At 69.7% G+C, this 241,928-nt stretch overlaps 16 protein-coding genes, 1 long non-coding RNA gene and 1 pseudogene across 19 annotated transcripts in view; 8 read left to right on the top strand and 10 right to left on the bottom strand.

Moving 5' to 3' along the window:
• Nucleotides 1–4,233: 4,233 nt before the first annotated feature.
• Nucleotides 4,234–15,858, bottom strand: DDX39B (DExD-box helicase 39B). Its single transcript, XM_039517059.1, has 10 exons — nucleotides 15,702–15,858; nucleotides 11,639–11,892; nucleotides 9,792–9,932; nucleotides 9,358–9,541; nucleotides 8,747–8,865; nucleotides 7,081–7,212; nucleotides 6,881–6,990; nucleotides 5,678–5,822; nucleotides 4,987–5,134; nucleotides 4,234–4,858 (listed from the first exon to the last, which is right to left on the bottom strand). Exons 2-10 carry the CDS (start codon nucleotides 11,864–11,866, stop codon nucleotides 4,842–4,844), a joined length of 1,224 nt encoding a protein of 407 aa, XP_039372993.1. The 5' UTR covers nucleotides 11,867–11,892; nucleotides 15,702–15,858; the 3' UTR covers nucleotides 4,234–4,841.
• Nucleotides 15,859–22,949: 7,091 nt separating this feature from the next.
• ATP6V1G2 (ATPase H+ transporting V1 subunit G2) lies at nucleotides 22,950–24,587 on the bottom strand. Its single transcript, XM_039517240.1, has 3 exons — nucleotides 24,476–24,587; nucleotides 23,603–23,703; nucleotides 22,950–23,124 (listed from the first exon to the last, which is right to left on the bottom strand). The coding sequence occupies exons 1-3, from the start codon at nucleotides 24,555–24,557 to the stop codon at nucleotides 22,951–22,953; spliced, it is 357 nt and encodes a 118-aa protein (XP_039373174.1). The 5' UTR covers nucleotides 24,558–24,587; the 3' UTR covers nucleotide 22,950.
• A 1,371-nt stretch (nucleotides 24,588–25,958) lies between these two features.
• On the bottom strand, nucleotides 25,959–33,094 carry NEU1 (neuraminidase 1). The gene is made up of 6 exons (XM_039517197.1): nucleotides 32,912–33,094; nucleotides 31,292–31,484; nucleotides 30,276–30,538; nucleotides 27,194–27,376; nucleotides 26,627–26,846; nucleotides 25,959–26,304 (listed from the first exon to the last, which is right to left on the bottom strand). The coding sequence occupies exons 1-6, from the start codon at nucleotides 32,996–32,998 to the stop codon at nucleotides 26,090–26,092; spliced, it is 1,161 nt and encodes a 386-aa protein (XP_039373131.1). The 5' UTR covers nucleotides 32,999–33,094; the 3' UTR covers nucleotides 25,959–26,089.
• A 999-nt stretch (nucleotides 33,095–34,093) lies between these two features.
• Nucleotides 34,094–39,767, bottom strand: STK19 (serine/threonine kinase 19). Its single transcript, XM_039517058.1, has 9 exons — nucleotides 39,752–39,767; nucleotides 38,910–39,127; nucleotides 38,341–38,437; nucleotides 37,162–37,307; nucleotides 35,876–35,971; nucleotides 35,648–35,787; nucleotides 35,252–35,349; nucleotides 35,006–35,153; nucleotides 34,094–34,659 (listed from the first exon to the last, which is right to left on the bottom strand). The coding sequence occupies exons 1-9, from the start codon at nucleotides 39,765–39,767 to the stop codon at nucleotides 34,614–34,616; spliced, it is 1,005 nt and encodes a 334-aa protein (XP_039372992.1). The 3' UTR covers nucleotides 34,094–34,613.
• DXO (decapping exoribonuclease) lies at nucleotides 39,040–42,959 on the top strand. The gene is given in 9 exon segments (XM_039517196.1): nucleotides 39,040–39,222; nucleotides 39,760–39,830; nucleotides 39,832–40,008; nucleotides 40,010–40,141; nucleotides 40,727–40,956; nucleotides 41,056–41,275; nucleotides 41,560–41,695; nucleotides 42,077–42,171; nucleotides 42,787–42,959. Coding segments are annotated over 8 exon segments (1,182 nt in total). The 5' UTR covers nucleotides 39,040–39,222; nucleotides 39,760–39,765; the 3' UTR covers nucleotides 42,914–42,959.
• A 1,102-nt stretch (nucleotides 42,960–44,061) lies between these two features.
• SKIV2L (Ski2 like RNA helicase) lies at nucleotides 44,062–68,914 on the bottom strand. Its single transcript, XM_039517243.1, is given in 32 exon segments — nucleotides 44,062–44,633; nucleotides 44,925–45,065; nucleotides 45,327–45,545; nucleotides 45,836–45,946; nucleotides 46,300–46,399; nucleotides 46,401–46,502; nucleotides 46,691–46,817; nucleotides 47,358–47,505; nucleotides 47,903–48,007; nucleotides 48,609–48,746; nucleotides 48,863–49,000; nucleotides 49,705–49,805; nucleotides 50,397–50,508; nucleotides 50,729–50,839; nucleotides 51,449–51,661; nucleotides 51,868–51,968; nucleotides 53,660–53,764; nucleotides 53,767–53,804; nucleotides 54,928–55,034; nucleotides 61,400–61,484; nucleotides 62,518–62,664; nucleotides 62,808–62,953; nucleotides 64,444–64,578; nucleotides 64,823–65,007; nucleotides 65,327–65,380; nucleotides 65,780–65,854; nucleotides 65,988–66,027; nucleotides 66,121–66,195; nucleotides 67,440–67,557; nucleotides 67,694–67,803; nucleotides 67,876–67,997; nucleotides 68,763–68,914. Coding segments are annotated over 32 exon segments (3,777 nt in total). The 5' UTR covers nucleotides 68,830–68,914; the 3' UTR covers nucleotides 44,062–44,432.
• A 75-nt stretch (nucleotides 68,915–68,989) lies between these two features.
• On the top strand, nucleotides 68,990–75,476 carry NELFE (negative elongation factor complex member E). The gene is made up of 11 exons (XM_039517220.1): nucleotides 68,990–69,131; nucleotides 70,392–70,558; nucleotides 70,717–70,789; nucleotides 71,483–71,628; nucleotides 71,706–71,780; nucleotides 72,338–72,372; nucleotides 72,674–72,870; nucleotides 74,075–74,219; nucleotides 74,437–74,491; nucleotides 74,926–75,028; nucleotides 75,357–75,476. Exons 2-11 carry the CDS (start codon nucleotides 70,484–70,486, stop codon nucleotides 75,428–75,430), a joined length of 978 nt encoding a protein of 325 aa, XP_039373154.1. The 5' UTR covers nucleotides 68,990–69,131; nucleotides 70,392–70,483; the 3' UTR covers nucleotides 75,431–75,476.
• A 991-nt stretch (nucleotides 75,477–76,467) lies between these two features.
• On the bottom strand, nucleotides 76,468–129,614 carry LOC120392338. The gene is made up of 38 exons (XM_039517057.1): nucleotides 129,327–129,614; nucleotides 128,658–128,891; nucleotides 128,272–128,457; nucleotides 127,691–127,864; nucleotides 127,341–127,463; nucleotides 126,954–127,090; nucleotides 125,553–125,694; nucleotides 124,388–124,534; nucleotides 124,130–124,219; nucleotides 122,538–122,678; nucleotides 122,120–122,211; nucleotides 121,454–121,811; nucleotides 120,180–120,327; nucleotides 119,571–119,647; nucleotides 116,725–116,816; nucleotides 114,268–114,409; nucleotides 113,348–113,397; nucleotides 111,248–111,429; nucleotides 110,908–110,992; nucleotides 107,930–108,071; nucleotides 103,463–103,678; nucleotides 102,334–102,519; nucleotides 101,679–101,852; nucleotides 101,238–101,330; nucleotides 100,579–100,715; nucleotides 99,935–99,949; nucleotides 99,815–99,839; nucleotides 99,386–99,538; nucleotides 92,754–92,855; nucleotides 91,352–91,489; nucleotides 90,722–90,819; nucleotides 87,394–87,511; nucleotides 86,714–86,867; nucleotides 86,556–86,635; nucleotides 86,038–86,138; nucleotides 85,701–85,833; nucleotides 78,033–78,082; nucleotides 76,468–76,684 (listed from the first exon to the last, which is right to left on the bottom strand). Exons 1-38 carry the CDS (start codon nucleotides 129,370–129,372, stop codon nucleotides 76,523–76,525), a joined length of 4,923 nt encoding a protein of 1,640 aa, XP_039372991.1. The 5' UTR covers nucleotides 129,373–129,614; the 3' UTR covers nucleotides 76,468–76,522.
• A 3,553-nt stretch (nucleotides 129,615–133,167) lies between these two features.
• On the top strand, nucleotides 133,168–134,820 carry ZBTB12 (zinc finger and BTB domain containing 12). The gene is given in 2 exon segments (XM_039517186.1): nucleotides 133,168–134,115; nucleotides 134,117–134,820. Coding segments are annotated over 2 exon segments (1,296 nt in total). The 5' UTR covers nucleotides 133,168–133,386; the 3' UTR covers nucleotides 134,684–134,820.
• Nucleotides 134,821–137,758: 2,938 nt separating this feature from the next.
• Nucleotides 137,759–153,020, top strand: EHMT2 (euchromatic histone lysine methyltransferase 2). Its single transcript, XM_039517181.1, has 27 exons — nucleotides 137,759–137,803; nucleotides 138,412–138,696; nucleotides 139,571–139,827; nucleotides 140,124–140,196; nucleotides 140,492–140,589; nucleotides 140,675–140,851; nucleotides 141,930–142,037; nucleotides 142,160–142,271; nucleotides 142,704–142,805; nucleotides 142,872–143,010; nucleotides 144,124–144,269; nucleotides 144,864–145,086; nucleotides 145,219–145,404; nucleotides 146,437–146,519; nucleotides 146,625–146,731; nucleotides 146,824–146,946; nucleotides 147,041–147,142; nucleotides 147,975–148,079; nucleotides 148,363–148,517; nucleotides 149,447–149,614; nucleotides 149,703–149,847; nucleotides 150,181–150,258; nucleotides 150,876–150,991; nucleotides 151,464–151,550; nucleotides 151,662–151,740; nucleotides 152,020–152,195; nucleotides 152,784–153,020. The coding sequence occupies exons 2-27, from the start codon at nucleotides 138,423–138,425 to the stop codon at nucleotides 152,962–152,964; spliced, it is 3,600 nt and encodes a 1,199-aa protein (XP_039373115.1). The 5' UTR covers nucleotides 137,759–137,803; nucleotides 138,412–138,422; the 3' UTR covers nucleotides 152,965–153,020.
• A 6,757-nt stretch (nucleotides 153,021–159,777) lies between these two features.
• On the top strand, nucleotides 159,778–174,120 carry SLC44A4 (solute carrier family 44 member 4). Its single transcript, XM_039517185.1, has 17 exons — nucleotides 159,778–159,874; nucleotides 160,090–160,221; nucleotides 161,232–161,292; nucleotides 162,025–162,130; nucleotides 162,952–163,035; nucleotides 163,482–163,594; nucleotides 164,184–164,306; nucleotides 165,030–165,129; nucleotides 165,607–165,699; nucleotides 166,371–166,473; nucleotides 167,476–167,735; nucleotides 169,687–169,781; nucleotides 170,735–170,838; nucleotides 171,319–171,392; nucleotides 172,094–172,259; nucleotides 172,556–172,640; nucleotides 172,719–174,120. Exons 1-17 carry the CDS (start codon nucleotides 159,845–159,847, stop codon nucleotides 172,823–172,825), a joined length of 1,836 nt encoding a protein of 611 aa, XP_039373119.1. The 5' UTR covers nucleotides 159,778–159,844; the 3' UTR covers nucleotides 172,826–174,120.
• A 210-nt stretch (nucleotides 174,121–174,330) lies between these two features.
• Nucleotides 174,331–174,951, bottom strand: LOC120392470. Its single transcript, XR_005591698.1, has 3 exons — nucleotides 174,839–174,951; nucleotides 174,559–174,658; nucleotides 174,331–174,417 (listed from the first exon to the last, which is right to left on the bottom strand). It is a non-coding gene; the product is annotated as an uncharacterized LOC120392470 (long non-coding RNA).
• Nucleotides 174,952–175,783: 832 nt separating this feature from the next.
• LOC120392337 lies at nucleotides 175,784–182,680 on the bottom strand. Its single transcript, XM_039517056.1, has 9 exons — nucleotides 182,632–182,680; nucleotides 178,951–180,728; nucleotides 178,343–178,471; nucleotides 178,146–178,244; nucleotides 177,834–178,010; nucleotides 177,135–177,263; nucleotides 176,486–176,665; nucleotides 175,838–176,014; nucleotides 175,784–175,789 (listed from the first exon to the last, which is right to left on the bottom strand). The coding sequence occupies exons 2-9, from the start codon at nucleotides 179,830–179,832 to the stop codon at nucleotides 175,784–175,786; spliced, it is 1,779 nt and encodes a 592-aa protein (XP_039372990.1). The 5' UTR covers nucleotides 179,833–180,728; nucleotides 182,632–182,680.
• A 2,897-nt stretch (nucleotides 182,681–185,577) lies between these two features.
• Nucleotides 185,578–195,271, bottom strand: PPT2 (palmitoyl-protein thioesterase 2). Its single transcript, XM_039517223.1, has 9 exons — nucleotides 195,139–195,271; nucleotides 191,125–191,318; nucleotides 189,210–189,363; nucleotides 188,453–188,548; nucleotides 188,217–188,324; nucleotides 188,046–188,129; nucleotides 187,138–187,222; nucleotides 186,301–186,355; nucleotides 185,578–185,809 (listed from the first exon to the last, which is right to left on the bottom strand). Exons 2-9 carry the CDS (start codon nucleotides 191,287–191,289, stop codon nucleotides 185,666–185,668), a joined length of 891 nt encoding a protein of 296 aa, XP_039373157.1. The 5' UTR covers nucleotides 191,290–191,318; nucleotides 195,139–195,271; the 3' UTR covers nucleotides 185,578–185,665.
• A 2,478-nt stretch (nucleotides 195,272–197,749) lies between these two features.
• On the top strand, nucleotides 197,750–210,087 carry LOC120392336 (annotated as a pseudogene).
• Nucleotides 210,088–217,714: 7,627 nt separating this feature from the next.
• On the top strand, nucleotides 217,715–223,085 carry PRRT1 (proline rich transmembrane protein 1). Its single transcript, XM_039517055.1, has 5 exons — nucleotides 217,715–217,736; nucleotides 219,861–220,001; nucleotides 220,095–220,282; nucleotides 221,421–221,623; nucleotides 222,601–223,085. Exons 1-5 carry the CDS (start codon nucleotides 217,715–217,717, stop codon nucleotides 222,743–222,745), a joined length of 699 nt encoding a protein of 232 aa, XP_039372989.1. The 3' UTR covers nucleotides 222,746–223,085.
• A 5,954-nt stretch (nucleotides 223,086–229,039) lies between these two features.
• On the bottom strand, nucleotides 229,040–230,619 carry FKBPL (FKBP prolyl isomerase like). The gene is given in 3 exon segments (XM_039517221.1): nucleotides 229,040–229,074; nucleotides 229,077–230,035; nucleotides 230,528–230,619. Coding segments are annotated over 2 exon segments (900 nt in total). The 5' UTR covers nucleotides 229,942–230,035; nucleotides 230,528–230,619.
• A 4,303-nt stretch (nucleotides 230,620–234,922) lies between these two features.
• ATF6B (activating transcription factor 6 beta) overlaps nucleotides 234,923–241,928 on the top strand; it is an 8,523-nt gene continuing 1,517 nt past the window's right edge. For 2 of the 3 annotated variants that reach the window (XM_039517183.1, XM_039517182.1), the window contains exons 1-14: nucleotides 234,923–235,047; nucleotides 235,704–235,780; nucleotides 235,969–236,050; nucleotides 236,258–236,349; nucleotides 236,447–236,588; nucleotides 236,918–237,094; nucleotides 237,214–237,401; nucleotides 237,862–238,047; nucleotides 239,117–239,208; nucleotides 239,956–240,120; nucleotides 240,194–240,301; nucleotides 240,946–241,033; nucleotides 241,269–241,345; nucleotides 241,461–241,572. In XM_039517183.1, coding sequence (XP_039373117.1) covers nucleotides 234,963–235,047; nucleotides 235,704–235,780; nucleotides 235,969–236,050; nucleotides 236,258–236,349; nucleotides 236,447–236,588; nucleotides 236,918–237,094; nucleotides 237,214–237,401; nucleotides 237,862–238,047; nucleotides 239,117–239,208; nucleotides 239,956–240,120; nucleotides 240,194–240,301; nucleotides 240,946–241,033; nucleotides 241,269–241,345; nucleotides 241,461–241,572 — 1,671 coding nt within the window. In that variant the 5' untranslated portion in view covers nucleotides 234,923–234,962. The remainder of the gene's footprint in view (nucleotides 235,048–235,703; nucleotides 235,781–235,968; nucleotides 236,051–236,257; nucleotides 236,350–236,446; nucleotides 236,589–236,917; nucleotides 237,095–237,213; nucleotides 237,402–237,861; nucleotides 238,048–239,116; nucleotides 239,209–239,955; nucleotides 240,121–240,193; nucleotides 240,302–240,945; nucleotides 241,034–241,268; nucleotides 241,346–241,460; nucleotides 241,573–241,928) is intronic. The other variant, XM_039517184.1, reaches the window with a different exon arrangement.

Below are 241,928 nucleotides of genomic sequence, written 5' to 3'. Positions count from 1 at the left end.
GGGGGGGGTTGTTGGTGCCGGGGACCGGGGTGACCTCGCCCGGCAGCCGGGACCCCAGACAGCGGCTGGGAGGCGGGGGACCCAGCGACGGGTGACTGGGCCCCCCCCCATGCAGCTCGGGTCCAGCCGGGGGGGGGCAGCGGCCTGGACCGAGGACAAAGGGCGGAGGAGGGGCGGGGGGGGGAGGGGACCAGGAGCAGCCAGAGCCCCCCCGGCCGGGCTGAGACCCCCTCCCCCCCCGGGCTGGGTGCAGACGCTGCCGAGCCCTCCAGTGCGATGCGGGCGGAGAGGCGCTGCAAGCTGGGGATCGGGGGCTCTCTGGGGGCTCTGGGGGGCCAGAGGGGGGGCTCCCTCCAGGCTGCTGGAGGCTCAGAGGGGTGGTCACGGGAGGCAGCCCCGAGACCTGACCCCCGAGACCCAGCAGCCGCCCCGGGAAGGGCCGTCACCGATGGGGGCGACTCCCGGGGGCTGTATGGAGCCGAGACAGCCCGGGGGGGGGGGCGGGGGAGCCCACGACACAGCCAGGGTGTGGGTGTCCCGGGCAGTGCCGGAGGCGCTGGGGTAACGACCAGGCAGTGGGGTAACAGGGTTGGGATTTCCTCCGACCAGGAGCCAGGGGCACCCCCCATATTAGAGCGTAGCCCAGCCCTGGGCTCCCCCCAGAGCCGGTGCCCCGACTCCCGACCCACAGCTCCCCTCCCCCCCATCCCTGTCTTGGCCCCCAAACTCTCCTGCAGCCCTGGCAGTGCCCCCCCCCACCCCGACAGTTCTTTGTTCCATAGAAATCAGACATACGAAAATCCCCCGACGGGCCCATCTCACCCACCCCCTGCGAGCCCAAGGCAGGATCCTTCCCTGCGGCCCGCGCCCCGGGGCTCTGGCCCACCACGTTCCCAGCTGCGGGGCTCCCAGCCCCACAAACCCGGCCCGGGCGGGGAGTCCTCCGGCCCAGCCCCGGCACTTCTCCGAACCCCCCGCCCTCCGCGGCCAGGAGGTGTTTCCCACCAGGAGTTACAGGTGGCTGGGCAGGAAATCAAAGGCTGGTCCCGTCGTGAAGCCCCTCGGCTGGGAGTCAGTTCCCAGCCCCCCCGAGCCAGGATCTCGCCCCATTTCCCATTGTGGGCCGCGTGGGGAGGAATCCCAGGCACGGCGACAGGCTGGGGCCCGAGCGGCCAGGCAGCCGTTCTGCAGAAAGGGACCCGGGGTCACAGGGGCCGAGAAGCTGGACAGGAGGCAGCAGGGGCCCTGGCTGCCAAGGAGGCTAGCGGCATCGTGGGCTGGATGAGAGGGGCATTGCCAGCAGATCGAGGGACGGGATCATTCCCCTCTAGTCGACATTGGGGAGGCCTCAGCTGGAGCCTGGGTCCAGTTTTGGGCCCCGCCCTACAAGAAGGATGTGGAAACACTGGAGCGAGCCCCGGGGAGGGGAAGGAAAATGCTCCGGGGGCTGGTGCACATGACGTACGGGGAGAGGCTGAGGGAACTGGGCTTGTTCAGTCTGCAGGAGAGAAGGGGGGGGGGGGGTTGATAGCTGCTTTCAGCTCCCTAAAGGGGGGGCCCCAGGCTGGATCCAGTGCGCTCAGGCCCTGCAGAGAGGCGAGGGCTCCCCCAGTCCCGGCTCCCATGTGCCTCAGGGGGCTGCAGGCTACGGCCACTGATCCAACTTTGGGGTCGTTTGGGTTCCTGAGCTGCCATCACTTCCCCCCTGCCCCATGGTGCCTGCAGGGCAGAGCCTCTTCTCCCCTCACTCCCCCTCCCTGCATAGCTATGGGGCTGGATCCAGTCTATTCCCCCCACACACACACACACACTGCTCCTGGGGAGAGCGGCCCGGCTGCCCCCACACCTCCCTGCTGGAGGAAGAGGCCCCGAGGTACAAACCCTGGGCGCAGAGGCCTGCGCCGAAGGCACGGCCAGGGCGGTGAGCCAGGGGCAGGCCCTGCCCGCAGCCGCTGGAAGGAGCCGCTGGGGCTGCAGCCAGGGACGTAGCGAACAGCTGCTGGGCCCCAGGGATCAGACCAGCCGCCTACTCGGACACGCCACACGGGGACAGGGAACCGGCGACCCAGCCCCCGGCAGGCCCAAGGGGAACGCCCTGGACGGGGCTGGTTTGTTCGAAACAACACGTACAAGGTGAGGCGGCGCCGGGCCGGGCCGAGGGGCGGCAGCGCCACAATACGCCAGGAGCGCTGGGCCTTGTAAGAACGCAGCCCCGGGGCGCTGTCTGGGGCCGGCCTAGGGCGCAGTGGAGCCAGCCCATTGCCGAGGGCCCAGCCGCACTGGCTCACCGCACCCCTGCGGCACCTTGGCCTCCACGCTGGGAGCTGGAGCCTGTTTCTCTTTGACAATGAAGCCGGTCGGTGCCTTCGTAGCTCAGGGGGGTCTGGGTCGCTGGGGGTCTCCGGGCCAGCGACCTGCAGAGCCGGGGAACACGCCCGCAGCCGCAGAGCTCCACCCCGGGGGTGTCGACACCTGGGGCCACTGCTACTGGCTGCCAGACGCGGGCAGAGGCCCCAGCAGTTCCTGGGGGTCCGCGCCCCGGGGGGCTCTGGCGGCTCAGGCAGGGACGGTGGTTTTCCCACCAGCGGCAGGAGCGCCAGGCACATCGGTACAAACTACGAGCGGAGGGGGAAGGCGCCGGGGAGGAACGGGTCAGCGCCGGGGCCGGGTACCGAGTGGAGGCGCCGGGCAGGAACGGGTCAGGGCCGGGTTCCCGGCCGGGGGCCGAGCGGAGGGGGAAGGCGCCGGGGAGGAACGGGTCAGCGCCGGGGCCGGGTACCGAGCGGAGGCACCGGGCAGGAACGGGTCAGCGCCGGGGCCGGGTTCCCGGCCAGGGGCCGAGTGGAGGGCGTAGACACCGGGCAGGAACGGGGCAGCGCCAGGGCTGGGTTCCCGGCCAGGGGCCGAGTGGAGGGCGTAGACACTGGGCAGGAACGGGTCAGCGCCGGGACCGGGTACCGAGCAGAGGCGCCGGGCAGGAACGGGGCAGCGCCGGGGCTGGGTTCGCCGGGGCCGAGCGAGGGGAAGGCGCCGGGAAGGAACGGGGCAGCGCCGGGGCCGGGTTCCCGGCCGGGGGCCGAGCGGAGGGGGAAGGCGTCGGGCAGGAACGGGGCAGCGCCGGGGCCGGGTTCCCGGCCGGGGGCCGAGCAGAGGGGGAAGGAACGGGTCAGCGCCGGGGCCGGGTACCGAGCGGAGGCGCCGGGCAGGAACGGGGCAGCGCCGGGGCCCGGCCGGGGGTTCGTGGCCGACAGTGGAAGCAGGAGGTTTTCCAGTGGGGTGACACTCGGGGGGACACCTGACCCAGCAGGCTCCTGACCGGGGCCCAGGCGGCCAGGAGGGTCGAGAGCCGCTGGGCCAGTTAACTCCTGCGGTGCCGCTGGGGTTCGGGGCAGGAGGCTGCTCCCCTGGGGGGCTCGGGGCAGGTTCCTCACTGGGGGGGCAAAGAGGATGAGGGAAAACTCCAACGGATCAGGGAGGGAGTAGCCCAGCCCCCCCTGCCCCACACAATGGCTTCTCCTCAAACCCCAGACCCCCTGTAACCTCCTTTCACACGCCTGGGGGTGGCCCCTGGCTCTGGGAGGGGGGGGTCCAGTGGTTAGAGCGGGGGCTGGGAGCCAGGTGGGACAAAGCAGGCGATTCTGTGTTTTGCTGAGTACTGTGTGTGCCTCAGTTTCCTGTGTAACAATGTGGGTGTGTGTGGGGGGGGTTGTTGCTGAAGGGGACCAGGTCTGACCTCGCCTGGCAGCCTGGAGATCGGGGGCCCCCAGCTCGGGAACAGCTGACAATGGGCTGAGGGGAGAGGGGGGGGGCTAGGGCAAGGGCCCCACGGCAGAGCCAGGCGGCGGGAGGCTCAGAGGGGCGGCGGGGCCCTGCCCTGGAGAGCGAGCGGCCCCCCCCCAGAAGGGTCATCGCACTGAAGGGCTCCTCCCGGGGGGCCGCGTCTGGGCCAGGCCCCCCCCCACAAACCAGCAGCAGGCTCTGGGTTCTGACAAGTCTTTTAATCCATCCTCAGGGCGACGTTTCCAAAGCTGCCCGCGAGCGGCCCCCCCCGCGCTGCCCCCCAGTGCCCGCTCGCCCGGCCCGGCCTGGCAGGGCCCCGCGCGGCCTGGACGCTCCCTGCAGACAACGAAAAATGGGGAAACGCACAAACCCGCCCGACGCTGGTAAAACCGGCTCCAACCGTGGTATAAAAAAAAAAAGGACGCGGGGGGGCGGGGCTTTTTTTTTTTTTTACAGGATTTTCTCATTTCCTATAAAAACACAAACTTGCCGCGAGTGGCAGGGATCGGGGGAGCCAAGGGCTCGCTAGTGTTGAAATTCTTGCAGGACGGGGGGCGGGGTCGGCGCTGGCGCCAGGCGAGGGAGCCCAGCCCAGGGGTCGCTGGTGGCAGCGCTGGGATCTCCCTCGGTTAGGGCCCACGGGGGGGGGAAATCAGGGCTCCTTGGTGGTGGATCCCAGGACTGTTGGTGGTAGCCGTGGGATCCTTCCATCGGCGCCAACAAAGGCCAGGGCTCATTGGTGGCAGTCGTGGGATGCTTCCCACAGCTGGGGGGGTGAGGTGGGATCCTTCCCCCACAGCAGGGCAGGACGGGGGTGAACCCTGCTACGCCCCCCACCGCTCCAGTCCGCTCTTCCAATGGTTCTCCCGCCCCCGTCCTGCCCCCCCCCCCGAAGTCTGGCAGGGCTGCGGTCCCCAGGGCGGGGGCAGGGCCTGGGCCGCCATCTCCATCCTCCTCGTCGGCTCTCGGGGTCGCGTGGAAATGAAACGGGGTGTGTGGGGGGGGTTAAAACCACCAAAAGGACGACGACGACGCGGGACGAGGAGTGTCGAGGACGCCCCTTATCGGGTCTGCTCGACTGCGGGAGGGAGAGGAGAGGGAGGTTAATGGCTGCGCCCCCAGGGAGCCTCCCACGCCCTGTCCTGCTCCCCCCTCGGTCTTCGCACCCTCCCTGGGCTCCCCCCCCGGTCCCCCGCCCGCACTCACTGTAGGAGGAGATGTCGATCTCGTCGGGCAGCTCGCTGATGTTCACCTCGAAGCGATCCTGCACGTCGTTCAGGATCTTGGCGTCGTTCTCGTCCGACACGAAGGTGATGGCCAGGCCCTTGGTGCCGAACCGCCCGGCGCGCGCCACCTGTGGGGATGGGGGGGGGGGTCAGAGCTCTGCGCTGCCGGGGGCCCATCGCGCCACCCAGCCCCCATGCCCCTCCCAGAGCCGGGAGAGAACCCAGGAGTCCTGGCTCCCAGCCCCCCACTCTAACCACTACACCCCACTCCCCTCCCAGAGCCGGGAGAGAACCCAGGAGTCCTGGCTCCCAGCCCCCGCTGCTCTAACCCACCAGCCCCCACTCCCCTCCCAGAGCCAGGGAGAACCCAGGAGTCCTGGCTCCCAGCCCCCATGCCCCTCCCAGAGCCGGGAGAGAACCCAGGAGTCCTGGCTCCCAGCCCCCCCAGAGCTGGGGAGAGAACCCAGGTGTCCTGGCTCCCAGCCCCCCCAGAGCTGGGGAGAGAACCCAGGAGTCCTGGCTCCCAGCCCCCCCTGCTCTAACCACCAGCCCCCACTCCCCTCCCAGAGCCTGGAGAGAACCCAGGAGTCCTGGCTCCCAGCCCCCCGTCCCCCCAGAGCCGGGGGAGAACCCAGCCCCGCCGCAGGATGGGACCCAGGCGTCCGGCTCACCCGGTGCAGGTAGGTGTCGGAGTCCTCGGGCATGTCGTAGTTGAAGGCGATGTTGACCCGCTCGATGTCCATCCCCCGCCCGAAGAGGTTGGTGGCCACCAGGATCCGGCGCTGGAAATCCTTGAACTGCTGGTAGCGGGACAGCCTGGGGGGGGGCAGGGGGGTGTCTGGGGTCACTGCCTGCCCCCAAAGAGCCCCCCCGGCGGCCCTGCCCCCTACTGGCAAAGCACTCCCACATTCCTGCTTTCCATGTCACCGTGACCTTGCACGTGAAGCAGCCGCAGCCGGTATCGGGGGCCGGGAACGTGCTGTCCGGCTGGCACGGGCAGCGCCGACGCCAGCTCCCCGGGACACGCCAAGGGAGGAGGTACCCAGCGCCCGGCTGGGGGTCAGAGTCACAACCCACAACCTGCTTCGGCTGCAGGCACGGAGCGGAGTCGCACCTTTCCCTGTGCCCGTGTGTGCACCAATCTGCTCAGGTCTGCACAGTCGGGCGACCCAATGACTAACCGTGCACCCCTCGCATGGAGCATGCCGGGGGGGGTCGGCTGGTGAGCGGCTCTGGGCGTATTCACGCACCCCCCTGGGTGGGGGGCTCCACTCGCGTTGTGCCGAGGGGGGGGGGGGGTGCCGGTCACTAGCCAGGCCCCGGCTGGGGGGTTTGGGGGATCCCGGCCCCCCCTCACCTCTCCTCCTGGGGCATGCCCCGGTGGATGGCGATGGCCGGGGGGGTGCCGGTCACTAGCCAGGCCCCAGCTGGGGGGTTTGGGGGATCCCGGCCCCCCCTCACCTCTCCTCCTGGGGCATGCCCCGGTGGATGGCGATGGCTGGGGGGGGCGTGCCGGTCACTAGCCAGGCTCCGGCTGGGGGGTTTGGGGGATCCCGGCCCCCCCTCACCTCTCCTCCTGGGGCATGCCCCGGTGGATGGCGATGGCCGGGGGGGTGCCGGTCACTAGCCAGGCCCCGGCTGGGGGGTTTGGGGGATCCCGGCCCCCCCTCACCTCTCCTCCTGGGGCATGCCCCGGTGGATGGCCATGGCCAGGGTGCTGGTCACTAGCCAGGCCCCGGCTGGGGGGTTTGGGGGATCCCGGCCCACCCTCACCTCTCCTCCTGGGGCATGCCCCGGTGGATGGCCATGGCCAGGGTGCTGGTCACTAGCCAGGCCCCGGCTGGGGGGTTTGGGGGATCCCGGCCCCCCCTCACCTCTCCTCCTGGGGCATGCCCCGGTGGATGGCGATGGCCGGGAAGTTCTGCTCCACCAGCAGCTGGGCCAGGGCGATGCAGCGCTGCACCGACTTGACGAAGATCACCACCTGCGGGGGGAGGGAGGGAGGCGGTGAGAGGGACAGCAGCGCCCGGACGCCTGGGTCCCCCGGCCGGACGCCTGGGTCCGCGGGCGCTACCTGGTTGAACTCCAGCACGTCGAGCAGGTCGAAGAGCTTGCGGTTCTTCTCGTTGTCCTTCAGCTTGACGTAGTATTGCTGCAGGCCGTGCAGCGTCAGCTTCGTCTCGTCGTCCACGAAGATCTCCATGGGCTGGGGGGGCAGAGCAGGGTGAACCCCCCGCCCGCGCTGGGGGAGAGACCCCCACCCCAGCATGCCCCCCGGGGAACACCCAGCCATCCGCCCCGCCCCCACACCCGACCCCCCGGGGCCGTGAGCCGTGGGGCCCGTCGGGTCCTGCCCGGACGCCTGGGTCCCAGCCCAACCCCCCAGGGCTGTGAGCGCCCGTCGGGTCCTGCCCGGACGCCTGGGTCCCAGCCCAACCCCCCGGGGCCGTGAGCCTCGGGGCCCTTCGGGTCCTGCCCGGACGCCTGGGTCCCAGCCCAACCCCCCGGGGCTGTGAGCTGTGGGGCCCGTCGGGTCCTGCCCGGACGCCTGGGTCCCAGCCCAACCTCCCAGGGCTGTGAGCCGTGGGGCCCGTCGGGTCCTGCCCGGACGCCTGGGTCCCAGCCCAACCCCCCAGGGCTGTGAGCTGTGGGGCCCGTCGGGTCCTGCCCGGACGCCTGGGTCCCAGCCCGACCCCCCGGGGCTGTGAGCCTCGGGGCCCTTCGGGTCCTGCCCGGACGCCTGGGTCCCATCCTCTCATTGCCCAGGGCTGAGCGCTCTCGGAAGCCCCATTCACCCTAGGTTGCTGCGCCCAGGTCGGGGTGCACCACCCCCACAGGCAGTGCGTGGGGGGTCCATGGGGAAAGCACCCCGTTACTCTCCACAACCCCCCCAGCCAGTGCCACAGGCCTGATCGCCCCCTGCGGGGGATCGTGGGGAGCAGCCCCCCAAGACATAATCCCCCCCCAGCCAGCCCACAGGGAGGGCGAGGTCAGACGCCAACCTGCCAGGGCCCAGAGCATGCTGGGAAATGGAAGGCCAGGAAGGGGCTCGATTCCCCAGCATGCACTGGGCTTCCAGCCATGAGGCAAGCGTTCGAGGCTTCTCCCCTTGACACAGCTCCCAGCATGCACCGGGAAATTTTCCCAGCATGCACCTGTCTTCCAGGGCAAAATGCCCTCCCCTTGGCGTAGCTCCCAGCATGCCCCGGGTGAAGCCCCCCCCGGGCCGTCTAGGGGAGGGGGGGGTTCCGATTAACCCCTTGCCTCCCGCACCCCACTGGCCCCCCATCTCGCTCTTGATGGAGACGGGAAAAGATTTGCCGTGAGCCCCAACCCCCCCGAGTCCGGTTCCGAAAAAGGATAAGCCGGATCCTGGCGCCGCCGAGTCTCCGCGAGCCGCCGCCGGGGCCGTCTCCGCTCTCCACGCTGCTCTTCGCCACAGGGGGGCGCCGCCGGTCTCCAGAGCGCCGGGGGGGACTGGGCTGGGCCGGGGGGGGGGGTCTCTGGCTTTGTGCGTGGTAGGCGGAGCACTCACTTGCCTGGGTGTATGGGGCCAGCCGATCCGGAGGCCGCGGTGCCGGGCAGGAAGGGGGGGCGGGGAGGGGCGCCTGCGTTCGCGCTGGGTGCCGAGGCTAGCGCAACCCGAGTGATCTTCCGGAAGCTCTGGGGGCCTGTGCTAGGGGCCGGGCCGGGCGCCGCGGGGCGCCGGGGGGGCTAAGAAGGTAGAAGGGGGTAATTACGTCTTGCATGAATTTGCGGCAGACGGGGCGGATTTCCTTGCTCAGGGTGGCGCTAAACATCATGACCTGCTTTTCGTGCGGGGTCATGCGGAAGATCTCCTGGACGTCCCGGCGCATATCTGGGGGGAGCAGGGGGCGGGGTCAGCAACGGGGTGCTGGGACACCCCCCCACCCCTGGGAAACCTGCCCCTCAGCCCCCAGCCGGGCAGGGTCAGCAACGGGGAGCTGGGACACCCCCACCCTCCAAAACGGCCCCTCAGCCCCGGGATGGGTGGGGTCAGCAACGGGGTGCTGGGACACCCCCCACCCCCCAAAACTGCCCCTCAGCCCCCGGATGGGCGGGGGACACCCCCCACCCCCCAAAACTGCCCCTCAGCCCCAGGATGGGCGGGGTCAGCAACGGGGTGCTGGGACACCCCCCACCCCCCAAAACTGCCCCTCACCCCCCAGATGGGCAGGGGACACCCCCCACCCCCCAAAACCTGCCCCTCAGCCCCCAGGATAACCTGCCCCTTCTACTCTATAGGGCCCCCATGTCCCTGTCGTGCCCCCCCCACTCCCTGAGCCCCAGGGGCACGTCCCTGCCCCCCCGGCAGCCCCCCCCCGCTCACCGAGCTGCTCCAGCATCTTGTCGCACTCGTCCAGGATGAAGTGCTTGATGTGTTTGAGGTTGAGGCTCTTGTTGCGCGCCAGGGCCAGGATCCGGCCCGGCGTCCCCACCACGCTGGGGGGGCAGGTCTTCTCCCGCACCACCTCGTCCGTCTCGAGGGACAGGCCCCCGAAGAACACCGCCACCTGGGGGGGGGGCAGGGTGAGACCCCGCTGGCTGCCTCCCCCACGCGCCCCGGCCTGGCTCCCAGCCCCGAACCCCCCGCTGGCTGCCCCCCGCACCTCCCGAAAAACACCGCCACCTGGCTCAGGGGTGAGACCCGGCTGGCTGCCTCCCCCCCCGCGCCCCGGCCTGGCTCCCAGCCCTGAGCCCCCTGCTGGCTGCCCCGCAAGTCCCCCAGCCTGGCTCCCTGCCCCCCAGCGCCCCACCCCTCACCTTGACGCTGGGCATGTACTTGGAGAAGCGCTCGTACTCCTTGCTGATCTGGAACGCTAGCTCCCGCGTGTGGCACATCACCAGCACCGACACCTGGGGGACAGGGGCGTTAGTGCAGGGCCCCCCGGCCAGCCCAGGCAACTTCCAACCGGCCCTTCCACCCCCACCCCCCCGCAATGGTCTCTCCCAACTCCCCCCTCCCCCATCAGTCACCAATTGGTCTCTCCCCAGTTGCCCCACCCCAGCCAGTCACCAACTGTCCCGCCCCAAAATGGGCTCTCCCAACCCGCCCAGGCCCTTCCAGGGGGTCCCGCCCCCCAACCTCCCAAATGGGCTCTCCCAACCCGCCCAGGCCCTTCCAGGGCGTCCCACCCCCCAACCTCCCAAATGGGCTCTCCCACCCCCCAGCCCCTTCCCAGGGGGTCCCACCCCCCCAACCTCCCAAATGGGCTCTCCCACCCCCCCAGCCCCTTCCCAGGGGTCCCCCCTCAACCTCCCAAATGGGCTCTCCCCTGCCAGCCCTTCCCAGGGTCCCACCCCAAATGGGCTCCCTGCCAGCCCCGCTCCGACCCGCCCCTGCCAGCCCCGCTCCGACCCCAGCTCCCTCCCAGCCCCCAGCTCCCAAATGGGCCCCGATCCCTGCCAGCCCTCTGACCGCTGGGCCCCGCCTCCTGCCAGCCCCGCTCCGACCACGGGCCCCGCCCTGCCAGGGGTCCCACCCTCCAACCTCCCAAATGGGCTCTCCCGATCCCCTGCCAGGGTCCCCGCTCCAACCTCCCAAATGGGCTCCGATCCCCTGCCAGCCCCGCTCCGACCGCAAATGGGCCCGCCCCTGCCAGCCTCGCTCCTCCCAAATGGGCTCTCCCCTGCCAGCCCCGCTCCGACCGCAATGGGCCTCCCCAGCCTCCCAGCCCTCGCTCCGACCGCAAATGGGCCCCGCCTCCTGCCAGCCCCGCCCACCGCGGGCCCGCTCCCCTGCCAGCCCCGCTCCGACCGCCGGCCGCGCCTCTGCCAGCCCCCGCTCTGACCGCCGGGCCCCGCTCCCCTGCCAGCCCCTGCTCTGACCCGCTGGGCCCCGCCCTGCCAGCCCCCGCTCCGACCCGCTGGGCCCCGCTCCCTGCCAGCCCCGCTCCGACCACCGGGCCCCGCCCTGCCAGCCCCCCTGCTCCGACCACCGGGCCCCGCTCCCCTGCCAGCCCCCCCGCTCCGACCGCCGGGCCCCGCCTGCCAGCCCCCGCTCCGACCGCGGGCCCCGCTCCCCTGCCAGCCCCTGCTCTGACCCGCTGGGCCCGCTCCCTGCCAGCCCCCGCTCCGACCGCCGGGCCCCGCCTCTGCCAGCCCCTGCTCTGACCCGCTGGGCCCGCTCCCCTGCCAGCCCCCCGCTCCGACCGCCGGGCCCGCTCCCCTGCCAGCCCCCCGCTCCGACCGCCGGGCCCCGCCTCCCGGCTTTGACCTCCAGCCCCACTCCCGGCCCTCCGCTCCTCCTCCCAGCCCCCGCTTTGACCACGGGGCCCCGCTCCCTCCCAGCCCCCGCTCTGACCACCGGGCCCCACTCCTCCTGGAGCTGGGAGAGAACCCAGGAGTCTTGGCTCCATTCCCCCCAGCCAGCCGCCCCTCCCAGCCCTGGCCACCAGGCCCCACTCTCCTCCCAGCCCCCCCACTCTGACCACTAGCCCCCACTCCCCTCCCGGAGCTGGGCGTGAACCCAGGAGTCCTGGCTCCCAGCCTCCCGCGCTGACCACCGGGCCCCGCTCCCGCCCCGCCCCCGTGCTCTGACCCACCAGCCCCCCCTCCCCCCAGAGCCGGGAGAGACCCCAGGCATCCTGGCCCCCCGCCCCGGGTGGGACCCAGGCGTCCGGCTGACCTTCCGAGGGGTGCTCGAAGCCGCAGTCGACGATGGCCCGGAGGAGTTCGGGTTTCAGCAGAAAGTCCCGGAAGCCGGAGCTGTGGATGGAGACGTAGGAGCCCTTGACGTCCTTCTTGGGGGGCACGTCCACCCCGTCGCCGGCCGCCTGGTTCTCCACCTCGTCATCCTCGTAATCCAGCAGCTCGTTATCCACGTCGTTCTCCGCCATGGCGGCGCCGGAGGGGCCTGCTGAGACTGGGGGGGCAGCGGGGTCAGGCGGCTCCGAGCCAGCCGCCCCCCGCCCCGAGCCAGCCGCCCCTCACCCCCCGCTCTGAGCCAGCCGCCCCATTCCCTGCTCCGAGCCATCCGCCCCATTCCCGCTCCGAGCCAGCCGCCCCCCATTCCCTGCTCTGAGCCAGCCGCCCCCCGCACCGAGCCAGCCGCCCCATTCCTGCTCAGAGCCAGCCCCTGCCCAGCCCCCCAGTCCCCGCTCCGAGCCAGCCGCCCCTCGCCCCCCGCACCGAGCCAGCCGCCCCTCGCCCCCCGCTCCGAGCCAGCCGCCCCCCATTCCCTGCTCTGAGCCAGCCGCCCGAGCCAGCCGCCCCATTCCCTGCTCTGAGCCAGCCGCCTGAGCCAGCCGCCCATTCCTGCTCTGAGCCAGCCGCCTCACCCCTGCACCGAGCCAGCCGCCCCATTCCCGCTCTGAGCCAGCCGCCTCATTCCCTGCTCTGAGCCAGCCGCTCGCCCCTCGTACCGAGCCAGCCGCCCCATTCCCGCTCCGAGCCAGCCCCTGCCCAGCCCCCATTCCCGCTCCGAGCCAGCCACTCCCCATTCCCGCTCCGAGCCAGCCGCCTCGCCCCCCGTACCGAGCCAGCCGCCCCCCATTCCCCGCTCTGAGCCAGCCGCCCCGCCCCATTCCCGCTCCGAGCCAGCCGCCCCATTCCCTGCTCTGAGCCAGCCGCCCCCCGTACCGAGCCAGCCGCCCCCCATTCCCCGCTCTGAGCCAGCCGCCTCGCCCCGCTCCGAGCCAGCGCCCCCATTCCCGCTCCGAGCCAGCGCCTCGCCCCAGCCAGCCGCCCCATTCCCGCTCCGAGCCAGCCGCCCCATTCCTGCTCCGAGCCAGCCGCCTCGCCCCGAGCCAGCCGCCCCATTCCCGCTCTCCGAGCCAGCCGCCTCGCCCCTGTACCAAGCCAGCCGCCCCATTCCCGCTCCGAGCCAGCCGCCCCATTCCCTGCTCTGAGCCAGCCGCCCCTCGCCCCCTGTACCGAGCCAGCCGCCCCATTCCCGCTCTGAGCAAGCCGCCCCATTCCCTGCTCTGAGCCAGCCGCCCCTCGCCCCCTGTACCGAGCCAGTCGCTCCCCATTCCCCGCTCCGTGCCCGCCGCCCCATTCCCTGCTCTGAGCCAGCCGCCCCTCGCCCCGTACCGAGCCAGCCGCCCCATTCCCGCTCGAGCCAGCCCCTGCCCAGCCCCATTCCCGCTCCGAGCCAGCCGCCCCCATTCCTGCTCTGAGCCAGCCGCCCCATTCCCGCTCCGAGCCAGCCGCCCCATTCTCTGCTCTGAGCCAGCCGCCTCGCCCCTGTACCGAGCCAGCCGCCCCGCCCATTCCCTGCTTTGAGCCAGCCGCCCCATTCCCGCTCCGAGCCAGCCGCCCCTCGCCCTCCGTACCGAGCCAGCCACCCCCATTCCCGCTCCGAGCCAGCCGCCCCTCGCCCCATACCGAGCCAGCCACCCCATTCCCGCTCCGAGCCAGCCGCCCCGCCCCATTCCCCACTCCGAGCCAGCCGCCTCCCATTCCCTGCTCCGAGCCAGCCGCCTCGCCCCCATTCCTGCTCCGAGCCAGCCGCCCTTGCCCCCGTCCTGAGCCAGCCGCCCCATTCCCGCTCGGAGCCAGCCGCCCCTCGCCCCCCATTCCCTGCTCCGAGCCAGCCGCCCCATTCCTGCTCCGAGCCAGCCGCCCCATTCCCCGTACCGAGGCAGCCGCCCCCCGCCCCCCATTCCCCGCTTCGAGCCAGCCGCCCCTCGCACCCCATACCGAGCCAGCTGACCCCCGCTCCGAGCCAGCCCCTGCCCAGTCCCCCATTCCCTGCTCCGAGCCAGCCGCCCCTCGCACCCCATTCCCTGCTCCGAGCCAGCCCCTGCCCAGCCCCCATTCCCTGCTCGAGCCAGCCGCCTCGCACCCCATTCCCTGCTCCGAGCCAGCCCCTGCCCAGCCCCCATTCCCTGCTCCGAGCCAGCTGCCCCCACACCCCATTCCCCGCCAGCCGCCCCGTACCTCATACTCCACCCCCAGAGCCAGCCAGTCCCTGCCCTGAGACCGGCACCCCCAGTACCCCATTCCCTGCCACCCATACCCCATTCCCAGCTCCGAGCCAGCCGCCCCCGCCCCACTCTCCCCGCAGAGCCAGCCAGTCCCAGAATCCAGTTAGGGGAATCCTTTATCCAGCTCCTAACTTCTCCATGTCCCCCTCAATAGCCCCCCCAGTATGGGGTCCAAGTTGGGTCACTCGCAAATCCCCACTGGCGCTGAGACCCCAAATCCCCTTCGTCCAGCAGCCTTGGCCCTGCAGATGTGGGGAGCACACAAGATACCCCCCAACTCCTAACCCCAGAGGAGCCGTGCAATGGGGGGGCACTCAACTCCCAGCCACCCCATGACTGTAACTCGGGGGGCGTCACTGCCCCCCCATCCACTTGAGCCCACTGTGCCCTGGGGAGCCGCACGTGTACCCCATGTGCGCACCCTGCCCCGGTATGAGCAGGCTACAGAGAAGTGTTTTGGGGTGTCCTCCTCCCGCCCCTCTCCCAGCACCTGGGGGGCTGTTTTCACACACCCCGTTCCCCCCAATGTACAGCTCTGTAGAATCCAGCCCCCACTATAATGAGGTGCAGTCGCCCCCCCAGATCCCACCCACTCGTGGGTGCCAGCATTCACCTCCCATGGGCACGGGGCAGGCGGGAGCCGACCCCCCCAGCAGATAATGGGGTGCAGCCAGGCCCCAGAAGCCCCACGTTGAGGGGAGGTCCCTGGGGTGCAGCCATCGCCCCCAAACCCCAGCGCTGTCCAGCAAACTGGACCCCACTCGCCCCCTAGCTACAGCCTGCGATGCTGGGCCCCCCCCACAGTGAAAGCCAGGACTCCTGGGTTCTTTCCCCAGCTGAGGGGGGATTAGAACTTGGGGGTGCGGTCCCGTCCCCCCGACACACAGCAGGTGTGTCAGACACTGGGGTGTCTGTGTCCCCAAATCCCTCCCCATGCGCAGTACAAAGCAAACAACGGCCGGGGCAGGGGCACCCCCCAACTCCACCCCCCCCATGCCAAGGACCGGGGGGAGCTGCCTCAGCTGCCCGGGGGCCAGGAAATACAGAGGGGCCCCCGGCCTCCCTTGGCAGCCGTGAGGAAACGGGGCTGCCCGCACCCCCCCCCGCGATACCCGCTTCCCAGGCTGCCAGGGGGCAGCCCCCCATTCTCCACACGCAGCTTGCAATGGGGGGGGGGGGCTGCTTCCACGCCCCCCCCATGCACCTGCCCAGCCTTCAGGCACCGCCCCAATTCACTGCACCCCAACCCCTTTCCCCTGCACTGCCCCCACGCCCCCTCCCTTATACACCCTCCCCCCCTCCCCGCGGCCTGCCACAGGCTCCCCCTGGAGCCCGGGGGGGGGGGCGTCTTAAGCGCCATATTTTTTATTTGTTTATTTCGCGGGCCCCCCAATACCCCGCGGGGGGGCGGCGGGGGCGTCCCCGCTCCCCACCCGGCCGGGCCCCCGGCGGCGCAGGGGCAGGACGGGGCCGATGTTCGCGGATGACGGAGCGGGGCGGGGGGAGACGGGAGCAGGGCCGGCGCCATCTTGGATTCCTGGCCATACAGGCGCACAATGGGGAATCCGGCCATCCCCCCCCGGGGCCCCTTCCAGGCCGCTTATCGGGGTCGCGCGCGGGAAATGGCCCCCGAGACCGGGCCCATCGGAGGGAGAATCGCCCGGAGAAGGGGTATCGGCCCCGCCGGGGGGCGGATGGCCCAAGATGGCGGCGATGCGCGACCGATTCCCGCCGAGGCTCTTACCTCCTGCGGGGGGAGGGGCGCCCAAGTCTCCTCCGAGCGGCGGCCGCGGCCAGAAGTGAGCGGCGCCTTCACTTCCGGGATGCGGGGGGCGGAGCGCGCTGCGGCCAGGACCCCGCGCCAGCGCCGGATGGGGCTGCCCTACGCGGCGCCTGATTGGAAAAAAACGCACGCACACCCCCACACAAATGGGGCCATTTGCAGCATTTTTTAATCCCGACTAGGACGGACCCGAGCGCACCGGATTCACGGCTGCTTCGCGGGTTCATGTTTTTGATCAGGCGACTGAGGGGGGCACCTCTCCCCGCAGCAGGACGGGGCGGGGGATTGTTTTCCCCACGGGGTCCTTCAGGCATTGGTGGCCATGAGGGGAGGGGCTGGGAGTAGTTTGGTTCAGGCTTCACTTTGCCTCTGAGGCCTTGTCCTGGGCTGACGTCACTGGGTGCCAGGGGCAGCCCTCCATGATGCCACGCTCCCCTCTGGCCACCCCCGTGTGATGCCACATCCCCTCTGGCCACCCCGTGTGATGCCACATCCCCTCTGGTTACACCCCTGTGATGCCACATCCCCTCTGGCCACCCCCGTGTGATGCCACATCCCCTCTGGTTACACCCCTGTGATGCCACGCTCCCCTCGGGTTACACCCCCATGATGCCACGCTCCCCTCTGGCCACCCCGTGTGATGCCACATCCCTTCTGACCACACTCCTGTGATGGCACGTCCCCTCTGGTTACACCCTGTGATGCCACATCCCCTCTGGCCACCCCCGTGTGATGCCACGGCCCCTCTGGTTACACCCCTGTGATGCCACACTCCCCTCTGGCCACCCCGTGTGATGCCACGTCCCAGCCCCTCTGGCCACCCCGTGTGATGCCACATCCCTTCTGACCACACCCCTGTGATGCCACGCTCCCCTCTGGTTACACCCCTGTGATGCCACGCTCCCCTCTGGCCACCCCCGTGTGATGCCACGTCCCCTCTGGTTACACCCCTGTGATGCCACGCTCCCCTCTGGTTACACCCCTGTGATGCCACATCCCCTCTGGTTACACCCCTGTGATGCCACATCCCCTCTGGCCATCCCGTGTGATGCCACACTCCCCTCTGGCCACCCCGTGTGATGCCACATCCCCTCTGGCCATGCCCTGTGATGCCAGGTTCCCTGTAGTTAGGGGGACCATAGTCCCCTTTTCCAGCTCTCACTCAGCCATCCCGACTTTTTCGCCCAAACTGGGCATGGGTCCCCGACTTGCACGAGCAGCACTGCCTTCAGAGCTGTCCCCCCCAGGCAGCCACAAGGCAGAGTGGAGACGTCAGGCTGGCATAGTATTACCACCCCGGCGTCTGCGCTGCCTCAGAGTCCGAGCCTTCCTTACCGCCCGGCTCGACACAGAAGGCTGCGAGGAACTGGAGCGGGAGGCCGTCGAAGCGTTGCCTTCATTTTCCTATCAGCTCCGCACAAGGCCAGCAAGGAGACGGTAGGAGCCCCCGTCAGTGACGGGCACCTGGCTACATGGCTTGTGAGCGTCGGCCCGCGGGTCGGTGGCTGTGATCTGATTCGCGATCGCTGATGTTGCTGGTTAGCCGAGCTGCAGGCTGAAAGCAGCGTGTTCGGGTCTCGTCCCAGCTCCAGCGTTTGCCTAGCCTGGGAGGGGGGGTTAATTGCACATTCTGTGGGAGCCGAAAGTCCCCTGAGCCCGCTGGACTGGCCGAGCATCGTGTTCTGATGCTCGGCTGAGCCAGTGTTCACCGCGCTGCCCTGACGTCTGCGCTGCAGCGGGCGCTGTCTTCAGAGCTAGGCCCCCCAGCAAGCAGCTACCCTCCAGCATCACCTGGGGTTGCAGCCCTGTGTTGCTTTGGTTCTGTTGTGTCCCTAGAAGAAGCAGTAGTTCGCCTGTGGTCATTTCTGGCTGGAAAAATGTCACCGAAACACCTGTGTCATTTTAACAAAGACCTCCACAAGCCGGGAAAGTTTTTTAAAAAGGCCCTTCGGCACTGGCTGACGGCCAAGGGGTATGCGAGACGTGCGGAGCACGTTTCTCCATTGCTCACGGCGGCCGAAATCCACCTCCAGAGCAGGAAACACAGAGACGCTGATAAACGTGTTCATCTCCAAGCGTTTCAGGATTTTTTCTGAGGCAAGAAACAGAAGTGGAACAAATGTTTGGCAGCGAGGGGGTTCGCTTACCCCTCAGTCCGGCACGGACAGTTTCTGTTCCGCTGACTGTACATCGCAAATAATTACGAAACGGCCAGCCTGAGGATTCATCTGCTCGCGCAAAATCCAAGGCAGCGTTTGCAGCGGCCTCGCCCCTTTCTCCACTGCAGAAGTGCGGCGCGAGTCGGCCAGGTGTTCCTTCGTTACGCTGGGTGTGGATGCGTCAAATAAACAGGGCCAAAAAACGTTCCCTGTTCTGGTCCCGCATTTTCACCTGCTGAGAATTTGAGAATTTCTGCAGGTGACACCAATACTAACTTTGGGGTGCCAGGCATTGTGGGAAAAACAATTGGTGGCGAAAGCTCCAGGCTAACTTAGGAAGAGATCTTCAGTATCGGGTGTGGTGCATGACTGCCTCAAACTGCAGCCGACTGTCGTCCTTTGGACACGGGCTGCAAGCGGATTTTCTTTCTCAAGATAAACGCCCGACGCTGCTACAAAACCTCTTTGATGATCCTGCCACTCAGCTGTGGCTTCTCTTTGCCAGCCAACACACTGCCACGTTCCGAAACGTAACGGAGAAACGGCTGGTCGGCGACAGACGTTGCGCTGCAAACACGTTCCCTGCCTGTTAACTTCTCGGCGAGGCTCGGGGAAAGCTTTGGCCCGAGGGAAGTGGAGCGACTACTGCGCGCTCTTGGTGAACGCGGGCAAAGGAGTTCGGTGACGTAGTCGGCAAGCTTTGCACCACCTGCCAGGCCTACTTGGAGTGAGGCAGCCTCGCCGGACGCCTCGCCGGAATCCCCACCGTGAATACGTTGGATGAGAATCGTCTCTTTGGTTCACATTCCACTGTCTCCGGCTGCCTTTCCGACTGGAACCAGCAGAGAACGCCCGGCCCGCGACGCAGATCGAGCCAAGGCTGTGGAATTTGTGCTGGGTCTGCCTGGGACCACGGCGCCCGTCGAACGTGTCTTTCCAATGAGGAGTGAGGTGCGGTCTCCTGAGAAATCCCATCGGAAGGTCTCCACCGTGCGGGCTGTCTCCTGCGTCGAGTCAGCTTTGCTCCGGACTGTCCGGCGTTCTAGGACAATGGCTGAAAGACAAGGAAACCCGCCGAAAAATAGATCGTCCGAGAAATGCAACTGGTGCCAAGCCCCTTCCCGCCCTGAGGAACGGCAGGAGGAGGAACAAGGCCCGGAGCGGCTGGCTTTGAAGTATAATATATGAAACCGGGAAAGAGGTGACCGTATCTATACAGTGTATGAACCCGCCGTAGCTGCTTCTCCCCTGAGCACTGACCCTGCCTTGCCTGGCTCCCACTTCCAGCTAGGGAACCGTGGTCTCTCTGGTCACCCTTCGCTGTGCCTCTGGGCCCTTCTCCTGGGTTCAAGGCACCAGGTGGCCACGTGCCTGTGATGCCACGTCTCCCTCTGGCCACAACCCAGCACCACATCCCTCGGTGGCTCCTTCCTGGAGCCGGGGAGAGAACCCAGGAGTCCTGGCTCCCAGCCCTCCCCTGCTCTAACCACTAGACCCCACTCCCCTCCCAGAGCCGGGGAGAGAACCCAGGAGTCCTGGCCCCCAGCCCTCCCCTGCTCTAACCCACCAGCCCCCACTCCCCTCCCAGAGCCGGGAGAGAACCCAGGAGTCCTGGCTCCCAGCCCCCCCTGCTCTAACCCACCAGACCCCACTCCCCTCCCAGAGCCGGGGAGAGAACCCAGGAGTCCTGGCTCCCAGCCCTCCCCTGCTCTAACCACTAGACCCCACTCCCCTCCCAGAGCTGGGAGAGAACCCAGGAGTCCTGGCCCCCAGCCCTCTCCTGCTCTAACCCACCAGCCCCCACTCCCCTCCCGGAGCTGGGGAGAGAACCCAGGAGTCCTGGCTCCCAGCCCCCCTGCTCTAACCACCAGCCCCCTCTCCCCTCCCAGAGCTGGGGAGAGAACCCAGGAGTCCTGGCCCCGTTTCAGTCCCCAGACTAGTGCATTAACCGTGTGATCTGTCAGCCCAGCCCTGCGCCGCCTCGGGCCGCCACGTCCCACTTCCCCTCCGCTTAGTCTTAGCAACGGGCTCCAGGCCTGGGCTTTGGGGCCTGCCATCGCTGCAGGCCGGATTCCTGCATCCCAAGGCCAGACGGGACCCCTGGGCCCAGCGAGTCCGAGCTCCCGGCTAACGCAGGCCAGAGCCCCAGCTGAGCCCCCGCGGATCCCTCCGAACAGGGCCGGCTTTAGGCCAATTCCACCAATTCCCCTGAATTGGGCCCCGCACCTAAGAGGGCCCCGCGCCCAGTGGCAGAGCCGCGGGGTGGGGGAGGAGGGAGGGAAGTGGCTGAGAATCCCTTCCCTGGCTAGAGGCTCCTTTTTAATTTTTTACTCACCCGGCGGCGCTCCAGGTCTTCGGCGGCACTTCGGCAGCGGGTCCTTCGCTCGCTCCGGGTCTTCGGCAGCACTTCGGCAGCAGGTCCTTTGGTGCTGCTGAAGACCCCGGAGTGAGTGAAGAACCTGCCGCCAAAGACTAGGAGCGCCACCCGGTGAGTACAAGCCCCACGTGTTTTTTTTAAGTCATCCCTGCCGGGGCCCCGTCAAAACTGTTCGAATCGGGCCCCGCACTTCCTAAAGCCGGCCCTGCCTCCGAAAGCCGGTCTGGCCAGAGCCCCCGCGGATCCCTCCCAAAGCCGGCCCGGCAGGACACGACGCTGGCCAGAGCCCCGGGTGAGCCACCATGGATCCCTCCGAAAGCCGGCCCGGCGGGACGTGACGTGACGCTGGCCAGGGCGAGAGCCTCCCCAGGCCCAGGGAAATCGTCCCGGCACAAGCTGATGCCTTGTTCCCAGGCTGGCTCTGCCCAGCTCCGGCTCCCGGCCAGGCTGGGGTTCAATCCCCTGCCGGCCTGAGCCCCACGGGGGGGTGTTTGGTTCCCTTGGTCAGGGACACGCCCCCCCCCTCGCCGGCCGTGCTCAGCTCCTGGACCGAGCTCCTGGGGGGGCTCGCGCGGAGGCCGGTTTTCTACCCTTCCATCGTCCCGGGGGCTCCTCCCCGAGTGCCCCACGTCCCCCTCGAATCACAGGCACCGGGACGGAGCCAGGCTCCAGCCGGGGGAAAATCCCCCCCCGGCCGCATCCCAGGACGGCGTTCGCCCCTCGCCCAGCGCCGCCCCGGCTGACTGACGGGGTCGGCGGCCCTGCGGCCCCAGCCTGGCCCTACGCCCACCACACGCTGCTCCTGGACAGAGACGCTCCCCTGGCGCTGGAGCCACACCCCGACTGTTGGCTCCGGCGCAGCCACCCTGTGCCCCACCGGCCCCTCGGGATCCGGGCCCTGCCCCTTCGCTGGTTCCGCTCGCCGGCGTCGTGTCCTCGGCCCGTTTTATCCATTGCGGTTTTGTGTTTTCTCCCAAGTCGTTGAGAAAAACATGAATTCGCGGAGGGCCAAGAACGGATCCTTGCGGGACCCGCTGGACCCCCCCGGCTGCGGGGGGGGGGAGCGTCCCCGTTTGCAGGGACATTTTGAGCTGGTATCTATTAGCTGCTCCTTGTAGTGTCCCCCCAGATTCCTGGGGTTCTCTCAGAGACGGTGGTGGAGAAAGGCCCCGGTTGAGTCGAGGAGCTGGGAGCAGAGGCCTGGCCCGGAGCCCCCCAAAGCCTGCCCAGTGCAAGGGGGCGTCGTACAGACAGTCGTGCAAACACGATCGGTCCTGGTGAAATCCCGGGGCTGGGGTTTGAGCCGGGGGCTGCAGAATCAGGGGTTTCAATTCCCACAGCGGTGGGACGGGGCTTTGCTCGCACTGCCCCAGCCGGCAGCTGGTGGGCACGGAGCACAACCCGGGTGCCAGGTCGGGCCCCGGCACGGGGCAAAGCGGCTGCAAACACCCTGCCTGGGAAGGACACAACCCGGGGCTGCACCCCTGGACCCGGTGCTCCCCCTATAACCAGCCCCTGCGCCCCACCCCAGAGCCAGCCGCAGCTCAGCGCCGGGCGAGGGCTCCCCCTATAACCAGCCCCCGCGCCCCACCCCAGAGCCAGCCGTATAACCAGCCCCCGCGCCCCACCCCAGAGCCAGCCGCAGCTCAGCGCCGGGTGAGGGGTTCCCATATAACCAGCCCCCCACGCCCCACCCCAGAGCCAGCCGCAGCTCAGCGCCGGGCGAGGGCTCCCCCTATAACCAGCCCCCGCGCCCCACCCCAGAGCCAGCCGCAGCTCAGCGCCGGGCGAGGGCTCCCCCTATAACCAGCCCCCGCGCCCCACCCCAGAGCCAGTTGCTCTAATGCTATAGACCCCATGTCCCTCCCGGAGCTGGGATAGAACCCAGGTGTCCTGCCCCGCCCTCACCCCCCGCTGTGAAATAACGAGGCTCTCGCCACTGCTCACTGTTTATTCACCACGTTTCACAGACACAGTCAGTGCACAAGCCGTGCGGGGTTGGGGTACAGGGCACAGCTGGTGGGAGGGGGCGGTTTGGAGGTTCAGGGGGCAATCGGCCCACTAGGGATCAGGGCAGACCCACAAGAGCTCACGGGGGGCACGGGGCTGGGAACAGGAGGTGGAGATGGGGGGCAGGGGGCAGCCCCTAGGTGGCCAGACGATAGTTGGGGAGCAGCTGGGGGCAGGGGGTGGAGCTTGGGATGGGAGGCGGAGCCAGGAGCCAGGGGCGGAGCCGGGACAGCCCTTGGCGGCCAGGCGGTAGTTGGCGTGCAGCTGGGGGCAGGGGGGGGAGCTGGGAGGCAGAGGGTCGAGCCGGGGAGCAGGGGGTGGGGCTGAGGCAGCCCTAGGCGCCCGGGCGGTAGTTGGGGGGCAGGGGGGGGAGCCTGGGCGGGCGGCGGAGCCAGGGGCTGGGGGCGGGGCCGGGGCCGCCCGAGGCGCGCGGGCCGGAGTTGGGGGGCAGCTGGGGGTGCGGGGCGGAGCTGGGAGCCAGGGGGTGGAGCCGGCAGGCCGGGGGCGGGGCCGGGGGGCGGGGCCGGGGAGCAGGGGGCGGGGCCAGGGCCACCCAGGCGCCGGGCGGTAGTTGGGGGCAGCTGGGGTGCGGGCGGAGCTGGGAGCCAGGGGTGGAGCCGGCAGGCAGGGGCGGGCCGGGGAGCAGGGGCGGGCCAGGGACACCCTAGGCGCCCGGGCGGTAGTTGGGGGGCAGCTGGGGGTGTGGGGCGCACACCAGGCCCAGCAGCTGGCGCAGGACCCGCTCCTTGCCCTGGGCCTGGCCCCCCTGCATGGCCTGGACCTGCCGGCGCGTCTGCGACTCCACCTCCGCGCACACGTGGCCCCGGGAGCCCAGCGCCTGCGGGAGACGGGAGTGAGACGGGGGGGCAATATCCCCTGCCCCCCTCCAGCCCCCCAACCTCCCCCACTGCCCCCGGGAGCCCAGGGCCTGCGGGAGATGGGGGTGAGATGGGGGGGCCCAATATCCCCTGCCCCCCTCCAGCCCCCCAATATCCCCTGTCCCCCCTCCAGCCCCCCAACCTCCCCCACTGCCCCCGGGAGCCCAGCGCCTGCGGGAGAGGGGGGTGAGCCGGGGGGCCACTAGCCCCGGCCCCCCGCCAGCCCCCCAACCGCCCCCACTGCCCCTGGGAGCCCAGTGCCTGTGGGAGACGGGAGTGAGTCCGGGGCAGGGCCCCCAATATCCCCTGCCCTCCAACCACCCCACTGCCTCCCCCAACCTCCCGTCCCATGGCTCCGATCCCCCCAACCCCAGCCCTGATCCTGCCCCCCAACAGCCAACCCCTCCACCCACCCCACTTCTCCACACACCCCCTCACCGCCTGGTGCTTCTGCTGGAAATCCCGCTCCCGCTCCCGCCGGTACCCCTCGATCTCCGCCTGCGCCTCCTCCTTCGCCTGCCTCAGCCGCCGGGCCTTCCCTGGGGGGACAGAGAACCCAGGAGTCCGGGCCGCCGCCCCCCGCCCCCCCCGGAGCCGGGAGAGAACCCAGGAGTCTGGGCTCTCCACCCCCACGTCCTCCCTGAGCCGGGAGAGAACCCAGGAGTCCGGGCTCTCCACCCCCACCCCACCAAGTACTGAGGGACCCTTCCCCGATGGCCCCAAGCCCCTGGAGGATTCTGGGGGGGAAACCTGTCCATGGGGTCTCTCCCCCCCCCGTGTCTGCGCCCCCCCAGCTGTGACCCCTGTGCCAGGACCTCCCCCTCCCAAACCCTGCCCCAGACCCCAACCCCTCATCGCCCCCCAATCCCTCCTCCCCATCACCCCATCCCGTCCCCTCCCCTGCACCCACCGCCCCATCCCTCCCCCCGCAGCCTCCATCCCTCCCCCTACAGCCCAATCCCCCCCACCCCTCCCCTCCCCCCACAGCCCAATCCCCTCCCCTCCCCCTCCAGACTCCATCACCCCATCCCATCCCCTCCCCCTGCACCCACTGCCCCATCCTCCCCGCAGCCTCCATCCCTCCCCTACAGCCCAATCCTCCCCTCCCCACACAGCCTCCATCCCTCCCCACAGCCCAATCCCCTCCTCCCCTCCAGACTCCATCACCCCATCCTGTCCTCCCCTGCACCCCACAGCCCCATCCTCCCCTACAGCCTCCATCCCTCCCCTACAGCCCAATCGCCCCCACCCTCCCCTCCCCAGAGCCTCCATCCCTCCCCGCAGCCCCATCCCCTCCCCGGCCCCTCTCACGTTTTCGGGCTTCCGCCACCTTCTCGGCCGCCCGCTTCTCCGCCTGCAGCAGCTGCTGGATTCCCTGCGACTGGCTCGCCATGGCCGGCCCTGCGCTGGGGCGGGGTCCTAGCGCCCCGCGCCCCCAGCCTCCCCGCGTGTGTGCCCCTCACTCCTGACCTGCAGCCCCAGGTACCCCCAGCCCTGCCAGCCCCCGCGTGCCCCTCACTCCAGACCTGCAGCCCCCAGCCTCTGCCGGCCCACCCAGCCCTGCCAGCCCCCGCGTGCCCTGCACTCCTGACCTGCAGCCCCCAGGTACCCCCAGCCTCTGCTGGCTCCCCAAGCCCTGCCAGTGCCCCCCAGGTACCCCCCAGCCCTGCCAGCCCCCAGGTACCCCAGCCTCTGCCGGCCCCCAGCCCTGCCAGCGCCCTGCACGTGCCCCGCCCTCCTGACCTGCAGCCCCCAGGTACCCCCAGCCTCTGGCAGCGCCCCGTGCACATAGCCGTCACTCCCGACCCGCAGCCCCTGCCAGCCCAGCCCTGCCGGTGCCCCTCACTCCCGACCCGCAGCCCCTGCCAGCCCTGCCGGTGCCCCTCACTCCCGACCCGCAGCCCCTGCCAGCCCAGCTCTGCCGGTGCCCCTCACTCCCGACCCGCAGCCCCTGCCAGCCCAGCCCTGCCGGTGCCCCTCACTCCCGACCCGCAGCCCCTGCCAGTCCAGCCCTGCCCCCCCAGCGCGGCCGGTGCCCCGCACGCCCGACCCGCAGCCCCAGCCAGCCCAGCCCGGCCCCCAGCTCTGCCGGTGCCCCTCACTCCTGACCCGCAGCCCCTGCCAGTCCGGCCCTGCCCCCCCCCCCAGCCCTGCCGGTGCCCCTCACTCCCGACCCGCAGCCCCTGCCAGTCCGGCCCTGCCGGTGCCCCTCACTCCCGACCCGCAGCCCCTGCCAGCCCAGCCCTGCCCCCAGCCCTGCCGGTGCCCCTCACTCCCGACCCACAGCCGCTGCCAGTCCGGCCCTTCCGGTGCCCCTCACTCCCGACCCGCAGCCCCTGCCAGCTCAGCCCTGCCCCCCCCAGCTCTGCCGGTGCCCCTCACTCCCGACCCGCAGCCCCTGCTAGCCCAGCCCTGCCCCCCCCCAGCCCTGCCGGTGCCCCTCACTCCCGACCCGCAGCCCCTGCCAGCCAGCCCTGCCCCAGCTCTGCCGGTGCCCCTCACTCCCGACCCGCAGCCCCTGCCAGCCCAGCCCTGCCCCCGCACCTCAGCCGGTGCCCCTCACTCCCGACCCGCAGCCCCTGCCAGCCCAGCCCTGCCAGTGCCCCTCACTCCCGACCCGCAGCCCCTGCCAGCCCAGCCCTGCCGGTGCCCCTCACTCCCGACCCGCAGCCCCTGCCAGCCCAGCCCTGCCGGTGCCCCTCACTCCCGACCCGCAGCCCCTGCCAGCCCAGCCCTGCCGGTGCCCCTCACTCCCGACCCGCAGCCCACTTGTAAATGATTTCAGGCCGGCGGCGAAGTTTCGTTTCCTTTATTGCTCCGTTAGTGCAGTTCCTGCCCCTTTGGTTCCTGGGTTAGGGGCCGATTCCCCCCCCCCAGCGCCCCAGGGCCAGGCTGGCAGTGGGGCAGGGCCCCGGGCTCTGGGGGTCAGAGGCTCCCGGAGAGGCTGATCTTGACCAATGAGACGCTCTCGATGGACTGGCTCCGCCCCTTCTCGTAGATGAGGTAGAGGGTGGGGGGCTCCCCGGGGGCCTCCAGGACGTCCAGGGAGGAGTAGCCGCTGGGCCCCGGCCAGACCTGCAGGGGGCGCTGCCACCCGGCGGGGTCCTTGGCCCAGCTCCAGCGCAGGGTCAGGTTCAGGCCTGGGGGGGGAGAAAAGGGGGTGAGACGCACGGAGCCCCCCCGGGACAGGCCCCTCCCCTCCCCCGCCCTGCGCCCTCACACGCCCCATCTGCCCCCTGCAGCCCCCCCGGGACAGGCCCCTCCCCTCCCCCGCCCTGCGCCCCCCCACGCCCCATCTGCCCCCTGCAGCCCCCCCGGGACAGGCCCCTCCCCTCCCCCGCCCTGCGCCCCCCCCACGCCCCATCTGCCCCCTGCAGCCCCCCTGGGACAGGCCCCTCCCCTCCCTCGCCCTGCGCCCCATCTGCCCCCTGCAGCCCCCCCAGCGCCGCCCCCCCCACGCACGGTGGGTGTCGTTGGCCGGGTTGCTGAAGAAGACCAGGCCCCCGGTGACCACGGCTCCGGCCGCCACGGCGGGGTCCACCAGGGTGAGGTCAAAGGTCACGGCCTCGGGGGGGAGGGTCTCGCCGGCGTCCCGGCTCCGGGCCAGGATGCGGCAGGCGCAGTGGTAGAAGTTCTGGTTCCGGGCGTTGATCACCAGCGACCCGTCCAGCAGCTCGTAGGGCTGGGGAGGGGGAGGGGGGGGGTTAACCCGGACGCCTGGGTCCCTTCCGCCCTGCCACCCCCTCGCCATGGATGCCTGGGTCCCATCCCCTCCCTGTCTGAGGAGGGGGCCTGTCCCGGACACCTGGGTCCCATCCCCTCCCCATCTGGGCACTGGGGGGGGGTCCTGTCCCGGATGCCTGGGTCCCATCCCCTCCCTGTCTGAGGAGAGGGCCTGTCCCGGATGCCTGGGTCCCATCCCCTCCCTGTCTGAGGAGGGGGCCTATCCTGGATGCCTGGGTCCCATCCCCTCAGTGTCTGGGCACTGGGGGGGCCCTTTCCCGGACACCTGGGTCCCATCCTGCTCACCTGGCACTCGTCGGGGTTGAAGTCGTGAGCTAACTTGGGACCCCCGTAGGGGATCCCCCGCAGGGCCCCCCCCAGGCGCCATTTCTCGCCATGGTCGTCGCTGAGCAGGCAGTAAATCCCGTCCAGGTCCAGCGTCCGGTGGCCACAGACAATCAGCCGCCCCCTGCGGGGCTCGTAGCGTTTCTGAGGCCGGGCCAGGAGAGAGGGGGTTGAGTCACCAGCCCCCCAGCCGAGATGCGGCCACTCTGGGGTGGGGCACGGGGGGCTGGTTATCCAGGGACCCCTGGCCCTGCCCTGAGGTGCGGCTGGCTCTGGGGTGGGGCGCGGGGGGCTGGTTATCCAGGGACCCCTCCCCTGCGCTGACGTGCGGCTGGCTCTGGGGTGGGGCACGGGGGGCTGGTTATCCAGGGACCCCTCCCCTGCGCTGACATGCGGCTGGCTCTGGGGTGGGGCGCGGGGGGCTGGTTATCCAGGGACCCCTCCCCTGCGCTGACGTGCGGCTGGCTCTGGGGTGGGGCACGGGGGGGCTGGTTATCCAGGGACCCCTCCCCTGCGCTGACGTGCGGCTGGCTCTGGGGTTGGGCAGGTTACCCGGGGATCCCTTGTGATGCTCTGTACCTCGGGGGAACACTCTGCACCCCCACGTTCATCTTTATAAAATGATTGTGTGGGACCCAGTGCAAAGGTTGTCAGGCCGGGTGTCTCCGAAGGGCGCGTGGTGCCCTGAGCTCGGCTGTTCCGGTGACGTTACCGTCGTTGCCGAGCTAAGAGCAGGGGCCCGGGGCACCCTAGGGACTAACAGCTTCATTTGGGCAGAAGCTTCCGTGGGTAAAACCCACTTCCCCAGCGGCCTGGGGTGACAGTCCCGGCTGCAGGCATTGCACTGCCAGTGCGGAGCAGGGAGGGGGGGCCAGTGCCGGCAGGGCCCATTCGACGGGGGGGGGGATGTGCCCCCCTCCCAGCGACAGGTGAGGAGGCGTCGGTTCCCGCAGAGGCCTGGGATGCGCCAGCCGCTCCCAGGCCCCGGCCGAGCCCGGCTCAAGGGCGTCATGTCTGTGGGTGACTGGCCGCGCCGCGGCTGCTCTCGCACGGCTGGTGGTGAAGGGGGTTGGGTTAGGTTCCCGTCTCGCTCTGTCAGGCCAGTTCCTCACCTCCCCAGGCACCCAGCACCCAGCACGTCTCTCTCAGGCCTTCTTAAAACTACGCTGCCCGCCCGGGGAAGTGAGGAACCGGCCTGAGCGAGCGAGTCGGGTACCCAGAACTCAGGGCAGGCCCGGCAAGGAAATAACAGACCAGCCCTGGCTGCCACGTGCAGCCCCAGCGCATCGACGATCTACAGCCCGTGCTGGGATCCGATCCCTCCCTCTCCCAGCCCTTGGGGACAGGCCAGTCCCCCTCCCAGACAGCCCCCCCGCCCGCCCCCAGCCTGAAACACTCACCAGCAACCACACACCACAGCACAGACACACCAACCCTGCAGCAAACCCCGGTGCCTGCGCTGTCCCCACAGCCACTCCAGCGACACCATCCGAGGACCCAGCCACGCACCAGGGGCCGTTCACCGGCACCTCTCCCGATGGGATCTGTGCCCCTCTGCCATGTGCACCGGCCGAACCGGCCAGTCCCCGCGGAACAGAACGACGGACACAGACCGGGCCGCAGAACGGCACCGTGCGAACGCCGGCGGCTGGACACGTCCATCTCCCTGGCCACGCGGAACACGTGGAAAAGTTGCCGTCCTGCGACAACCCCCTTCAGCACCAGCCGTGCGAGAGCAGCCGCGGCGCGGCCAGTCACCCGCAGACGTGACGCCCTTGAGCCGGGCTCGGCCGGGGCCTGGGAGCGGCTGGCGCATCCCAGGCCTCTGCGGGAACCGACGCCTCCTCACCTGTCGCTGGGAGGGGGGCACATCCCCCCCGTCGAATGGGCCCTGCCGGCACCGCCCCCCCCCGCTCCGCACTGGCAGTGCAACGCCTGCCGCCGGGACTGTCACCCCAGGCCGCTGGGGAAGTGGGTTTTACCCACGGAAGCTTCTGCCCAAATGAAGCTGTTAGTCCCTCGGGTGCCCCGTGGCTACAGCCCCTGTGGCTACAGCCTAACCCGGCCCCCGATACTCGCTACAGGGACGTTATGGGCTGGAATTTCAGGTGTATCGTTATGAGGCTCCTCGTGGCTTAAAACAGGCCCAGGCAAAACTCCCCAGGAGCAGAGGGGCAGTTCACACCTCATCAGGGCACGGATGGGACGGACCCAGCCCAGCCTCACAGGAACAAGGGACACTGGCCGAGGCTGCAGCAAAGGGTCTGCTGGACTCCGGAGTGAGAGTCACCCCCCTCCCCTGGGCAGTCTGGGGCTGCGGTGGGGTGACGCTGACCTGACCCCGGGGGCGGGGTGGGGGCAGAGCCAGGAGGGAGGAAAGAACACGATCAAAGGGGGAGACATTTGCCAGGCTCTGCCCCCTCCATCTGCAGCCGCCCCCAGCAAGCGCCTGAGGCGATGGAAGGGGGGAGCCGGGCTGAAGGGCGAGAAGCAGCCGCGGTCGTGAGGGCCCCGGAAGGGTTCGGCTCCGCTCGGCCTGGGCTCTGCTTTCATTTCATTTCACCCAACCTGCCTTGTGCTGTGACTTAGGATCACTGAAATCTCCCCTTGTCGTTACACGTGTGTCTGTTCTACCTGCAGCCGCGCGGGTGGGCAGCGGGTCAGGCCCCCTTGGGAGAACCAGCCCGGTGCTTACCCATCTCTCCGGTAATCTGACAGACTCTACCTGGGCACTGCCAGACGGAGCTTCCTAGGTGGTGGCTGGGGCCGGAGACGCTGGCTAGTGTCATTCGGTTGCACAAGCCAAGGAGCAGCGTCCGTGCCAGCGGCTGCGTGACCAGCCCGGGAGGGGGGTTCTCACAGCGGGGCAGGGGCAGGCTGGCTGCCAGAGTCGAGGACTGGAGTGACCGAGCAGATCACCAGCCCGGAGAACACCAGGGGAACGTCACGCCCTCCCCAGCGGGGAGATGCGGCTGGCTCTGGGTGGGGACACAGCCGAGTGGAACATCATGACAGAAATCGCGGCAGCTCCCCGGGTGCCCACCTGGATGCCGAGCCCGGGCCCCGGGGCAAACCTGTCCAGGCCGATCTCCTGGGAGAGGTTGCGGGGGCGGCTCCAGGATAGGCCGTCGTCCCGGCTGCGAATGAGCATCGTGCTGGAGGCGCAGGGCTGCGGCTGGTGGATGCAGAGCGCGTAGAACAGGAACACGGAGCCGTTCGCCCGGTCCACGACCACGGCCCCCAGGTTCAGTCCGTCCACCCGCGTCCCGTCGTCCACGATGAACGAGCTGGGGGACCACGTCGCGCCTGGGCGAGAGAGACGGCTCTGCCGGTGCCCCTCACTGCCGACCCGCAGCCCCCCCGTTCTGCCGGTGCCCCTCACTGCCGACCCGCAGCCCCCCCACTCTGCCAGTGCCCCTCACTGCCGACCCGCAGCCCCCCCCACTCTGCCAGTGCCCCTCACTGCCGACCCGCAGCCCCACGCTCTGCTGGTGCCCCTCACTGCCGACCCGCAGCCCCCAGTCTGCCGGGTGCCCTCACTGCCGACCCGCAGCCCCCCCGGTCGGCCGGTACCCCTCACTGCCGACCCGCAGCCCCCCCCGTCTGCCGGTGCCCCTCACTGCCGACCCGCAGCCCCTCCGTTCTGCCGGTGCCCCTCACTGCCGACCCCCAGCCCCCCCCCTCTGCCGGTGCCCCTCACTGCCGACCCGCAGCCCCCCCAGTCTGCCGGTGCCCCTCACTCCTGACCCGCAGCCCCCCCAGTCTGCCGGCGCCCCTCCCTCCCGACCCACAGTCCCCTGGGCTCCTCCCTGCTCCGCCGGTGCCCCTCACTCCCAACCCCGCCCCACTCTGCCGGTGCCCCTCACTCCCGACCCGCAGCCCCCCCACTCTGCCGGGGCCCCTCACTCCCGACCCGCAGCCCCCCCACTCTGCCAGCGCCCCTCACTCCCGACCCGCCGCCCCGTTCTGCCGGTGCCCCTCCCTCCCGACCCGCAGCCCCCCCACTCTGCCAGCGCCCCTCCCTCCCGACCCGCAGCTCCGCGCTCTCTCCGCACACACCTCCGTCGGTGGAGCGCCGCAGGGCGATGAATTTGGCCCCCGAGTCCGACGAGGAGGATTTCCGGGCTTCAGCGAAGGCCAGGAGGGAGCCGCGGGGCGTCGCCGCGATGAGGGGGATCCTGTACGTATCCACCTCCCCGATCTCCCGCCCGCTCACCCACAGCAGCTGCTCCAGGGTGATCAGGGGAGTGACCTGCCCAGAGACACCAGGGGCCAAAGGGTTAAGGGCTCTGCCCGGGCAGTCAGGGCTCCCCATGGCCCCAGGGCGGCGCTAGGGGCTGGGCTGCAGGGGGGGCAGCAGGGGGCTCTGCCCGGGCAGTCAGGGCTCCCCATGGCCCCAGGGCGGCGCTAGGGGCTGGGCTGCAGGGGGGGCAGCAGGGGGCTCTGCCCGGGCAGTCAGGGCTCCCCATGGCCCCAGTGACGTACTGGGAGGCTGGGCTGTGGGGGCAGCAGGGGGTTCTCCCGGGCAGAAGCGAGACCCCCCCCCGTTACAGGGAATGGGGAGACTCAGTTTCCTGCCCCCAAACACGGGGTGGGAGTGGGGGGCTGGCCCTGGGCAGGGCTCGGGGGGGCTGGGACGAGGATCCTTGCCGCACGGTGGAGTCTAAGAATTGATTTGGGCACCAGCGTTTGTGGGCAAATCGTCTCGAAGGTGCCCCGGGCTCCGGGCTGTTTTCACTGATACAGATGAACCGCCCCCCCCCCCCGGCGGGGTGACCAGATGTCCCGATTTCTGGGGCTTTTTCTTATATCGGCTCCTATTCCCCCCCCCCCCCCGATGCTTCGCACTTGCTGCCTGGCCACCCGAGACCTGGGTGGGGGGAGCTGTGGGCTGGACCCGGCTGGGGGGTCAGGCGGGCGGCACCTGGTGGCAGTACCGGGGGGGGGGGAAGAACCTACGTGGTGGGGCAGACGGGCTGGACCTGGGTGGAGGGGACCAAGGCCCTGGGGGGAGGTACCGAGGTCCCAGGGGGGCCCTACCCAAGTGGGGAGACAGATCCCGGAGGGGAGCAGAGGGGCCATACAGGGGCTGGGGGTCAAGACCTGGGTAGGAGGATGCAGGGGGCCCGCAGGGGCCGATCTCAGGAGGGCCACCGGGGTCGTACCGGCCGGTTGGGGGCCGGACCCGGGTGGGGAGATCGGGGGGGCGATCCCAGGGGGGCTGAGGGGCAGGACCCGTGTGGGGAGAATGGGGGCAGAGGGGCTGGGCCCAGACCCGGGTGAGGAGAACGGAGGGACCGGGGGCCGATCCCAGGGGCAGAGTGGGGTTGGGGTCGGGACCCGGGAGGGGGATCGGGGGCAGAGGGGCCGATCCCGGGAGGGCAGAGGGGCCGGGGGCCCGGACTCTGTTGGTGGCGGGGAGGGCGATTCCAGGGGCTGGGGTCGGGACCCGGGAGGGGGATCGGGGGCCGCCGGGGGCCGATCCCAGGGGGGCAGAGCGGGGCTGGGGGCCCGGACCCGGGTGGGGGGATCTGGGGTTCGGGACTCAGGGGGGGGCCGCAGGGGCCGATCCCAGGGGCAGAGGGGCTGGGGCCCGGACTCTGTTGGTGGCGTGGGAGGGCGAGTCCCGGGGCAGGGGCTGGGGTCGGGACCCGGGGATCTGGGGGCCGCAGCACGTACCTGCTCCGGGGGTCCCGCCCAGGCCGCGGCCCCGCCGAGCCCCAGCAGCAGCAGCCCCGCCAGGGGCAGGGCCCGCGGGCGCCCCATGGACCCTGGGTCGCGGCCCCTTTAACCCGCCGCCGGCCCGGCTGCGCCGCTCGTTACAATGTAGCGCCCGCGGTCACATGACTCAAAGCGGAACCGCGTGATTGGCGGAGGGAACCGCCCTCGATACAGACGCACGTGCCTCGGTGTGTCACATGACTGAGCTCTTGGCCCCACCCATCTCCCCTCCCTTAAAGGGACAGCGACCCCGACAAGTGCCCAGCTCTGGGAGGGGAGTGGGGGCTGGTGGTTAGAGCAGGGGGGGCTGGGAGCCCGGACGCCTGGGTTCTCTCCCCAGCTCTGGGAGGGGAGTGGGGGTTGGTGGGTTAGAGCAGGGGGGCTGGGAGCCAGGACTCCTGGGTTCTCTCCTGGCTCTGGGAGGGGAGTGGGGGCTGGTGGTTAGAGCAGGGGGGGCTGGGAGCCCGGACGCCTGGGTTCTCTCCCGGCTCTGGGAGGAGTGGGGTTGGTGGGTTAGAGCAGGGGGGCTGGGAGCCAGGACTCCTGGGTTCTCTCCTGGCTCTGGGAGGGGAGTGGGGGCTGGTGGTTAGAGCAGGGGGGGCTGGGAGCCAGGACACCTGGGTTCTCTCCCCTGCTCTGGGAGGGGTGTGGAGGCTGGTGGGTCAGAGCGGGGGGGCTGGGAGCCAGGACTCCTGGGTTCTCTCCCCGGCTCTGGGGGGGGAGTGGGGGCTGGTGGTTAGAGCAGGGGGGCTGGGAGCCCGGACTCCTGGGTTCTCTCCCAGCTGTGGGCAGGACAGGGGCAGATGTTCTCCTACTAATTGGAGCAGACAGTGGATTTCACCAGCCCCAGCCCAGCTGACTCAGGGCTCTGGAGCTAAAACAACAGGTAGAAAAACAACCGGGAGACGCCCATGGGGTGACAGGGAACGTGGGCAGTGGGGTGTAGTAGTTAGACCAGATAGTCCGGACTCCTGGGTTCCCTCCCAGTGGGGGCTGGTGGTTAGAGCAGGGGGGCTGGGAGCCAGGACTCCCGGGTTCTCTCCCTGGCTCTGGGAGGGGAGTGGGGGCTGGTGGTTAGAGCAGGGGGGCTGGGAGCCAGGACTCCTGGGTTCTCTCCCTGGCTCTGGGAGGGGAGTGGGGGCTGGTGGTTAGAGCAGGGGGGCTGGGAGCCAGGACTCCTGGGTTCTCTCCCTGGCTCTAGGAGGGGAGTGGGTTGATTCCATTCAGGGGTCTCTGCTGCTGCAATTCTCTACCCCAAGACTAGGGGGCACCATACCCCCCACCTGGCCCTGGCTCCCCCCCTTCTCAAACCATTGATTTCTGCCCCCAGCCCAGGACGGGCAGGGCTGCGCCGGGGGGAAGCAGGGACCCCAGGAGGCCGGGGAGCAGAGAAACCCCCATTTATTGCCCTCCACGGCCCTGCCGCTGAGCCGCAGCTCAAATCTCACCGTCTCCCCCACAGGTCCCACGGGGCCGGGCCCCGATCCTTCACCCTCCCATGTGCAAACATTGATCCACAAAATAAATTAACCCCCCGTCACTCCGCAGGGGCTGAGGGAAACCCCAGTCCCCACGGCAGGGAGCCACGGCGAGCCCCCTCCGCCCCCCAGCCTCAGTCAGTGCTTGGCACAGATCCCGGGTAGCTCCTCGGGTCGCGGGGTCAGGAGTCGGCCAATCGCAGCAGGGTCCCGGAAGTGCAGGGGATGCTGGGAAAACCAGAGAGAGGCTGTTAGCTTAGCTCCCTCCATAGGACAATGGGGATGGGGCAGGACTCCTGGGTTCCCTCCCAGCTCTGGGGGGTGTGTGTTGTGGGTTAGAGCTGGGGGTGGAGGGTTGGTTCTCTCCCTGGTTCGGGGGGCTAGTGGGTTAGAGCAGGGAGTTCTGGGAGTCAGGACTCCTGGGTTCCCTCCCGGCTTGGGGGATGGGGGGGAAGGGGAAAGTTCTCTCCCTGGTTCTGGAAGGGGAGTGGGGGCTGGTGGGTTAGAGCCAGGGGGAGCTGGAAGGCAGGACTCCTGGGTTCTCTCCCTGGTTCGGGGGGGGGGGGGTACGTACCAGTCGACCAGCTGGGCCCCGATGAGGTCATGGATGTGGTAGGGGAGCCCCAGTTTCACGGCGCTGGGAGCCCGGCGGCTCTGAAGATCCGACAGCAAAATCTCCTTGTACTTGGCCTTCTGGATCATGCCCAGCACGGCCTTGCGCCCTGGGCGGGGAGAGAGCGGACTCAGTCGGCCTTCTCCCTCTAGGGGGCGCCGGCGCTGAGCCGGCCCCAGGGCGGGGGCTGGCGGGTCCCACACAAACCTTTGATGAAGCATTTAACGAAGCGCCCGGCTCCAGGCACGGCCAGCCACCAGCTGCCAGCATCACGGACGGTCAGGACCCCGGCACTTACCAGCTGCCTGGGCCGGGGGACAGGAGAAGAGACCCCGTCACCTCAGTGTCCTTCGCTCCAGAGACGCCTCGCCCGGCCCCTCTGGGTTACCCAGGGACCCCTCGCTTGGCTTGGGGCTCTGCTTCTCTGGGCTGGGATGTGGGAACCCCTCCCCCGGCACAGAGATGCGGCCCCTCTGGGGTGGGGAACAGCCGCACAGAACACCAAGCAGGCGCAGGGCTGAGGAGGGGAAGGGGAACGTGGCTGCCACGGGGCCCAGGAAGCCTGCGTGGCCCCTGCCCGCCCCCGCGCTCCCAGCCACCCACGTGATGTCCGGGTCCCGGAAGCCGAAGTCCCTCAGCATGCGGCCGTTGTCGTAGCTGAGTTCAGGACAGGAGGCGAACGCCGTCTCCAGGAACCTGCGCACCATCCCGGCGTGCTCCTTCCCCGCCACGGCCTGCAGCACCTGGGCGGAGACGGGGGCCTGTCACCACCAGCCAGCGCCCCCGGGACCACGGAGACCCCCCTCCCACTGCTGGGGGTCAGACACCCACCTTGGCTGTGTAGTCCTGGGTGAACGCCACCCCAAAGACGTCTGAGTCGAATCCAAGCTGGAAGAGCCGGATCAGCCCCTCGTCCTTCAGCCGGCTCTGCGGGGGAGAAGGTTAAGGGGGGGTGACGTTGCTTTACACAGATCTGCCGATGAGCGTAAATACGACATCACTGGGATCTGGTTTATGCTGGATGTGCCACGGAGCAGATCTGTGCAAAGGTTACGTTCCTCTGCGCGTGTTCACCCCATTTGTGTGCACGGATCAGTCTTGTGTCTGACACTAGGAATATGGACTAGAACTCGGAGGCCTACTGCAATTATGCAAAGTGGGGGCCATGAATGGTGGTTTGGAATCCTGACGGCTCCCACTAACGAGGACAGTTAACTGTGGGTGGCTGTTTACTCGCAGGCCTTCCTGTGAGCCAGGCTGGGAGGAATGGAGGCTTGGGGGTCTCCCAGGACATGGGGCCATGTCACCTGGTCCTGGAATCCAGCTTGAACCTGGGGCGTTGCCACGTGGGGGGGGGGGTCCGCAGACAAAGGGTTCCCGCCTTGGGCTGACGCTATAATGGGGGGCGCAGGGCAAAGGGGGCTGCGGTTACCCCCTGAGCTGTCCCAGGGGAAGGGAGGGGCCCAGACTAGGGAGGTGTCTAGTCTGTGAAAGAAGCTGATTGGAGCATTTCAGTGGGTGAGATTTACCTGCATGTAGTTTCCTACTGTGTTAGGCTCAGACTTGTGTGTTTTATATTATTTCACTTGGTAACTGGAGCCGCTGAAATCCTCCTCTTTAGACTTCATAAAATCACTTTGTACTTATTAATTCACTCAGAGTAGGTATTAATTCCAGGGGGAGACCACAGCTGTGCATCTCTCTCTGGCAGCGTTACAGAGTGTGGACAGTTTATGGGTTACCCTGTATGCGCTTTGCACAGGGGAAAAGGGATTGATTTGGGGTGTGGACCCCGCTGGGAGCTGGGGGCCGGGTGCTGCAGACAGGGGACTTGCTGAGCTGGTTTTGGCTAAAGCCTGCGGGTTTGGGGGGGTCCAGGCCGGGGTCTGGGTTGCAGCAGGCTGGCGTGTGGGACTCAGCGGGGCAGGGTGCTGGAGTCCCCGGCTGGCAGGGAAAACAGGCTCAGAGGTGGTCCCAGAATATCAGGAGACTCTCCCAAGGGGGTCTCTGTGACCAAACCTGCCACGGGGGGCAGCCTGGGGAAGGAGATCCCAGGCAGGAGGGCCCCTGAATCTGATGGGGGGGGCCGGAAACCGGGGGATGGGGGGAGCTCTTACCAGCTGCCTGTCCACGGCTGTGCGGTCCCTCACCAGGCTGTAGAGCTGGTGCTTCAGGACGAGGGGGGGCAGCGCATCCTCAAACAGCTGGCGAGGGAAGAGGGCGGCGAGATACCGGAGAGCCGACTCCACCGCCCCGGGGCCCTCTGCCGACCAACAGCACAGGGTCAGCCAGGAGAGAACCCAGGAGTCCTGGGGCCCAGCCCCCACCCTGCTCTAACCCACCAGCCCCCACTCCCCTCCCAGAGCCAGGGAGAGAACCCAGGAGTCCTGGGGCCCAGCCCCCACCCTGCTCTAACCCACCAGCCCCCACTCCCCTCCCCGAGCCGGGCAGAGAACCCAGGAGTCCTGGCTCCCAGCCCCCCCCTGCTCTGCCCCACCAGCCCCCACTCCCCTCCCAGAGCCGGGAGAGAACCCAGGAGTCCTGGCTCCCAGCCCCCCTGCTCTAACCACCAGCCCCACTCCTCCCAGAGCCGGGAGAGAACCCAGGAGTCCTGGCTCCCAGCCCCCCTGCTCTAACCCACCAGCCCCCACTCCTCCCAGAGCCAGGAGAGAACCCAGGAGTCCTGGCTCCCCGCCCCCCCCGCTCATACCCACCAGCCCCTCTGCCCTCCCAGTGCCTGGAGAGAACCCAGGAGTCCTGGCTCCCAGTCCCCCCTGCTCTAACCCACCAGCCCCACTCCTCCCAGAGCCGGGAGAGAACCCAGGAGTCCTGGCTCCCAGCCCCCCCTGCGCTAACCACCAGCCCCCACTCCCCTCCCAGAGCCAGGAAAGAACCCAGGAGTCCGGGGTCCCAGCCCCCTGCTCTAACCCACCAGCCCCCACTCCTCCCAGAGCCAGGAGATAACCCAGGAGTACTGGCTCCCAGCCCCCTGCTCTAACCCACCAGCCCCCACTCCTCCCAGAGCCGGGCGAGAACCCAGGAGTCCTGGCTCCCAGCCCCCCCTGCTCTAACCCACCAGCCCCCACTGCCCTCCCAGAGCCAGGAGAGAACCCAGGAGTCCTGGCTCCCAGCCCCCCCTGCTCTGACCCCCCAGCCCCCACTCCCCTCCCAGAGCCGGGAGAGAACCCAGGAGTCCTGGCTCCCAGCCCCCCTGCTCTAACCCACCAGCCCCCACTCCCCTCCCAGAGCCAGGAGAGAACCCAGGAGTCCGGGCTCCCAGCCCCCACCCCGGTTACCCGGTCTGTCCGGCTCTCCCGCATCCCCAGGGTCAGGTCCCGGCTGCAGGCGCCGCTTCTTGGCCTTCAGGGTGTTGGAGATCAGCTGGCGGCGGCGCTCCATGGGGCGGGGGGGGGGGGGGGATGGTCAGCACAGAGGGAGCCCCCGGCCGGGTCCATCCCCGTCATGGGCATCGCCCTCCCCCCTGAGCCGGTCCTCTGCCTCCCAGCCAGATCCCCCTCCCCCTCCCCCCCAGCCAGATCCCCTTCCTCCCCAGCCAGATCCTCCTCCCTCCCCAGCCAGATCCCCCTTCCTCCCCCCAGCCAGATCCCCTCCCCTCCCCCAGCCAGATCCCCTTCCTCCTCCCCAGCCAGATCCCCTTCTCTCCTCCCCTCCCCAGCCAGATCCCCTCCCCTTCCTCCCCAGCCAGATCCCCCTTCCCTCCCCCAGCCAGATCCCCTCCCCAGCCAGATCCCCTTCCTCCCCCAGCCAGATCCTCTCCTCCCCCAGCCAGATCCCCTTCCTCCCCTTCCCCAGCCAGATCCCCTCCTCCTTCTCCTCCCCCTCAGCCGGGTCCCCCTCCCCTTACCAGCCGCCCCCGTCCCTGGGTGATGACGTCAACACCCCTCTCCCCTCGGACGCGGCGCGAGGCTCCGGCGTCGAAGCGCCTCTTCCGGGCGCGTTCCAATGACGTCACGGCGCGAGCCCGCCGGACCCGGAGGTGTCTGATGACGTCACAGTTTGCGCGGCGCGGAACGAGCCGGCGCTGAGTCCCGAGGCGAACAGCGGGGGCGGGGCCGCGCGTCGCTCCCCGATGACGGAGGCGGAAGCCCGGGGGTGGCCGGGGTCAAAGGTCACCGGACAGGGACGGGAGTGAAAGTGATCGGGCGTCGGGGTGAAAGGACAGAGGGCGGGAGGGAGGGGGTCCCGGGGGCTGCCAGGGCTGGGGCCGGAGGGGGTCCTGGGGGCTGCCAGGCTGGGGCAGGGAGGGGGTCCTGGGGGCTGCCAGGCTGGGGCAGGGAGGGGGTCCTGGGCTGCCAGGGCTGGGGGAGAGGGGGTCCTGGGGGGCTGCCAGGGCTGGGGGCGGAGGGGGTCTCGGGGGCTGCCAGGCTGGGGCGGGAGGGGGTCCTGGGGAGGGGCTGCCAGGGCTGGGGGCGGGGAGGGGGTCCTGGGGCTGCCAGGGCTGCGGGCAGGGAGGCGGGTCCCGGGGGCTGCCAGGGCTGCGGGCAGGGAGGGGGTCCTGGGGCTGCCAGGCTGGGGCAGGAGGGGTCCCGGGGGCTGCCAGGGCTGCGGGCGGGGAGGGGGGGTCCCGGGGGGGGGCTGCCAGGGCTGGGGGCGGGGCTCACAGGGGAAATGCCTGGGGCTGGTGGGGAGGGGTCTCCTCCAGAGCGGGGGTATCTCAGCCGAGCTCCCCTTCTCACCTCCTCTCGCTGTTCCAGGCCGCCATGGAGCCCAGCACCCGCCCGGCCAAGCGCAGCAGCGGAGCCGCCGAGGCCCCACGGAGCCGGGGTCCCTGCGCGCCGCTGGGCCCCCCCGACCTTGCACGTGGAGCCGGCTCTCTACGACGGGCCCTTCCCCTTCTACCGGCGGCCGGCCGAGGAGGGTCGCTTCTCCCTTGACGCCCAGCGGCTCTACCACCCCGACGCCCGCCAGCTGCGCTTCGCCCGCCCCGCCGAGCGCCCGAGCCCCCTTCGACCTGCGCCACGGCTACCGCGACTGCTACGTGCGGCGGGACGAGGGCCGGCGCGAGGGGCTGGAGCACCTCCTGCAGTGGGTGGCCGGGAACCGGGACCGGCTGCGGGCCCAGGGCGACGCCGCGGGGTGAGCGAGGGGCAGGCCGAGAGCCCCTGGCCAGCAGGGGGCGCTGGGGGGGCTCCCCGCTGAACTCGGGGGTGAGTCCTCCAGGGGGAACGGCAGGTGGCCACCGCTGATCTGGGGGGCTGTGGAGTGACTGGGGTCCTCCAGGCTGGCAGGGGGTGCTGTGGGACACCTGTCCTGACCTGGGGCACCTTGGGTTACGGGTAGGACCAGCAGGGGCGGCTCTGGCTTAATGGGGTCCTGCCAGGCAGGAGGGGTCGCTGGGAAGCCAGTGCATGAGCGGAGGGAGATGGGGACCGGGGGGCAGGTAGGGGACCTGAGACCCCGCCCCCTTTCCTGCACATAGTGGTGTGGGCTGCCCCACGGTTCTGGCTCAGCTGGGGGAGGGGTAGACACGGCATACAGGCTTTGGGGGTTCAGGAGCTCGGGGTGGGGGGGTTCAGGTCTGAATACCTGAGTCTGCCGAGAGCCTGACACCATAGGGCTCATATGGCCCCGTTCAGCTCAGCAGAGAACTGTTAACTCTGAAACCTACCGATGTGGCGTGTGGCGATGCCACCCCGTTATCCCCCCCTCCCACACCCGCAGGCGCCCCGTGAACGCAGATTTCGTGACCTGGCGGGGGCACCTTACCAAGGTGCTGACGACGCCCTACGAGAGCCAGGAGGGCTGGCTGCTGGCCGTCAGCCTCTTCCGGGGCAGCCTGTACGTCAGCGAGGTGGAGACGCCGGCGGCCCGGCAGCAGCGGGAGCAGCGCTCCGACATGCTGCAGGAGCTGGCCTACATGGGCTACAAGTTCGAGCGCTACATGTGTGCGGGTAAATAGAACCCAGGCGTCCTGGCTCCCAGTAGCTCCCCCTCCCCTCCCCGAGCTGAGGAGCGAACCCAGGCGTCCTGTGCTGTGCCTGTCCCCCCAGACACGCCGGACGGCAGCCCGGACCCCACGGGGGTGGTGAACACCAACGAGGCGTTCTGCACGGTGGTGCGCACGCGGCTGGGCTCGCACTCGCTGCTCTTCGCCGGGGAGGTGGACTGCACCGACCCCCGCGGGGCCTGGCCCCAGCCCCCCGCCTGCTACGTGGAGCTCAAGACGTGCAAGGAGCTGCACAGCCCCACTCAGCGCAGGAGCTTCTACAGGTCAGAGCCCCCCGTGGGCCAGCCCCCCAGCTACGCCCCCAGGAACCCTCCAGCCTAGGGCCAGCCTGGGTGGACGTTCTCTGCGGGGCCGGGGGGGTCTCTGCCCTGGCTGGACGTTCCCTGTGGGGCCAGGCGGGCTGGGGGGTCCCCCCCTGGGTGCACGTTCTCTGTGGGGCCAGGCGGGCTGGGGGGGGGTCTCCATCCTGTATTTCCTGCATGGGGGGGTGGAAGGGAGGCTGGGGGGTGCTAGGGACCCAGGCTGATCCTCCCCCCCCACCCCCCAGACACAAGATGATCAAGTGGTGGGCGCAGTCCTTCCTGCCGGGCGTCTCCCGCATCGTGGCCGGGTTCCGCGCCCCCGACGGCTCCGTGGCCGCCCTGGAGACCTTCGAGACCATGAAGATCTTCCAGCTGATCCGGGTGAGTGTGGGGAGCTGCCCCCTGCCAGCCCTGCCCCCCACATCCTCTCCAGGCCCCCACTTCCCCTCCAGCTGGTGTAGGTCCCCGTCCGTCACTGGGGCCCTCAGCCCCTGCCATCCCTCTGACCTCCCTGTCCCCCACTTCTCTGCTCCAATCCCCATACGGCAGCCCAGCCCTGCCCCTCCCTCCCGCCCTACACCCTCACTCCGGCCCCCCTCCTTGTCCCCCACTTCTCTGCTCCAATCCCCATACGGCAGCCCAGCCCTGGCTGTTGCTCCTGCCCTAGACCCTCGCTCCGGCCCCTTGTTCCCTCCCTGCCCCACTCCCCCCTCGCGCCCCCCCCCAGCAGTGATTTCAAGCTGATCCCCGCCCCCCACGCAGGGCGACCGGGGCTGCTGGAAGCCGGCCGTGTGCATGAACTTCTGCGAGGCCTTCCTGGCCTTCCTCAAGAGCGTGGTGACGGAGGATGATCCACAGTGAGTAGAAGAGAACGCGGGACTCCCAGCGCCCCTGTGCGCTCCCCCCCCCCCCCCCAGACCTGGGGTTCGCAACGGGGGGGGGGGGGGCTGCCCCCGGGATTCAGGGGGTCAGCGAAGCAGGACTGGCGTTAGACTCGCTAGACACAGAAAAACAGGGAGTGGGGCACAGGGGGGACGTGGAGTTTTTATAGTGGGGGGGGGGGTATGCAAAGAAAAAGGTTGAGAACCCCTGGCCTAGCCCCCACTCCCCTCCCAGAGCTGGGGAGAGAACCCAGGAGTCCTGGCTCCCAGCCCCCCCTACTCTGACCCACCAGCCCCCACTTCCCTCCCAGAGCCAGGAGAGAACCCAGGAGTCCTGGCTCCCAGCCCCCCCTGCTCTAACCACCAGCCCCCACTCCCCTCGCAGAGCTGGGGAGAGAACCCAGGAGTCCTGGCTCCCAGCCCCCCCTGCTCTAACCTCCAGCCCCCACTCCCCTCCCAGGGCCGGGGAGAGAACCCAGGAGTCCTGGCTCCCAGCCCCCCCTGCTCTAACCACCAGCCCCCACTCCCCTCCCAGGGCCGGGGAGAGAACCCAGGCCCCCCCGCTATCACCCCCCCACCTTCTCTCCCCAGACTCGTGCACCTGTTTGCCTGGGAGCCCGGCAGCCCTGTGTCCTACACCCGGCACCGGGGCGGGGAGCACGTCGTCCTGCCGGCCTGGTATGTGGAGACCATGAGCGGAGGGAAGAGGCCAGACTGAGCCGCCGGCAGCCACGGGGGCACCAATAAACCGTGGGAGAGGGTCAGGGCCGCGTGACTGCCGTGTCCCTTTGTCCGGGGGGGGGCGGGTAAAGGTCATGACCCCTCTCTGGGGAAAGGGTGAAAGGTCAGGATGTGACCTTTTGAGGGACAGGGGTAAAGGGCCGGATTGGCTGCCCACGAGCAGCAGGAAAAGGTCGTGACCCCCATTGGCACAAGGAGCGTGACCTTTGCCCTATGGGGCACCCAGGGAGGTCATGACTTGGAGCTGGGGGTAAGGGGCGGAGCCTGCCCCCCTCTAGGGCACAAGCTGGCAGGAGGCCAGGGGCCCCCACTTGTGGGCACCTGCAGGGCAGCCTGACCTTTAACCCTGGTGACCTTTAACCCAGTTCAAGGCTGAAGCTGCTCCTTGGGGTCAGAGGTTACTGGGGGGGCTACAGGCTCCACCCTCCTCTGGGAGAGCCCCACCCCTTGGGAAGGGAGCAGGAGGGGCCCAGCAGCGAGAACCGTCCTGCCCGGCTGTGCACGTCCCAGGGCCATGGGGGGCAGCAGGGCACCTGAGAGGGGTCCCCCCAGCTGTAATGGAACAGTCCACTTCAAAGCTCCTCCCCCCTCTGTGGTCACATGAGCATTCTGCTCCCCTCTTGCAATGGGACATTCCATCGCCAGGGGAACCCTGCTCTGCACTTGTGGAGGATTCATGGACCCAACCACTTACTGACAGAAGCAGAGGTGGATCCACAGTTGGACTGGCCCATCTGTGGTGGGCAGAGGGGGGGGAAGGCGGAGCATGGACTAGTCCACCTGTGCTTGGGGGGGGGAGAGGGGTTTGTCTCCGAATACCCGTTTTCCTTCATTAGCACAGAGTCCATGAGCCCAGCTGTCCCCCGCCCCCCCCCGCCCCGAACCGTGGGCACAGGACTCCTGGGTTCCTCCTGGTTCTGGTGGGGGGGGGGGGGGTCAGACGCTTCCAGTACAGGCCCCCCCCCCGAATGCCCCACAGGAGCAGCTGGGATGTGAGGCTGGGGCATAGGGGACATTGACCGCACCAGGGAAGCTGCCCCACATTCCCCCCCCATAGCTCCCCCCAGGCCCAGCCCTGCGGGGTGGGGGGGGTGACCCGTTCCCCAATCAAGCCCCCACACGGCAGCGGCTGGAGACAGATTTATTAACAGCTTGGACACAGAGGCCCCTGCTGGGGGCACCGGATCCCTGTCCCCCCCCCCCTCCTCATTGTCAGCCACTAGGGGAGCTGGGGGGAGGGGTCAGGGCTGCTGCCGCCCACTGACCCCTGAGCTGCAGGGCAAAGGTTAGACTCCAACCTCCTGCCATCCCTGTCAGCTGGGGTGAAAGGGCAGATGCCATGGCTAGAGGTGAAAGGTCACAGGGCAGAGGCTGACCCCCCCAATCACACAATGGGGGGGGACATCAGCATGATCCAGTCACAGTCCACGCGCTCTCGCCTTGCCCTGGGGGGCCGCTAACCTCGCAGAGGTGAAAGGGCGCAGGGCCCGGCGGGGTCACTGCGTGTAGAGGCTGGCGGCGAAGACGATGTCTCTCTTGATGAGGTTGGAGGCCTGCTCCATCTTGGCGTGCAGCGTGGGCTCCCCGATGACGCGGGCCGCGTTGCGCACGTCCCGGCAGGTCTCCTCCAGCCGCTGGATGCAGCGCACGATGATCCCCTCCTGCACCTCCGTCAGCCGGGCGATCTCGGCGAAGGGCTGGGGAGAGCGGGCGGGGGTCATGGGGACTGGCTGGCGGGGGGGGTGGGACGCGGGGCCTGGGATTCCCCTCCCGTCCTGGGACGGGGGCCTGGCTGGCTGGGGGGTGGGACACGGGGCCTGGGGTTCCCCTCCCATCCCGGGACGGGGGCCTGGCTGGCTGGGGGGTGGGATGGGGGCCTGGGCTTCCCCTCCCGTCCCGGGACGGGGGCCTGGCTGGGGGGGTGGGACACGGGGCCTGGGGTTCCCCTCCTGTCCGGGGGCCCGGCTGGCTGGGGGCCGGGCACTCACCATGCCGCGGGCCCACTCGTACACCACCTCCACCAGGCCGAAGTTGTACTGCGCCACGAAATCCTCCACCGACTCCCGCAGGCCGCACTCCCGCTGCAGCAGGGCGATGCGCTCGGCCACCGCCCTGATCCGCTCCATGCCCTGCCGCGGAGAGCCGGCGGTGAGGGGGGGTGCCTGCCCCGGCAGAGAACCCAGGCGTCCGGGCTCCCAGCCCCCGCCACGCCTCTCTCAGAGCTGGGAGAGAACCCAGGAGGCCAGGCTCCTAGCGCCCCTCAGAGCTGGGAGAGAACCCAGGAGTCCGGGCTCCCGGCCCCCCCCCGCAGAGGTGGGAGAGAACCCAGGAGTCCGGGCTCCCGGCCCCACCTTCCTCCCCCCTCCCCCGAGCCCCAGGCTAGACCCCACCTTGCGCAGGACGCTGGGCCCCGGGGGCTCGGCCGGCCCCTTGCTCTGGCAGACCAGGCAGCTGAGCAGGGCCACGCTCTCCTCCGGCCGCAGCTCCGTCAGCAGGTTGTCGAACACCAGCTCCGTCAGCAGCAGCTCGTGGTTACTGATCTCGCAGGCCACGCGCCCGGCCAGCTGCACCGCGCCGCCCGCGTCCACGTAGCGCAGCGCCCGCAGCACCTGGGGGGGGGATGTGGGTCAGGGCTCACCTCCACGCGTTGCTGTACCCTGGGGGCCGTGGGGCAGGGCTCACCTGCACGCGTTGCTGGTACCCTGGGGGCCATGGGGCAGGGTTGTGGGGCAGCGCCGTGGGGCGGGACTCACCTCCACGCGTTGCTGGTACCCTGGGGGCCGTGGGGTGGGGTTGTGGGGCAGGGCTCACCTGCACGCGTTGCTGTACCCTGGGGGCCGTGGGGCGGGGCTCACCTGCACGCGTTGCTGTACCCTGGGGGCCGTGGGGCAGGGCTCACCTCCACGCGTTGCTGGTACTCCGGCAGCAGCAGCAGGGACTGGTCCGACAGCAGGAAGCGCAGGTGCTCCAGCTCCGCCCGCAGCCGCAGCCGCTCGGCCTGGCGCACGTACTGGGGGGAGGGGGGGACAAGGGGGTGAGACTGGCCCCGGTCACCCCCCCGAACTCCCATCCCCCCCGCTCGGCCAGCTGTGTGGGTGTGGGTGTGTGGGGGTCACAGGCCCCGACCCCTCCCGCTCAGCGAGCCACAGGTATTATGTGTGTGTGGGTGGGGGGGTGTCATCCCGCCCACCCCACCCCCAGCGAGCTGCAGGGCCTGGGGGTCGGGCGGTTGCTGGAGCCCCCTCACCTGCTGGGAAGCAGGGGCTGTGTCTGTGTGTGTGGGGGGTCGGTCACTGGAGCCCCGACTCACCTGCTGGGGAAGGGGGCTGGGGTGTCGGGCAGTTGCTGGAGCCCCCGACTCACCTGCTGGGGGAAGCGGGCGCTGTGCACGCACTGGAAGCCGGGCAGCGCCTCCTCCAGGCGCCGGAGCCGCATGACGCCTTCCACCACCGCCAGCTCTTCAGCTGCAGGGCCCCACCGGGTCCAGGCGGGCAGCCCCGGCACCCTCCGCCAGCCGCAGCAGCTCCTGGGCCACCTGCACCGCCGAGGGGCCGGGGGGGTCGCTCCTGCAACGGCACACGTCAGCCCCGGCCCCCAGCCCCGCCATGGCCCCACTCACCAGCACCCTCCACCACAGGGGAATAGGGTCCCTCCCAGCCCCTCACCTGGCGACCCCTGGAGCCCCATTTCCACCCCACTCTTGTCCCATGGGGAGACGGGCTCCCACCCCCACGGCTCCCCGGGACCCCCTGACCTGAACCGCGGCATCTGTCTCTTCTTGACGTCCTCCAGGATGCGCTCGGCGTTCACCCGCAGCGTCTTCCCCGTCAGCGCCGCCAGGTCGCAGGGGCCCAGCTGCTCCACCGCGTGGCTGCAGGGCCCTGGGGGAGAGACGCTAGCCAGAGAACCCAGGCGTCCGGGCTCCCAGCCCCCACTCCCCTGCCAGAGCCGGGAGAGAACCCAGGCGTCCGGGCTCCCAGCCCCCACTCCCCTCCCAGAGCCGGGAGAGAACCCAGGCGTCCGGGCTCCCAGCCCACCCGCTCTAACCCTCCAGCCACCACTCACCTCCCAGAGCTGGGAGAGAACCCCGGCGTCCGGGCTCCCAGCTCCCACTCCCCTCCCAGAGCCGGGAGAGAACCCAGGCGTCCGGGCTCCCAGCCCCCCCTGCTCTAACCCACCAGCCCCCACTCCCCTCCCAGAGCCGGGGAGAGAACCCAGGAGTCCTGGCTCCCAGCCCCCCCCTGCTCTAACCACCAGCCCCCACTCCCCGCCCAGAGCTGGGAGAGAACCCAGGCGTCCGGGCTCTCAGCCCCTGCTCCCCTGCCAGAGCTGGGAGAGAACGCAGGCGTCCGGGCTCCCAGCTCCCACTCCCCTCCCAGAGCCGGGAGAGAACCCAGGCGTCCGGGCTCCCAGCCCCCTACCTTCCGGCAGGAAGAGCTTGTTGAGCAGCAGGTCATCGGGGAAGGGAACCTCCGGGGTGGGGCTGCCCCCTCCCGTGCTCCCCCCCTCAGGGCTCTTCTCACACAGCACCAGGGTGGTGAACGTCCGGTTGGCCGCGTCCGAGGAGACCTGTCGAGGGGAGATGGGGGGGGCGGTTACCTGGGGCCCCCCGGCCCAGCACGGAGAGGTGGTGCCTCTGCAGTGGGGCGTGAGGGGGCTGGTTACCCGGAGACCCCCTGGCCTGGTGCGGAGAGGCGGCCCCTCTGGGCTGAGGGGGCTGGTTACCCAGGCACCGAGATGCGGCCCCTCTGGGGTGGGGCGTGAGGGGGCTGGTTACCCGGGGAGACAGGACCTGGCCCTTCTGGGGTGGGGCGTGAGGAGGCTGGTTACCCGGGCACTGAAATGCGGCCCCTCTGGGGTGGGCGCGCCCAGTCCGGGAACAGCTGAATATAACGCCGTGAAGGGGTTGGGGCGGGAAGAGGAAGCATCCCCCCCCTGCAGCCCAGCGCCCCCTAGTGCCCCTCACCTGTAAGATCACCCCCAGGGCGTTCCGGTGAGCCGGGTTATTGACGATCACCACTCGACCCGGGGCCAGAGCCTTCAGCCCGCTGGCTGACTCCGCCAGCCGCCTCTGCAGCCGGGAGGAGACGGTTACTCTCATTCCCTGCCCCCCAGCCGGGCCGCTCCCCACCCCCAGAGCCTTCAGCCCGCTGGCCGACTCCGCCAGCCGCCTCTGCAGCCGGGGAGGGGACGGTTACCCCCATTCCCTGCCCCCCCGCCGGGCCGCTCCCCACCCCCAGAGCCTTCAGCCCGCTGGCCAACTCCGCCAGCCGCCTCTGCAGCCGGGAGGAGACGGTTACCCCCATTCCCTGCCCCCCAGCCAGGCCGTCCCCCGCCCCCAGAGCCTTCAGCCCGCTGGCCGACTCCGCCAGCCGCCTCTGCAGCCGGGGAGGGACGGTTACCCCATTCCCGGCCCCCCAGCCGGGCCGCCCCCCACCCCCAGAGCCTTCAGCCCGCTGGCCGACTCCGCCAGCCGCCTCTGCAGCCGGGGAGGGGACACTTACCCCACCCCCTATTCCCCAACCCCCAGCCCTCCCCAGCCGGCCCATCTCCCAACCCCATTCCCCACCCCCTCCATTCCCTGCCCCCACACCTAGCCTGTCTCCGCCCCAGGGCCAGATGGGAACCAGTGCCCCCTAGCAGGGACAGGCCCCCCGAGCCAGCCCCCCTACCTGGATGAGGCGGCGCGTCTCCTGCAGCTCCTGCACGGCCCGGCAGTACTCGGGCAGGTCGCTCAGCTGCCCGCTCGTGTCCACCTCCTCCATGGCCGCCAGCCGGCGGCTCAGCTGGGCGATGGCGTGTTCGTGGGCCTGCGGGGGGCGGCGCGGAGCCTCAGTGGCCGCTCAGCCCCCCTCCCACGCTCCTCCGCGCCCACGCTCCCGGCTCCTCGCTCACCCGGCCTCGCGCTCACCTGGCCCCCGCTCACCTGGCTGTCCTTGCGGCTGTGGAACTCGGAGAAGCTGCGTTTCATCATGTCCTCCACGCGCAGCGCCTCCACCCGCAGCAGGTTCAGGATCATGGTGTAGGTCAGGCGGAACTGGGACTGCAGCTGGGTCGGCTTCCCCTGGGGGCAGCGGGCTGGGTCAGGGGGTCCCCTGGGGGACAGTGGCTGGCAGGTGAGGGGGTCGGCTAGGGGTGCCTGGGGGCAGTGGCTGGCGGGTGAGGGGGTCGGCTAGGGGTGCCTGGGGGCAGTGGCTGGCGGGTGAGGGGATCCCCTGGGGGCAGCGGCTGGCGGGTGAGGGGGGACAAGGCCGCAGGGTGGGAGGGGGCGCGTATCCCTGGGAGCGGCAGCTGGCCAGAGGGAAGGGAGATCCTGTCCCCAGGGCAGGTAGCCGGCTGGGGGGTCCCTGGGGGGTCCCTGGGAGCGGCGGCTGGCCAGGGGGAAGGTGGATCCTGGCCAGGGCAGTTAGCCGGCTGGGGGGTCCCTGGGGGGTCCCTGAGGGGGTCCCTGGGAGCGGCGGCTGGCCAAGGGGAAGTGGGGATCCTGCCCAGGGCAGGTAGCCGGCTGGGGGGTCCCTGGGGGGCAGTGGGGTCTGGGTCCCTGGGGCGGTGAGGGGGGTCCCAGAGCGGCTGGCCAGGGGAAGGGGTCCTGTCCCAGGGCCAGGTAGTGGGCTGGGGGTCCCAGGGGCCCTCCCGGGGGGTATCCACGGGCAGAGAACCTCGGGAGCCCCAGGACACAATCCAGGCCCTTCCCCCGCCCTTGGGGGGCCATGCCGGGCTCAGCCCCCACCCAGGGGGCTCCGGGGCAGATGGGGGGGGGTCGCTCACCAGCATCATGCGGTGCAGGTCGGCCATCTCGGGCACGCGGGTCTTGCACAGAACGATGACCATCCCCGTGGTGTCCAGCCCCCGGCGCCCGGCCACGGAGCCTGAGCCCCTGCTGACCCACGGAGCCTGGCGCCTGAGGCCCCACCCCTGGTACCCCTGCCCCACACCACAGCCCCCTAGTGCTCTCTGCTGCCTCCACCCCCAGCCCCACAGCACAGCCCCATGCACTATCCTGAGACCATGGGGAGCCCTGACTGTCCGGGGGGAGCCCCCTGCTACCCCCCCCCTGCAGCCCAGCCCCTAGTGCCGCCCTGGGGCCATGGGGAGCCCTGACTGCCCAGGCAGAGCCCCCTGCTGCCCCCCCGCAGCCCAGCCCCTAGCGCCACCCTGGGGCCATGGGGAGCCCTGACTGCCCGGGGAGAGCCCCCTGCTGCCCCCCCCCCCACAGCCCAGCCCCTAGCACCACCCTGGGGCCATGGGGAGCCCTGACTGCCCGGGCAGAGCCCCCTGCTGCCCCCCCTGCAGCCCAGCCCCTAGCGCCACCCTGGGGAGCCCTGACTGCCCGGGCAGAGCCCCCTGCTGCCCCCCCTGCAGCCCAGCCCCTAGCGCCACCCTGGGGAGCCCTGAGTGCCTGGACAGAGCCCCCTGCTGCCCCAGCTCTGCTCCCCACAGCAGAGGCCCCCAGCACCCACCTGGCAGCAGGTCGCGGAAGCCGGAGCCGTCGTGTTTGCGGACGGAGTCGAAGACCACGGTGCGGGCCGGCATGTTCACCCCCATGGCGAAGGTCTCGGTGGCAAAGAGGATCTGGGGTGGGGTGGGGGGAGGACACAAAACGTGTGGTAATACCCCCTCCAGCTCCTCCCACTCACCCAGCCCCCCCCCACCCGTCGGCTCCTCCCACCCGCCGAGCCCCACCCCCACCCGACTCCTCCCACCCAGCTTCCAAACCCCCCCCCTCTGGCTCCTCCCACCCGCCCAGCCCCGCCCCCACACCCGTCGGCTCCTCCCACCCGCCCTCTCTCACCTTGACCAGCCCTTTGCTGAAGAGCATCTCCACGACCTCCTTGAGGATGGGCAGGATCCCGCTGTGGTGCACCCCGATGCCCCTCTTCAGCAGCTCCACCATGTGCAACACCTGAAACCGCCCCCCCGCCGGGGGGACACATTAAACCTGGGCGCGCGCTGGAGACCCTGCTTCCTGCCTCGCCCCAGGACACTTCCTGTCCAGCGCCCTTCGACCCGGAAGCACCAGGGGGAGCCCTGAACTCACGCCAACCCCTCGGGGACCCAGGATATCCACTTCCTGTATCACCCAATGCAACTTCCTGTGCCATGCCCTTTGACCTCTGCAGGGTAGCACCTCCAGCCATATTAAGGCCCCCACTTCCTGTCCCATCCATGGGCAGCCGAGCCAATGCCAGCCCCACTTCCTGTCCCATCCATGGGCAGCCGAGCCAATGCCAGCTCCACTTCCTGTCCCAAACCCCACTTCCTGTCCCATGCACGAGGAGCCGGGCCAGTGCCAGCCCCACTTCCTGTCCTAAACACTACTTCCTATCCCATCCATGGGGAGACAAGCCTGTGCCAATGCCCAAGATGGCCACCCACACCCTTTGACCTCTGCAGGGTAGCACCTCCAGCCATATTAAGGCCCCCACTTCCTGTCCCATCCATGCAGCGCCAGACCAATGCCAGCCCCACTTCCTGTCCCAAACCCCACTTCCTGTCCCGTTCCGGCCCTGACCTGGGGCAGCTGGCGGTCGGAGCCCTTCAGGCGGGACACGCACTTCTGGAAGAAGAGGTGGATCTGGCTCTTCTCGGCGCTCGTGGTCAGGTCGAGGGTGGTGAGCGCGGACGCGTTGTCGTCGCAGCGGGCGCGGGAGAAGGTGAAGGCCACCACGGGCAGCTGGTCCCGCTTCCGCAGCGCGTCCATCAGCGAGAGCCACACGCCCTTCTCCTGCGGGGGGGGGTCACACCGGGGCCCTGAGATCCCCCGTGTCTCTGCCCTGCCCCCAATCCCCCTGAACGGCCCCCCAACAGCAGCACCCCCCACGCCTGCCCCAGTCCCCCCCCATACCCACCTCCCACCACACCCGCTGTCGCCCCGGAGCCTGTCACATCACAGTGACCCCCACCCACCCAGCCGTGGCCCCCGGCGCTGACCTGGCCCGGCCCGGTGCCCGTGTGCGTGGGCTGCTTGGCCCCAAAGGTCTGGGCGTGTTTGCTGGAGCGCTCCTTCTTCGCCTCCACCGCCGCGTAGTACCTGGGGGACAGCGGGGGAGGGGAGATGCCTGGCCCGGTGCGCAGGGGGACACAGGGAGGCCCGGGGGTGGGTGGGAGAGGGGAGACCCCCAGCCCGGCGCTGGGGGGCAGGGGCAGCGGATGGGGGAGACCCCCGGCCTGGAACTGGAGGTGCGGGGAGCCCCAGGGGGGCAGGGGCAGTGGATGAGGGAGACCCCCAGCCCGGCGCTGGGGGAGCAGGGACAGCGGATGGGGGAGACCCCCGGCCCGGCACTGGGGGAGTGGGGAGCCCCGGGGGGGCAGTGGGGGAGAAGCCGCCCGGCCCAGCACTGGGGGAGGAGAGCCGCCCGGCCCAGCGCGAGGGGCCCCGGGGGCAGCGGGGAGGAGGAGAGCCGCCCGGCCCAGCGCGCGGGGGGCCCCAGGGAGGGGGAGAGCCGCCCGGCCCAGCGCGAGGGGGGCCCCGGGGGGCAGCGGGGGAGGAGGGGGCCCGGGAAGGAGGCCCCGGGGGCAGCGGGGAGGAGCCCGCCCGTCCCAGCGCGAGGGGCCCCGGGAGGAGGGCCCCGGGGAGGAGACGCCCATCCCAGCGCGAGGGGCCCCGGGGCAGCGGGGAGGAGGGGCCCCGGGGAAGGAGGGGAGGAGAGGGGCCCGGCCCAGCGCGAGGGGCCCGGCCCAGCGCGAGGGGCCCGCCCCGGCGCGAGGGGCCCGTCCCGGCGCGAGGGGCCCCGGAGGGCAGCGGGAGGAGGGCCCGGGGAGGAGGGGAGGAGCCGCCCGGCCCAGGACAGGGGCCCCGGGGGCAGCGGGGAGGAGGGGCCCCGGGAGGAGGAGGGGGCCCTGGGGGAGGAGGGCCCCGGGAGGAGGGGGCCCCGGGGCAGCGGGGAGGAGGGGGCCCTGGGAGGAGGGCCCCGGGGCAGCGGGAGGAGGGGGCCCCGGGGGAGGAGGGGGCCCGGGAGGAGGGGAGGAGACGCCCGTCCCAGCGCGAGGGGCCCCGGGAGGAGGGGCCCGGGAGGAGGGGAGGAGACGCCCGTCCCAGCGCGAGGGGGCCCCGGGAGGAGGGCCCCGGGGAGGAGGGGAGAGACGCCCGTCCCAGCGCGAGGGGCCCCCGGGGCAGCGGGGAGGAGGGGCCCCGGGGGAGGAGGGGGCCCGGGGAGGAGGGCCCCGGGAGGAGGGGGCCCCGGGGCAGCGGGGAGGAGGGGCCCTGGGAGGAGGCCCCGGGGCAGCGGGGAGGAGGGGGCCCCGGGGAGGAGGGGGCCCTGGGGGAGGAGGGGAGGAGACGCCCGTCCCAGCGCGAGGGGGCCCCGGGAGGAGGGGCCCCGGGGGAGGAGGAGGAGCCGCGTCCCAGCGCGGGGGCCCCGGAGGGCAGCGGGAGGAGGGGCCCCGGGGCAGCGGGGAGGAGGGGCCCGGGCAGCGGGGAGGAGCCGCCCGGCCCAGCGCGGGGCCCCGGGGGCAGCGGGAGGAGGGCCCCGGGGAGGAGGGGGCCCCGGGAGGAGGGGGCCCCGGGGCAGCGGGAGGAGGGGGCCCCGGGGGCAGCGGGGAGGAGGGGGCCCGGGAGGAGGGGGCCCCGGGAGGAGGGGAGGGGGCCCGGGAGGAGGGGGCCCCGGGGAGGAGGGGGCCCGGGGGAGGAGGGGAGGAGGGGGCCCCGGGAGGGGGCCCGGGAGGAGGAGGAGGGGGCCCCGGGGGAGGAGGGGGCCCTGGGAGGAGGGGCCCCGGGGCTCACCCTTGGTGAGGAAGGCCCCGCGGGCGTCGAGCAGCAGGAAGAGCTCGTGCTGGGTTTTGTGGCTGGTGCCCGTGTAGAGATGGTGCTCGAGGGGCACCGGCGCCGCAGGGTGCTGATCACGTAGATCCGCTTCCGCTTGATCCGCCTGGGGAGGGTCAGCGCCCGCAGCCCCGGCTGCCCCGGCCTCCCGCCCCACAGTACACCCCTCCTTCCCCCAGCCCCGGCCTCCCAGCCCCCACCATACACCCCCTCCTTCCCCGCAGCCCCGAGCCTCCCAGCCCCCACCATACACCCCTCCTTCCCCGAGCCTCCCAGCCCCTCACCATACACCCCCTCCTTCCCCCAGCCTCCCAGCCCCCACCATACACCCCCTCCTTCCCCCAGCCTCCCAGCCCCCACCATACACCCCCTCCTTCCCGCAGCCCCGAGCCTCCCAGCCCCCACCATACACCCCTCCTTCCCCAGCCTCCCAGCCCCCACCATACACCCCCTCCTTCCCCGCAGCCCCAGAGCCTCCCAGCCCCACCATACACCCCTCCTTCCCCAGCCCCCGGCCTCCCAGCCCCCACCATACCCCCTCCTTCCCAGCCCCAGAGCCTCCCAGCCCCACCACCCCCTCCTTCCCGAGCCTCCCAGCCCCACACCACCCCCTCCTTCCCCCAGCCCCGGCCTCCCAACCCCACAGTACACCCCTCCTTCCCGCAGCCCCAGAGCCTCCCAGCCCCCACCATACACCTCCCTCCTTCCCCGCAGCCCCCGGCCTCCCAGCCCCCACCATACACCTCCTCCTTCCCCGCAGCCCCCGAGCCTCCCAGCCCCACCATACACCCCCTCCTTCCCCAGCCCCGGCCTCCCAGCCCCACCATACACCCCCTCCTTCCCCAGCCCCGGCCTCCCAGCCCCACCATACACCCCCTCCTTCCCCGCAGCCCCGAGCCTCCCACCATACACCCCCTCCTTCCCAGCCCCAGAGCCTCCCAGCCCCCACCATACACCCCTCCTTCCCCTGCCCCAGAGCCTCCCAGCCCCCACCATACACCCCCTCCTTCCCCTGCCCCAGAGCCTCCCAGCCCCCACCATACACCCCCTCCTTCCCCTGCCCCAGAGCCTCCCAGCCCCCACCATACACCCCCTCCTTCCCCGAGCCTCCCAGCCCCCACCATACACCCCTCCTTCCCCAGCCCCAGAGCCTCCCAGCCCCCACCCCTGCCTACCCAACCCCACCCTCCTGTCCCCACCGCTCTCGCCCCCCCAGGACCCCCCCTCACCCGATCCAGTCGGCGAACTCCAGCGTGTTGGGGACGGTGGCACTCAGCAGGATGATGTTCACGTGCTCCGGCAGCATGATCAGCACCTCCTCCCACACCACGCCGCGCTGGGGGCACGGGGTCAGTGTACGGCCCGTCCCCCCTCCTCCCACACCACGCCGCGCTGGGGGCACGGGGTCAGTGCAGCCCGTCCCCCCTCCTCCCACACCACGCCGCGCTGGGGGGGCACGGGGGGGTCAGCGTACGGCCCGTCCCCCCGCCACCCACACCAAGCCCCGCTCGGGGGGCACGGGGTCAGCGACGCCCGTCCCCCTCCTCCCACACCACGCCGCGCGGGGGCACGGGGCAGCGACGGCCGTCCCCTCCCCCACACCACGCCGCGCTGGGGGGGGCACGGGGGGGGTCAGCGTACGGCCCGTCCCCCCTCCCCCCACACCACGCCGCGCTGGGGGCACGGGGTCAGCGCACGCCCGTCCCCCTCCTCCCACACCACGCCGCGCTGGGGGGGCACGGGGGGGGGTCAGCGTACGGCCCGTCCCCCCTCCTCCCACACCACGCCGCGCTGGGGGGGCACGGGGGGGGTCAGCGTACGGCCCGTCCCCCCTCCTCCCACACCACGCCGCGGGGGCACGGGGGGGGGCAGCGTACGGCCCGTCCCCCCTCCCCCCACACCACGCCGCGCTGGGGGCACGGGGGTCAGCGTCGCCCGTCCCCTCCTCCCACACCATGCCGCGCTGGGGGCACGGGGGTCAGCGCACGCCCGTCCCCCTCCTCCCACACCACGCCGCGCTGGGGGGGCACGGGGGGGTCAGCGTACGGCCCGTCCCCCCTCCTCCCACACCACGCCGCGCTGGGGGGGCACGGGGGGGGTCAGCGTACGGCCCGTCCCCCCTCCTCCCACACCACGCCGGGGGGGGCACGGGGTGTGTGAGTGTATGGCCCGTCCCCCTCCTCCCACACCACACCGCGCTGGGGGCACGGGGTCAGCGTACGGCCCGTCCCCCCTCCTCCCACACCATGCCACGCTGGGGGCACGGGGTCAGCGTGGCCCGTCCCCTCCTCCCACACCACGCCGCGCTGGGGGCACGGGGTCAGCGCACGCCCGTCCCCTCCTCCCACACCACGCCGCGCTGGGGGCACGGGGTGTCAGCGCACGGCCCATCCCCTCCTCCCACACCACGCCGCGCTGGGGGCACGGGGTCAGCGTGCACGGCCCGTCCCCTCCTCCCACACCACGCCGCGCTGGGGGCACGGGGTCAGCGTGCCCGTCCCCCTCCTCCCACACCACGCCGCGCTGGGGGTACGGGGTCAGCGTACGGCCCGTCCCCCCTCCCCCCACACCACGCCGCGCTGGGGGGGGCACGGGGGGGGTCAGCGTACGGCCCGTCCCCCCTCCCCCCACACCACGCCGCGCTGGGGGGGGCACGGGGGGGGTCAGCGTACAGCCTGCCCCCTCCCACACCACACTGGGGGGTCTGCTCGAGCCAGAAGCCCCCCCAGAGACCCCTCCCTGATCCCCACCCAAGCCCCCTGCCTGATGCCCCATGCTGCTGGCAGAAGTGTGGGGTCTCTGTGCGTGGATGACACCGGGGGGGGGGGGGGGTAGACGCGATAGGAGCTGGGGACACTTTGGGCACAGGGGGAGCCTGGCCAGGGAGGACGGGCTCCACCCAAACCCGGCTGGAGCCAGGCGGCTGGCCCCTGACACAAACGGCCGTGGAGCAGTTTGTAACCCCCGGGCTGGGGGACTGCGCGGTGCGGAGCAGCACGAGGCTCCTTCCGGGGGGAGTCTGGGTCCCAGTGAGGGGGAGAACACGGGTAGGGGCTGATGGGAAACCGGCCCGGGACATGGTGGAACGGCAGCCGGCTAAACCGGGACCCGGGTTTAAAGTGCTGCTGTGCCAACGCTAGGAGTCGAAATACCGTAGCTGTGAACCAGCGTCTGGCGCTACGGGAGGCTATGGGCACCCCAGACACGTGGTGGAATGAGGATAATCAGTGGGGCACAGTAACACCAGGGTACAAAATCTGTGGGGAGCACAGACCAGGTCGGGCTGCCGGGGGAGCTGGGCTGGATGTGAACCGAAGTGTAGAATCAAATGAAGTAAAAATCTTAAACGAGCCAAACTGCCTCCAGGATCTCTCTGGGCAGCTGTCGGGTTACATCATCCCTATGCTGCCTTGGTGGAAAGTTACAGCAGCAGGACAACAAGAATAGAGGAGTTAGATAAAGTTGTTATGAGAAAGTAGGGAACTGCCAGAGCGAGGCAAATGCCAGGTGGCCTAACTGGGATCAGATAAGTTGCATGGGAAATGGGAAATCAGTAAGCAAAGGGCCATGCATGTGAAAAGTGTGTGTATCAGACAAAGAACCAATCAGCAGCAATGTAATGTTAGTGTGTCTGACGTTTGCTAATATGGAGAAGCCTATATAATATGATGCATTGTAAATAATAAATGATTCAGCTTGCAATCATATTGGTTGTTGTGCTTTATCCGGCCCGCCTGCAACGCAACAGGCAGCGACCGAAACGCTCGGGTAATGGGACCGCGGCGGCGGGGAGACGTTCCCGCCGGGCCGGGGGATAGCAACCGAAACGCTCGGGCGCCGGGACCGCGGCAGCAGGGAGACGTTCCCGCTGGGCCGGGGGATAGCGACCGAAACGCTCGGGTAATGGGACCGCGGCGGCGGGGAGACGTTCCCGCCGGGCCAGGGGATAGCGACCGAATGGCTCGGGCTCCGTGTCCGTGGCGGCGGTGAGGCGGTGCCGCCTGGCCGGGAGATAGCGACCGAAACGCTCGGGTAATGGGACCGCGGCGGCGGGGAGACGTTCCCGCCGGGCCAGGGGATAGCGACCGAAGGCTCGGGCGCCGGGACCGTGGCGGCGGGAGACGTTCCGCTGGGCCGGGCGATAGCGACCAAACGCTGGGTAATGGGACCGCGGCGGCGGGGCGACGTTCCCGCCGGGCCAGGGGATAGCGACCGAAAGGCTCGGGCGCCGGGACTGCGGCAGCGGGGAGACGTTCCCGCTGGGCCGGGCCGGGAGATAGCGACCGAAACGCTCGGGCGCGGGACGCGCGGCGGGAGACGTTCCGCTGGGCGGGCGGGATAGCGATCAAACGCTCGGGCGCCGGGACCGTGGCGGCGCGAGAGGCGTTCCGCTGGGCGGGGATAGCGACCGAAACGCTCGGGTAATGGGACCGCGGCGGCGGGGAGACGTTCCCGCCGGGCCAGGGGATAGCGACCGAAAGGCTCGGGCGCCGGGACCGTGGCGGCGGGGAGACGTTCCCGCTGGGCCGGGCGATAGCGACCGAAACGCTCGGGTAATGGGACCGCGGCGGCGGGGAGACGTTCCCGCCGGGCCAGGGGATAGCGACCGAAAGGCTCGGCGCGGGACTGCGGCAGCGGGAGACGTTCCCGCTCGGCCGGGCCGGGGGATAGCGACCGAAACGCTCGGGCGCCGGGACCGCGGCGGCGGGGAGACGTTCCCGCTGGGCCGGGCGATAGCGACAAACGCTGGCGCCGGGACCGCGCGGCGGGAGACGTTCCGCCCGCCGGGCCGGGCATAGCGACCAAACGCTGGTACTGGGACCGCGGGCGGCGGGAGACGTTCCGCCCGCGGGCGAGATAGCGACAAACGCCGGGCGCGGGACCGTGGCGGCGGGGAGACGTTCCCGCCGGGCCGGGGGATAGCGACCGAAACGCTCGGGCGCCGGGACCGCGGCGGCGGGGAGACGTTCCTGCCCGCCGGGCCAGGGGATAGCGACCGAACGCTGGCGCGGGACCGCGGCGGGAGACGCGTTCCCACTGGGCCGGGCCGAGATAGCGATCAACGCTGGGCGCCGGGACCGTGGCGGCGGGAGACGTTCCCGCTGGGCGGGCGATAGCGACAACGCTGGTAATGGGACGCGGCGGCGGGAGACGTTCCCGCTGGGCGGGCGATAGCGATCAAACGCTCGGGTAATGGGACGCGGCGGCGGGAGACGTTCCGCCGGGCCAGGGATAGCGACCGAAGGCTCGGGCGCCGGGACCGTGGCGGCGGGAGACGTTCCCGCTGGGCGGGCGATAGCGCAAACGCTGGTAATGGGACGCGGCGGGAGACGCGTTCGCCGGGCCAGGGATAGCGACCGAAACGCTCGGGTAATGGGACCGCGGCGGCGGGGAGACGTTCCCGCTGGGCCGGGCGATAGCGACCGAAACGCTCGGGTAATGGGACCGCGGCGGCGGGGAGACGTTCCCGCCGGGCCAGGGGATAGCGACCGAAAGGCTCGGGCGCCGACTGCGGCAGCGGGAGACGTTCCGCTGGGCCGGGCCGAGATAGCGACCGAACGCTGGCGCCGGGACCGCGGGCGGGGAGACGTTCCGCTGGGCCGGGCGGGATAGCGACCAACGCTGGCGCGGGACCGCGCGGCGGGAGACGTTCCGCCCGCCGGGCCGGGCATAGCGATCAAACGCTGGTACTGGGACCGCGCGGCGGGAGACGTTCGCCCGCCGGCCGGGAGATAGCGACCAAACGCTGGGCGCTGGGACCGTGGCGGCGGGAGACGTTCCCGCCCGGGCGGGATAGCGACCAAACGCTGGCGCCGGGACCGCGGCGCGGGAGACGTTCCTGCCCGCCCGGGCCAGGGGATAGCGACCGAAACGCTGGCGCCGGGACCGGCGGCGGGAGACGCGTTCCACTGGGCCGGGCCGAGATAGCGACCAAACGCTGGGCGCCGGGACCGCGCGGCGGGAGACGGTCCCGCCTGCCGGGCCAGGGGCTAGCGACCGAAACGCTCGGGCGCCGGGACCGCGGCGGCGGGGAGACGTTCCTGCCCGCCGGGCCGGGAGATAGCAACCGAAACGCTCGGGCGCTGGGACCGCGGCGGCGGGGAGACGTTCCCACTGGGCCGGGCCGGGAGATAGCGACCGAAACGCTCGGGCGCCGGGACCGCGGCGGCAGGGAGACGTTCCCGCCGGGCCGGGGGATAGCGACCGAAACGCTCGGGCGCCGGGACCGCGGCGGCGGGGAGACGTTCCCGCCCGCCGGGCCGGGAGATAGCGACCGAAACGCTCGGGCGCCGGGACCGTGGCGGCGGGGAGACGTTCCCGCTGGGCCGGCCGCGAGATAGCGACCGAAATGCTCGGGCGCGGGACCGCGGCAGCGGGAGACGTTCCGCTGGGCGGGCCGGAGAATAGCGACCGAAACGCTGGCGCCGGGACCGCGCGGCGGGAGACGTTCCCGCTGGGCCGGGCGATAGCGACCGAAATGCTCGGGCGCCGGGACCGCGGCAGCGGGGAGACGTTCCCGCTGGGCCGGGCGATAGCGACCGAAACGCTCGGGCGCCGGGACCGCGGCGGCGGGGCGTCGGTCCTGCCCGCTGGGCCGGGGGATAGCGACTGAAACGCTCGGGCGCCGGGACCGCGGCGGCGGGGAGACGTTCCCGCCGGGCCGGGGGATAGAGACCGAAACGCTCGGGCACCGGGACCGCGGCGGCAGGGAGACGTTCCCGCCCGCCGGGCCGGGGGATAGCGACCGAAACGCTCGGGCGCTGGGACCGCGGCGGCAGGGAGACGTTCCCGCCCGCCGGGCCGGGGGATAGTGACCAACGCTGGCACCGGACGCGCGGCGGGAGACGCGTTCCGCCTGCTGGGCCGGGGGATAGCGACCGAAACGCTCGGGCCCTGGGACCGCGGCGGCAGGGAGACGTTCCCGCCCGCCGGGCCGGGGGATAGTGACCGAAACGCTCGGGCACCGGGACCGCGGCGGCGGGGAGACGTTCCCGCCTGCTGGGCCGGGGGATAGCGACCGAAACGCTCGGGGAGATGAGAGAGGCTAAAATAACCCCTCAGTAACGGGGGGATTCCGCTGGCCCCGCACCGGCTGGGGCCGTGGCACCCCCGCAGGGGCTGCACAGAGAAGGTTTCTTGACACCTCCCAAGTCTGTTCCTTGGCAGCCGGTCCCGGAGCGCCCCAGGCACAGGCAGTTTGTGATTTCGCCCCAAGTGGAGCACAGGGCCTGGCCCGAGGTGGATGTGGCCGGAGCACGTGGTGGGAGCGACCGTAACGTCCCTACGTTTACCAGCCCCGCGGCGGGGGCACCGCCCGGCAGCCCAACGTTGGGAGTCACAGAGGGGACCCGAGGGGTTGGCCGGACAGGTGTGAACGGTTCAGCGCCCGGCCGCAAATCCCGGCCTGGGAACGCGAGACGTGACGGGGGGGGGGGGGGGGGGTTCGTTCCTCTCGCTGTGTTCCAGGGGAGCTTCCTGTCCTACACCAGTACAGAGCAGCTCCCTGAGCCCCGCCCGGCCCCGGCCACCGGAACGGAGACTCAGCGGAAACGCAGCCCGCAGGGGAGACCCAGCGGAGCCCGCGGGGCCCCGAACCGGGGAAGCTGCATCGGGGAGGGAAATCGGAGGGAGCAGAAGCGCCGGCGAAGGACGGGGAGAACCAGAACGAGGGGGGAGCCCCCCCGGCCCCCCGGGACTCACCTCTGCGTCGTTGATGTAATGAACCTCGTCGAAGATCACCCACTCCAGGTCCCGCAGCACGTCCGAGCCGTTATACAGCATCGACCTGAGCCAGACAGCAGCCGGCTAGCCCCACGGCCCTGCCCCCTGCCAGCCCCTGCCCCGCTCCCGCCCCACGGCCCCCTGCCAGCCCCACGGCCCTGCCCCCTGCCAGCCCCACGGCCCTGCCCCCGCTCCCGCCCCACGGCCCCCTGCCAGCCCCACGGCCCTGCCCCCGCTCCCGCCCCACGGCCCCTGCCAGCCCCACGGCCCTGCCCGCTCCCGCCCCACGGCCCCTGCCAGCCCCACGGCCCTGCCCCTGCCAGCCCCGCGGCCCTGCCCCGCTCCCGCCCCTGCCCCTGCCAGCCCCGCTGCCCTGCCCCGCTCCGCCCCACGGCCCCTGCCAGCCCCACGGCCCTGCCCCTGCCAGCCCCGCGGCCCTGCCCCGCTCCCGCCCCACGGCCCTGCCCCCTGCCAGCCCCACGGCCCTGCCCCGCAGCCCGGCCCCGCTCCCGCCCCACAGCCCCCTGGCCAGCCCCTGCCCCTCACTCCCGCCCCACGGCTCCCTGCCAGCCCCTGCCCCGCTCCCACCCCACGGCCGGCCCCCGACCAGCCCCTGCCCGGCTCCCGCCCCACGGCCTGCCCCCTACCAGCCCTGCCCCGCTCCCGCCCCACGGCCTGCCCCGCCCCACGGCCCTGCCCCGCTCCCGCCCCACGGCCCTGCCCCGCTCCCGCCCCACGGCCCCATGGCCACCCCAAGGCCCTGCCCCGCCCCACGGCCTGCCCTCACTCCCGCCCCACAGCCTCCTGCCAGCCCCACGGCCCTGCCCCGCTCCCGCCCCACGGCCCCTGGCCAGCCCCACGGCCCTCCCCGCCCCGCCCCACAGCCCCTGCCACCGCTCCCACGCCCCTGCCCCTCACCCACGGCCCCCTGCCCTCACTCCACGGCCCCTGCCCCCTGCCAGCCCTACACTGCCCTGCCCCGCACTCCCGCCCCACAGCCCCCTGCCAGCCCCACGGCCGCTGCCCCTCACTCCCACCCCACGGCCCCCTGCCAGCCCCACGACCCTGTCCCTACCACCCCCCCCGCAGCCCCTCACCGCAGGATCTCGGTGGTCATGATGAGGCAGGAGGCGTCGGGGTGCAGCTGGACGTCCCCCGTCAGCAGCCCCACGTCCCCAAACGTGTTCTTGAAATCCCGGAACTTCTGGTTGGACAGAGCCTTGATGGGGGAGGTGTAGATGGTCCTGGGGGGAGACGGGGCCGGGAGGGGTAAAGACGGGGCGGCCGGCAGGCTCGGGGGGCGGGAAATGGGGCACGGGCCTGTCCCCAGGGCAGCGCTGGCCGGATCCGGCTCGTGAAGGGGGGGGGGGGGCGGGGGGGCTCTCACCTGGTCATGTGCGTCTGGGCCAGGGCGATGGCGTATTCGGCCACCCCCGTCTTCCCCGCCGAGGTGTGCGCGGCCACGAAGACCGAGTCGTGCTGCTCCAGGTGCAGGATGGCCTGTTTCTGGAACGCGTCCGGCTCGAACGGCCACTGCGAGCGCCGGGAAACCGAGTCAGGCGGAGAGCGGCCCCGCTGCCCCCCCCAGGACAGACCCGGCACCCCTGCTGAGCCCCCCCAGGACAGACCCAGCGCCCCTGCTGAGCCCCCCCAGGACAGACCCGGCGCCCCCCCGCTGGGCCCCCGCAGGACAGACCCAGCACCCCCGGGCCGGGACAGCGCCCCCTGCTGCCCCCCCCCCCACCGGACAGACCCAGCGCCCCCGCTGAGCCCCCCCCAGGACAGACCCGGCGCCCCCCCACTGGCCCCCCGCAGGACAGACCCAGCGCACACGGGCCGGGACAGCGCCCCTGCTGCCCCCGCCGCAGGACAGACCCAGCGCCCCTGCTGAGCCCCGCAGGACAGACCCGCGCCCCGCAGGACAGACCCAGCGCACACGGGCCGGGACAGTGCCCCTGCTGGCCCCCAGGACAGACCCAGCACCCACGGGCCGGGACAGCGCCCCTGCTGGGGCCCCCAGGACAGACCCGGCGCCCCGCTGGCCCCCAGGACAGACCCGGCGCCACGGACCGGGACACCGCCCCTGCTGGCCCCGCAGGACAGACCCAGCACCCACAGGCCGGGACAGCGCCCCGCTGAGCCCCAGGACAGACCCGGCGCCCCGCTGGCCCCCGCAGGACAGACCCAGTGTCCCCGCTGAGCCCCCAGGACAGACCCGGCTCCCCACTGGCCCCCGCAGGACAGAGCCAGCGCACACGGGCCGGGACAGTGCCCTGCTGGCCCCCGCTGGTCCCCCCAGGACAGACCCAGCGCCCCCGCGGAGCCCCGCCCAGGACAGAACCGGCGCCCCTGCTGAGCCCCAGGACAGACCCGGCGCCCCACTGGCCCCCGCAGGACAGAGCCAGCGCACACGGGCCGGGACAGTGCCCCTGCTGGCCCCCGCTGGTCCCCAGGACAGACCCAGCGCCCCGCTGAGCCCCGCCCAGGACAGAACCGCGCCCCTGCTGAGCCCCCCCCAGGACAGACCCGGCGCCCCCCCGCTGGGCCCCCGCAGGACAGACCCAGCACCCTCGGGCCGGGACAGCGCCCCATGATGGGCCCCCCCCCAGCAGGACAGACCCAGCGCCCCCGCTGAGCCCCCAGGACAGACCCGGCGCCCCACAGACCCCACAGGACAGACCCAGCGCACACGGGCCGGGACAGCGCCCCTGCTGCCCCCAAGACAGACCCGGCGCCCCACTGGCCCCCGCAGGACAGACCCAGCACCCACGGGCCGGGACAGCGCCCCCGCTGGGCCCCACAGGACAGACCCAGCACCCACAGGCCCGGACAGCGCCCCACTGGGCCCGCCCCTCAGGACAGACCCAGCACCCACGGGCCAGGACAGCGCCCCCCCCGCCCCAGGGTCGGCTCCCCGCAGCCCCCCCCCAACTCAGCACTGACAGCCAGGACAGCGCCCCCCCCCCAGGCACCGGGGAGACGCTCCCCCCACAGCGCCACCCGGTGGGGGGCGGGGGTCTCACCCGGAAGGCCGGGTCCGGGATGCGTTTGTAGAAGTCGTCCACAGGCGAGGAAATGTCGACGGGAATCGCCCATTGCTCCTTGGGGGGCAGGGGGGGCCCGGCCTGGGCAGGCGGCGGGGGCTCAGGGGTCACCTCCTGGTGGGGCAGAGGGGCTGGTTAGAGGGCTCAGCAGCCAGGGCAATCCCTGCCCCCTCCCTCCCAGCCCCCCAGGCCAACCCCCACCTCCCCCTTCTCACCACCCCTAGTGCCCCCAGAGCATCCCCTCCCCGTTAGCCCCCAAGAACCCGCTCATTGAGACCCCCAAACCAACCCCGAATCCCTCCCCCACCCCAAAGCCTCCCTCCCCAGATCCCTGGGTCCGACCCCCCCACACACACACCTTCAGCACCAGCTCCTCCAGGCTGTCTGCTCTCTGCACAGCGGGGGTGGGGGCCGGGGGTGTCTCAGCCTTCGCCCCCCCCTCCTCCTCCTCCTCGTCACTGGAGCCGCCCAGCTCGAAGGGGTCCAGCGCCCCCAGCAGGCTGGCCAGGGGCAGCAGCCCCGGGGAAGCCTGGAGCGCCGCAGCTGGGGGGGCAAGTACGGGGTGAAGAGCTGGGGGGGGGCTTCCAGGGGACCAGCCCACCGTGGGGGGACACACGGGGGGCTTGGGCTGGGCTCCCAGCTCAGGGTGGGGGAGCTCAGAGGGGACCCCCCAAAATGAGCACCCGCCCCGCTACAGCCCAGCGGCCAAGGGCTCGGCCCCCCCCCCCCATCTTCACCCCAAGCCCCTGGCATCTGCCCGGCTGCCGCGCTCCCCTCGGCCAGGAGCCGGGAGCCAGCCCGGGCGGGGGGCAGCCCAGCCGCTCCCCCCCCCCCAGCCGCTCCCCAGTCGGAGGGGCGGTACCTTGCGGCTTGAACTCCACCCCCTTCTTCCAGCCCGGCGGCACCGTCAGCAAGTCTGGGCAGCGGGGAAGGAAAAGGGGCAAAATGTCACCAGGGAAAGCTGGGGCAGGGGGCAGGGAATGGGGCCGGGACACGGGACCGGCGGGCTGGGGCGGGGGGGGGGAGAACACGGGACCAGCTGGCTCGGGGCGGCACGCGGAACCAGCTGGCAGGAGGGGGACACGGGACAGGCTGGCTCGGGGGCACGCGGGACCGGCTGGCAGGAGGGGGACACGGGACCGGCTGGCTCGGGGTGGCACGCGGGGACCGGCTGGCTCGGGGACACGGGACTGGCTGGCTCGGGGGCGGCACGCGGGACCGGCTGGCTCGGGACAGGGGACCGGCTGGCTCGGGGACGCGGGACCGGCTGGCTCAGGGCAGGGGGGGGCTCAGGACGCCGGGGTCCCGCGGGTACCTCTCTCGAAGTCGATCTCCTCCTCCAGGTGGCCTGTGGCGGTGATCTGCTCCATGCTGGGTTCGTCCATCCCACCTGGGGGCAGAGAGCGGCTCAGGCCCGGGGCCCGGGCGGGGGCACGGCGGGGGACGTACCTGGCCCGCAGGGGTCGTTGGTGCTGGTGCCAGGCAGGGCATGGCCCGGGGCCCCGGGCGGGGACGGGGACGACCTGGCCAGAAGGGGTAGTTGGTGCTGCTGCCCCACAGGGCCTGGCCCGGGGGCCCCGGGACAGGGGGGGGCACGGCGGGGCGGGGGGACGTACCTGGCCAGAAGGGGGAGTTGGTGCTGCTGCCCCGCAGGGCCTGGCCCGGGGGCCCCGGGGCCCGCTGGAAGGAGAGCGAGTTCTTGGCCGACAGCCCCATATTGTCCAACGGCGCCTGGGGCGAGAGCAGGGGTCAGAGCGGGCCCTGCCCACAGGGGGGAGGGGACCCAGGCGTCCAGGACCAAGCTCAGCCCGAGGGTCCTTCACAGATCCCACCCCACTGAGAACAAGGGGAGGGGACCCCGATGTCCAGACGGGCACACCCAGGGGACCCCATGGCCCCCAATCCCGGGCAGCACCGGGACGGGACCCCGGCGTCCGGGACCGCACCTCTCGGGCGCTGCCTGGCTCCCAGCCCTCGGGGAGGGAACGGACGGGACCCCGGCGTCCGGGAACATAAGAAAGGCCGTACCGGGTCAGACCAAAGGTCCATCTAGCCCAGTATCTGTCTACCGACAGTGGCCAATGCCAGGTGCCCCAGAGGGAGTGAACCTAACAGGCAATGATCAAGTGATCTCTCTCCTGCCATCCATCTCCACCCTCTGACAAACAGAGGCCAGGGACACCATTCTTACCCATCCTGGCTAATAGCCATTTATGGACTTAGCCACCATGAATTTATCCAGTCCCCTTTTAAACACTGTTATAGTCCAGCCTTCACAACCTCCTCAGGTAAGGAGTTCCACAAGTTGACTGTGCGCTGCGTGAAGAAGAACTTCCTTTGATTTCTTTTAAACCTGCTGCCTATTAATTTCATTTGGTGACCCCTAGTTCTTGTATTATGGGAATAAGTAAATAACTTTTCCTTATCCACTTTCTCAACATCACTCATGATTTTATAGACCTCTATCATGTCCCCCCTTAGTCTCCTCTTTTCCAAGCTGAAGAGTCCCAGCCTCTTTAATCTTTCCTCATATGGGACCCTCTCTAAACCCCTAATCATTTTAGTTGCTCTTTTCTGAACCTTTTCTAGTGCTAGAATATCTTTTTTGAGGTGAGGAGACCACATCTGTACACAGTATTCGAGATGTGGGCGCACCATGGATTTATATAAGGGCAATAATATATTCTCAGTCTTATTCTCTATCCCCTTTTTAATGATTCCTAACATCCTGTTTGCTTTTTTGACCGCCTCTGCACACTGCGTGGACATCTTCAGAGAACTATCCACGATAACTCCAAGATCTTTTTCCTGACTCGTTGTAGCTAAATTAGCCCCCATCATGTTGTATGTATAGTTGGGGTTATTTTTTCCAATGTGCATTACTTTACATTTATCCACATTAAATTTCATTTGCCATTTTGTTGCCCAATCACTTAATTTTGACGGGACCCCGGCGTCCGGGCCGGCGCGCTCACCTCTCTGAAGGCCAGGATCCGCCCCGTGGTGGGGTCCCGCTCCGTCTGCAGCGTGGAGTGCACGGGGGTGGGGGCCGCCTCCAGCAGCGACCAGACGTCCTTCTCCCGCGGCCAGACCCTGGGGGGGGGGGGGGCAGGGGGGGGTGTCAGCACCAGTCCCCGCCCTCCAGCCCCTCCAACACGCCCCCCCCCACATCGGAGGGATGGGTCCCGGCTGGGGCAGGTGCCCGGTGCCCCCCCGCCGGGCCGCTCACCTGGGGGCCCTGTCGACGCGGTGCAGGGGCAGCCATTCGGGGCTGGCCAGGAGGCACCGCTCCAGCTCGGAGGCCAGGTCCATGGCGCAGGGGGGCAGCCCGTGGGGCAGCTGGAAGCAGAGAGAAGGGAGATTTCACAGCGGCCGGGCCGGGGGGCAGCGGGGCCGGGCTGGGGGGCTCACCGTGGAGAGGGGGAACGTGTCCCCGTCCGGCCCCTCCGGGCGGGTGATGAGCTCGAAGCGTCCGGCGCAGCCCACTTCCAGCACGGAGAGGGGCAGCTCCATGGGCCCCCGGGGGGGCAGTTCTGGGGGGGACACACGGGGGGGTCAGACTCCACAATCGGCCTCTGGGTGCCCACCCCCGGATACCCCGCCCCCCAAACCATCCCCCCTCCCCGCCCCCCAGCACCGCCACCAGCCCAGCTCCCCCCACATCCGCACCCCCACCCTGCTCCCCAACAACCCCCTAGCTCCCCGCCCCTGCTCCCACATCCTCCCCATGCTGCTCCCCAACAACCCCCAGCTCCCCGCCCCTGCTCCCCACATCCTCCCCACCCTGCTCCCCAACAACCCCTAGCTCCCCCGCCCCTGCACCCCCACATCCCCTCCCCAACCTGCTCCCCAACAACCCCAGCTCCCCGCCCCTGCTCCCACATCCCCTCCCCACCCTGCTCCCCCACAACCCCCAGCTCCCCGCCCCTGCACCCCACATCCTCCCCACCCTGCTCCCAACAACCCCCAGCTCCCCGCCCCTGCTCCCCCACATCCCCTCCCCACCCTGCTCCCCACAACCCCAGCTCCCCCGCCCCTGCTCCCCACAGCCCCTCCCCACCCTGCTCCCCAACAACCCCCAGCTCCCCCGCCCCTGCACCCCCCACACCCCGCCCTGGATACCTGCCCCCAAACCATCCCCTCTCCACCCCAGCACCGCCACCAGCCCAGCTCCCCCGCCCCTGCACCCCAACAACCCCAGCTCCCCCGCCCCTGCTCCCCACAGCCCTCCCCACCCTGCTCCCCACACACCCCGCCCCGGATACCTGCCCCCCAAACCATCCCCCCCCCCGCCTCACTCATTCTCTCCATCTCCGCCGCGGGCCGCCCCCTGCCCCGGAAGTGCTCCCTCCTCCGCCAGCTCATCTCCCTGCGGGGCGGAAGCCGGGCGGCCGGCGGGCAACACTGCGGGGCGGAAGTGACTCGGCCAAGCCGGAAAGAGGCGGGACGGGGCTGGGACGCGTCTCTCTTTCGCCACCCGGGGGCGGGGCGGGGCGTCTCATTTGCATACGGGCCCCGCCCCCTCCTGGAACGCTTCGGCCTCGCGCCGCCGCACTGGACCAATGAGCGCGCGCCTCTCCGCCAATAGGACGCGGAGCGCTGGGCGCCTGCGCGGTGCAGGGGGAGGCGGGGCAGCGCGGAGCAGCCACCGACGGGCAGCGGCGAGGGTCAGTGCGGGGCCCCAACCTCCAGCCGTAGGAGCCCCGGGGCATCACGGGAGTGTTGGGGGGGGGGCGGCCAGGGCGCTGGGGGGTTTGGCACCTGCCCCGGTGCATCATGGGAGCCGCTGGCGGGGGCATCTGGGTGCGGTGGGGTTAGCGTCTGCCCCGGTGCATCATGGGAGCACTTGGCGGAATGCTGGGGCGCCGAGGGATTGGCGGTGGCCCCGGTGCATCATGGGAGCGGTTGGCAGGGGTGATGGGGCACTGGGAGATTGGCGGTGGCCCCGGTGCATCATGGGAGCGGTTGGCAGGGGTGATGGGGCACTGGGAGATTGGCGGTGGCCCCGGTGCATCGTGGGAGCGGTTGGCAGGGGTGATGGGGCACTAGGAGATTGGCGGTGGCCCCGGTGCATCATGGGAGCGGTTGGCAGGGGTGATGGGGCACTGGGAGATTGGCGGTGGCCCCAGTGCATCATGGGAGCGGTTGGCAGGGGTGATGGGGCACTGGGAGATTGGCGGTGGCCCCGGTGCATCATGGGAGCGGTTGGCAGGGGTGATGGGGCACTGGGAGATTGGCGGTGGCCCCGGTGCATCATGGGAGCGGTTGGCAGGGGTGATGGGGCACTGGGAGATTGGCGGTGGCCCCGGTGCATCATGGGAGCGGTTGGCAGGGGTGATGGGGCACTGGGAGATTGGCAGTGGCCCCAGTGCATCATGGGAGCGGTTGGCGGGGGTGATGGGGCACTGGGAGATTGGCGGTGGCCCCAGTGCATCATGGGAGCGGTTGGCAGGGGTGATGGGGCACTGGGAGATTGGCGGTGGCCCCAGTGCATCATGGGAGCGGTTGGCAGGGCTGTCCTGGTGCATGCTGGGGAAGGCAGGCGGGGTTGGCCGCTGTTGCTGACTGGCAGAGTTGCAGGGCAGTGTGGGATTGGCTGGCGCACCCCAGGGGCATTATGGGATGGTGGTATCTGGGCTGGGGGCCAGGTATAATGAAGGTCGGCAGTGTCCATGACGAGTGTCAGTTGATCTAGGCCTCAGGGCATTGTGGGTAGAGCAGGTGCATTGTGGGATTGGCAGGGTCCCTTTCACCCCTGGGGCCCTGGGGCATTCTGGGCTCTCGCCAGCCAGGCTGCCTTGTGGGAGAAGGTGGGGGCTGCCCCAGTGCATTGTGGGTGCTGGAGAAAGGCTAACCTGGGGGATTGTGGGTAGGTTCCAGGGGCGGGGGGAGGAGCTGGAGTCACGGCTCTGTCTTCCCTCGGGCAGGACCCGCAGCGCCAGCGACCGGACCCGAGGCAGCGCCGGGGGCTCGCCCCGGAACAGCCCCCCCCAGGAGTCTCCCAGTTCTGCCCCCCGCCATGCTCGTCCTGCCCCCCGCCCTCACCGAGGAGGAGGAGGCCCTGCAGAAGAAGTTTGCGAAGCTGAAGAAGAAGGTCAGAGCCCGTAACCCCCCCCTCCCCCGGCAGGCGGGATACCAGGCTGGATGGGCCTGGGGGGAGGGGAGGGAGGTGCATGGCGGGGGAGGGGAATGCGGGGCGGAGGGAGGGGGACTTGCCCCACAACTGACTCTCTTCCGTTTTGACCCCCCCAGAAAAAGGCTCTTCTGGCTCTAAAGAAGCAACAGAGTTCGACCAGCCAGGCCAGCCAGGGAGGCATTAAACGCTGTGAGCCCGGACGCCTGGGTTCTCCCCGGCTCTAGGAGGGGGTGGGGGCTGGGTTCAGAGTGGGGTCGCGGGGCGGCAGGTGGGAGCCAGGGCTCCTGGGTTCTCTCCCTGGCTCTGGGAGGGGAGTGGGGGTGGAGGTTAGAGCAGGGGCTGGGAGCCAGGACGCCTGGGTTCTCTCCTGGCTCGGGAGGAGTGGGGCTGGTGGGTTAGCGCAGGGGGGGCTGGGAGCCAGGACGCCTGGGTTCTCTCCCCAGCTCTGGGAGGGGAGCGGGGGCTGGGGGTTACAGCGGGGGTGGGGATCCCGGATGCCTGGGTTCTGTCCCCGGCTCTGGGAGGGGAGTGGGGGCTGACGGTTACAGCGGGGGTGGGGAGCCCGGAGGCCTGGGTTCTGTCCCCGGCTCCGGGAGGGGAGTGGGGGCTGACGGTTACAGCGGGGGTGGGGATCCCGGATGCCTGGGTTCTGTCCCCGGCTCTGGGAGGGGAGTGGGGGCTGGGGGTTACAGCGAGGGTGGGGATCCCGGATGCCTGGGTTCTGTCCCGGCTCTGGGAGGAGTGGGGCTGGGGTTACAGCGGGGGTGGGGATCCCGGATGCCTGGGTTCTGTCCCCGGCTCTGGGAGGGGAGTGGGGGCTGACGGTTACAGCGGGGGTGGGGAGCCCGGACGCCTGGGTTCGATCCCTGCCCCTCCCCCCAGCCATCTCGGACCAGCCGGTGGTGGACACGGCCACGGCCACGGAGCAGGCCAAGATGCTGGTGAAGACGGGAGCCATCAGCGCCATCAGGGCGGAGAACAAGAACTGCGGGTTCAAGCGCTCGCGGACGCTGGAGGGGAAGCTGAAGGTGAGCGGGGGAGGGGCGGGGGGCACCGTGGGGGTCAGACCCCCCCAGACCCCTCTTCACTCTGTGTCTCCCCCTAGGACCCTGAGAAGGGACCAGCCCCCACCTTCCAGCCCTTCCAGCGCAGCCTATCGGCCGACGACGAATGCCAGGAGGTACCCGGATGCCTGGGTTCTCTGGGAGGGCAGGGTGGGGCTAGTGGTTAGAGTGGGGGGGGGCTGGGAGCCAGGACTCCTGGGTTCTCTCCCTGACTCTGGGAGAGGAGTGGGGGCGGGTGGGTTAGAGCGGGGGGTGGGGGGCTGGGAGCCAGGACTCCTGGGTTCTCTCCCCGGCTCTGGGAGGGGCGTGGGGGCGGGTAGGGTAGAGCGGGGGCTGGGGGGCTGGGCGCCAGGACTCCTGGGTTCTCTCCCGGCTCTGGGAGGCGTGGGGCGGGTGGGTTAGAGCGGGGTGGGGGCTGGGAGCCAGGACTCCTGGGTTCTCTCCCTGACTCTGGGAGAGGAGTGGGGGCGGGTGGGTTAGAGCGGGGGGTGGGGGGCTGGGAGCCAGGACGCCTGGGTTCTCTCCCCGGCTCTGGGAGGGGCGTTGTGAACAGTTGGGGCAGGGGGTGAAGGGGAGGATTTGGGATGCTGAGCTGTGGCCCGGACGCCGGGGTTCCGAGCCCGTGGGGTGAGCTGCGCTCAGAGGGGATGACGATCTCTTCTGTTTGCTCCAGTCCCGGCGCCCCCAGCGGAAATCCCTCTACGAGAGGTGAGTGAACGTGAGACCCTCCCGTGACAGGCCCGGCCCCCGAGCGCCCCTCCCGTAACCCCCGTGAACCCCGAGTGCCCCTCCTGTAACCTCCCGAGCCCCCAAACGCCCTCCCGTACCCCCTGAACCCGAAACTCCCACCCGTAACCCCCGAGCTCCCCGCCCGTAATCCCCCAGACCCCACACCCCTCTCGTGTAACCGCCCCGGGCCCCCGCGCGCCCCCCCCGCCGTATTGGCCCGGCCGGGGCAGCTCCCCAGTGACTCTGCCGTAACCCGGCCTGCGATCCCGCCCTGCCGCAGCTTCGTGAGCTCCAGCGAGCGCCTGCGGGACCCCGAGAAGGAGCCGGAGGACGAGCGGGAGCCCGAGAAGGAGCCGGAGCGCGGCGAGGGGCTGCGCACCTTCGAGTGGGACTACGACCGCGACCGCAGCCGGGAGCGGAGCCGGGAGCGGGACCGCGAGAGGGACCGGGACCGCGAGCGGGACAGCAGCTTCCGCCGTACGGCACCGGGGGCTGGGCGCCAGGGGAGGGCTACTGGTTTGATCAGGGGGCTGGGCGCCAGGGGAGGGGGGGCTACTGGTTACAGCAGGGGCTGGGCGCCAGGAAGGGGGCTACTGGTTACAGCAGGGGCTGGCCAGGAGGGGGCTACTGGTTACCGCCGGGGGCTGGGCGCCTGGGGAGGGGGGCTACTGGTTACAGCAGGGGGCTGGGCGCCAGGGGAGGGGGGCTACTGGTTACAGCAGGGGGCTGGGTGCCAGGAGGGGGCTACTGGTTACAGCAGGGGCTGGGCGCCAGGGGAAGGGGGCTACTGGTTACAGCAGGGGCTGGGCGCCAGGAAGGGGGCTACTGGTTACAGCAGGGGCTGGGCGCCAGGAAGGGGGCTACTGGTTAGATCAGGGGCTGGGCGCCAGGAGGGGGCTACTGGTTACAGCAGGGGCTGGGCGCCAGGGGAGGGGGGGCTACTGGTTACAGCAGGGGGCTGGGCGCCAGGACTCCTGGTTACCTCTCCAGCTCTGGGAGGGGAGTGGGGTGTAGTGGTTAGAGCAGGGGGGGCTGGGAGGCAGGACTCCTGGGTTCTCTCCTGGCTCGGGGAGGGGAGTGGGGTGTAGTGGTTAGAGCAGGGGGGCTGGGAATCAGGACTCCTGGGTTCTCTCCCGGCTCTGGGAGGGGAGTGGGGGCTGGTGGTTAGAGCTGGGGGGAGGTTGGGAGCCCGGACTCCTGGGTTCTCTCCCGGCTCTGGGAGGGGAGGGGGGGGTGGAGCTGGGGGGGGGGGGCTGGGAGCCAGGACTCCGGGGTTCTCTCCCGGCTCTGGGAGGGGAGTGGGGGGGCTGGGAGCCCGGACTCCTGGGTTCTCTCCCGGCTCTGGGAGGGGAGTGGGGGGGCTGGGAGCCCGGACTCCTGGGTTCTCTCCCGGCTCTGGGAGGGGAGTGGGGTGTAGTGGTTAGAGCCGGGGGGCTGGGAGCCCGGACTCCTGGGTTCTCTCCCGGCTCTGGGAGGGGAGTGGGGGGGCTGGGAGCCCGGACTCCTGGGTTCTCTCCCGGCTCTGGGAGGGGAGTGGGGGCTGGTGGTTAGAGCTGGGGGGAGGTTGGGAGCCAGGACTCCTGGGTTCTCTCCCGGCTCTGCGAGGGGAGTGGGGTGTAGTGGTTAGAGCCGGGGGGCTGGGAGCCCGGACTCCTGGGTTCTCTGACCCCGGCTCCCGCAGGGTCGGACTCGTTCCCGGATCGCCGCGCCCCGCGCAAGGGGAACACAGTTTACGTGTACGGCACCGACATGACCCAGAGCCTCCTGCGCGGAGCCTTCTCCCCCTTCGGCACCATCATCGACCTCTCCATGGACAACCCCCGCAAGTGAGGGCGGGGCTACTGCCGAGGGGCGGGGCCTGTGTTGGAGGTGGGCGTGGCTAGGGCAGGTGGGTGGGACTGGGAGGAATTAGGGGAGGGGCTAGGACATGGCTAAATCACAGGGACTAAAGGAGGGATGGGCGGGGCTGGAAAGAAGGGGAGGAGTTAAAGGGGCGGGGCTGAGGAAGGGGGTGGAGCCAGTGACTCACGTCTCCCCCCACAGCTGCGCCTTTGTCACCTATGAGAAGATGGAGTCAGCGGATCAGGCCATCGCTGAGGTACGGCCCCCGGCCTGGAAACGCGGCTGGCTCTGGGGTGGGGCGGGGGCTGGTTCCCGGGGACCCCTCGCCCGGCACTGGGGGGCGGCTGGCTCTGGGGCGGGGCAGGGGCTGGTTCTCGGGACCCTCGCCCGGCACTGGGGCGGCTGGCTCTGGGGTGGGGCGGGGGCTGGTTCCCGGGGACCCCTCGCCCGGCACTGGGGGGCGGCTGGCTCTGGGGCGGGGCAGGGGCTGGTTACCCGGGGACCCCTCGCCCGGCGCTGGGGGGCGGCTGGCTCTGGGGCGGGGCAGGGGCTGGTTCCCGGGGACCCCTCGCCTGGCACTGGGGGGCGGCTGGCTCTGGGGTGGGGCGGGGCAGGGGCTGGTTACCCACTGTGGGTTGGGCCGGGACGCAGAGGGGCTGGGGTCAGAGCCGTGCCCCCTTCTCCCCACAGCTCAACGGGGCCGTGGTCGAGGACGTGCAGCTGAAAGTCAGTATCGCCCGCAAGCAGCCCATGCTGGACGCCGCCACCGGGAAATCCGTCTGGGGATCGCTGGGTAAGGGGCGGGCCGCCCGGACGCCTGGGTCCTCTCCCTGCTCGCGGGGGGAGGGGGGGCTCCTGGGTTCTATCCCCGGCTCCGGGAGGGGAGTGGGGGCTGGTGGTTAGAGCAGGAGGGGCTGAGAGCCAGGACTCCTGGGTTCTCTCCCCGGCGCGGGGAGGGGAGTGGGGGCTGGTGGTTAGAGCAGGGGGGGCTGAGAGCCAGGACTCCTGGGTTCTCTCCTGGCTCTGGGAGGGGAGTGGGGGCTGGTGGTTGGGAGCTGGGTTCTATCCCGGGGGGGGGGGCCGCCTGAGCCGGCACTAACCCCCCCTCCCTCCCCCCCCAGCCGTGAAGAACAGCGCGAAGGGCTCCCACCGGGACCGGCGCTCGCAGGTCGTCTACAACGAGGACCTGTTCTGAGATGGGGGGGGCTCGTTAGCACCTTAATAAACCCACTGAAACTGCCCCCACCTGAGTCTGCTTCCTGCTGCCCCCCACCCTGCCCCCTAGCGCCGCCCTGAGGCCATGGGGAGCCCTGACTGCCCGGGCAGAGCCCCCCGCTACCCCCCCCCCGCAGCCCAACCCCTAGCGCCGGCCTGGGGCCATGGGGAGCCCTGACTGCCCGGGCAGAGCCCCCCGCTGCCCCCTCCCCCTGCAGCCCAGCCCCGAGCGCCGCCCTGGGGCCATGGGGAGCCCTGAGTGCCCGGGCAGAGCCCCCGCTACCCCCACACCCCACCCCCGAGCGCTGCCCTGGGGCCCTGGGGAGCCCGGACTGCCCGGGCAGAGCCCCCGCTACCCCACAGCCCAGCCCCTAGAGCTGCCCTGGGGCCATGGGGAGCCCTGACTGCCCGGGCAGAGCCCCGCTACCCCCCCCCCACAGCCCAGCCCCTAGCGCTGCCCTGGGGCCATGGGGAGCCCTGACTGCCCGGGCCGAGCCCCTGCTGCCCCTGCAGCCCAGCCCCAGCGCCGCCTGGGGCCATGGGGAGCCCTGACTGCCCGGCAGAGCCCCTGCTGCCCCCTGCAGCCCAGCCCCAGCGCCGCCTGGGAGTCCTGAGTGCCCGGGCAGAGCCCCTGCTGCCCCCTGCAGCCCAGCCCCTAGCGCTGCCCTGGGGCCATGGGGAGCCCTGACTGCCCGGCAGAGCCCCCTGCTGCCCCCCCCTGCAGCCCAGCCCCCAGCGCCGCCCTGGGGCCATGGGGAGCCCTGACTGCCCGGGCAGAGCCCCCTGCTGCCCCCCCCTGCAGCCCAGCCCCTAGCGCCGCCCTGGGGCCATGGGGAGCCCTGACTGCCCGGGCAGAGCCCCCTGCTGCCCCCCGCTGCCCAGCCCCTAGCGCTGCCCTGGGGCCATGGGGAGCCCTGACTGCCCGGCAGAGCCCCCCGCTGCCCCCCCCAGTCACGAGTCGAGTTCTCTCTTTCCAGGGGCTCCCAGCCCCGGGGCAGCAGGGCTGGGCAGGGAGCGTTTATTTCCAGGGCGGGGGTGCCGTGCGGGGGGGCTGGGGCAGGTTGGCCCCCCCTCAGATGAAGCCCAGCTCCTCGTCGGCCAGCTTCTCCCGCAGCCAGGGCAGCACCGTGAAGAGGTTGAGGTGGAAGTCGCGGGCGTGGGCCGGGTTCGGGGCCGGCTCGTTGCGCTTGCGGGGCTTGCAGAGGTCGAACACGCCCCAGCTGATCACGCCCACCTGGGGGGGCAACGGGGGGGGTCAGGGGCGGCCAGAACATGGGACAGCTCCCCCCACTGCCAGGAGGGGGGCCTGGCCCCTCTGGGGGGCGCTGGCTCCCCCCGGCCCCAGGGCAGGGACTGGCTGGCTCAGGGGGGTGGGGAATGGGGCAGGGGCCTGTCCTCTGGGGCGCTGCCCCCTGGCCCAGGGCTGGGCCGGGCTGGCTCAGGGGGGCGGGAAATGGGGCAGGGAATGGGGGCACTGGGTCCCCAGCCCCAGGGCAGTGCTGGGGGCAGGACATGGGGCAGGGGCCTGTCCTCTGGGGCGCCGACTCCCGGCCCCAGGGCAGGGACTGGCTGGCTCAGGGGTGGGGAATGGGGCAGGGGCCTGTCCTCCCATCGGCCCCAGGGCAGGGCCTGGCTGGCTCAGGGGCGGGAACTGGGCAGGGGCCTGTCCTCTGGGGCGCTGGCTCCCGGCCGCAGGGCAGGGACTGGCTGGCTCAGGGGGGCAGGGAATGGGGCAGGGGCCTGTCCCCTCTAGGGGGCGCCGGCTCCCATCGGCCCCAGGGCAGGGCCTGGCTGGCTCAGGGGGGCGGGGAACTGGGCGGGGGCCTGGCCCCTGTGGGGGGCGCCAGCTCCCACCCGGCCCCAGGGCAGGGCCTGGCTGGCTCAGGGGGCGGGGGGGGAAATGGGCAGGGGCCTGTCCCCTCTGGGGGGTGCCGGCTCCCCCTGGCCGCAGGGCGGGGACTGGGTGGCTCAGGGGGGCGGGGAATGGGGCAGGGGCCTGTCCTCTCTGGGGGGCGCCGGCTCCCCTGGCCCAGGGCAGGGCCTGGCTGGCTCAGGGGCGGGAAATGGGGCAGGGAAAGGGCCCACTGGGTCCCCCCAGCCCCACGGCCGAGCTGGGGGGGCATCAGAGGGGGCACGGGCCTGTCCCCACTGGGGTGCGCCGACTCCCCCCGGCCCCAGGGCCGGGACTGGCTGGCTCAGGGGGGTGGGGAATGGGGCAGGGGCCTGTCCCCTCTGGGCGCTGCTCCCGGCCCCAGGGCGGGGCCTGGCTGGCTCAGGGGGGCGGGGAATGGGGCAGGGGCCTGTCCTCTGGGGCGCTGGCTCCCGGCCCCAGGGCGGGACTGGCTGGCTCAGGGGTGGGGAATGGGGCAGGGGCCTGTCCTCTGGGGCTCCCCCCGGCCCCAGGGCAGGGCCTGGCTGGCTCAGGGGGGCGGGGAATGGGGCAGGGGCCTGTCCCCTCTAGGGGGCGCTGGCTCCCCCCGGCCCCAGGGCAGGGACTGGCTGGCTCAGGGGGGCAGGGAATGGGGGCGCCGGCTCCCCCCGGCCCCAGGGCAGTGCTGGGGGGGCGGGGGGGCAGCACTCACCTGGATGTAGCGTTTGCCCTTGGCGATGATGAGGGGGCCCCCGGAGTCGCCTGGGGAGGAAGAAGATGGTTGGAAGGAGCTGGGGGGCGACAGTTCCAGGGGGGAGCAGGGAGGTTGTGGGGGAAGCTGGGGATCCTTGCTGCTGGCTGGGGTGACAGTTGAGCCTGGCGGGATCCTGCCTGGGGGCTGTGAGGATCTGCGGGGCTGGGGAGATTCAGGGGCTCTGGGGGGGCTGTGAGGATCTGGGGCGGCTGGGGAGATTCCGGGCTTTGGGGGATCCTGGCTGGGGAGATTCGGGGTCCAGGGGCTGTAGGAACCCAGGGTCTGTGAGGATTTGAGGCCCCAGGGATCCCGGTCCGGTGGCTGGGGGCGATTCAGGGGCCCCTGGGGAGGTCCCGGCCGGGTGGGGGCTGTGAGGATCTGGGGTCGGCTGGGGAGATCTGGGGCCCTGGGGCGATCCCAGCCGGGTGGGGGCTGTGAGGATCTGGGGGGCGGCTGGGGGAGATTCAGAGGCCCTGGGGAGATCCCAGCCGGGTGGGGCTGTGAGGATCTGGGGCGGCTGGGGAGATTAAGGGGCTCTGGGGATCCTGGCTGGGGGCTGTGCGGATCTGGGGCGGCTGGGGAGATTCAGGGGCCTGGGGGATCCTGGCTGGGGGCTGTGCGGATCTGGGGCGGCTGGGGGAGATTCAGAGGCCCTGGGAGATCCCAGCCGGGTGGAGGCTGTGAGGAGCTGGGGGGCGGCTGGGGGAGATTCAGGGGCTCTGGGGGGATCCTGGCTGGGGGGGCTGTGAGGATCTGGGGGGCGGCGGGGGAAGATTTGGGGGCTGTGAAGAAGCAGGGACTGTCTGTGTGTGTGGTAGGCAGAGCCAGGTATGCAGCTGTAACATGAGCCTGGCCTGGGGGAGGGGAGGTCTCACCTCTGGCTGGAGGTAGACAAAAGGGAACGGGGGAGTGGAGGCATTCCTCGGTTTTGGGAGCTGGGAGGTGGGTTTCAGGGGATCCTAGGCTGGGATCCAAGTACCCTGAACCCCCAGAAAGGCCAGATTGAGGGGTCCTGGCTCTGCACACAAGCTGGGCTGTATCCTGTGTTCCGGTTGTTCAATAAACCTTCTGTTTTACTGGCTGGCTGAGAGTTACTGTGGGTACCAGGAAGAGGGGTGCAGGGCCGGACTCCCCCACACTCCGTGACAACTGGTGGCAGCGGTGGGATTGGCAGCACCCCGTGGACGGCGCTTCCTGCAGTAAGTGACTGGGGAACAGGAAAACGAAGGGGCGATTCACCCCTGGGAGAGTGTGGCCAGAGAGAAGGACTTTGCAGTAACAGGGTCCCCCCGGGGGATCACAGCGAGCGGTCCCAGGGGCGGAGGAGTCTGCAGCTCGACCCTGGCAGAGAGGTGGTGACCTCAAGGACTGGCACACTAGGGGTCCCCCTGGAACCCGTGGGGAGCGGCGAGCACCCCGGCCTGCGAGCGGCCAGCAGGAAGATGTATTCCCAGAAGCGCAAGTGTGAGCTGGTGGAGCTGTGCAAGCAGGGGGGGCTGCGCCATGGGAAGCTCACCAAGGCCCAGCTGATTGCCTGGCTGGAGGAGAGAGATCGCAGGGATGAACCGGTCCCTGTCTCTGAGGGAAGCAGCCGGGCAGATGCAGCGCAGGCCCCAGTGTCTGTCCCAGCTGGGAGTGGCCAGTCGGCGGATGAGGGCTCCTCGAGACCCCCCACCCCTAGGCCTAGGGGGAGGAGGAGCCCAGCTACGGAGGGCACCGTGACCCCCCCGGCCAGCAGGGGATCGTCCCGGCGACGCTCGGCCTCCGTGGAACTCAGGCGGCTGGAGTTGGAGAGAGAGATCAAACGGATGGAGATGGAGATGGAGGAGCGTAAGGAGCTGAGGGCATATGAGGAAAGACAAAGCCAGCGTGAATACGAGGCGAGAGAGAAGCAACAGCAGCGTGAATACGAGGCGAGAGAGAAGGAGGAGCAGCGCAGACATGAGCTGGCCATGGCCCAACTGAACAACAGGGAGGCCCCGGCTGCGGTGAGTGACGGGGGGCCCAAGCCTACAAAGAGCTTCGATACGAACTTCCTGGCCCCGCGTAAGGAGGGGGAGGACATAGACACCTTCCTGACGGCCTTTGAGAACGCCTGTGAGCTGCACCAGGTTGACCCCGCAGACAGGATCCGGTGCCTCACCCCCTTACTGGACTCCACCGCCGTGGAGGTGTACAGCCGAATGAGAGGGGAGGAGGCGCGGGACTACAACCTGTTCAAAGAGGCCCTGCTCCGCGAGTTTGGGCTGACCCCGGAGATGTACCGGAAGAGGTTCCGGGGTCAACGTAAGACCCGGGAGGTCACATACCTGCAACTGGTCAACCGGGCGCAGGGGTACGCCCGCAAGTGGACGGCTGGGGCCCAAACCAGAGAGGACCTGCTTGACCTAGTCGTACTGGAGCACCTGTATGCGCAGTGCCCGTCTGACCTGAAGCAGTGGCTGATGGACCAGAAGCCGGAGAACCCGCAGCACGCAGGCCGGCTGGCCGACCAATACCTGGACAGTCGGGCAGGGGATGGCAGGGAGGAGTCTCGAGGGAGCAGGCCTGCCTCAACGCAGAGAGAGAGTCACCATGGGACCTCCCAGCGGGGCCCTATGGAGAACCCCCACAAAAGGGGAACATCCAGCGTCAGGTCCACCCGACCCCCGCGAGGGGACCCACGAGACATGGGCTGCTTCCACTGTGGCCAGCAAGGCCACATACGGGCCCAGTGCCCCAAGCTCAGAGACAGACCGAGCAGACCCAACCCGCAGAGGGTTGACTGGGTACAGACCCAATTGGATGAGGGGCAACCTGCCCAAGAGAGGGGGGCTGGCAGCGTCCCACCTGGGGAGGAGGGAGGAGGCCCCCGGTCAGCGCCTCTGGGGGGCTGGATGCTCCGGTCCCAAGGGGCTGCTACAGGGTGGCCACCGGGCTGCCCCTCCGGAGCAAGTGCCTTGTTCCCCTGGAGGTGGATGGGAAGAAGGTCACTGGGTACTGGGACACCGGCGCAGAGGTGACGCTGGCCCGGCCCGAGGTGGTGGGCCGCAATCGGATGGTGCCTGATACCTACCTGTCCCTGATGGGCGTGAGCGGGACCCCATTCAAGGTGCCTGTGGCGAGGGTGCACCTGAAGTGGGGGGTCAAGGAGGGCCCCAAGGATGTGGGAGTGCACCCCCATTTGCCCACAGAGGTGCTGATGGGGGGGGACCTCGAGACCTGGCCCGGCAATACCCGGGGTACCCTGATTGTGACCCGTAGTCAGAGTCGGCGCAGGGCTCTGCACCCTGACAACGGGGAAAGTACTCTGCCCGAGTGCCTGGCGGGGAGGGAACGCCCAGAGACACGACCCAGAGAGGCTGCGGCCTCAGACCCAGCCGGTGAGAGAGAGCAGATCCCCATCCCTGCCCCAGCTGCTGAGTTCCAGGCCGAGGTGCAGAAGGATCCCTCCTTGCAGAAGCCCAGGGACCGGGCCGACCTCAATGCAGCGCAGACCATGAGGAGAGGTTGCAAGGAGAGGTTCCTGTGGGAGAAGGGGTTCCTGTACCGGGAATGGGCTCCCCCCGGGGAAGTGGAGTCATGGGGGATTAGGAGGCAGCTGGTGGTTCCCCAGAAGTTTCGCCACAAGCTGCTGTACCTGGCCCATGACATCCCCCTCGCAGGGCACCAGGGAATCCGGCGCACCAGGCAGAGGCTGCTACAGAACTTTTACTGGCCTGGGGTCTTTACCCATGTCCGGCAGTACTGCCAATCCTGTGACCCCTGCCAGCGGGTGGGGAAGGCCCGGGACAAGGGGAAAGCAGCTCTGAGGCCTTTGCCCATCATAGAAGAGCCTTTCCAGAAGGTGGCCATAGACATGGTGGGGCCTCTCAGCAAGGCGACCCGGTCAGGGAAAAAATACATCCTGGTGGTGGTAGATTTTGCCACTCGCTACCCCGAGGCGGTGGCCTTGTCCTCTACCGAAGCAGACACCGTGGCGGATGCGCTGCTGACCATTTTCAGCCGGGTGGGATTCCCCCAGGAAGTCTTAACGGACCAGGGGTCCAACTTCATGTCGACCCTGCTCCAGTCCCTGTGGAAGAAATGTGGGGTCCGACCCAGCTGGGCCTCAGCGTACCACCCCCAGACCAACGGGCTGGTGGAGAGGTTCAACGGGACGCTAAAGATGATGCTAAAAACATTCATGCACCAGCACCCACAGGACTGGGACAAGTACTTACCTCACCTGCTGTTTGCGTACAGGGAGGTACCCCAGGAGACTACTGGGTTCTCGCCTTTCGAACTGTTATATGGAAGGCGGGTAAGGGGGCCCCTGGACCTGCTGAGAGATGAATGGGAGGGGAAGGCCGCTCCCGATGGCGAGTCAGTGGTGGAGTATGTCCTGACCTTCCGGGAAAGACTTACCGAGCTCATGGGCCTGGCCAGGGAGAATCTGGCCCGAGCCCAGAGGAAGCAGAAGGTCTGGTACGACCGCGCGGGCCCGCGCCTTCGCCACCGGGGATCAAGTGATGGTTCTCATCCCCGTGAGGAAAAACAAACTCCAGGCTGCCTGGGAAGGGCCCTTCAAGGTTGTCAAGCAACTAAATGAGGTAAACTATGTGGTGGAGCTGTCGAACCGGGCTCACCACCGCCGGGTGTACCATGTGAATATGATGAAGCCATATTATGACCGAGGGAATATGGTGTTGGCCGTGTGTGGCCACTGGGAGGAGCCGGGGGATGACCCCTTAGTGGACCTATTCCCAGGGACAAAGGCTGGTTCCCCCCTGGAGGCGATTCCCCTCTCAGATCAGCTGACCCCGGCTCAGCATGCTGAGATCAGAGCAGTGCTGCATCTGCACCGACAGTTGTTTTCCAACCAGCCTGGGCGCACTAATTTGACTGTCCACCGGGTGGAGACTGGGTCACACCCCCCGATACGCTGCTCCCCTTTTCGGGTTACCGGGAAGACTGCCCAGGACCTGGAAAGGGAGGTCAGGGACATGCTGGCTTTAGGGGTGATCCAGCCGTCCGCCAGCCCCTGGGCCTCCCCAGTGGTGCTGGTCCCCAAGAAGGACGGGTCGATCCAGTTCTGTGTGGACTATCGAAAGCTCAATGCCATCACCGTATCTGATGCCTACCCCATGCCAAGGCCTGACGAGCTCCTAGACAAGCTGGGAGGGGCTCGGTACCTCACCACCATGGATCTTACAAAGGGCTACTGGCAAGTGCCGCTGGACGCAGATGCCAGGCTGAAATCGGCCTTCATCACCCCCCTGGGGCTCTATGAGTTTCTGACCCTGCCCTTCGGCCTCAAGGGAGCGCCGGCCACCTTCCAGCGCCTGGTGGATCAGCTACTGAGGGGGATGGAGAGTTTTGCTGTGGCGTATATTGATGACATCTGCGTCTTCAGCCAGACCTGGGAGGACCACGTGTCCCAGGTTAGACAAGTGCTGGACCGACTCCGGGAAGCGGGGTTAACCGTCAAGGCTGAGAAGTGCAAGGTGGGGATGGCTGAGGTATCTTACCTGGGCCATCGGGTGGGGAGCGGCTGCCTAAAGCCAGAACCAGCCAAGGTGGAGGCGATCAGAGACTGGCCCGCTCCCCAGACCAAAAAGCAGGTCCAGGCCTTTATCGGGATGGCGGGGTACTATCGGAGGTTCGTGCCCCACTTTAGCACCATAGCCGCCCCCATCACTGAGCTGTGCAAGAAGGGGAAGCCAGACAAGGTGGTCTGGACCGAGCAGTGCCAGCAGGCTCTCCAGGCGCTGAAGGAGGCTCTGCTCAAAGGCCCAGTTCTGGCAAACCCAGATTTTGACAAGCCCTTTCTGGTGTTCACCGACACCTCAGACACGGGCCTGGGGGCGGTGTTGATGCAGGAGGATGAAAAGGGGGAGAGACACCCCATCGTGTACCTGAGCAAGAAGTTGCTACCCCGGGAGCAGAACTACGCGGCCATCGAGAAGGAATGCCTGGCCATGGGGTGGGCCCTGAAGAAACTGGAGCCCTATCTCTTTGGGCGCCACTTCACCGTGTGCACCAACCACTCTCCCCTGACCTGGCTGCACCAGATGAAAGGGGCCAACGCCAAGCTCCTGAGGTGGAGCCTGCTCCTGCAGGACTATGACATGGACGTGGTCCACGTGAAGGGAAGTGCCAACCTGATAGCGGACGCGCTGTCCCGGAGAGGGGGCCCTGAACTTCCCCGGGTCACTGGGCAGTGACCCCGCTCAGTTCAGTCTCGGAGGGGGGAGAGGTGTGACGGAGCAGGGACTGTCTGTGTGCTTGGTAGGCAGAGACAGGTATGCAGCTGTAACATGAGCCTGGCCTGGGGGAGGGGAGGTCTCACCTCTGGCTGGAGGGAGACAAAAGGGAACGGGGGAGTGGAGGCATTCCTCGGTTTTGGGAGCTGGGAGGTGGGTTTCAGGGGATCCTAGGCTGGGATCCAAGTACCCTGAACCCCCAGAAAGGCCAGGTTGAGGGGTCCTGGCTCTGCACACAAGCTGGGCTGTATCCTGCGTTCCTGTTGTTCAATAAACCTTCTGTTTTACTGGCTGGCTGAGAGTCACTGTGGGTACCAGGAAGAGGGGTGCCGGGCCGGACTCCCCCACACTCCGTGACAGGGGCTCTGGGGGGATCCTGGCTGGGGGGGCTGTGAGGATCTGGGGCGGCGGGGAAGATTTGGGGGCTCTGGGGGGATCCTGGCTGGGGGGGCTGTGAGGATCTGGGGGGTGGCTGGGGTAGATTAAGGGGCCCTGGGGGGATCCTGGCTGGGGGGGCTGTGCGGATCTGGGGTGCGGCTGGGGAGATTCAGGGGCTCTGGGGCTGTGCGGATCTGGGGCGGCTGGGAGATCTGGGGCCCTGGGGAGATCCCAGCCGGGTGGAGGCTGTGAGGCTCTGGGGGGCGGCTGGGGAGATCGGGGCCCGGGGGAGATCCCAGCCGGGTTGTGGGTGTGAGGATCTGGGGGGCGGCGGGGGGAGTGTCGGGGCCCCTGGGGCGAGCCCAGCCGGGTGGTGGCTGTGAGGATCTGGGGGGCGGCGGGGGGACATTCAGGGGCCCTGGGGAGATCCCAGCCGGGTGGAGGCTGTGAGGATCTGGGGCGGCTGGGAAGATTTGGGGCTCTGGGGATCCTGGCTGGGGGCTGTGCGGATCTGGGGTGCGGCTGGGGGAGATTCGGGGGCCCTGGGGAGATCCCAGCCGGGTGGAGGCTCAGAGGATCTGGGGTGCGGCTGGGGAGATTCGGGGGCCCTGGGGAGATCCCAGCTGGGTGGAGGCTGTGAGGATCTGGGGGCGGCTGGGGAGATCTGGGGCCCTGGGGAGATCCCAGCCGGGTGGAGGCTGTGCGGATCTGGGGTGCGGCTGGGGGAGATTCGGGGGCCCTGGGGAGATCCCAGCCGGGTGGAGGCTCAGAGGATCTGGGGGGCGGCTGGGGGAGATTCGGGGGCCCTGGGGAGATCCCAGCCGGGTGGAGGCTCAGAGGATCTGGGGTGCGGCTGGGAGATCTGGGGCCCTGGGAGATCCCAGCCGGGTGGAGGCTCAGAGGATCTGGGGCGGCTGGGAGATCTGGGGCCCCTGGGGGGATCCTGGCTGGGGGGGCTCTGCGGATCTGGGGTGCGGCTGGGGGAGATTCGGGGGCCTGGGGGAACCCGGGGGGCAGCGCTCACCCTTGCAGGTGTTGGGGTCCACGACGGGATCGATCCCCCCCGTGCAGAGGAATCGGGGCGTCACCACCTGCTTCACGTCCGTCACGTTGGCGTAAATCGGGGCCTTCTTGGCGTCGGCCTCGCAGGCCGATTTCTGGGGGGCAGAGGGAGGCTCAGCCCAGGGGGGCTCCTGCTGCCCCCAGACCCCCCCCCCCCGGGGTCGCCCCTCAGGCATGGCCCGGCCCAGGGAACCCCACTGAGCCCACCCCTCCCCCGGCCTGCCTGGCTGTGGGGGGCGGGGAATGTCCCCTCCAGGGGGCGCCGGCTCCCGCCCACCCCGGACGCCGGGGTCCCTCACCTTGACCCCGTTCTTAATGTTCACGAGTTTCCGCTCCAGCTTCTTCTTCTCCTCGTGCACGAAGAGCGCCGGGACCTCGCCCACCGTCAGCAGCAGCCGCTCTGCGGAGCCAGAGAGTCGGGAGCGGGGGCACCCGCGGAGCTGGGGGGGGCAGGGGGCACCCGCAGAGCTGGGGGGGGGCTGGGGCCGTGGGTCAGGAGCGGGGGCACCCGTTGAGTTGGGGGTCGGGAGCGGGGGCACCGGCGGAGCTGGGGTGGGGCGTGGGTCTGGGGGCACCGATGGGTCTGGGGGCAGGGGCACCGGCGGAACGGGGGCAGGGGCTGCGGGTCAGGAGCGGGGCACCGGCGGAGCTGGGGTGGGGCGCGGGTCTGGGGGCACCGGCGGCAGGGGGCAGGGGCCGCGGTCGGGGGCACCGTGGAACGGGTCGGGGGCACCGTGGAACGGGGAGGCAGGGGCTGCGGTCGGGGGCTGCGGTCGGGGGCAGGGGGCCGCGGGTCGGGGGGGGCACCGGCTCTTACTGTGGTCGTCGCAGGTGGTCTCCGGGTGGGCCTTGCGCAGGGCGCGGGTGGTGCCCTCGGTGCAGGGCAGGCAGATGGGCCTGTGGGGGGCAGCAGAGGGTCAGCGGGGGGCGGCTGGGGGGCCGGCGGGGAGGGGGCGGGCCGGGACCCCCACTCACCGGGCGTTGAAGGAGAACTCGACCTTGGCGGTGAGTTTCAGCAGCGCCACGTCGTAGTCGTAGAACTCGGGGATCCCGGCCCCCCGCAGCTTCCCCACGTTGTACTGGGGGTGACTCCAGAGCTTCTCCACCCGGTTTGCCGAGCTCGACGCCCCTGCGGGGAACCCAGGCGTCCGGCTCCAGCCCTGTTTGCACCCCCCTCCCCTCCCAGAGCCGGGAGAGAACCCAGGCGTCCGGCTCCAGCCCTGCTTGCACCCCCCCTCCCCTCCCCTCCCCTCCCCTCCCAGAGCCGGGAGAGAACCCAGGCGTCCGGCTCCAGCCCTGTTTGCACCCCCCTCCCCTCCCAGAGCCGGGAGAGAACCCAGGCATCCGGCTCCAGCCCTGCTTGCACCCCCTCCCCTCCCCTCCCAGAGCCGGGAGAGAACCCAGGCGTCCGGCTCCAGCCCTGCTTGCATCCCCCCTCCCCTCCCCGAGCCGGGAGAGAACCCAGGCGTCCGGCTCCAGCCCTACTTGCATCCCCCCCCTCCCATCCCAGAGCCGGCAGAACCCCGGAGGCCTGGCTCCCACCACCACCACCAACCACAAGCCCCCACTCCCCTCCCAAAGCCAGGCAGAGAACCCAGGAGTCCAGCCCCCCCTCCCGTCCCGGGCGCGGCAGAGAACCCCGGCGTCCGGCTCACCCACGTCCACGGTGATCCAGTGGGCCTGGTCGTCGATGTCGAAGCAGTGGGCGGCCGTGAGCACGAAGTAGTTGGAGATCAGGGCCCCCTTGCAGGACTCCAGCCCCTTCCCGGGGCGCTGCGGAGAGGGGGGGTGAGGCCGGGGTCCCTGAGGGGGGGCACTGGGGGGGGGAGAGCGGCCGGGGCAGGAGGGGCCGAGGCCGGGGTCCCTGCGGGGGGGCACTGGGGGTGTGTGGGGAGAGCCCCCTGGGGTAGGAGGGGCTGAGGCCGGGGTCCCTGAGGGGGGGGCACTGGGGGGGCGTGTGGGGAGAGCGGCCGGGGCAGGAGGGGCCGAGGCCGGGGTCCCTGCGGGCACTAGGGGCGTGTGGGAGAGCGCCCTGGGGAGGAGGGGCTGAGGCCAGGGTCCCTGAGGGGGCACTGGCGGGGAAAGCGGCCGGGCAGGAGGGGCCGAGGCCGAGGTCCTGTGGGGGCAGGGTGTGGGGAGAACCCCTGGGGCAGGAGGGGCTGAGGCCGGGGTCCCTGCAGGGGGCACTAGGGGCGTGTGGGAGCGCCCTGGGGAGGAGGGGCTGAGGCCAGGGTCCCTGAGGGGGCACTGGCGGGGAAAGCGGCCGGGGCAGGAGGGGCCGAGGCCGGGTCCCTGTGGGGGCAGGGTGTGGGAGAACCCCTGGGGAGGAGGGGCTGAGGCCGGGGTCCCTGCGGGGCACTGGGGAATGGGGAGGCCGGGGCAGGAGGGGCCGAGGCCGGGATCCCTGCAGGGGCACTGGGGGTGGGGTGAGCGGCCGGGCAGGGGAGAGCGGCCAGGGTCCCTGCGGGGGCACTGGGGGAATGGGGAGGCCGGGGCAGGAGGGGCCGAGGCCGGGTCCCTGTGGGGGCACTGGGGGTGGGGTGAGCGGCCAGGGTCCCTGCGGGGGCACTGGGAATGGGGAGGCCGGGCAGGAGGGGCCGAGGCCGGGGTCCCTGCGGGGGCACTGGGGTGGTGGGGTGAGCGGCTGGGGCAGGGGAGAGCGGCCAGGGTCCCTGCGGGGGCACTGGGGGCCGAGGCCGGGGTCCCTGCGGGGGCACTGGGGTGGTGGGGTGAGCGGCTGGGGCAGGGGTGAGCGGCCGGGGTCCCTGCAGGGGGCACTGGGGGGTGGGGCCGGGGTCCCTGCGGGGGGGGGGCACTGGGGTGGTGGGGTGAGCGGCTGGGGCAGGGGGAGAGCGGCCAGGGTCCCTGCGGGGGGGCACTGGGGGGGTGGGGTGAGCGGCCGGGGTCCCTGCCGGGGGGCACTGGGGGCTGAGGCCGGGTCCCTGGGGCAGCGCGTGTCTCCAGCAGATGGTAGCAGGTGCCGCGTGGCTCCACGACCCCAGCCTGAGCAGGGGCTCCCCTGGCCCCCAAACCCTCAGTTCCCCTCCCCACCCCGTCGTCTCCAGCCCCTTCTTCCCCAGAGCCCCGTGTCCCCTGCCCCCCCTCCAGCCCCGTGTGCCCCTCCTCCCGCCTCCCCTGCGCCTGCACCCCCTCCCCTCCAGCCCCGTGTGCTCCTCCCCGCTCCCCTGTGCCCTGCACCCCTCCCCTCCAGCCCGTGTGCCCCTCCTCCCCGCTCCCCTGCGCCCCTCCCCCTCCAGCCCCCGTGTGCCCCTCCCGCTCCCCTGCGCCCCTCCCCTCCAGCCCCCGTGTGCCTCCTCCCGCTCCCTGCGCCTGCACCCTCCCCTCCAGCCCCCGTGTGCCCCTCCTCCCCGCTCCCCTGTGCCCTGCACCCCTCCCCTCCAGCCCCGTGTGCCCCTCCCCTCCCCGCTCCCCTCGCCCCTCCCCCTCCAGCCCCGTGTGCCCCTCCCTCCCCGCTCCCCGTGTGCTCCTCCCCTCCCGCTCCCCTGCGCCCCCTCCCCCTCCAGCCCCCGTGTGCCCCTCCTCCCCGCTCCCTGCGCCCTGCACCCCTCCCCCTCCAGCCCCGTGTGCTCCTCCCTCCCGCTCCCCTGCGCCTGCCCCCTCCCCTCCAGCCCCCGTGTGCTCCTCCTCCCCGCTCCCCTGCGCCTCCCCTCCAGCCCCGTGTGCCCCTCCCTCCCCGCTCCCTGCGCCCTGCCCCCTCCCCTCCAGCCCCGTGTGCCCCTCCTCCCGCTCCCCTGTGCCCTGCACCCCTCCCCCTCCAGCCCCCGTGTGCCCCTCCCTCCCGCTCCCTGCGCCCCTCCCCCTCCAGCCCCGTGTGCCCCTCCGCTCCCCTGTGCCCTGCACCCCTCCCCTCCAGCCCCCGTGTGCCCCTCCTCCCGCTCCCCTGCGCCCTCCCCCTCCAGCCCCCGTGCCCCTCCCCGCTCCCTGCGCCCCTCCTCCAGCCCCGTGTGCCCCTCCTCCCGCTCCCCTCGCCTGCACCCTCCCCTCCAGCCCCGTGTGCCCTCCTCCCGCCTCCCTGTGCCCTGCACCCCTCCCCTCCAGCCCCGTGTGCCCCTCCTCCCGCTCCCCTGCGCCCCTCCCCTCCAGCCCCCGTGTGCCCCTCCTCCCCGCTCCCCTGCGCCTGCACCCCCTCCCCTCCAGCCCCGTGTGCTCCTCCCTCCCGCTCCCCTGCGCCCCCTCCCCTCCAGCCCCGTGTGCCCCTCCTCCCGCTCCCCTGCGCCCTGCACCCTCCCCTCCAGCCCCGTGTGCTCCTCCTCCCCGCTCCCTGCGCCTGCACCCCTCCCCTCCAGCCCGTGTGCTCCTCCCCTCCCCGCTCCCCCGCGCCCCCCTCCCCCCTCCCGCCCCCCGTGTGCCCCTCCCCTCCCCGCTCCCCTGTGCCCTGCACCCTCCCCTCCAGCCCCCGTGTGCCCCTCCTCCCGCTCCCCTGTGCCCTGCACCCTCCCCTCCAGCCCCGTGTGCCCTCCCCTCCCCGCTCCCCTGCGCCCCCCCCTCCAGCCCCGTGTGCCCCTCCTCCCCGCTCCTGCGCCCTGCACCCCCTCCCCTCCAGCCCCGTGTGCCCCTCCCTCCCGCTCCTGTGCCCTGCACCCTCCCCCTCCAGCCCCGTGTGCCCCTCCCTCCCCGCTCCCCTGCGCCCCTCCCCCTCCAGCCCCTGTGTGCCCCTCCTCCCCGCTCCCCTGCGCCCCTCCCCTCAGCCCCGTGTGCCCCTCCCCTCCCCGCTCCCCTGCGCCCTCCTCCTCCAGCCCCCATGTGCCTCCCTCCCTCCTCCCTGCGCCCCTCCCCTCCAGCCCCGTGTGCCTCCTCCTCCCGCTCCCTGCGCCTCCCCTCCAGCCCCGTGTGCCCCTCCTCCCGCTCCCCTGCGCCTGCACCCCTCCCCTCCAGCCCCGTGTGCTCCTCCCCTCCCCGCTCCCCTGCGCCTCCTCCCTCCAGCCCCGTGTGCCCCCTGCACCTGCCCCCAGCCCCACTCACGGCGATTTTGATGCTGACGTGCCAGGGGTTTCTCTGGTGGTCGTTGGCCTCCTCGTGCGCCCAGCCCAGGCCGCACATGCTCAGCGTCTCGCTCTCGTCTGGGGGGAGACACAGGGTCAGGACGCCTGGGTTCTCCCCACCTCGGGGAGGGGGGGCTGGGAGCCAGGACTCCTGGGTTCTCTCCCAGTGCAGGGAGGGGACTGGGGCTGGTGGTTAGAGCAGGGGTGGGGAGCCGGACGCTGGGTTTCGTGGGGCGGTGGGGTTGGGGAGCCGACGCCGGGGTTCCCGGGCGGGAGAGCCGGACGCCGGGTTCCCGGGCGGGGAGAGCTGGCGCCGGGTTCCCGGGCGGGGCGGGGGAGGCCGACGCCGAGGTTCGCGGGCGGGGAGAGCCGGGCGAGGTTCGCGGGGGTGGGGAGCAGCGCCAGGGTGGGCGGGGAGGCGCCGGGTTCCCGGGCGGGGAGAGCTGGCGCCGGGTTCCCGGGCGGGAGGGCGACGCCGGTTCCGGGGCGGGAGAGCCGACGCCGGTTCCCGGGCGGGGAGAGCTGGCGCCGGGTTCCCGGGCGGGGTGGGGAGCCGACGCCGGGGTTCGCGGGGCGGGGCGGGGGGGGCCGGACGCCGGGGTCCCGGTACCGATCATGTCGTGGAAGGCTTTCTGCAGGTCCCTGATGTCCTGCATGTGGAAGACGTGTTTCTCGCCGCTCTTCTTGGAGGCCAACTCGGCGATGTTCTCGTGGTTCACCATGGCCCCGATGCCGAACACGTAGATATCTGGGGCGGGGTGAGCCGGGCTGGGGCCCGTCTGACCCCCGCCGACCCCCGGCCAAGCCCCACGGCCCCATGGACCCCGCCGACCCCATGGACCCCGCCGACCCCAGCCAAGCCCCACGGCCCCCATGGACCCCCGACCCCACGGCCCCCATAGACCCCATGGACCCCCGCCGACCCCACGGCCCCCATGGACCCCCGCCTCCCGACCCACAGCCCCCATGGACCCCACCGACCCCAGCCAACCCCACCTCCCAACCCCCACAGCCCTCTCCCACAGCCCCATGAACCCCCGCCGACCCCACGGCCAAGCCCCCACCTCCCAACCCCCACAGCCACCCATGGACCCCACGCCAACCCCACCTCCCTGGACCCCCGCCGACCCCACGGCCAACCCCACTCCTCCCGACCCCACGGCCCTCTCCCACAGGCCCCCATGGACCCCCGCCAACCCCACCTCCCGACCCCACGGCCAACCCCATGGACCCCGCCGACCCACGGCCAACCCCACCTCCCAACCCCACAGCCCTCTCCCCACAGCCCCCATGGACCCCGCCGACCACGGCCAACCCCACCTCCCGACCCCACGGCCCTCTCCCCACAGGCCCCCATGGACCCCCGCCAACCCCACCTCCCCGACCCCACGGCCAACCCCCATGGACCCCCGCGCCGACCCCACGGCCAACCTCCCACCTCCCAACCCCACGGCCCACCATGGACCCCTGCCAACCGCACAGACAGGGCGGCTCTAGAAAATATGCGGCCCCAGGCCGCCCGGTGTGCGCCGCCCTTCCCGGTCCCGGCGGGTCCCCTCTTCCCGCGGCTCGGTTGAGCTCCCGCGGCAGGTCCACCGAGCCCGGACGAGCGGACCTGCCGCAGGCATGACTGCGGGAGCTCCACCGCAGCCGCGGAACACCGGACCTCCCGCGGCACGGCTGCAGACGGTTCGCGGGTCCGGCGGTTCGGTTGACCTGCCGCAGTCATGCCTGCGGAGGTCCAGCCGAGCCGCGGGACGAGCCCTCCGCAGTCATGCCTGCGGCAGGTCCGTCGTCCGCGGCTCGGTGGGCCTCCGCAGGCATGACTGCGGCACGTCCGCCGGCCCAGCCTGCCGCCCCCTAGATTTGGCCGCCCTAGGCACCAGCTTGGTTTGCTGGTGCCTAGAGCCGCCCCTGCCCACAGACCCCCCACCCCAGAGACCCCCCTCATTGGCCCCCCCACCGACTACATGCAACCCCCCACAATCTGCCCCTCCCCCGGCCCTGCTCACCCAGGTAATCCTCGCGGGGGTTGCGGATGTCCCGGCCGATGCTCAGCAGCTCCCGGATCTGCTTCACCACTGGCACTGGGGAGCCCCCCATGTTGGTGTTCCCTGGGGAGGGGAGAGTGAGGGGGCTGGGGGTGCAGACGGGGAGGGGACTCAGAGGATGGAGTGAAGGAGTTTGGGGAGGTGGGAGGGTTGGGACTTCAGGGTTCAGGGTACAGGGGCTCTGGGGGGTTCAGGGGGTCTCATGAGGACCAGCATGTGGTGGGTGGAGTTGGGGTATGGGGGGTACAGGGGTTTGAGGTGCAGGGGGTTCAGGGTTGGGGCACAGAGGGGTTTGGGGTGCAGGGGTTCAGGGTTTGGGGCACAGAGGGTTTTGGGTGCAGGGGTTCAGGGTTGGGGCACAGAGGGGTTTGGGTGCAGGGGTTCAGGGTTGGGGCACAGAGGGGTTTGGGGTGCAGGGGGTTCAGGGTTTGGGGCACAGAGGGGTTTGGGGTGCAGGGGGTTCAGGAATTGGGGTACAGGGGTTTGGGTGCAGGGGGTTCAGGGATTGGGGCACAGAGGGTTTGGGGTGCAGGGGTTCAGGATTGGGGCACAGAGGGGTTTGGGTGCAGGGGTTCAGGGTTGGGGCACAGAGGGGTTTGGGTGCAGGGGTTCAGGGGTTGGGGCACAGAGGGGTTTGGGGTGCAGGGGTTCAGGGTTGGGGCACAGAGGGGTTTGGGTGCAGGGGTTCAGGGGTTGGGGCACAGAGGGGTTTGGGGTGCAGGGGTTCAGGAGTTGGGGCACAGAGGGGTTTGGGTGCAGGGGTTTGGGATTGGGGCACAGGGGTTTGGGTGCAGGGGTTTGGGATTGGGGCACAGAGGGGTTTGGGGTGCAGGGGTTCAGGGATTGGGGCACAGGGTTTGGGTGCAGGGGTTTGGGATTGGGGCACAGAGGGGTTTGGGGTGCAGGGGTTCAGGGGTTGGGGCACAGAGGGGTTTGGGGTGCAGGGGTTCAGGGTTGGGGCACAGAGGTTTGGGTGCAGGGGTTTGGGATTGGGGCACAGAGGGGTTTGGGGTGCAGGGGTTCAGGGTTGGGGCACAGAGGGGTTTGGGGTGCAGGGGTTCCGGGTCGGGGCACAGAGGGGTTTGGGTGCAGGGGTTCAGGGATTGGGGTACAGAGGGGTTTGGGGTGCAGGGGTTCATGGGTTGGGGCACAGAGGGGTTTGGGGTGCAGGGGTTCCGGGGTCGGGGCACAGAGGGGTTTGGGTGCAGGGGTTCAGGATTGGGGTACAGAGGGTTTGGGGTGCAGGGGTTCATGGGTTGGGGCACAGAGGGTTTGGGGTGCAGGGGTTCCGGGTCAGGGCACAGAGGGGTTTGGGGTGCAGGGGGTTCAGGACGTGGGGTACAGAGGGGTTTGGGGTGCAGGGGTTCAGGGGTTGTGGTACGGAGGGTTTGGGGTGCAGGGGTTGAGGGATTGGGGCACAGAGGGGTTTGGGGTGCAGGGGTTCAGGAATTGGGGCACAGAGGGGTTTGGGGTGCAGGGGTTCAGGAATTGGGGTACAGAGGGGTTTGGGTGCAGGGGTTCAGGGGTTGGGGCACAGAGGGGTTTGGGGTGCAGGGGGTTCAGGGGTTGGGGCACAGAGGGGTTTGGGGTGCAGGGGGTTCAGGGTTTGGGGCACAGAGCGGTTTGGGGTGCAGGGGTTTGGGGTACAGGGGGTTGGGGTGCAGCGGTTTGGGGTACAGAGGGGTTTGGGGTGCTATTGTTGACTCCTGTTTAGCTTGTGGTCCCCTATGAGCCCGAGCTCCCTTCCTGCCGGGCTCCTGCCTGGCCCGTCTCTCCCCGTCCTGTGTGCGGGACGCTGATCGGTCCTTCCTAAGGGGAGCACTTTGCATTTGTCTTTGTTAAACCTCATCCCGTTCCCTCCGAGCGTTTCTCCAGTGGGGCCGGATCGTTTGGGATTATGACCCCGTCCTCCAAAGCCGCTGCAACCCCCCAGTTTGGTGTCGTCTGCAAACTTCATAAGCGTCTTTCTAGGCCAGTATCTAGTCGCTGATGCAGATATTGACCAGAGCCGGTCCCAAAGCAGAGCCCTGCTGACCCCCCCGTTCTGCCTTTCCAGCAGGGTTGGGGACCGTTAATAATGACTCTGTGAGTGCGCTTCTCCAGCCAGTTACGCACCCGCCTTAGAGCAGCCCCAGCCACGTGGTATTTGCCTAGTTTATCGATAAGAATCTCACGCGAGACCCTATCAGACGCCTTCCTAAAGTCCAGGTATCCCACAGCCACCGCGTCTCCCCAGCCACACGGCTCCTTAGCCGAGCAGAGACAGTGATCGGCTCCGTGTGACACGATTTGTTCTTCACCAAGCCCTGCCGGCGATTCCCTGGCACCTCACCCCCGTCCAGGGGTCTGCAGACGGTGCCCGTCACTCCTGGCTCCATGAGCTTCCCGGGCCCGGACGCTGAACTCACTGCTCTGTGCTTCCCGGGTTGCTTTTATTTCCCTTTGCAGAGCTGGGCACGAGATTGGCCCTTTTCCAGCCGTCTGGACTCTGCGGCTCCCAGGATTTCCAGAGATAACAGCTGGAGGCTCAGGCACCTCCTCTGTTAGCTCCGGCAATAGTCCGGGAGGCGTTTCATCAGGCCCAGGCAGCTCACTTTTCTAAGTGATTTTTAACTTGGTCTTTTTTTATTTTATCTTCCAAACCTGCCCCCTCCCATTAGCACTCGCTCTGTCAGACATTCCCTCAGCCCTCTCGGTGCAGAGCCAGCCAAAGGCGTCATGGGGCATCTCGGCCATTTCCCAGTCTCCTGTCACTGTTTCTCCCTCCTCACTGAGCAGTGGCCCTGCCCTGTCCTGGGGCTTCCTCCTGCTTCTAATGTGTTGATAAAAAGTCGTCTTGTTTCCCCTGATTCCTGTAGCTGGTCTGAGCTCATTTTGTGCCTTGGCCTTTCGAATCTTGCCCCTGGAATCCTCTGCTGTTTGCCTATATTCAGCCTTTGTAATCTGACCTAGTTTCCATTTTTTATATGGCTCCTTTTTATTTTTCAGATCATGCAAGATCTCGTGGTTAAGCCAGGCTGGTCTCTTGGCACATTTTCTCTCTCTCCCACCCAGCGGAATCGCTTGCTTGGGGGCCCTGAATAGTGTCCCTTTGAGAACCTGCCAACTCTCCTCCGTCGTTTTCCCCTCAGTCTTGATTCCCCTGGGACCTCACCTAGCAGCTCTCTGAGCTTCCCAGAATCCGCCTGCCTGACATCCAGTGGCTCTGTGTTGCTGTGCTCCCGCCTGCCCTTCCGTAGAAATGTGAACTCTGATTTCACGGTCACTTGCACCCAAGCTGCCTTCCACTGCCAGATTCTCCCCGAGTTCCTCCCTGGTTGTTAAAATCGAGTCTAGAGCCGCCTCCCCCCAGTCGCTTTTCCCACCTTCTGAAATACGACGTTGTCTGCAACGCGGCCCAGGACCATACTGGCCAGTCTGGGCCCCGCGGGGCGATTTTCCCAACGTGCAGCTGGAGTCCCCCGTCACCCCCAGACCTTGGGCTTTGGGTGGTTTTGTTAGTGGCTTGAAAAAAGCCTCATCCGCCCCTTCCGCCTGGAGCAGCCTCCCAGCACGGCCTCCGCCCGGGTTTTACCCCTTTCCCCCTGACCCAGAGACGCTCCACACTCCCGTCTCCCCCTCAGGCCAGCTGGGCACATTGTCACTGGGGGTCCCCGTCTGTCCCTCCTGAGCCGGCTGCCCCCAGCCAGCCACGGGCATCACCCCCCCCCGGCGGGGACGCCAAGGGCATCGCTGTGTTAGCTCTCAGCTCTTCCGGCTCAGGCCCCAGGCCGCTCGAGTCTGGCTTGATCTCGCCCCCAGCTCTGCCCCGACCCCCCTTTCTCCCGCCAGGGTAGCCCAGGCGACCTCCTCTATCCGACCCCCCCAGGGCTCCGTGTCCCCCACTTCCCTGTGCGCCAGGCTCACCCGTCCCCGGCGAACCTCACTAGGTCTCACCAACAGCACGGGGGGGTCTCACCGTCGGTCATCAGGACCAGCACGTGGCGGGTGGAGTTGGGGCTTGGGGGTATAGGGGGCTTGGGGTACAGGGGTTGGGGTTCCAGGGGTTGGGGGTACAGGGGGTCTCACCGTTGGTCATGAGGACCAGCACGTGGCAGGTGGAGTTGGGGTTTGGGGTACAGGGGTTGGGGTACAGGGGTTGGGGGTACAGGGGTTGGGGGTACGGGGGTTGGGGGTACAGGGGTCTCACCGTCGGTCATGAGGACCAGCACGTGGCGGGTGGAGTTGGGGTTTGGGGTACAGAGGGGTTGGGGAACAGGGGTTGGGGGTACAGGGGTTTGGGGTACAGTGGGGTTTGGGGGTACAGGGTCTCACCATCCTTCATGAGGACCAGCACGTGGCGGGTGGAGTTGGGGCTTGGGAGTACGGGGTTGGGGTACGGGGCTTGGGGGTATGGGGGTTTGGGGTTCCAGGGGTTGGGGTACAGGGGTCTCACCGTCGGTCATGAGGACCAGCACGTGGCAGGTGGAGTTGGGGTTTGGGGTACAGGGGTTGGGGTACAGGGGTTGGGGTACAGGGGTTGGGGGTACAGGGGTTTGGGGGTACAGGGGTCTCACCGTCGGTCATGAGGACCAGCACGTGGTGGGGGGAGTTGGGGTTTGGGGGTACAGAGGGGTTGGGGAACAGGGGTTTGGGGTACAGAGGGTTGGGGTTCCATGGGGTTTGGGGTTCCAGGGGTTTGGGGGTACAGTGGGGTTTGGGGTACAGGGGTCTCACCATCCGTCATGAGGACCAGCACGTGGCGGGTGGAGTTGGGGTTGGGGGTACAGGGGTTGGGGTACAGGGGTTGGGGGTTCTGGGGGTTGGGGTACAGGGGTTGGGGTACAGGGGTCTCACCATCCGTCATGAGGACCAGCACGTGGCGGGTGGAGTTGGGGTTGGGGGTACAGGGGTTGGGGTACAGGGGTTGGGGTTCAGGGGTTGGGGTACAGGGGTTTGGGGGTACAGAGGGGTTTGGGGGTACAGGGGGTCTCACCATCCGTCATGAGGACCAGCACGTGGCGGGTGGAGTTGGGGATTGGGGCAACAGGGGTTGGGGTTCTGGGGTTGGGGGTACAGGGGTTTGGGGTACAGAGGGTTTGGGGGTACAGGAGGGTTGGGGGTTCCAGGGGGTTGGGGGTACAGGGGGTTTGGGGTTCCAGGTTTGGGGGTACAGGGGGTTGGGGGTACAGGGGGTTTGGGGTTCCGGGGTTTGGGGTACAGGGGTTTGGGGTGCAGGGGTTTGGGGTACAGGGGTCTCACCGTCCGTCATGAGGACCAGCACGTGGTGGGGGGAGTTGGGGTTGGGGTACAGGGGTTGGGGTTCCGGGGTTTGGGGGTACAGGGGTTTGGGGTACAGGGGTTTGGGGTTACCGGGGTTCTCACCATCCGTCTTGAGGACCAGCAGGTGGCGGGTGGAGTTGGGGTTGGGGTACAGGGGTTGGGGGTTCGGGGTTGGGGGTACAGGGGTTTGGGGTACAGAGGTTTGGGGTACAGAGGGTTGGGGTTCCAGGGGTTGGGGTACAGGGGTTTGGGGTTCCAGGTTTGGGGGTACAGAGGGGTTGGGGTACAGGGGTTGGGGTTCCAGGGTTTGGGGTACAGGGGTTTGGGGTGCAGGGGTTGGGGTTCCGGGGTTGGGGGTACAGAGGGTTGGGGTTCCGGGGTTGGGGGTACAGGGGTTTGGGGGTACAGGGGTTGGGTGTTCCGGGGTTGGGGTACAGGGGTTTGGGGTACAGGGGTTTGGGGGTACAGGGGTTTGGGGTACAGGGGTTGGGGTTCCGGGGTTGGGGTACAGGGGTTGGGGTACAGGGGTTTGGGGTACAGAGGGTTGGGGTACAGAGGGGTTTGGGGTTCCAGGTTTGGGGTACAGGGGTTGGGGTACAGGGGTTGGGGGTACAGGGGTTTGGGGTACAGGGGTTGGGGTACAGGGGTTGGGGTTCCAGGTTTGGGGGTACAGGGGTTTGGGGTACAGGGGTTGGGGTTCCATGGGGTTTGGGGGTACAGGGGTTTGGGGGTACAGGGTTGGGGGTACAGTGTTTGGGGGTACAGGGGGTCTCACCGTCCGTCATGAGGACCAGCACGTGGCGGGTGGAGTTGGGGTTGGGGGTACAGGGGGGTTTGGGGGTACAGAGGGTTTGGGGGTACAGGGGGGTTGGGGTACAGGTTTGGGGGTACAGGGATTTGGGGTACAGGGGTTTGGGATTCCGGGTTTGGGGTACAGGGGTTTGGGGTACAGGGGTTTGGGATTCCAGGTTTGGGGGTACAGGGTTTGGGGTTCCAGGTTTGGGGTACAGGGGTTTGGGGGTACAGGGGTTTGGGGTACAGGGGTTTTGGGGGTCCAGGGTTGGGGTTCCAGGGTTGGGGTTCCAGGGGTTAGGGGTACAGGGGGTTTGGGGTACAGGGGTTGGGGTACAGGGGGTTTTGGGGTTCCAGGTTTGGGGTACAGGGGTTTGGGGGTACAGGGGGTTTGGGGGTCCAGGGCGTCTCACAGTCCGTCATGAGGACCAGCACGTGGCGGGTGGAGTTGGGGTTTGGGGGTACAGGAGGTTGGGGGTTCCAGGGGTTGGCGGTACAGGGGTTGGGGTACTGAGGGGTTGGGGTACAGGGGGTCTCACCGTCCGTCATGAGGACCAGCACGTGGCGGGTGGAGTTGGCGACTGGCGCCACCTTGTGGCCCTTGCGGATCTCGTCCTGCTCCTGCTGGATGATCATGTTGTGCACGGCCTCCAGCGCCGCCCTGGTGTTGGTGCCGCTGCGCAGGGCGTGGCCTGGGGGCACGGGGTCAGGGCGGCCGGGCCCCAGGCCCCGCAGAGCCCGCAGAGCCCCGCAGAGCCCCCGCCGAGCCCCGCCGAGCCCCGCAGAGCCCCCGCGCCCCCGCCGAGCCCCGCAGAGCCCCGCAGGGCCCCTGCCGAGCCCCCGCGCCCCGCCGAGCCCCCGCCGAGCGCCCCGCAGAGCCCCGCAGAGCCCCCGCAGGGCCCCAGAGCCCCACAGGGCCCCGCAGAGCCCCGCAGAGCCCCCGCAGAGCCCCCGCGCCCCAGACTCACTCTCGTATTTCAGGCCCCCAGCTGGCTGCTGACCCAGTCGGCGTCGCTGCTCTGGGGTCCGTGGTTCTCACCACGACGTGGGGTCGGTGGCGAAGGTCAGGATCCCGTGGCGGGAAAGACCCCGTAGCTGGAGATCTGGGGAGGGCGAGCGTCAGGGCGGGGGCAGGTGTCTCGGCCCCCCCGGGTGAGGGGCTCAGTTACGGGGCACCCGGGAATTGGGGGCAGGGTCTGGTTTTGGGGGGTGCACAGAGTTGGGGGGATACCTGGGGGTGTGGGGAGCTGGGGGCAGGGGCAGTTGGGGGCCCCCAAACCCCAGGGCTTGGGGCTCCTGGGGCTGGGGATTGTGAGGTCTGAGGGGGGTGCCCGGTGAGGGGGACCAGAGGTTTGGGGCTGGCGTTGGGGATACAGGCAGGAGATTGGGGGCTTTGGGTGGCTGGTGGAGGTTGCGGGGTGCCCGAGGAGCTGGGTTTTGGGGGGGCCAGGGGGTCGGGGGGTCCCATGGGGCCAGGTGGGCACAAGGGGATGATGGGGGTCCCCAGGGGTTGGGGGGGTTCCCATGGGGCCAGCTGGGCGCTAGGGGATGTTGGGGGTCCCCGGGGTTTGGGGGGTTCCCATGGGGCCAGGTGGGCGCTAGGGGATGTTGGGGGTCCCCGGGGTTTGGGCGCTAGGGGATGTTGGGGGTCCCCGGGGTTCGGGGGGGTCCCATGGGGCCAGGTGGGCGCTAGGGGATGTTGGGGGTCCCCGGGGTTCGGGGGGGTCCCCACCTTCTCGATGAGCTGGACCAGGACGTCGCGGGCGCGGGAGAAGTTCCCCTCCCCCACGCTGTCCGAGGCGTCGATCACCAGATAAATGTTCATGGAGCCGCCGGCCTCGATCCGGATCTTCCGCTTCACGTTCTCCGCTGGGGCGGGGTGAGGGGGCTGGACCCCCTTCCCCGGCAGAGCCCCCGCTGCACCCCCAGCAGCCAGGCAGGGCTCCCAGCCACGGCCCTTCGCTTGCCCCCAGCCCATCCTGAGCCCCCCATTACAAACTCCCTCTTCCTGCCCCCCCGGCCTGTGATCCCCCAGCTCAGGCAGGCGGCCCCCCCCAACTGCGATCCCGCCCCCGGCGACCCCGGCCGAGCCCCCTCAACTGCGATCCTGCCCCGCCCCGGCGACCCCGGCCGAGCCCCCAACTGCGATCCCGCCCCGCCCCGCTGCGATCCCGCCCCGCCCCCGGCGAGCCCACTGGCCGAGCCCCCCCCGAACTGCGATCCCGCCCCCGGCCACCCCGGCCGAGCCCCTCAACTGCGATCCCGCCCCGCCCCGGCGACCCCTGGCCGAGCCCCCGAACTGCGATCCCGCCCCAGCCCCCAACCCCTCCTGTCTGAGCCCCCCAACTGCGATCCTCCCCAGCCCCCGGCCGAACACCCCCGGTGACTCACAGGTGGTCCGGTTCGGATCAGCCACCTCCACGGTCTCCGAGAGGGAGGCGATGAACGGAAGACACTTCCTCGGGGTGTCGTAGGTGGACGGGTCTGGGGGCAGGAAGAGATGGGGCTGAGAAACTGGGGATCACTCCCCGCCGCCCCCTCCCGATCCCCTCGATCCCCTGCGCCACCCCTCCCCGACCCCCAATCCCCTCCCGGTCCCCGCGCCGCCCCTCCCCAATCCCCTTGATCCCCTGCGCCACCCCTCCCCGACCCCCAATCCCCTCCCGGTCCCCCGCGCCGCCCCTCCCCAATCCCCCTTGATCCCCTGCGCCACCTCCCCGACCCCCAATCCCCCGGTCCCCCGCCGCCCCTCCCCAATCCCCTGGTCCCCCGCGCCGCCCCTCCCCAATCCCCGGTCTCCCGCGCCGCCCCTCCCAATCCCCAGCCCCTCACCTCGACACTCCGGCTCCGTCCCGCTCCAGGCGCCGGACTCCTGGCAGGTCCGTTCTTTGGAGCCGAACATGACGAGCCCCCGGCCGCAGCGGTACCGGACCCGATCCTCCACCCGGTAGTGCTGCCCGTCCTTCGTCGCCCCGATGGGCACGCCGGGGTCCGGGCACTGGCCCTCTGCGGGGAGAGGGGGTCAGCCCGGGTCGGCCCCTGCTGGGGCGTGTCAGCCCGTGTGGGGGCAGGGCTGCCTGTGTCAGCCCGTGTCAGGGCGTGTTAGCCCGTGTTGGGGCGTGTCAGCCCGTGTTGGGGCAGGGCTGCCTGTGTCAGCCCGTGTCAGGGCGTGTCAGCCCGTGTCGGGGCGTGTTAGCCCCTGTCAGGGCCGTGTCTGGGCGTGTCAGCCTGTGTTAGCCCATGTCTGGGCGTGTCAGCCCCTGTCAGGGCCGTGTCGGGGCGTGTCAGCCCGTGTCGGGGCATGTCAGCCCCTGTCAGGGCCGTGTCGGGGCGTCAGCCTCCTGTGGCGTGTGCTAGCGTGTGTTAGCCCGTACTGGGGGCACAGTCTCCTGTGTTGGGGCACGTCTGGGGTGTCAGCCTGTGCTGGGGGCGTGCCGGGGCGTGTCCGGGCGTGTGAGGGCGTGTGCGGGCGCTCGGCTCCCCTCACCTCCGTCGTCGCAGATGGCCGTCCCCCTGCTCCACTTCCCGTTGGGCAGGCAGGTGCGGGTGGGGGGGCCCCGCAGCGTGTACCCCTCGAAGCACTCGAAGGTCAGCGTCTGGCTGATGTTGTAGCGCGGCTGGCGGGGGTGGAAGTGCCCGTTGTCGAACTCCAGCGGGCCCGGGCACTGGATCGCTGTGGGGACAGGGGGACGGTCTGTCCTGGGGGTCCCCCGAGGCCCCCAGGCCCCCCGAGCCCCTCCGACATCCCCCCCAGCCCCCAGCCTCCCCCCGGCACCCGGACACCCCCAGCCCCAGCCTCTCCCCGGCACCCGGACACCCCCAGCCCCCAGCCTCCCCGGCACCCCACCTCCCCGGCACCTGGACACCCCCAGCCCCAGCCTCTCCCCGGCACCCAGACACCCCCAGCCCCAGCCTCCCGGCACCCCACCTCCCCCGGCACCCGGACACCCCCAGCCCCCAGCCTCCCCGGCACCCCACCTCCCCTGGCACCTGGACACCCCCAGCCCCCAGCCTCTCCCGGGCACCCCACCTCCCCGGCACCAGGACACCCCCAGCCCCAGCCTCCCGGGCACCCCACCTCCCCGGCACCCGGACACCCCAGCCCCCAGCCTCCCCCGGCACCCCACCTCCCCTGCCACCCGGACACCCCCAGCCCCCAGCCCCCAGGCCCCCGACATCCCCAGCCCCCAGCCTCCCTCCGGCACCGGACCCCCAGCCCCAGCCTCCCCGGCACCCAGACACCCCCAGCCCCCAGCCTCTCCCGGGCACCCCACCTCCCGGCACCCAGACACCCCCAGCCCCCAGCCTCTCCCGGGCACCCCACCTCCCGGCACCAGGACACCCCCAGCCCCCAGCCTCCCCGGCATCTGGACAGCCCCAGCCTCCCCAGGCACCCCACCTCCCCAGCCCCAGACAACCCCAGCCTCCCCTGCCACCCAGCCTCCCCCACCCAGACACCCCCAGCACCCAGCCTCCGCCCCCGGCACCCCACCTCCCCTGCCACGGACACCCCCGGCCCCCAGACACCCCCAGCCCCACCTCCCCCGACCCCATCTCCCCTTGGCCCCCAGACACCCCCAGCCTCCCCCAGCCCGGAGCCTACCCCCAGCCCCCACCTCTGCACTCGGCCCTGGCGAGGGGGCGGCCGCCGGGGGCGCGCAGCGGGCTCCAGCGCAGGTCGGAGCGGCACTCGCGGACCGGGGCCGGGAACGGGACCTGCCCCTCGGGGCACTGATACACCAGCAGCTGCCCCTGGCGCTGCGGCCGCGCCGAGCCCCCCGCGATCGGCGCCGCCTGCGGGTCGCAGCTCGGGGCCTCGCTGGCGGCCGCGCCTGGGGGGAGCCAGAGTCAGGGCGAGGCGGGGACCCCCCAGCCCCCCAAACACCCCCCGGCCATTGTGTGGGACCCACAACCCCCCCGGGCCGGGACTGGCTGCAGGGGGCCGCGCCGGGGAGCCAGAGTCAGGGCGAGGCGGGACCCCACCCCCAAACCCCCCCCGGCCATTGGTGGGCCCCACAACCCCCCCCGGGCCGGGACGGGCTGCAGGGGCTGCAGGGGGCCGAGCCGGGGAGCAGAGTCAGGGCAGGCGGGGACCCCCCCAGCCCCCCAAACACCCCCCGGGCATTGTGTGGGACCCACAACCCCCCCCCGGGCCGGGACTGGCTGCGGGGGGGCCGAGCCAGGGGGGAGCCAGAGTCAGGGCGAGGCGGGGACCCCCCCCGCCCCCCAAACACCCCCCGGCCATGGGGTGGGCCCCACACCCCCCCCCGGGCCGGGACTGGCTGCAGGGGCTGCAGAGGCCAGGCCGAGGGGAGCAGAGTCAGGGCAGGCAGGGACCCCAGCTCCCCTCGCGGCCCCCCAAACACCCCCCGGCCATTGTGTGGGACCCACAACCCCCCCCGGGCCGGGACTGGCTGCGGGGGCTGCAGGGGCCGAGCCGGGGGGGGCAGAGTCAGGGCGAGGCCGGGGACCCCCCCAGCTCCCCCCTCGCGGCCCCCCAAACACCCCCCGGCCATTGGTGGGACCCACAACCCCCCCCGGGCCGGGACTGGCTGCGGGGGGGCCGAGCCGGGGAGCCAGAGTCAGGGCGAGGCGGGGACCCCCCAGCCCCCCAAACACCCCCCGGCCATTGGTGGGACCCACAACCCCCCCGGGCCGGGACTGGCTGCGGGGGCTACGGGGGGAGCCAGAGTCAGGGCGAGGCCGGGACCCCCCCCAGCCCCCCAAACCCCCCCCGGCCATTGTGTGGGACCCACAACCCCCCCCGGGCCGGGACTGGCTGCGGGGGGGCCGAGCCGGGGGGAGCCAGAGTCAGGGCGAGGCGGGGACCCCCCCGCCCCCCAAACACCCCCCGGCCATTGTGTGGGACCCACAACCCCCCCCGGGCCGGGACTGGCTGCGGGGGCTACGGGGGGGCCGAGCCGGGGGGGAGCAGAGTCAGGGCGAGGCCGGGGACCCCCAGCTCCCCCCCCAAACACCCCGGCCATTGTGTGGGACCCACAACCCCGGGCCGGGCCGGGCTGCGGGGGCTACGGGGGGGCCGAGCCGGGGGGGAGCAGAGTCAGGGCGAGGCGGGGACCCCCCAGCCCCCCAAACACCCCCCGGCCATTGTGTGGGACCCACAACCCCCCCCGGGCCGGGACTGGCTGCGGGGGCTACGGGGGGGCCGAGCCTGGGGGGAGCCAGAGTCAGGGCGAGGCCGGGACCCCCCCAGCTCCCCCTCGCGGCCCCCCAAACACCCCCCGGCCATTGTGTGGGACCCACAACCCCCCCCGGGCCGGGACTGGCTGCGGGGGCTACGGGGGGGCCGAGCCGGGGGGAGCCAGAGTCAGGGCGAGGCGGGGACCCCCCCAGCTCCCCCCTCGCGGCCCCCCAAACACCCCGGCCATTGTTGGGACCCACAACCCCGGGCCGGGACTGGCTGCAGGGGCTGCAGGGGGCCGAGCCAGGGGAGCCCTGAGCCGGGAGGGGCGGGCGGGGCTGCACTACGGAGCCTGGCTGGGGGCTGAGTTGGGGCCAGGCTGTGGGGCCGGGTCAGGGGCCGGGGAGCTGGGGTTGTGGGGCTGGGTCGTGGGGTTGTGGGGGCGGGAGAAGGAGATGGGGAGCCAGGCGCGGGGCTGTGGGGGCCGGGTCAGGGGCCGGGAGATGGGGTTGTGGGGCTGTGCGGGGTCAGGTTGCGGGAGGGGAGTTGGGGCCGGGCGGGGAGGCGGGTCGGGGGCAGTGGGGGCGGGTTGGGGGCCGCGGGGGCAGGAGGATGCAGATGGGGGTTGGGAGCCAGGCGCGGGGGCTGTGGGGTTGTGGGGGCGGGAGGGAGATGGGGGTTGGGGGCCGGATTGGGGTTGGGGCAGGAGGGAGATGGGGGTTGGGGGCCGGGTTGGGGGTTGGGGGCGGGAGGGGAGATGGGGTTGGGGGCCGGGTCGGGGCCGGGGACCCACTGAGGCCCAGCGCCAGGAGCCAGGCGAGCAGCGGGGCTGCGGGTCCCATCGATCCGCGTGTCCGTCCCGGGCTGAGCCGAGCCGGGTCTGGCCGAGCCCCGCTGCCCGCGGGCGGGCTGGGGGCGGGAGGGGCGGCTCTGGGGCAGGTGCTAGAGGGGCGGGAGGTTGTGGGGAGGAGAAGGGAGCTGGGGGAGGGGGTTGTGGGGAGCTGGGGAGGGGGAGGTACAGGATGAGGGTGGGGAGGGGTTGTGGGGAGCTGGGGGAGGGGTTGAGGGGTACAGGGTGAGGGTGGGGAGGGGTTGTGGGGAGCTGGGGAGGAGGGGGGAGGGGTACAGGGTGAGGGTGGGGAGGGGGTTGTGGGGAGCTGTCGGGGAGGGGAGGGGTACAGGATGAGGTGGGGAGGGGGTTTGTGGGAGCTGGGGGAGGGGAGGGGTACAGGGTGAGGGTGGGGAGGGGGTTGTGGGGAGCTGTGGGGAGGGGAGGGGTACAGGATGAGGGTGGGAGGGGGAGGGGGGGGAGCTGGGGGAGGAGGAGGGGTACAGGGGAGGGAGGGGAGGGGGTGGGGGAGCTGGGGGAGGAGGAGGGGTACAGGGTGAGGGTGGGGAGGAGGTGGTGGGAGCTGGGGAGGGGGTACAGGGTGAGGGTGGGGAGGAGGTGGTGGGAGCTGGGGGAGGGGGAGGGGCGGTTTCTCTCTCTGCCGGTTCCTGCTGCCCCTTGCGAAACCGGCCCTGCCTGGCACCGCGTCCGGGAACGGACCCGGGGGGGGGGTGTCTGAGGGGCGTGTGTGGGGGGGCTGGGAGGGGGCATGAGCCAGGGGCAGGGGGTGGGGGGCAGGAGGGGGCTCGGGGGCACACAGGTGGGGACACACAGAGGCGGGGGGGCAGGAGGGGGCCCAGCCACCAGGTGACTTGCGGGAAATGGGGCAGCAAACACAAGGGGCCGCCCCCCCCCCCGCATTAATTCCCCTCCCTAAACAAACTTCCGCCTTCCCGCACCGTCCGCCAGCTGCCCCCGGCCCTGGGCCAAACCGCAGACCTGGGGCGGGGGGGCACCCGCTGCCTCTCCTAGGAACTGGCAGCTTCGGCTCCCAGAAAGGAGGGTGTGAAGAGAACCCAGGCGTCCGGGCTCCCAGCCCCCCCTGCTCTGACCCACCAGCCCCCACTCCCCTCCCAGAGCCGGGGAGAGAACCCAGGAGTCCTGGCTCCCAGCCCCCCCTGCTCTAACCCACCAGCCCCCACTCCCGTCCCAGAGCCAGAGAGAACCCAGGAGTCCTGGCTCCCAGCCCCCCCTGCTCAAACCCACCAGCCCCCACTCCCCTCCCACAGCCGCGGAGAGAACCCAGGAGTCCTGGCTCCCAGCCCCTGCTCTAACCCACCAGCCCCCACTCCGTCCCAGAGCCAGAGAGAACCCAGGAGTCCTGGCTCCCAGCCCCTGCTCTAACCCACCAGCCCCACTCCTCCCAGAGCCGGGAGAGAACCCAGGAGTCCTGGCTCCCCGCCCCCCTGCTCTAACCCACCAGCCCCCACTCCCCTCCCAGAGCCGGGGAGAGAACCCAGGAGTCCTGGCTCCCAGCCCCCGCCCCCCCTCCAATCCCATCCCAGACACGCAGCACATGGGGGCCGAAGTCCAAGGCCTGTATTTGTGTATGGGGGTCACGGCCCCCAGCGCCCTCCCCCGTCCGCTCCCTGCTCCCTGCCCCCAGCCTGGCCGGGACCTGCCCATTCACCCCTGTCCTGGGCCTGCCTGCGGAGGGAGTCAGACCCCTGGAGAAGGGAACAAGATACCGGGGCACTGCCGTGGGGAAGCTCGCAGCCCCGGGGTGCCCGATCGGGGGCACTGCCACGGGGAAGCTCGCAGCCCCGGGGTGCCCGATCGGGGGCACTGCCGCGGGGAAGCTCGCAGCCCCGGGGTGCCCGATCGGGGGCACTGCCGCGGGGAAGCTCGCAGCCCCGGGGTGCCCAATCGGGGGCACTGCCGTGGGGAAGCTCGCAGCCCAGGGGTGCCCGATCGGAGGCACTGCTGTGGGGAAGCTCGCAGCCCTGGGGTGCCTGATTGGGGGCACTGCCGTGGGGAAGCTCGCAGCCCTGGGGTGCTGTCACAGAGTGTGGGGGGGTCAGGGCCCTGCTCCCCCCACTTCCTGCGACTCACCGCGACTCTCAGGCAGCCAGGGACACAGAAGGTTTATTAGCCGACAGGACGCAGCCCCCAGCAGAGCTTTCAGGTACAGACAACAGGACCCCTCAGCCGGGTCCATCTTGGGGGGTGGGGAGCCCAGACCCCGGTGCTGGGCCTCCCCCCATCTCCCCAGCCAGCTCCAAACTGACTCACCCTCCAGCCCCGCCTCCGGCCTTTGTCCCTTTCCCGGGCCAGGAGGCACCTGATCTCTTTGTCCCCAACCCCTTCCGTTGGCCCCTGGCCGGGGAGGGGCCCAGGCCAGCAGTGGCCAGGAGACAGAGTGTCGGTCAGTCCCTGTGCAGACACCATCACACCTGCCCTCCAGGGCTCCACAACAATCCCAACCCTACAATAACAACCCAGCCTGTCCACAGCCCCAGCGCTGCCCAGCAACCCTACAATAACAACCCAGCCTGTTCACAGCCCAGCGCTCCCCAGCAACCCTACAATAACAATCCCACCCCCTGATCCCACCCCCTAGAGACTTACAAACTGCACAGGGGACTCTGAGGCACCCACACCGTATCCAGAGCAAACATTGAGAACATTCCCACTTCGTCACAGGGCACGTCTGGGGGCACTGCTGTGGGGAAGCTCACAGCGCTGGGGGGTGCCCGGCTGGGGGCACTGCTGTGGGGAAGCTCACAGCGCTGGGGGGTGCCCGGCTGGGGGCACTGCTGTGGGGAAGCTCACAGCGCTGGGGGGTGCCCGGCTGGGGGCACTGCTGTGGGGAAGCTCACAGCGCTGGGGGGTGCCCGGCCGGGGGCACTGCTGTGGGGCAGTTCACAGCGCTGGGGGGTGCCCTGCCGGGGGCACTGCTGTGGGGAAGCTCACAGCGCTGGGGGGTGCCCGGCCGGGGGCACTGCTGTGGGGCAGTTCACAGCGCTGGGGGGTGCCCGGCCGGGGCACTGCTGTGGGGAAGATCACAGCGCTGGGGGGTGCCCGGCTGGGGGCACTGCTGTGGGGAAGCTCACAGCGCTGGGGGGTGCCCGGCTGGGGGCCCTGCTGTGGGGAAGCTCACAGCGCTGGGGGGTGCCCGGCTGGGGGCACTGCTGTGGGGAAGCACACAGCGCTGGGGGGTGCCCTGCTGGGGGCACTGCTGTGGGGCAGTTCACAGCGCTGGGGGGTGCCCCGCTGGGGGCACTGCTGTGGGGCAGTTCACAGCGCTGGGGGGTGCCCGGCTGGGGGCACTGCTGTGGGGAAGTGTGACGAAGTGGGACTGGGTTTAATGTTCCCTCTGAATACTGCGGGGGGGGGGGGGTCAGCTCTGGCCGACCCTCTGTCTCCTGGCAACTAAGGGCCGGGCCCTTCCCCCTGCCAGGGGCTGCTAAAGGTGGGGGAGACAGAGAGCTCAGGGGACCTCCTGGCCCGGGGAAGACGCAGCCCAGAGAGGAGGGGCTGGGGGGGGTGGGGAGTTTTGGGAGCTGGTTGGAGGATGGAGGGGAGCCCGATGGGGCTCGGGCCTCCCAGCAGGGCTGTGGCCTCCCTGGGGCCCCCAGATCGACCTAACTAAGGGGGGTCTGGTTGTCTGTACCGGCAAGACCTGTTGTGGACTGTGTCCCGGCTGGCTGAGAGTCACGTCTGACTGCGCCGTGGGGGGCAGGACCCTGTGGCCCCCCCCGGACCCCGCCTGGGCGACTCGCTGGGGGAAGCGCATGGAGGGGTGGGGGAGGCTGAATGCTCCAAGAAGAGACCCAGGAGGTGAAGCCGTGGGAGCTTCTTGCCCTGCAGACAGGCTGCTCCAAGGGAGAGGAGGCTCCCAGAGTCCTGCCTGGCTTGGTGGGGAGCAGCTCCAGAGCAGCGCCCGGGGACCCCATGTCATGACAGGCACTGCCCTGGGGAAGCTCGCAGCACCGGCGGGGGGGCACCCTGTGACGGTGCTGCCCGTGGGAGCCAGCTGAGGTCACTCAATCAGGGTGAACTGCAAACCAAACGGGGCAGACAAACCCCAAACGCTGGTGGTTATTCCAATACTTAGATTTACCAACCAGCACAGAACAGCTTCTACAGCACCTCACTGGTCACTCAGAATCCAAACCCCGCAGTTCCCTTAAAGTGCCCAGCCTCAGGCCTCCGGCCAGACACACCTGTCAGATACGATGATGATTCCTGAGGATCTTACTTCATCATATAAAAGAAAAGGTTCTTCCAATCCCAAAGGATCAGCCACATACCCAGGTCCAATTATAACTTAGATCTGACCCAAAATACGCGCTACAGCCAATTCTTAGTAACTAAGCTAAAATTTATTAACAAAGAAAAGCGAGAGAGTTGGTTAAAAGCTCCATCTACAGACAGACGTGAATTCAATTCTTGAGGTTCAGACACAGCAGAGATGAGCTTGTAGTTGCCAAAACTCCTGTTAGAAACAGTCCCGAGGTTACAGCCCAGTGTCAATATTCAGGGTGGCTCCAGTCAGTGACTGGGGATCTCAGTCCTTGTGGGTTAAGGTTTCCCCCTCTTGAAACCCAAAGCAGATCTGAGATGAAGCAGGATCGTGTCCCAGGGTTTTTATACATTTCCAGCAGCCTTTCGGCCTGAGAAAACAATCGGCTCAACTCCTTCTCCCAAACATCCTGGCAATTAGCACAGGGTCATTTACCCATTAAACAGTTCAGATACAGGTTAGCACAACCTTCAAAGAGACACACAGACAATAATACTATTTCACTCAAGTATCATCATAAATGTTAATATTCCTTTTTTGAGCTTTGAATTAAAACTCTAGCAATAGACAAGACTTGTTTGCTGTCATCACAAGACCTGAGCAAACATCTCCCCTTCTACCTCTACCAACGCAGACTCGCATTTCAAAGCTCTGTTCATTTACAGATCTTCCTAACCAGCCCTCAGGGTTCACTCATGGGTCAGGTCAGTCTGTGAGTTGATTAACTCTTTCTGGCCCCGTCACCTTTCAATGAGATATTATATCACCTCATAACGTCACACACCCGGCCGGGGGCACTGCCCTGGGGAAGCTCGCAGCGCCGGGGGGGGCGCCCGGCCAGGGGCACTGCCCTGGGGAAGCTCGCAGCGCTGGGGGGGGCGCCCAGCAGGGGGCACTGTCCTGGGGAAGCTCGCAGCGTCAGGGGGGGCGCCCGGCCGGGGGCACTGCCCTGGGGAAGCTCGCAGCGTCAGGGGGGGCGCCCGGCCGGGGGCACTGCCCTGGGGAAGCTCGCAGCGCCGGAGGCCGGGGCAGGACAACGGCAGGGGGCACAAACCACACAGAGACCCGAGTTAGCGAACACTGTTATTGGGGGGCGCAGGCCGGGGGGCGGCGGGGCCCCCTACGGGATAAAGGTCTCTCCGCCCGGGCCCCCCAGGTGCTGGCGCAGCCAGTCCTGCACCCGGAAGAGGCTGATGTAGAAGTCACGGGGGACGTGGCCGCGGGGGGCTGGTTTCCGATCCACCTCCTTGTTCTGCTTTGCCTTGTGGGGGCAGGGGTTGTAGGTGCCCCAGCTCACCACGCCCACCTGGGGAGACAGACAGACACGGGGCTGGGACCCAGGCGTCCGGGACAGCTCCCCGCCCCCCACCCTCACAGCTCCCAGCCCCGGGGACAGAGAGGATGGGACCCAGGCGTCCGGGACACCCCCACAGCTCCCAGCCCCGGGGACAGAGAGGATGGGACCCAGGCGTCCGGGACACCCCCACAGCTCCCAGCCCCGGGGACAGAGAGGATGGGACCCAGGCGTCCAGGACACCCCCACAGCTCCCAGCCCGGGGACAGAGGATGGGACCCAGGAGTCCGGGACAGCTCCCGCCCCCACCCTCACAGCTCCCAGCACCGGGGACAGAGAGGATGGGACCCAGGCGTCCGGGACACCCCCACAGCTCCCAGCCCCGGGGACAGAGAGGATGGGACCCAGGCGTCCTGGACACCCCCCCAGCTCCCAGCCCGGGGACAGAGAGGATGGGACTCAGGCATCCGGGACACCCCCACAGCTCCCAGCCCCGGGGACAGAGAGGATGGGACCCAGGCGTCCGGGACAGCGCCCCCCCCCACACCCTCACAGCTCCCAGCCCCGGGGACAGAGAGGATGGGACCCAGGCGTCCGGACACCCCCACAGCTCCCAGCCCCGGGGACAGAGAGGATGGTACCCTGGCGTCCGGGACAGCTCCCCGCCCCCCCCCCTCACAGCTCCCAGCCCCGGGGACAGAGAGGATGGGACCCAGGCGTCCGGGACACCCCCACAGCTCCCAGCCCCGGGGACAGAGAGGATGGGACCCAGGCGTCCAGGACACCCCCACAGCTCCCAGCCCCGGGGACAGAGAGGATGGGACTCAGGCATCCGGGACACCCCCACAGCTCCCAGCCCCGGGGACAGAGAGGATGGGACCCAGGCGTCCGGGACAGCTCCCCGCCCCCCACCCTCACAGCTCCCAGCCCCGGGGACAGAGAGGATGGGACCCAGGCGTCCGGGACACCCCCACAGCTCCCAGCCCCGGGGACAGAGGATGGGACCCAGGCGTCCGGGACACCCCACAGCTCCCAGCCCGGGGACAGAGAGGATGGGACCCAGGCGTCCGGGACACCCCACAGCTCCCAGCCCCGGGGACAGAGAGGATGGGACCCAGGCGTCCGGGACAGCTCCCCACCCCCCACCCTCAGCTCCCAGCCCGGGGACAGAGAGGATGGGACCCAGGCGTCCGGGACACCCCCACAGCTCCCAGCCCCGGGGACAGAGAGGATGGGACCCAGGCGTCCGGGACAGCTCCCCGCCCCCCACCCTCACAGCTCCCAGCCCCGGGGACAGAGAGGATGGGACCCAGGCGTCCGGGACACCCCCACCGCTCCCAGCCCGGGGACAGAGAGGATGGGACCCAGGCATCCGGGACACCCCACAGCTCCCAGCCCGGGACAGAGAGGATGGGACCCAGGCGTCCGGGACAGCTCCCGCCCCCACCCTCACAGCTCCCAGCCCGGGGACAGAGAGGATGGGACCCAGGCGTCGGGACACCCCACAGCTCCCAGCCCGGGGACAGAAGATGGGACCCAGGCGTCCGGGACACCCCCACAGCTCCCAGCCCCGGGGACAGAGAGGATGGGACCCAGGCGTCCGGGACACCCCCACAGCTCCCAGCCCCGGGGACAGAGAGGATGGGACCCAGGCGTCCGGGACAGCTCCCCGCCCCCTACCCTCACAGCTCCCAGCCCCGGGGACAGAGAGGATGGGACCCAGGCGTCCGGGACACCCCCACAGCTCCCAGCCCCGGGGACAGAGAGGATGGGACCCAGGCGTCCGGGACACCCCCACAGCTCCCAGCCCCGGGGACAGAGAAGATGGGACCCAGGCGTCCGGGACACCCCCACAGCTCCCAGCCCCGGGGACAGAGAGGATGGGACCCAGGCATCCGGACAAGAAAGCTGGGGGGAGGGGTTTACCAACCTGGAAATATCTCCTCCTCTTCTCCAGGAACAACCCCCCCCCAGATTCACCTGTGGGGGAAACCAGAACTCAGCCCCACAGGGGACAGACCCCGTTCCCTGCCCCCCCCGAGCCAGCCAGTCCCTGCCCTGGGGCTGGGGGGAGCCGGCGCCCCCCGGAGGGGACGGGCCCCTGCCCCACTCCCCCCCCACCCCGAGCCAGCCAGTCCCTGCCCTGGGGCCGGGTGGGAGCCGGCGCCCCCCGGAGGGGGCAGGCCCCTGCCCCATTCCCCGCCAGCGCCCCCCGGAGGGGACGGGCCCCTGCCCCATTCCCGAGCCAGCCAGTCCCGCCCTGCGGCCGGGAGCCGCGCCCGGGAGGCAGGCCCCTGCCCCATTCCCAGCCCCTGAGCCAGCCAGTCCCTGCCCTGGGGCCGGGTGGGAGCAGCGCCCCAGAGGACAGGCCCCTGCCCCATTCCCGCCAGCGCCCCGGGAGGACGGGCCCCTGCCCCATTCTCCCCCGAGCCAGCCAGTCCCCGCCCTGCGGCCGGGGAGCCGGCGCCCGGAGGGGGCAGGCCCCTGCCCCATTCCCGCCGGCGCCCCGGGGGACGGCCGCTGCCCCATTCCCATTCCCGCCGGCGCCCCAGAGGACAGGCCCTGCCCCATTCCCGCGGCGCCCCGGAGGACGGCCGCTGCCCCATTCCCCATTCCCCGCCGGCGCCCCCCAGAGGGGACAGGCCCTGCCCCATTCCCCGCCGGCGCCCCCCGGAGGGGACGGGCCCCTGCCCCATTCCCCATTCCCCGCCGGCGCCCCCCGGAGGGGACAGGCCCCTGCCCCATTCCCCGCCGGCGCCCCGGGCGGGCCTGCCCCATTCCCCATTCCCCGCCGGCGCCCCCCAGAGGGGACAGGCCCTGCCCCATTCCCCGCCGGCGCCCCCCCGTCACCTTTGCAGGTAGATTTCTCCTCCGAGCCGCCGCTGGCCTCCTGCCCGGAGCAGAGGACCCGGTCGGTCACCACCTGCGCCACGTCCGACACGTTGGCGTAGATCATGCCGGGCTGGACGGCGCCAGCGATGCACGAAGGGCGCTGGGGGGAGAGCTGGGGCTTAGCCGGGCGCCCGGACTCCTGGGTTCTCTCCCACCGCGGGGGGGGGGCAGGACTCCTGGGTTCTCTCCCACCTCGGGGGGGGGGGCAGGACTCCTGGGTTCTCTCCCACCTCGGGGGGGGCAGGACTCCTGGGTTCTCTCCCACCTCGGGGGGGGCAGGACTCCTGGGTTCTCTCCCACCTCGGGGCAGGACTCCTGGGTTCTCTCCCACCTCGGGGGGGGGCAGGACTCCTGGGTTCTCTCCCACCTCGGGCGGGACTGGCGCGGCTCCGTGTGTGCCCAGCACAACTCCCCGAGCCCACAGCCTGGCCTGTCTGCCCAGGGAGAGCTCACAGCGCCCACAGTGACCCAGGGGGGGGGGCACGCGGGGGGGGGTGCGGGGGACTGTGTGTGTGTGTGTGTGTGGCGCGAGGGAGGCGGGGGCCCACGAATCGGGGCGCGTGCGAGGGAGACGGGGGGGGGGCGTGTGTCAGTCCAGCTCCTGCTCCGGGCCCCGCCGGGCTCCCCCTGCCCCCCAGCTCAGTAGAGACACCCCCCATCAGCCCCCCAGCCCCCCCAGAGCAGCTGGGGCGGGGCACAGCGGGACACCCCCCCATCACCCCCCCAGCTCCCCCAGAGCAGCTGGGGCGGGGCACAGCGGGACACCCCATCACCCCCAGCCCCCAGAGCAGCTGGGGCGGGGCACAGGGAGACACCCCCCATCACCCCCCCAGCCGCCCCAGAGCAGCTGGGGCGGGGCACAGGGGGACACCCCCCATCACCCCCCCAGCTCCCCCAGCGCAGCTGGGGCGGGGCACAGCGGGACACCCCCCCATCACCCCCCCAGCTCCCCAGAGCAGCTGGGGCGGGCACAGCGGACACCCCATCACCCCCAGCCCCCAGAGCAGCTGGGGTGGGGCCTGAGGAGACACCCCATCACCCCCAGCCGCCCCAGAGCAGCTGGGGCAGGGCACAGGGTGACACCCCCCATCACCCCCAGCTCCCCAGAGCAGCTGGGGCGGGGCACAGCGGACACCCCATCACCCCCAGCTCCCAGAGCAGCTGGGGCGGGCACAGGAGACACCCCCAGCTCCCCCAGAGCAGCTGGGGCGGGGCACAGGGAGACACCCCCCATCACCCCCCCAGAGCAGCTGGGGCGGGGCACAGGGGGACACCCCCCATCACCCCCCCGAGCTCCCCCAGAGCAGCTGGGGCAGGGCACAGGGGGACACCCCCCCATCACCCCCAGGCCTCAGGGGGGGGGGGGGGGGGGACACCCCCAAGGGGGGCACAGGGGGACACCCCCCCAACCAGGGGCGGCTCTAGGCACCAGCGGGCCAAGCACCCGCTTGGGGCGGCGTCCTGGGGAGGGCGGCATTTGGCTCCGGTGGAGCTCCCGCCGGCATGACTGCGGCAGGTCCGCTCGTCCCGGGCTCCGGTGGACCTGCCGCAGGCACGCCGGCGGGAGCTCCACCGGAGCCAAATGCCGCCCTCCCCAGGATGCCGGAGCCGCGGGAAGAGGGGACCCGCCGCGGGACTGGGGAAGGGCGGCGCAGTGCTCCGCGCTGCTTGGGGCAGCGTGATTTGTAGAGCCGCCCCTGCCCCCATCACCCCCCCAGCCCCCCCAGAGCAGCTGGGGCGGGGCACAGGGGGACACCCCCCCATCACCCCCCCCAGAGCAGCTGGGGCGGGGCACAGGGGGACACCCCCCCAATCAGCCCCCCCAGAGCAGCTGGGGCGGGGCACAGGGGGACACCCCCCATCACCCCCCCAGCTCCCCCAGAGCCGCTGGGGCGGGGCACAGGGGGACACCCCCCCATCACCCCCCCCAGCTCCCCCAGAGCAGCTGGGGCAGGGCACAGGGGACACCCCATCACCCCCCCCAGCTCCCCCAGAGCAGCTGGGGCAGGGCACAGGGGGACACCCCCCCATCAGCCCCCCCAGCTCCCCCAGAGCAGCTGGGGCGGGGCACAGGGGGACAGCCCCCATCACCCCCCCAGCTCCCCCAGAGCAGCTGGGGCGGGGCACAGGGGGACACCCCCCATCACCCCCCCAGCTCCCCCAGAGCAGCTGGGGCAGGGCACAGGGGGACACCCCCCCATCACCCCCCATCAGCCCCCCCAGAGCAGCGGGGGCGGGGCTGAGACACCCCCATCACCCCCCATCAGCCCCCCCAGAGCAGCTGGGGCAGGGCACAGGGGCAGCATCTTCTCCCTGCTGCAATCGCAGGTGCCCCCCCCGGGGCTAGACCCCCCCCCCCGCTCGGGGGCCCGGGGCCAGACCCCCCCCCGCTCGGGGGCCCGGGGCCCCACCTACCGACTTGTTGGTCTTGATTTGCACGTTTAACCTCTCGTTGGCCAGGGAGACGAAGTGGGCGGGGACCCGCTCCAGCCCCAGCAGCTCCAGCTCTGCAGGCAGACACCCGGGTTAGGGCCGGACGCCTGGGTCCCCGGCCGGGCAGCGGGGGCCGGGTTAGGGCCGGACGCCCGGGTCCCCGGCCGGGCAGCGGGGGCCGGGGTAGGGCCGGACGCCCGGGTCCCGGCGCCGGGCAGCGGGGCGGGTAGGGCGACGCCGGGTCCCCGGCCGGGCAGCGGGGCAGGTCAGGGCGGACGCCCGGGTCCCGGCCGGGCGGCGGGGGCGGGTCAGGGCGGACGCCCGGGTCCCGGCCGGGCGGCGGGGGCGGGTCAGGGCGGACGCCCGGGTCCCGGCAGGCGGCGGGGCAGGTCAGGGCGGACGCCTGGGTCCCGGACGGGCGGCGGGGGCCGGGTCAGGGCCGGACGCCTGGGTCCCCGGACGGGCGGCGGGGGCCGGGTTAGGGCCGGACGCCTGGGTCCCCGGACGGGCGGGGGGGTTAGTGGTTGTGGTAGAGAGGGAGGCTGGCCAGGACGCCTGGGTCCCCGGACGGGCAGAGGGGTTAGTGGTTGTGGCAGAGAGGGGGGCTGGCCAGGACGCCTGGGTCCCCGGATGGGCGGGGGGGTTAGTGGTTGTGGCAGAGAGGGGGGCTGGCCAGGACGCCTGGGTCCCCGGATGGGCAGAGGGGTTAGTGGTTGTGGCAGAGAGGGGGGCTGGCCAGGACGCCTGGGTCCCTGGATGGGCAGAGGGGTTAGTGGTTGTGGCAGAGAGGGGGGCTGGCCAGGACGCCTGGGTCCCCGGATGGGCGGAGGGGTTAGTGGTTGTGGCAGAGAGGGGGGCTGGCCAGGACGCCTGGGTCCCCGGACGGGCAGAGGGGTTAGTGGTTGTGGCAGAGAGGGGGGCTGGCCAGGACGCCTGGGTCCCCGGACGGGCTGGGGGGTTAGTGGTTGTGGCAGAGAGGGGGGCTGGCCAGGACGCCTGGGTCCCCGGACGGGCGGCGGGGTTAGTGGTTGTGGCAGAGAGGGGGGCTGGCCAGGACGCCTGGGTCCCCGGACGGGCAGAGGGGTTAGTGGTTGTGGCAGAGAGGGAGGCTGGGGCAGGACGCCTGGGTCCCCGGATGGGCGGGGGGGTTAGTGGTTGTGGCAGAGAGGGGGGCTGGCCAGGACGCCTGGGTCCCCGACGGGCCGGGGGGTTAGTGGTTGTGGCAGAGAGGGGGGCTGGCCAGGATGCCTGGGTCCCCGGACGGGCAGAGGGGTTAGTGGTTGTGGCAGAGAGGGAGGCTGGGGCAGGACGCCTGGGTCCCCGGACGGGCCGGGGAGTTAGTGGTTGTGGCAGAGAGGGGGGCTGGCCAGGACGCCTGGGTCCCCGGACGGGCCGGGGGTTAGTGGCTGAAGCAGGAGGGGCCTGTCGTACCTATGGCGGGAAGGGAGCAGCCCTGCTGTGCACAATGCTCCGAAATCCCGCCTGGCCAGCGGCTCCGCTCACCTGGCTGGCACCCGACCCAAAGGACCAGTAAGGGGACAAGAGACTTTCAAATCCTGGGGGGGGGGGGCTCTTTGTTTGGGGGTGTCGCTCTCGGGGCCATCGTCCCGAGCCAGGGTCTGTGGCGCCAACCCGCGGGGAGCAGCCGGGCCGGGCTCCGGTTTCTCAGCTTGTGACTGGGCCTTTGCTGGAGGGTTTCCCCCGGTGGCTGGGACTGGGAGCCCCGTTCTCTGGCTGAGTCCCGGGACAGGCACTTTCCAGCCTCATTTCCAGAGACGATTTTTCCTTTTCTCTCTTAATTCAAAGCCGCCTTTTGAGGAACCTGCTTCATTTCTCCCTGGGTTAAGATCCAGGGGTCGGAGCTGGACTCCCCAGGCATTGTGGGGGGGCGATGGTTAAATCCCCCCTGGGTTAAGATCCAGGGGTCGGAGCTGGACTCCCCAGGCCTTGGGGGGGGGGGCGATGGTTAAATCCCCCCTGGGTTAAGACCCAGGGGTCGGAGCTGGACTCCCCAGGCATTGGGGGGGGGCGATGGTTAAATCCCCCCTGGGTTAAGACCCAGGGGTCGGAGCTGGACTCCCCAGGCATTGTGGGGGGGCGATGGTTAAATCCCCCTGGGTTAAGATCCAGGGGTCGGAGCTGGTCCCCCGGGACTCGCTGGAGGCAGGGAAGGAGCCAGCCCGTGGGAGCGGTGGCAGCACGACCAGATCTCAGCTGCTCATTCAGTTTGGGGTCCACATGCAGGTCCCCGGAGTGGGGCAGGAACCGCGACCCGCTGGGCGGCCAGCGGCGCTGGCTGGTTTAGGACCCGAAAGCCGGTGAGATCGTGGCTCCGGTGCGGCTGCAGAAAGCGGAGCTGGGAAGGTGGCTGCGGCTCCGGGCAGAGGGCTCCGGTTTAACGGAAGGTTTCAAGCCGCCGGAGCCGCTTCACCCGCGGCAGGAAAGAGGCTTTGGGGTCTGGCCAGGCGGGATTTCGCAGCATTGTGCACAGCAGGGCTGCTCCCTTCCCGCCATAGGTATGACAGGGGCTGAAGCAGGACTCCTGGGTTCGTTCCTTGGAAGAGCGGGGTGGGGGTGGGGGTTAGTGAGGGTTAAAATCAGAGGGGGCCTTTGGGGGGCCGAGTGGGGGTCACCCACCCCGGTTTCTGCCTTCCACTCAGCACAGAGGTTTTCACACGGGGCCGGGCCGGGAGCCGGCGGATTGGAAGCGGGTGGGAGGCACCCGGCCCCACCCCCCGTGCCGCTCCAAGCGGGGCCCCCCTGCGTCCCCGGCCACTCCCTGGGGCGCCAGGCTGGAGGGACACACGGGGCCGGGACGTCGCACGCACCGTGATCCTTGCACGTCGCCCGCTGCGGCTTCTTCAGAGCTCGGTTCGCTCGCACCGTGCAGGGCAGGCAGATGGGTCTGGGGAGGAGACAGACGGGCGTGAGCTGGGGCCGGGGGGAGCCGGCGCCCCCCAGAGGGGCCAGGCCCCTGCCCCATTCCCGCTCCCCCTGAGCCAGCCAGGCCCTGCCCTGGGGCCGGGGGGAGCCAGCGCCCCCCAGAGGGGCCAGGCCTCTGCCCCATTCCCGCCCCCCTGAGCCAGCCAGGCCCTGCCCTGGGGCCGGATCGGTGCCCCGCAGAGGGGCCAGGCCCCTGCCCCATTCCCACCCCCCGTGAGCCAGCCAGGCCCCTGCCCCAGTCCCGCCCCCCCTGAGCCAGCCAGGCCCTGCCCTGGGGCTGGGGGGAGCCAGCGCCCCCCAGAGGGGCCAGGCCCCTGCCCCATTCCCGCCCCCCTGAGCCAGCCAGGCCCTGCCCTGGGGCCGGATCGGTGCCCCGCAGAGGGGCCAGGCCCCTGCCCCATTCCCGCCCCCCTGAGCCAGCCAGTCCCTGCCCTGGGGCCGGATCGGTGCCCCCCAGAGGGGCCAGGCCCCCGCCCCGCTCCCCGCGCTCTCACCTGACCCGCCCGGAGAACTGCACGGGCTGCTGCAGCTGGACGAGCGACACGTCGTAGTCGTAGTATTCGGGGATGCCCTGGCTGGCCTTGGCCGTGACGTTGTACCGCGGGTGGTCGATCCTGCGCCGGATGGGGATGCCCTCCGGCCCTGCCCCAGACACAGCCTCAGGCCTGGCCCGGCCCCACGGCCGCCCCCCACAGCCCCCAGCCCGAACAGCCCCAGCCCGGACGCCCCTCGGGACACGGGCCCACGGCCGCCCCTCCCAGCCCCAGCCGGGCGCCCCTCGGGACACGGGGCCGGCCCACAGCCGCCCCTCCCAGCCCCAGCCGGACGCCCCTCGGGACACGGGGCGGCCCCACGGCCGCCCCTCACAGCCCCAGCCGGACGCCTCGGGGCCAGCCCCACGGCCGCCCCTCACAGCCCCAGCCCGGACGCCCCTCGGGACACGGGGCCGGCCCCACAGCCGCCCCTCCCAGCCCCAGCCCGGACACCCCTCGGGACACGGGGCCGGCCCCACGGCCGCCCCTCACAGCCCCAGCCGGGCGCCCCTCGGGACACGGGGCCGGCCCCACCGCCGCCCCTCCCAGCCCCAGCCCGGACGCCCCACGGCCGCCCCTCCGAGCCCCAGCCCGGACGCCCCTCGGGACACGGGCCCGGCCCCACGGCCGCCCCTCCCAGCCCCAGCCCGGACGCCCCCCGGGACATGGGCCCGGCCCCACGGCTGCCCCTCACAGCCCCCAGCCCGGACGCCCCTCGGGACACGGGGCCGGCCCCACGGCCGCCCCTCCCAGCCCCAGCCCGGACGCCCCTCGGGACACGGGGCCGGCTCCTGCCTGCAGCTCCGGGCGCCCCTCGGCCAAGCGAGAGGGGGCAGAGAAGGGAACGGAGCTGATTTGGGGGCTGGTCCGTGCGCCTGGGCCCGCTCAGCTTGGCAGAGACGACCGAGGGGGCTGGAGAGCGGGACCCGGGGCGCGTTATTCGCCCCTTCCCGGCATGCAGGAAGTGACCAGGCTGCGGGCTCCACGCCCCGACAACCTGTGGAACTCACTGCCGGAGGATGCCCTAAGGCCAAAGCTCCGGGAGGCTGGGGCCGGGGTGGCTGCTAGCCGGGCGGGGCCCTCGGACTGCCAGAGGCTGGGCTGGGCCGTGCTCTGCTGTTCCCCTGGGGCGGCTCTCCGGCCCGGCAGCGGGGCCCGGGCCAGCGGAGGCGCCAGGCTGGGCTTTCACAAGCCACTGGCCAGGGGCGCGGCGAGGGGAACGAAGGGCCCGGGTCAGGTTGGAGCTGAGGAAAGGTCGGACGGGGGAGAAGGGCCCAGGGAGACCCGCGCTGGAGGTGACTCTGCCAGCGGGCGCATGCCAGGAAAGAGGCTAGTGGTTAGAGCAGGGGGGGCTGGGAGCCAGGACTCCTGGGTTCTCTCCCGGCTCTGGGAGCGGAGTGGGGGCTGGTGGGTTGGAATGGGTGGGCTGGGAGCCCGGCCTCCTGGGTTCCGAGGGCCGAGTGCTGTCTGGGGTCCCTTACCCACTTGCACTTCCCAGAGGGACGTGTCTGTCACCTGGTTGAAGCAGTGTGCGGCCGTCAGGACCCACGAGTCAGACACCAGGGACCCCCGGCACGATACGCCTGTCGTCCCCTACGGACAGGGAGAAGGGCCAATGCAGGGAGGGGCCATGGGAGGAGCGCCCCCCCCCAGCACTGCCAGGGGGCCCTGCAGTGCTCACAGCTCCCCCAGGAGGGAGGGAACGGGACCCAGGTGTCCGGGACAGCGGTCTCAGCCCCCGGGGAGGGAGGGAGGGAACGGGACCCAGGTGTCCGGGACAGCGGTCCCAGCCCCCAGGGAGGGAGGGAGCGGGACCCAGGTGTCCGGGACAGCGGTCCCAGCCCCCAGGGAGGGAGGGAGCGGGACAGCATCCCCCCAAAGGGCTCAGCAGACAGACCCACCTTGATGAGCACGTGCCAGGGGTTCTGCTGCTGGTGTGTGGCTCTCGATGAATCGTTCCCCAGCCCGCAGAGATTTTGGATATTTGTGGGGTCTGCGCCGTGGGGGGGAAGAGGGTTAGTCCTTGGGGTCACTGCTTGCCAACCCCTCTGTGTCCCCCCATGCCCTAGGGTGACTGTCCTGGAAGACCCCAAAGCCCACATGGCCAAATAGTTGCAGCGGAGCCCCCCTCCCCCAAACCAAAATGGGGCCCCATGGGAAGAGACCCTCCCCCGGCTTGGTTCCCCTCTGGGAGAGACGCCCCCACCCAGTTCCAGACACGGAGACGAGACACCCCAGCCCTCCTCCTTGGCAGCCTGCAAAGACGAGGCCCCCGCGCTGTGACGGGGGACGCCGCCCCCGCTGTCGGCCCCGCCGTACCCAGGACATCCTCGAACGCAGCCTTGAGATTCTGGCTGGAGTCCATCTTGAAGGCATGTCTCTCCCCTTCCTTCTTGGAAGCGATCTCATTAAGGCCCTCCCAGTGCACCTCCTGTGTCCCAATCCCAAAGGCATAGATATCTAGGAGGCAAGTCACGAAACTGCATGAGGGCACCGAGAATCCGAAGGGTTTGGAGCTGGTGTTGAAGCTGGAAAGTCACTGGAGAGCCTTGTCCCTGGTAGTGTGGAGTCTGCAACCAGCAGCGTGCCCAGAACCAATTATTAGGGCATTTTGGAACCCAGCAGTGCTTAGAAATGGTGGAGGGACCTAGAACCTGTGCTGAGGCACCTAGAACAAATAGTGCAAATACCCCAGCAGAGAGGCACTAGGACTGGTACTGTGGTGCCTAGAATTGGCACAGTGCCAAAAACTTATTACTAGGGCATAAGAACGGCCATACTGGGTCAGACCAAAGGTCCATCTAGCCCAGTATCCTGTCTTCTGACAGTGCCCAATGCCAGGTGCTTCAAAGGGAATGATCAGAACAGGGAATCGTCAAGTGAGCCATCCCCTGTCGCCCATTCCCAGCTTCTGACAAACAGAGGCCCTAGGACCAGCTAGGACCTAATAATGCCTGGAACCCAGAGTAGAAGGAATCGGGTAGTGAGGAATAGGGTGCACAGAGGAACCTGGAAATTGTAGCATAGAGATGCTAAAACTGAGTTATCATTATTCATACCTATAACTGGCACCTAGAAAGCAGAAAACTTGGTAGCAAGTTGAGCTATTCAAAAGTTTAAATGTGGAACGTCCCTCTCCCTGAACAAAGGAAAATGACCTTTTTGGTAAAAAATGTTCAGCAGGTAATATCAATTTTCAGTTACAATTGAAAAAAAAAACTAATTTCATAGCCAAGTCTGGTCTTGGGAAAACAGGACAAGTGTAAGTGGTACCTAGAACCAGCGGTACAAATAACATGGTAGTAAGCTACTGAGCTGCTTAGGATGGGTGTTGAAGCACCTAGAACCAGCAGTGGTAATATCTTCATAGAGGATATTGGGATACCCAGAACAGATGAAACAACCTGTTAGGTAGCAGGACTAACACAGAGGGCATCCAGAATGTATGTAGACACATCTAGAACCAATGTTGCAAAGAACATGCTGCTGCCATACCAACAGGTGATATTAAATCATTTAAAACCAACAGTACAAATAACCTGTTGTGAAGGCACTGGGGTATACAGAGTTGATATAACACCAGGACAGAGTATGCTGGGCTGGTTAAACTTGGGCTTAAAGTGCCTGGTACCCCTGTTGAGGCACCTGAAGCCAAGAATACAAATAGAATACTGATGCGTCTAGAACTGGGAATTCCCAGATCCCTGAACTAGTTTTTAGGCACTTAGAACTCATAGCGCCCAGATCCTGGCATTGCAGCGCCAAGGAAGATATTGACAACTGTAGCTACTGCCAAGTAATGAAACACCTAGAACTGGCATTGAGGCACCTAGAACAGGTAGATCACATCAGTGAAGGACTGCAACCATCACTGGTATGTGGGCTGGACCCAAGTGTGCTGGCAGACTCACCTAGGTAGTCTTTCCTGTCTGGCTTGATCTCTAGGACATCTTCTATCTTGGCTACCGCATCCTTGGGGGATCCTCCCATGTTGTATTTGCCTGAAACAACATCCTATGGGTTAGCAGATATGGCCCATTCCCTTCCCCCAAGACAGGGGCACATTGACAAGGGGCTATGCAGTTGGGAAGCTTGACCTGCACCCACTGAGGGTGGGGGTCAGATAACCCTTTCCCTGGTCCCCAAAGAATGGAACAGTCGCTCCTCACCATCTGTCAGCACAATGATGGCGTGCCGGATTTCCTTCCATGCATCCGGCTTGCCCTCCCGTTTGAAGGACTCCTTCTGGAACAGGATCATGTTATACACCTCCAGCAGCGCTGCTCGGATGTTGGTCCCAGTCCCGTTGCCGTGGTCTGCAAAAGGATAAAATACCCCATATACCCAGGATATAGTGAGAAGCATCTGAAACCCATGTGGGGGAGCCTAGAGCCAGTAATGACAATAGATGGAATAGATCTGTCTAGAGGCAGTGGAATCTAGAGCTGAATTCCAGAGGTGATGCGTGAGGGGGCATGTGGGATCATGTTCCTTTCTTCCCCCCCAGATTTGCTGCTTGGCTTGGACAGAACATGCTCACATGGACTGAGCATGCTCAGTAACAGTGCTGAAGCCAGCTGCCCTCGCTCTTCCCTCCCCCCAATCACCAGGCATGGGTCATCTCTGCTGGTGGTGATGCATCTAGAGTCTTAAAGGAGGTGCAGCTATTGAAGCACCTAGAACCTATAATACCCATGAGTCGTGTTGAGGCATCTAGAACCAATAATACCTGTGACTGGGGTTGAGGTGCCCAGAACCAATAGTGTCCACAAGTGGTGCTAAGTCATCAAGAACCAACACTGCCCAGGACTAAACTAAAATTCTAGTGAGATTAAGGGCTGATATTGAGGCACCTAGGACTTTACATTTCCTCCCACGCAATTTCACTCGGCATTTTCCTTAGTTTGGGGAAATTAATTCTCTTGAAGTGCTAAATATATATATTTCTGGCTGGGACTGTCTCTGTTTGCTCATATTGAATGCAATCAGGTCATGATCATTGGTCTCTAGGCAACCACCAACTTCCAGTCCAGTGATCAATTCCTTTTTATCTGTCATAGTAAGATCCAAAATAGAGTTAGTTCATGGTGGGTGCAATACTTTCTGAGTTAGCAAATTACATTCTATTATTTTTTTAAAAACCCTAATGATGGTTTATTACTGGCTTGATGAGACCACCAGAGTCCATCTCCCAATCTGAAGGCAGGTGTTGAGGCACCTAGAACCCAAGTAATATCCAGGGTCCTGAGGAACCTAATACGGGGTGTGAATGGTATTGACAGCCCGAGACCCCCATGCATTAGGGAGGCCCCGTGAAGAGGAAGCATGCAGGACCTTGAAAATTCATCCCCATCTTTGTCTTTTCAATAACGTCATCCGCCTCAGAAGCTTCAGGATCATAAATGGAAACAATTTTCTTGGGCTTGGTGGCGTAGGAAATCACAGCAAAGCTGGACGCTACTTCAAAGCTGGCAATCTGGAACGGGTGAGAGATCAGGAGGGAGCAGGAAACAGAAAAAGAGGAGAAAAGCGTATGAGAACAGGAAAGCAAGCTCTGGCAATGAGAGACACCTAGACCCAGTGCTGAGGGGCCCAGAGCAGGTACTGAGCCATCTAAAACCAACACGGAGACACCTAGAATTTGCAGCACATGTGGCTGGTATTGAAGAATCCAGAACCGAGATGGCGGCACCTAGAACTTGCAATATCTATAAGCTGTCGTTGTAGGTAGAATCAGCATATGGACACCTAGACCTTGCAGCAGCCATATAAGGCAGTGAGATTCCTAGAACAGGGATAAAGGCACCTACAACTTGCAGCACTCATTGCTGGCACTGAAATACCTAGATCTGATGTGTGAGAAGCTACAATTTGCAGTGCCCATGGCTACTATTGAGATACCTAGAACGGGCATGCAGGCATCTAGAATCTGTAGCAGTCATGGCTAGCCTTGGTATGTAGCGCCTGCTCATAAGCCCCTAGAACTTGCAGTGTCCATGGCTGGCATTTGTCACGGAGTGTGGGGGAGACAAGGCCCTGCACCCCCAGCTTCCTGCGATTCACCACGACTCTCAGCCAGCCAGGAAAGCAGCAGGTCTATTTAGCCGACAGGAACACAGTCCAAGACCGGCCTTGCTGCTACAGACAACAGGACCCCCCCAGTTAGGTCCATCTTGGAGTCCCAGAGGCACCACAACCCCCTTGAGGGGTCAGAGCCCTGTCTGTGTTTCCCTCCATTACACCAGCCAGCCCCTGAAACTCTAACTCCCTCCAGCGTCTCTCCCCCAGCCTCTCCCCGGCTCCTCCCCCAGCCTTTTTCCAGTTTCCCGGGCAGAGGTGTCACCTGGCCTCCAACCCCCTTCCTGGGTTCTTGTGTAACATGCTCAGGTCTCCTCCCTCAAGGTCAGTCTCCCATCCCCCAATGCAGATCGTCCTCCCAGGCCAACACTCCCCACGCAGCATTCACAGCCCCCAGTAAGAACAGTCCCAGGTCCTCACAGCGTTGATGTACCTAGAACCAGCATGCAAGTGCACATAACTTGTGTCATCCATGTCTGGCAGTGAAGAACCTTTGAGCTGACATACAAGTACCTAGAACTTGCAGCATCCACAACAGACACTGAGGTGCCCCGACCCCCTAGAAATCGCAGCAGCCATGGCGGGTGTTGAGGCACTTAGAACCAGTGCTGAGACATAGTCCCTGGCAGCGGAGCTGCCGCCCCCCGCCAGACTCACCCGGTCCACAATGTTCTCCACCCACTCCTTGAAGATCTGGAAGCTTTCGTTGTTGACGCTCCTGGAGGAGTCCACCAGCAGGTAGACGTTAACGAAGCTGTTTTCACTAAGACTGACCCTGCGGCCCAGGAACGTTGCTGGGCAGGGGAACCGGGAGAGGTTATCCGCAGCATCCTGGGGAGGGGGATCCCCCCATGTGCCCCACCTCCCTTACACCCCGTAGTACCAACCCCTACTCCCCCAATTCCCTCCTCTCCCTATTGCCTCCCGCCACCCCCATCTCTTGGACTCCTGCCCCCCTGCATCCTCATCGCCCCGCAGAGACCACCCTCTCCCCTTGGTCCCCCCACAGGGCCTGCCTCCCCCCACCCTCCCGGGCAGACTCACGTGACTTTATGATGGAGGCGTTGAGGCTGGAGGAGGCTGAGGAGCTGGCCAGGCCCAAGACGTTGGAGAAAGAGGCTCCGAACTGGGCCCCGACGTCCTCCACCCGGTCGTAGGAGAAAGGGGCTGGGCGGGGGGAGAAGCAGGGCCCGTTAGCCAGGCTGCGTTGAGCATGGCGACGGAGGTTGGGGGAGACGGAGGGTCAAGGAGGGATGGGGAAGGGGACCCTGGGCAGGTGCGGGGGAGTTGCGGAGGGGGATGAAGGAGCCCCAGCGGTGGGGGAATCTGGAGGGGGTGGAGGGCCAGGAGGGGGAGCCCTGGGCCAGGGATGGGGGTGGGGAGGAATCACTCACCTCTGCAGCTGGGCTCGGCCCCCGACCACTCCCCGGCCTCGGTGCAGATGCGCTGCGCGGAGCCCACCAGAGACAGCCCCGTCTGGCAGCGGTAGGAGACCCGCTCGCCCAGCCGGTACCGGCTGCCGCTCTTCGTCGTCCCGGGCGGCACCCCGGGGTTGGGGCAGTGCTCAGCTGGGGGGAGAGAGAGGTGAGAACGGCCCCCCAATCCCTCTGTCTCCAACCCCTGGGACCCACTTCCACCCCTGAGCTCCCTGGGGACACGGGGGTGCTCGGGGGTACAGGGATATGGGGGTGCAGGGGGATATGGGGGGCTCTCAGGGGATATGGGGAGCAGGGGATGGGGGCTCTCAGGGGATCGGGGCGCAGGGGATGGGGGCTCAGGGGATATGGGGTGCAGGGGATGGGGCTCAGAGGAATATGGGGGTGCAGGAGGACATGGGAGCAAAGGGGCAATGTGGGGGCTCTCAGGGGATATGGGGGCGCAGGGGGATATAGGGGCAGAGAAGAAATGTGGGGCTCTCAGGGGGATATGGGGCAGAGGGGAAATGTGGGGCTCTCAGGGGATAAGGGGGTCTCACCTCCATCGTCGCAGGCGGGGGTGCCCCCGTCCCAGTGCCCGTTCCCCTGGCAGACGCGCTGGGCCGGCCCCCGCAGCGTGTACCCGTCCAGACACTCGAAGGTCAGGACGCTGCCCACGGGGTAGGACGCCCGGCGCGGCTGGAACGAGCCGTTCTCAAATGCCAGTTGCGCCGGGCAGCGGATCTCTGAAACCAGAACAGAACCGGAGTGGAGAGAACCCAGGAGTCCTGGCTCCTGGCCCCCCATCCTCCTGGCCCACTAGACCCCACTCCCCTCCCAGAGCCGGGGACAGAACCCAGCAGTCCTGGCCCCCACCCCCCACCCCACTTTAAACAGGAGCCCCCCCTCCCATCCCAGAGAAGCCCGGTCCCCGGGCACCCTGTACCTCGGCAGAGCGGCTGGGTGCGGACGGAGCCGGAGGGGGTGTGCAGCGGGGTCCAGTGCCCGTTGTCCCCGCAGACGCGGCTGCCCTGCGGGTAGGGGTAGAAGCCCGGGGGGCAGGAGTAGGTGAGGACGCTGCCCGGGCGGTACCCGTCCGACAGGGCGAACGTGCCATTGCGGATGCCCACGTCCTGGCCACAGGAGGGCGCCGTCTCCTGGGGGGGCTGCGCCCAGGCACCTGCGGGAGACGGGGAAAGCAGGAATGAACACCCGGCCCTAGGGAGGAGAGCGAGCGAGCGATTCGGAGGGAAAGGGAGAGAGAGAACGAGACAAAAAGGGCAGAGACGAGAGAGAGGGAAGGAAAGAAAAAGGGAAGGAGAAAAATGAGAGCGAGAGGGAAGGAGAAACTGATAAGGGGGGTGAGAACGAACGAACGAACAGGGGAATGAGAGAACGGACGGACGGACGGCCTGCGAGAGGGGGAGGAAGAGGGATGGAGGCAGAAGCCGGGAGGGACGGGCTGCAGGATGGGGGGAACGAGAAACAGGCCCAATGAAGGAGTGTGGGGAGGACATTTCGCCCCCCCGCCCCCCGCACTCAGCTCGACTCCCCCGAACTCCCTCCGCGCCCTCGCTTGCCCTGTCCCTGGGGGGCTCTGCGCCCCCCTTCGTACCTGGGTGGAGGGCGAGCAGCAGGAGGGCATAGAGGGAGGGGGCCATGGTGGGTCCTGGGGGGACTCGCGCACCTGCTCCCGGCCCCGGCCGCTCTGCTATGGAGAGCCTCCCCCATGGGCCCCGCCCTCCCCAGGCGATAGGGCTGGGCTCAGGCTGGCAGCGCTCCCTAGGGGGCAGGGCCGGTGCCCCCCAGGGCGGTGGGGGGGGTCTGGCCTTGCGGCCCCGGGGTCAAGGGCTGTTTGGTTTGGTGACACACACGGGGTTGCACAAACAACGGCTCATTTCCCGGCTCCCCGGTTAATGGGTACAGGATTAGTGAGCCCCGAGCCAGCCCCGCGGCCCCGCCCCCGCTGGGAGAGAACCCAGGAGTCCGGGCCCCCCCATCTGCTCTAATCACCAGACCCCACTCCCCGCCCCCGCCGGGAGAGAACCCAGGAGTCCGGGCCCCCCCATCTGCTCTAATCACCAGACCCCACTCCCCGCCCCCGCCGGGAGAGAACCCAGGAGTCCGGGCCCCCCCCATCTGCTCTAACCACCAGACCCCCCTCCCCGCCCGGAGAGAACCCAGGAGTCCGGGGCCCCCATCTGCTCTAACCACCAGACCCCTCCCCGCCCGGAGAGAACCCCGGAGTCCGGGGCCCCCCCTCGGCACGAACCACCCGACCCCCCTCCCCGCCCCCGCCCGGAGAGAACCCAGGAGTCCGGGCCCCCATCTGCTCTAACCACCAGACCCCCCTCCCCGCCCGGAGAGAACCCAGGAGTCCGGGGCCTCCCATCTGCTCTAACCACCAGACCCCCCTCCCCGCCCCCGCCCGGAGAGAACCCAGGAGTCCGGGCCCCCGCACCCCCTCCCGTCAGAGTGGGAAATGGGGGAGGTGCACGTGTGGGGGGGGTGGTTTCCATGGTGATTTTATGGGTAAAAAAATTCCCTCGTCCCCCCCGCCCATCTGGTGGCTGGCGCCGCGTGATGACGTCACCGTTCTTAAAGGGGAGGATGCGATGGGGGGGCCCCTGGAGGGCGAGGTAGCTACCAAATCCCCCAGTGCCCCAGCTCCCACAATGCACCGGGGCTGCCCCCTGTCGGGGGGGGGGGTCGGGGCCCTGCACCCCCCAGCCGGCCAGGGACAGGGACGGTTTGGGGGGCAGCAGGACGCAGGCTCCAGCGGAGCCTGTGGGTACCAGGCCCCCTCGGCCGTGTCCTGGGGGGCCGGGAGCTCAGACCCAGCCTGGGGGTTCGCTGCGTTCCCCCCCCCAGCGCCCAACTGACCCCCCCCTCCTGGCTCAGCCCAGGGACCTTCCCATCCCCCGCGTAACTCCCCAGGTCAAATCCGCCCGGCTCCCCGGTGTGTCACCCCCCCACGACCCCCGGACCCCACCGTGCACTGGGACAGCGTCCCCCACAGGCACCCCCCATTTCCCACGGTGCACCGGGGCCGCCTCCCCACAGGGACCCCCCATTTCCCATAGTGCACCGGGGCCGCCTCCCCACAGGCACCCCCCATTTCCCACGGTGCACCGGGGCCGCCTCCCCACAGGCACCCCCCATTTCCCATAGTGCACCGGGGCCGCCTCCCCACAGGCACCCCCAGATCCCACGGTGCACCGGGGCCGCCTCCCCACAGGCACCCCCCATTTCCCACGGTGCACCGGGGCCGCCTCCCCACAGGCACCCCCCATTTCCCACGGTGCACGGGCCGCCTCCCCACAGGCACCCCCCGTTTCCCAAGGTGCACCGGGGCCACCGCCCCCCAGGCACCCCCATTTCCCATGGTGCACGGGCCGCCTCCACACAGGCACCCCATTTCCCATGGTGCACCGGGCCTTGTCCTCCACACACACCCTATTTCCCATGGTGCACCGGGCCGCCTCCCCACAGGCACCCCCCATTTCCCACGGTGCACCGGGGCCGCCTCCCCCCCGGCACCCCCATTTCCCATGGTGCACCGGGCCGCCTCCCACAGGCCCCCCCCATTTCCCACGGTGCACCGGGGCCGCCTCCCCACAGGCACCCCCCATTTCCCATGGTGCACCGGGGCCTTGTCCCTCCACACACACCCTATTTCCCATGGTGCACCGGGGCCGCCTCCCCACAGGCACCCCCAGATCCCACGGTGCACCGGGCCGCCTCCCACAGGCACCCCATTTCCCACGGTGCACGGGGCCGCCTCCACAGGCACCCCTGTATCCCACGGTGCACGGGCCGCCTCCCCACAGGCACCCCCATTTCCCATAGTGCACCGGGCCGCCTCCACAGGCACCCCTGTATCCCACGGTGCACCGGGGCCGCCTCCCCACAGGCACCCCCAGATCCCACGGTGCACCGGGGCCGCCTCCCCACAGGCACCCCCCATTTCCCACGGTGCACCGGGGCCGCCTCCCCACAGGCACCCCCCATTTCCCACGGTGCACCGGGGCCACCTCCCCACAGGCACCCCCCGTTTCCCATGGTGCACCGGGGCCGCCTCCCCACAGGCACCCCCATTTCCCATGGTGCACCGGGGCCACCTCCCCACAGGCACCCCCCATTTCCCATGGTGCACCGGGGCCGCCTCCCCACAGGCACCCCCATCTCCCACAATGCACCGGGGCCTTGTCCCTCCACACACACCCCGCATCCCACGATGCACTGGGGCCGCCTCTTCTCATGCACCCCCATATCCCATGGTGCACCGGGGTCTTGTCCCCCCCCACGCACCCCGTATCCCACAATGCACCGGGGCGGTGGAGCTGCCAATCCCCCCCTTGTTCTGTCCTCTCCCATCGCCGTTTACTTTTCATCTGGCGGACAATAATCCCTCCCGCCGGGCCCTGCCCCTTTAAGGGCCCCTCGCCTCGCCTGGCCCCTTTAATTCCCTTTCTCTGGAGTTGGCTCCTTGTGCAAAAATAGAAAAACCCCCAAACCCCCAAAGCGAAGCGAGGGGCGGAAATCCCGGGGGGCGGGACCCGCGGCCGCCTGCAGGTGAGGGGGGGCCGCCAGGGTGGGGGGGAGGGGCGCTGGGGGGCAATGGGGCACAGGGGCAGGGTGCAGTGGGGGCGCAGGGGGTGGGTACAATGGGGGTGGGTGCACTGGAGGGGCACAGGGGTGGGTGCAGTGGGGAGGGGCGCAGGGGTGGGTGCAGTGGGGAGGGGTGCAGTGGGGAGGGGCACAGGGGTGGGTGCAGTGGGGAGGGGCACAAGGGGTGGGTGCAGTGGGGAGGGGCGCTGGGGTGGAGTGCAGTGGGGAGGGGCGCAGTGAGGCACAGGGGTGGGTGCAGTGGGGAGGGGCGCTGGGGTGGGTGCAGTGGGGAGGGGCGCAGTGGGGAAGCTCTGCCAGGGTGGGTCCAGGGCCACTTTGCAGCCGCTCAGGTGGGTGCCTGGCCCCCTGGACGTGGGGCGCGCGGAAGGCTGGCGGGGGGGCTGGCAGGGGGGCCGGAGGGGTGTGATCGGGGGGCTGGGGGCAAAGGGGGAGCCGGACGGGGCAAGGGGCTGTCTGGCTGCTGCGACCTCCGTCCTTCCTGTCTGCCTGCAGCCCGGCCTGGCCTCTACTCACCCGGCCCCCTGCCGGCCCCCAACTCCCCGGCCCCCTTTCCGGCCCCCCCGCTTCCACGCCACCCCACAGCTCCCCCCGGCTCCCCCTTCCAGCCCCCCTGCTGCCACGCCACCCCCCAACTCCCTCCGGCTCCCCCTTCCGGCCCCCCAACTCCCCCGGCTCCCTTCCAGCCCCTGCTGCCACGCCACCCCACAACACCCCGGCTCCCCCTTTCAGCCCCCAGCTTCCACAGGGTCCCTCTCCAAGTCCCCTGAGCCCCCAACTCCCCTGGCTGCCCCTTCCAGCCCCTAGCTCCCCCTTCTGGCCATCCAGCTCCTTTCCCCCACAACTCCCCCGGCTCCTGCTTCCAGCCCCCCGGCTCCCCCTTCCAGCTCCTCCTCCACCCCACAGCTGCCCCCATCTCCAGCTTCCAGGCCCCAGCTCGTCCTCCACCCCACAACTCCCCGTTCCAGGCCCCGCAGCTCCCCCAAGTTCCCCTTCCAGCCCCACAACTCCCCCGCGCCCCCCGGCTCCCCTCCCAGCCCCCCGCCATGGCGTCAGGCGTGGAGCTGCTGCGGTTCCAGCTGCCGGGGCACGAGGCGGCCACGCTGCGGAACATGAACCAGCTGCGCTCGGAGGAGCGGTTCTGCGACGTGACCATCGTGGCCGAGAGCCTGAAGTTCCGGGGCCACAAGGTGATCCTGGCGGCCTGCTCCCCGTTCCTGCGTGACCAGTTCCTGCTGAACCCCTCCTCCGAGCTGCAGGTCTCCCTCATGCACAGCGCCAAGATCGTGGCCGACCTGCTGCTCTCCTGCTACACCGGCGCCCTGGAGTTCGCCGTGCGCGACATCGTCAACTACCTGACGGCCGCCAGCTACCTGCAGATGGAGCACGTGGTGGAGAAGTGCCGCAACGCCCTCTCCCAGTTCATCCAGCCCCAGATCGGCCTCAAGGAGGACGCCCCCCCGGCCAAGGGGGGCGCCGCCCGGGCGCCGGCCGGCCCCTCGGCCCAGGAGCGGGCCCGGCACCGCCTGCCGGCCTGGCCCCTCAAGCTGGAGCTGGAGGAGCTGGAGCTGAAGGACGAGGAGGAGGAGGAGGACTACGGGGACGACGACGGCGTCTCCGACATCTGCATCGTCAAGGTGGAGTCGGCTCTGGAGGTGGCGCAGCGGCAGAAGAAGCAGCAGCGGCGGCGGCGGTGGCGGCCTGGGCCAGGAGGGGGCCCCGCCGCCCGGCTGGGCCAAGGAGCAGCAGCAGGAGGCCCAGGTGAACTCGACGGTGGCCGAGGGGCCGGCGCCGCCCGAGCCGGCCCCGCAGGGCGTGGTCAAGGCCTGCTACAGCCTGGCCGAAGACGCCGAGGGCGAGGGGCTGCTCATCTTCCCGGGGGGCGCCTACGCGGAGGAGGGCGGCGGGCGCCCCGGGGCCGGGCGCGGGGGGCCGGCGGGCCCCCACCCGCTGCGCAGCATCCGCTGCGCCAAGTGCGAGGAGGCCTTCCAGGGGGTGGAGAAGCTGGTCTTCCACATGCGGGCCCAGCACTTCATCTTCATGTGCCCGCGCTGCGGCAAGCAGTTCAACCACAGCAGCAACCTCAACCGGCACATGAACGTGCACCGGGGCGTGAAGTCCCACTCCTGCGCCGTCTGCGGCAAGAGCTTCACCCAGAAATCCACCCTGCACGACCACATGAACCTGCACAGCGGGCAGCGCCCCTACCGCTGCTCCTACTGCGACGTGCGCTTCGCCCACAAGCCCGCCATCCGCCGCCACCTCAAGGAGCAGCACGGCAAGACCACCGCCGAGAACGTGCTGGAGGCCAGCGTCTCCGAGATCAACGTCCTGCTGCCCTAGGGGCGCCGGGCGCCTGGGTTCCCGCCCCGGCTCCGGGAGGGGAGTGGGGGCTGGTGGTTAGAGCAGGGGCGCTGGGAGCCAGGACTCCTGGGTTCTCTCCCCGGCTCCGGGAGGGGAGTGGGGTGTAGTGGTTAGAGCAGGGGGGGGCTGGGAGCCAGGACTCCTGGGTTCTCTCCCTGGCTCTGGGAGGGGAGTGGGGTGTAGTGGTTAGAGCAGGGGGGCTGGGAGCCAGGACTCCTGGGTTCTCTCCCCGGCTCTGGGAGGGGAGTGGGGTGTAGTGGTTAGAGCAGGGGGGGCTGGGAGCCAGGACTCCTGGGTTCCCTCCCTGGCTCTGGGAGGGGAGGTGGGTCTAGTGGTTAGAGCGGAGGGGGCGGGGGCTGGGAGCCAGGACTCCTGGGTTCTCTCCTCAGCTCTGGGAGGGGAGTGAGGGCTGGTGGTTAGATCTGGGGGTGGGGGCTGGGAGCCAGGACCTCTGGGTTCCATCCCAGGCTCAGGGAGGGGACGGGAGGGGGGCTACCAGGTTAGAGCCGGGTGGGTTTTCCCAGCAACCAAAGAACGGACGTCCCGGCGGGAATTGGAGCCCAGGATGCGCAGAGCGAAAGGCCACGGGCGGGGGGAATCTCCAGTAGCTGGTAGTAGTAGGCTTTTATCCATCTCTTCTTTCCGCCGGCAAGACGGGTTAGCACCCTTCAGCTGGCCCAGCGCAGATTAGCCACTAGGAATTAGAGGGGGATGGGCGGGGATGGGGCACGGGACCTGGCCTCTCTGGGGGGTGTCGGGTCCCCTCTGGCCCCAGGGCGGGGGCTGGCTGATGCGGCTGTTCCCCTCTGGGGGGCGCCGGCGCTGGGGCTCACCCGCCACGGCCACAACCAGTTTTTAGATCGTTTAAACCTTTTTTTTTATTAAAAAGAAAGAAAAGAAAAAAGTGTCAAAGTTGTTTTATTTGGGAGTGGGGGCTGGGAGCCAGGACTCCTGGGTTCTCTCCCGGCTCTGGGAGGGGAGTGGGGGCTGGTGGGTCAGAGCAGGGGGGCTGGGAGCCAGGACTCCTGGGTTCTCTCCCGGCTCTGGGAGGAGTGGGGCTGGTGGGTCAGAACAGGGGCTGGGAGCCAGGACTCCTGGGTTCTCTCCCAGCTCTGGGAGGGGGTGGGGTGGGGGCTGGTGGGTAAGAGCAGGGGGGCTGGGAGCCAGGACTCCTGGGTTCTCTCCCGGCTCTGGGAGGAGTGGGGGCTGGTGAGTTAGAGCAGGGGCTGGGAGCCAGGACTCCTGGGTTCTCCCCAGCTCTGGGAGGAGTGGGGCTGGTGGGTTAGAGCAGAGGGGGCTGGGAGCCAGGACTCCTGGGTTCTCTCCCCAGCTCTGGGAGGGGAGTGGGGGCTGGTGGGTTAGAGCAGGGGGGGCTGGGAGCCAGGACTCCTGGGTTCTCTCCCCGGCTCTGGGAGGGCAGTGGGGGCTGGTGGGTCAGAGCAGGGGGAGCTGGGAGCCAGGACTCCGGGGTTCTCTCCCCAGCTCTGGGAGGGGAGTGGGGTCTGGTGGGGAGCCCGGACTCCTGGGTTCTCTCCCCAGCTCTGGGAGGGGAGTGGGGGCTGGTGGGTTAGAGCAGGGGGGGCGGGGAGCCAGGACTCCTGGGTTCTCTCCCTGGCTCTGGGAGGGGAGTGGGGTCTGGTGGGGAGCCCGGACTCCTGGGTTCTCTCCCCGGCTCTGGGAGGGGAGTGGGGGCTGGTGAGTTAGAGCAGGAGGGGCTGGGAGCCAGGACTCCTGGGTTCTCTCCTGGCTCTAGGAGGGGAGTGGGGGCTGGTGAGTTAGAGCAGGAGGGGCTGGGAGCCAGGACTCCTGGGTTCTCTCCCCAGCTCTGGGAGGGTAGTGGGGGCTGGTGAGTTAGAGCAGGAGGGGCTGGGAGCCAGGACTCCTGGGTTCTCTCCCCAGCTCTGGGAGGGGAGTGGGGGCTGGTGGTTAGAGCAGGGGGGCTGGGAGCCAGGACTCCTGGGTTCTCTCCTGGCTCTGGGCGGGGTGTGGGGTCTGGTGGGTTACAGCAGCGGGGCCTGGGAGCCAGGACTCCTGGGTTCTCTCCCCGGCACTGGGAGGGTAGTGGGGGCTGATGGGTTAGAGCAGGGGGGGCTGGGAGCCAGGACTCCTGGGTTCTCTCCCAGCGCTGGGAGGAGTGGGGCTGGTGGTTAGAGCAGGGGCTGGGAGCCAGGACTCCTGGGTTCTCTCCCAGCTCTGGGAGGAGTGGGGCTGGTGGGTTAGAGCAGGGGGCTGGGAGCCAGGACTCCTGGGTTCTCTCCTGGCTCTGGGAGGAGTGGGGCTGGTGGTTAGAGCAGGGGGCTGGGAGCCAGGACTCCTGGGTTCTCTCTGGCTCTGGGAGGGGAGTGGGGTCTGGTGGGGAGCCCGGACTCCTGGGTTCTCTCTCCAGCTCGGGGGGGGGGGGTCTGGGCTCCGGGACGTTCCCGGGGAAGCGCCAATGGGGATCGCTGGGGGACGGGAGGGGGCGGGGCTTAGCGCGGGGAGGGGCGGGGCTTGCTGCGCTGGGGGCGGGGTCTCGGGCTCTCCGGCCGCCCCGCGGGTGACGTCACGGCCGGGCGCTGCCGCCGCGCGGCTGCCGGGACCGAGCGAGGGAGGCGGCGGGAGCGGGCGAGGTGGGGAGGGCGGCGGGACCCAGGCGTCCGGGGCAGGGCGAGTCTGTGTGAGCCCGGGGCCAATGGGGGCCGGGCTGGGGCAGTGGGGTCGCTGGCCGGGGGGCCGGGCTGGGGCAGGGGTTGCTGGCTGGGGCCGGGCCGGGGCGGGGCCGGGCCGGGGCAGGGGGGCCGGGCTGGGGGCAGGGGGCCGGGCCGGGGCAGGGGTTGCTGGCTGGGGCCGGGCTGGGGACGGGGGCCGGGCTGGGGCAGGGGGCCGGGCCGGGGCAGGGGGTTGCTGGCTGGGGCCGGGCTGGGGACGGGGTCGCTGGCCGGGGCCGGGCTGGGGGCAGGGGGTCGCTGGCTGGGGGCCGGGCTGGGGCAGGGGGTCGCTGGCTGGGGTCGGGCTGGGGGCAGTGGGGGGCCGGGCTGGGGGCAGGGGTCGCTGGCCGGGGCCGGGCTGGGGCAGAGCCGAGGGCGGCGCTGGTGGCGGAGAAGGAGCCGGGAGAGAAAGGTGAGTGGGGGGGCAGTGCCCCCCACGTGCCCCCCAGGGGCTCCCGGCCCCATGGGTGAGGTCCTGGCTGGGGTAACAGCACCGGCCCCTTACGGGCTCCCGGCTCCACCCCTGCGCCGGTTACAGGGACCCCGCGTCCCCCTTTTCCCTGCACCCCCATGACACACGGGCCCCCCAATCTCCTTGGGGTCCCCCTTTCCCTGTGCCCCCCATGACACACGGGCCCCCTGATCCCCTTGGGGTCCCCCCTTTCCCCACACCCACATGACACATGGGTCCCCCAATCTCCTTGGGGTTCCCCCCTTTCCCTGTGCCCCCATGACTCACGGGCCCCCCGATCCCCTTGGGGTCCCCCCTTTCCCCACAAACGGGCCCCCCAATCCCCTTGGGGTTCCCCCCTTTCCCTGCGCCCCCATGACACACGGGCCCCCCAATTCCCTTGGGGTTCCCATCAGCCCTGCGCACCCGGGGCCCCGCAGGGCGGGCTAGGACAGACCGGCCCCTCCCCTGGCTTTTGGGGGTTACCCCCAGCAGCGTCAGCCCCACGGACGAACATGGGGCTGCTGAAACATGGACAGTCCCCCCATCTCTCCTCTCCTCCCCCCCAGGTCAGCATCCCATGGGGCAGGTGCCCCCCCGGGACCTCCCCACCGGTGCCGCGCTCCCGCCGAGGGCCCTGGGGCCGGAGGAGAAGTGGAAGCCGGGACGGGAGGGGGAGAGCAGTGGGGGAGGGGACGGGGAGAGTCCCCCCACAGAGAGGAACAGCGGGGACGAGGTGGTGAGGACCCAGGTGTCCGGGAGCCCCAAGGAGGTGGCTGGAGCGTCACCCGAAGAGGAGGGGACCCCAGCAACTGTGATGGTCACACCCGGCTCAGGGAGCAAGGGGCTGCCAGGTGAGTGGGGTCAGGGGAAGGTGCGTGGGGTGGTGCTGGGGGAAGGAAAAGGTGCCGGGGGCTGTGGGTCCGGGAGGAGCTGGGGGCTGCGGGTCGGGGAGGGAGCTGCCCTGCGAGGAGGACACCGGGGCTGCGGGTCTGGGGCAGGGAGCTGGGGCGGCAGGTTGGGAGTGAGGGGCCGCAGGAGGGAAGGACACCGGGGGGCTGCGGGTCGGGAGTGAGGGGCCCCGGGGGCTGCGGGTCGGGAGTGAGGGGCCCCGGGGGCTGCGGGTCGGGAGTGAGGGCCCCGGGGGCTGCGGTCGGGAGTGAGGGGCCCGGGGGCTGCGGGTCGGGGAGTGAGGCCCCGGGGGCTGCGGGTCGGGAGTGAGGGGCCCGGGGGCTGCGGGTCGGGAGTGAGGGGGCCCGGGGCGGCGGGTCGGGGAGTGAGGGCCCCGGGGCGGCGGGTCGGGGAGTGAGGGCCCCGGGGCGGCGGGTCGGGGAGTGAGGGGCCCCGGGGCGGCGGGTCGGGAGTGAGGGCCCCGGGGCTGCGGGTCGGGAGTGAGGAGCACCGGGGCTGCGGGTCGGGAGTGCGGCCCCGGGGCGGCGGGTCGGGAGTGAGGGCCCCGGGGCGCGGGTCGGGAGTGAGGCCCCGGGGCGGCGGGTCGGGAGTGAGGAGCACCGGGGCTGCGGGTCGGGAGTGAGGAGCACCGGGGCTGCGGGTCGGGAGTGAGGGCCCGGGGCTGCGGGTCGGGAGTGAGGCCCCGGGGGCTGCGGGTCGGGAGTGAGGGGCCCGGGGGCTGCGGGTCGGGAGTGAGGGGCCCCGGGGGCTGCGGGTCGGGAGTGAGGGGCCCCGGGGGCTGCGGGTCGGGAGTGAGGAGCACCGTCTCTCCCCCAGGCCACGCCAGCAAGACGCTGCCCTCCTCGCCCAGCAAGGCCGGGGGGGGGCCGAGCCGCGCCAAGATGTCGCTGACGGGCACCAGCAAGTCGCCCCCGTCGGTGCAGAGCCTGGCCATGCGGCTGCTCAGCCTGCCCGGCGCCCGCCTGCCCCTGGAGGGGGGGCCCGCGGGGGAGCCCTCGCCCCCCGCCCCCCCGGACCCCAAGCCCAAGGTCCACCGGGCCCGCAAGACCATGGCCAAGCCCAGCAACGGACAGGTGGGTCCCGGACGCCTGGGTCCCCTCGCGCCCCTCCCCCGGGGTGTCGTCCCGGACGCCTGGGTCCCCTCGCGCCCCTCCCCCGGGGTGTCGTCCCGGACGCCTGGGTCCCCTCGCGCCCCTCCCCCGAGGTGTCATCCCAGCTGCCTGACCCCATCCTCTCATCTCCACTGCGGCCCCTAAGGACCATGTCCCGGACGCCTGGGTTCCATCAGCGCCTTAGGGAGGGGCTGCTCCAGGTTTCAGCGCCGTGTCTGACCCCCTCCCCCCGCCCCCCCGCCCAATCCTGTCCGCAGGTCCCCGAAAAGCGAGTCTCTGAGATGCTGCATTTCCGAGTCTCTGACGACCTGCGGAGCATCGAGGAGCCAGGTATCCGGGGGGCTGCGGGTCGGGAGTGAGGGGCACTGGGGGGGCTGCGGGTCGGGAGTGAGGGGCGCTGGGGGGGCTGCGGGTCGGGAGTGAGGGGCGCTGGGGGGCTGCGGGTCGGGAGTGAGGGGCGCTGGGGGGCTGCGGGTCGGGAGTGAGGGGCGCTGCGGGTCGGGAGTGAGGGGCGCTGGGGGGGCTGCGGGTCGGGAGTGAGGGGCGCTGGGGGGGCTGCGGGTCGGGAGTGACGGGAGCTGGGGGGCATCTCCCGCCCCCCCTCGTTCATTCCCTCTCCCCCCAGAGCCGGCCAAGCGGCAGAAGCTGGACTACAGGACGGATTCGATTCACAAGCGGCTCCCGTCCTCCCTGCACAGATCCAGCCCCCGGGCCAGCACCGAGGTACGGCCCACCCGGACGCCTGGGTCCCTCCCTCCTTCCCTCCCTCCTGGGGCGCGGTGCAGCTCTGACCCATTGTCCTCCCCAGATCACGGTGACGGAGGAAATGGCGGCTCCGCCCAGCGAGTCCCGCCCCCTGGGGGACCCCTCGGGGGCCCGGGGTGCGGGGGGGCCCCTGGAGGAGTGGGAGACCGAGGTGGGCGAGGACTTCAGCCTTTTCTACGACAGCTACTCCGTGGACGAGCACGGTGACTCGGACAGCAAGGTGGGCCGGGCCGGGCCGGGCTGCACACACGGGGACCTGGCGCTCAGCTGCGGCTGGCTCTGGGGTGGGGCGCGAGGGCTGGTTATCCGGGGACCCCGGCCCTGCGCTGAGCTGCGGCTGGCTCTGGGGTGGGGCGCGGGGGCTGGTTATCCGGGGACCCCTGGCCCTGCCCTGAGGTGCGGCTGGCTCTGGGGTGGGGCGCGAGGGCTGGTTGGGTGGGGACCCCTGGCCCTGCCCTGAGGTGCGGCTGGCTCTGGGGTGGGGAGCGGGGGCTGGTTATCCGGGGACCCCGGCCCTGCGCTGAGCTGCGGCTGGCTCTGGGGTGGGGCGTGAGGGCTGGTTGGGTGGGGACCCCTGGCCCTGCCCTGAGGTGCGGCTGGCTCTGGGGTGGGGCGCGAGGGCTGGTTGGGTGGGGACCCCTGGCCCTGCCCTGAGGTGCGGCTGGCTCTGGGGTGGGGCGCGAGGGCTGGTTGGGTGGGGACCCCTGGCCCTGCCCTGAGGTGCGGCTGGCTCTGGGGTGGGGCATGAGGGCTGGTTATCCGGGGACTCCTGGCCCTGCCCTGAGCTGCGGCTGGCTCTGGGGTGGAGCGCGAGGGCTGGTTATCCGGGGACCCCTGGCCCTGCCCTGAGGTGCGGCTGGCTCTGGGGTGGGGCGCGGGGGGCTGGTTATCCGGGGACCCCTGGCCCTGCCCTGAGGTGCGGCTGGCTCTGGGGTGGGGCGCGGGGGGCTGGTTATCCGGGGACCCCTGGCCCTGCCCTGAGGTGCGGCTGGCTCTGGGGTGGGGCGCGGGGGGCTGGTTATCCGGGGACCCCTGGCCCTGCCCTGAGCTGCGGCTGGCTCTGGGGTGGGGCGCGAGGGCTGGTTGGGTGGGGACCCCTGGCCCTGCCCTGAGCTGCGGCTGGCTCTGGGGTGGGGCGCGGGGGGCTGGTTATCCGGGGACCCCTGGCCCTGCCCTGAGGTGCGGCTGGCTCTGGGGTGGGGCGCGCTGTGTTCGGGAAGGGGAATCGCAGCTCATTCGGGGCCGGATGCCTGAATTGGCTTCTCCCCCCAGCTGAGCTTTTCCCTTCTCTTGTCCAGTCGGAGGCCGACAGGGCAGGGGAACAAATGAGTGAGGAAGAGGAGGAGGAGGAGGAGGAGGAGGAAGAGGATGAAGAAGACGAAGAATCCGGGACCATGTCGGACAGGGTGAGCCCCCGGGGGGGCAGGATGGGGGGCAGGGGGGGGCAGGAGAACTTCCCTCCTTCTCTTCCCCCATGACCGTTCCGTGTTCTCGTCCCCCCCCGGCTCCGCCTCGCTCCCCCGCCCAGAGCGCGTCCAGCACCAAGCGCAAGGCCAAGAAGCGCTGGAAAAACGACAGCCCCTGGGTGAAACCGTCCCGCAAACGCAAGAGGAAGGAGGCTCGGCCCAAGGACGGGCGAGGTGAGGGGGCGCGTGGCGGCCCGTGGCTCCGGAGCCGAGGCGGCTGGGGGCCGGCGGGTCGCGGCGGCGGAGAGAGGAGGGTCTGGGCTTCGCGGCGGTACCGGAGCCGTGTCTGGAGCCCCCCTGGCCTGGGAGATATTCCCCACCCCCCTGCTGTGTTTCCCCCGGGCGGGATTCCTTGGTGGGTTCGGTGCCTGCTCCCTCTCCGGGCGTGGGGCGCCAGGGCGCCAGGTCGGTGCTTCCTGGCGGTGCCGGCGGCTCGTTTCTGCCCCAAATGGTGCCAGAGAAAGGGGCCGGCGCGGGGGGGGGGGTCGGCCTGACCCGGGCAAGAGGGTAACCGGCGGGCTGGGATCCTGGGGTGAGGCTGGGGGGCGTCTGGGGGGCAGCAGCCGCGGCTCGTTGCACACGTGTCCCTGTCGCCCCCTCGGCCAGGTGTCACCGGGGTCCCCGCGGCCGGGCACAGCGAGTACACGGAGGTGCCGCTGGGGTGTCTGGAGCTGCCCGGCGAGGGGGCGCTGTCCCCCAACAACGCAGGTGAGACCCGGCCCCCTCTGCTTCCCCCCAACCCGGCTGCAGCCCCCCCCCACTGATCGGTCCCAGGCGTGTCCAGCAGGCAGGCTCGCTGGAGACCGGCGCCGAGAGCTGCCCCTCTGCTCCTGCCGCATGGAGGCCCCCAAGATCGAGCGGCTCAGCGAGGCCGCCCGCAGCCACTGCATGGCCACCGAGCGCGCCGGCGGCGGTGAGGCGGGCGGGGCAGCGGGAGGTGAGGGGCGGGGAGGGCGGGGAGGGGGCGGGGCGGCGGGAGGTGAGGCGGGGCGGGGCAGCGGGAGGTGAGGCGGGGCCGGCGGCGAGGTGAGGCGGCGGGGCGAGGCGAGGGCGGGGCAGCGGGAGGTGAGGGGTGGGGCCGGCGGGAGGTGAGGCGGGGCGGGGCGGCGGGAGGTGAGGCGGGGCGGCGGGGAGGCGGGAGGTGAGGCGGGGCGGGGCCGGCAGGGCGGTGAGGGGCGGGGCCGGCGGGAGGTGAGGCGGGCGGGGCGGGGCGGGGCCGACGGGAGGTGACGGGGCGGGGCCGGCGGGAGGTGATGGGGTGGGGCGGGGCGGTGGGAGGTGAGGCGGGGCCGACAGGCAGGGGCGGGGCTGGGGAGGTGAGGGGCGGGGTGATGGGCAGGGGCGGGGCAGACAGGGAGGCACAGCTGGTGGGGTGACGGGGCCACAGAGTGTTTGGGACAGGAAGGGACCCCTGGCTCTGCACTGAGCTGCGGCTGGCTCTGGGGTGGGGCGCGAGGGCTGGTTATCTGGGGACCCCTGGCCCTGCCCTGAGGTGCGGCTGGCTCTGGGGTGGGGCGTGGGGGGCTGGTTATCTGGGGACCCCCAGCTCAGCACTGAGCTGTGGCTGGCTCTGGGGTGGGGCGTGGGGGGCTGGTTATCTGGGGACCCCCAGCTCAGCACTGAGCTGTGGCTGGCTCTGGGGTGGGGCGTGGGGGGCTGGTTATCTGGGGACCCCCAGCTCAGCACTGAGCTGCGGCTGGCTCTGGGGTGGGGCGTGGGGGGCTGGTTATCTGGGGACCCCCAGCTCAGCACTGAGCTGCGGCTGGCTCTGGGGTGGGGCGTGGGGGGCTGGTTATCTGGGGACCCCCAGCTCAGCACTGAGCTGCGGCTGGCTCTGGGGTGGGGCGTGGGGGGCTGGTTATCTGGGGACCCCCAGCTCAGCACTGAGCTGCGGCTGGCTCTGGGGTGGGGCATGGATTCTTTGGGATGGGAAGGGACCCCTTGCCCAGCGCTGAGATGCGGCTGGGTGAGACTCTGGGGAGGGACGGGACCCTGGCGTCCGGGCTGACCCCCCATCCCCCTCCCCAGCTGAGTGGCTGTGGCTCCAGCGTGCTGAAGCGGGAGACCATGCGCCCGTCCAGCCGGGTGCCCCTCATGGTTCTGTGCGAGTCCCATCGCGCCCGGATGGTGAAACACCACTGCTGCCCCGGCTGCGGGCACTTCTGCACGGCCGTGAGTGCGGGGGCTGCGGGTCGGGAGTGGGGCGCCGGGGGCTGCGGGTTGGGAGTGGGGTGCCGGGGCTGCAGGTTGGGAGTGGGGCGCCGGGGCTGCGGGTCGGGAGTGGGTGCCGGAGGGCTGCGGGTCGGGAGTGGGGTGCCGGGGCCTGCGGGTCGGGAGTGGGGGTGCCGGGGCCTGCGGGTCGGGAGTGGGGTGCCGGGGCCTGCGGGTCGGGAGTGGGGTGCCGGGGCCTGCGGGTCGGGAGTGGGGTGCCGGGGCTGCGGGTCGGGAGTGGGGGTGCCGGGGCCTGCGGGTCGGGAGTGGGGGTGCCGGGGCCTGCGGGTCGGGAGTGAGGCGCCGGGGGCTGCGGGTCGGGAGTGGGGCGCCGGGGCCTGCGGGTCGGGAGTGAGGCGCCGGGGCTGCAGTCGGGAGTGGGGCGCCGGGGCTGCAGGTCGGGAGTGGGGGTGCTGGGGCTGTGGATTGGGAGTGGAGGTGCCGGGGGCGCTGGGGGCCTGCGGGTCGGGAGTGGGGGGTGCTGGGGGGCTGTGGATTGGGAGTGGAGGTGCCGGGGGCGGCGGGTGGGGACTGAGGGGCCCCGTCTCCCCGCAGGGCACCTTCCTGGAGTGCCACCCCGACCTGCGGGTGACCCACCGGTTCCACAAGGGCTGCGTGTCCCAGCTCAACGGGCTGATCTTCTGCCCGCACTGCGGCGAGGACGCCTCGGAGGCCCAGGAGATCACCATCGCCCGGGCCGACACCTCCACCTCCACCCCGCCCCGCCCGGCCAGGAGCCCCCCGACGCCCCCGGCCGCGCCGACACCACCCAGCCCAGGTGAGCCGCCGGGGGGCGCGTGGGGGGCGGAGAGCGCGTCAGTGTGGGGGGGGCACCGCGGGGGCCGTGTCGGGGAGGGGGTGTCTCAGTCTCTGACCCCCCCACCCTGCTGCCCCCTCCTCTCCCGTTCAGCGCCCGGATGCGGGGGAAGGGCGAGGGACGCCTGGTCCCCCATGACCCACTGGCCGACGGGATCGACAGCTCCGGGGGGCCCGTGCTGACCCTGCCGTCGGGCGCCGCCATCTCGCCACTGGGGCTGGGCCCGGGGCCGGGCCGCGAGCAGCTCGAGAAGGCCTTGATCGTGCAGGAGGCCGAGAGGTGGGACCCCCAGACCCTCCCCCCGCTTCCCACGACCCTCCTGCTCTCTGTGATCCCACGGCACCCACCAATACACCTGTCCCTGCCCCAGCCACCGAGATCCCACCGCACCCACCAATACACCTGTCCCTGCCCCAGCCACCGAGATCCCACCGCACCCACCAATACACCTGTCCCCGCCCCAGCCACCGGGATGCCACTGCTCCCACCAAGATCCCACCGCACCCACCAATGCACCTGTCCCCGCCCCAGCCACCGAGATCCCACTGCACCCACCAATACACCTGTCCCCGCCCCAGCCACCGAGATCCCACTGCACCCACCAATACACCTGTCCCTGCCCCAGCCACCGAGATGCCACTGCACCCACCGATACACCTGTCCCCGCCCCAGCCACCGAGATCCCACTGCACCCACCAATACACCTGTCCCCGCCCCAGCCACCGAGATCCCACCGCACCCACCAATACACCTGTCCCCGCCCCAGCCACCGAGATCCCACTGCACCCACCAATACACCTGTCCCTGCCCCAGCCACCGAGATCCCACTGTACCCACCAATACACCTGTTTCTGCCCCAGCCACTGACATGCCACTGCACCCACCGATACACCTGTCCTCGCCCCAGCCACTGTGATCCCACCACAAGCACCAGTACCTGTTTCCACCCCAGCCACTGAGATCCTATCTCACCCACCAGTACGTTGTCCTGCCCCTTGAAATCTAGCGCTCTGTGGGTGCCCCACAATCCTCCCCCTGGCATCCACCATCCTCCCAACCCACCTCTCTCTCTGCCGCCTGGTATGGCCCATCTGTGACTCATGGCACCCACTCATTTCCCCCCACCCACGCACGTCCCTGTGGTCCCAGGGAAACCACCAGTCCATCTCCCTCTGGTCCCCCCAGGGCTCCCTCTGCCACACACCTGTGATCCCACCGCACCCACCAATGCTCCGTCCCTTGGCCTCCCCTTCCCTGTGCGTCCCCCGCCAGCCCTGCCGCTGACCCCGTCTCGTTCCCTCGCTCCGCCAGGCGGAAGAAGCTGCGGTTCCACCCCCGCCAGCTCTACCTCTCCGTCAAGCAGGGCGAGCTGCAGAAGGTGCTGCTGATGCTGCGTGAGTGGGGGCCCCGGGAAAGGGGGCTGGGGGGGGGCGTGTGGGGCTGTGACCCCGCTCCCGGCTCTGATCCTGTTCCCCGATTCTCTGCCTCCCCCTCCCCAGTGGACAACCTGGACCCCAACTTCCAGAGCGACCAGCAGAGCAAGCGCACCCCGCTGCACGCCGCCGCGCAGAAGGGGTACCTGGAGATCTGCCACGTGCTGCTGCAGGTGGGGCGGCGAGGGGGGGCGGGGCGGGGGGCGGGGGGATTCCTGCCTGGCAGGGGGCGAGCTCAGACTCTGGCTGTTAACCCCCCCCCCAGGCTGGCGCCAACATCAACGCGGTGGACAAGACGCGGCGGACGCCGCTCATGGAGGCCGTGGTGAGCAACCAGGTGGAGACGGCGCGGTACATCGTCCGCCGGGGCGGCTGCGTCTACAGCAAGGTCAGCGCGGGGGGCGCAGGGCGGGCGGGGGGCGCAGGGCGGGCGGGGGGCTTCCTGCCTGCCAATCACAACATGGTCTCCCCCCCGCCGCCAGGAGGAGGATGGTTCGACCTGCCTCCATCACGCGGCCAAGTGCGGGAACCTGGCCATGGTCTCTCTGCTGCTGGCCACGGGGCAGGTGGACGTCAACGCCCAGGTGAGTCGGGGACCCAGGCGTCCGGCTGCCAGCAGGGGGCTCTGCCCGGGCACTCAGGGCTCCCCATGGCCCCAGGGCGGCGCTAGGGGCTGGGCTGCAGGAGGGGCAGCAGGGGGCTCTGCCCGGGCAGTCAGGGCTCCCCATGGCCCCAGGGTGGCGCTGGGGGCCGGGCTGCAGGGGGGGCAGCAGGGGGCTCTGCCCGGGCAGTCAGGGCTCCCCATGGCCCCAGGGTGGCGCTGGGGCTGGGCTGCAGGGGCAGCAGGGGCTCTGCCCGGGCAGTCAGGGCTCCCCATGGCCCCAGGCGGCGCTGGGGCTGGGCTGCAGGGGGCAGCAGGGGCTCTGCCGGGCAGTCAGGGCTCCCCATGGCCCCAGGCGGCGCTAGGGGCTGGGCTGCAGGGGGCAGTGGGGGCTCTGCCCGGGCAGTCAGGGCTCCCCATGGCCCCAGGCGGCGCTAGGGGCTGGGCTGCGGGGCAGCAGGGGCGCTGCCCCGGCAGTCAGGGCTCCCCATGGCCCCAGGGCGGCGCTAGGGGCTGGGCTGCAGGGGGGGCAGCAGGGGGCTCTGCCCGGGCAGTCCGGGCTCCCCATGGCCCCAGGGCGGCGCGGGGGGCGGGGCTGCAGGGGGGGGGGCAGCAGGGGGCTCTGCCCGGGCAGTCAGGGCTCCCCATGGCCCCAGGGCGGCGCTGGGGGCTGGGCTGCAGGGGGGGGGGCAGCAGGGGGCTCTGCCCGGGCAGTCAGGGCTCCCCATGGCCCCAGGGGGGCACTGGGGGCGGGGGGGGCAGCAGGGGGCTCCCCCCCGGCCGGCAGCGCTGACCCCCGTGCTCCCCCCCGGCAGGACAACGGCGGCTGGACCCCCATCATCTGGGCTGCGGAGCACAAGCACATCGAGGTGATCCGCATGCTGCTGACCCGCGGCGCCGACGTCACCCTGACAGACAACGTGAGTGGCGGTTTCTCGCTCCCCCGGCGTCTTCTCAATGCCCCCCTGCCCCACAAATCTGTACCTGTCGCTGTCTCTGCATGTGTCTGGTTCCAGGCTCCCTCCACGTCTCTGTCGGTTTCCAGGCTCCCCTCCCAGTCTGTGTATTGGTGTCTTAGCTCCACCCCTAGCACTGGCCGCTGTCTCTACTGCCCCTCAATGTCTTTGCTGGTTTCCAGCCCCCCCCCTCCGCTCGGAGCTGGGTTTGCTGGTTTCAAGGCTCCCCGTAACCCCTCCCCCGCAGGAGGAGAACATCTGCCTGCACTGGGCCTCCTTCACGGGCAGCGCGGAGATCGCCGAGGTGCTGCTGAACGCGCAGTGCGACCTGCACGCCGTGAACTGTCACGGGGACACGCCGCTGCACATCGCCGCCCGCGAGAGCTACCACGACTGCGTCATGTGAGCGCGGGGGAGCGCGGGCTGGTGGTTAGAGCAGGGGGGGCTGGGAGCCTGGACTCCTGGGTTCTCTCCCAGCTCTGGGAGGGGAGCGGGGGCTGGTGGTTAGAGCAGGGGGGAGCCGGGACTCCTGGGTTCTCTCCCAGCTCTGGGAGGGGAGCGGGGGCTGGTGGTTAGAGCAGGGGGGAGCCGGGACTCCTGGGTTCTCTCCCAGCTCTGGGAGGGGAGCGGGGGCTGGTGGTTAGAGCAGGGGGTCTGGGAGCCAGGACTCCTGGGTTCTCTCCCAGCGCGGGGAGGGGAGCGGGGGCGGGTGGGGTAGAACCGGGGGGGGGGGAGCCAGGACTCCTGGGTTCTCTCCCAGCTCTGGGAGGAGTAGGGGCTGGTGGGTTAAAGCAGGGGCTGGGAGCCCGGACTCCTGGGTTCTCTCCCAGCGCTGGGAGGAGTGGGGGCTGGTGGTTAGAGCAGGGGGGCTGGGAGCCAGGACTCCTGGGTTCTCTCCCTGGCTCTGGGAGGGGAGTGGGGGCTGGTGGTTAGAGCAGGGGGGCTGGGAGCCAGGACTCCTGGGTTCTCTCCCAGCTCTGGGAGGAGTGGGGGCTGGTGGTTAGAGCAGGGGCTGGGAGCCAGGACTCCTGGGTTCTCTCCCGGCTCTGGGAGGAGTGGGGGCTGGTGGTTAGAGCAGGGGCTGGGAGCCAGGACTCCTGGGTCCCCTCCCGGCTCTGGGAGGAGTGGGGCTGGTGGTTAGAGCAGGGGGGCTGGGAGCCAGGACTCCTGGGTTCTCTCCCCGGCTCTGGGAGGGGAGTGGGGGCTGGTGGTTAGAGCAGGGGGGCTGGGAGCCCAGACTCCTGGGTTCTCTCCCCAGCTCTGGGAGGGGAGTGGGGGCTGGTGGTTACAGCCCAGGACTCCTGGGTTCCAATCTGCCCCCCCCCCCCCAGGCTGTTCCTGTCACGAGGGGCTGACCCCGAGGTGCGGAACAAGGAGGGTGACTGCCCCGTGGACCTGACGCTGGAGAACTCCGAGGTCTGGTTCGCTCTGCAGCTGAACCGCAAGATCCGGCAGGGCATCCTGAACCGGGCGCTGCGGACCGAGCGCATCATCAGCAGGTGGGGCTGGGCCCGGGGTGGGGTGGGGTGGGGGGACGAGGGGGCCCAGCTGGCCGGCTCCGGTCTCACCCCTCCTGCCCCTCCCCAGGGACGTAGCCCGCGGCTACGAGAACGTGCCCATCCCCTGCGTCAACTCGGTGGACGATGAGCCGTGTCCCGACGACTATAAATACATCTCGGAGAACTGCGAGACCTCCACCATGAACATCGACCGCAACATCACACACCTGCAGGTAGCCGCCCCGGGGGGCCTGGCAGCCCGGAGCTGCCCATTTGGAGAGGGGAGCCTAGAAACCGACAAATGCAGAACATTTTTGGAGGGAGGAGAGCGTAGAACCTTGCAAATGCAGTACGGGGGGGGGGGGGAGGGGGCTAGAAACCGACAAATGCAGAATTGTTTTTTGAGGGGGGAGCCTAGAAACTGGCCTGCGGTGGCTTGGAGGGGAAATGGGGGAGCTGAGAAACCAGGGAAGGTGCAGACTGGGTGGGGTGTCTGGAAACTGACAACTGCGGTGGGGGCAGGCCCTGCTAAGCTGTGTCCCCCCCACCCCACCCCACTTCTGCAGCACTGTACCTGCCAGGACGATTGCTCCTCCAGCAACTGCCTGTGCGGCCAACTCAGCATCCGCTGCTGGTACGACAAGGTGAGACACCCACACCCCTTCCCGGGTAACTGCACGGTTGGGGGGGCCTGGAATGCCATGGGGGGCCTGGAAACTGCTACATTGACACTGTGGGGATGGCGGAGAGCCTGGAAACTGCCATGCCAGACCCCATGGGGGGGGGCGGGGGGGCTGGCAACTACTTGGATTGGGACTGATAGACACTGAGGGTATCCTGAAAACCACCAAATATGGCAATGGAGGGCCTGGAAACTGACAAGAGAATATGGGGGTGGGGGAGCCTGAAGGCAGACAAATAGAGCCATGGGGCTGGTAGGAGGGAGGAGCTTAGAAACTGACTCTCAGATGAGAAGAAGGAGGGGGTAGCCTGGTAACTTCCCCATTGGGTGTGAGGGAAGCCCAGAAACTGACTGTCCAATCACGTGGTGGGGGAGCCATGAAACTGACAGGGGAGGGGGGAGCCTGGACACTGTCAAATGAAACTGATAGATTCCCCCCCTCATAGGCTGCATGGCTGCCTCAGTCCCCCTAGAATATTCAGACCCCAGTTCCCATGGGCCTTCCTCCACTCCCCCACCCCATCTGGGGGAGGCAGAATTTGGGAGCTATTCAGAGATTATGACCCCTCCTCCCCTCAGGATGGGCGCCTGCTCCAGGAATTCAACAAGATCGAGCCGCCCCTCATCTTCGAGTGTAACCAGGCGTGCACCTGCTGGAGGAACTGCAAGAACCGGGTCGTCCAGAGCGGCATCAAGTGAGTCCCCAGGGAGGGGGCATCACCCCCTATTCCTGAGAGTCCAGTAGCAGGGAGTTCCCCAGGCTAACAGGAATGAGTGTTAGGATTGCTGGGCTGGAACTGGTGGGCTGGGGTGTCATGTGGCAGGGAGTTCTCCAGGCTAACAGGAATCAGTGTTAGGATTGCTGGGCTGGAACTGGTGGCTTGGGGTGTCATGTGGCAGGGAGTTCCGTGGGTTAACAGGAATCAGTGTTAGGATTGCTGGGCTGGAACTGGTGGGCTGGGGTGTCATGTGGCAGGGAGTTCCCCAGGCTAACAGGAATGAGTGTTAGGATTGCTGGGCTGGAACTGGTGGGCTGGGGTGTCATGTGGCAGGGAGTTCCCCAGGCTAACAGGAATCAATGTTAGGATTGCTGGGCTGGAACTGGTGGGCTGGGGTGTCATGTGGCAGGGAGTTCCGCGGGTTAACAAGCAGCTTCTCCCCTGGCAGGGTCCGACTGCAGCTCTACCGGACGGCCAAGATGGGCTGGGGGGTGCGAGCCCTTCAAACCATCCCCCAAGGGACCTTCATCTGCGAGTGAGTGAGCTGGGGCGGGGGCACGGGGGGGGGCACCAGCTCGGCTGGGGGGCGGGGGCAGGGCTGGGAGTCGCCGGGACGTGACGGCTCTGCCCCCCCTCCCTGCCGCAGGTACGTGGGGGAGCTGATCTCCGACGCGGAGGCCGACGTGCGGGAAGATGACTCGTATCTCTTTGATCTGGACAACAAGGTGCGGGGGCCCGGATGCCTGGTGCTCGGGGAGGGGGGAGCTGGGAGCCAGGACGCCTGGGTTCTCTCCTGGCTCTGGGCCGGGTGGGGGCTGGGAGCCAGGACGCCTGGGTTCTCTCCTGGCTCTGGGACGGGGTGGGGGCTGGGAGCCAGGACGCCTGGGTTCTCTCCTGGCTCTGGGCCGGGTGGGGGCTGGGAGCCAGGACGCCTGGGTTCTACTCCGAGCTCTGGGAGGGGAGCTGGCGGCCCGGACTCCTGGGTTCTCTCCCCTCCCCCGCAGGACGGCGAGGTGTACTGCATTGATGCCCGTTACTACGGCAACGTGAGCCGGTTCATCAACCACCTGTGCGAGCCCAACATCATCCCGGTGCGAGTGTTCATGCTGCACCAGGACCTGCGCTTCCCCCGCATCGCCTTCTTCAGCAGCCGCGACATCCGCGCCGGCGAGGAGCTGGGGTCAGCCGGGGGCGGGGCTGGGGGGCGGGGCCGGGGTCAGCCGGGGGCGGGGCTGGGGCGGGCCGGGTCAGCCGGGGCGGCTGGTCAGCCGGGGCGCTGGGGGGGCAGGGCTGGGGTCAATGCCAGGCAGGGGAGGAGCTGGGGTCAGCCGGGGCGGGGCTGGGGCGGGGCCGGGGTCAGCCGGGGCGGGGCTGGGGCAGGGGCTGGGGTCAGTGCCAGGGGTGGGGTGGGGGCAGGGGCTGGGGTCAATGCCAGGCAGGGGAGGAGCTGGGGTCAGCCGGGGCGGGGCGGGGCGGGGCTGGGGGTCAGCTGGGGCGGGCCGGGGGCAGGGGCTGGGGCCAGTGCTGGGCTGGGAGGGGCTGGGGCAGGGCCTGGTGAGTATGGGCGGGGCTGAGGAGATGGGGGTGGGGCTGGCTGGGGAGTGTGGGAGGGGCTGGGCGGGGTGAGGGGATGGGGCGGGGCCTGGGGGAGGAGATTGGGGCAGGGGCTGGTGAGTACGGGAGGGGCTGAGGAGATGGGGCGGGGCTGGGGGCGGGCCTGTCGGGGGGGGTATTGTCCCCCCGTGCTGACCCCTCCCGTGCCCCCCAGGTTCGACTACGGGGACCGGTTCTGGGACATCAAGAGCAAATACTTCACGTGCCAGTGCGGGGCGGAGAAGTGCAAACACTCGGCCGAGGCCATCGCGCTGGAGCAGAGCCGTCTGGCCCGCCTGGAGGCGCACCCCGAGCTGCTGCCCGACGTGGGGGGGCTGCCCCTGCTGGGCCCCTGAGCCCCCCCCCCCCGGGGACCCCCCCGGTTCCTGCCCCTGCTGGGCCCCTGAGCCCCCCAGGGACCCGATTCCCACCCTGAGCCCCCGGGATACTCCCCACCCTGCCCCTGCTGGGACCTGAGCCCCTGGGGGCGCCCCGGTTCCTGCCCCTGCTGGGCCCCTGAGCCCCCCCCGGGGACGCCCCCCGGTTCCTGCCCCTGCTGGGCCCCTGCGGATACGCCCCACCCTGCCCCTGCTGGGACCCTGAGCCCCCCAGGGACCCCGATTCCCACCCCTGAGCCCCCCCAGGGGATACGCCCCACCCAGCCCCTGCTGGGCCCCTGCGCCCCCCAGGGACCCCGATTCCCACCCCTGAGCCCCCCCGGGGGATACTCCCCACCCTGCCCCTGCTGGGACCCTGAGCCCCCTGGCAGAGCCCCCTACACTGTTGGGTCCCGGAAACCCCTAGGTGACCCCACCGGGCCCCTGAGCCCCGTTCCTGGGGCTCCCCCAGGGCTCAGCCGCCAGCGACCCCTTGGCGGTAACGGCAGCGCTGCAGGAACCGCGGGGACCCCCCCGGCTCGGGCCCTTTTTAACTGTAACGTCCTGGGGGGCTGAACCCAATAAACGCCGGCGCCGCCGGGAACACGGCCAGGGTGTGCGTTGTCCGTCCGCTGCCGGGGGGGTGTGCGACTGCTGCCCCCTGCTGGGGGGGGGTGTGTGTGTGTGTGTGTGCAACCACCGCCCCCTGCTGGGTGTCTGTGTGCATCTGCGATCGCCGTCCCCTGCTGTGTGTGTGTGCAACCACTGCGCCCTGCTTGGGGGGTGTGTGCGTCTGCGATCACTGCTCCCTGCTGGGGGTGTGGGGGTGCACGCGATGGCCCCCCCTGCTGGGTGGGTGTGCGTGTGTGATCGCCGCTCCCTGCTAGGGGGGGGGGTGCGCGTGCGATCACTGCTCCCTGCTGGGGGTGTGGGTGTGCACGCGATGGCCCCCCCTGCTGCGGGGTGTGCGCGATCGGTTGGTGCTGAGGGTGAGGGCTGGGGCTTTACCTGGTTGTGGGTTTCCTTGCGGTTGCTGAGGTCAGTTGTGGCTGTGTGAGATTTGTGCTGTTGTCTCGAGGGGGTGTTTGTGTGTCGTCGGATTGAGTTGTGGTGTCCCTGGGTGCGACCCTTTGCGCTGGGTGCGATTGTGTGTCTGTGGCCTGCGGCTGTTGCAAGGGTTGTGTGTGGTGCTGTCTGCTTTGTCTCACCCACGTGTCTGCACACACAGCTGGGGGGGGGGGGGGATTTGTGCTGTGCCTGCCTGGGGGGGCAGGTTGTGGTGTCTGTGGGCCAGGGAAGGCTGTTTGCCTGGTGGGGGTTGCAGGTTCAGGGTTGTCATCTTGCGAGCGAGTTACGTTGTGGTGTGATTGGGGGCTGAGGACTGGCTGCTTGTAGGCCTGGTGGTGGGGCAGTGTGTTGCTACCCCCTTTTGCGGTTGTGTCTGGGTGATTGTGTTGGGGCGTGAGGTCCAGGTGCATCTGTTCGGTAGTGTTTGTGCGTCGGGTGAGTGTGATTGTGGGAGGGGCCTTGATGCTGTTGTGGGCGGTTGCGAAGTTGGGTTGGGGTTTGGGGTGTTGGCTTGGGGTTGTGATGGCAGGGGCTGAGTGTGATTGTGTGTCGGGTTGTGTTGCACTAGGGTGTCGGTGTGTGTCAGTGATGGAGTAGGGAGTGGGGTGAATTGCACATTGTCGGGTTGTGTTGGTGTGGGGGTGTGTCGGGGATGAGTGGGATGTGGGTGGGGGTGTCGGGGATGAGTGGGGGTGTCGGGTTGTGTTGGTGTGGGGGGGTGTAGGGGATGGGTGGGGGTGTCGGGTTGTGTTGGTGTGGCCGAGTGTCGGTGATGAGTGGGATGTGGGTGGGGGTGTCGGGTTGTGTTGGTGTGGGGGTGTGGGGGATGAGTGGGGGTGTCGGGTTGTGTTGGTGTGGGGGTGTTGGGGATGGGTGGGGTGTCGGGTTGTGTTGGTGTGGGGGTGTCGGGGATGAGTGGGATGTGGGTGGGGGTGTCGGGTTGTGTTGGTGTGGGGGGGTGTCGGGGATGAGTGGGGGTGTCGGGTTGTGTTGGTGGGGGGGGGTGTTGGGGATGGGTGGGGGTGTCGGGTTGTGTTGGGGTGTCGGGTTGTGTTGGTGGGAGTGTCGGGGATGAGTGGGATGCGGGTGGGGTGTCGGGTTGTGTTGTGGGGTTGTCGGGGATGGGTGGGGGTGTCGGGTTGTGTTGGGGTGTCCGGTTGTGGGTGTGTTGGGGGGTTGAGGTTGGGGGCTGAGTCCTTAAACTCAAGGGCCTGGAGATGGACGTGGCACTTGGGCAGGTGAGATGGGGCGTGGCCTGGTACACAGGGGGCGTGGCCCGGGCAGGTGTCTGTGACGTGGGGCAGGTGGGGGGCGTGGCCCGGGCAGGTGAGAGATGGGCGTGGCCTGGTACACAGGGGGCGGGGCTTTGAGCCAGGTAGGGGCGTGGCCTGGTACGCAGGGGGCGGTGCTTGTGGTCAGGTGCAGGGGCGTGGCCCGGGGCAGGTGTCTGTGACGTGGGGCAGGTAACCGCCGGCCCCGCCCCGGCCCAGTTCCAGCCGCAGCCTCCGGCCGCAGCCACAGGTGCCCCCGCCCCGCCATGGGCCGCCAGGACAAGGGGGAGCGGCCGGACCCGGCGCCCTACGGTGAGGGGGGGCCGCGGGGGGGCCGCGGGGTCTCCCCCAAACCAGGGAGCGTCACTGGGGAGCAGCGCGGGGGGGGCCCCAGGGGGGTCCCCCCGCTCTACCCCCCCCCGACCCCCTGCTGGGTTGGCGGGGCTCAGGGGAGACAGCGGCGCGGAGCCGCCCGGTCCCCCGGCAACTGCCCCCAGGCCAGCCCGGTCCCCGGCAACTGCCCCCGGGCCAGCCCGGTCCCCCGGCAACTGCCCCCGGCAACTGCCCCCGGGCCAGCCCGGTCCCCGGCAACTGCCCCCGGGCCAGCCCGGTCCCACCCCCTGGGCAGGCCGAGTCCCGTTCCCGGCTCGGCTCGGCTCGGCACCGCGGGCGGGGCGGGTTTGTTCGCGGTGCTCGAGGAACAAGGAAACAAACTCCCCAGCCCGGGGGGGGGGGTCGGGGGCTCCGCTCGGGCTTGACTGACCCCCCCGGGCCGTGTGCTGGGGAGGGGCCCCCCCTTACCCCGGGGTGTCCGCTGGGGGGGTCTGCCCAGAAACCCCCGTTCAGTGGCCCCCCCGTTCAGAGCCCCCCCCCGTTCTCTGCCAGCCTCACCTCCCCAGGCGGGCCCCGGCCCCCCCTTTCACCTGCGCACCCCGCCCATGTCGGGCCTGAGCGGGCGGGGGCTGCGGGTCGGGAGTGAGGGGCACCGGCAGAGCTGGGGGGGGCAGGGCTGGGCTGGCCGGGGCGGGGGGTCGGGAGTGAGGGGCACCGGCAGGGCTGGGGGGGGCAGGGCTGGGCTGGCGGGGGCTGCGGGTCGGGAGTGAGGGGCACTGGCAGAGCTGGGGGAGGGGCAGGGCTGGGCTGGCAGGGGCTGCGGGTCGGGAGTGAGGGGCCCCGGCAGGGGTGGGGGGGGCAGGGCTGGGCTGGCAGGGGCTGCGGGTCGGGAGTGAGGGCCACCGGCAGGGCTGGGGGTGCAGACAGGGATTGGGGGCAGGGCTGGGGAGGTTAGGGGTGGTGAAGCTCCATCCTGGCTCCCAGCTGGTCTAGAGTCGGGGGGGACCCCCGGATGGGGCTGGACTTTGTGGTTTCGAGTGGGGCAATAAGGAAGTGGGGGGGGGATTGGGGCGGGGGTGCAGTGGGGTTTTCCCCACTGGTGGGCGCTGTCCTGGCCGCTCCCTGGCCCCACCCGGCCCTTATCTCTCCTAATTGCCCCTGATGGCTCAGCTCCTATCAGGCCTGGCCCTGACCCCCCCCCCACCCCAATAACCTTGACACGCCCCCCTGGGTGTCACTCGCACCCGCTGCCTGGGAGAGCGGCTGGGAGCTTCCTGCAAAGGGAGGCAGGACATCTGGGTCGGATTCCCCCAGATCCACTCTATACCCACCCCCACAGCCGGGGAGAGAACCCAGGAGTCCTGGCTCCAGCCCCCCCTGCTCTAACCCACCAGCCCCCACTCCCCTCCCAGAACTGGGAGAGAACCCAGGAGTCCTGGCTCCCAGTCCCCCCTGCTCTAACCACCAGCCCCCACTCCCCTCCCAGAGCCGGGAGAGAACCCAGGAGTCCTGGCTCCCAGTCCCCCCTGCTCTAACCACCAGCCCCCACTCCCCTCCCAGAGCCGGGAGAGAACCCAGGAGTCCTGGCTCCCAGCCCCCCTGCTCTAACCCAGCAGCCCCACTCCTCCCAGAGCCGGGAGAGAACCCAGGAGTCCTGGCTCCCAGCCCCCTGCTCTAACCCACCAGCCCCACTCCTCCCAGAGCCAGGGAGAACCCAGGAGTCCTGGCTCCCAGCCCCCTGCTCTAACCCACCAGCCCCCACTCCTCACAGAGCTGGGAGAGAACCCAGGAGTCCTGGCTCCCAGCCCCTGCTCTAACCCACCAGCCCCCACTACCCTCCCAGATCTGGGAGAGAACCCAGGAGTCCTGGCTCCCAGCCCCCACCCTCTGACCGCTCTCTCTCTGCAGGGGAACAGTGTAAATATCCCCCCGCGGTCCGGGGCCCGATTCGGCACAGGTGAGTGACTCGCCCCCCCTCCCCCCCCGTTCCCGCAGCCGGCCCAGCCCCGGGAGCTCGCTGTCAGCCCCCGCAGGGCCCCCTTTCCCCCCAGTCCCGGCTGCGCTCGTTTGTCCCCCCCAGGTCTCATTCTGCCCCCCCCCCCACCCCCGGAGCTGCACCCACATCATCTGCTGCGTTCTCTTCATGGTCTTCCTGGCCGGCTACATGGTGGTGGGAATCCTGGGTGAGTGACACCCCCCCCCCGGGGCGCCGGGGCCTGGCCGGGGGGGGGCAGCAGGGGGCTCTGCCCGGGCAGTCAGGGCTCCCAATGGCCCCAGGGCGGCGCTAGGGGCTGGGCTGCGGGGGGGGGGGGCAGCAGGGGGCTCTGCCCGGGCAGTCAGGGCTCCCCATGGCCCCAGGGCGGCGCTAGGGGCTGGGCTGCAGGGGGGGCAGCAGGGGGCTCTGCCCGGGCAGTCAGGGCTCCCCAGGGCCCCAGGGCGGCGCGAGGGGCGGGGCTGCTGGGGGGGCAGCAGGGGGCTCGGCCCGGGCAGTCCGGGCTCCCCCTGGCCCCAGGCGGCGCTAGGGGCTGGGCTGCAGGGGGCAGCAGGGGCTCTGCCGGGCAGTCAGGGCTCCCCATGGCCCCAGGGCGGCGCTAGGGGCTGGGCTGCAGGGGGCAGCAGGGGCTCTGCCCGGGCAGTCAGGGCTCCCCATGGCCCCAGGGCGGCGCTAGGAGCTGGGCTGCAGGGGGCAGCGGGGCTCTGCCCGGGCAGTCAGGGCTCCCCATTGCCCCAGGGCGGCACTAGGGGCTGGGCTGCAGGGGGCAGCCGGGGGCTCTGCCCGGGCAGTCAGGGCTCCCCTTGGCCCCAGGGCGGCGCTAGGGGCTGGGCTGCGGGGGGGCAGCAGGGGGCTCTGCCCGGGCAGTCGGGGCTCCCCATGGCCCCAGGGCGGCGCTAGGGCGGGGTAGCGGGGGCAGGGGCTCTGCCCGGGCAGTCAGGGCTCCCCATGGCCCCAGGGCGGCGCTAGGGGCGGGGGGGCAGGGGCTCTGCCCGGGCAGTCAGGGCTCCCCATGGCCCCAGGGTGGCGCTAGGCTGGGCTGCGGGGGCAGCAGGGGCTCTGCCCGGGCAGTCAGGGCTCCCCATGGCCCCAGGGCGGCGCTGGGGGCTGGGCTGCGGGGCAGCAGGGGCTCTGCCTGGGCAGTCAGGGCTCCCCATGGCCCCAGGGGCGCTAGGGGCTGGGCTGGGGGGTCAAAGGGTCCCTGGGGGCTGGGGTAGGAGTGGGAGGGGTTGGTGGAGCCGGCGCAGGCAGGGGTTCGGGGGCCGGGGCAGGGTTGGAGGAGTGGGAGGGTTGGTTGGGGGCAGCAGGGGCTCAGCGGGTGGGGGGGCTCGGGGGGCAGGCGGGGGGGCTGCGGGATCCCCACCGTCGCTCAGTTCACCCCTCGCCCCCCGCCTGGCTCTCCGGGGACCCCCGGCAGGTGATTTACCCCCGGAACTCGACCGGCTCCTACTGCGGGCTCGGGGCCCACGCGTGAGTGACCCCCGCCCCGCCCCCCCAGCCCCTCGCCCCTCATCGCCCCCGCCCCGACCCCCAGCCCCTCTCCCCCCGCCCCCACCCCTCCCTCAGCCCCTCGCCCCCCTCATCACCCTTCCCTCCCCCCGCCCCGACCCCCCTCAGCCCCAGCATGATCCCCTCATCCCCTCCCTGCCCCGACCCCCTCACCTCCCAGCTCAGCCCCTTGCCCCCTCAGCCCCCAGCGCGATCCCCCTCAGCCCCTCGCCCTCCTCATCGCCCCCGCCCCAACCCCCAGCCCCTCGCCCCTCATCGCCCCTGCCCCGACCCTCCCTCAGCCCCAGTGTGATCCCCCTCATCGCCTCGCCCCTCTGCGATCCCCCTCATCGCCCCTCCTGCCTCCGCCCCGACCCCCTCACCCCCAGCTCATCCCCACTGCCCCCTTGACCTCATCCCCTCCCTGGGACGTGTCATCCCCAGGGGCTGCGTATGGGGGTGGCCACTGTCTCTCACCCCTTCTGCCATCTTCGATCGGCCCCCCCGGCCCCACCACGCCAGCCTTCTGCTCCTCTCGCTCTGCCCCCATCTCCCTTCATCTCCCATCTCTTCCGTCCCCCCCCCCCGGCTCCTTGCCTCGGTCCCCCTGTCTCGGACCCCCCCCTCTCCCCCCAGGGGCAAACCCTACGTGTTGTATTTCGACCTGCTCCAGTGCGTCACCTCCCTCAACATCCTGGCAGCCGCGATGAACGGGCTGCAGTGTCCGACCACGCAGGTACGGCCCGGATGCCTGGGTCCTCTCCTGGGCGCGCTCAGGGGAGGGGGGGCTGGGAGCCCGGACTCCTGGGTTCTCTTCCGGCTCTGGGAGGGGAGTGGGGGCGGGTGGGTCAGAGCAGGGGGGGCTGGGAGCCCGGACGCCTGGGTTCTGTCACTTCCATTCGCCCCCCTTGACGTGACCCCCGCTGTGTGATGTTCTCTGATGTGCCCCAGGTCTGTGTCGCTTCCTGCCCCGACGCCTTCTGGGTGGTGCCGCCCGCGGGATACCTGCCTGGGGCGAAGCCGGCGGCCGTGCTGAACCAGAGCTGGTGTGACCCCAGCCTCAACCTGTCCGATACCAGCCTGGTGCGTGCGACCCACGGTGCCCCTCACTCCCGACCCGCAGCCCCGCCGGCCCTGCCCTGCCGGTGCCCCTCACTCCCGACCCGCAGCCCCCGCCAGCCCAACCCTGCCGGTGCCCCTCACTCCCGACCCGCAGCCCCCGCCGGCCCAGCCCTGCCGGTGCCCCTCACTCCCGACCCGCAGCCCCGCGGCCCTGCCCTGCACCCCGCAGCTCTGCCGGTGCCCCTCACTCCCGACCGCAGCCCCGCCCGGCCCTGCCCTGCCGGTGCCCCTCACTCCCGACCCCAGGCCCTGCCGGTGCCCCTCACTCCTGACCCCAGGCCCTGCCCTCCCCAGCCCTGCCGGTGCCCCTCACTCCCGACCCGCAGCCCTGCCGGTGCCCCTCACTCCCGCCCCGCAGCCCCCGCCGGCCCTGCCCTGCCGGTGCCCTCACTCCCGACCCGCAGCCCCGCCGCCCTGCCCTGCCGGTGCCCCTCACTCCCGACCCGCAGCCCCCGCCCCCTGCCCTGCCGGTGCCCCTCACTCCCGACCCGCAGCCCCGCCGGCCCTGCCCTGCCGGTGCCCCTCACTCCCGACCCGCAGCCCCCGCCGGCCCTGCCCTGCCGGTGCCCCTCACTCCCGACCCGCAGCCCCCGCCGGCCCAGCCCTGCCGGTGCCCCTCACTCCCGACCCGCAGCCCCCGCCGGCCCAGCCCTGCCGGTGCCCCTCACTCCCGACCCGCAGCCCCTGCCGGCCCAGCCCAGCCGGTGCCCCTCACTCCCGACCTGCAGCCCCCGCCAGCCCTGCCCTGCCCTACCGGTGCCCCTCACTCCCGACCTGCAGCCCCCGCCAGCCCTGCCCTGCCCCCCCAGCTCTGCCAGTGCCCCTCACTCCCGACCCGCAGCCCCTGCCCCCCCAAGCCCTGCCGGTGCCCCTCACTCCCGACCCGCAGCCCCTGCCAGCCCAGGGCTCCCTCTAGTGGCCAGATTTGTCCCGGCGCCCGATCTAACAAACATTCAATGTCTCTTCCTCAGACAGTGTCAGAGATTCTGAACCGGGAGCTCTGCCCTCGATACACCATCGCATCTGCGCCAAGTGAGCCCGGACACCTGGGTTCTCGGCCAGCCCTGGGAGGGGAGGGGGGGCTGGTGGGTCAGAGCAGGGGGGGCTGGGAGCCAGGACTCCTGGGTTCTCTCCCTGGCTCTGGGAGGGGAGTGGGGGCTGGTGGGTTAGAGCAGGGGGGGCTGGGAGCCAGGACTCCTGGGTTCTCTCCCCGGCTCTGGGAGGGGCGTGGGGGCTTCTCTGTTGCCATCCAGTGGACACAATGGGAACTGCACCCTGTGTCAGATGCGCCCCCCCCCCCCCGCGTAGATTTAATTAACAGCCTCGTGGGACTGTAGGGAAGGGGCCTCGGGAGGGGTCTGGCCCGGCCCCCTGCACTCAGGGCAGGACTCAGGGTCCTCCAGCCCCTCCCCGCAGGCGTCCGCCCCCCCCCGCCGCGACCCGGAGCCTCCCGCACGCCCAACGTCCGGCCCCAGAGTCCCCGAGAACCCCCCACCCCCCTGCTCCTCGGCACCTCGGGGGGCTCCTGCTCGGCGCCTCGGGGGGCTGCAGGTCCCCGGGGGGGGCCAGGGGGGGCTCTGCTGCTGGACCCCCCCGGATCTCACCAGCCAGTTCCCGGCGTTCGCTGACGTCCCGTCGCGAGGTCCGTGCTCCGTCCAGCCACAGCCGAGGGGGGTTTTCCGGGGGCTGGGGGGGGCCGTCCCTGCCGGTGCCTTGAAGCGCCCCCGTGACTGTACCCCAATTTGACCCCCCCCCTCTCTCCAGCCTTCAATCGCTGCTTCCCCGATTTCAACACGAGCGGCCTGAGCAGCTTCGCCCTGCCGGGCCGGACGCCCAACGAGACCAAGGAGCTGCTCTCGTCCGGAGCCCAGTGAGCGCGGGGACCCCCCCTGCCCCCCCTGGGGTCCTGCCCCCCTGCCCCCCCGGGTCCCGCCTGCCCCTCCCAGCCGGGGACCCCGCCTGCCCCCCCGGGTCCCCCCTGCCCCTCCCAGCCGGGGTCCCCCCCTGCCCCTCCCAGCCGGGGACCCTGCCTGCCCCCGGGGTCCCCTGCCCCTCCCAGCCGGGGACCCCTGCCCCAGGGTCCCCTGCCCAGCTGGGGACCCCTGCCCCCAGGGTCCTGCCCCGCCTGCCCCCGGGTCCCGCCTGCCCCCGGGGTCTCCCTGCCCCTCCCAGCCGGGGTCCCCTGCCCCCAGGGTCCCGCCCCCCGGCCCCTGCCCAGCCAGGGACCCCCCCCCCCCCCCGGGGTCCCCCCTGCCCCTGCCCAGCCGGGGACCCCTGCCCCCGGGGTCCCGCCCGCTGCCCCTCCCAGCCGGGGACCCCTGCCCCCTGGGGTCCCGCCCCGCTGCCCCTCCCAGCCGGGGACCCCCTTCCCCCGGGGTCCCGCCCCGCTGCCCCTCCCAGCCGGGGACCCCCTTCCCCGGGGTCCCGCCCTGCCCCTCCCAGCCGGGGACCCCCTTCCCCCCCGCCCCGCTGCCCCTCCCAGCCGGGGACCCCCTTCCCCCGGTCCCGCCCGCTGCCCCTCCCAGCCGGGGCCCCTCCCCTGCCCAGCTGGGACCCCCCCCGCCCCCCCTCCCCGTCGGGGCCCCTCCCCTGTCCTGGCTGGGGCCCCTCCCCAACCCACAGCTCCAGCCCGGCTGGGGCCCCCCCTCGCAGCCCCCCACTAGCCCCGCCCCCCTCACATCTCGCCCCCAGGCCGATCGTGGAGTCTCTGAACGCCAAGGACATCGGGATGAAAATCTTTGAGGATTTTGCCAGCAGCTGGTACTGGATCCTCATGTGAGTGAGGGGCCCCGGGAGACGCTGCGGGTGGCGGGGGTGGGGGTGCGGGAATGGGACCCAGGTGTCCGGGTGACGCTGCGGGTGGTAGGGGTGGGGGGTGCGGGAATGGGACCCAGGTGTCCGGGTGACCCTGCGGGTGGCGGGGGTGGGGGTGCGGGAATGGGACCCAGGCATCCGGGTGATGCTGCAGGTGGTAGCGGTGGACGGGGACCCAGGTGTCCGGGTGACGCTGCGGGTGGGGGTATGGGACCCAGGTGTCTGGGTGATGCTGCGGGTGGTAGCGGTGGAATGGGACCCAGGCGTCCGGGTGATGCTGCGGGTGGTAGCGGTGGAATGGGACCCAGGCGTCCGGGTGATGCTGCGGGTGGTAGCGGGGGTGGGGGTGCGGGTATGGGACCCAGGCGTCCGGGCGGTGGTTCTCACTCTCCCCCCTCCCCCCCCAGCGGGCTGCTGATCGCCATGGTGCTGAGCCTCCTGTTCCTGCTGCTGCTGCGGCTGGTGGCCGGGGTGCTGGTCTGGGTGCTGATCCTCGGGGTGCTGGCCGTCACCGCCTACGGTGCGAGGGGCGGGGCCTGGGAGAGGCGGGGCCTGGGGGCGGGGCCGTCACCGCCTACGGCGCGTGGGGCGGGGCCTGGGGCGGGGCCGTCACCGCCTATGGTGCGAGGGCGGGGCCTGGGAGGGCGGGGCCTGGGGCGGGGCCGTCACCGCCTACGGTGCGAGGGGCGGGGCCTGGGAGGGCGGGGCCTGGGGCAGGGCCGTCACCGCCTACGGTGCGAGGGGCGGGGCCGGGAGGGCGGGGCCTGGGGCGGGGCCGTCACCGCCTACGGTGCCAGGGGGCGGGGCTAGGGGAGGGGCTGTCACTGCCAATGGTGCGAGGGCGGGGCCTGGCAGGGGCGGGGCTTTGGGAGGGCTGTGGGTGGGGCCTGGGAGGGAGGGGCGGGGCTTGGGGAGGGGCTGGGTGGGGTGGGGAGCCTGGGGTTTTCTCCTGGGGTTGGGGCAGCGTTCCCAGGAGATGGAGCCTGGAGCGTGTACTGGGGGGGCAGGCGCCAGGGCCCGTGGGGAGTTCGGGGGGGGGAGTCCAGGGATCGGGGGGGGGGCTCTTTGGGACCCCGTGTCCCCCATGTGACCCCATCTCCCCCCCCCAGGGATCTACCACTGCTGGCGGGAGTACAGCACCTTGCGCACGGCCGGCGCCACCATCAGCAACGTCGGCTTCACCACCAACCTCAGCGTCTACTCCAACGTGCAGGAGACGTGGCTGGCGGCCCGTGAGTCCCGCCCCCCGAAACCCCGGGGGCGCGGCGGGGGGCCCCCCGGACCCCTGGGGCGCTGGGGCCCCGGACCCCCTGGGGTGCTGATAGGAGCAGGGATCAACTCCCCCAAGCATGGGGTGCCGCTGTGCTGACCCCTAAATTTGGGGGATGCACCTTTAATTCCAGGGAGCTTCCTTGCTGCCCCCCAAATTCAGCCTCCCCCTTGATTGAGGGGGATGTCACTGAATTCCTAAACCACCGGGACCTCCTGACTTTGGGGGGCATCTTTCAGCACCCTAAAATTCAGGGATTTCTGAATGCGGCTGCCTGAACATGGGACCCCTTTAGAAAGATCCCCCTAAAAACATGGGTGTTGTCCCTTCCTCCCTGGGGAGCATCCCTGACACCCCCAAAATCTGATTGTCTTTCATAAATTGGGGGGCTTTCTGAACCCCCTAAACTGCAGGGTTGGCTGAGCCTGGGGGCCCTGTGCAAATGGGGGAGCTGGATCGACACCCCAGTTCTCTGCCTCAGTCCAGGCCCCCCCTTCCGCTGGGGGGAATTTGGGGGTACGCCTCCTTTTAGGGAGTCAGTAAATCCCAACGTGGGGGTCTTTATTGACTCCTTAATAAGTGGGGTGCCCCAAATCTGTTTCCTCTTGAAGTAGGGGGCACCCATCTCTCTCCCAGCACCCCCCCAGCCCTGTCTGTGCACCCCCTAATGTCTCTGCCCCCCCAGTGATAATCCTGGCCGTGGTGGAAGGCGTCCTCCTCCTCCTCCTCATCTTCCTCCGCAAGCGCATCCTCGTCGCCATTGCGCTCATCCAGGAGTCCAGCCGGTGAGTCGTCCCCCCATGCCCCAGGAGGGGGGCAGGGCAGCCCCTTGGGGGGTGGCGGGGGGCAGGGCAGCCCCTTGGGGGAGGCACCGGGGCTCTGATCCTCCCAGGGACACCTTAGCAGCCCTGGCTCCTGTCCCTTTAATGAGGGGGCAGGAGAGAGAGCGGAATTGGGGGTGCGTTAACCTGTGGAACTGCCCGACACATGATCGGGGGAGGGAGAGAGGGTTAAAAGCAGGAGGGCCCCAGGGGTCTGACCTGTGGGGAGTGGAAATGGGGCCGGATGGACCCATGGGTCTGACCTGGGGGAGGGGAGGAGGCCAGGCGAGCTAGGCCTGATCTCCAGCAGGCGGGACGCCAGGTGAGACGGGCCCGTGGGTCTGGTGGTGCGGGGAGCTCTGGGTCTCTATGGGGAGTGGGGGACTCTGGGGGTCCCCAAAACAGGAACTAACATGGGCCCCCTTTTGTCTCCGCTTCCAGAGCCATCGGCTACATGATGTCCACCCTGTTCTACCCCCTGATCACGTTCCTCCTGCTGCTCATCTGTGTGGCCTACTGGGCCATGACGGCTCTGTATCCTCTGCCCCCCAGCCGCCCCTGCCCCAGCCGCCCCTGACTGCCCCCGGCCGCCCCTGTCTGCCCCGGCCACCCCGGCCACGTTCCTCCTGCTGCTCATCTGTGTGGCCTACTGGGCCATGACGGCTCTGTATCCTCTGCCCCCCAGCCGCCCCCTGTCTGCCCCCCGGCCGCCCCCTGTCTGCCCCCCGGCCTCCCCCCGGCCACGTTCCTCCTGCTGCTCGTCTGTGTGGCCTACGGGGCCATGACGGCTCTGTATCCTCCGGGCCCCCGTCTGCCCCCCGGCCGCCCCCCGGCCTCCCCCTGGTCACGTTCCTCCTGCTGCTCGTCTGTGTGGCCTACTGGGCCATGACGGCTCTGTATCCTCTGGGCCCCCGGCCGCCCCCTGACTGCCCCCCGGCCGCCCCCTGACTGCCCCCTGGCCAGATCGGGTCCGGCGCCCCCTAGAGGGGACAGGCCCCTGCCCCACTCCCCGTCCCCCTGAGCCAGCCAGTCCCTGCCCTGGGGCCGGGGGGAGCCGGCGCCCCCCAGAGGGGACAGGCCCCTGCCCCATTCCCTGCCCCCCTGAGCCAGCCAGTCCCTGCCCTGCGGCCGGGGGGAGCCGGCGCCCCCTAGAGGGGCCAGGCCCCGTGTGCTCCTGTTCTCTCCCCTTGACTGCTTCCCCCCAGCTATCTGGCCACGTCCGGGACTCCCTTGTATCGTGTCACCAGCGGCAACTCCAGCGACCCCAGGTGCTCCGGCATCTCGGGCAACGAGACCTGCAACCCCATGGTGAGAGACCAGGAGAGAGAACCCAGGAGTCCTGGCTCCCAGCCCCCCCTGCTCTAACCACCAGCCCCCACTCCCCTGCCAGAGCCAGGGAGAACCCAGGAGTCCTGACTTCTCCGCCCTGTAGCGGAGCTGAAATTGGGGGGGGCCGTGGGGTGACCCCATTTCTCCCTTCGTGTCCCCCCAGACTCCTGGGTTCTGCCCCCTTCGTTCTCCTCTCGCTGGTTCCTTCCCTCCCACCCGCCGCCGGGTCCCTTCTCCGGCCTGTGGCTTCGCCCGCGCTCGGGCGTCTGCCCAGTCGTGTCCCTGGGCCTCTCGTCCCTTCTTCCCACGGTTGTTCCTCGGCCGCCTCTGCCCCGGGGGGCTCCGGGGGGCCCGTCGCTGTCGGGTTCTTGTCGTTTATTTCCTCGTTCCCTCCTTCCTTTCCTCCAGCCGTTCTCGGGCTCTCGTTCCTTCACCTCCTTCTCTCCGTCCCACGTGTGTGTCCCGCCGGGTTCCTGTTCCCTGGTCTCCTTTATTCCTTTATCTGCTGCTTTTCTCCTTCCTTCGTTTGGCTGGCCAGTCGCGCCGTCGTTCCTTTATCCGAGCGTTCGCCCGACCTCTCCTTGGCTCCTCTGTGGCCGTTCTCCTGCTCCTTCACCGGGTCTCCTGCTCCTTCACTGGCTGGGGTCGCGCTCCTTCACCGGGTCTCCCGCTCCTTCACCGGCTGGGGGTCCCGATCTCCCGCTCCTTCACCGGGTCTCCTGCTCCTTCACCGGCTGGGGGTCCCGATCTCCCGCTCCTTCGCCGGGTCTCCCGCTCCTTCACCGGCTGGGGGTCCCGATCTCCTGCTCCTTCGCTGGGTCTCCTGCTCCTTCACCGGGTCTCCTGCTCCTTCACTGGCTGGGGGTCGCGCTCCTTCACCGGCTGGGTCTCTGGGTCTCGCGTCCCTTTATTCCGTTCTCGGGCTCCGTTCCCGGCGGGTCCCCGGCTCGGCCCGGCTCACGCTGCCCCTCGGCCCCGCAGACGTTCAACGCCTCCCGCTACCAGCCCTGCCCGGCCGCCGGCTGCACCTTCTACAAGTACAACGACGAGGGGCTCTACCAGCGCAACCTCTTCAACCTGCAGCTCTACAACGTGCTGGGGCTGCTCTGGGCGGCCAACTTCGCGCTGGCGCTGGGGCAGTGCGTGCTGGCCGGCGCCTTCGCCTCCTACTACTGGGCGCGGGACAAGCCCCGGGACATCCCGGCCTGCGCCGTGGGGAGCAGCTTCCTGCGCACGCTGCGGTGAGCCCCCCCGCCCCCCATCACCCCGCCCGGCCCCCCATCCCCGCGCTGGGGCAGTGCGTGCTGGCCGGCGCCTTCGCCTCCTACTACTGGGCGCGGGACAAGCCCCGGGACGTGCCCGCCTGCGCCGTGGGGAGCAGCTTCCTGCGCACGCTGCGGTGAGCCCCCCCGGCCCCCGGCCCCAGCCCCGCCAGCCCCCATCCCGCGCTGGGGCAGTGCGTGCTGGCCGGCGCCTTCGCCTCCTACTACTGGGCGCGGGACAAGCCCCGGGACATCCCGGCCTGCGCCGTGGGGAGCAGCTTCCTGCGCACGCTGCGGTGAGCCCCCATGCCCCGCCCAGACCCTGGCCCCCATCCCCTGCCCAGCCCCCGCCCAGCCCCCAGCCCCGCCTGCGCCGTGCGGAGCAGCTTCCTGCACACGCTGCGGTGAGCCCCGCCCGGCCCCCGGCCCCCAGGCCCCGCCCGGCCCCCATCCCGCGCTGGGGCAGTGCGTGCTGGCCGGCGCCGCCTCCTACTACTGGGCGCGCGACAAGCCCGGGACATCCCGGCCTGCGCCGTGGGAGCAGCTTCCTGCGCGCGCTGCGGTGAGCCCCCAGCCCCGGCCCCCCACCCGGCCCCATCCCCGCCCGGCCCCCAGCCCCACCCGGCCCCCATCCCGCGCTGGGGCAGTGCGTGCTGGCCGGCGCCGCCGCCGGTTACTACTGGGCGCGGGACAAGCCCGGGACATCCCGGCCTGCGCCGTGGGGAGCAGCTTCCTGCGCACGCTCCGGTGAGCTCCCCGGCCCCCATCCCCTGCCCGGCCCCCATCCCCGAATGTCCCGGGTTCCAGCACTTTGCTGGCGCCGGATGACATTTGGGGATCCCCACCGCCGGCCAGGCACCGTGTTGGGGACCCCTGCTCCGGAGGAAAGAGATTATGCAAATGAGTTTGATTAATTGCCTATGCAATGAGGGGAGCTGGACACCTGGGCTCAGGTGTCCCACCTGGGGCTGTATCTTTCAAGGGGCGGAGTGGGATGCAATTAGGGGCTGGGTTATGTAAATTATATCATCCATATTCATTAGCTATGCAAATTAGAAGTGTAAGAAGCTGCCTGTATCTTCTGAGGGGGACGGGGCTGGGAGCCAGGACTCCTGGGTTCCCTCTCTGCCTCTGGGAGGGGAGTGGGGGCTGGTGGTTAGAGCAGGGGGCGCTGGGAGCCCGGATGCCTGGGTTCTCTCCCAGCTCTGGGAGGGGAGTCGGGGCTGGTGGGTTAGCGCAGGGGGGGCGGGGAGCCAGGACTCCTGGGTTCTCGCCCCAGCTCTGGGAGGAGTGGGGCTGGTGGTTAGAGCAGGGGGCTGGGAGCCAGGACTCCTGGGTTCTCTCCCGGCTCTGGGAGGAGTGGGGCCTGGTGGGTTAGAGCAGGGGCTGGGAGCCAGGACTCCTGGGTTCTCTCCCGGCTCTGGGAGTCCTCCCGGCTCTGGGAGGGAGGGGGCTGGTGGGTCAGAGCAGGGGGGCTGGGAGCCAGGACTCCTGGGTTCTCTCCCGGCTCTGGGAGGGGAGGGGGGGCTGGTGGGTCAGAGCAGGGGGGGCTGGGAGCCAGGACTCCTGGGTTCTCTCCCGGCTCTGGGAGGAGTGGGGAGAGCAGGGGTGGGGCTGGACACCAGGACTCCTGGGTTCTGTCCTGGCTCTGGGAGGGAAGTGGGGGCTGGTGGGTTAGAGCAGGGGGGGCTGGGACCCCGGACTCCTGGGTTCTCTCCCCGGCTCTGGGGGGGGAGTGGGGGCTGGTGGTTAGAGCAGGGGGGGCTGGGACCCCGGACTCCTGGGTTCTCTCCCCGGCTCTGGGAGGGGAGTGGGGGCTGGTGGTTAGAGCAGGGGTGGGGGCTGGACACCAGGACTCCTGGGTTCTCTCTCTACCGCTCTGTCTGCCTCACTAACTCCCCCCCCCCATGCCGGGGGCCTCTCCCTGCAGGTACCACACGGGGTCGCTGGCTTTCGGAGCCCTGATCCTCACCATCGTCCAGCTGATCCGCATCGTCCTGGAATACCTGGACCACAAACTCAAAGGTGGGGAGCCCCCTCCTGGGGGAGTCACCCCTGCCCCCCATTTCCCAGCCACCCTCCTTCACGCTTGCCCCCAGAGCCCCGTCCGCCCCACAGCTGCACTTTGGGGTCTACCAGAATCTGCCCCCCCGACCTTTGGGCCTGCTCCATGCGACCTGCACCCCAATTTTCTGCTTTCTCCCCAACACGTGACACCATGGAAATCTTCACTCTCAAAATAGTGACACCCCCTCTCTGATTTTGCACTGGTTTGTTCCAGGATTGCGCCCCCCCCAAGTGGAGCTGTGCCTCCGAACTGGGATCCTCACCCCCAACATTCAGCACTCCCCCCCAATGGGCCCCCCCAAACCGTGAGCCCTCCTGCAAGCGCCCCAAATTCCGGGGACTGGCCCAAGAGCCGTCACCCTGCGTGGGCAGCGTCTCCCCAACGCCCAAACCCTGCCCCCCATTGCCTGTTACCCCACCTTCACCCCCACTTCGCTCCTCGCTAGCTCACAGCTGGGCCAGTCCCAAAGGGGGATGCCCCCACTTCCCCATATCCCCAGTCCCTGAGCCAACTCGGGCTTTGGGGGTTCAGAAGTGTCCCCAGATACCTCACTGTTCCCCCAGGCCTCATATGTCCCTGATTGTGCACCCCCCATATTTCATTGTTCCCCAAGATATTCCAGGGTTCAGGGAAACACCCCAATATTTGCACACAGACCCCTAAGCGTTTTAGGGTGCTGGGATGTGTCCCCCAGTCTCCCAATACATTTGAGCATTCAGTGATGCCCTTGCACCCCCAAATCCAAGACACATTGGGGTTTAGGAATCTCCCTTGGCCTTGTACCCCAATATCCTGGCCTCCCCCTGGCCCCGGAGATCTTTGGGGGTTTGGGTATGTGGAGGGAGGCTCTTCCCCCGTGGGGGGCTCTGGCAGGGGACTGGGGGTGTCTGATTGGCTCCTGCCCCCCTAGGAGCGCAGAACCCCTTCACCCGCTGCCTGCTTTGCTGCCTCAAATGCTGCTTCTGGTGCCTGGAGAAATTCATCAAATTCCTCAACAGGAACGCCTACATCATGGTGGGGGGCGCGGGGGGTCACTGGGTGGGAGTGGATGGGCCCTGGGGGGGGTGTATAGGGCTATGAGATGTGGGGATGGGGGTGGAGGCATAGGGGGATCATTGGGATATGTGGGGTGGTCCCTGTCACCGGGTGTGGGAGGTCCCTTTGCAGGGGGCTTCTTGGGGTGGGTGCTGGGGTGCAGTCTTGGGGGAGGGGAGGGGTGGGGTCCCTGGGCTGTTGGAGGGGCTATTTCTGGGGGGAAGAGTTTGGGGGGTCCCATGCTATGGGGTGAAAGGGGAGAGCTGCCCGTCCTACCAGGGGGAACCCTGGGGTGGTTTGAGGGGCGTTCCGGGGGAGCCAGGGGTCCCTGGAAAGGGGCGAGTTTGGGGGAGTCCCGGGGGTGGGAGCAGGGGGGTGGGGTCTCGGAGTGGGTTTGGGGGAGCAGAGTTGGAATGTGTCTCTCCCCCCATTATGGGGGTGTCCGTCGCCCCCCCCCAGATTGCGATCTACGGGAAGAATTTCTGCACCTCCGCCAAGAATGCCTTCAAACTGCTCATGCGCAACATCGTTAGGTAACCGGACGCCTGGGTTCTTTCTCCGGCACTGGGAGGGGAGTGGGGGCTGGTGGGTTAGAGCAGGGGGGGCTGGGAGCCTGGACTCCTGGGTTCTCTGGCAGCTCTGGGAAGGGAGCAGAGTCTGGGGGTCAGGTTCCCGGACTCCAGGGTTCTCTCTCTGGCTCTAGGACGGGAGTGGTGTCTGTGGGCCGGGGGCCTGGACTCTGGGGTTCTCTCCATGGTGCTAGGAACGGAGGTGGGGCTGGGTGCCAGGACTCCTGGGTTCTCTCCCCGGCTCTGGGAGGGGAGTGGGGGCTGGTGGTTAGAGCAGGAAGGGGGAGGGGTGCCAGGACTCCTGGGTTCTCTCCCCGGCTCTGGGAGGGGAGCGGGTTCTAGTGGGTCAGAGCAGGGGGGCTGGGAGCCAGGACTCCTGGGTTCTCTCCCCGGCTCTGGGAGGGGAGCGGAGTCTGGGGGACAGGTTCCCGGACTCCGGGGTTCTCTCCCTGGCACCGGGAGGGGAGGGGGGGGGCTGGGGACCAGGACTCCTGGGTTCTTTCTCTCCCTCTAGGAGAGGAGCGGGGGCTGGGGGCCGGGCGCCAGGACTCCTGGGTTCTCTTCGGGGCTGGGGACAGGACTCCTGGGTTCTCTTCCCGGCTCTAGGAGGGGAGCGGGGGCTGGGGGCCGGGCGCCAGGACTCCTGGGTTCTCTCCTCCCTGCAGGGTGGTGGTACTGGACAAGGTGACGGACCTGCTGCTGCTCTTTGGGAAGCTGCTGGTGGTGGGGGGCGTCGGGGTCCTGGGGTTCTTCTTCTTCTCGGGCCAGATCCCGATCTCCGACTCCCGGTTCCGCTCGCCCTCCCTCAACTACTACTGGCTGCCTATCCTGGTACGTGCCCCCCGCCGGTGGGGCTGGGCTTTGGGGGGGAGAGCTGGGACCCAGGGTGGTGGCATCTCAGCGCTAGGGAAGGGCGTCCCTTGGGGGCTGGGGCCTGGGCCGGGATCTGGGGTCTCCCTTGGGGGCTGGGGCCTGGGCCGGGATCTGGGGGGGGGTCTCCCTTGGGGGCTGGGGCCTGGGCCGGGATCTGGGGGGGCCTCCCTTGGGGGCTGGGATCTGGGGGGGCCTCCCTTGGGGTCGGGGCCTGGGCTGCCCCCTCCCCGCTGACCCCCATCTCCCCCTTGCAGACGGTGGTGGTGGGCGCCTACCTGATCGCCCAGGGCTTCTTCAGCGTCTACAGCATGTGTGTGGACACGCTCTTCCTCTGCTTCTGTGAGTGCCCCCCCCGCCCCGCCCCCCGGCTGCCCCCCGGTCGGCGCGCGGGGGCTGACCCGCTCTCTCTCCCCCCAGTGGAGGACCTGGAGCGCAACGACGGCTCGGTGGAGAAGCCGTACTACATGTCGTCCTCCCTCATGAAGATCCTCAACAAGAAGAACAAGAAGGCGGAGACGAAATAGCCCCCCCAAATGTGGGGTGCTGCCCCTCCCCCATCACTCCATTTCCTGTCGGGGGTCCCCCATTCGTCCCCCTGCCCGGTGGCCATCTTGCATTGCAGGTCCCTTCCCCTCGATGGCGTCACGTCCTGTGGGCCATATCATAGCGTAGGCCTGCTCCCCTCCCCCACCATTGCCACCTCCCGCTCGATGGCATCACTTCCTGTGGGCCATACTGTAGCATAGGCCTGCTCCCCTCCCACCATTGCCAACCTCCCGCTCGATGGCATCACTTCCTGTGGGCCATATCGTAGCGTAGGCCTGCTCCCCTCCCCCACCATTGCCAACCTTCCCCTCGATGGCATCACTTCCTGTCGGCCATATTGTAGCGTAGGCCTGCTCCCCTCCCCCACCATTGCCAACCTTCCCCTCGATGGCGTCACGTCCTGTGGGCCATATTGTAGCGTAGGCCTGCTCCCCTCCCCCACCAGTGCCAACCTTCCCCTCGATGGCATCACTTCCTGTGGGCCATATCATAGCGTAGGCCTGCTCCCCTCCCCCACCATTGCCAACCTCCCGCTCGATGGCGTCACTTCCTGTCTTCCATATTGTAGCGTAGGCCTGCTCCCTTCCCACCATTGCCAACCTCCCGCTCGATGGCGTCACTTCCTGTGGGCCATATCGTAGCGTAGGCCTGCTCCCTTCCCACCATTGCCAACCTCCCGCTCGATGGCGTCACTTCCTGTCGGCCATATTGTAGCGTAGGCCTGCTCCCCTCCCACCATTGCCACCTCCCGCTCGATGGCGTCACTTCCTGTGGGCCATATCGTAGCCTGGGCCTGCTACTTAAGTGACTGCAGCCGAGCTCCGTCACATTAGCTCCACTTCCTGTCGGCCATTTAACTGGGGGGGCCTGGGCCGTAGTCCCGGCCGCCGCCTCTCCGGCCTGGTTCCTCCATGTCATGTGCCATCCGCCCCATTTTACTTGTCCCAGGCCCACTTCCTGTCTCAGCCCGGGTCACATCCTGTCCGCCCGCAGCCTGCCCTTTATCCTGCCAATGGCCACTGTGCTTTCAATCCCAGGCCCACTTCCTGTCTGTAAGTGTGTCACTTCCTGTCCATGGCCAATCCAGGCCATGCCACATGCTTTAGGAATTACCATAATCAAGAGCCATCTCCCCTATATACCAACCCCCCGTCCCCCCCAGTGGCTTAGCCACGGAAATGCTGCAGCTAGAGCCTCTCAGGGCGTCTCTCCGCAGAGACCAAGGGCATTATGTAGGAAGAAGAGATTTTATTAAAGATGATTTATTGATTAATGGGGCTGGTTCGTTAATTAATCCAAAGCGGGCTGGGGCAGGGCAGCACGGCAGAGTGATGGGAGCATCCCTGCCGGCCCGGGCAGCGCCCCCTCCTGGGAGCCACGAAGAAACGCAGCCAGCTGGCCACGCGGGGCCAGATACCGCCCCCCCCCCGACCCCAGCCCAGTCAGGCGCACGCGAAGCGCCCCCTGCTGGGCACGGCCGGGGCTGGAGGAGCCGGGATCCCCCCGCAGCGCCCACGTCGGTCCCAGCTTGGGGGGGGGCGGAGCCGGCCCCACACGCCAGACCCCAGATCTGCAACACAGACAAAGGCAGATCTGAGCTGTCGCCCAGGAGAGAGAGTTGCCCCCCCCCAGCTGCTCCCTGCCCCCTCCCCGTCACCCCCCCCAGTGGTTTCTCTCCTCCCTTCCCCCTCTGCCAGGTGCCCCCACTCACCCTCCTCTGCTCACAGCGTCTGCTTCATGCCCCCGGCCCCGCGCTGCAGCCAGCACCTCTGCAGCCCCCGGTCCTTCTCCTCGGCCTCCCGGGCAGCCTCCTGCGGGGACCCACGAGATCAGCCCGAGACCCCACACAACTCACTGCAGCGCTGAGCCGGCCCTTGTAGTTCCCACGGCAGCCAGCGGGTGGCGCCAAACCTGCCCCCGGCTGCAGCCACTAGGTGGTGCTAGTGGGGTCCCTCCCATCCCCCCCCTGCCCGCCGGGGCCCCCCTCTCACCGCCAGCGCCTGGTCCCGCTCCTCCAGCAGCCCCCGCAGTCGGGCCAGCTCCGCCCGGCACCGCGCCAGGGCGGCGGCTCCCTCGGCCTGCGCCCCCTGCTGGCGGGCCAGGCGCCCCCGCAGCGCCCCCGCCTCCCGCGCCCGCTCGGCCAGCGCCCGGCTGCAGCCGCGCAGCTGATCCTGGGGGGGGGGGGAGATGAGAATTAGGGCCCCCTCTGCTCTGCCCCCCAGCCCTGCCCCATCTCCTGCCCCAGCCCTGCCCCTCAGCTCTGCCCCCATCTCCTGTCCCCTCTGCTCTGCCCCCAGCCCTGCCCCATCTCCTGCCCCTCTGCTCTGCCCCCATCTCCTGCCCCCAGCCCTGCCCCATCTCCTGTCCCGTCTGCTCTGCCCCCATCTGCCCCCTCAGCTCTGCCCCAGTCCTGCCCCATCTCCTGCCCCCAGCCCTGCCCCTCAGCTCTGCCCCACAGCCCTGCTCCATCTCCTGCCCCCAGCCCTGCCCCCTCAGCTCTGCCCCCAGCCCTGCTCCATCTCCTGCCCCAGCCCTGCCCCTCAGCTCTGCTCCCAGCCCTGCCCCATCTCCTGCCCCATCTCCTGTCCCCTCAGCCCTGCCCCCAGCCCTGCTCCATCTCCTGCCCCCAGCCCTGCTCCATCTCCTGCCCCCTCTGCTCTGCCCCCAGCCCTGCTCCATCTCCTGCCCCCAGCCCTGCCCCATCTCCTGCCCCTCAGCTCTGCCCCCAGCCCTGCCCCATCTCCTGCCCCCAGCCCTGCCCCATCTCCTGTCCCGTCTGCTCTGCCCCAGCCCTGCCCCCAGTCCTGCCCCATCTCCTGCCCCCATCTGCCCCTCAGCTCTGCCCCCATCTCCTGTCCCCCAGCCCTGCCCCATCTCCTGCCCCCTCAGCTCTGCCCCATCTCCTGCCCCATTGCCCAGCCCCATCTCCTGCCCCCTCAGCTCTGTCCCCTCAACCAGCACCGACACCCCCCCCCCCCATCCTCCCTCACCTGCAGCTGCTGCTCTGCGGCCGCCTGCGCCGCCAGCGCCCCCTGCAGCCGGGCTTCCATCTCCGCAGCCAGCCGGGCCCGCGCGGCCAGCGCCTCGGCCAGGAGCCCCTCCTGCTCCTGCAGCCGCTGCAGCAGCGCCGGGGCCGGGGCCGGGGCCGCCAGCGCCTCGGCCAGCACCTGCGGGGGGGGGGACACGACGTGGCCCACGGCACAATGACCCTGGTGCAACTGAGGCTCCAGCCCCCACCTGGCAGGGAGCAAACGCGAGACGCCGCCTGGGGCGGGGCGGGACCCCTGGCTGCACCTGAGGTGCTGGCCGGCCCCCGCCCTGCAAGCCAAGGGGGGGGCGCAGGCCTGGGAGCCTGCTGGTCAAACCCGCAGCTGCCCGGCAGGGTCGACCCCAGCGGAGCCGCTCAGCTGGGACCCAGCCCGTGAGTAAAACAGTGTCGTGGTGTGGCAGCTGCGGGGGGAAACTGAGGCAGGCGCAGCCATGGTAACCAGTGCTGTAGCCGTCAGCGATGGGGGGGGAACTGAACTCCCCAGGGAACGTCCGGCTGGGACCGGCCGGCACCCGGCACCCGGCCCCTGCCCTGGGACTCGCTGCTGCCCCCGCGGTTCCGCATGGCCCCGGGGCAGGGGGCTCCCTACCTCCAGGTCCTTGGTGCTGCTGGCCAGGGCGGCCTGCAGGGCGGCGACCAGCTCCTCCAGCTCCTTCTGCGCCAGCGCCCGGGTCTGGTCCTGCTGGCGCCAGGCGTCCTGGGCCACGGCGCAGAGCGATGCCAGCTGCGCCCGCTCCAGCTCCTTCTGCTCCAGCGTCTCGCGCAGCGCCTGGAGAGCCCCCCAAAGGGTGTGTGGGGAGGGAGCTGGGGCACAGGGCCCCCCCGGGTAGGGTGGGCTGGGGGAATGGGGGTGTCTCTACCCCACAGGGGACCCCCTCCCTGGGTAGGGTGGGTGGGGAATGGGGTGTCTCTACCCACAGGGGACCCTCCTGGGTAGGGTGGGTGGGGGAATGGGGGTGTCTCTACCCCACAGGGCCCCCCCTCCCTGGGTAGGGATCAGGGGGAATGGGGGTGTCTCTACCCCACAGGGCCCCCCCTCCCTGGGTAGGGATCAGGGGGAATGGGGGTGTCTCTACCCCACAGGGTCCCCCCTCCCCGGTAAACGAGGGCAGAGTGGGGAGGGGGGGTGTATATGACATGGGGATAGGGGGCTCTGGGGCGTCCAGCCAGCCCCATGGGGCAGAGGGGTCCCTGGGGGAAGATCTTGGTGTGGGAAATCCCGGCTGACCCCCCCTTACGTGCAGGGTCTGCTCCCCGGTGCGCAGCGCGGCCGCCAGCCGCCCCAGGTCGCGGTCCTTGTCCCGCAGCGCCCCCTGCAGGCGGCCCCGCTCCCGCGCCCGCTCCAAGACGTGATCGGCGAGGAGGCGCTGGGGGGCGGAGAGGGGGCGGTCAGGGGCGCGGCGGAGGGGGGTGGACGGGGCCGGGCCGGGCTGGGAGGGGACACGCGGGGCTGAGCTGGGCTGTGGGGACAGACGGGGATGGGGGGACGGGGGACCGGGCTGGGGATGCGGGGTGAGTCAGGCTGGGGGATGTGGGGTGAGTCAGGCTGGGGGACACGCAGGAGCAAGCTGGGTTGGGGGGACAGACGGGACCGGGCTGGGCTGGGGGCACACGGGGACCGGGCTGGAGGGGATGCGGGGTGAGTCAGGCTGGGGACACGCAGGAGCGAGCTGGGTTGGGGGACAGACGGGGACCGGGCTGGGCTGGGGACACGCTGGGCTGAGCTGGGCTGTGGGGACAGACGGGGACGGGGACCGGGCTGGGGGATGTGGGGGTGAGTCAGGCTGGGGGGGGACACGCAGGAGCGAGCTGGGTTGGGGGGGACAGACGAGGACCGGGCTGGGCTGGGGGGGACACGCGGGGCCGAGCCGGCCCCACCGCCCACGAAGAAGGGAGCGCGGCGGAGCCGGGGGGGGATGCGGCTGGGGGGCTCCTACCTCCAGCTCCTGGTCCCGCTCCTTCTGCCGCCTGCAGAGGTGTGGGGCCCGGCTCCGTGGGGCGGGCGGCTCGGCCCCCGGCGGGGCCAGGCTCCGTGGGGCGGGCGGCCCGCGGGCGCTCCCAGCTCTGTGGGCAGGCTCCGTGGGGCGGGCGGCTCGGCCCCCGGCGGGGCCAGGCTCCGTGGGGCGGGCGGCTCAGCCCCCGGCGGGGCCAGGCTCTCCAGGGCGGCCAGGCAGTCCTGGGGGGCAGAGGGGGGTGTTAGGGGCTGAGCCCAGGGTCTGCTCCCCCCAGCCCCCCATTTCCCCCCCTACCTGCAGCGCCGCCTCCTTGCTGTGCAGACACTGGGCCAGCACCCCCAGGAGCCCCTCCCGGCTCGGCCCCTCCCCCGGCGCAGGGGGGACCCCGGCGTCCTGCGGGAAAGAGACGTGAGGCGAAGGCGTGAGGCCAGCAGGGGGCGCTGTGCCCTGGCAGGGTGGGGCTGGGGGCGCTGCCCCCCCAAGTTCCATACCTCAGGGGCCCAGCCCCCCGTGTTCCCCCGAAGGCTCCTCAGCTCCTCCTCCGCCGCCGCCAGCCTCCCCGTCAGCCCCTCGACAGCCCCCGGCAGCTCCCGGCGCCGCAGCCGGCGCCCCCCCACAGCCTGCAAGGAGAACGGGGAGAAGGAGGCACCCCAACATCTCCCAGAGAGAGAGAGACTCGGGGGCGGGGGCCAGGACTCCTGGGTTCTCTCCCTGCTCTGGGAGGGGAGTGGGGGCTGGTGGTTAGAGCAGGGGGGCCTGGGAGCCAGGACTCCTGGGTTCTCTCCCCGGCTCTGGGAGGGGAGTGGGGGCTGGTGGTTAGAGCAGGGGGGCCTGGGAGCCAGGACTCCTGGGGTCTCGCCCCGGCGCGGGGAGGGGAGTGGGGGCGGGTGGTTAGAGCAGGGGGGCCTGGGAGCCAGGTCTCCTGGGTTCTCTCCCCGGCTCTGGGAGGGGAGTGGGGGCTGGTGGTTAGAGCAGGGGGGGCTGGGAGCCAGGACTCCTGGGTTCTCTCCCAGCTCTGGGAGGGGAGTGGGGGCTGGGTGTTAGAACTGGGGGCTGGGGGCCAGGACTCCTGGGTTCTATTCCTCGTTCCCCTTCTTACTTGCACCCCTAGTGATACGAATTCATCCTCAATTTCCTCTTCTTCCTCCTCCTCCTCTTCCTCCTCCAGCTCCCGGGGGGGGGCCGAGGGGGCTGCCCTCCCCGCCAGCACTGGGATCCTGCTGCCGCGGGGCACCCTCAGCGCCCGCCGGCCGATGCCCCTGAGCGCCCGCAGCACCTCCCCCAGCGGCTCCCCCAGCGGCTCCAGGCTGGCCAGGGACAGGAGGGAGCAGGAGCGCAGGGACCCGCCGGGCCCCCCGCTGCCCCCCAGGCCGGCGCGCAGCACCACGGGCAGGCTCTGGGACTTGTCCCGGCAGAGGGGCAGCGCCGGGGAGCTGGCGCCGAGCTGCCGCGGCGTCCCGCAGACCCACTCGTAATCCGCGTCGGGCACCCGCAGCCCGTGGCAGCCGGGGCACCAGCGGTTCTGGCAGGGGCTCCCGCCGGCGCCCGGCTCCGCCCAGCACTCGAACTCGGCCAGCGCCAGGTCCTCCTGCAGCAGCCGCTGGTACGGCCCATCCGGCCACTGGGGGGCGCCCGCCGGGCTCGGGGGCAGGGTGCCCGTGGGGCTGCGGCGGGCGTGGAGGTGCCGGAGGCAGCGGGCCAGACGCTCCTTCTCCTCCAGGAGGCGCCGGAGCCGCTCGAGGGACAGCGCCTGCACCCGGGCGATCACCGTGTCGAAGCGGAAAACCCGCCCCAGCGCCTGGGCGCATTTCCCGCAGAGGAACTCGCCCCGGCCGTCCCCCCGGCGCGGCGCCTCCCGGCACACGTGGGCCAGCAGAACCCGCAGGTCGGGGCGCTGGGGGGCCCGGTGAAAGAGCCACCGGCGCTGGCTGCCCTGCAGCTGGGAGCCGCACAGCCGGCAGGCGTCGCTCTGCTCCTCCATGGGGATCTAGAACCTGATCTAGAACCTCCGAGGGGCTCTGGGGCTCCCTGCGTTGGGCTGGCCTGCTCTGGAGCCCTACCCCTGCGTTCTAGACCCACAGCTCGCCGGCCCAACCGCTCTAGAGCAAGGCAGGAGCTAGAACCGGCTCCCGGGGATGCGAGGGCTCCAGAACCGAGCGGGTCTTGCTGGAGTTTCCGGAGTCCACACTCGTCGGCTTGGCTGGTGTCAGCTCGGGAACCTGATGGCGTCTAGAGCCGTGTCTGCTCTAGATCATTGTGAGGCTCTGGATCCTCTGAGCTGGTCCCTCCAGTGCTGAATCCAGAGCCCTATGTCTGGTCCCTCCAGCTGTCGTAGAGCAACGAGAACGTGACTCTAGATTGGCCTGTGCCTGGGTCTCCTCTCCAGCCTAGACCACCCGGATCTAGACACACGTGGAATTCAGCACCCGCGTGGCCAGGCTAGACCCCCACAAGGATCTAGAACTGGGTGCCAGAAACCTGGGACAATCTAGAACCCAGTTCTCCCATCTGATGACTCCACCTCACGGTGTAACAGGCCAAAGGATGGTTGCAGGCTCTAGAAGCCAGCACGGTCCAGATCCGTCACTGCTCAGTAACGTGGGGCGTTGGAGCTTTTCTGTTCCTCTAGCAACGCGCAGGTTCCCTGGGGCTTGATCTGGAACCTGGTGGAGTCTAGAACGTGGTGGGATCAGGAACCCGCCTTCTCTAGACCTGGATTGTTCGTCCTGTTTCCCAGATCCCCAGACGTGGCCGCTCCAGAGGTCAGTGGAGTCTAGACCCCCGAGCTAGATCCCTGCAGTGTCTAGAACCCGGCTCGCAGGGCCGCACTGATCTGGATCCTCGGAGGAGTCGAATCGTGGGACGGAACAAAACACACTAGGAGAGCAAATACGGTAACGTCAGCCCAGCCCTGCCCCCGCCAGCCCTGCCGGTGCCCCTCACTCCCGACCCGCAGCCCCTGCTACCCCAGCCCTGCCGGTGCCCCTCACTCCCGACCCGCAGCCCCCTGCCAGCCCAGCTCTGCCCCCCGCAGCCGTGCCAGTGCCCCTCACTCCCGACCCGCAGTCCCCTACCAGCCTGGCCCTGCCCCCCCAGCCCTGCCGGTGCCCCTCACTCCCGACCCGCAGCCCCTGCCAGCCTGGCCCTGCCCCCCACCCCCAGCTCTGCCGGTGCCCCTCACTCCCGACCCGCAGCCCCTGCCAGCCCAGCCCTGCCCCCCAGCCCTGCCGGTGCCCCTCACGCCCGACCCGCAGCCCCCGCCAGCCCCGCCCTGCCGGTGCCCCTCACTCCCGACCCGCAGCCCCTGCCAGCCTGGCCCGGCCCCCCCCCCCACTGCCGGTGCCCCACACTCCCGACCCGCAGCCCCTGCCAGCCCACCCCCCCAGCCCTGCCGGTGCCCCTCACTCCCGACCTGCAGCCCCCTGCCAGCCCAGCCCTGCCCTGCCCCCCCAGCCCTGCCGGTGCCCCTCACTCCCGACCTGCAGCCCCCTGCCAGCCCGGCCCTGCCCCCCCCGAGCTCTGCCGGTGCCCCTCACTCCCGCTGCCTGCTGTGGGTGTGGGAGGGGTCAGGGACGGGAGGTGGGGCCGGGCCAGTGTGGCGTCAGGAGGGTGGCAGGGGTTCGAAAGAGGGAGGGGTAGTGGGTGGGAATTCGGGGCCTAAGGGCAGGGGGTGATGGGGGGGGGAGCCAGTTGGGGCGGGGTCCTGGCCTGACTCCAGAGACCGCAAGTACCCAGCGCTGCCCAGCTCCGGGAGCGAACCCAGGCGTCCGGCCTCCCAGCCCCCACTCCCCTCACTCCCGACCCGCAGCCCCTGCTACCCCAGCCCTGCCGGTGCCCCTCACTCCCGACCCGCAGCCCCCTGCCAGCCCAGCCCTACCCCCCCCAGCCCTGCCGGTGCCCCTCACTCCCGACCCGCAGCCCCTGCCAGCCTGGCCCTGCCCCCCCCGCAGCCCGGCCGGTGCCCCTCACGCCCGGCCCGCCGCCCCGGCCCGCCTGGCCCGGCCCACCCCCGCCCGGCCGGTGCCGCTCACTCCCGACCCGGAGCCCCTGCCAGCCCAGCCCTGCACCCCCCAGCCCTGCCGGTGCCCCTCACTCCTGACCCGCAGCCCCCTGCCAGCCCAGCCCTGACGGTGCCCCTCACTCCCGACCCGCAGCCCCCTGCCAGCCTGGCCCTGCCCCCCCCCCCAGCCCTGCCGGTGCCCCTCACTCCCGACCCGCAGCCCCTGCCAGCCCAGCCCCCCAGCCCTGCCGGTGCCCCTCACTCCCGACCTGCAGCCCCCTGCCAGCTCGGCCCTGCCCCCCCCCAGCTCTGCCGGTGCCCCTCACTCCCGCTGCCTGCTGTGGGTGTGGGGGAGGGGGTCAGGGAAGGGAGGTGGGGCCGGGCCAGTGAGGCGTCAGGAGGGTGGCAGGGGTCCGAAAGAGGGAGGGGGAGTGGGTGGGAATTCGGGGCCTAAGGGCAGGGGGTGATGGGGGGGGGAGCCAGTTGGGGCGGGGTCCTGGCCTGACTCCAGAGACCGCAAGTACCCAGCGCTGCCCAGCTCCGGGAGCGAACCCAGGCGTCCGGGCTCCCAGCCCCCACTCCCCTCCCAGCTCCGGGAGCGAACCCAGGCGTCCGGGCCCCCGTTCCCTGGGGGTGGAGCTAAGCAGACAGAGCCGCAGGGTTTGGACTTTAACCTCCTCTGCTCCTATCTCACCCCCTCCCGCAGCCGCCGGGATAATCCCCCAGCCCCTCCCCCCGCCGGGATACCCCCCAGCCCCTCCCCCGACCCCCCTGGGTCACCTCTTGGGTCCCGGGGCCTGAATGAAAACGGGTCCCGGCTGCTCAGGTGTCTCCGGCCCCACCCGCATCCGGGAGCCAGAGCCGCACACCTGCTGGGCCCGCCCCTCCCGGAGCCGGGCGGGAACCCAGGCGTCCGGGCTCTCAATACCCCGCCCCTTGCTGTAACCACCAGCCCCCACTCCCCTCCCAGAGCCAGGGAGAGAACCCAGGAGTCCGGGCTCCCAGCCCCCACCTGCTCTAACCCACCAGCCCCCACTCCCCTCCCAGAGCCCGGGAGAGAACCCAGGAGTCCTGGCTCCCAGCCCCCCCCTGCTCTAACCACCAGCCCCCACTCCCCTCCCAGAGCCGGGAGAGAACCCAGGAGTCCTGGTTCCCAGCCCCCCTCCCCCCCAGGCTCCCACCTCTCTCTGGGGGGGGGGGGGTGCCGCTGTCTCTGTCCTGCTGTCCCCCCCCCGCAGCCTGTTTACAGACAAGCCACTTAAAGGCAGCAGGTGCAGCCGGATTAACCCGCTAATCCCCCCCCCAGCTAATCTCCCCCCCCCGCCTGGCTAACCTGGGGGGGGGGCAGGCTGAGCACGGGGGCGGGGCGCTGTGCTGGGGGGGGCTGACAGGAGGGGGCAGCAGGAGCTGGGGCCGCGCCCCCCCCAAAGGCATTGGGGGGGGGCAAGCCTGGCTCTTTAATTCCGCCCCAGTGTCACGGTCGGGGCTGGGGCGGGACTGTGAGCCCGGACTCCTGGGTTCTCTCCTCGCTCAGGAGGAGGGGCGGTGGTTAGAGCGGGGCAGGACTCCTGGGTTCTCTCCTTGGCTCTGGGAGGGGGCAGGACTCCTGGGTTCTCTCCCCCACAGGAAGCCCAGACACACATTAGGGAACAAAGTGCTTTTATTGTTATAAATACACAGAACTTGGGGGCTGGAAGTGGGGGTGTAACTGACCCCCTGACACGACACCTCCCTGGGGGGGGCCCGGCGGGGTTCCCAGCCGCCCAGGCTGACCCCCCCCCCCCGCACCACAGCCCCATAAATATGTAAACATCCGCGCGGGGGGGGGGGCTGGGGAGCCCCAGTCAGGGAGCCCCAGACAGCCCCCCCCGTGAGAACCGGGGGGCTGCAGAGACCCCCTCAGACTGTGCTCCTGCCCCCCAGATTGTGTGTCCTGGTCACGCTGAGCCTCGGCCCCCCCCACATCAACCTGGAGCCCCCTCAGAGTAGGGCCCCCCACAGGCCGCTGGACCCCCAAACCTGCACCCCCAAGTCAATTCCCCGTCACCCCAACTGTGCAAAGCTCCCCAGCCGGCTGCAGCCAGCTCGGCAGTTACCCCAATGTCCCCCTAGACTGCAAAGGGGCTGGACCCCCCCAAACCCCACCTAGAATCCCAAACTTGGACACGAAGCTGGAGCATAAAATGCAGGAAACCTCCCCCCAGTGCAGCCTGGTACCCCAATACTGACAGTGTGGCAGATACTGGAACTGAACCTCCCAGCTCGTGACACCCCAAATTATCCTAGAACCCGCAGACCCAGGGTCCAAGTCTCCAACTGTTTATAAAAACTGAACCCTAATACCTCATGCAAAACCAGCCACCCCCAAATTACCACCCGTCACCCCGAAAAGCAGCCCAAAAATTCCAGCGAACCCCCATATAAATGGAGCTCCCTGAACTTCCCTATGAATAACACAAAATCTCTAGTGACCCCCCAAAAGTAGCAGCCTGCACAGGCAGGGAGCCCCAAAACGTAACCCCGAGTCCCTACAAATGTCTAGTGACCCCCAATTTAATGGGCTCCCCAAAATTCAACGCCCCGAGTGCATCGCCAACGTGCTTAACTGAGTCCCCGCGACTCCCTTCCGGGGCGTGACCCCCAAAACTACAAGCAAATTCTCTAGTGACCCCCAATATCCACAGCCCTTAAGCTACTAAAATAAGTGAACCTCTAAAATTCATGCAAATGTCCCCGTGACCCCAAACTTCCCAGAGCGAAAAACCATCTGCTGAGACGTGAACCCCAAAATATAACGCACAATTCCTGCTGCCCCCAACCAACAGGTCTCCCGGACACCCCAAAACCCCCAGCCCCAAACTGTCTCCTGGAAATGCACCCCCAAATTCAGTCACCCCAAAACCACCCTCAAGGCCCTAAAACTGACCCCCCAATTACAGCTGACGCCTCTCTCCAAGCCTTGGGGTTCACTAAGTTCCCCAGTTGAATCTGCACCCGTCTTTGGCACCCCAAAGTTTGGGCTCCCACATCTAATCTTCCCCATAGCGAACCCCCAAATCCTTCACCCCAGTGTGGGGTCCTGCAGCGTCTCCAGGGCCTTCCCCAAATCCCCTTAGACCCATCAGGCCCCCCAAATTCCTCTGCACTTGAACCCCCAAAACTGCCACATCTGGAAAAGTACCTAAAAAGTTCTGTGAACCCCCAAATTAACTCCCAAAGGTCAGTACCCCAATAGTCCCCCTTTTGGGGGTCCACTCCCTCCCCCGCCCCTGAGCTAAGACGGGCTGGGGCTGGTTTTGGGGGTACAACAGCAGAGGGCTGAAGGCCCCCCCGAAATCCCTGAGTCCCACATGGCAGCGCGGCTCGGTCCCCTCGTGCCAGGCACGAAAGGGTTAATACTGGACCCCGCCCGGCGGGGGGGCTGGGACTCCCCCAAACTGAGCCCCCCCAAACCAGGCAGCCATGACATGAACTACGGGCCGGTTCAAACCCCACCACCCCCCAGACCTGGCCGGGAAAAGGACCCCAGCCCCCCCAGGACCCCAGGTCCTATACCCAGCCCCCCTGGGATCCCAGCCCCCCCAGGACCCCAGGTCCTATACCCAGCCCCTGGGATCCCAGCCCCTGGATCTAGCCCCCAGGATCCCAGCCCCCAGGACCCAAGGTCCCATACCCAGCCCCCCTGGGATCCCAGCCCCCCCGGATCCTCCCCTAGGAAACCCCCCTGCCCCGAACACCCCGTTGGTGCCAAGCAGGATGGCGTTGCCTGGGGGTTGGAATTAAAAAGGCGGGGACCCCCCGCCCCGGCCCCCCGCTAGGAGAGCCAGGGGGCCAGGCAGGCCTCGTAGACGCTGCGGTTCGAGTGCCAGGCCGTGTGGGGCACCCCGGGCACCTGGCACCGGGCGATGGCACCGCGGGCGTCCAGCGTCTTCAGCCCGAAGCTGTCGCGCAGGTACACCTGGGGGGGGGCAGAGCCGGGCGAGAGTCACACAGTGTAATACAGGGAGAGCCCCCCCAGCCCGGCCTCAGGGCCACAGACAGGAGATCCCAGGAGTCCTGACTCCCAGCCCCCACCCCGCTCCCAGAACCGGGGAGAGAACCCAGGAGTCCTGGCTCCCAGCCCCCCTGCTCTAACCCACCAGCCCCCACTCCCCTCCCAGAGCCGGGAGAGAACCCAGGAGACCTGGCTCCCAGCCCCCCTGCTCTAACCACCAGCCCCCACTCCCCTCCCAGAGCCGGGAGAGAACCCAGGAGTCCTGGCTCCCAGCCCCCCCGGTCTAACCCCCCCCCCCCACGCCCCCCCCCGAGCCCGGAGCGAACCCACGAGTACAGGCTCCCAGCCCCTGCTCTAACCCACCAGCCCCCACTCCCCTCCCAGAGCCAGGAGAGAACCCAGGAGTCCTGGCTCCCAGCCCCCCCACTCCCCTCCAGGCCCCCAGCTCTGCTCACCAGCTGCTGCTCCATGTCCGTCACCGTCTCGTTGCGGTTGTAGAAAGCGAAGAGGCTATTGGGGGGGGGGGGATGGGGGGTTACTGGGGGTCATTCATTGGGGGGCACCCGGCGCAGGGAGCTGCAGACCCAGCACTGGGCCGGCCCCCAATCTGTTACCCCCCCCAGCACCTGGCACCCTCCCCAGTACCCCAAATCTTCCCCCCGGGAGTGACCCAAACTGCAGCTCCTCCCGCCCCCCAAATCCTCCGCTGGCCCCCAAACGTCATCATGTCCCCGCGACCCCTCCCCTCCCCCACAACCCTGCCCTGCCCCCGTTTGAACCCCACGACCCTGCCCCCCACCTGTCTGAACCCCACGACCCTGCCCTGCCCCTGCCTGAACCCCACCCTGCCCTGCCCCCATCTGAACCCCACGACCCTGCCCCTCTGCACCCCTCCTCCCCACAACTCTGCCCCACCCTGTCTGAACCCCACGACCCTGCCCCACTGCACCCCACCCTCCCCACAACCCTGCCCTGCCCCCATCTGAATCCCCCACAACCCTGCCCCCTCTGCACCACGCCCCTCCCCACAACCCTGCCCTGCCCCGTCTGAACCCCCCACTCTGCACCCCACCCCTCCCCACAACCCTGCCCCACCCTGTCTGAACCCCACGACCCCGCCCCTCTGCACCCCACCCCTCCCACCACAGCCCCAGCACTGAACCCTCCCACCTCCCAGGACAGCCCCCCACAGGCCCCCCAACTTCCAGTGCCCCCTTTCTCTGGCCCCCATCAATCATCCCCGGCCCCCCCAGCGACGCTCCCAGGGCCCCGCCCTCCCCCCGGCGCGGCACCTGGACTGCCAGGGCGTGATGACGCCGTCGTCCGGACCCCCGACCAGAACCAGCTTCCGGATCCGCACGAGATTCCTCTTCCAGGCTGGGGGCACAGGGGAGGGGAGTTATGGGGCGCAGGGGGACCCCAGCTGCAAACCCCCCACTCTGCAACGACCAGCCTAGGGAAACGGGGGGCTGTGGGTCGGGAGTGAGGGGCACCGGCCGGGCTGGGGGGCTGCGGGTCGGGAGTGGGGGGCACCGGCCGGGCTGGGGGGCTGCGGGTCGGGTGTGGGGGGCACCGGCCGGGCTGGGGGCTGCGGGTCGGGAGTGGGGCACCGCCGGGCTGGGGGCTGCGGGTCGGGAGTGGGGGGCACCAGCGAGCTGGGAGGGCTGGGGGGCTGCGGGGCGGGAGTGCGGGGCGCCGGCTGGGCTGGGGGGCTGCGGGTCGGGAGTGGGGGGCACTGGTGGAGCTAGGGGCTGCGGGTCGGGAGTGAGGGGCACCAGCGGAGCCGGGAGGGCAGGGGGCTGCGGGTCGGGAGTGAGGGGTGCCGGCCGGGCTGGGGGGCTGCGGGTCAGGAGTGAGGGGCGCCCGCCGGGCTGAGGGGCTGCGGGTCGGGAGTGGGGCACCGCGGAGCGGGGGCTGCGGGTCGGGAGTGAGGGGCACCAGCGGAGCCGGGAGGGCAGGGGGGCTGCGGGTCGGGAGTGAGGGGAGCCGGCCGGGCTGGGGGGCTGGGGGTCAGGAGTGAGGGGCGCCAGCCGGGCAGAGGGGCGGCGGGTCGGGTGGGGGGGGCACCGGCGGAGCGGGGCTGCGGGTCGGGAGTGGGGGCACCGGTGGAGCTAGGGGCTGCGGGTCGGGAGTGAGGGGCACCAGTGAGTCGGGAGGGCAGGGAGGCTGCGGGTCGGGAGTGAGGGGCACCCTCCCTTACCTGTGGCGTTGGGATTAACCCTTTCACTGTTGAGCAGGGCGAGGAAGTTGCTGCTGTTGAGATAAAGGTCCCGGTGATGTGGGTCTGGAAGGCAGGAGGGGGGGTCAGAGTCTGTGGGGAGCCAGCAGGCCCCACGTGCCCCCCCGGCCCGGCCCGGCCCCCCGGACTCACCGTTCCAGTAGTTGCAGATGGAGACGTCCTGGCCCAGGCGGGTGTAACAGAACCGGTACAGGTTGGACTTCACGTACCTGGGGAACAGCCAGCGCAGGTACCGGGTGTCTGCGGGGGGGCAGGGGGGGCAGGGAGTCAGACGGGCCGCCCCCGGCGGAGCCCCTCACTCCCGACCCGCAGCCCCCAGCCCCGGCGGCGCCCCTCACTCCCGACCCGCAGCCCCCAGGCGCACTCACCCCCGTACTGCCCCATCTGGGGGGCGGAGAGGGAGATGAAGGTGTCGACGTTGTGATCAGGCATCGTGGAGAGCAGAGCTCGGCAGATGAGCCCCCCTAAGGAGACAGAGAAATGCGGGGGGGGGGGTCACTCTGATGCTGTTGGGGGGCAGAGGAGAGAGAAACCTGCACGTCCCCCAACCACCACCGGGGGGAGACAAACAAAACCTGCCTCGATCGCCTGGGTCCAGGTCGCCCTCGGGGGCCGAGTGCAATTCCCACCGTGAGCAGCAGGGGGAGGCACCAAAGCCGCTCCCCCCTCGGCCCCCTGCTCTGCCGGTGCCCCTCACTCCCGACCCGCAGCCCCTGCCAGCCCAGCCCCCCCCAGCTCTGCCGGTGCCCCTCACTCCCGACCCGCAACCCCTGCCCCGCCCCCAGCTCTGCCGGTGCCCCTCACTCCCGACCCACAGCCCCTGCCAGCCCAGCCCCCAGCTCTGCCGGTGCCCCTCACTCCCGACCCGCAGCCCCTGCCCCCAGCTCTGCCGGTGCCTCACTCCCGACCCGCAGCCCCCGCAAGCCCAGCCCCCCGCTCCCCCCCCCAGCTCTGCCAGTGCCCCTCACTCCCGCCCGCAGCCCCTGCCCCCAGCTCTGCCGGTGCCCCTCACTCCCGACCCGCAGCCCCTGCCCCACCCCAGCTCTGCCGGTGCCCCTCACTCCCGACCCGCAGCCCCTGTTCCCAGCCCGGGCGGGGGGTACCAGGGCCCCGGGCAGGCCGTACCCTGCGAATAGCAGATGAGATGGACGCCGTCGGCCGCGTTCTGCATGATGGGCGAAATGGCGCGTCGGAAACCCTCCACCTGCAGCCACAGCGGCTTCAGGCTCTGGCTGTGGTCGAAGAGATCCACGACCGTCACGTTGGTGCCAGGGTGGGTCTGTGCCAGGGAGAGACGAGTAAGAGCCCTGCCAGCCCAGCCCTGCCCCCACCAGCTCCGACGGTGCCCCTCACTCCCGACCCGCAGCCCCTGCCAGCCCCCCCTGCCCCCAGCCCTGCTGGTGCCCCTCACTCCCGACCCACAGCCCCCTGCCCGCCCAGCCCTGCCGGTGCCCCTCACTCCCGACCCGCAGCCCCTGCCAGCCCCCCCTGCCCCCAGCCCTGCTGGTGCCCCTCACTCCCGACCCACAGCCCCTGCCAGCCCCCCCTGCCCCCAGCCCTGCTGGTGCCCCTCACTCCCGACCCACAGCCCCTGCTAGCCCTGCCCAGCCCCCCACAGCTCTGCCGGGGCCCCTCACTCCCGACCCGCAGCCCCTGCCAGCCCAGCCCTGCCCCCCCGCCCGGCTGGTGCCCCTCACTCCCGACCCGCCCCCCCCGCCAGCCCAGCCCTGCCCCAGCTCTGTTGATTCCTGCGTGGGTGCGGATTGGAAAGAACTGATTTCACTTGGCATCTCTTATCTTCAGAGTTAAAACAAACTTTGCATTCAGACAGACTCAAACCGCCTACCAGGCCCGGTCTGTGTGACAGGAAGGAAACTGAGGCAGGGAGAGAGGAGGGACATGCCTGGGGTCACACAATGCCCAGGTGTCCCAGCCCCCCCTGCTCTAACCCACCAGCCCCCACTCCCCTCCCAGAGCCGCAAAGAGAACCCAGGAGTCCTGGCTCCCAGCCCCCCCTGCTCTGACCCACCCGCCCCCACTCCCCTCCCAGAGCCGGGAGAGAACCCAGGCGTCCTGGCTCCCAGCCCCCCCTGCTCTGACCACCGGCCCCCACTCCCCTCCCAGAGCCGGGAGAGAACCCAGGCATCCTGGCTCCCAGCCCCCCCTGCTCTGACCACCGGCCCCCACTCCCCTCCCAGAGCCGCAAAGAGAACCCAGGAGTCCTGGCTCCCAGACCCCCCTGCTCTAACCACCAGCCCCCACCGGGAGAGAACCCAGGAGTCCGGACTATCTGGTCTAACTACTACACCCCACTGCCCACATTCCCTGTCACCCCATGGGCGTCTCCAGGTTGTTTTTCTACCTGTTGTTTTAGCTCCAGAGCCCTGAGTCAGCTGGGCTGGGGCCGGTGAAATCCACCGTCTGCTCCAGTTAGTAGGAGAACATCTGCCCCTGTCCCGCCCACAGCTGAGAGAGAACCCAGGAGTCCTGGCTCCCAGCCCTCCCCCGCTCTAACCCACCAGCCTCCACTCCCCTCCCAGAGCCGGGAGAGAAGCCAGGAGTCCTGGCTCCCAGCCCCCCCTGCTCTAACCCACCAGCCCCCACTACCCTCCCAGAGCCAGGGAGAGAACCCAGGAGTCCTGGCTCCCAGCCCCCCCTGCTGTAACCCACCAGCCCCCACTCCCCTCCCAGAGCCAGGGAGAGAACCCAGGAGTCCTGGCTCCCAGCCCCCCTGCTCTAACCCATCAGCCCTCACTCCCCTCCCAGAGCTGGGGAGAGAACCCAGGAGTCCTGGCTCTCAGCCCCCCTGCTCTAACCACCAGCCCCCACTCCCCTCCCAGAGCCGGGAGAGAACCCAGGAGTCCTGGCTCCCAGCCCCTCCTGCTCTAACCCACCAGCCCCCACTCCCCTCCCGGAGCCGGGAGAGAACCCAGGAGTCCTGGCTCCCAGCCCCCCCTGCTCTAACCACCAGCCCCCACTCCCCTCCCAGAGCCGGGAGAGACCCCAGGCGTCCTGGGGGGACCCAGGCGTCCGGGCTGACCTGGTTGATGAAGCGCAGCAGCTGGCTGAACTCCGAGGGGCTGTCGAACAGGCCGTGGACGACCACGACCGGCTTGTAGGAGGCGCCAAGGGTGAGGAGGAGGAAGAAGAGGAGGAGGCAGAGGGGGGCCAGCGCCCCCCAGTTCCTCTGGGCTCGGCCCGTCATCCTGGAATCCCACCGCGGCGCAGGGGGGTCTGGGCAGGAGAGAGACACATTTTGAAGTTCACCTCCCCCGCTGCACCCCCAGATCCCGCCGCTGCACCCCCAGATCCCGCCGCTGCACCCCTGTTTTGCAAGCGGGGGCGGAGAACCCAGGAGTCCTGGCTCCCAGCCCCCCCCACTCTGACCACCAGCCCCCACTCCCCTCCCAGAGCCGGGGAGAGAACCCAGCCGTCCTGGCTCCCAGCGCCCCCGCTCTAACCACCAGCCCCCACTCCCCTCCCAGAGCTGGGGAGAGAACCCAGGAGTCCTGGCTCCCAGCCCCCCCTGCTCTCACCCACCAGCCCCCACTCCCCTCCCAGAGCCGGGGAGAGAACCCAGGAGTCCGGGCTCCCAGTCCCTCCCTGCTCTAACCCACCAGACCCCACTCCCCTCCCAGAGCCGGGGAGAGAACCCAGGAGTCCTGGCTCCCAGCGCCCCCTGCTCTAACCACCAGCCCCCACTCCCCTCCCAGAGCTGGGGAGAGAACCCAGGAGTCCTGGCTCCCAGCCCCCCGCTCTCACCCACCAGCCCCACTCCCTCCCAGAGCCGGGGAGAGAACCCAGGCGTCCGGGCTCCCAGCCCCCCCGCTCTAACCACCAGCCCCCACTCCCCTCCCAGAGCCGGGAGAGAACCCAGGAGTCCGGGTCCCCAGTGGGGTGCGAGGCAGGTCACTTCACCCCCTTTCTCCCCGCTATGGCGACGGGGCCCTTTGAGGGTCACCCCACTGCAAATTTTCACCCCAGCAGCCAGGTCCGTCCCTCCGGCCCCCTGTAATGCACCCGGGGGGCTCCGGGGAGGACCCCAGAATCCTCGCCCCGGGGTTTGAGCCCTCCCCGGGGCCAGGACGCCTGGGTCCGCCCCTCCCCCCCAGCCGGGGGCGGATCTCACCTCCGCGCCCCCCCCGCGATCCGGCCGGGGCCTGGTTTACTGCCCCGCCCGGGCGAGCGGCCCCCCGCCCCCCCCCCGTCATTTCCGGAACGCGGCCCCGGCAACCGCGCAGCTTCCCGACCAACGGATGTATGAGCATTCCATTCCCCCCCGCCCCCCCCACGGGCCGGGAACCCAGGAGTCCGGGCTCCCAGATCCCGCTCCCGCCCCCAGGGCCGAGAACCCAGGAGTCCGGGCTCCCAGATCCTCCCTCCCAGAGCGGGCAGAGAACCCAGGAGTCCTGGGTGCCCAGCTGGGGAGAGAAAGTACCCAGGCGTCCTGGCTCCGAGCCCCTCCCCATCTAAACCCCTAGCCTCCCTCACCTCCCAGAGCTGGGAGAGAACCCAGGCATCCTGACACCCGGCCCCCCCTAGCTGGGCAGAGAGAGAACCCAGGCGTCCTGGCCCCCCGCCCCCCCAGCTGGGCGGAGAGAGAACCCAGGCGTCCTGGCCCCCGGCCCCCCAGCTGGGCAGAGAGGACCCAGGCGTCCTGGCCCCCGGCCCCCCCTAGCTGGGCAGAGAGAGAACCCAGGCGTCCTGGCCCCCAGCCCCGCCAGCAGGGCAGAGAGAGAACCCAGGCGTCCTGGCCCCCGGCCCCCAAGCTGGGCAGAGAGAGAACCCAGGCGTCCTGGCCTCCGGACCCCTAGCTGGGCAGAGAGAGAACCCAGGCGTCCTGGCCCCCGGCCCCCCAGCTGGGCAGAGAGGACCCAGGCGTCCTGGCCCCCGGCCCCCCAGCTGGGCAGAGAGGACCCAGGCGTCCTGGCCCCCGGCCCCCCAGCTGGGCAGAGAGGACCCAGGCGTCCTGGCCCCCGGCCCCCCAGCTGGGCAGAGAGGACCCAGGCGTCCTGGCCCCCGGCCGCGCTCCAGGAGCCGGCTGGCACGCGAGCCCGTTTGCAGGGCAAACACTGGGCGCCGTAAGGGCTTGTCAAGAGGCCGCTGGAGAGGCTGGGAAGGAGAAGGCGGAACTGGCCCCGGGCAGAGTCCTGCGGCGCCGGCGTGGGGCGGGGGCTGGGCACCGCGGGGGCCGAGAGCCACTGGACCAAGCCGGACCCCCGGGCAGGCCGGAAACCCGCCAGGCCGGACCCCCGGGCAGGTTGGAAACCCGCCAGGCCGGACCCCCGGGCAGGCTGGAAACCCGCCAAGCCGGACCCCTGGGCAGGCTGGAAACCCGCCAGGCCGGACCCCCGGGCAGGCTGGAAACCCGCCAGGCCGGACCCCCGGGCAGGCTGGAAACCCGCCAAGCCGGACCCCTGGGCAGGCTGGAAACCCGCCAGGCCGGACCCCCGGGCGGGCTGGAAACCCGCCAAGCCGGACCCCTGGGCAGGCTGGAAACCCGCCAAGCCGGACCCCCGTCCCCCTCGTTCCAGCCCCTCTGCCCTGCGGGCCGAGAAATCCCTGGGCAGGCCCCAGGGGCCACCAGGGGCCCAGGACTTGCACAACCCCCAGCGGGGTCTCCCCTGACCCGGGCCAGGCCAGCGACTCGGTCGCCAGCGTCCTCCCGCCGCAGGGTCCCACGTTCATTCCGTGCCCTCGCCCGAGTGGGGGCTGGTCCCGGTAACGGAGCCGGGACGGTTACGGGTCCTGCCAGAACAGGGCGACCGGATTGTATAGGGAGGGGCCTGATCTCTGGGTGGGCTCCTATTACCCCCCTCCTCTGTCCCGATTTCTCACAGCTGCTGCCTGGCCCCCCTATGCGAGAATCACCCCCGAGTGTGACGCCGGCGGCAGCTCTGGGGTGTCCGTTAGCACGACGTCAGAGTCGGGCCGGGTCAGTCTGGAAGCTGCATTCGCGCCAGAGAGCGGCACCAGAATCTACTCGGTACCCAGCGACGGGAACGGTCACAACCCGGGGGGGACACCACAACCGCCCAACCTAAGAGAGCCGCCCACGGAGATTAACACAACGCAGCAAAAGCGCAGCGTGATGGAATGCGAGCGGGAAATCCGCAGCACCGTTCCCTGGTATCACCGCACCGGCGCGACCAGCGACGAAATCCAGCGTCCTGCATTACTGTTCACGGCCAACAATCGACACTCGGATGCTCTGAAAAGCCTGAGGAACGAGGCTCATTATTTCGGCGCCCGAGGTGTCGATTAGAGCAGCAGCGAGCGATGGGGAACGATTCCTCCGCTGGCCGAGACTCGAGCAGCCGCCCGCCCGGACGGGGCCAGAGCGGAGTGAAACCATTCGCCGACTGCGCAGAACAGAGCGATGCCGGGTGTATTGATTAACCACAGGAGCCCGGCCTGTTAACGACTCTGTGCACTGGGATGAGCCGATACACTAACGACGATGAGAATAAAACAGGCTTTGACGAAGAGACGCTAACGAGGCTTTGCCCAGCCAGCTCAGCGCTCTGGACGGGATCTGTTCACACGCTGACAGACCGAACACGACCTGCCCGTGAGCCCGGAGCGTCGGCTCGACTCGCTGGATTAACTCCGGGGCGGCCGGGACCTCACACCCCCGCGGCCGCGTTCCTCTGCGCAGGGAGGAAACCGCCCGACAGGCGGCGCCGCTGGTTAGCGGGCCCGAGAGCTCCTTGGCCCAAGGAAGCTGCCGTCGCTCCTAGGACGGCGCCGATATTGGCCCGAGACGCCTGCGAACTCTGAGCTCGGTTCGCTGCCAGCGAGGCGGCGAGCGGATTCTGGTGACCCTTAGCGGCCGGGCTGGGCCGGGCCGGGTCCTTACCTCTCCGGGCAGGGCTGGGCCGGGCCGGGCCGGGGCGGGTCCTTACCTCTCCGGGCAGGGCCGGGCCGGGTCCTTACCTCTCCGGGCAGGGCTGGGCCGGGCCGGGGCGGGTCCTTACCTCTCCGGGCAGGGCTGGGCCGGGCCGGGCCGGGGCGGGTCCTTACCTCTCCGGGCAGGGCCGGGCCGGGTCCTTACCTCTCCGGGCAGGGCTCCGGGGGGCTGCCAGGCTCTGCTCTGACCCAGCACCGCTGCGGCGTTCGCAGCCGGATCTTCACAACCAGCTGGATTTCGCTGCCTCCGACTGGGACCAGGGTCGAAAAGGGGAACCGGGATCGCAAAGGGGAACCGGGCTCCACACCACATTAGAAACTTCCTCCGGCTGCCACGTAAAAGTGTTACGTGCCCTGGGAGGGGGGCGGGGGCTGGGCACCAGGACTCCTGGGTTCTCTCCCCGGCGCTGGCAGGGAAGTGGGGGCTGGTGGTTACGGGGGGGGGCTGGGCACCAGGACTCCTGGGTTCTCTCCCGGCGCTGGCAGGGGAGTGGGTTTTCTGACACTCACCCCAGGACACAAACCCGCCCGTGGGAAGCGTGATCCGGCTCCGGAGGCGCCAGTGGCCGCTCAGAGCTCGGGGAAGGGGCCGATACGCAGGTTCGGGGCCGGGCTGGAACTTTCCAGGAGCCGCGTCGACCTTTCCAGGGTGTCACGAAGGGAAAACATGAGTCTGATTCCCCTCCAGCGCCCAAGGGAAGGGGGAGAAATTCCACTGCCTCAGTTCTAGGGTCGTGATGGGGGCACTGGCCAAAATCAGCCCCCCCCGTCAGGCCGGGCGCCCCCCAGACCCCGGCCGAGATTGGGGCCCCGTTGGGCCAGGCGCCCCCCAGAGCCCGGCCGAGATCGGGGCCCCGTTGGGCCGGGCACCCCCCAGACCCCGGCCGAGATCGGGGCCCCGTCAGGCCGGGCGCCGCCCAGACCCTGGCCGAGATCGGGGCCCCGTCGGGCCAGGCGCCCCCCAGGCCCTGGCTGGGATCGGGGCCCCGTTGGTCCGGGCTGTGACTCCGTAAGAGCTGGGCCCCCCCGCCCCCCCGCCCGCTCACTAGACACAGGAAGGATCATTATCGCCACTTGGGGAAACTGAGGCAGGGAGCAATTCTGTGATTGGCCCAAAGTCCCAAAGACGGTCTGTGGCCGAGCCGGGGAGACAACCCAGGAGTCCTGGCTCCCAGCCCCCTGCTCTGACCCACCAGCCCCCACTCCCCTCCCAGAGCCGGGAGAGAACTCAGGAGTCCTGGCTCCCAGCCCCCCCTGCTCTGACCCACCAGCCCCCACTCCCCTCCCAGAGCCGGTGAGAGAACCCAGGAGTCCGGGCTCCCCGCCCCTGCTCTAACCCACCAGCCCCACTCCTCCCAGAGCCGGGAGAGAACCCAGGAGTCCTGGCTCCCAGCCCCTGCTCTAACCCACCAGCCCCACTCCTCCCAGAGCCGGGAGAACCCAGGAGTCCTGGCTCCCAGCCCCCTGCTCTAACCCACCAGCCCCACTCCTCCCAGAGCCGGGAGAGAACCCAGGAGTCCTGGCTCCCAGCCCCTGCTCTAACCCACCAGCCCCCACTCCTCCCAGAGCCGGGAGAGAACCCAGGAGTCCTGGCTCCCAGCCCCCGCTCTGACCCACCAGCCCCGCCCCTCCCCGCGCGGAGGAGAGAACCCAGGAGTCCTGGTGCCCCACGTGCAGGGCTGCGCGGGGGGAGGGGCGCTCGGGGGGGGCGGGCTCTGCCGGCGGCTCCTGCAAACGGCCCCGCAGCCGCTTCCGGCCGGGATCGCAGCAGGGTCAGGCCCCCGCCCGGCCGAGCAACCCCCGGCCATGGGGCGCTGGCGGCTGCTCCTGCCCCTGGGGCGGCGCCCGAGCGCGGGGTCCGCGCGCCCCGGTGAGTGGGGCGGGGGCAGAGCCCGGGGAGGGGCAGCCCCAGCGCTTCGGTCGCAACTTTGCAGCGGGGCGCAGCCCGGGGGCCCTGCGCTGGGTCGCGTTTGCGGGGGCGGCGCGTTTCCCCCTTTCCGGGCGGGGCGGGAACCTGCAGCACGTGCCTGGCCCGGGGCGGGTTCGCGAGCCCGGGCCGCGCAGGGGATCGGAGGGGGGGGCGGGGCCCTTCCAGGGCCCGAAGCGGCGCGACGGGGGAATCCGACACCCCGTGGGTCCCCGCGGCCTGTCCTAAGCGGCCGATGCAAACCCCCGTGCAGGCCCCTCGCCCGCCGCGTCCCGCGCTCGCAACAGGGCCGGGGCCGGGGGGGGCAGCGGGGCCCCCGGGGAGTATCGGGGTCTCCAGTCTCGCAGCTTCGGGCCGTGCAAGGGGCCCCCGAAACTGCTCTGCCCCAGGCCCCCCGGATCCTCCGGGCGCCCCCGGCTCTGGAAGTGGGACCCCCCCCCGTGCAGCGACCCCGGGGCCGGATCGCGGCTGCCCCCGAGGCCGCCCCGCGGCGGGTCCCTTGGGGCATTTCTGCCTTTGCACCTTAACCGGAGCCGCCGGGCGAGGGGAGCCGCTGGGGCCTTCGCAGCTTTGCCAGCGGGCGGCTGGGGCGCGGGGGCCGCGGAGTGTGGGGGAGTCCGGCCCTGCCCCCCTCTTCTTCCCGGTCTCCCAGTGACTCTCAGCCAGCCAGTAAAACAGAAGGTTTATTGAACAACAGGAACCCAGGATACAGCCCAGCTCGTGGGCAGAGCCAGGACCCCTCAATCTGGCCTTTCTGGGGGTTCAGGGTGCTTGGATCCCAGCCTAGGATCCCCTGAAAACCCACCCCCCAGTTCCCAACCGAAACTGACTCCACTCCCCCGTTCCCTTTGTCCAGCCCCAGCCAGAGGTGAGACCTCCCCTCCCCCAGGCCAGGCTCATGTTACAGCTGAATACCTGCCTCTCACCTACCAACCACACAGACAGTCCCTGCTCCATCCCACCCGGTGCGGGCGGGTGCTGGGTGTGCGGGTCGCGGATGCGATGGTGCAGGCGGGCGGCTGGGTGTGCGGGTCGCGGGTGCCGCAGTGCGGGTGGGCGCTGGGTGTGCGGGTCGCGGGTGCCACAGGCGTGTGCGGGTCTGCAGGTGCCACGGTGCGGGTGGGCGCTGGGTGTGCGGGTCGTGGGTGCAGGCGGGCGGCTGGGTCTGCAGGTCACAGGTGCGCGGTGCGGCGGGCGCTGGGTCTGCGGGTCGCGGGTGCCGCAGTGCGGGCGGGCGCTGGGTCTGCGGGTCGCGGATGCGACGGTGCAGGCGGGCGGCTGGGTCTGCAGGTCGCGGGTGCCGCGGTGCAGGTGGGCGGGCGGGTCTGTGGGTCGCGGATGCGACGGTGCAGGCGGGCGGCTGGGTCTGTGGGTTGCGGATGCGGCGGTGCAGGCGGGCGGCTGGGTCTGTGGGTTGCGGATGCAGCGGTGCAGGCGGGCGGCTGGGTGTGCGGGTCGCGGGTGCCGCAGTGCGGGTGGGCGGGGGGGTCTGTGGGACGCGGATGCTGGCGGCTCTGGTCGCACATGCGGCGGTGCAGGTGGGCGGTTGCATTTCCAGCGCTGGAAGCCTCGACCCGCGGCTGCTCTTGGTGCATTTCAGCGCCGGGTGCATTGCGTGGGCCGGCGCCGGAGGCCGCGTGGTGCCCGGGTCCGGGTGGCTCATTGGTGACGTTCCCGTTTCAGTTGCAGCCTTGGCGGCAGCTGCACGTGCCCAGGGCGGCAGGGCCCGTTGGTGCATTGGAGCCGTTCCCGTCCCTGCAGCGGCCCCCGTCGCGGTGCCTGGCCTCCTCCTTCCCGCTGCCCCGGCAGCCCGTGCCCCCCCTGGCGCAGACGCTGGAGCGGTACCTGCGCTCGCTGGAGGTGCTGGTCACGCCCGAGGAGCTGGAGGAAACCCGGCAGCTGGTGCAGGAGTTCGGGGCACCCGGCGGGGAGGGGGAGCGGCTGCAGGCCCAGCTGGAGCGCAGAGCCGCCCGCATGGACAACTGGGTAGAGCCGGGGGGACCCAGGAGTCCGGGGGTTAGGGAACGGGGGGGTAAGGAGTCCTGGGGAGGAGGGGAACCCAGGAGTCCTGTGAGGGTCCCTGGAGCGGTTTCGGGGGGAACCCCGGCATCCGGGGTGGGAGATGGGAGTGGGGCGGCTGCCCCGGGACAGCGCCCCCTGCTGGTGACTCTGCTCTCGCCCATCAGTGCAGTGAGGGTGTGTCAGGTCTCCACCGGGGGAGGGGGGAGCTGGAGGGGGGAGCTCGGGTCAAAGGCCCCATAACCCCCCCTGATTCTAACCCTGCTCTGCCCCCCACAGCTCTCGGATTGGTGGGTGCAGAGCGCGTATCTGGAGAGCCGCCTGCCCCTCGCCGTCCACTCCAGCCCGGCCGTGGTGCTCCCCAAGCAGGACTATAGCGACTGGAGGGGGCAGCTCCGGTGGGTATGGGGGGGAACCCAGGGCTGGGCTGCGGGTCGGGAGTGAGGGGCACCAGCAGTGCTGGGCTGGCAGGGGGCTGCGGGTCGGGAGTGAGGGGCACCAGCAGTGCTGGGCTGGCAGGGGGCTGCGGGTCGGGAGTGAGGGGCACCGGCAGAGCTGGGGGGGGGCAGGGCTGGGCTGGCAGGGGCTGTGGGTCGGGAGTGAGGGGCACCGGCAGGGCTGGGGCTGGGCTGGGCTGGCAGGGGGCTGCGGGTCGGGAGTGAGGGGAACTGGTAGGGCTGAGGGGGGGCAGAGCTGGGGGAGTAGGGGGCTGCGGGTCGGGAGTGAGGGGCACCGGCAGGGCTGAGGGGGCACGGCCGGGCTAGCAGGGGCTGCGGGTCGGGAGTGAGGGGCACCGGCAGGGCTGAGGGGCAGGGCCGGGCTAGCAGGGGCTGCGCGTCGGGAGTGAGGGGCACCGGCAGGGCTGAGGGGGCCGGGCTAGCAGGGGCTGCGGGTCGGGAGTGAGGGGCACCGGCAGGGCTGAGGGGGGCAGGGCTGGGCTGGCAGGGGCTGCGGGTCGGGAGTGAGGGGCACCGGCAGGGCTGAGGGGGGCAGGCCCGGGCTAGTGGGGGCTGCGGGTCGGGAGTGAGGGGCACCGGCATGGCTGGGGGGGCAGGCCCGGGCTAGCGGGGGCTACGGGTCGGGAGTGAGGGGCACCGGCATGGCTGGGGGGGCAGGGCCGGGCTAGCGGGGGCTGCAGGTCGGGAGTGAGGGGCACCGGTGGATCTGTGACCTCCCCCACCCCCCCCAGGTTTGCGGCGAAGCTCATCGCGGGGGTGCTGGATTTCAAGGCTAAGATTGATCAGTAAGTGCCTGACTCCCCCTCCAGCATTGGGGGAGGGTTGGGGGAAGGGGGGTTATATTGGGGGGACTAGATATCGGGGTTGGGGCCCCTGGCGGTGGGAGAGGGGCGGGACTGGGGTAGGGAGGGGTTGATGGGGCCGGGACGGGGCCCTGGGGTGGGGTGATGCTGGGGTCCCTGGGGTGGGGCTGGACGGGACGGGGTAGGGAGGGGTGATGGGGGTGGGACAGGACTGGGGGCCCTGGGGATGGGGCTGGGGGCCTGGGGTAGGGGAGGGGTGATGGGGACAGGACAGGGGTGGGGAGGGTGATGCTGGGAGGCCTGGGGTGGGGGCTGGACGGGACGGGGTAGGGAGGGGTGATGGGGCGGGACAGGACTGGGGGCCCTGGGGTGGGGTGATGCTGGGGGCCTGGGGTGGGAGGGTGATGCTGGGGCCTGGGGTGGGGAGGTGATGCTGGGGGCCTGGGGTGGGGCTGCACGGGACGGGGTAGGGGAGGGGGTGATGGGGGGGTGGGGTGATGCTGGGGGCACCCTGGGGAGGGGTGATGCTGGGGGCCTGGGGTGGGGGCTGGACGGGACGGGGTAGGGGAGGGGGTGATGGGGCGGGACTGGGGGTCCTGGGGTGGGGACTGGACAGGACTGGGGGTAGGAGAGGGGTTGATGGACAGGACTGGGGGAGCGGGACAGGACTGGGGGGGCCCTGGGGGTGGGGTGATGCTGGGGGGTCCCTGGGGGTGGGGGCTGGACGGGACGAGGGTAGGGGAGGAGGTGATGGGGGGCGGGACGGGGATCCCTGGGGGTGGGGGCTGGGGGGGGCTGGGGATAGGGCAGGGGGTGATGGGGGGCAGGACTGGGGGGTCGCTCTGCCCCATGTCTCTCACGCCCCCCCCAGGCAGGCGCTGCTGGTGGAGTACCGGGGGGGGCACCCCCAGTGCATGGCCCAGTACAGCCGCGTCTTCGCCTCCTGCCGCCTGCCCGGCCCCAAGCACGACGGGCTCCTGCTGCCCCCCCCGGGGCGCCGGGCCCCCACCTTCGTCACCGTCGTCCGCAACTTCCAGGTACCCCCGAGCTGGGCCTGCCCCGGGGCCCCATGGGAAACGTGCCCCCCAGAACCCCCTCGGGTGACACCCCCAAGCCCCCCTTTGTCCAGGTCACCCCCAGCTATGGCCCCCCCGCATCTCCCCCTCTGACCCCCCAGAACAGCCCCGTGTCTGGGATTCCCAGGGTGGGGGGACCTGGGGGGTGTCAGTGTAGGGAGGGGGCTGGCTGACCGCTGAGGGGTTCTGGGCAGGATGTGGGGCGTTTGGGGGGTGTCTGTGTCGGGGCCGGGGGCTCCCCGGGTGCTGGGGGGTCCTCGGGAAGTCGCTGGGGGGATTCCGGGGGGCCCTGCGGGTGCTGACCCCGACCCCCCCCCAGTTTTTCCAGCTGGAGGTGTACAACAGCGACGGGACCCCCCTCACCGTGGACCAGCTGCACCTGCAGCTGCAGCGCATCCGGGGGCTGTCGTGGAAGACGGACAAGGAGCCGCTGGGGGTGCTGACGGGGGATCACCGGCACACCTGGGGCCAGGCCTACAGCACCCTCATGAGAGGTACGGGGGGGGGACCCCAAAGGCTGGGCCGGGCCTGCAGCACCCTCGGGAGTGGGCGGTCGGGACCCCAAAGGCTGGGCGCCGGGAGAGGTACGGGGGGGGGACCCCAAAGGCTGGGCCGGGCCCGCGGCGCCTCGGGAGAGGTACCGGGGGTGGGGGGACCCCAAAGGCTGGGCCGGGCCTGCAGCACCCTCGGGAGAGGTACGGGGGGGGGGCGGGGACCCCAAAGGCTGGGCCGGGCCCGCGGCGCCTCGGGAGAGGTACGGGGGGGGGACCCCAAAGGCTGGGCCGGGCCTGCGGCGCCCTCGGGAGAGGTACCGGGGGGGGGACCCCAAAGGCTGGGCCGGGCCCGCGGCGCCCTCGGGAGAGGTACGGGGGGGCCCCCTGGCCTGGGGGACCTGCCTGGGGGTCCAGGTATATCTCAAGATGGAACGGGGGAGGGGGAAAGGAGGCGGGACTTCCTGCTGTGGAAGGGGCTGAAGGGGGGCGGCAGTGAATGGGGTGTAACAAGGGTGGGTTCTGGGTTCGAATCCCGCTCGGTGCGAGGGGGCGGGGCTGACCCGTCCGGTGACCCTGCCCCCAGACCGGCTGAACCGGGAGTCGGCCCGGTGCATCCAGCGCAGCCTCTTCAGCGTCTGCCTCGACGCGCCGGTGCTGAAGGTGTCGGACGAGCGCTACCCCAGCCGCGTCGCCGCCCAGATGCTGCACGGGGGCGGCAGCTACTCCAACAGCGGCAACCGCTGGTTTGACAAGACCCTGCAGGTGAGGCAGGGGCGGGACTTCCTGCTTTGGGAGCAAGGGGGCGGGACTTCCTGTCTTGGAGTGTTGGGTGGGGGCGGGACTTCCTAATTTGCGGGAGTTGAGAAAATGTAGAGACGGAGGTGGGATTTCCTAGTTTGGACTGGAGGGGTGGGACTGTGTGTAGGGAGGCAGAACTTCCTGTTTTGTGGCAAGATAGGGTGACCAGATCACCCAGGTCAAATATCGGGGGGTGGGGGGGCAGGGCGGGGGCAGAGCAAAAAAAAAAAAAATCCCCCACCCCCGATTCCTCCTCCCTCCGCAAGCGCTGGAGGGAGGCCCGGGAGACAGGGGAGCGCGGGGCCGGGGTGAGTGTGAGTCCGGCCTGGCCCCGAGCAGGCAGGACTCGGGCGCGGTACCTGGAGGGAGAGTAGGGGGTGGCCTGCGGGGCCAGGCAGCGGCTGTTCTCCCCACCTGGGCAGCAGGACTCAGGCGTGGTACCTGGAGGGAGAGTACGGGGTGGCCTGCGGGGCCAGGCAGCGGCTGTTCTCCCCACCTGGGCAGGGGACTCGGGAGCAGCCGCTGCTGCAGCTCCCACTGCCGCGGGGGGAGGAAGCGGCCGCTGGCCAAGCTCGGCAGCTGCGGCTCTGGCGCCCACGAACCCCCCGAGCCCAGGCCTGCTGCGGGGACCCAGCGCGCACCCAGCCCCTGGCCAGTCGCCTCTGGGCTGGCTGCCCAGCTGGTGCAATCCCGCGGGCGGCCCCAGAGTGGGGGCAGCAGGCCCCAGCCCCCCCATCCCGCTTCGGTCCCGCAGGAGAACGAATGGGGCTGGGCTGCCGATGCCTCCGCTGCGGGATTGCACCAGCCGGGCAGCCAGCCCAGACGCGACTGGCCAGGGGCTGGGCGCAGTGTGCGCTGCTGGGTCCCTGCAGCAGGCCCGGGCTCGGGGGGTTCGGGCCCGGGCACCAAAGCCGCAGCCGCCGAGCGCCACGTGCTTGGCCACTTCCTGCCCCCGCGGCAGCGGGAGCTGCAGCAGCGGCTGCTCCCGAGTCCCCTGCCCAGGTGGGGAGAACAGCCGCTGCCTGGCCCCACGGGCCGCCCCCCTACTCTCCCTTCAGGTACCGAGTCCTGCCTGCTCGGGGCCAGGCCAGACTCACACTCCCCTGAGTCTCCTGGGCATGGCATGCTTGGAAAGAGGCGGGGATTTGGGGAGGGAGCCAATGGGGCAGTGAGGGGGGCGGGGATGGGGGCGAGGATTTGGGGAGGGAGCCAATGGGGCAGTGAGGGGGCGGGGATGGGGGCGAGGATTTGGGGAAGGATCCAATGGGGGAAGGAGGGGGCGGAGTCAGGGCGGGGGAGGGCGCGAGCCCTTCGGGCTCCGGAGCCTTTGCTTGTTTGGCCAGTGTCCCGACCTAACATTGGTCGGGACGCGGGACAAACAAGCAAATATCGGGACAGTCCCGATAAAATCGGGACGTCTGGTCACCCTATAGCAAGAAAAGGGGCGGGACTTCCTGTTTTGGGATTAGGGTGGAAGGGGCGAGGCGGGATTTCCTGTTGACCCTCACGCTCTCTCTCGTTCCCTGCCCCCAGTTCATCGTGGGGGAGGACGGCGTTTGTGGGGTGCTGTATGAACAGGCCGTGGCCGACGGGGCCCCCATAGCCACCATCATCGACCATGTCCTTGATTACTGGTAACCCCCAAACTACCACATTCGGGGTGCCCCCAGACCTTTGACCCCCTGATCAATCCCACAGGGCCAGCCTGGGGGGACCCAATGGGGGTCACATCTCCCTATAAGGCAGCCCCCCAATATTCTCCCCTTGTACTGGAGCGAAGGGGGAGATTTAGGGGTTTCATCTCCCCACAAGGGGAGTGCAACTGTCCCAAACTTGGGGCTCCCCAAGATGGGGTGCAGGGTTCGCCCTTCCCAATGGGATGGCGTTCCCTGTACCCCAAATTACACCTGTGTTGGGGAGCCCCTGAATGGGTGGGGGGCCCATTTTTCTCCTGTAGTGGAGGGACCCCAAAATGGGAAGCATGGGGGGGAATTGGGGTGAGGGATCCCCTGTATCATCTCTGCGGGGCTGGAGCAGGCTGGTGGGCGAGAGGGGCGGAACTTCCTGTTTAGGGAATGGGAAAGGGGTGGGACTTCCTGCCGCGGGGGTAGGGAAGGGGAAGGGGAGGGAGGTTGTGGGGAGGCTGTTTCTGGGGTGCAGTGACGTGCCCCCAGCACGGTGCTTCTGGGGGGCTCCTCCCATCTGACCCGGGGTCTCCGGCAGCAAGGACCCCGACACGGCGCGCGCCCCCATGACGCCCCTGCCCCTGCCCCAAGCTCTACTTCTACATCACCCGAGATCAAGTGGGACATCAGCGCGCCAAGCAGAACCTGGACATGTGAGCGCCGGGGCAGGAGGCGGGCGTTAGGAGGCGGAGGGGAGATGGGGCATTGGGGAGGGGCAGAGGGGGCTATTGGGAGGGCAGGGGACGGGGCATTGGGGAGAGGGCAGAGGGGCTATTGGGAGGGCAGGGGACGGGGCATTGGGGGGACAGGGCATTGGGGGATGGGGCAGAGGGGCTATTGGAAGGGCAGGGGATGGGGCATTGGGGACAGGGCATTGGGGATGGGGCAGAGGGGGCTATTGGGAGGGCAGGGGACGGGGCATTGGGAGGCGGGGCGTTAGGAGGGGCATTGGGGGCACGGGGCATTGGGGAGGGCAGAGGGGCTATTGGGAGGGCAGGGGACGGGGCATTGGGGAGGGGGCATTGGGGGAGGGGCAGAGGGGCTATTGGGAGGGCAGGGGACGGGGCATTGGGGGGGGCATTGGGGAGGGGGCTATTGGAAGGGCAGGGGACGGGGCATTGGGGATGGGGCATTGGGGAGGGGCAGAGGGGGCTATTGGAAGGGCAGGGGATGGGGCATTGGGGAGAGGGCAGAGGGGCTATTGGAAGGGCAGGGGAGGGGCATTGGGGAGGGGGCTATTGGAAGGGCAGGGGACGGGGCATTGGGGATGGGGCATTGGGGAGGGGCAGAGGGGGCTATTGGGAGGGCAGGGGACGGCATTGGGGAGGGGGCTATTGGAAGGGCAGGGGATGGGGCATTGGGAGGGGCAGAGGGGGCTATTGGAAGGGCAGGGGATGGGGCATTGGGGAGAGGGCAGAGGGGGCTATTGGAAGGGCAGGGGATGGGGCATTGGGGAGGGCATTGGGGAGGGGCTATTGGAAGGGCAGGGGACGGGGCATTGGGGAGAGGGCAGAGGGGGCTATTGGAAGGGCAGGGGATGGGGCATTGGGGAGGGGCTATTGGAAGGGCAGGGGACGGGCATTGGGGATGGGGCATTGGGGAGGGGGCAGAGGGGCTATTGGGAGGGCAGGGGACGGGGCATTGGGGAGGGCAGAGGGGTGCTATTGGGAGGCGGGGGCATTGGGGCAGAGGCCCAGCCCCAGCTCACCTCTCTCCCCAGCCTGATCACGGACCTGGACATCAGCTGTTTCACCTACCGGGGTTCGGGCAGGGGCTCCCCAGCGCTGGGGCTGCGCCCGACTCCCTCTTCCAGGTGGCGCTGCAGCTGGCCTACTTCAGGTGGGGCCCGGCCGGGCTGGGGCTGCAGCTGGCCTACTTCAGGTGGGGCCCGGCAGGGGGCTGCCGCTGGCCTGCTTCAGGTGGGGCCCGGCCGGGGCCGGGGCTGCAGTTGGCCTACTTCAGGTGGGGCCGGGGCTGCCGCTGGCCTAGTTCAGGTGGGGCCGGGGCAGGGGCGTGTGGGGCTGACTGACCCCGCTCTGCCCCAGGACCCACGGCTCCCTCTGCGCCACCAGCGAGGTGGTGTCCCTGCGCCGCTTCCACCTGGGCCGGACGGACGCCGTGCGCCCCGCGGCCCCCCCGGTGCTGCGCCTGGCGCGGGCCATGGATCGCCCCACGGCCAGGTACCCCCTGCGGCCCCCACTGCGCCCCACGGCCAGGGAACCCCTGCGGCCCCCCACTGCGCCCCACGGCCAGGGAACCCCCCTGCGGCCCCCCACTGCGGCCCCCCACTGTGCCCCACGGCCAGGTACCCCCCCGTCCCCCCACTGCGCCCCACGGCCAGGAACCCCGCCCCCAGTGCACCCCACGGCCAGGTACCCCTGCGGCCCCACTGCACCCCACGGCCAGGTACCCCCCTGGGACCCCCCCACGGCGCCCCCCGGCCCGGGAACCCCTGCGGCCCCCAGTGCGCCCCATGGCCAGGTACCCCCTCGGCCCCACTGCACCCCACGGCCAGGTACCCCCCCGGGACCCCCCCACTGCGCCCCACGGCCAGGGAACCCCCTGTGACCCCCTGTCACGGCGTGTGGGGGCGCCAGGCCCTGCCCCCCCGGGCTCCCTGCGATTCCCCAGGACTCTCAGCCAACCAGGAAAGCAGAAGGTTTATTTAGCCGACAGGACACAGGCCAGGACAGGTCTTGCAGGCCCAGATAACCAGATCCCCCCGGCTAGGGCCATCTTGGGGGGCCCCACAGCCCCCCCCCCCCCTCGGGGATCAGAGCTCGGTCTCCCTGCTTCCCCTCCCTTCTCCAGCCAGCTCCAGTCTGCCCCACCCGCTCCGGCCCCTCCTCTCTGCTCAGCTTCTCTCCCGGGCCAGGAGCTCACCTGACCCCTTTGTCTCCAGCACCTTGAGATGCACCTTTGCAGGGAGGGGCCCGGCCCTCAGTTGCTAGGAGACAGAGTGTCAGGCATTGGCTGCTAGATACTTAGGATCTGCCCCCAGCACCCAGTGCGACCAGTCCCACTTCATCACCCCGCGCCCCACGGCCAGGTACCCCCACCCCACTGCGCCCACGGCCAGGTACCCCGCGGCCCCACTACACCCCTGCAGCCCCTCCTGCGCCTGCAGCCCCACTGTGCCCCGGCAGCCCCTCGCCCCACAGCCAGGTAACCCCCCACGGGTCCCCCGTGGCCCACCGCCCCCCCGCTGCGCCCCCCTCCTGCACCCTACGGCCCCCCCATGCCCCACAGCCACGTAACCCCACGGGTCCTCCGTGCCCGCAGCCCCACTGCACCCCCTCCTGCACCCCGCCCCCATGCCCCACAGCCAGGTAACCCACCCACAGCCCTCTCGCCCCACAGCTCCCCTGCACCCCTGCAGCCCGTCCTGCACCCACAGCCCCATGCCCCACTGCGCCCCACAGCCAGATACCCCCTGCGGCCCCCACACTGCACCCCACAGCCAGGTAATCATCCCTGTGCCCCCACTGCACCTCATGGGCCACCCCTGCGCCCCACTGCCAGGTAACTGGGCCCCCCGCTACCCCCTGGTGCAGCGCCTGGCGCAGCCATGGACACACCCCACAGCCAGGTAACCGGCCCCCCACAATCCCCCCACGGCCCTGCCCCGCACCCCATGGCTGCCCCATGGCCAGGTAACTGTCTTCCCCGGTCCCCTCGTTCTGCGCCTGGCCCGCGCCATGCACGAGTCCCCCCCGGCCAGCGGGTCCCACCCCCCAGCTCCCCCCACGCTGACCCGGCTCCCCCCGCCCCCCAGGACGAGGAGACGCTGGCCCTGCTGCAGGCGGCTGTGGAATCTCAGAGCGCCAGGACCGAACAGGTGCGGCAACCCCCATCCCCCGCAGGGCTGGGACCCAGGCGTCCGGGCTGGGACCCTCTCCCCACGCGGAGGGAGGGGACCCAGGCGTCTGGGCTGGGATCTTTTCCCCACATGACCGGGACGATGGGGGTGGGGGTGCAGGGCCAGGACCCAGGCGTCCGGGCAGCGACCCTCTCCCCGCGCGGAGGGAGGGGACCCAGGCGTCCGGGCTGGGACCTTCTCCCCACGTGGGCAGGGGTGGGGCGGGCCTGGGACCCAGGCGTCCGGGCTGGGACCCTCTCCCCGCGCGGAGGGAGGGGACCCAGGCGTCCGGACGGCGACCCTCTCCCCGCGCGGAGGGAGGGGACTCAGGCGTCCGGGCGACGACCCTCTCCCCGCGCGGAGGGAGGGGACCCAGGCGTCCGGGCTGGGACCTTCTCCCCACGTGGGCAGGGGTGGGGCGGGCCTGGGACCCAGGCGTCCGGGCTGGGACCCTCTCCCCGCGCGGAGGGAGGGGACCCAGGCGTCCGGGCTGGGACCCTCTCCCCGCGCGGAGGGAGGGGACCCAGGCGTCCGGGCGGCGACCCTCTCCCCGCGCGGCGGGAGGACCCAGGCGTCGGCGGTGACCCTCTCCCGCAGGTGCTGGCGGCCAGGGCATCGACCGGCACCTGCTGGGGCTGAAGCTGGCGGCCATCGGGACGGGCAGCGGCTGCCAGGGATCTTCATGGACACGGCCTACGCCATCGCCACGCACTGCCGGCTGCTCACCGGCCAGGTACTGCCCCACGGCGCCCCCCAACCCGCCCTCCCCCGCCCCACAGCGCCCCCCAACTCCCCCTCACCCGCCCCACGGCGCCCCTACGCCATCGCCACGCACTGCCGGCTGCTCACCGGCCAGGTACTGCCCCACGGCGCCCCCCAACCCGCCCTCACCCGCCCCACGGCGCCCCAACACGCCCCGCCCCACGGCGCCTCGCCCCACGCCATCGCCACGCACTGCCGGCTGCTCACCGGCCTGGTACTGCCCCACGGCGCCCCAACCCGCCCGCCCCACGGCGCCCCTACGCCATCGCCATGCACTGCCGGCTGCTCACCGGCCAGGTACTGCCCCACGGCGCCCCCCAACCCGCCCCCCCCGCCCCACGGCACCCCTATGCCATCACCATGTGCTACCTGGTGCTTACCAGACAGGTATGGACCCCCCAGCCACCCCCTATACTGTTGCCATCCACTGATGGCTGCTCACCAGGCAGATATGGGCCCCTGCCCCCCAACTAACACCCATTCCTGCTCCCTCTCCTCTCCCTGCCCAGGCTGTTGTGGGGAGCTCCCTTCAAAGGCGGCAGTAGTGGGCTCTTATCCTGCCTCCTCACTGGAGGTCATCAGCGGTGGGGGGTTCAGGTTGGGTGGCGGTTGGGGTGCAGGCTGGGGGAGGGGACTTGGGGGTGGCTGCCCCCCTCACCCCGCTCTCCCCACCCCCCAGGTGGCTTCGCGCTCCGACTGCCTGATGGTCTACGGGCCGCAGGTGCCGGACGGCTACGGGGTCTGCTACAACCCGCTGGACACCCACGTCAACTTCGCCATCACGGCCTTCAACTGCTGCCACGAGACCCACGCCCAGCGCCTGGCCCTGACCCTGCAGCGGGTCCTGGACCAGCTCGCCCGCCTGCTGGGGGAGAGCCCGGGGGGCGCCGGCGGGGAGGGGGGCGGGGACGTGGAGGGGCAGCCCTGACGGCCCCCCCGTGCCACCACACACTCCATGTACCCACAATGCCCCTCTGCAGCAGCCCGCGTCGCCTTACCCACAATCCCCCTGGCCAGAACCCCTCTGAGCCCAACACCCCCTTCTGTGCCCCCTCGCTCCCTACCCAGAATCCCCTTCTGTGCCCCTCGTCCCCTTACCCACAATCCCCCTGGCCAGAACCCCTCTGAGCCCGACACCCCCTTCTGTGCCCCCTCGCTCCCTACCCAGAATCCCCTTCTGTGCCCCCTCGCTCCCTACCCAGAATCCCCTGGCCAGAACCCTCTGAGCCCAACACCCCTGCCCCTACCCAGAATCCCTCTGTGCCCCTCGCTCCCTTACCCACAATCCCCTGGCCAGAACCCCTCTGACCCCACCCAATACCCCTTCTGTGCCCTCGTCCCTTACCCACAATCCCCTGGCCAGAACCCTCTGACCCCACCCAATACCCCTTCTGTGCCCCTCGCTCCCTACCCACAATCCCCTTCTGTGCCCCCTCGCTCCCTACCCAGAATCCCCTTCTGTGCCCCCTCGCTCCCTACCCAGAATCCCCTTCTGTGCCCCTCGTCCCCTTACCCACAATCCCCGGCCAGAACCCTCTGAGCCCAACACCCCCTTCTGTGCCCCTCGCTCCTACCCAGAATCCTTCTGTGCCCCCTCGCTCCCTTACCCACAATCCCCCTGGCCAGAACCCCTCTGACCCCCCCCCACCCAATACCCCCTTCTGTGCCCCCTCGCTCCCTACCCAGAATCCCTTCTGTGCCTCGCTCCCTACCCAGAATCCTTCTGTGCCCCTCGTCCCTTACCCACAATCCCGGCCAGAACCCTCTGAGCCCAACACCCCCTTCTGTGCCCCCTCGCTCCCTACCCAGAATCCCCTTCTGTGCCCCTCGCTCCCTACCCACAATCCCCTGGCCAGAACCCTCTGAGCCCAACACCCCCTTCTGTGCCCCTCGCTCCTACCCAGAATCCTTCTGTGCCCCTCGCTCCTACCCAGAATCCCCTGGCCAGAACCCTCTGAGCCCAACACCCCCTTCTGTGCCCCCTCGCTCCCTACCCAGAATCCCCTTCTGTGCCCCCTCGCTCCCTACCCAGAATCCCCCTGGCCAGAACCCCTCTGAGCCCAACACCCCCTTCTGTGCCCCCTCGCTCCCTACCCACAATCCCTTCTGTGCCCCTCGCTCCTACCCAGAATCCTTCTGTGTCCCTCCCCCTTACCCACAATCCCCTGGCCAGAACCCTCTGAGCCCAACACCCCTTCTGTGCCCCTCGCTCCCTTACCCACAATCCCCTGGCCAGAACCCTCTGACCCCCACCCAACACCCCCTTCTGTGCCCCTCGCTCCTACCCAGAATCCCCTTCTGTGCCCCTCGTCCCTTACCCACAATCCCCTGGCCAGAACCCTCTGACCCCCCACCCAACACCCCTTCTGTGCCCCTCGCTCCTACCCAGAATCCCCTTCTGTGCCCCTCGCTCCCTTACCCACAATCCCCTGGCCAGAACCCTCTGACCCCCACCCAATACCCCTTCTGTGCCCCCTGCTCCCTACCCACAATCCCCTTCTGTGCCCCTGTCCCCTTACCCACAATCCCTGGCCAGAACCCCTCTGAGCCCAACACCCTTCTGTGCCCCTCGCTCCCTACCCAGAATCCCTTCTGTGTCCCTTCCCCTTACCCACAATCCCCTGGCCAGAACCCCTCTGACCCCCACCCAATACCCCTTCTGTGCCCCTCGTCCCTTACCCACAATCCCCTGGCCATAACCCCTCTGAGCCCAACACCCTTCTGTGCCCCTCGCTCCTACCCAGAATCCCCTTCTGTGCCCCTCGTCCCCTTACCCACAATCCCCCTGGCCCGAACCCCTCTGAGCCCAACACCCCCTTCTGTGCCCCCTCGCTCCCTACCCAGAATCCCCTTCTGTGCCCCCTCGCTCCCTACCCAGAATCCCCTTCTGTGCCCCTCGTCCCCTTACCCACAATCCCCTCTGCGCGGGGGGCCGCGCCCCGTTCACACAGGTAATTGGGAGACAAATCTAACTTATTTTCTGACGGATGGAAAATGAATAAAAATCATGGTGCGATTTGTAGCCATGTGGTATCAGCTCTGAGCATGGGGACACCCCCGAATACCCCCTTCCCCGGGGTGCGGTGCCCCGGTAACCCCCCGAATACCACCTTCCCCGGGGTGCGGTGCCCCGGTAACCCCCCGAATACCCCCTTCCCCGGGGTGCGGTGCCCCCACTAACCCCCCTGAATACCCCCTTCCCCGGGGTCAGGTGCCCCCGGTAACCCCCCGAATACCCCCTTCCCTGGGGTCTGGTGCCCCCAGGAACCCCCCGGAATTCCCCCTTCCCCGGGGTGCGGTGCCCCCGGTAACCCCCCGAATACCCTCTTCCCTGGGGTGCGGTGCCCCCGGTAACCCCCGAATACCCCCTTCCTGGGGTCGGTGCCCCAGTAACCCCCAATCTCCCCTTCCCGGTGCGGTGCCCCAGTAACCCCCAGAATACCCTCTTCCCGGGGTGCAGTGCCCCAGTAACCCCCGAATACCCCTTCCTGGGGTGCGGTGCCCCCAGTAACCCCCCGAATACCCTCTTCCCTGGGGTGCGGTGCCCCCAGTAACCCCCCCCCGATCCCTCCCTTCCTGGGGGGGTGGCACCTCCTAGTGACCTGCTGTTCCCGGGGGCACGGTGCCTACCAGTGCCCCCTGCACCCCCTCTTCCCAGGACGGCCAGGCCCACAGGGAATTTTGGGGGGCAGCACCCTCAGCCCCACCCTGCCCGGGCTGAGCCCCCCGCCCCCTGCAGCCCAGCCCCCAGCGCTGCCCTGGGGCAATGGGGGGCCCTGACTGCCCGGGCAGAGCCCCCTGCTGCCCCCCCCTGCAGCCCAGCCCCTAGCGCCGCCCTGGGGCCATGGGGAGCCCTGACTGCCCGGGCAGAGCCCCCCGCTGCCCCCCCTGCAGCCCAGCCCCTAGCGCCGCCCTGGGGCCATGGGGAGCCCTGACTGCCCGGGCAGAGCCTCCTGCTGCTCCCCCCCCTGCAGCCCAGCTCCTAGCGCCGCCCTGGGGCCATGGGGAGCCCTGACTGCCCGGGGGGAGCCCCTGCTGCCCCCGCAGCCCAGCCCCTAGCGCCCCTGGGGCCACGGGAGCCCTGACTGCCCGGGCAGAGCCCCTGCTGCCCCCACCCCGCAGCCCAGCCCCTAGCGCCGCCCTGGGGCCATGGGGAGCCCTGACTGCCCGGGCAGAGCCTCCTGCTGCTCCCCCCCCTGCAGCCCAGCTCCTAGCGCCGCCCTGGGGCCATGGGGAGCCCTACAGGAGAACACAAACCACCTCTGTGATGAGCTGTGCGGGTCTCAGCTCATCACCTGCAGGTGTGAAACGAGACACAAACTGTCACATGCTGCGGAGAGGCCAGGACTGGGCTGGCAGGGGCTGGGGGGGCAGGAGTGAGGGGCACGGGGGGGGGGGGGGGGCTGCGGGTTGGCAGTGATGGGCAGGGGCTGGGGGGGCAGGAGTGAGGGGCACTGGGGGGGCTGTGGGTCGGGGGTCAGGAGTGAGGGGCACCAGGGAGGCAGGGGCTGGGGGGGCAGGAGTGAGGGGCACTGGGGGGGCTGTGAGTCGGAGGTCAGGAGTGAGGGGCACCGGGGGCAGGGGCTGGGGGGCAGGAGTGAGGGGCACCGGGGGGCAGGGGCTGGGGGCAGGAGTGAGGGGCACTGGGGCTGTGGGTCGGAGGTCAGGAGTGAGGGGCACCGGGGGCAGGGGCTGGGGGCAGGAGTGAGGGGCACTGGCGGAGCGGGGGGGCTGTGGGTCGGAGGTCAGGAGTGAGGGGCACCGGGGAGGCAGGGGCTGGGGGGGCAGGAGTGAGGGGCACTGGCGGAGCGGGGGGGCTGTGGGTCGGAGGTCAGGAGTGAGGGGCACCGGGGAGCAGGGGGGGGGCAGGAGTGAGGGGCACTGGGGCTGTGGGAGGTCAGGAGTGAGGGGCACCGGGAGGCAGGGGCTGGGGGAGTGAGGGGCACTGGGGTCGGAGGTCAGGAGTGAGGGGCACTGGGGGGCAGGAGTGGGTCGGAGGTCAGGATTGAGGGGCACTGGGGGGCGATTGTTCCTGCTCCATCCCTCTGGCTGGCGGGTCCCTGTCTCGGCAGCTCAGGCGCTGGGGGCGGGGGGGGGCTCCGGGTCCCAGCTCGGTTCGGGGGGGGGCGGTGACGCGGTAGCCGCTGCCGCTAGTTCCTCCCCCCCACCCCCAGCCCGGCTGCTTCGCAGGAGAAGAGACGAGCGGAGCCACCCCCGCAAGATGAGCTCCGAGAAAACAGGTGCGGGGCTGGGGGGCAGGAATGGATTTGGGGGAGTGGGGATGGGGGGCGGGTGAGGGTGCAGCAGGACTGGGGTGTGGGGGAGTGAGGAGGGGGCAGGGGTGTGTGGGGAGCAGGAATGGGGTGGGGAGGGGGCAGGTGGGAGGGCAGCAGGAATGGGGTGTGGGGGCAGAGGAATGGGGCAGGAATGGATTTGGGGAGTGGGGATGGGGTCATGGGGGCGGGTGAGGGTGCAGCAGGAATGGATTGTGGGGGAGGGAAGGGGGCAGGACTGGATTTGGGGGAGTGGGGATGGGGGGCAGGTGAAGGTGCAGCAGGAATGGGGTGTGGGGGGGAGAGGGACGGGGCAGGAATGGATTTGGGGGAGTGGGGATGGGGTCATGGGGGGCAGGGGAGGGTGCAGCAGGAATGGGGTGTGGGGAGAGGAAGGGCAGGAATGGATTTGGGAGTGGGGATGGGGTCATGGGGGCAGGTGAGGGTGCAGCAGGAAGGGGGTGTGGGGGAGTGAGGAGGGGGCAGGGGTGTGTGGGGAGCAGGAATGGGGTGGGAGGGGGCAGGTGGGAGGGCAGCAGGAATGGGTTGTGGGGGCAGAGGAATGGGGCAGGAATGGATTTGGGGAGTAGGGATGGGGTCATGGAGGCGGGTGAGGTGCAGCAGGAATGGGGTGTGGGGTGAGGAGGGCAGGCGGGAGGGCAGCAGGAATGGGGTGTGGGGGCAGAGGAATGGGGCAGGAATGGATTTGGGGAGTAGGGATGGGGTCATGGGGCGGGTGAGGTGCAGCAGGAATGGGCTGTGGGGTGGGGAGGGCAGGCGGGAGGGCAGCAGGAATGGGGTGTGGGGGCAGAGGAATGGGGCAGGAATGGATTTGGGGAGTAGGACGGGGTCATGGTGGCGGGAATGGAGGGCAGGGGTAGGAGGGATTGGGAATGGGGATAGGTGGGGGCATGAAGGGGTGGGGTGAGTGGGGATGGTGATTGAGGAATGGGTGGGGGCATGTGTAGGGGAGGATGGAGGTGTGGGGGCAGATCAGGATGGAGATGGGGCGAGTGGGAATGGGGGAGTGGGGCATGTGGGGTGGGTTTGTGTGTGGGTATATGGGGCAGAGGTGTGGGGAACGGGATGATGGCAGAACAGATGGGGAGCAGGGATGGGGCGGGCAGAGCAGGGGATGATGGGAGAACAGGTGGGGAGCAGAGATGGGGCGGGCGGAGCAGGGGATGATGGGAGAACAGGTGGGGGAGCAGGGATGGGGCGGGCGGAGCAGGGGATGATGGGAGAACAGGTGGGGGAGCAGGGATGGGGCGGGCGGAGCAGGGGATGATGGGAGAACAGGTGGGGGAGCAGGGATGGGGCGGAGCAGGGGATGATGGGAGAACAGGTGGGGGAGCAGGGATGGGGCGGGCGGAGCAGGGGATGATGGGAGAACAGGTGGGGGAGCAGGGATGGGGCAGGCGGAGCCGGGGATGATGGGAGAACAGGTGGGGGAGCAGGGATGGGGCGGGCGGAGCAGGGGATGATGGGAGAACCGGGGGGGGAGCAGGGATGGGGCGGGCGGAGCAGGGGATGATGGTGGAACAGGTGGGGAGCAGAGATGGGGTGGGCGGAGCAGGGGATGATGGGAGAACAGGTGGGGAGCAGGGATGGGGCGGCGGAGCAGGGGATGATGGGAGAACAGGTGGGGGACCCGGGTTGGGGCGGGCGGCGCAGGGGATGATGGGAGAACAGGTGGGGGAGCAGGGATGGGGCCGGCGGAGCAGGGGATGATGGGAGAACAGGTGGGGGAGCAGGGATGGGGCGGGTGGAGCAGGGGATGATGGGAGAACAGGTGGGGGAGCAGGGAGGGGGCGGGCGGACCAGGGGATGATGGGAGAACAGGTGAGGGGGGGTCATTCCCCTCCCGGCACAAGCTGACGCCTTGTTCCCAGGCCGGCTTCCGGCTCCGGCTCCCGGCCAGGCTGGGGTTCGATCCCCTGCCGGCCTGAGCCCCCCGGGGGGGTGTTTGGTTCCCCGGGTCGGTGCCTCCAGCCGGGGACACGCCCCCCCCTCGCCGGCCTGCTCAGCTCCTGGACCGAGCTCCTGGGGGGGCTCGTGCGGAGGCCGGTTTTCTACCCTTCCATCGTCCCGGGGGCTCCTCCCCGAGTGCCCCACGTCCCCCTCGAATCACAGGCACCGGGACGGAGCCAGGCTCCAGCCGGGGGAAAATCCCCCCCCCGGCCGCATCCCAGGACGGCGTTCGCCCCTCGCCCAGCGCCGCCCCGGCTGACTGACGGGTTCGCCGGCCCTACGCCCGCCACACGCTGCTCCTGGACGGAGACGCTCCCCCGGCGCCGGAGCCACACCACCACTGTTGGCTCCGGCGCAGCCACCCTGCGCCCCACCGGCCCCTCGGGATCCGGGCCCTGCCCCTTCGCTGGTTCCGCTCGCCGGGGTCGTGTCCTCGGCCCGTTTTATCCATCGCGGTTTTGTGTTTTCTCCCAAGTCGTTGAGAAAAACCTGAATTCGCGGAGGGCCAAGAACGGATCCTTGCGGGACCCGCTGGACCCCCCCGGCTGGGGGGGCGTCCCCGTTTGCAGGGACATTTTGAGCCGGTATCTAGCCAGCTAACGGTGACGCGTGGGCAAGGCAACATTAGGGGGGGGCGGGAATGTAAAATGGTCTTGAGCCCCGCGATGGGCTGCCGTGTGCAGCGTGACGCGCGTCGGCCGGATGCACAGGGGCTGTGCTGGGTGCCGCAGGCACGGGCGGCCTTGGCCCAGAGAACCGCGCCCAGCTGACCGTGTGCCGCTGGCGCCAGGGCCTTGGAGTGGGAGCCCCCGGGGGCGGCTGGGGTGGATGCGTGGACGTGGTGCCAGCCTTGGCAGACTCTGGTTTGCTGGAATCTCCAGGTGCTCGGGGTGGCCCAGAGCCACCTGGAAACATCGACACGGAGCATCAGCTCGGCTGCCACGATGAGAACCCGTCTTCGAGGAAGAACCCGTGATATCCTGTCAGCCGAGCGCTGGGCCGGCTGCTGCCACGTCCCAAGAGAGCCCCGGTTTCACCTTCTCCTGGAATCCATTCTCGGCGCGCCGCGAGGGCCAGCGCTGCTCAGCGGTGCTTCGCTTTGGGCGGAAATCTGCCGGAGCGCCGCGCCACCGCTGTTCGGCCCCGGGCGGGAGGCTCGTGACGCTGCTGAGAGCTGGCTGCTGACCACGGCTGGCTCTTCACCTTGGCTTCCGCCACCTCGCGGGTGTCCCGCACCACGAGTGAGGCCAGGCGGTGCTGGCCGGTGTCTTCCCAGCTCCGCAGCACTTCTGGGGAACCTTGGCAAAGCCGCAGGCTGTGCCCTGTTGTCACTGACTTTCTGTTTCTCCCCCCGAGCATGGTTGGCCCCGGTGTTATCCGGGTTGAACTGCACCGTGTCGTGCGGGACCAAGGCGGACGGACGCCTCACGGCCGGCCGCGTGTCGCACAGCAGCACTAGGAGTAGGCTGGGCACACGGCGAGTTTTGCTTTTTGATAATACCCACGGTGGGGTTTAATTTTAAAAATATTTCCGTCAAATTTTATATTCCCATTTGTGCGACGCGATGGGATTGACGCACTTTGTAATGTTTATCGATGTCAGTGTTCGCAGTTGCAGGTAATGATCAGGGCGGCCAGACAGTAATGATTTAACGAGCGTAAAGGTTACGATCCAAAAAGTTCAAGCTTTGTTACAAGGAGGCGGGAGGTAAATTGTTCTCAATCTCTGAGGACAGGACAAGGTCTCTGATTCTATGATTTATAACCATTAAAACCGAAATCGCCAACATCATGGCAGAATCTCCACAGTCGATGTTCCTAAAGCAAACTCGACTCAGTTCTCAAGCTGCATTTTCTTCTTACTCTGGCTGTCTGCACATTGTGGTTATGATCAGTGGAAATATCTGTTCATCGGTTTGTGGGTGTGGTGAAATCGCCATTTACCAGTAGAAACAGGATCCTTCCAAGACGAACTATTACCTCTATCAACCAGATTTATAACCTCATCAGGAAAAGATATCGTCAGTGTGAGAAGCTCTGCGCCCCATAACCCCTGCGCAGGGGCATGACTATATTACGCTAGTTTAATGCTGTATCACGGCAGTCCCCATATCCTACCTTTCATTCTCCTGCCTGGGATCAGGGTCAGGTGACGGGTCTGTAATTACTCAGGTCACCCATTGACCCTTGTTAAATATTGGCACAACATTAACATTCTTCAAATCTTCTGGAACTTCCCGAATGTCCCCAGACATGTTGGACACCAGCATTAACGATCCAGCAATCTCCTCGGCCAGCTCCTTTAAACTTCTTGGAAGAAAGTTATCTAGACCCACTGATTTAAAAATGTCTGACTTTAGCAGCTGCTGTTTAACATCGTCCCGAATACTAGTGGAATAGAAAGTGATTCTTCACCATGATCATCTGAGACGACCACATCATTTGGCTTTTTTGTCAAATAGAGAACAGAAATATTTATTGAACCCGTCTGCCTCATCTGCACTATTATCAATAATTCTACCATTTCCATTCAGCAATGGACAAATAGCATGGTCAGGATTCTCTGTAGTGCTAATATAGTTAAAATACTCCTTGTTGTCCTTAACTCTGCAGCCAAAGATTTCACCTTGTGTCCTTTTGCTTCCCTTATCAATTTTCTACAATTCCTAGTTCCTCTCGTTTTATTTTACACAGCTGCCTACACTTCCCCTCTAAGCCAGGTTATTTTTTTTAACCAGTTCGGCCTCCTTTCCCAATTGTGGCTGTTTGGGCCTCTAGCAAACAATTCCTAGTGAACATTAATGGTTTTCTGATGAAATTCTTCCTGCCGCCTGCTTTGGCTCCTCCTGGCTTTCAGCGTTGTGAAACGCTGCCCCAGGAGCACTCAAAGCGCTGTGCAGACATTGGAGTTCAGCTTGGCGGGGTGGGGGGTCTCCCAGCCCCAAACACCTACACAGCCGTTTGCAGCGCTGTAGCACAAGCTAGACCCGGGCTCTGAGCCTCGCTGATTTTTGCCGTGTAGCTGTAACCCCTAACGCTGCCCCCGCTCCACGTCGGCCCACTCCAGCCTTCCGTCATAGCCCCGGCCCAGTGATTGGTACCCGACCCGTGACACCCCCGAGCCGTGCCCCATTAGCCGGGGCTGGGGGCAGGGGCCGTGGGGGAGCCCGGGGCTGGGATAGCAGGGGACTGTGGGGTGGGATTGAGGGGCACCCGCAGAGCGTTGTGTGTGTGTGTGTGTGGGGGGGTGTCATCCATCCATCTCCCCCCGCACACACATCCTGGTTCTCTCCATCTCTCGCTGTTTGCTCCCCCCGGCCCCCAGGCTCTGTGTCTCCTCCGTCTCCCTCTATAAATACACCGAGCGACCGAGGAAGGTGACCTAAAAACCGAGAGTGGTGCCGGATCGGTGCTTACGAGAGAGAACCCCCGGGAACCGGCGCCCCCCATTCTGGGGTGGGCGCCCCCGAGCCCCCCAGGACGAGGGGTCCCTCGGTGTGTGTATATAGGGGTGCTGTGCATAGAGGGGGCCCTCGGTGTGTGTATATGGGGTGCCATGGAAACAGAGGGCACGCTGGGTGTGTATACAGGGGTGCTGTGCATAGGAGGGTGCTGTGCATATAGGGGGCACGCTGGGTGTGTATACAGGGGTGCTGTGCATATAGGGGGCACTGTCTGTGTATGTATATGTGGCCGCTGTGTATATAGGGGGGTCTCTAACCTTACCCCCTTTCTTTCCCAGGCTTACCGGACTCTGGGCCCCACACCTCCCCCCCTCCCTACAATGCCCCACTGCAGCCACCCCCTCCCCCACCCGACGCCCCCAATAATGCCCCCCTCATCCCCGGCTACAGTGACCCACCGCACCTGCCCCCCCACTCTGGCACTGCCACCCTGCCCCGCCTCTGGTGGGCCGCCACCCTGCCCCGGCCGCCCCCCACCGCGGCCACCCTGCCCGGCCCCCACCACGACTCAGCCACCCTGCCGCGCCTGCCCCCCGACCCCTACATGCAGGAGACCCAGTTCAACGCCCCCCCCCAAGGGTACATGGTCCAGACGCACCCGCCCATGGGGACGCTGCCCATCGGGGGGTACATGCACCCCGGCTACCCTGTGCAGCTGCAGCCCTGCACAGCCTACGTCCCGGTGTACCCCGTAGGCACGGTGAGTGGGGGAGTCCCGGGGGAGGGGCGGGGCTTCCCCAGAGTGGGGCTTCCCCCTGCTGCTGGGGGCGGGGCTTCCCTGGAGTGGGGCTTCCCTCTCCTGCTGGGGGCGGGGCTTCCCTGGAGTGGGGCTTCCCTCTGCTGCTGGGGGCGGGGCTTCCTGCTGCTGGGGCAGGGCTTCCCTCTGCTGCTGGGGCGGGCTTCCTGGAGTGGGGCTTCCTCTGCTGGGGGCGGGGCTTCCTGGTGGGGCTTCCCCTGTTGCTGGGGCGGGCTTCCTCTCCTGCTGGGGCAGGGCTTCCCGGTGGGGCTTCCCCCTGCTGCTGGGGCGGGGCTTCCCCGGAGTGGGGCTTCCCTCTCCTGCTGGGGGCGGGGCTTCCCCGGAGTGGGGCTTCCCCCTGCTGCTGGGGGCGGGCTTCCTGGAGTGGGGCTTCCTCTGCTGGTGGGGCGGGCTTCCTGTGCTGCTGGGGCTTCCCCTGCTGCTGGAGTGGGGCTTCCCCTGCTGCTGGGGCAGGGCTTCCCAGTGGGGCTTCCCTCTGCTGCTGGGGGCGGGGCTTCCCCGGAGTGGGGCTTCCCTCTGCTGCTGGGGGCGGGGCTTCCCCGGAGTGGGGCTTCCCCCTGCTGCTGGGGGCGGGGCTTCCCCCTGCTGCTGGGGGCGGGGCTTCCCCGGAGTGGGGCTGCCCTCTGCGGGGGGGGGCGGGGCTTCCCTGGAGTGGGGCTTCCCCCTGTTGCTGGGGCAGGGCTTCCCCTGCTGCTGGGGCGGGGCTTCCCAGTGGGGCTTCCCCTGCTGCTGGGGCGGGCTTCCCAGTGGGGCTTCCCCCTGCTGCTGGGGGCGGGGCTTCCCCCTGCTGCTGGGGGCGGGGCTTCCCCGGAGTGGGGCTTCCCCCTGCTGCTGGGGGCGAGGCTTCCCTGGAGTGGGGCTTCCCCCTGCTGCTGGGGGCGGGGCTTCCCCGGAGTGGGGCTTCCCCCTGCTGCTGGGGGCGAGGCTTCCCTGGAGTGGGGCTTCCCCCTGCTGCTGGGGGCGGAGCTTCCCCGGAGTGGGGCTTCCCCAGCTGCTGGGGGCGGGGCTTCACTCAAGTGGGTGTGGCTTCCCACCTGGCTGTGGATTCCTGTTTAACTCTCTCTCTCTCCACCCCCCCCAGCCGTACCCCCCCGGCAACCCTCCCCCGGGGGTCTCCCCCCCGCAGATGCCCCCAGGAATCGCCATCCTGGAGCCGCGCCGGCCGCCCCACGACTACCTGCCCATCGCGGTGCTCACCACCATCTGCTGCTTCTGGCCCACGGGCATCATCGCCATCATCAAAGCCGTGCAGGTCGGCGGGGGGGCGGGCAGCAGTGAGGGGCTGGGGGCATGTGGGGAGTGGGAGATGGGGGCGAGGGGCTGGTTTGGTGTGCAGCAGAGGGGCTGGGATATGTGGCAGGGCGGGGGAATGGGGGCGAGGGGTGATGGGGCAGGGGCGATGGGGAGGGTGGGGAATGGGGGCGTGGGGTGATGGGGCAGGGGCGATGGGGAGGACGGGGATTGGGGCGTGGGGTGATGGGGCAGGGGCGATGGGGAAGGCGGGGAATGGGGTGTGGGGGTGATGGGGCAGGGGCGATGGGGAGGCGGGAATGGGGTGTGGGGTGATGGGGCAGGGGGCGATGGGGAGGGCGGGGAATGGGGGTGTGGGGTGATGGGGGCAGGGGCGATGGGGAGGGCGGGAATGGGGCGGGGGCTGATGGGGCAGGGCGATGGGGAGGGTGGGGAATGGGGCGTGGGGGTGATGGGGCAGGGGCGATGGGGAGGGCGGGGAATGGGGCAGGGGCTGATGGGGGCAGGGGCGATGGGGAGGGCGGGGAATGGGGCGGGGGAATGGGGCAGGGGCGATGGGGAGGGTGGGGATTGGGGCGTGGGGTGACGGGGCAGGGGCGATGGGGAGGCGGGAGAATGGGGACGTGGGGGTGACGGGGTAGGGAGGCGGGGAATGGAGGTGTGGGGCTGACGAGGGGCAGGGGTGATGGGAGGGCGGGGAATGGGGCGTGGGGGTGACGGGGTAGGGGAGAAGGACGGAATGGGGCGTGGGGGTGATGGGGGCAGGAGCGATGGGGAGGGCGGGAATGGGGGCGTGGGGTGATGGGGCAGGGGCGATGGGGAGGCGGGGATTGGGGCGTGGGGTGCCAGGGGCAGGGGAGACGGGGAGCGGGGAATGGGGCGTGGGGTGCCGGGGTAGGGGAGAAGGGGGAATGGGGCAGGGGCGATGGGGAGGCGGGGAATGGGGCGTGGGGTGATGGGGCATGGGGAGGTGGGGAATGGGGCGTGGGGTGACGGGGTGTGGGGTGTGGGTCGGCCGAGATCGCGTCGCGCGAGGCCCGGAACTTCTCCTTCATCAGCCTGGCCGTGGGCATCGCCGCCATGGTGCTCTGCACCATCCTCACCGTCGTCATCATCATCGCCGCCCAGCACCACGACAACGACTGGGACCCCTAGCCCCGCCCCCGCCCCGCCCACCGCCTGCCCTGCCTAGCAACCGGGCCCCGCCCACCGCCTGCCAACCGGGCCCGCCCAGCACCACGACAACGACTGGGACCCCTAGCCCCGCCCACTGCCTGCCCTGCCTAGCAACCGGGCCCCGCCCACCGCCTGCCAACCGGGCCCGCCCAGCACCACGACAACGACTGGGACCCCTAGCCCCGCCCCCTGCCTACCCTGCCCAGCAACCGGGCCCCGCCCACCGCCTGCCAACCGGGCCCGCCCAGCACCACGACAACGACTGGGACCCCTAGCCCCGCCCCTGCCCCCTGCCTATCCTGCCTAGCAACCGGGCCCCGCCCACCACCTGCCCTGCCTAGCAACCGGGCCCCGCCCACCGCCTGCCAACCGGGCCCGCCCAGCACCAGAACAACTGGGATCCCTAACCCCGCCCCCCGCCCCGCCCACCGCCTGCCCATCGGGCCCATCCAGCACCAGAACAACTGGGACCCCTATCCCCGCCCCCAGCCCCGCCCACCACCTGCCCTGCCTAGCAACCAGGCCCCGCCCACCGCCTGCCAACCGGGCCCGCCCAGCACCACGACAACGACTGGGACCCTTAGCCCCGCCCCCGGCCCTGCCCACCACCTGCCCTGCCTAGCAACTGGGCCCCGCCCACCGCCTGCCAACCGGGCCTGCCCAGCACCACGACAACGACCGGGACCTCTAGCCCCGCCCACCACCTGCCCTGCCTAGCAACCGGGCCCCGCCCACCGCCTGCCAACCGGGCCTGCCCAGCACCACAACAACTGGGATCCCTAACACCGCCCCCCGCCCCGCCCACCGCCTGCCAACAGGGCCCGCCCAGCACCAGAACAACTGGGATCCCTATCCCTGCCCCCAGCCTGTCAATCAGGCCCATCCAGCACCAGAACAACTGGGACCCCTAACCACGCCCCCAGCCCCACCCACCGCCTGCCCTGCCTAGTAACCGGGCCCCGCCCACCATCTGCCAACTGGGCCTGCCCAGCACCATGGCAACGACTGCAACCCCTAGCCCTGCCCCAGTCCCCGCTGGCCCCGCCCCTGCCTAGTAACCGGGCCCTGCCCAGCGACCATACCCCGCCCACTATCTGTCCTGCGTAGCAACCGGGCCCCGCCCACCACCTGCCCTGCCTAGTAACCGGGCCCTGACCAGCGACCAGACCCCGCCCACCCTCTGTCCTGCCTAGTAACCGGGCCCCGCCCACCACCTGTCCTGCCTAGTAACCGGGCCCTGCCCAGCGCCCAGACCCCGCCCACCACCTGTCCTGCCTGCCAGCCAGGCCCCACCCACTGCCAGCCTCACCTGCCAACCGGCCTGATAATCCCCTGCAGATGCCATTACCCACAATCCCCTGCAGCCCTCGCCCACCAGACCCACAGTCCCTCAGGCTACCCATGAGGCTTTGCAAGCCCTGCTCTAGCCAGCGACACCCACAATCCCCTGCAGCCACCACCCTCCGGGATACCCAGAAGCCTTTGCAGCCCCACCCTCTCCTGGCTCCGCCCCTGCAAAACCCCTCGGTCACCCCTGTATCCATGACAACACCCCCCCCCCCCGCCCAGCAGAACCTTTCCCATGATCCTCTGTAACCATTGCCCCCATCCCTCCCCGCTGGCATCGTTGGCTCCACCCCCCCAGCAGCCCCACAGCCCCCCCAACTGAGCAATTCCCATAGTCCTTTGCAACTGTCATTTCCCCCCTCGGCCTCTGGCCCCTAGGAACAAGCTCCGCCCCCTGGCCTCACCCCCTCCAATGGAATGCTACCCATAATGCTTTGCAGGCACAGCATCCCCCCCAATCCTGGGTCTGACGCCACGCCCACATCACTAGGCCACGCCCATTGGCTCAGGCCACGCCCCCTGTCTTGCCCTAAATATATTCCTGAGCTTCCCCATCAGACCACGCCCCTCCATATCAGGCTCCGCCCCCGCCTCCCCCCAATAGCTTCATGCCTTCATTGCTCCCCCAAAGCCCCAGTTGGCTCCGCCTTCTTCAGAACAGGCTCCGCCCTCTTTCTTCCCTCTGGCCTTTCCCCACAGCCCCACCCCTTTTAGCCCCTCCCCCATAAACATTGTGCTCCAGATTGGAGGGGGGGTGCAAACCCCAATATATCACAGAGCCCCCAGCTGTACATAGCAATGAAACAACCCCCTTGCCAAGGTGTGACCCCCCCAGCATGAGCCCCCCAAATCTGTGACACAGCCCCCCCCACAATGAGACCCCTCTTTTCCCACTCCCCCAAGTGAGTGATGCTGCCCCACTGGGAGGCTACCTCCGTCCCCCTGTGGGGGATTCCTGCTTCGGGGGACGGTGGGGGCAGGGAGGGTCCAATGCTGCATTTCTGGGGTTCAGGGTGTTTGAAGTCTGGGGGCAGAACCACTGGGGTGGGGGAGACACTGTTCATGATCAGTCTCCCCCACCCAGCACGCTGCCCCAAAGCCTAGACCTCTGGGGAGCCCTTGCAGTGACCCCAGAACAGGACAGGTGCGCTGGGCTAGCGGGGGGGCACCGGCAGAGCTGGGGGGGTGCCGTGCTGTATGGTCCCTCATAGCCCCCCTACATGGCCCTGGGCCCTGTGCGATCCGGCCCCCCGATTCCTCTCCCCGTCGCATGGCGACGTTCCTGTTTGCAAGTCACCCGGGGTTAATAAATCTCTATTGATAATGACACCAGAGTCCTCCCTGGCTCTGGCTGGCTGCACGGGAACCGGGGCGGGGTGGGGAGGGTGGGGCACCGGCCCCAGGGCAGGGACTGGCTGGCTCAGGGGTGGGATGGGGGCGGGGGCATGTCCCCTCTGGGGGGCACCGACTCCCATCTGGGGCTGGGGGAGGGGACAGCGGGGGTTACACTCCCATCACAGGCGACAGAAGGAAATATCAAAGCCCATAGTGCTGCCCCCCTGTTCTCCATCCCGCCTCCCTTCCTGCCCGATATCCCTCCCCCAGCCCCATTGGCCCCACTCCCTGAGCAGCCTCCCTGTGCGGCTCCATCTGCCCCAGCTCCCCCCACCCAAACTTTCCCTCCCTGGCTCCCGGATACCTCCTCCAGCCCCCCAAATCCCTGCCCCCATCCTGAGCCCCCCTCCCCCTCCCTCAGCTCCCTTCTCTGTGTCCCTGTAGCCCCCCCCCGCCACCCCCAGCATCCTGGAGCTTTGATGTATCCACAGAGACGGTTGCCTGGCTACGGAAGGATGGAGGGACCATGTGATGACTCCAGGCATGTAGGGCCAGGGAGGGGGAGGCAGCTGGGGGGTGGGGACTTGTCACAGACAAACAGAGCTGGGGGGGGCAGGGCCAGGCTAGCAGGGGCTGCGGGTCGGGAGTGAGGGGCACCGGCAGGGTTGGACGGGCAGGGGCTGCGGGTCGGGAGTGAGAGGCACCAGCAGGGCTGGGGGGGCAGGGCTGGGCTGACAGGGGCTGCGGGTCGGGAGTGAGGGGCACGGGCCGGGCTGGGGGGGCAGGGCTGGGCTGGCAGGGGCTGTGGGTCGGGAGTGAGGGGCACTGGCAGGGCTGGGGGGGCAGGGCGGGGCTGACAGGGGCTGCGGGTCGGGAGTGAGGGGCACCGGCAGAGCTGGGGGCAGGGCTGGGCTAGCAGGGGCTGCGGGTCGGGAGTGAGGGGCACTGGCAGGGCTGGGGGGTCAGGGCTGGGCTGACAGGGGCTGCGGGTCGGGAGTGAGGCACCGGCAGAGCTGGGGCCGGGCGGGGCTGGCCGGGGCGGCGGGTCGGGAGTGAGGGGCACTGGCAGGGCTGGGCTGGCAGGGGGCTGCGAGTCGGGAGTGAGGGGCACCGGCAGAGCTGGGGGGGCAGGGCAGGGCTGGCAGGGGCTGTGGGTCGGGAGTGAGAGGCACTGGAAGGGCTGGGGCAGGGCTGGGCTGACAGGGGCTGCGGGTCGGGAGTGAGGGGCACCGGCAGAGCTGCGGGGGCAGGGCTGGGCTGGCAGGGGCTGCGGGTAGGGAGTGCGGGGCCCCGGCAGGGCTGGGCTGGCAGGGGCTGCGGGTCGGGAGTGAGGGGCACTGGCAGGGCTGGGGGGGCAGGGCTGGGCTGACAGGGGCTGCGGGTCGGGAGTGAGGGGCACCGGCAGAGCTGGGGGGGCAGGGCTGGGCTGGCAGGGGCTGCGGGTCGGGAGTGAGGGGCACCGGCAGGGCTGGGCTGGCAGGGGGCTGCGAGTCGGGAGTGAGGGGCACCGGCAGGGCTGGGCTGGCAGGGGCTGCGAGTCGGGAGTGAGGGGCGCTCGTGACTCCTGGCTCTCCCAGGCGTGGGGGGAGGGCTCCGAGGTGGATTTGGGGGCTGCTGCACCTCCCGCCGCCTGGCCCATGTGGGCCCCTCCCCCGGGACAGGCCCCGTTAACCGGAGCAGCGGCTGGGGGCTGCCTAGGGAGCCCTGCCGCCTGCCAGCGTCCCTCCATGACCTCTGACCTCTGACCCGGCCACACTACCAGTGCGTGTGACCTTCCCAAGGAGCTGAAGTTGGAGTGTCAGCCAGTGTCCGTGACCTCTGACCTTCGACCTGACAGCTTGACTGGCTCCCTCCTCAGAGCACGACCAATGAGGCTGGCCACTTCCTGTGACCTTTGACCCTACACGTGCCACCTTTCTTTGGTTCCGTCCACCCATGACCTTTGACCCAGCCCTGTCGGGGTTTGGCCAACACCTCTGACCTGAAATGGCACCTGAGGCCTCAGGCCTTTGACCTGGGTGCAAGCAAATGGTACAGACCAATGTTGCTATGGGTGACCTTTGACCTCTGACCCTAACCCTGCAAGCAGCATCTCGGCTAATGGGCTTGGCCGACACCTGTCAGCCCAGCTAATGGCTGTGACCTCTCACCTCTGGTCGATGACCTCAACCCCCAGTGACCTCTGACCCCAGTGCGCTGCCCCGACCCCAGTACACCCCACCATCCAGGCAGCTGGAGGCTGACCTTTGAACTCTGTCAACCAGTGGCCAATCGGAACGTCCAGACCACGACCTTTGACCTGCTCCCAACTTCATGATGGGGGCTAATTTAGCTACAACGAGTCAGGAAAGAGATCTTGGCGTTATCGTGGATAGTTCTCTGAAGATGTCCACGCAGTGTGCAGAGGCGGTCAAAAAAGCAAACAGGATGTTAGGAATCATTAAAAAGGGGATAGAGAATAAGACTGAGAATATATTATTGCCCTTATATAAATCCATGGTACGCCCACATCTCGAATACTGTGTACAGATGTGGTCTCCTCACCTCAAAAAAGATATTCTAGCACTAGAAAAGGTTCAGAAAAGAGCAACTAAAATGATTAGGGGTTTAGAGAGGGTCCCATATGAGGAAAGATTAAAGAGGCTAGGACTCTTCAGTTTGGAAAAGAGGAGACTAAGGGGGGACATGATAGAGGTCTATAAAATCATGAGTGATGTTGAGAAAGTGGATAAGGAAAAGTTATTTACTTATTCCCATAATACAAGAACTAGGGGTCACCAAATGAAATTAATAGGCAGCAGGTTTAAAACAAATCAAAGGAAGTTCTTCTTCACGCAGCACACAGTCAACTTGTGGAACTCCCTGCCTGAGGAGGTTGTGAAGGCTGGACTATAACAATGTTTAAAAGGAGACTGGATAAATTCATGGTGGCTAAGTCCATAAATGGCTATTAGCCAGGATGGGTAAGAATGGTGTCCCTAGCCTCTGTTCGTCAGAGGATGGAGATGGATGGCAGGAGAGAGATCACTTGATCATTGCCTGTTAGGTTCACTCCCTCTGGGGCACCTGGCATTGGCCACTGTCGGTAGACAGATACTGGGCAGGATGGACCTTTGGTCTGACCCGGTACGGCCTTTCTTATGTTCATGATTTTCTTGTTTCAACAACAAAAGGTTTCTTTGTATTTTAAGATATAAATTTTATTATTGAAACTGATGAATTATTGGGGCCCTAGACGCCATTCCTGCCCCGCAGAGCCAGCCAGTCCCCGCCCTGGGGCCGGGTGGGAGCCGGCGCCCCCCAGAGGGGACAGGCCCCTGCTCCATTCCCTGCCCCCCTGAGCCAGCCAGTTCCCCACCCTGGGGTCAGATCAGAGACAGCGCCCCCTAGAGGGGACAGGCCCCGTGTCCCATTCCCCACCCCCCCGAGCCAGCCAGTCCCGCCCTGGGGCCTGGGGGAGCTGGCGCCCCCTAGGGGGACAGGCCCCTGCCCCATTCCCCGCCCCCTGAGCCAGCCAGTCCCCGCCCTGGGGCCAGGGGGAGCCGGCGCCCCCCAGAGGGGCCAGGCCCCTGCCCCACCGCACACGCACGCTCAGGAGAACAGCTTGCCCATGGCCCGGGCAGGCGGGCGTCCCGCTCCCGCGCCCGCTGCCCCACCCTGTCCAGCTCCCTGCGGGCGGCCGTGTTCCCCGGCTCGGCCGCCAGCACCCCCCGGAAGTCCTCGGCCGCCCCCTCCAGGTCGTTCATGGTGGCGCGGGCCAGGCCGCGGCGGTACCGGGCCTTGGCGTGTTGGGGCCGCAGCGCCAGCGCCTTGGTGCAGTTGCGGGCGGCGTGGGCCGGCTGGGCGAGCCGCAGCTGGCAGGCGGCCAGGTTGGCGTGCAGGTCGGCCCGCAGGCGGGTGTGCTCTGGGGCCGGGGGGGCCGGGCCGGCGGCGATGGCCAGCTGCAGTGCCCGGGCGTAGCGCCGGGCGGCCGCCCCCACCTCACCGGCCCGGTAGCGCTCCGAGCCGCGCTCCTTGTGCCGCAGGGCCAGCGCCCACTTCTCCGCCGGCTCCAGCTGCCAGGGCTCCGGGGCCGGGACGAAGGAGGCCAGGTGCAGCCCCAGGACGGCCCCGCCCGGGGCCCACAGCTCGGCCCGCTCCCCTGGCACCATGGTCTCCAGGCAGGCGTCCACCAGGCCGTCCCAGGCGCCGTCCCCCTCCCCCAGCTCCAGCTGGGCCCAGCGGTCGGTGGGGTACCCCAGGGGCGCCCCTGGCGGCGCCTCCAGGAAGAGCTGGCACAGGGCGCCCAGCGTCGGCTTGTCCAGCCCCGCGCCCGGCTGCAGGATCCGCTTGGCGAAGGCGCCGTCCGGTGCCACCCAGGCGTCCGCCGGCTGCTTGGGCGCCTCCAGGTTCTCTCTCTGGTCCTCTTCTGGCCCCGCGCCCTGGGGGTCAGCGCCTCTGCTGGCACCGCTCAGCCCACTGGCCGCTCCGCCGCCCTCCGCTGCTGCCTCCATCGGCCCTCGGCCAAGCGGGCAGTGCGGGGCTCTGGCGCGGCACCCCCAAGAGGTGAAGCCAGGTGGGGCTGGGGGGTTCGGGGACGGGCAGCTCCTGTGAACCAGAGGGCAAGGGGAACGGGTCAGAAAGAACCCACGAGTCCTGGCTCCCAGCTCCCCCCCCCAATCTGCTAGACCTTCCCCACAGAACTCAGGAGTCCTGGTTCCTAGCCCCCCCCCCCGAAACCACTAGACACCCCCCCACCAAGAACCCAGGCGTCCTGGCTCCAAGCCCCCGCCCAAGAAAACCCAGGCATCCTGGCTCCCAGACCCCTCCCCTAATCTGCTAGACACCCCCCCCCCCCGAGAACCGAGGCATCCGGGTTCCCAGCCCCTCCCCTCCAGAAAACCCAGAAGTCCGGGCTCCCAGCCCCCACACAGAGAACCCAGTAGATCCCCCCCAAAAAGAACCCAGGAGTCCTGGCTCCCAGCCCCCACACAGAGAACCCAGGAGTCCTGGCTCCCTCCCCGCTTGGGCTGTGCTGTCTGTCTCTGCCCTGCTCTCTTGCTCCTCCCCCTCAGCTGCGCCCCCTTGGCCGCCCCTCACCCCAGGCAGGGGGCTCAGACTGGGGGGGATCCAGCTGCTCTGGCCCCGCTCCTCCGGCCTCCCCCCGCTCCCCCCCCTTGTCTTTGCATCACTTCCTGGGGGCGGCCCCGCTAGGCCGCAGCCTGCCTCCATTAGCCAGGCCGAGCCGTGTGGGGAGGGGCCAGGCCCAGCCCCCCCTGCCCCCCACAAGGAAAGGGGGGGATGGGAGCCCCTGCTCCATCAGCATGTTAACAAGCAGCACACGATTGGGGGGGTCTAGGGGCGCAGCTGGGGGGGGCGGCACTCAGCCCAAATCCCCATCCCTGGGTGCCGGGGTTGGCCGAACACGCTGGCTGTCGGGCTGACCCCGGCATGGAGCGGGGGGGGGGGGGGGGCTGGGTCGCAGCTGGGGAGATCGGGGGGCACCCCAAGATTGAGGGGGCAGACGGGGTGCAGTTGGGGAGGGGGCAGAAGGGGCGGTTGGGGGGATGGGGCAGAGGGGTGGGATTCAGGGGTGGGGAGGGTGGGAATGGGGGCACAGGGAGGGTGGGTTCTGGGGTGCAGGGATTGGGGGGTAGATTGTACCCCAGCTGTGCAGGACCAGGGGGGAGGGGAAGCAGGCGCTGGAACCCCCCGGGGAGCAGGGTAAGATGGGCTTAAGGGAGGGGAGACCGTGCCCCTAATTCAGGAGTGTGAACCCAGGTGTCCGGGAAGATGGAGTTTTTGGGGGGTCTCTGTAACCCCTAATTCAAGGTGAGGGAGGGGTGCGAACCCAGGCATCCGGGAGAGGCAGGGTTAAGTGTTCATTAGTTCACCCCTTGATGCAGGGGCTCGGGGGGGGGGATGGGGAGGGTTATGAACCCAGGCGTCCGGGGGAGTGGGGGTGGCTAGCAGGGGGCAGCGTTGAAGACTACATTTCCCAGAATCCCCTGCTCTCCCTCCCCCCTCCCGCTTTATTTCCATCCCGCTTACGTCAGCGCCCAGCTGGGTCCGGCATGGTCTGAGTGGTCATTGGGGGTGCGTGGGGGGCCCCGGGACAGAGGGGGGAGGGGGACCCCAGCCAGGGGGCACGTGGGGGGCTCTCGGCTGGGGGTGCTGGCGAGTGGGGATCGGGGGGGGCATTGCGCCCCCGGATAACCCCCCAATGGGCCCCGTCTCTCCCCCAGCAGCTTGCCGCTCTGTGGGGCGGCACATCGCCTCGGCTCTGCGTGGGGGCGACCCTGGGGGCCTCGGTAAGTGCGCCCCCTTTCTTCGCCGGTGGGACCCCTGCCCTGCCCCCACGCAGCCCCCTGGAAGCCATCGGAGTCCCTGTGGGTGCCCCACCTCTGGGAACTTCCCAATCTGCCCTCGAAGGAGCCCCAGTTCTGCCCCCTAAAATCCCCTCCTCTGTCCCCAGGAGGCTGCCCCTCTACTCCTGTACCCCCGACCTCCCGGGCCCCCAACTCTTGGGGTCCCCAGTTCATGTCCCCAAATGGCCCTGAATTCCCTCACTGGATCACGCCTTTACCAGCACCGCAAACTGCCCCATTCTCCCCAGAGGTTCATTTCTAATGCTGAACTCCACAAACTTCCCCTGCACACTTAGTAGGTACCCCCTTTTCCAGCACCCCAATTCACCCATAATCCACCCACCGGGCACCCCTTTATGCAGTCACCCCTAATCAAGAGAGTGCACCCCACTGGCTGGATCCTAAGTTCACACCCCAAACTCCTCCACCTCCCTACGGCTCACCCCCAAAACTCTCTGATCTGCCCTTCCAATATGTAGCTGTTCTGTACCCCCATTTGGCCTTCACCTTGTCCTGCACCCCAGTTTTCACCCATTTGTCCCCCAATCCCTCCTTGTGAGGGGCCCCTTTGTGCACCCCCAAAGTCACTGGTTTTGACCTCCCCAAATTCTCCTATCTATGGGCAGAGATTCCCCCTTTTCCGAACCTCCAAAATTCTCCATATTCATAAAGGGTCTTCCTGGATCTACCCCCCCCCAGGTCTCTTTGTAGAGATTCTCCCTCTTCTGCACCTCAAAACTGAAGCTGTACCCCAGAATCCTTTAACATCTTTCTGGGGCCCACTGTCCTGTTCTGCATTTATTCTGTATCCCCAAATCTTTCCATAATTTGGGGGAGCCCCTTGTTCCAAACCCTCAGACTGACCTACACCATCCAGATCTTCGCTGGAGTTTCCCTCTCTAGTGTACCCTGATTTTTTGTCTCCCTGCACCACAAAATGCCTTCTAATCTCTGGGGTTCCCAATTCTGCACCCCAAAATCGCTCCACATCTTTGCAAATGAATCCCTCTAGGTGTCTGTAATCACAGTCCCTCATATCCTGCCACATCTGGAAATCACCTCCGTTCTAGAACCCGAAACTCCTCTGTTCTGCTCTTTGCATGCACCCCAAAACTTTCACTGCTTCAAGGTGCTAGCTCCTAGCACCCCCCACAATAGATTGGTGATTTCCGGGCTCCCCGCCAATATATTGGGGAAGCACATCCCACTGGGAGACTGTCAGGGACAATGTTGGCAGACACCATGGGAATACAGTGGATTTTGGGGGTGCCTGTTAACAACCCAAGTAACTCCCTAGGCATCCCTCTTTTTCCCCCCATAGGTGACAAGAAGGATGTAACCCCCCGGCCAGTGGTGGCTCTGTTGGACTCTGTCCCGCCGGGGCGCACTCCCCTGCTCCCAGCAGAACGGGGGGTACCGGGGCAGCCCTCCTGAGGCTCATGGTGGGGTTAGCAAGGGGCGAATGACGGTTCATCTGGCAACTCCCAGAGTCGTGGGCAGCAGATGGACCTGAGACACCGACCCCCCTGTACCCCAAAAAGGAATTCAGAATAAAGAGGGTTTGGAGGCCACGCTGCAAAGGAGCCATGTGAGGGGTTCTTGGTGGATTGGAGCTGCTGGGGGCCTGGCTGGCTCAGGGGGGCTGGGAATGGGGCAGGGACCTGTCCCCTCTAGGGGGCGCCAGCTCCCCCCGGCCCCAGGGCAGGGACTGGCTGGCTCAGGGGGGCGGGAAATGGGGCAGGGGCCTGTCCCCTCTGGGGGGCGCCGGCTCCCACCCCGCCCCAGGGCAGGGCCTGGCTGGCGCCGGGGGGCCGGGAATGGGGCGGGGGCCTGTCCCCTCTGGGGGGCGCCGGCTCCCACCCCGCCCCAGGGCAGGGCCTGGCTGGCTCAGGGGGGCGGGGAATGGGGCAGGGGCCTGTCCCCTCTAGGGGGCACCGGCTCCCATCCGGCCCCAGGGCAGGGACTGGCTGGCTCCGGGGGGCGGGGAATGGGGCAGGGGCCTGGCCCCTCTGGGGGGCGCTGGCTCCCACCCGGCCCCAGGGCAGGGACTGGCTGGCTCAGGGGGGTGGGAGTGGGGCAGGGGCCTGGCCCCTCTAGGGGGCACCGGCTCCCACCCGGCCCCAGGGCAGGGACTGGCTGGCTCGGGGGCGGGGGCGGGGAATGGGGCAGGGGCCTGGCCCCTCTGGGTCCCCGGCCCCAGGGCAGGGACTGGCTGGCTCAGGGGCGGGAATGGGGCGGGGCCTGTCCTCTGGGGCGGCTCCCACACCCCCCAGGGCAGGGCCTGGCTGGCTCAGGGGCGGGAATGGGGCCGGGGCCTGTCCCCTCTGGGGGGCGCTGGCTCCATCCAGCCCCAGGGCAGGGACTGGCTGGCTCCGGGGGGCAGTGAATGGGGCAGGGGCCTGGCCCTCTGGGGGGTGCTGGCTCCCACCCGGCCCCAGGGCGGGGACTGGCTGGCTCAGGGGGGCAGGGAATGGGGCAGAGACCTGTCCCCTCTAGGGGGCGCTGGCTCTGATCTGGCCCCAGGGCGGGGACTGGCTGGCTCAGGGGGGCAGGAAATGGGGCGGGGGCCTGTCCCCTCTGGGGGGTGCCGGCTCCCCCCCGGCCCCAGGGCAGGGACTGGCTGGCTCGGGGGCGGGAATGGGGCAGGGGTGGCACATGTAGGGTCAAAGGTCACAGGAAGTGGCCAGCCCGGAACTACACATCCCAGGAGGCGGTGCGCCGCTGCGCACGCGTAGAACGGACATAGCGCGGGGGGGGAGCTGGGAGGGGTCTGTGTGAGTCTCAAAGCTACGCATGCGCCATTTGGAGTCCTGTCCTCGCGCCGCTCGTCCACCCCGCGGCGCGCATGCGCGTGGCAGTCTCCAAACTCACGCATACGCGTCTCAGGCTCGTCCAACTCAGGCAGGGGCAGCGAGGGGCTCCCGCCCTGTGAGCATGCGCCGTGCTGCGCTCCGCCCCAGTATCCCCGTTCCGCGCGTGCGCCGCTCTCGCCATGCTGCCGCGGCCACGCCCATTCCCCAACACCGGAGCGGAAGTCGCTTCCCCGTTGGCTGATCTCGCCCGGCCCCGCCTCCCGCGCGCTGTGATTGGCTGGCGCGGGCCGACTCGGCGCTGCGATTGGGTGGGGCGGTTGTCATGGCAGCCGGAGGGGGCGGGGCCGGGGGAAGATGGCGGCGCTGGCCCCGGAGCTGCTGGTGCTCCACGACTCGGGCCGGTTCCTGGCCGACAACCTGCTGAGCAGCGAGGACTGGGGTGGGCGGGGCCGGGGGAGGGGCCAGGGGGCTGAATGGCAGGCGCGTGCTGGGGCGAAGGGCGGGAGACTCTTTGGGGGCAGGGCCTGCAGGAGGGGGCAGGGCTGGGTGCATGGGGAGTGGGCGGGGCTGGTACTGGAGGGGGAGGGGCCTGGAAGAGTGGGCGGGGCTGGTACTGGAGGGGGAGGGGCCTGGGAGAGTGGGAGGGGCTGGAACTGGAGGAGGAGCCTGGGAGAGTGGGCGGGGCTGGTACAGGAGGAGGAGCCTGGGAGAGTGGGCGGGGCTGGTACTGGAGGAGGAGCCTGGGAGAGTGGGCGGGGCTGGTACTGGAGGAGGAGCCTGGGAGAGTGGGCGGGGCTGGTACTGGAGGAGGAGCCTGGGAGAGTGGGCAGGGCTGGTACTGGAGGGGAGGGGCCTGGAAGAGTGGGCGGGGCTGGTACTGGAGGAGGCGCCTGGGAGAGGGGGCGGGTCTGGTGCTGGAGGGGGAGGAGCCTGAGAGAGTGGGCGGGTCTGGGTACTGGAGGGGGAGGGGCTTGGAAGAGTGGGCAAGGCCGGTACTGGAGGGGGAGGGGCCTGGAAGAGTGGGCGGGGCTGGCACTGGAGGGGGAGGGGCTTGGAGCAGCGGGACTGACTGCCCTGTTTGCTTCCCGCCCCCAGATGCTGCTCTCTACAGCTGCCTGGACGATGGGGAGGAGCCCGCCGCCCTCTTCCCCTGCCTGGAGCCCAGTGCATTGGTGAGCTCTTCCCTCACCCCGCCCTGCCTGGGGGGTGCCCCCAGTGACCCACCTACTCCATAGCACCCCCACTACCCATCCCCCTCAGAGCAGGGCCCTCTGTACCCTGGGGGCTGCCGGACTGGGCCCCGGAGAGATACGCGGGTAACCCCCCACTTCACCCCTCATCTCCCCCCTTCCCCCTGCAGTTTGATGACGGTTTTGACCTGGGCATGGACACCAGCCCCCCAGAGCCGCCATGGGACCAGATGCCAACCAGCCTCTTCCCGGGTGAGCCCTGCCTCCCCCCAGCATTTGGGACAGATGGTGAGGTGGGGCGGAGGGATATCTGTGCAGTGGGGCTGCCCTGGAGCAGGTGGATGTAGGGGGCGGAGGGATATCTGTGTGCAATGGGGCTGCCCTGGGCCAGGTGGATGTTGGGGGCAGAGGGATATTGGTGAGGGACTATTTTCTAACCCTTTTCCATCCCCCGCGCAGATCTCCAGGTGAAGTCCGAGCCCGTGTCCCCCGCTTCCTCCCACAGCTCAGACTCGTCCATCCTCTCCATGACCCCTGACTCCCCGAGACAGGTACGTGCCCCCCTTGGCCTGGGAGACATCCCCAGCCCCCGCACTCAGCTCTGTGCCCCCCTCCCCGGCCCCGACACTCAGCTGTGGCTCCCCCCAGGCCGCTAGCCCGGACGACGTGATGGGAGTGAAAGCCGAGGACCCCCCGACCCCACCCTGTATGTTTGGGGACGTCCTGGCCCCCCCAGTTGGCACCGTCCAGATCAGCCTTCTGCCAGCGCCAGAGACACAGACCACGCCAGGTAATCGGTGCCGGAGGGCTGGCTGTGGGGGAGGGGCTCTGGCGACTCCAGGCCCGGCCAGCTGGGGGCGATGAGGGGAGCAGAGCAAGGGGCTGGCTGTGGGAGGGGCGGGGTAGGGGGTGCTGGGGAGTGGGGCGAGGGGCTGGCTGTGGGGTGGGGGGCCCTGGGGAGGGGGTGCTGGGGAGCGGGGAGGGCTGGCTGTGGGGCGGGGAGGGGCGAGGGGCCGGCTGTGGGGTGGGGGCCCTGGGGAGGGGCTGGCTGTGCGGGGGAGTGGGGGAGGGGCCGGCTGTGGGGGGGGCCCTGGGGGAAGTACATTGCATTTCTTGCAGGGAAGCCGGTGACTCCCATCAAGCCTGAGTCGATCCTGAGCCGGAAGCCGCCCATCCAGCCAAAGCCGGTGGTGGTGGCCACTGTCTCGGTGCAGCCCGCGGCCACCCCCAGCCCCACCATCCTACTGCAGACGGTGCCGGGAGCCCAGCCCCAGCCCCTCAAGCCGGCCATCACAGGTACGGGGCCGGGGGCTGGGCGCCTCTAGGGGGCGCCCCAGGGCAGGCATTGGCGGGCGGGGGCATGGGGCACGGGGCTCATGCGTGTGTGGGACACTGACCCACGTCCCTCCCCGCAGTCCCAGCACCGTCTGTCGTCATCTCCCAGAGCGACCTCCTGCACCTCCCGCTCTCGGGGCTCCTCAAGGTGCAGCCCCCAGGGAAGGAGGGCCCCCCGGCCAGGCTCCCCCCCAGCGCCCCCAAACCCGAGGCCAAAACCATCGTCCCGGCCCCGAGCCAGCTCGGACCCTGCAACCCAGAGATTGACGTGAGTAACAGAGTGCGACCGGTGCCCCTCACTCCCGACCTGCAGCCCCCTGCCAGCCCAGCCCTGCCCCCCCAGCTGTGCCGGTGCCCCTCACTCCTGACCCGCAGCCCCCTGCCAGCCCAGCCCTGCCCCCCGCAGCTCTGCCGGTGCCCCTCACTCCCGACCCGCAGCCCCTGCTAGCCCAGCCCTGCCGGTGCCCCTCACTCCTGACCCGCAGCCCCCTGCCAGCCCAGCCCTGCCCCCCGCAGCTCTGCTGGTGCCCCTCACTCCCGACCCGCAGCCCCTGCTAGCCCAGCCCTGCCGGTGCCCCTCACTCCTGACCCGCAACCCCCTGCCAGCCCAGCCCTGCCGGTGCCCCTCACTCCCAACCCGCAGCCCCTGCTAGCCCAGCCCCCCCCCCCTTGCCCCACACTCCTGACCCACAGCCCCCCCTTTCTGCCCGCCCCGCCCCTGCCCCCAGGTGAAGGTGCTGAAGCGGCAGCAGCGGATGATCAAGAACCGGGAGTCGGCCTGCCAGTCGCGCCGGAAGAAGAAGGAGTACCTGCAGGGGCTGGAGTGCCGCCTGCGGGAGGCGCTGGCCGACAACGAGCGGCTGCGGCGGGAGAACGCCCTGCTGCGGCGCCGGCTGGACTGCGTCCTGGGCGAGGTGAGCGCCCCCCGCGGGTGACACAGTGGTACATTCCAACACCAAGCATACCCCCCCAAATGCGATACATAATGGTATATCTCAGCAGTAAATATCTGACCCCCATAGGTAGCATAATGGTATATCCCAGCAATCTGCTCTCTCCTCCCATGCAGGGATCATAATGGTACATTCCAACACCAAGCTGCTCCTCATGTCATAATGGACAGGAGGACTTGTGGCACCTTAGAGACTCACACAGTTATTTCAGCATCAGCTTTCGTGAGCTACATAATGGTACATTCCAAATCCCTTCCCCCTACCCTCAGAGGTGATGACTTTCTGCTGGGATGTCCCATTGTGATCCCTTTGAGGGGGGGAGCTGTTCATATGGTCTGTTTCTGGGATGTTCCATTATGGCCCATGTGGAGGGGGAAGGGAGCAAGCCCCTTGTGGGACATTCCATTGTCATCTGTGGGGTGGGGGCGGGTGCTATGGCCCCTGAGAGGGGAAGGGATTGTGAAATCTCCTCCTGGGATGTTCCATTAGCTCCACTGTGTGAGGGGGGGAATTTCTGGAGAATTCCATTAGAGGTATGTCCTGGGAGATTCCATTATGATCTCTGGGGGGAGAGAGATTGAGAACCTTTAGGGATGTACCATTATATTCCTTGTAAAAGGGGAGTTTAGGCTGTCCCATTGGGACATTCCATTAGCACCCCTAGAGTGGGGGACACCAAATTTTTGGAGGGGTGTTGGAAAATTGTGTTCCCTGCTAGGAGGGTCCATTATAGTGTGTGGGGGTGTGTGTGTATCTCTGGTAGGATGTTCTTCCTTTATGATAGCAATTTAGGCGGAGGGGCGTCAGTGGGACATACCATTGTAGGGTGGAAAGCTGTGGCTGGGATGCACCATTATGATATTGGGGGGAAGTTGGTGGGACATACCATCATGGCTGCCTGGTTTGGAGGGGGAGCTCTGCCTTTGGCTGGGATGTACCATTATGACATGGGAGGGAGGCAGCCCTTGTTGAGAGGGTGGTTTTGCTCAGACTGTACCATTCTGACTCCCCCTTGCCCCCTCGTCTCCAGAGCAGGGAGCTGAAGTTCAGCCCTGGGAACCGGAAGGTTGTTTGCGTCATGGTCGTGCTGCTCTTCATCGCCTTCAACTTCGGGCCTGTCAGGTGAGGCCCTGGGGGATTGTGGGTAATGGCTCAGCTCTGTCTGAGCCCCTGTATCGCACTGCCTGCCTGCAGGGGATTGTGGGTAACGTGTGCCAGCATCCCCCGGGAGCTGCCCTCTTAGCCCCTGTATCACACTCCTGCCTGCAGGGGATTGTGGGTAACGTGTGCCAGCATCCCCCGGGAGCTGCCCTCTTAGCCCCTGTATCACACTCCTGCCTGCAGGGGATTGTGGGTAACGTGTCCCAGCATCCCCCGGGAGCTGCCCTTTTAGCCTCTGTATCACACTGCCTGCCTGCAGGGGATTGTGGGTAATGTGTCCCAGCATCCCCCGGGAGCTGCCGTCTTAGCCCCTGTATCACACTCCTGCCTGCAGGGGATTGTGGGTAACGTGTGCCAGCATCCCCCGGGAGCTGCCCTCTTAGCCCCTGTATCACACTGCCTGCCTGCAGGGGATTGTGGGTAACGTGTCCCAGCATCCCCCGGGAGCTGCCGTCTTAGCCCCTGTATCACACTGCCTGCCTGCAGGGGATTGTGGGTAACGTGTGCCAGCATCCCCCGGGAGCTGCCCTCTTAGCCCCTGTATCACACTGCCTGCCTGCAGGGGATTGTGGGTAATGTGTCCCAGCATCCCCCGGGAGCTGCCCTCTTAGCCCCCCATCAGACTCCTGCCTGCAGGGGATTGTGGGTAATGTGTCCCAGTCTTCCCTGGGAGCAGCCTGGCCTGTCTGATCCCTTCCTCCCCCCCAGCATCAGCGAGCAGAAGGCCGTGGAGACGGTGCCGCCCAGCCAGGGGGCGGAGGCCGGGCAGAGCCGTCGGCACCTGCTGGGTGTGGTGGAGCAGCTGCCGAAGGAGGAGCCAGGGGAGCTGAGGGAGGAGCTGGCCCCCGCCAGTGTGGGCAAGACCAGGTTCAGGTAAGGGCCCAAGGGTCTCCCCCGCCCCGCGGACCCCCAAGGCCCCCGGTGACGCTGCTCTCTGCTCCCACAGGAACCTCACGGCCGCCCTCTCCGGCATGAAGGACCTGATGCTGCGGGACCTGGACAAGCTGTTCCTGGCGTCTGACTGCCGCCACTTCAACCGCACCGAGTCTCTCCGGTGGGTTCCCCGCACCCCTCCGGCGTGGCCCCTGGGAAAGGGCCCCGGACGGGGACTGTCCGTAACATATCCCACAATCCCCTGGGGGCTGCCAACGTATGCCAATGGGCAGGACCCCCCTGGGTAAGGGATTGTGGGTAACGTCTCCCAGCAACCTCTGAAAACTGCCCTTGGATGGGCAGTAGCAGAGCTGCTGCAGTGAGGAATTATGGGTAACGGATCCCACAGTTCCTCTGGGGAGCAGCCCCTTTAGTCCTGTGCAGGGGCGGCTCTAGGTATTTTGCTGCCCCAGCACGGCAGGCAGGCTGCCGCGGCGCGCGCTGCGAGCTCCCCCGTCCGCCGCCGGCGGCGCCGCGGAGCTCCCCCCGGTCCCGCGCCGGGGCGCGCTGCGGGAGGTCTGCCAGAGCCGCGGGACCAGCGGCCCCTCCGCAGGCGCCACGGAAGGCAACCTGCCTGCGGCCCTCGCAGCGACCGGCAGAGCGCCCCCCGTGTTTTGGCATGCTGGTGCCTGGAGCCGCCCCTGGTCCTGTGCACACATCAATGGAGCCCTGGCTGTGAGGCATTGTGGGTAACCTATCCCACAATCCCCCGGGCACCGCCCCTGAGTCCCACTTTAAACCTGCCCCTCCCGCTTTGTCCCTCAGGCTGGCGGACGAGCTTAGCGGCTGGGTGCGTCGGCACCAGATCAACCGCAGGAAGCCCCTGCAGGCCCGCAAGCCACGGGCCAATCAGGTGAGGCCGGAGGGGCGGAGCAAGCCAGGGTGGCTCCACCCACTGGGGGAGGAGCCAAGTCTGTCCCTGTCTGGACTGCAGGGAAGCGGGGCTGGGAGCTGCCCGGGCCACAGGGCGTTACCCAGAATCCTGGGTGGTTTTACCCACAATCCTCTGGGGGTGCCAAGCGGCAGCCTTTGCTGGGCTGTTGTGGGGGTTCCCTGGTGCCCCCCACTGACCTTCTCCCCCATCTCAGTCACAGGAGTCGCCGCAGAGGGAGGCGCCCAGCCCGTCGCGATACGTCCCAGCCAGCCCCCCCGAACGCCCAGAGAGGTAAGGAGCCCCCGATCCCCCCCAAAGCCAGCCAGGCCCCGCCCTGTGCCTGGATCGGGGCCGGCGCCCCCCGCAGGGACAGGCCCTGTTCCCTGACGCCCGTCTCCGGTTCCAGGGACTCGCTGAGCGAGCTGCAGGTCTACCAGCGCCCCGACCGCACGGAGCACCACTTCATGGACGCCATCGACCGGCGGGAGGACACCTTCTACGTGGTGTCCTTCCGTAGGGTGAGCTGGGCGGCTGGGCCCGGGCACTCGGGGCTCCCCATGGCCCCAGGGCGGCGCTAGGGGCTGGGCTGCGGGGGGGGGGCAGCAGGGGGCTCTGCCCGGGCAGTCAGGGCTCCCCATGGCCCCAGGGCGGCGCTAGGGGCTGGGCTGTGGGGGGGGGGGCAGCAGGGGGCTCTGCCCGGGCAGTCAGGGCTCCCCATGGCCCCAGGGTGGCGCTAGGGGCTCGGCGGCAGGGGGGCAGCAGGGGCTCTGCCCGGGCAGTCAGGGCTCCCATGGCCCCAGGGCGGCACTAGGGGCTGGGCTGCAGGGGCAGCAGGGGCTCTGCCCAGGCAGTCAGGGCTCCCATGGCAGCCAGG

The sequence above is a fragment of the Mauremys reevesii genome, unplaced genomic scaffold, assembly GCF_016161935.1.
Source record: "Mauremys reevesii isolate NIE-2019 unplaced genomic scaffold, ASM1616193v1 Contig1, whole genome shotgun sequence".
In the NCBI taxonomy this organism is placed as follows: Eukaryota; Metazoa; Chordata; order Testudines; family Geoemydidae; genus Mauremys; species Mauremys reevesii.
This window is presented reverse-complemented; position numbering and strand designations above follow the sequence as displayed.

What these genes read in the sequence shown, in the direction of transcription:
- DDX39B (XM_039517059.1), bottom strand. Translation starts at nt 11,866, where the DNA reads ATGGCGGAGAACGACGTGGATAACGAGCTGCTGGATTACGAGGATGAC. An exon ending in GGCATGCCCCAGGAGGAGAG is followed by an intron (nt 5,823 to 6,880) that starts GTGAGGGGGGGC and finishes GCCCCCCCCCAG; the next exon opens with GCTGTCCCGCTACCAGCAGT. An exon ending in CCGACACCTACCTGCACCGG is followed by an intron (nt 5,135 to 5,677) that starts GTGAGCCGGACG and finishes CCATCCCCACAG; the next exon opens with GTGGCGCGCGCCGGGCGGTT.
- ATP6V1G2 (XM_039517240.1), bottom strand. Translation starts at nt 24,557, where the DNA reads ATGGCGAGCCAGTCGCAGGGAATCCAGCAGCTGCTGCAGGCGGAGAAG. An exon ending in GGTGGCGGAAGCCCGAAAAC is followed by an intron (nt 23,704 to 24,475) that starts GTGAGAGGGGCC and finishes CTGTCCCCCCAG; the next exon opens with GGAAGGCCCGGCGGCTGAGG. An exon ending in TCCAGCAGAAGCACCAGGCG is followed by an intron (nt 23,125 to 23,602) that starts GTGAGGGGGTGT and finishes CGTCTCCCGCAG; the next exon opens with GCGCTGGGCTCCCGGGGCCA.
- NEU1 (XM_039517197.1), bottom strand. Translation starts at nt 32,998, where the DNA reads ATGGGGCGCCCGCGGGCCCTGCCCCTGGCGGGGCTGCTGCTGCTGGGG. An exon ending in GCGGCGCTCCACCGACGGAG is followed by an intron (nt 30,539 to 31,291) that starts GTGTGTGCGGAG and finishes TCTCTCGCCCAG; the next exon opens with GCGCGACGTGGTCCCCCAGC. An exon ending in GGCCCGGGCTCGGCATCCAG is followed by an intron (nt 27,377 to 30,275) that starts GTGGGCACCCGG and finishes GCCCGGCCTCAG; the next exon opens with AAACGCTACGAGCCCCGCAG.
- STK19 (XM_039517058.1), bottom strand. An exon ending in GGGAGAGCCGGACAGACCGG is followed by an intron (nt 37,308 to 38,340) that starts GTAACCGGGGTG and finishes GTTGGTCGGCAG; the next exon opens with AGGGCCCCGGGGCGGTGGAG. An exon ending in CCCAGGACTACACAGCCAAG is followed by an intron (nt 35,788 to 35,875) that starts GTGGGTGTCTGA and finishes GTCTCCGCCCAG; the next exon opens with GTGCTGCAGGCCGTGGCGGG.
- NELFE (XM_039517220.1), top strand. Translation starts at nt 70,484, where the DNA reads ATGCTCGTCCTGCCCCCCGCCCTCACCGAGGAGGAGGAGGCCCTGCAG. An exon ending in CCGACGACGAATGCCAGGAG is followed by an intron (nt 71,781 to 72,337) that starts GTACCCGGATGC and finishes TGTTTGCTCCAG; the next exon opens with TCCCGGCGCCCCCAGCGGAA. An exon ending in TCCATGGACAACCCCCGCAA is followed by an intron (nt 74,220 to 74,436) that starts GTGAGGGCGGGG and finishes CTCCCCCCACAG; the next exon opens with CTGCGCCTTTGTCACCTATG.
- LOC120392338 (XM_039517057.1), bottom strand. Translation starts at nt 129,372, where the DNA reads ATGGCCCCCTCCCTCTATGCCCTCCTGCTGCTCGCCCTCCACCCAG. An exon ending in GGCGGAGAGACCTTTATCCC is followed by an intron (nt 110,993 to 111,247) that starts GTAGGGGGCCCC and finishes CGCCCCCCCCAG; the next exon opens with CGCTGCGAGCTTCCCCAGGG. An exon ending in GACCACCTGCGACGACCACA is followed by an intron (nt 86,139 to 86,555) that starts GTAAGAGCCGGT and finishes CTGGCTCCGCAG; the next exon opens with AGCGGCTGCTGCTGACGGTG.
- EHMT2 (XM_039517181.1), top strand. Translation starts at nt 138,423, where the DNA reads ATGGGGCAGGTGCCCCCCCGGGACCTCCCCACCGGTGCCGCGCTCCCG. An exon ending in TCTGCCACGTGCTGCTGCAG is followed by an intron (nt 146,732 to 146,823) that starts GTGGGGCGGCGA and finishes CCCCCCCCCCAG; the next exon opens with GCTGGCGCCAACATCAACGC. An exon ending in ACCGAGCGCATCATCAGCAG is followed by an intron (nt 149,615 to 149,702) that starts GTGGGGCTGGGC and finishes GCCCCTCCCCAG; the next exon opens with GGACGTAGCCCGCGGCTACG.
- SLC44A4 (XM_039517185.1), top strand. Translation starts at nt 159,845, where the DNA reads ATGAACGGGCTGCAGTGTCCGACCACGCAG. An exon ending in TGCAGTGTCCGACCACGCAG is followed by an intron (nt 159,875 to 160,089) that starts GTACGGCCCGGA and finishes GATGTGCCCCAG; the next exon opens with GTCTGTGTCGCTTCCTGCCC. An exon ending in CCTGGACCACAAACTCAAAG is followed by an intron (nt 169,782 to 170,734) that starts GTGGGGAGCCCC and finishes CTGCCCCCCTAG; the next exon opens with GAGCGCAGAACCCCTTCACC.
- LOC120392337 (XM_039517056.1), bottom strand. Translation starts at nt 179,832, where the DNA reads ATGGAGGAGCAGAGCGACGCCTGCCGGCTGTGCGGCTCCCAGCTGCAG. An exon ending in CGGGGGGCTGGGCCCCTGAG is followed by an intron (nt 178,245 to 178,342) that starts GTATGGAACTTG and finishes TCTTTCCCGCAG; the next exon opens with GACGCCGGGGTCCCCCCTGC. An exon ending in CCGGGGAGCAGACCCTGCAC is followed by an intron (nt 176,666 to 177,134) that starts GTAAGGGGGGGT and finishes GGGGCTCTCCAG; the next exon opens with GCGCTGCGCGAGACGCTGGA.
- PPT2 (XM_039517223.1), bottom strand. Translation starts at nt 191,289, where the DNA reads ATGACGGGCCGAGCCCAGAGGAACTGGGGGGCGCTGGCCCCCCTCTGC. An exon ending in TCTCATCTGCTATTCGCAGG is followed by an intron (nt 188,549 to 189,209) that starts GTACGGCCTGCC and finishes CTGTCTCCTTAG; the next exon opens with GGGGGCTCATCTGCCGAGCT. An exon ending in CATCTGCAACTACTGGAACG is followed by an intron (nt 188,130 to 188,216) that starts GTGAGTCCGGGG and finishes CCTGCCTTCCAG; the next exon opens with ACCCACATCACCGGGACCTT.
- PRRT1 (XM_039517055.1), top strand. Translation starts at nt 217,715, where the DNA reads ATGTCAGTGTTCGCAGTTGCAG. An exon ending in CGGTGTACCCCGTAGGCACG is followed by an intron (nt 220,283 to 221,420) that starts GTGAGTGGGGGA and finishes CACCCCCCCCAG; the next exon opens with CCGTACCCCCCCGGCAACCC. An exon ending in GCGGGCAGCAGTGAGGGGCT is followed by an intron (nt 221,624 to 222,600) that starts GGGGGCATGTGG and finishes TGTGGGGTGTGG; the next exon opens with GTCGGCCGAGATCGCGTCGC.